At 41.0% G+C, this 288,358-nt stretch overlaps 1 protein-coding gene and 1 non-coding gene across 5 annotated transcripts; both read left to right on the top strand.

The window, feature by feature from the left end:
- Window positions 1-96,749: 96,749 nt before the first annotated feature.
- MRTFB (myocardin related transcription factor B) lies at window positions 96,750-224,459 on the top strand. 4 transcript variants are annotated; one of them, XM_065891913.1, is made up of 15 exons: window positions 96,750-96,960; window positions 173,163-173,228; window positions 175,324-175,379; window positions 176,513-176,588; window positions 180,230-180,391; window positions 181,750-181,928; window positions 198,597-198,731; window positions 201,894-202,144; window positions 206,805-206,937; window positions 207,730-208,569; window positions 210,147-210,284; window positions 212,784-212,942; window positions 213,206-213,343; window positions 219,617-219,677; window positions 221,790-224,459. In XM_065891913.1, the coding sequence occupies exons 1-15, from the start codon at window positions 96,807-96,809 to the stop codon at window positions 222,323-222,325; spliced, it is 3,084 nt and encodes a 1,027-aa protein (XP_065747985.1). In that variant the 5' UTR covers window positions 96,750-96,806; the 3' UTR covers window positions 222,326-224,459. The 4 variants fall into 4 exon arrangements, with proteins under 4 accessions (XP_065747985.1, XP_065747981.1, XP_065747984.1 ...); XM_065891909.1 differs by having other exon boundaries at window positions 96,807-96,960; window positions 207,730-208,716; window positions 221,790-222,325; XM_065891911.1 differs by lacking the exon at window positions 96,750-96,960 and adding an exon at window positions 151,642-151,762 and having other exon boundaries at window positions 207,730-208,716; window positions 221,790-222,325.
- A 34,955-nt stretch (window positions 224,460-259,414) lies between these two features.
- Window positions 259,415-259,486, top strand: TRNAT-CGU (transfer RNA threonine (anticodon CGU)). The gene has a single exon. It is a non-coding gene; the product is annotated as a tRNA-Thr (tRNA).
- The last annotated feature ends 28,872 nt before the right edge of the window (window positions 259,487-288,358 follow it).

The following is a 288,358-nucleotide window of genomic DNA, read 5'->3' as shown; positions in this document are numbered from 1 at the left end:
TTCTGTAGTTACATATTTCAGTATGTACTAGAAAAATGACTAGCATATCAGATCCACGATCAACGAATATGATATTTCAGATGAGTGTAAAGGAAGTATTTAAGATTTTTTTTTGCGGTATGCGGGCTTCTCACTGTTGTGGCCTCTCCTGTTGTGGAGCACAGGCTCCGGACGCGCAGGCTTAGCGGCCATGGCTCATGGGCCCAGCCACTCCGTGGCCATGTGGGATCCTCCTGGACCGGGGCACAAACCCGTGTCCCCTGCATCAGCAGGCGGACTCTCAACCACTGCGCCACCAGGGAAGCCCTAAGATTGTTTTTGAAGCGGATAGAAATGTTCAGTAATAGGACCAGTGGTAAGTGGGTTTGCAGAAATCAGTAAAGTTATTGTTGGGGAATGACTGACAGTTGGGAAGCTCTGGACCCGGGATCCCCCAAGCCCTTGTGTTCTTAAAATAGGCATTAAAAACCACGATGGGGCATGAAGTAGTTTAAAAGGGAAATCCACTGCTACTCAGGGGACAGACAAGAGGATGAAGGGGAAGGTGCCCTGTATTCCTCTTCCCTGTTGTGTGGCTGTGAGCCAAGGTCTGTTTTGGCACTAACAGGTGGTCCTACCCTTCCCCTCTCCTCGCCAGGACCCACCAAGGCAGAGGAGGTCCCAGGCCAGGGCCTTGCCACTGCTCTTTGTCATTCAGGCCTTACATTAGTTGCTGAGGGCTACTGTGGCAAAGTACCACCAGCTGGGTGACTTAAACAACAGAAATTTGTTGTCCAACCATCTGGAGGCTACATGTCCAAGGTCAAGATGTTGGCAGGGTTGGTTTCTTCCAAGGCTGGGAAGGAAATCTGTTCCATGCTTCTCTTCGCTTCTGGTAGCCTCGGGCGTCCCTTGGTTTATAGATGGTGCACTTCCTGTGTCTTCACATGGTCTTCCTTCTGTAAGTTTCTTTCTCTGTGTCCAAATCCCCCCTTTTCACAAGAACACCAGTCTCAGTGGATTAGGGCCCACTGTCATCGAGTACGACCACATCTTACCTTGATGATCTGGAAAGACTATTTCCAAAAATGGTCACGTTTACAGATACCGGGGGGTTAGACCTCAACCTCTTTTGGGGGGACACAATTTCAACTCCTAATCAGCCTGTTTCAGTGAGGGGAAGGGAGGACCCCACACCCACCGGCCTCCCTCTCCTGGCCCCAGTCTCCTCCACACTCTCTGCTGGGTCTACCCTGTCTTGGCTTCCAGGAAGGGTATGTTTCCCTCCACCAGTGGAGACAAAAATATGGTCAGGAGGTAGCTGGGCTTGACCCTTTGGAGATTTCACTTCCGGGGTGGCCATACTCCAGGATGTGATCCCCCAAACCCAAGAGTAGTCAAAGCTGCCAGAGGATATGCTCAGTTACACCCTAAACAACTGTGGCAGTCCCTGCGTTGAACATGACCTGGCAAAGCGTGCGTTCAAGCGTGCTCCTCCCCCGCTGTGTGATCGTCCCCTTCCTAGAAACCAGCAGGTTGAGGAATAGAGGAGTGGTGCGACCGCGGCGGGGCATAGCCGACGGGTGGCGGATCCCCAGGTGTGCATCTTCTGACCCCCAAACCTGCTTTTATTCTAACCGATCTGCTCCACGGCATCCTTCCTGCCTTTCTTTCTTGAAAATTTGGTTAATTGTTGAATAGGCAGTTTAAACAGACTTGGTGCAAAATGCACAGCTGCATCTTGCCTTTTGATGGCTATGGGGCAGTAGTAATACTGTTATAACTTCTATCGCTTCTACTGATATGCTTAGATCATGTTACTAAAATGTGTGCCAGACACTTATCTAAATGTTCATCGTATATTAATGGTCAGTGACTCCATGATGTACGTACTATCATGTCCCCACTTTCCGGATGAGAAAACTGAGGCCCTGTGGTCACCTGCCCGAGGCCCCACAGAGCTAGAATCTGCCCTCATGGTCTGCACTCTACTCACTGTGTCACAGCCTCCCATGTAAGTGTCTGGTTGATAGACGGGCCTGAATGCATTTGATCAGCATCCAATCTTTTGCTACTATTATACTGCTATGAATTTCCTCAGACATGTGTGATTTCTGCATGCAGGTGAATATATCTTTTAGATAAATGCATCAGAGTAGACTTCGTGGATCGAAGGGCCTATGCGTGTATTTTTTTATCTTTACCCTGATTGCTTGCCTCTCCTATTAGTGAACAGAACAGCAGCCAGGCTATAAACTAACTTCGTCTTGGTCACCAATTCTTATTCAATGTGACGTAACAAACATGTATTGGACCGCCCCTGCGGAGGCAGAGAAAGGATGTCTTGAATGCTAGCCTCACAATCTAGCAGGGGACACAGACCAATCTCTGGTCCCTGGATTACCTAAATCTGTTATGGTCTGGGGCTTCACAGGCTTACTGTTTCAGAATCTGGCCTGGGACAGCACTCCAGCTCCACTGTGCGTGCTCCTGGCCCACCATGAGTGTACAGTAAACATTCACCATTACTAGCATCCTGACACTCTGGGCCAGCCCCACCCCACCTCCAAACACTCTCTAGTGTTGAGTAGCAGCTGCCTCCTTTTTACTATCCCTACTGAGTCCAGAGAAGTTAATGATCTTGTCAAGCTCACACTGCCAGATCATCTTTCTCCCCTTCTCTCTCTCTCTCTCTCTTTTTGGAGACTCCAGCAATCTGGCATTTTATGTGAAACGTCCTGACTTTTTTAATGTTAGCAACTAATGAGGATTAAAAATAAAAAAGCAACAAAAACCCACTGTCAAGGCCAGACAAAACCCATCTGCAGAACAGATGTGGCTGGTGGCCCACCAGTTTGCCTAGGAGTCAGGCAGGCATGGCTTTGTGTCCCAGCTCTGCCACCTAGGAGATCTGTGACCACGTCATCGTTAGAAGCCTGGGTGTCCTCATCCGCAGAAGGGCAATGATAATCCCCACTTGGCATGATTGATTGGAGGGATGGATGATTTGTGTAAATTACCTGACATTGCTGGCACTCAGTAGGTGGTAGATCACAGTGATTGTTATGGCAATGACATTAAATGAAGTCAGAGCTGAGGTAGGTGGAGATGTTCCAGCGAAGCTAATTCCATGTTGAGCCTGTCAAGTTTTAGTTGTTGGGGAGACACCCAGATGGAGTTGTCCAGAGGTAATTGGAAATGTGCGTGGGGGGAGGAGATTTTCATATGGGGGAGGGGTGTCTTCTACTGAAGACAGTTTCTCTTTACACAGAGGTAAGACCTTTTTTTACTCTTTATATACTTTTCTGAATTCTGAAAGTTCATGGTCCTCTGGCCACACCTTCATGTTGGATGGTCTGAAAGGCTTTCTGTCATTGCTTCCTGGAAAACAGCACAATTCTCCAATGGCTGATCTTCTGATGGGAGGTGAGCCTGGGGAGAGAGAGTCAAACCGGGGCTGGTTCTCAGAGAGAAGTTGCAGCATGTGAGGCAAAGGTGATGGAGGCTGTCGGCAGAGGTTCTGTCATGTACAGGCGCTCAAATGATGCCAACAAGCATTTTCTGAGCATTCTCACTTTTTGGAAGAACCCCTGGACTCCAGTTAGGGAGATACGGGCTCTCATTGCTGTTCTGCTATGTATTTTCTCTGTCACCTTGGCCAAGTCACTTCCACCCTTTACACCTAGGGTCATTATTTGCAAAGCAAATGTGTTAGACTGTGTTTTAGTTTGCTAGGGCCACCAAAACAAAGTACCATCAATGGATGTCTTAAGCAACAGAAATTTATTTTCTCACCATTCTGAAGGCTGGAAGTCCAAGATCAAGGTGCCAGCATGGTCGGGTTCTGATGAGAGCTCTCTCCTTGGCTTGTAGATGGACATCTTCTCCCTGTGTCTTCTCATGGTTGTCCCTCTGTATGTGACTGTGTCCTAACCTTTTTGTCAGGACACCAGTCATATTGGATTAGGGCCCATCCTAATGACCTCATTTTAACTTAATCACCTCTTTAAAGACCCTATCTCCACATACAGTCATATGCTGAGGTATTGGGGGTTAGGATTTAAACATATGAATTTGGGGAGGGGGCCCAATTCAGCCAATAACAGACCAGATCAGTGTTTCCCAAAGTATGGTCTCCTGCTACCGTTAGAATTGACTTTACATCAAATGCAGAAATAAGCCTTAAAGAACAATCAATTCTTCTGATTACTTGAGGAAGAAAGTATTTGGTTCAGTACTAATGTGCCTTTAATGCCTTTCTGACGCTTGCCAGAGCAAATGGAAAGCAGACCTCAGGCACAGAGCCATAGGCAGGCAACGATATCTGTATTAGTCACCTGTTGCTGTGTAACAAGCTGCCCTCAAACTTAGTGGGTTAAAACAATTCACATTTATGGGTCAGGAATTAAGAAACAACCTAGCTGGGTAGTTCTGGTTCAAGGTTTCTCATGAGGTGTCATCACCTAAAGGCTTGACTGGGACTGGTAGATATACATCTTGAAAGTGAACCAACTTGGTGCTGGTTGTTGGAGGGAGCCCTCAGTTGCTTGTCATGTGGCTGCTTGAGCATCCTCACAACATGGCAGCTGGCTTCCTCCAGAATGAGAAATGGAGAAAACAAGAGAGCAAGGAGAAGCCACAGTGTCTTTGGTGTCCTAGCCTCAGATATCATACACCATCATTTCCACAGCAATCCGATTGGGAGATTGTGAAATGAACAAAGCACAAGCCAGCCCTATTCATTGTGGGAAGGAACCACACGAGGGCATGAATACCAGGAGGCAAGGATCATTGAGGGCTAGCTCAGAGACTGACACAATAGAAATGAATAAGAGTTTTATTTTCTGGTTAACTATCTTTCTGGTTACCTTATCTATATTTGTACACAGAGAAAATATATATTAATATGTTGTGCTCATTTAATTTCCATGAGTGATATGCTATATATAAATATATAATCTGCCTTTTTTTCCACTCAAGAATATGTTTTTGAGATCAGCCTGTGTTGCTCTAAATAGATTTGGTTCATTCCCTTAAATGATCATTTATCCATTCCTCTATTAACGGCCACTTAGATTGTTTCCAATTTTTTGCTTTTATAACAATTATGGCTGAAACATCCTCGTACATGTCCTAGGATAGATAATGAGAAGAGAAATTGCTGAGGTATAGAATATGTGTATTTTATATTTTGCTGAATGGGCCAATTGCCCTTTAAAACAGTTATACTGATTTTACTGATTTACACTCCCCTGAAAAACAGCGTTTCCATTTCTCCACAATATTACTAACTCTTGATGTTGCCAGCCATTTTAGTTTTGGCCAATCTGATGGGTAGAGAAATGGTATCTCAATTTTTTTTTTTTTAATTGTGGTGAGAGACACATAACATAAAATTTACCAATTTATGTGTATAGTTTTGTCATGTTGTCTATTCACATAGCTGTGCAACAGCTGTCTAGAACTTTTTCACCTTGCGAAATTGAAACTCTATACTCCATTGAACAATAACTCCCTTTACTCGCTCCCTCCAGCCCCTGGTAGCCGCCATTCTACTCTGTTTTTCTATGAGTTTGACTACTTTAGATTACTCATTAGGTAGAAACATACGGTATTTATCTTTTTATGACTGGCTTATTTACTTAGCAGAGGTCCTCAAGTTTCATCCCTGTTGTAGCATGTGACAGGTTTTCCTTCTTTTTTGAGGCTGAATAATATTACATTGTATGGATAAACTATATTTTCTTTGTCCATTCATCTGTAGGTGGATATTTTGATTACTTCCACCTCACGGCTATTGTGAATAATGCTGCTATGAACACGGGTGTACACAGCTCTTCTTTTAATTCTGTTGGATATATACCCGTAAGTGGGACTGCTGGATCTCATGATAATTTTATTTTTAATTTTTTGAGGAACCTCCATTCTGTTCTCCGTAGTGGGCTACACTATGTCACATCCGCATCAACAGTGCACAAGGGTTCCAATTTCTCTACGTCTTCACCAGCACATGTTATTTTCTGGTGTTTTTGATAATGACCAGTCAACATCTTCATTTTACACCTTCCTGAGTTGAGAGAGGTTGGATATTTTACATAATCCCACTTGAGCAATGGAGACATTATGTTTCTGGGAGATAAAGTCACTTGCCCTAAAGCACAGAGCTAGTCAGTGGTGAAGCCAAACCAGAACCCAGGGTTATGAGGTCCATACCCCCATGTCCTTTCCAGTACCTGACCCTGCCTTTAAACTTTCAGTGCTTCCTTAAGAAAAGAAAGGAGATGGGGAGAGCAGCTCCTTGTTTCTGAATTCCTGCCTGATATACCTCTGACGAGTGGGGAGTCTACAGAGCAGTATTGTTCTTGGATCCTCAGGCCAAGTGGCGTTACCTCCACCTAGGAGGAAGTGGTGTCTAAGCTAATACCCTGGACGGGAAATGTGTGCCCAGAAGATTAGCTCCATTGTGTGGGGCTGGACGCTTTCCACCAACTTTGTTTATGGGACAGATTGTTTTTGTGAAGTTGTTTGCTCCGGTGAGTCTCCAAGTGCTTGAGGCCTGCTGGCCATGAAGAAGGCCAGATTTACGGGTAGCCCAAAGTGCAGCCAGGAAAGGCCCACAAAGGCACAGATCCCCTGGGGGACTTCTGGAGTCTCTCTGGGGCTCCCTCAAAAAAGCAAAATTGTGGCTCTGTTTTATTTTATTTTATTTTACCTTATTTTATTTTACTTTACTTTTATTTTAATTTCATTTTACTTTAGCTTTATTTTACTTTACCTCACCTTATTTTTATTTTATTTTATTTTACTTACTTTATTTTACTTTACCTTACTTTATTTTTTTTTTACTTTACCTTCATTTTATTTTATTTTACTTTACCTTTATTTTTAATCTTACTTTATTTTATTTTAAAAATTGGCTGTGTAATGTACGCCAATGTTCATTGCAGCACTATTTACAATAGCCAGGGCATGGAAACAACCTAAATGTCCAACGACAGATGAATAGATAGAGAAGATCTTGTACATATATACAATGGAATATTACTCAGCCATAAAAAGGAACGAAATTGGGTCATTTGTAGAGACATGGATGGACCTAGAGTCTGTCATACAGAGTGAAGTAAGCCAGAAAGAGAAAAACAAATATCGTATATTAATGCATATGTGTGGAATCTAGAAAAATGGTACAGATGAACCTATTTCCAGGGCAGGTATAGAGACGCAGATGTAGAGAATGGACATGTGGGCACAGGGGGCGAAGGCGAGGGTGGGACGAATTGGGAGATTAGGTTTGACATAAATACACTACCATGTGTAAAATAGATAGCTGATGGGAACCTGCTGTACAGCACAGGGAGCTCAGCTTGGTGCTCTGTGACGACCTAGATAGGTGGGATGGAGGGGGTGGGAGGGAGGTCCAAGAGGGAGGGGATATATGTATATGTATAGCTGATTCACTTCATTGTACAGCAGAAACTAACACAACATTGTAAAGCAATTATTCTCCAATTAAAAAAACAATTGGCTGTGTAACAGGGTGGTGGACTGTTCTTCCCTCTTGGCTCTTGGTTCTGACATTTTTGTGTCACTGCCTACCTTCCACGTCAGCTCACCTCTGCACACTTCCATATGTGTTGGGATTTTGAGGTTGTTGTTTTTTTCCCTCATTATTTCTGCCAGAAGCATCATGCATCTAATAGCACATGTTCCCTTGCACCCATTTGTTCCAAATCAGTGAGCAGATGGCGCCTGTAGGGCACATGGCTCACACTCGTCGCCGAGGCCACTAGGCAGCTCTCCTCGGATGGTCTGGGAGGATGCCTGGTGTCTGGCAGGTGGTGCAGATGCCAATTGCTAACATGTGTTCCCTCTTCATTGTTCCATCTTCCTACTCACCCAACCAGCCACCCACCCGGACAGACCGCCCCATCACCCTGAGCTTCCATTCTGTTCCCAGACCTCAAGAATCTAGGCCAAGCACTCTGGCAGAGAAGGATGCAGAAATAAAGAAGAGAGAGAAAGCTTCTTAGCTTCTCTGAGCCTCAGCTTTCTTAACCGTACAGTGGCATGATAAGGCCATCCGGGCTCCCGAGGTTATTGAGAGTCAAGGACATTGGCAACTAAAGCACGTAAGTGCTTTGTACTTGGAAAGCACTCAATCAATGGTTCCTGTTATTTCCCCAGTGCTCTCCTTGGGGCCAGTGTCTGTTTTAGGGACACAGGAAGATGAAATGAGCCAGAAACTTGTCTCTAAGAACTCACCTTCAAGTGAGAGAACCACAGTGGACAGACCAGTATATATAGTGCAATGAGAGGCAGGAGCACAGAGGAGGCACCTAAACCAGGGTGGGGGTATCAGGGAAGTCTTCCTGGAGGGGGCAACATCTGAACTGAGACTGAAAAGTGACTCCCTCTGCTATTTAGGTGATCCTGCCAAAAGCATGCCAGAGCCTCATATGACATCAGTGGCAATGTCCAGTGGGAGGCCTTTCCTATCTTCTCCAGCCCTGGCTGACCTCCTTTCTTGAACCCCCTCAGTTCTGTGCTGGAAAAAGAAATTTACACTTAACTATTTCTTCTCTCCTATAATATGTTTTCAATGCATATGAATGTATCTATAGACACCATCTTAAATGTTTCCATGACTCCCATATTCTCCAGCAAAGACCTTAATCGTTCATTCACTCATTCATTCACTCAATCAATCTACTAAGTCTCAATCAACACCGATTGGTGACAAGATGAGGAAATCAGGTCCAGGTTCATTAAAGTGAAGTCTGTCTGAGGAATGTTTAAAGAAGACGTGGTACATATATACAATGGAATATTACTCAACCATAAAAAGGAATGAAATTGGGTCATTTGTAAAGACGTGGATGGACCTGGAGAGTGTCATACAGAGTGAAGTAGGTCAGAAAAAGGAAAGCAAATATAGTATAGCATATACGTGGAATCTAGAAAAATGGTACAGATGAACCAGTTTGCAAGGCAGAAATAGAGACACAGGCGTAGAGAACAAATGTATGGATACCAAGGGGGAAAGGGGTGGGGTGGGAGGAATTGGGAGACTGGGATTGATACATATACATTATTGATGCTATGTATAAAATGGACAACAGACGGGAACATGCTGTATAGCACAGGGAACTCACCTAGTGCACTGTGGTAACCTAAATGGGAGGGAATTCCAAAAGGGAGGGGATACCTGTATGTGTATGGTTGATTCATTTTGTTGTTCAGTGGAGGCTAACACAACATTGTAAAGCAACCATACTCCAATAAAAATTAATTTAAAAAACAAAAGAAAATAAATAAATTAAAATTTGCATATTAAAAAAAAGAAAAAAAAAGTGAAGTGTGTTCCTTTCCTGTCGCTGAGCTGCCATCCGGGTCCCAGTGGCTCCAGGCATCACTAACGGCAGCATCCATGGCAAGATAGCAGGATAGAAGGGCGGCTGAGTCTTGAACTCCCATGTCTAGTGTGTAACGTTTGTCATGCTCCTTCCTGGCTCTGACCCTCATTTTACGCTCATAATCCTGGGAGGTGGCATCTTTTATTCCCATTTTGCTGGTCACTGTCCCAGCAGGTCATGGTTGGGACAATTGGTGGTCAGCTCAGTCCACTCAAGGCTCCCGGCTGGCCCTACCTCAGACCTTTCTGGTGCTGAATTTCCCTCTGGGGTCTGGCTGCCACACCCATTTGCCCCTGGTCATCTCTAGTCACTTTGTAACTCTATATCTGAGAGCCACTTTACCCCTCCCATGGCAACTCCTATTAATCTCACCCACGAGAACTGTCAGCTGTTTTCTGTATCCCTCTACAGGGCACACGGAACCTTCTGGATACAAAATTCAAGCCCTCCCTTTGTCTAACCATAGTGTGTACTGATTTTATTTTGATGTGGTCTCTTCTCAGAGTCCTGTATGGGAAATGATGTAAAATCTTCTCTGCTTTTGGCTTTTCCCACACCCTATGTAACAATCCTCTCCTAGGAGTCCTGCCTAGATGGACATCCCAACACAGCTGACTGCTTGCCGGCCTCTCTCCCCCTTCTACCCTCTCCACTCCACTGGGCTGGAAAGGGGTTACCCTAAGGAGTAGGGAGGAAGGTGGTTCAAGAAAGGAAGCCAGCTGACTGATTAGGAAATGTATGTCAGCAGATACTTGAAAACCTTGCCTGTTACACTACCTGCCAAGGCTCTTGGGAGGGTTAAATGGGAGATGTATATGCATGCTATCTGTACACATGGGAATAGATTTTTTAAAAATACAGAGAGGATAGATTCTAGAATCAAACTTCTTGAGTTGACATTCTACCTCCACCAGCTAGAAGCTGGATAACCTTTGGCAAAACACTTAAGCTCTCTGAACCTCAGTTTGCTCAACTGTAAAACGGGGATATTAACCCCTACCTCACTGACTTATGAGAAGTAAATAAAAGAATGCCCCGTGTTCATTAGGGTGTGTGTTTGGGTGCTAATAGTAAAAATTGAGTGCCAATTTTATTTGAGGATATGTGCTCTTTGGTGTTACCCTGAATAAAAATGAGTTTTTTTGTTCATAGGGAAGAAGAAAGTGGCTGTTGGATAGGTTTCTAGCAAATGATCTTTGCCATGGTTGGTAAGGTCATCTGAGCATAGTGCCTAGTACTGAAAAATGCTAGTTAGTAGCAGTGATATTGGTCATGAACTACATCCATGGGACCTGAAACTTGGACTGGCAACTACATGGTTACAAGGCAATTAAGGGAAGAAAGGCTGTGGGGTCCTCTGGATTCACCCAGTTGTCATCGTTGCAGACAACTTGGTACTCATCATTTCCTTGCCAGGTCCGTCTTTCCAGGGCAGAGACTAGGTGCTTAATAAGTATTTTGTTGAGTGAATGAATGAATGAACCCCTTTGGTTTACCCTTCCCAACGCATGTTGAATCCCTGTCCCCACAATCTCCTACTGACCTCTGAGTGGCTTTGGTTGAGCACCAGGGGCAAAGCCCAGCTCTGTACTTCCCACAGTGCACAACAGCAAAATCTCATATTAGATTTCACTTCCAGCATTTCCTGGCCTGAACTTTGGAATATGACAGGCTTTATGCACCCTACCCTTTTGTGTGCCAGTGTCTGTCTCCCTCGCTACCCCGCTAAAGGTGCTAATCCAGCCACTCACTGTAAATGGTGTGAATTTCTTCCAACTGCCACGGTCATGTTTCTTAATCAATAGCCCGACTTGTCAGCACCAAGTAAACATAGCTTTGATTTGAAGAGGAGGAAGCCAAAGGACACTGCTGCAAAAGCACACAGAGAAGGAACCCTTTCTTCCGTACATTAATTAGTTAAGACAACAAATAATAGCAATCTTTGAGCAACGATTATGTGCCAGGCACTGCTCTGAGCATTATACATGTGCGGACTCAGTTCATCCTTACAGTCTTTCAAGGTATTGTGACTGTCCTATTTTGTGTGTGAGGGAACAGGTAGCTTAATAGTTACTGAAATGTATCATGAGTCAGGCACCGTGCCTAGGAGCCGAAGATGAGGTAGTGAATAGGAACAGACATGAATTTCTGTCTCATGGCGCTTAGACTCTAGGAGAAGGACATGGACAAAAAGAAAAGAGCAAAGTCAACACACTCATTTCAAACACTGTTTCAACTGGGATGCTTTAGGCTGCAATTACCAGATAACCTAATACAGTGGTATAAACCCTAGGGATTTATTTTTCTCCATGGAAAAGATGGTAAAAGGATGCTGGTGCTGGTTCTATGGCTCAAGAATCCAATATTTGCCAGGTCTTTCCCTCATGGTCGTGGCATGGCTGAACAGCTCCAGTCATAGCCCCTGTGATTCAGCAGAAAGGTAGAAGATGGGGGAGGGGCAGTGCCTGCCTCTCTCATTGGCCAGATCTGGGTCAGATGGCCACCTCCACCTGGATGGTCACTAAGGAGAAGGATGCTGACAGTGGAAGTCAGGTCAGCCAACCAACAGTATCTGACACAGAATGTGCTATGGAAGAAACCAAACAGGATCATGGGAGGGAGGGCTCCTGGTTTGGGGAGGGGACATTTGAACAGAAAGCTGATGACTAGGGGCCAGCCCTGCAAAGATCTGGGGACATAGCAAAGCAAAGAACCTTATTCAGAAATGAGCATGGTAAGGTCTTGGGAGAGAGAGAAGTCCAGAGTGGCTGGAGCATGAAAGTCACGGGGAGCAAGACAAATGGAGGGTGTATAGGAAGACAAGAGTTAGATGATGCGGAGTCTCTTAGGTCCTTTAAGGAGCTTGGATCTTTCTCTCTGTGTGATGGGAAGTTACTGGAAGCTTTTAATCGGGGGGGTGGTGGTGGTGGTGGTGGTGAAATGACCTGATTCACATCTTAAAATGAATTATTGGAGCAGAAGAACTGTTTGAGAGTCACGAGGCTTAAGGAGACTTAATTCTAGGGGATGGTATTGTTTTTCCCAGCTCCTTCTTGTCGGGTTTACTTTTTCTGCCTTTTAGATCTCTTCCATCCCCCCTTTTTATTTCACAGCAGCGGCTGGAGAGCTGGACTGTGTCATCTCTGTGCTCCCAGTACCTAGGTCAAGGCCAGGAACGTGGTAGCACTTGGTAAACATCACTTGAGCTGAACAGGATGGAGGCAAGCACTTTACTTCAGGGTTCCCAAACTTCCGCCACTCACACTCCACGTCTGTGGGTTTTGGCTAGATCAGTGGCTCTTAACCAAGGAGTTTGCCTTCCAGGGGGCATTTGGCAATGTCTGGAGATATTTTTGGTTGTCACAACCAGAAGGAGTGCGGGATTTGCTTCTGGCATCTAGTGGGTAGAGACCAGGCATGCCGCTAACCATCCTACACTGCGCGAGTCAGCCCCCGCACTGCAGAATCATCTGGCCCCAAATGCCAACAGTGCTGAGGCTGAGGAAACTTGGACTAGATCTATATACCTATTCTATTATTTCCTTAATCTTTCTCTTTACATTAGTTCACTTTTTAATTTTAAAAAACATTTAGAGAAACCATTTATCATTGCACAAGAAAGAAACCAGTGTCTTTCAAATATTGATTACATCCTAGCTGGACATTGTTACTAGTCAAGGCTCTGAGTTTTCTTTTGTTAGAAAGGGAGTCTGGGGACTTCCCTGGCCAGGGAATTAGATCCTACATGCATGCCGCAGCTAAGAGTTTGCATGCCACAACTAAGAAGCCTGCATGCCACAACTAAGAAGCCTGCATGCCGCAACTAAGACCTGGCACAACCAAATAAATAAATAAATAGAGGGAGTTTGGGGACTTGCTTGGCCGTCCAGTGGTTAGGATTCCGAGCTTCCACTGCAGGGGGCACAGGTTCGATCCCTGGTCAGGGAACTAAGATCGCGCATGTTGAGGCGTGGCCAAAAAAAATGGGGGTGGGGGGAGTTTGGTCAATGTCTTGAAAGACTGAAGAACTGTTTCAGATTAAATGGGAGTTTAGAGAAGTAACAGATAAATGCATATAATTCTGGACTGGATCCCAGATCCGAAAATCGAAAATTACTGAAATGACTTTATTGGGACAATTCACAAACTTTGACTATGGACTACATATGAGATACTGGCATGGTATCAATATTAAATTTCCTGAATTTAGTAGCTCTATGGTGGCTATGCAAGGGAATGTTCTTGTTCTTAGGAGATACATGTAATATTTAGGAATAAAAGATCACAGTATTGGCAACTTATTCTCAAATGCTATTTTTAAAAAGTGTGTATATGTGCATGTTTGTGTATATATATGTATACACATATATATATGTACGTATATATGTGTGTGTCTATTTTGTGTGTATGTACACATACGTATACATAAACACCCGCACAGAGAAAGCAAAAATGCCACAAATGGTGAATCTAGGTGAAAAGTATAAGACAGTCTATTGTACTGTTCTTGCAAATTTTCTGTAGGTTTGGCTTTTTGCAGAATTAAAAATTAAAAGCAAGAAAACAAATGAAACATCTCTCTTGACTGTACCTCTAATATGACAAAGTTCTCGAATTTTTTAAAAGCTCAGGAGGGCTTCAATGTTAGTTTCTAATGAGTTGAACACTTTGTAATTTACTCCTAAAATAGTTAACAAAAATAAAGATGTCTACCAAATGGAAAAATACCATGTTTCCGCCATCATATTTATATTGATAAGATAGGCAAGTTAACTCAAGAATGGTGCTAGAATTGTTTGGCGGGGGCGGGGGTGGGGGGGTGTTTGTTCTAGTGTCATGACATCACTTGTCTGGAGAGGTTAATTACATAGAGCTTTGAGAGTGTGTTCCAGTCAGTGTGCCTGAGGTTGCGATGCTCTTGGTAAAGTGTCGATTGATAAATAGAGGAAAAATTTTTCTTTAAATGAAGAGTAGCAGGCGTCAGCCAGGTGTTAAAGGAGCACCGGCAAGAGACTTCCTCAGCAGAAGGACAGACAGCCAGTTGAAAGAGGGGTGATTTTCTTGCTCTGTGAGTCAGGATCTTCAGCCCAGGGTCAGCCACCCTGAGGCCTCTGGAGGCTCAGCCATTGGTATTTCTCTTCAGTCCCATGAAAGTAGGAACTGTGAGACTCAGTTTTCTCAGCTGCAAAATGGAGATAAGACACCACAAGCCAGGTGCCAATCTGGAGAAGGGTGGTCCTGCGATCTGTGGTCTCTCAGCAGTACTGACTTGACTTGCCACACCCACCCACATTCCAAGTCCCGAGGAAATTCCAGCGTCCTTGCAAAGATGTCATCGGATTCCTGGGGCCTGACACTCTCGCTGTCACTGGGGTTGGCCTCGACTGCCTCCTGTCTCAGCCCACTTTTCGTTCTCCCTCCGGGTCTCATGGCGATCATCTCCATTCTGCAGGCGTTCGGTCCCTTGCTGTGATTTCTGGCATATACACGAAGACAAAGACACACACAAACACACCCAGACACAAACACACACAGACACACAGGGACATACACAAACTCAGAAACAAAGGCACATGAAAACAGACACGCCCAAGCATAGACAGGCACAGCAATACACACGGACTGAGACAAAAGCATTCACAGACACACACACAGACACACACAGATGCACGTCCAGACACACATACAGGTATACACAAAGACGGACACATACAGACACACCAGACCTCAGTGTGTGGTAGACTTTACAAGGGACTGGGGGTCTGGAAGGAGTTTTCAATGCAAACAATTGATAAATGTGTACTTGGTATCTTCCATACAAGTCCCCGGAATATCCTTCTCTTCCTCCCTTCTTTTACCCCCACCCCACCCCCAATATTCTTCTCCACTTTTGTTTTTTAAAGGAACAACTCCTTTCTTCTCAACTTCCTAATTTCAAGCTCTGCTCTGGACATCCCCTCGCATGTCTTTTCTCTCACGAACGTGCTCTGCTAAGGAACAGGCCTTCCGGTCTGGCCTCTTCCACTCATAGCAGGTTTCATGATGGAAAAGAGCAGCAGAAAGATTGATTTCCTCACTGATATGAATTATGCCACACGCCCTCACACAACCTTAAAATACTGGCATGGTGTCTTAGTCTGTTCTGGCTGCTATAACAAAAATGCCATAAACTGGGTAGCTCCAAAACATTTATTGCTCACAGTTCTGGAGGCTGGAAGTCCAAGATCAAGGTGCCGGCAGATTTGGTGTCTGGTGACGGCCCACTTCCAGGTCCACAGACACTGACTTCTCACTGTGTCCTCACATGGTGGAAGGGGTGAGGGAGCACTGCGGGGTCTCTGTTATAAGGACACTAATCCCATCGATGGTGCTCCACCCTCATGACCTAATCACCTCCCAAAGGTCCCACCTCCTAACACCATCCCAGTGAGTGTTAGGTTTCAACATACGAATTTGGGGTGGGGGAGACACAAATATTTAGAGCACAGCACATGATTACGCTGTCTGGTATTACATTTAGGGAGGGTTTGGCCTGGTGGTGGTGGTGATGGTTTCATTCATTGCTGCCCGGTAGGGTTGCTGGGAGGACCACATGAAAGGCAGTGGTAGTTGTGGTGGTGGTGGACACTGTGGGGTTAGGATTCTTTTCTACGTCGACTTATGGCCTAGTGTTCCTGGTGGTCGGTGCCTAATCTTCTCAAACACACCAAGCCCTCTCCTGGCTCAGGGTTTTGTGCATGTTGTCCCCTCTGCTTGGGGTTCTTCTTCTCCATTTTTGACGTGTTTATCTCCTTCTCATTGGTCTCAGCCTTGGTGTCGTCACCTTAGAAATGTTTTCCCAAACCTCTTTGTTGATTTCCTTCATGCTATTTGTCATGCAAATAGCAGTTATTTTCATTTTCTTTTGTACTTTATTTCTGGTCTCATCCCCTAGATGGTAAGCTCTCTGAGGACAGGAACCATGTCTCATGTTCACCATCATATCCCCAGAGCCCAGCACAGGACTTAATATGCATCTAGGGTTGAAAGAAACACCCGCTCAAATCCCTCCTCCAAGAAATGGATAGCTCTTACGGGCCTTACTTTTTTTTTTTTTTTAACATTTTTATTGGAGTATAATTGCTATACAATGGTGTGTTAGTTTCTGCTGTATAACGAAATGAATCAGCTATACATACACATATATCCCCATATCTCCTCCCTCTTGCATCTCCCTCCCACCCTCCCTATCCCACCCTCTAGGTGGTCACAAAGCACCGAGCTGATCTCCCTGTGCTATGCAGCAGCTTCCCACTAGCTATCTATTTCACAAGGGCCTTACTTCTTATACCAGTTTTAGGATGGACTATTTCCAGGTTGCTCCCTATCAGCAGTAACTAGGTAAATTCATCACCTCGTTTTAAAAAACTTTTTCTTTCAGACCTACAGAAAAGTTGCAAAAACAGCCGAGTGTTTGCATATACTTTTCACCCTGCCTCTCCTAATGTTACCATCTTTTACAACTGCAGTACAATTGTTGAAACTAAGAAATAAACATAGGCACGATATTATTAATTAACCTATAGACTTTGTTCAGATTTCACCAGTGTTTCCTTCTGACGTCAGTTTTCTATCCAGGGTCTCACGTTGCATTTAGTCCTTGTGTCTCCTTGGTGACCTCCTATCTGTGACAATTCCTCAGTCTTTCCTAGTCTTGTGTGAATTTGATATTAAAAAAAAAAAATACTGGTCAGGTATTTTGTAGAATACCTCCATTTGCTGTTTTTTTTTTTTTTAATGTTTTCTCCTGATGAGATAGGGGTTTGGGGTTCTGAGGAAGTGTACCACCAAGATGAAGTGCGCTTCTCATCGAATCGTGTCAGGGATAACTAAAAACATGACTTACTACTAGTGATGTTAAACTTAATTGCTTGGTTAATGTGGTGTCTGTTGGGTTTCTTCACTGTAAATGTACTACTTTTTCCCTTTGTAATTAGTAAATATTGGGGGAGAGATACTTTGAGACTACCCTGTTTCTCCTCACAATTTTGACCGCTTAAATTTTAGTATCCATCTGTGGATTTTACCTGAGGCAATTATTACTGTGGTGTTCTGGACATGATTTTTCTACTTCCCTTATTCCTTCTACATTTATTAATTGTAATTCTTCTTTAAGGCAAGACTCACTTCCTTTCTTCTTTCCTTCCTTCCATCAATATGGACTCATGGGTATTTATTTTATTCTATGGCTTATAATCCAATCCTATCAGAATTTTCTTGCTCCAATTGTTCCAGCTTTGACCACTGGGAGCTATTTCAGGCTGGTTCATATACCCTTGCAATAAGCCCCCAACCTTTCTTGAGCAATTCCCTATTTTCTGGTGCTACGTGGTGTTCAAGGCTCATCTTGTATTTTCCTTGCCCCAGCTTTGGAATCAACCACTTCTCCAAGGAGCCCTGGTTCCTTTCATTGAAGAATGGTGTTTAGAAACCAAGATCTTGGTGGCAAGTGTGCTCGTTGCTACTGGGGAATCCTTGCTTCTAGGTCCTCTCAGTGTTCGGAGCTTGGAAATATATTGTGTAAGCTAATCCATGCATACACGCTTCTATATTTATATCTGTATCTATCTATCTATCTATCTATTTTTTTAAACTTTAGTTCATACTGATACTACTGATTTCAGTTCATCACCATAGGGTCATTCATGCCTCCCTCCTTATTTGTAACTTTCCTGATTTGTAACTTCATTTGTTTTTTTAATTGAAGAGCTTGATAAATTGTGAAAAATGTTCCCTTCTCATGCCTACCCTCTTCTTTTCTCCCCTGGAAATGACTAACATGAGAATAGGACGTTGAGTGCTAGAGGTTGCTGTCAGAAGCTAGACAAAAGAGAACCCAGTAGATTTCATGGTCCTTCTTAGTGCAAAAAGCGCTAATTACACACTTTATACTTTATCAGCAGTGGGGTTCAGGAGGGTCAGCTCAGGCTCTGGAATGTGAGCTCATTGTTCCAGCCAAATGAGTCAGATGGGAATGCAAATTTTATTCGAGCAGTTGTGTGTCAACATTGTTATGGAAAAAACAATTTGCCTATTTTTTTTCTCTCTGGAAAAAACTCTCACCCAGTGGTCCTCTTACCCTGACCACTGTCCTTGCTCCTGGAAGCACCTTGCCTCTTACCCCCTCGTTGATTTCTGCCCCTCTGTCCCTCCCAACATGCATGCTGTCCTCTTTCCCTCTGACTTCCCATTTCCATTTTCACAGACTTTGTGAATTTTCACTTAAATGCACATCCCAGCAGAAACCATTCATGGCTGGGTCTTCAGAACCTTCTCAATCAGAAAAGCCAACTTCATATTTTAAAAAATTTTTGTTGTCTGAGGTTTGGTTTTCCTCTTCCATTCCCTTTTCTTGTAATACTTCGGGTGTGGGGGAATGTTCTGTTTTTCCGTCCTTTCATAACAGCTTGGAGCTGTTCAGCACGAAACCTCAAGAAATTCTTTACTGAACACCCATGTTTTGCCCTCCACACTCTGAATATGTGAAAGATAAGCAAGGAGTAGCAAGAGTGGCTCACTCTGATGGCATATGAAGCACTTTTTATTTGAAACTCAAAAGCCTGACTCTTTTAGCTCCCCACGGAAAAAAAAAAAAAAGCCCATTGGAGGTATTATTCCTTTTGGTGTTATCAACAATTCCAGAAGCCCACAGACCTATTTGACTGGTATCCTGTCATTCCCATAGCCAGGGGAGGGGGCACCCTCACAGTGGCCTGGGCTGACCAAAAATGAACCCAGAATGAACCCAGATGGGGATGATGTCAAGTCAGTGAGAGAGAGCGCCTCGGGAGAGCCCATATTTTCTTAGCTGTATCCAGGAAGCCTGGATGGAAAGGTCTTGGCAGCCACAAACTTCCTGAAGGGCCAACTGGGCATCTTTCTAGGGGGTAGCAGAGATGCTAAATCATAGCGGACACTGAACCATCAATGAGACAATGAAGAACGGCTTTCGGGAACCCCAAGAATACTGTCTATTCTTGGAAGGAATGCTTAGCAAAGTCACTTAGGGCTGGCGGGAAGGGAGGAGGATGTGGTGAGTAATAATATTAACAATGATAGCTATGGGGGCATGCTGAGCCATAGTCATAGTAAGAAGAAGAATGAGGTGATAACGACGGTGCTAACAACGATGAAATCGGCTGGAAATTAATTCAGTTCTTCCTTATGAGCTGGGTGACATACATACATTTATTATACACATCATATCTCATTGAATTCTCACAACAACTGTGTGAGGCAGGTATTGTCATTAGCCCCATTTTTCATCTAAGAAACTGAGGCTTGCAAGATACTACGTACGGGGCTTGCAGTCGCCAAGCTACAAAGTGACTGGATTCGAATCCTGAACCTGCTTTCTGAAATACTCTGCTGTGTTGTCTTCTTGGGAGGGTCTGTCCTGTAAGCTGTAGGGCCTTGGTTTTGCTGAGCTAGGTATTCGGGTGGTTGTGGCAGATGCATCAGCAGAAGTGCCCACGATGCTAGTCACACGGCCTAGAGAAAGGAAGCGAGGGGCCCTCCCTCCACAGGCTGCAATCTAATGGAGGAGGCATTTGCAGGGCCACGTGTAAGACCTACTGTGGGGCATGGTCAGCCACGGAGGATGGGTTCATCAAACCACTTATCTAAAGATCTGGCAGCTGTTTGGAGGCAGGGTAGTGGGAAGAGAGGGAAGGCATGCCAGGCAGTGGGGCTAACAGGAGCCAAAGCACAGAGGTGTGAACTGGTAGTGTGGGCGAGAAAGGCGAGCAGTTTGGTGTGGCTAGAAGCTAGGCTAGGTGAAGGGGTAGACAAAAGCTCTGGCTGGAGAGACAAGCAGGGGCCTTGTGTGAACCAGCTACACCCAGTGTTTCAGAAGGTCAGCTCTAGATACAGAAGAACCTGGGTGTGGATTCCAGTTCAGCCTTGTACTAGCTGTGTGACCATGGGTGATGTTTTAGAACTTCTCTGAGTTTCAGTTTTCATCTTTGGAAAACAGAGAGGCAAATAATACTATCTACGTTAGGAGGAGGAAATGGAGAGCCCAGGTACCCAGTCTTGGATCACACCATTGATGAATGGATTTGCCAGGACGCACATCTACTTTCTATTACACATACAACTTTACAGTTCATAAAGCTCCCATATATTCTCACTTAATTTTACAGATTTCAGATCACTAAACTATAGTTGCATTGTAATTTTTCTCTCTGTAATTGTCATGCCTAGTCTACGTGGCGCTCTGGGGTAAGCATCCCGTCCAGCTCTACCATGACATGGTGGGTCAATAGTAATGCAAGGGTCTCAGGTTTGCCAGTGCATCAGAATCACGGGGGAGCCCCAGAAAACTGCAGCGGTCTGGGCCCCATCTCAGCATAACTGCACCAGAACCTTCAGGACTGCTGCTTGAGCTTTCTCTTTTATCCATCTGTGGTTAGAACCATAGCAGAAAAGTGTTTCTCGAGTCAGTGAGTAAATGACCGTACTGTATGTATCGATCAGTATAGGTCAGTAAATGCTATGACAACCAGCAACCCCAAACAATAAAGGTTTGGTTTTTGCTCACATTATATGTCCGTGATGGATTGGCTGGGGGCTCTGCTGCTCGATAGAGCAGCAGCCCGGAAGTGACACGTACTCCCCCCATTCACACACCCTGGCTGGGACTCATCATGGGACCCCACACAGGTGGCCCAGGAAGTGGGTTCCAGCGTGTGCACAGAAGGTGAGGAGCCAGAGGTGGGCCACACAGATGACTGCCAGATTCTATGAAGCTGGCATCATTAACTTCATTTTCATTTCAAAGTGAGACTTAAGAAGCTTGCTCAAGGCCAGATAGCAAATATGGAGCTGGACTTGAGCTCTTTTTCTGTTTTTCTCCTGGCTCAAGGCCATCCTTTTTTTTTTTTTCTTAATGGAATGAGGCTGGAGGGTGCATGGCATTAAACATAGTGGTTAAAAGCCTGGGATCTGGATTGCCTCCAGACCTTCAGCTCTGCCACTTACCAGATGTGTGAGCTGGGCAAGTGACAGAACCACCTTGTGGCCATCAAAGAGACAGCCAAAGGCTGGGAAGGGCAATGGAAGGAGATGTTTTCTGGAATGAAGTGTTTGGGGCCAGGTAGGGCTTACCTGAGTGGGATTGATATTGGGTGAGGATGAAGGAGGTTGGTGTCAAAGGTTCCTAGGATTTGGGGTGGCCCCTGACACACCCAGGAGAGATGAGTGCCTGTTCCCCATAAGTTGCTTCTTTTCTCCTTGCCCCAGTGGGAATGTTTGGGCTGCAAGGAACAGAGAAGCCAACTCAGGTTGATTTAACCACATGCATTAGCTCAGAGAAGGGGATGTCCAGGGCCTTGTAGGTCTGGGATCAGTCCAGCAGCTTGGTAACATAGTTAAGGAACCAGGATCTTTTGGTTCCTCCGCTCTGCCTTGCAGACTTGACCTTATCCAGCAGTTATGGAAGGAGCCACTGATGGCAACGGAGATTACATGCCAGGCAGGGAGAGCAAGCTGGCTTCCTGGGGCTCTCTCTTCCAGTAGAGAAAGTTCCCTTTGCCACTGCCCCAGCAAGTCTCTCTCCAAGTCTCACTGGCTCCAACCAGCTTCAGTCTATGAGAGGTCAGTGTTCTTGGTGGAAACGCTGGCCAATTTAAGCAGAAAGGGGAATGTAATAAAGGATGTTAGGTAACCCACAGAATCATTGGGAGGGCTGGAGGAAAGAAATTGAGGCTAAGCTTCTAGGAAAAATGCCCCAAACCACACTGCAGGCCCGGCCTGATCAGCTAACCATCACCCTGCCTGAGTTTGCCGTCACTACAACCATCACTGCCGTCAGCACCCGTGCGGCTTCTCCACTGGGAGCTTGGCCCTGCAACCGCCATCCCCAAAGCTGGTTGCTTTGGCCACCGGTCACATCAACAGAACCGAGGCTCATGACCAGATTGAGCCTCACGTGGTACATCTGGCTGGCAGAGCTTATGTCATATCCCTTGTCCTAGTTGCAAGGGAGGCAGGAGATGTGCAGCCTGATTTCTGCTCTAGGGTGGTGGGATGTAAAATGTGAGATCTCCTCAAATACAGATCAGCTGGAGATACAACAGCTGTGTCACGACAGCCTGCCCATCCTTGACACAGCACTAGTGGGGCAGAGGCAGTAGGAGTCCATAATGAGCTTGGATTGACCAATGGGGAAGGATGGTATGTGGAGACCAATGGCGTTGCCTGGGACTCTCATCTGTCTCCAGATGGGTTCTCTCCTCTCTACTGTCCCCGTGTGATCAGGGTGTGTACCTGCCTGAGATGCCTCATAAGGCCCCAGTCCACCTGGCTCTCCCAGTTACCTACTCTCACCTATTCTTTACGGACCCATCCTTATCTCCGCAATGCTCTCCCCTCTCCTCCTTGCCTAGTTCACGCTAATGCATCCTCCAGAACTCAAGTTTTGGCAAATTCTTTCCTACCCTTCCATCCAGCCTCTTTTATTTTTCCTGGTCATTTGCTCTTATTTTTCATTCTGTATATCACATGACATTTCAACATCTATTGGTTCCATTATTTAATTAACACCTCTCTTCCCTCTAGGCCATCAATACGATGACAGCATAGACTGTGTCTTGCTCACAGCTACTAACACAGTGATTGGCACTTAAGTGCTTAAGTTTTTATTGAATGAATGAGGGTTAAACAAATCCCATTATGGGCATTTATAAAGTTCCTCTTGGATCAAAGACGTTTTAATAGTGCTTTTTGGAAACCACAGGTTCAACCCTTAGAGGTATACACATTAGAATCACCCTGATTTTTTTTTCTCCATCTATAATGCCCTCCATGGATCTTATTACATCCACCCCTGCCCTGTGAGAATCACTTCCACAGTGAGCCATTGCCATTGATGGGAACATGTGACACGCCTTGTATCAGGGTAGGAACCTAACCTGGGGTACCATGGCCTGAGGGTAGTGGCAGCTTCAGTTTCTATAAAAACTTTCCTCAAGATGTCACAGTGATTATATTAACCCCCAACCTCACGAAAATTCTCTTAACAAGTTTCTTTTTGTTTTTGCCAACAACTTAAAAATATTTGGGTGGCTTTTACTATGTAAGGGGAACCTTTTGTAAAACAGGCTGCCAGTCTCCCAGGAAACTGGGAAGAGAGAGCGCATCAGAGCTTCAGGAGAGCCTGGTTTCTTTCCACCATCAGGAGGAAAGGCGGGGGTAATTTTGTCCACTAAAGAGCAGTGGATTGTTTCCAGTGTGCTAGAAACTAATTTTATTTCCATATCTGAGTATATAAGGTCACACCCTCCAAATTGATTTGGAGTTTATATCGGGAGATGGGGAGAGAATAAAATAACTCAGACATGTAATGATAGCTATAATTTACTGAGTGCTTAATCTGTGCAAGGTACTTTTCTACATGCTTCACATACATTAACTGGGTCCTCTTCCCAGCAACCTATTTATATCTTTATTTTAGATCAGCAGTCCTCAACCTTTTTGGCACCAGAGACCGGTTTCATGGAAGACAATTTTTCCACGGACGGGGTGCAGGGGGAGGGGCGACGGTTCGTTGGTAACGCGAGCGATGGGGAGTGATGGGGAACCGCAGATGAAGCTTCACTTGCTCACCTCCTGCTGTGCGGCCCAGTTCCTAACAGGCCGCGAATGCAGCCTGGGGGTTGGGGACCCCTGTTTTAGATGAGAATATCAAGGCACAGTCCACCCAGATATGTATGGTATGTTAGATTGGAGTCCTGAACTCAGGGGATTTCTAGCTTTACAGCTTTATGAAGGCTTTTGGGGCAGGGAGAAACTTGTTGGTCCCTGAGGCCAAAGTTTGCAGGTCTGGGCACATCCTGACCTGGTGGAACTCCAGCCTTCCCATTTACCACCTGTGTGTATCTTTGGGCCAGGCAACTTCTCTCCCCTCTTAGGCCCTTGGTTTCCTCACCCGCAAAATGGGGACAACGATACCTCCCTCCCGATGGGATTATTGGGAGGACTAAATTAGCTAATGAATGGACAGCACCTGGAGCAGTGCTTGGTATCCTGTAGCTGCCCATCAGATGTGGTTTCCCTTCCTCTCTCAGTTCCTCCATCAGGTGGGTTGGGTGCTGTTCACACCTGGAGGGCACCTATTACCTCTGGCCTGCAGGAAGTGGCATTATTTCTGGAGGGAGTGAGCAGCCTTGCAGGGTGGGCAGGCCAGAGTTTGCTGAGATGGATGTGACTGTCAGGTGGCCTGGGCAAGCCCCTGCAGACCCTGATGCAAGGTTAAGGAATAGCTAGAACCTCCAAGGCTTTTGATTTTACAGCAGCTTGTTGGCCCAGACCTGCTAGCTCATGGGACTTTAGTGCAAGGCAGTACTGGGTTCTGGATTCAGACCCAGGTTCAAACCCTGTCTTACCGTGGAGCCTTAGGCCAATTTCTTCATCTCTCTGAGTCTCCATTTTCCTATGACTTGACTCGGAAGAATATTGGTAGTGACCTTGAAACGCCCTCAATAAATGTTAGCCCCTCTTTTTTAGAAACAATTATATGTATAAGGTTAAGATTTTGCCCCTAGGAAGAAGTCACACCTTTCTCTGCACCCCCTGACATCCATGTACATTCTGGTTCTGGGTCCTGTGTCCCATTCTACTGTGCTCTCTACCATCAAAACGCCACCAGTATAAAGAGGCGACCATCGAATATAAATAGTTTTCAGGGCCCTGTACAGGGTCTGACACAGGGAGGTTTAGGAAGTTCGTGTAATGGGGGAGAAGCATTTTCCTGACAGCAGCTCCATAAAACCAGAGGGACTGTAGCAACTGCCCTCCTAGGTTCACCTTGGTGAACCTTGGGAGGTAAGTAAAGAAGGGCTGAGATTTGGTGCCCTCAGCGGAAGGAACAGGGACAGGGTCTGGGGATTGTCATGGAGGCGGGAAAACTGGGCTTTGGCTTGAGCGTCAGACAACCCCGCATGCCCACTCCTAGCTGTGTGACCTAGAGGTAGCAGTTGTTAACCTGGCCAAGCCTCCATTTTATCCTCTCTGAAACGGATAGGATGGTAATACCCACTTCTTGGGGGCTCTTGTGAGGACCCAGGAGGAGTTGTAAAAGTACTCGGCACCCAGGAAGCATTCCAAGACTGGCTGCTGGGATTATTGTTGTCACAGTGGTCACAGCCTTTGCAAAGGCTCCAAGGTCCGGGGCCCCGGGCGCGCGCATGCGCACGCGCACGCGGTCATCCAGGTGAGAGGGAGGCTGCCGTCCCGCACCTGGCTTTTAACCTTTTACCTTCACGGAGCGGAGGTGGGCGGAATGGATGCAGAGACCGGGACGCTGGGTTGCGAGCCCGGCTAGACCTAACCCCGAGGCGAAGGGGCGGCTCTTCGGGAGCGCGCCTAGCCTGCTACAGGCCGGGGTCCGCGCGCGCCGCGGAGAGGGCGGGGAAGCGCGGAGGGGAGCGAAGTCTCGCGAGATCGTGCGGCGGCTGTAGCGGCAGCGGCGGCGGCGGCGGCGGCCCAAGAGGTGAGCTGCGGTCGGCGGCAGCGGCGGCGTCTGCCGTTGGGGCTGAGGAGCGGGTGAGAGCGGCAGAGACCGAGGGCCGGACAGGGGAGCCAGCCGGGCGGGCGGCCCGTGTCCTGGGCGGCCTCTCCAGTCGGCCCTGCGGCTGCAGCGGAGCCGCCGGGTCCGCGCCGTCCCGGGACCCGCGCGGGCGGGGCGGGGCTGCCGGGCCAGGGCCGCGGGACCGTAGGGCCAGTCTCCTCGCAGCCAGTCCCCGCACGCGGGTGCAACCGCGAGGCGCACCTCAGTTTCCCCCGGCGGCGGGTTGGCGCCGTGGACGCGGCGCTACTGCCCGCGGCAACACCATTTATTGAGCCTTAACCGTCTGCCCGCGCTTACGCGGTTCCACTGCTGGGCTGCACGGAGAGGTGAAGCGCCCTGCCCAGGGTCTCCGTGCTGGGACACGGTAGAGTAGGGGTTTAAGCCCTGGCACAGCGAGTCCAGCGCCCCGCCCCGTACTTGCCTCCCATCCTTCTCCCCACCCCCACTCGCTGGGTTTTAGGGCTCGAGTTCTACTCCTCCGGTCCCGATTGGGCTGCAGAGGGTGTGTCTGGGGACCCCCTCCCCCTGCTTGAATGCAGCATGGCATATGAGTTTATTGGGTGAGAGTCCTTGGCTTTTGTCGATTTCCCAAAAGGGTCCCTGCTCCCGAAATGGTCAATAACTTTTGTTTGGCCCTGTGTGAGGGCAGAAGTGGGCTTAAAAGCAGCGGTGTGTGTCGGGGGTGGGGCGTCAGATCGAATGGAAGTGGAATATTGCAGCCCAGGGCTTGCTTTAAGCAAAGGAAACTTTTCAAGTTTGTTTTTGGTTAAGCACGTGATTCCACTCTTCGGAGCAGTGGTGCTCAACTTTGTCAGACCAAGGCTCCTCCCACTTGCAGCAGAAGTTTGTAAAGCCCCCATTACAGCTCTGAAATGAACTTCATCGGTAATGTAACCTACCTACATACATAATTGAAAATCAGTGTGATGCTCCGATTTAAATGTAAGGGAGAAGTAAAAGGAGAACAATATATGACGTGCATTGCCATATCACATCTAGCACATACTGCTGTGCTGTACCTGCTTCTAGTGAATAAGCTTGGCCTGAAGAGAGGTAAAAATATCAGAAGCTATTTCATACAAGAAAAGGAAAGATCAGAGAGATAGATAGACACAGAGGTAGGGGACGCCTAAGTGTTGGGATAAACTTTTTATGATAATGAAGAGAGAAACAAGTCCGGGTTGAATTAGGAATAACATGCCAAGGTAAAGTACAGACTATCTCAGTCAACATGTAAATAATATTAATATAACCCCTCCGTGAACGCCACGTTTTCAAACGACATTGTAGGGCAGCTTTTGTGCCACAAGCTTGGAGGTACTGGCTGCTTCGAGGCACCATGCTGGATTCCTACCGCTTATCACTGATAATAATGAATAAAATATTAGCTAGATTGAAAGGTTTTGTTTGTTTGTTTGTTTTGCTTTGTGTTTGATTCGGTGCCAGTATGTTACTTAGTATTGTAGGTATGCTCAGTATTGTGATGCAATTATATGTTGAGATAATGCATGGTGTGAGGAAATGGTCGCTAATTTTCAGGCACGAGTTATTATTCAATCTCAACTTCCCTCACGTTAGCTACCTTCCCCTGAATTACTGGGGTTTTTCCATAGTTTCTTGTGAAAACTGTTTAGTATTGTGTTCTAAAGTAACGCCAGTTACCGTGATAAATCTGGCTGGTCATTGAAACGATTCTCAGGACCAGGATAAATGTTCATTTTGTAGCTCTGTCCCATGCATTGTGAGAAGTTCAAGCATCCTGGCTTCCAGACACTAAATGCCAGTGGTGTGCCCTAGTCACTTGATAACTAAACATGTCTCTTAGAGGACCGTACTAGCTCCTTTGAGATCCACTCTAAAAAACAGTCGTCGTTGTCTAGTCAGTTATAACAGGGAGGGGGGCAGAATTTAACTGACAAACAATTTTTATTGGGAACATTTTTTCCCTGTTTTTTCCTTCTACTTAACTAATATCCATGTTAGAGAATTTGGTCAATGCATATTGTACAAGGGTGAAAACTAAAATGACCTACAGTCATATTGTCCTCAGTCCTCTTAATATGATTCATTAGAAATTCTTTTCATTTGAAACTGTTAGTCTTGCTGCTATGGGGAAAATGCAAATTGAGTTGAGAAAGTTCATCTCCGACTATTATATAGCTACAGTGTAACATGATGAATTTCTTCAACTTTTGTTAAATCTACAAAGGAAGTTTATTTTTCCTTTTCCTTGGATAGATAAATTGCTTCTTTGCTATAAGATGTTCGTTTATTGTTCATTGCTTGTTACTTTTGAAAGGTGCTATGGAAACAAGCATGTAAGTAAAGGCTTTTGTCAGAAAAGAAGGATGTATTTTGTACCTGCTTTTTGTATTTGGAGAGAGTGTGACTATTGAACTTGAAACCTTTTATCCGGGCATCTTGGTAGTTTCTGGTGGGATTAATCGGGTGAGAGGGAAGAAGGGAGTTGGGGGGCTCCTTCCTTTCAGAACATGAAGTTTCTCCCACTGCCTCCTCTCCAGTGGTCTCCCAGGTGCCAGACCTAAAGGTTTTTCTTACAGTGATCCTCTGATTATTTTTACTTCCCCTTGACCCATCACAAGTGCGCTCTCACAAACTGCACTTATTAAGAAATGTGTTTGCCCTGTTTTGTTTTGTTTTTGTTTTGTTTCAATAAATGACATGGCACCTCCTAGCAGGAAGGAAGCAGGGTTTCAACCCTGAAGTGTTACTGCAGTTGGCCTTTAATTGGGGTGGGGGTCTTTTCAGGGGGACATTATTTACTCACTCATTAAACACCTATTATGGGGGGAAAATAAATAAATAGCCTAGAGATAGCTACATTGAATACTTTTGGATTGGAAAATTATCCAAATTGAGTGATTAATTTGTATTACTTTGTGCAAGCAGTATCATGTTCCAGGGTAAAAAGAGGTCACTCTTTTTTAATCACTACCTTTTAAAAAAAACTCATATGTACAAAAATGAACCAAATAATATTGCATGGAAGTTGAAACCGTTCCAGTGTTTAGGCGTGGGACAAATTGTTGTATGGACGAAAATCCATGCCTCTGTGGATGAAAATGCATAATTTATTACATGCATATCTCTGAGATTTATAATTAAGCTATTTCCTTGATATATTTTTTAAGATGCATATCTGAGATGGACTATATCTTAAAATTGACAAGTGATGGTTTAATTGGCAACTTTTGTTCTTTCTTAGTGGTACATAAAATGATAGTGTCTGGAAATGATGGCGTCTTATTGATAGATGCCGTAAGATAGGGATATGTAGAAATTTCAGCACATTGATTAATGTTTAACACCAAAAACTTTATACAAAGGATGACTTGCAAAATGAAGATACGTAACAGTTCCAGGTCCTTCCATCTCAACTAGAATTCTTTACTTGGAAGATGCCTTTAAAGATTTTCCCCCCATGTAAAACAAATGGAGAGTCAGTGTTTGTAAATATAAGAACCATTTTCAAAATGTTTAGAAGGAAACAAACTGGTGATTTTTCATGGAGAGCAGATGGTATGGTTAATGTGTTTGAAATAAAGTTAATCAGACAGTATAACCAGGCAGATGTATGAATATGCCTTCTTGGGTTTTTTTTCCCCATTCTGGAAGGTTTGTGGGTCCACTTATAAATGAAAGTCGTCTCAAACGAGACATCCTTAAATTGAATTTCAACAATTCACTGTTATTTTAATAAGACATATGCTTGAAAATGTATTTAGTCCGAGTTAAAGACAGAATTTATATGGGAGGCTACATGATGTCTCCCACCCTGGAAACCTGTGTATGGACTCTGCTACTGAGGGCAAATTTCATAGGAAACTCAGCCACGTGAAGACTACATACCTTCTTCCCCAGGTGGATTTGAGCTTTTCTTCGCAAGTGCACTCCCCAAACCAGCAGCACATCAGCAGCTTCCTGGAGCTGGTTTGAAATGCTGACTCAGGGGCTCACCCCAGACTTACTGAACCAGAATCTGCTTTTTAACAATATCCTCCTCCAAGTGATGCATGAGGATGTGTAAGAAGCATTGGATCAGATCACTGGCTCTCAAACTTGAGTGTGTATTACCAGAATTACTCCCTACCACTCCCAGAGTTTCTGGTTCAGTAGGTCTGGGCTGGGGCTTGAGAATTTGCATTTTTAACAGGTTCTCAGGTAATGCTGATGCTGCTGGTCCAGGGACCATACTTTGAGAAGCATTAGGCTAAAGCATCCTCGTTGCGCTTTCCTATTCTCTCTTCTGATTCCTTGCCCCCAAATAGCGGTTTTATAGATTATTATAATCTTGTGCTTTAGCTTGATTAAAGAAAAAAAATCAGATTGTCTTGTATGATTTTTAGTGATGGCCACACTAATCTTGCTTGTTAATATCTAATTTCAGAGAAAAATTCTTTCATTTTTATTTACTATTACTTTTTAAATTGAAGTATAGTTGATTTACAATGTGTTAGTTTCAGGTGTACAGCAAAGTGATTCAGTTATACATACACACATATATACATATGTACACATATATATATATATATTCTTTTTCGGATTCTTTTCCATTATAGGTTATACAAGGTATTGAATATGGTTCCCTGTGCTATACAGTAGGTCCTTGTTGTTTATCTTTTTTATATATAGTAGTGTGTATCTGTTAATCCCAAACTCCTAATTTAGGAAAAAATTCTATTTTAATGCGTGTTGGATTTTGACTCTAGGTGATAAGTAGTTCTCTTTCTCTTCGTCCTGTGAGTTATACTTTTAACACTTTAAAATTCTTTTTGTATATATAAAATGTTCATGTGGTTCAAAAACTAAAATGGAGTATTCTGAGGAGTCTAATTTCCAACTCTGTCTTGGTCTAATATGCTCCCTTTGGCCACAGATAATTTTTTCTATTTGTTTCCTATAGATGTCTACTGTTTCTTTGTGTAGATACAAGCAGATCCCAGTATACTCTATATATCCCCTCCTTTTTATATAAAATGTAAATTATTCTGACCCTGTTTTTTTTTTCAGTTATTATACCTTTAGTATCTTTCTACATTAGTATATAGAAAACATTTATTTAACAGATGCAGAATATACCATTGTGTGGCCTGTGCCAGAGTTTATTAAGTAGCCCCAATAAATGATGAAGTATCCCAATAAATGATGGATACTTGAGTGTTTTCCAGTCTCTTCCAGTCACAGCCTGTGGTGAATAAACTTGTGTACATATCATTTCGTATATGTGAAGTGTATCTGTGGGATATCTTTCCAGAAGTGGGATTACTGGGTCAGTGAGCAATGCATTTATAATTTTGATAAATGCTGCCCTCTTTCAGGGTTGTACAATTTTGAACTCCTGCAAGTAATGCACTAGAGTACCTGTCTCCATAGCCTCTCCCAGTAGAGTGTTTACCAACCTTTGGATTTGTATCAGTCTGAAAGGTGAAAAGTTACTCGTGGTGTTAATGTGCATTACTTTGATTGTGAGTGAGGCTGAGCATCTTTTCACGTGCTTAAAGGCTGTTTCTGTTTCTTTTTCTATGAACCATCTGTTCATGACCTTTCTGCGTTTTTCTTTTGGATCACATTTTTCTTATCAATTTCTAGGAATTTATAAATTAGAGAGATTAGCCCTTTGTGATGTGAGTTGCAATTTCCTCAAGATTGTCATTTTTAAAAAAATTGCTGTCAAGTATTTTGGTATAGAGAAGGCTTTTAAGTTTTTTCTTTAAATTTTAAGTAGTTAATATTTTATGGTGTCTGGATTTTGAGTCACGGAAAGGCCTCCAAGAATTTGGATTTGGCCCATTTTTTTTCTTTCACTGTTTTTTTCTTTTATGGTTTCATTTTTACACTTAAACCTTTGATCCATTTAAAATTTATTCTGGTGTTCAAGAGTGATATATAGATTCAACTTTTTCCATATGGCTACCAGTTATCTTTACCCATTTGTTTCAGAATACAATACACCTTCATTATATTCTGAATTTTCAGATGTATTGGGGTGCATCTCTGGACTTTCTGTTCTATTCCATTAAGTCTTTGTATTCCTGCACAAGTACACATTATTGGTTTTATAAAATGTCTTAATGCCTTGTAAAACTAGTTTCGCCTGTTGCCCTTCGTTTTCCTGGCAATTCTTGCTTGTTTATTTTTCCATGTGAACTTTAGAATCATTTGTCAGTTCCAGAAGAAAAAGAACTTAGGCAAATTGAGATCGTGTTAAATTTATAAACTAACATAGGGAGAATTGATATCTTTCGGATATTGAATTTTCCTATCCAGGAACATTGTGTATTTTTTCATTTGTTTGGTTTTACTCCCGAATCCTTCTGGAGCATTTTCAAGTTTTTCTCGTATAGGTTTTGCCCATTTCTTATTAAATTTATTGTGTGTGTGTGTGTGTATATATATATATATATATATACACACACACACATATACATGTATGTATATATATATATTTTTGTGAGATCTTCTTTTCCTTTATCTTTTCTAAGTGGTTTTTTTTTTAAGGTTTGTTTTTTAAATTAATTAATTAATTTTTTTTGGAGCTGCATTGGGTCTTCGTTGCTGTGCGCGGGCTTTCTCTAGTTGCATTGAGCGAGAGCTACTCTTTGTTGCAGTGTGCTGGCTTCTCATTGCAGTGGCTTCTCTTATTGTGGAGCACAGGCTCTAGGCATGCGGGCTTCAGTAGTTGTGGCATGTGGGCTCAGTAGTTGTGGCTCGTGGGCTCTAGAGCTCAAGCTCAGTAGTTGTGGCACCCGGGATTAGTTGCTCCGTGGCATGTGGGGTCTTCCCGGACCAGGGCTCGAACCCGTGTCCCCTGCACTGGCAGGCGGATTCTTAACCACTGCGCCACCAGGGAAGTCCCTGTAAGTGGTTTTGATTGTTTGTATGAAGGCTGTTTATTTCTGTGTAAGTACAGAAGTTTATATACCCTGAAGTTCTAAGTAGTTTTTAACAGACGTTAAATTCTGCAGAATCCTTTATACATTTTTGCCTAAAAGAAAAGAAAGCCTTGGGAGTCAGGCTTACAGTTAAATTCTGTGGCTGCATTTATGAGCTCTGTGGACATCTGGGGATCTATTTGACTACTCTGAGTCTCAGTTTTCTAATCAGTAAAAGGAACATTTCTGGCTTGGTAAGAATGTTGGGAGAATTAAAAAGAGCTTGGGACTCATCACTTAGTGCCACTTCCACCACCATCACTGCCAGTGGCAACATAGATTGAGGTTGCTGTGCTGTTTTTCTTCCTCTTTCCCCTCTCACCTTTAAAAGACAAAGAAAAGAAGAAAAATGATAAAATGATGCTAGACTTGAAGTTAAAAGCAAGTTGTGATTCGCTCGGAGCAGGATAATCAATATACTAAGAGAACAAACTCAGCCCTGTATTTGAGGCCCCTCCTGCCTGCCTTTCTAGCCTTGCTGCTGCTTGCCCTCTCCGATGCACCCTGACCAGAGGTTGCTTAGCTTTCCCCAAAGGCCCCGTGTTTCCTATAATGCCATCCCTTCCACCCAGAATGTTCTGCTACCTAATTCTACCAGTTTAGAAATGTGCTGCCCTGCACCCAGTAAAAAACACGATCTGTCTCTATGTGTAGCTTGTCGGTCCTATAGCTTGGCCTTGATGGACTGGAAACTGTGAGGAGACAAACTATGTCCCTCATGTCCACCAAAGAATACAGAATACCTGGCAAAGAACAGACACTCAGATATTTTAAAATAAGTAAATGAATAATTGACTTTGATCTTTCTTTTGCCTTGTATTATGTGTCTGGGTAATTTATCTGTCACCCAGTACATTGTAAACCCCTTGAAGATAAGGCTTATGCCGCTTCTCAATAATAATAGTAACAGTAATAATAATGGTGGTGGTGGAGGTGGTGAGAGGCAAATGGATTTATTTTATATAAGAACATGTAATAATAAAAGCGAAAATTGATGTTCATTGAACATTTATTATGTTACAGGAACTGTTTTGAAGTCCCCAATGTGGATTATCTCACATAACCCTCAGCAGTCCTGTGAGTTGGATCCTGTTATTTTGCACGTGGGGAAACCGAGGCACATGGGTTTATGGACTTGCTCAACATCAGACAAGCTAGGAAGTGGTAGAGCTGAGACTCAGATGCAGGTGTTCTAAGTCTAGCAACCCAGCTTTTCACCTGTTGCAAGGTTGGATACAGTCATGTGTAGGTCCTCCAACCATTTAAGAAAAGTTATTTAATTCCACTTACACCTGCTCATTTTCCTTCCCAGTCATGCCATTTTAGTAACTTGTATTTTATTCTTTCCGATTCCTCTCAGACTTCATGTGCTCCAGGAGGCTTTCTCTGACCACCCTGCCTGGCATGAGTAGATGTTCAATTAAAAGTAATTTTAACTTTTTTCCCCCCTAGGTTCACAGTAAAGGTGCTAAGAAAGAGAATGTAAGACAGGAAAATAATTAAATATTTTTACTGAGGTAAGTTTTTTATGATTTAATTTTTTTAAAGGAAATGTCTCTTATTTTTTTAAAATTCCTCTCCATAGCCTGCTTTCTTAAGATGTAAGAGGGAGATTGTTTTAGGAGTGTTTAAGTTCATAGAACCTGAGGTTCTTAAGGTAGATGCCAGGAATGTGGGCTGTTTGAATAAGGTCATTTGGCTTCCTTACTTCTTTGACATGAATCTTTAAATTTCCATCATCTCATTGTTTTAAAGCATGGTGCTGAGAAGGAGGTCCCACAGGTGGAAATCCATAAGCTGTTTGGTGATTACATATACTTGCAACATTCAGTGAAAACTTTGAGTTTAAAGTAGGGAGTTGAAGGGATTTGAAGCCACTTGGTGAGATTGCAACACTTTATTTTCTTACGTGAAAATGTGTTGTTTATTTTCTTATTATAATAGTAAGAAAAAACCTCCCTCAATGACACCTAATTCCTGCCACCCAGAAATGGCTGCCATTAATATTAATATTTTGGTGAAAATCCTTTTAGAAATTTATCTATGAATATAGAAGTATTTATATACAAATCTTTAAATAAATTGGTGTACACTGTATATGGTGGTCATTTTTAAATGCCACAATATTTTTATATATCTCTACACATGAATTGTTAAGAGACATGCATAATCATATATGATCATTTTACTGACCATGTAATATTCCATTGTTTTAGAGGCACCATACTTTATTGAATCATTCCTTTGATGACCATTTAGACTGTTTCTAGTGGATAATAGTGTGTTGATTAACCCTGTACTTAAATCATTGTATACATGTTCATTTATCTTCTTAGAAGTATAACTACCCACACTGAGTTTTGTTCATCTTTTTAATCCTTGCCAGTCCAATAGGAGAAAAAAATGGTATCTTTTTTTTCTTTTTAATTTTATTCCTTTATTTATTTTTGGCTGCATTGGGTCTTCGTTGCTGCGCACGGGCTTTCTCTAGTTGCGGCGATCAGGGGCTACTCTTTGTTGCGATGCCCGGGCTTCTCATTGTGGTGGCTTTTCTTGTTGCGGAGCATGGGCTCTGTGCGCGCGGGCTTCAGTAGTTGTGGCACGTGGGCTCAGTAGTTGTGGCGCACGGGCTTAGTTGTTCCGCGGCATGGGAGATCTTCCTGGACCAGGGATCGAACCCATGTACCCTGCATTGGCAGGTGGATTCTTAACCACTGCACCACCAGGGAAACCCCAGTATCTTTTTTGAGATAGCAGGGTTTTTGACTGGAGTAAACCTTATATGTTTTAAAGACCTCTTTGATTTGATAGTCTTACATAAAGAATTTCCTCATCGAGCACATACCTGTGATTCTTATGTGTAAGTGAGACACTCTCTTGGACTTTAAATATGATGAAAATGTTAAAATATGTTGAGTTCTTTGTTTCTAGGTCTGTTGCCCTGATTAACTCATTATAAATAATTTGAAATTATTGGCAACTAACTAATTGTCTTGGATACTGAAAGTTTTCCTTTATAGAGAGTAATACCTTTGTTTTTTATTCACTTACAGTGGACCTTAAAGAAGCTTTAAAAACTAACTTCTTAACATCTTTCAAACATGAATACCAATTGTAGAATAGCATACAGAATGTGATTTACAAATTTAGGTGATAACAGAGTATTACTGAGTTATGTGAATATGTATTTACATGTAAACCTATGAATATTGATGTTGAGTCTCATCTGTCCAAAGGATTTTGCCAGTTTCTGATATGAATGTGAGATCTAATTTTATGTTTGTTTTAGATTTTATTTCAATCAAATAAGGGTTACCTAAGGAAGGTCTCACATGGAACAGATACCAACTTTGTTATTGACCTACTGTTCGTTCTTTGACTTAACAAAAAGCCAGTTAAAATTCATCTCTTTTTCCTTGACATAAAATGCATCTTATAGAATGCCTTTCATGTGGGTGCTTTACTTTTCACTCCAAGTTAACATTGTTGAGGCTGGGACCAAGTGTGTTTTATTCACCATCTTACATCCAGCAACTAATGTGATATTTGGCACGTACATGGCAGACACTCAGATCGTTTTTGAAGGAATTAATGATTGGTGAATATCATCATTGTTAAGTTAGAATTAAGATGTAAATGAGAAGTGCCTGAAATTTTAATTAAGAAATTTAATTTCTTGGAGAATAAAACTAGCGTCTGTGATTTTTAAATGCATCTAATTCTAGACATGCATAATTGTAGTGACACTTGCTACCATAACATTTTGTGATGTTTTGTTTGGACTGTTGATTTGGATTCTGTCGGGTTTCTTTGCAGAATCACATATACTGCTGTGTTTTAAATCTGCTTTTTTGTCTGTTTTTTCTTGTTGCTGTTAAGGGCAAAGTAAGTGAAGTAGGTCAGGTACTAGATCTTATTAAAGAACGCTATTTGTGTTTCATATTACAGACATGGGAATATCTTTCAGTTATGTTATTTGAAGACAAGGATGAAGTAAATGTCCCCAAATATATTTTAAATTATAATGGAGAGAAATTGAGTTATATTTTAATTGAGATTCAGCATTTATTAAAAATAAAAGTAGATAGATTGCTAGCCATTAAGAATGTGTAAATCTTTGTTAAGTATCCCGCCTATTAAGCTTTTCTGACGCATAACCAGTTTTTCACAGCCAAAATAAACAGAGAGAATGAAACAATTATCTAATAGATTAAAGCAATGTTGAGGACTCTTGTTTCATACATTTTGTTTCCACTAGAGTATGGGATTCTAAAGAATGCATGTACTAGTTTTAATCAGTATTTTAGCAGCAGTTATTGCATGTAGAAAAATTTAACTTATTAAATAATCCCCTAGCAATTTTTATTTGTACTTTAATTTTCTTAGCAACTCCTTCCTTAATAAATAGTCTAAAGTTAAATCTAGGTAAACTTGAAAGGAAATTATTGAGTCTTCATTAGTAGGGTCTAAATTAATTAGATTTCCTGGACTTTACCCTCAGATATCATATTGTGGCGAACGGTATGATCCTGTGTTCGTTTTCTAAAATACCCAAAGTTCTGGGTTCTTATATCTCTCTTCTGCAGTAGTATAGGGATTTGCTTATATTGTAGCTTTCATTTCACTGATGAGTTAATTTCTTTAATTGCAGGCTTTAAAACCCCAATTCTAAAAATACTCCTGGACAGTGAGGCATTACTAGTAGTAGTAAAACTGGAGTCTTAATTAAACTTAAGACTTTATCATTTACTTCTCCTTTTAGCTGCATTTGTAAACATTTTTATACTGTATTTAAACAGATTTCAAGACATTCTTACGTATTTAATGGGTTGGATTCTGTGCATTTGCAAGTTTCCTCCTATTTTAGGCATAAAGGTTAAAGTTTAGACTGGCAGTGTAAGTGGTTATTTAATTGGAAAGTTAGAAAGAGGAGAAATTCTGTCTTCATATACAGGGTGTGTGGTGGTAGAATATTTAGGTGAAACTGTTTCATTGTCAGGGTGAGAGTACTGAACTGCAGTAGGAGGGCAAAAAACTTGTTAAGTGCTTATATGCGATATAGATAACAGCTCCCTAGCAAAGCCAGCACTCTGGCCTTACTCCTGTAGTATCTGTAATAAGTTGGTCTCTCACAGAGGTTTTTGTTGTTGTTGTTTGTTTTGGTTTTTTTTGTTGTTGTTTGTTTTGTTTTTTTTAGAGGACTGTATTATTTCTCACTTGTGAGATCAATGTTTTATTTTTTATTTATTTTATTTATATTTTATTTTTGGCTGCGTTGGGTCTTCATTGCTGCGCACGGGCTTTCTTTAGTTGCGGCAAGTGGGGGCTGCTCTTCGTGGTGGTGCACGGGCTTCTCATTGAGGTGGCTTCTCTTGTGGAGCACAGGCTCTAGGCGCATGGGCTTCAGTAGTTATGGCACGTGGGCTCAGTAGTTGTGGCGCATGGGCTTAGTTGCTCTGCAGCATGTGGGATCTTCCCGGACCAGGGCTTGAACCCGTGTCCCCTGCATTGGCAGGTGGATTCTTAACCACTGCGCCACCAGGGAAGCCTCCAGAGAGGTTTTATTAAACTCTGAGTCTTAAGGGGAGAGTTTTGGAAAGAGGGGTAGAGAACAATAGCTTTGGGCCACAAGTTCCATAATGAATGTGGTGCTTAGGGAAACTCTCCAGGAATAGCTATCTCCAGCCTCCAAATGTCCCATTGCCCTTGAGACATTTCCCTCCTTGCTAACCCTAGAAACTTTTCCTGGTGTTGTGGTGTGATGGAACATTGTCTGGAGCTGGGCGGAGGGAGTCTGACTGTCTACCGGTGCAGAGTCTAGATGCTCTCTTTAAGTAGACTTCCAGCATGGGAGTATGGCATATTCTAGCACTGGGATGACAAATATGGGAAGTCCATGCAAGCTTTATACCTTCGTTCCAGTTTGTTCAGAGAGGACACCTAGTTCATGGTGAGGGTTATGTTTGTGTCTGCTAAACCCAGTAAGTTTTGTTTTAAGTAGATTTCAGTCTATTCTAATGTAACAAAGTTTTTCAGTCTGAATGTTCTAGCAGCCATCACTCAAACGTTAATTGCTGTCAGTGGGAAGGGATATCCTCCTACATCTTTTCTGGAGCGCTTGAAACCATCCCACTTCCTTTTTCTTTTACCTTAAGAACTGATTACTGACACTTGGGAATTATAATCAGATTGCATCAATCTTTATAGAAAGGTTACCAATTATTGCACTGGAAAATAGGCATTTGTCTCTCATAGTAAGTGTTTCTCTTGGTGTGTCTCTCTCAGTTCATTGCTTTTAAATACCTCTTAGGTGAATGAATGCTTTGTGTCGTGCCCTGATTTAATACATTTAAAACAGACTTTATTGATGGCTTTCTTACTTTCAGTTATATGGGAGGGGGAATAATTTATTCAATATGGAATTTTCATAGGATATTTCGGTTGCTTAGATGTCCTTGGGGTAGAAAAGAAAGGTTGATGTCAATTACTTACACTGTGATATAAGCTCCAGAATCAGTATTTGCATTGAAGAGTTGAGAGCAGTGAGGATATTTATGGTGGGGATGTACATATAGAGCATTGAACTCTACCTCTTGTGTGTATTCTCTCATTTTGTTCTCTAATGACTCTCTGAGGCTAGATACAGTCACTCCAGTTTTAGAGAATAGAAGGCCTTGGTTATGAGATTTGTCCTTCGGCACTCAGCTAGTATGCTTAAAAGAAAAACAAAGCAATGACTTGAATCCAGATCTCTCTGGCTCTTCTTGTGTTCACCAACAGAGAAAAGGGTCTCACAGTTGTTAGAATGTTTCCATTATTGTAGATTAGTGAAATGTTGGGTGGAATGAAGACACAGCTGCTTTATTACCACCATCACCATCGTTCTTACCCTCCTTTTTATTTCTAATGTTCTTCAACATTAACTGGTAAAGTTTAGGAGCCTGCCAGGGTATCTGGCTCATTGTGTTCAATACAACATAGGCTTGTTTAATTTAGCAGTGCTCTGAGATGAAAGGTTCATGACGACCAAGTACAAACAGACCTTCTGTGGGATGTTACTTTTGTTATAGGAGAGAATGCTTGTTTTTCCTTGCTCTGTGCTAATAAAGAAGCTGGCACATTTTCTCATGAGTTAAAAAGGACTTGGACTTGTTTAAATCTGTGTAATCAAAGGGAAGTGAGTGGTTCTGATAAACATTTTTCTTTGTACAGTCTTTGGTTAATTCCATTTCATACCTGCCAGAGAATTGCAGTATGCTCTTTCGTTCTTTCCTCTTTTTACTTTGGATTTGATATTATGGTTGGTCATTGTAGGGATTTGGTGGTAGGAAAATAAATCATTTCCTCGTTTGAACAGATTGTGTGTTTTTTTGTTTTCTTTTATGACAGGTTATCCTGTAGCAGGCAAAGTGATTCAATCAGACCCCTACACAGAGGTGTCACTATATGATCTTGTGCAGTAATTTTTTTTGGTAACGGTTCTATTGAGATGTAATTCACATACAGTAAAGGTCACCCGTTTAAAGCATAGAATTCGGTGGATTTTAGTATATTCACAGAGTTGTGCACGGATCCCCACTGTCTAATTCCAGAACACTTTCATCACCCCAAAAAGAAACCCCAGGCCCAGTAGCAGTCACTTTCCATTCTTCCCTCTCTCGTTAGCCCGTGGCAGCCACCATTCTACTTTCTGTGTCTATGGATTTGCTTATTTAGAGTATGTCATATAAATGGAATCGTAAAATATGTGTGACCTTTTGTGTCTGGCTTCTTTCACTTAGCATGTTTTGGAGGTTCATCTGTGTTGTAGCATGTATCAGAACTCATTCTTTTTTGTTGCGGAATAACTCTGTGGCACGGAGATATACATTTTGTTTATTCATCCCTTGATGGCCACTTAGGTGGTTTCCATGTTTCGGCTATTATGAATAATGCTGCTGTGAACATTCATGCACAGGTTTTTTGGGTGGACATCTGCTGTCGTTTCTCATGGATTTATACCTAGGAGTAGGATTGCTGGGTCTCATGGTAATTCTATATTTAACTTTTTGAGGGACTGCCAAACTGTTTTCCAAAGCGGCTGTACTATTTTACGTTCTGATCAGCAGTGTTAGAGGATTCCAGTTTCTTCACATCCTTGCCAACACTTGTTATTTTTTGTTTTGTTTTGTTTTTCATAGTAGCCATTCCAGTGGGTGTAAAGTGGTATCTCGTAGTTTTGATTTGCATTTCCCTAATGGCTAATGACGTTGAACATCTTTTTATGTGCTTCTTGTCCACTTGTATATCTTTTTTAGAGAAATACCTATTCAAATTCTTTTCCCATTTTTAAAGTTGGGTTGTCTTTTTATTGTTGAGTTATAGGATTTCCTTGTATATTCTAGATGAACCCCCCCCCCGCATATGTCCTTATCAGATATATGAATTGTAAAAATGTCCTCCCATTCTGTGAATTGTCTTTTCACTTTTTTTAAAATGTTCTTTGAAGAAGTTTATAATTTTCATGAAGACCAGCTTATCTATTTCTCTTTGGTTGCTTATGTAGTCTTGTCTCTGTTTGAGATTTTCTGTAAGTTAAAAAAATCACACCTTATTTCTACACATCTCTCATTTTAAAAATTGGTGCAAAATTAAATGGTCAGCTGTTAACTATACCGTGGGTTAGAGGTTTTAAATATCTTTCGTGTTTTTCAAATATTCTCATCTAATTCAAAGTGAGAAGACCAAGTTTCCTAACCTAATACCGAATGTGCTTTTTTCTAAATTAGAAAAATGTCTTTCAGTGTTCTGCCTAGCTCAAAATTCATGCGTCATTCTGTGAACATTTTTAAGTGTTTTGTATGTACTGAGCACTTGATTGGGCTTGGGGATCCAGAGGTGAGTGAGACATGGCCCTATCCTCATGTGAACAAGAGCTCACATGCCAAGCTAGAAGCATCCACAGAGGACAGTGGAGGTCCACAGAAGGCAGGAAGGAGTAGTCTCCTGTATCTGGGTGAGAATGCCTCACTGAAGAGTGGACACTTAAGCAGCTCTATTGAGATATAATTCACATATCATGAAGTTCACCCATTTAAAGTATACCACTCAGTGGATTTTAGTATATTCAAAGTGTTGTGCTCAATTCACAAAGGTGGGTAACAATCAGAACTTTTAGTTAGGGTCATTGATTCTCTCCTTCAGTTTCTTGCTACTGTGTATACAATATATCTGGGACCAGATATCTTATAGTAGCTGTATTTAGCATCCTTAGTGTAATAAAATGTAGGCAAATGTAGGCATAGGTGTGATGACTTTGATGCCTAGAAGTGAGCCTAAAGAAAACCACTTTTCTTTAATTTCTTCAGGTTTTCCACATTTTCAGAAAGGAATATATCCTGCTTACCAATCAGTTCAGCATTGAGGTGTGTGTGTGTGTGTGTGTGTGTGTGTGTGTGTGTTTGTGTGTGTGTGTCTGTCTGTCTGTCTGTCTAAGCCATAGCCCAAGTATTTCCATATAGTCAGAGCATGAAATGTTGCTTGCCTGGAGAGGAAGATTGATTGTAGAGAGCTGAGTGTCCCCTGTTAAGGAAGTTAGATTTTGCCCGTATTGATGCTGGAGCCACTCTCCAGCAGCGGGAGAGTGATGCGGTCCCTCTGGCTACTGTATTATGGATGCTAGATGCAAGGGCAGGACTGGGGACAGGAGACCCATTAGGTTGTTGATCTAGTCCAGTGAGAAGTGATGAGGACCTGAACTAAGGTGTTCGTGGCAGAGTTGGATAAGACACAGGCTGGAAGTGTTTAGGAGCTATTAGTCCAGAATCCTGGTTACAAGTAACAGAAACCCTCCCCAAACTATCTTAAGTTCAAAGAGGGATTAATTGGAAGTTTCCTGGAGAAGGTTGTAAACGGTATGAAATGCTGCAGAAACCAGGAAAAGCCAGAGGCCTTGTGGATTGGAACTGGTCTCATCAACACAGAGATTCTTTCTCCCATCTCTGCTCCCTCGGGCGTCTGCATATGGCAGGGGCCATTGTCACACTCTCCAACCAAGAGGAGGAAAGAGCTTCTCTTTCCCAACTTTAGTTTTTAAAATCCCAGGGGCTCTCTTGGCCTTGGGTTTTGTGCCTTCACCAGGCACTGGGATCTTTGGAAGCTGTCTACCACCATCTCATTGGGAGTTTGCAGAAGAAGTGGAAGAAGGTTGTTCTGGGCAGAGCTAACCATGTACATCTACTCTGGAAATACTGAGATTAAGAAGATCTGAGAAGAAAGGGAGGGCCAGGAATGCCTCCCACATTTGTGACTTTGGTAACCTGTGATGGCACATTTCCATCTGAGAATGGAGCAGGCAGACCGGAATGCAGTGGGTAAACTGAGTTCAGTTTTAGACCAACTTAGACTGGAACATAGAACTAATCACAATTTGTATGTTACATATTTTTATGATTATTAGACTGGTTTGGCTTTCTTCACAGTTAGAAGCCCTTTGAAGACAGGGACTGTCTTGTTTTCTTCGCTCAAATATCTTTGTGAATGAATTCAGGAGAACAGGTTCGACAGGCAGCTGGATGGACAGTCTGGATCTCAGGTGAGGACAGGGAATATGGATTTGGGAGTTATCAGTATAGGGCTACATAGTGGACAAGCTTACCTAGTGGCTAAGGGACTGTTATAAAAGCTCAGATATTGTATAGACCTGTAATTTTCATGTCCAGGTAATGAACTTATGCCTTTTCCTTTTTTTTTCCTTTGTCCTGCCGAGTATTTAATGTCAGTAATTATCTACTGACAGTTCTGCTAATTATTTTTTTAAAATTTTGTGATTAGAATTAGATTTGTGATACATAGGGAAATAAAGGTGATAAAGACAGATTCTATTTCCTTTTAAGAATAACTGACTCATAGGATGAAACCTTGGATATGATTTCAGATCACTCCTGTAAACTCTCACAAGAGATGTTTATAAAACACTTGGAACAATACAGATTGTACTAAGAAAATGTGCTTTGATCAACTCTGGAGATACAAAGCAGGGAACTTAATAAATCAAGTCCTATTTGTGAATGGAAAAGACTGGAAGTTCACCTTAAAAGTAAGAACTCAGTTCACGTCAAGACTTAAATTTTGTATTCTGAATAGCAGATGTTAATTTAGTTTCATCTTTTATATAAAAATAAAATGAATTGCAGATTTCAGATCTTGGCATCTTGAAATCTGACTCCTGATTCCTGTCTCTTAATAGCCATTGGAACACTAGTGTAGAAATGGAATTTGACTTTGGTTTTTTACCCTTTAATTTTGAGGTGAGTGTGCTTCCAGCTTTGTCTTTCCTCTATATTCAAGAAAACCAAATCACTGGTAGCTTGGATATGGCATAATTTTTATTATTTAAATATTAGAAAAATAGGGCCTTGTTTATCTAAAGTAGTAATATTATGTTGACACTTGGGAACGATGGTTTTTTGGTTTTTGTACTTTTTTTTTTTCTTTTTAAGGCATAAGTACAATTGTATTACTTTTGTGGGCTAAACACTCTCGTCCTACTGCCTTGCCATATGACAAGATATTCTAGTAAATTGCATATATTTTAAGTGTCTTTGTTTATTGCCTAGATTCCTTTCTTTCCCCCCTGCAGTAGGGGTGAGCCATATTTATTTATTTATTTATTTAAATTTTCACCGAAGAACTTTCACTAAATTTGCCTGACCCCCCAATGCAGGCAAGTGTCTTTTAGTAAGTTAATCTAAAGGAGCATTTCTAAAAACTCAAATTGAGTAGATTATAGCATCCCAGCTTTTTAAATTACTGTAGGTATATATTTAAAATATAACACAGATAATTTTCTTTTGGTTTATAGATTAATGCTTATTCTTTCAAATGGAGTTTGAACACATATCTAATAGACTAAGACTTTGTGCATTCTGAATTTTACCAAAGCTGCTCAAAGACTGGGAAAGAGAATACATTTCAGATTTTAATGATCAAAATTATGGATTTGACTTCTGCATAAATTTGTGAAATAATATACGGAAAAATCTCTGTGTTGAGACCCCAGACCCCAGCAAACTGTATCCCTGTTGAAATCAGTTACAGAGCTGAAATTAAAGAATGTTGATTTTTGGAGGTACCCCTTATCAGCTCCTGGGAAAAAAATAGTTAATATTGCCTCAGATAGAGTTTAGCTTATTCTGTATTCTGAAATGATTTTTATTAAGAGGTACTTAGCTTCATTGTTTACTAATTAATTCTTCAGAGGTAGCATCATTCAAACTAGAAAAGTTCACAGCCTAGCTGTCAGAGAAGGAGTCAGTAGCCCTTACAGATGTTACTGAACAGCGGCCCTGAAGAAAGAGGCCTGAATCCTTTATGCAGCTGGGCTCGGGGTTTGTAGCTGTCAGAGAAGGAGTCAGTAGCCCTTACAGATGTTGGTGAACAGCGGCCCTGAAGAAAGAGGCCTGAATCCTTTATGCAGCTGGGCTCGGGGTTTGTCAGGGTCACTCTTCTACTGCACCACCTAAAACAAGATCGCTTTCACATATGCACTATTTCCATCCATTAATTTTTGGATTTTTTGATGGCTGATAAATACAGTTCAAAAAGGAGCATTAAATAATGGGGGGGGAATCCAAATATTTTATTGCTACTCAGATTTAGTCTAATTAGGGAAAAATTTGCCTGGGTTATGGAAAGTATGTACAATTGAAATGCACCTCTGATTAAGTGTGTGGAATTTAGGCTAACGTGTTGCCTAGCAGTTGTAAGGAATCTGGTAAGTGACTCTAAGTCATAAATACGTATTCTGTATGTAAACAGACATTTCTAATGTACTTCAGCAGTGATTTCTGTAGTTTAAGTAGTGATAGATCTTGATTATGCTCTCATTGAATAGTCTTTCTTACTAGACAGAGAATGCAGAAGGTCTTCAACCAGTTCTTGCTCCTGTGTTCGTAACGCTTGAATTTAAGTCAGTTTTATTCTTCATCTCAGAGATAGCAAAATAGTGTGCAGAAATGCTATAAGGGTGGAAGCGCGTGGTTTGTAAACTTCTTTTACAAGTGTGTTGTCCATGAAACTCTCGTACATAGAGCAGCTCATCTCCAGAGGGCAGCGGAAGGCTGGACTGGCACCCCAAAGGGGCTCCAGGAGCACCATTTGCAACCGCTGTTCAGGCTGTCGTGAATCAAAGGTCAAGCCTGGGGAGGAATGAAGGATAAAGTACTCATTCGTGTATCCTATTTATAACTTTCTGCTGTATTATTTACTTATATGAAAAACACGGATACGTTTTTAAATCAGAATTGTTTTAAATGTTCAGCACCACTTTACACGTGGTCAGAAGTAGTAATCACACTGCTAGCTACTCTACCCCGTAGCTCTACGGCAGTCTTGTCGTCTTAGAAAAGAGACCTTGCCTGACGACAAGATTATGATAACAAAGCGTGGGAGAGAAATTATCATATACACCTAGTCCTGTCACGACGTTGTTTCTCTTCCGTGTTAAAACTTACAGTCCGATTAAAGTGAATTAGAGAATAGTAACCACACTGAGAAAAAACAAACACAAAGTGCTCACAGTTCCAACAGTCCACATCCTCAGACAGGTGTGCTCCCGCTTGGGGCCTGGCTTGGGAGACTCACTGCTGAGGAGTTTAAGATTTCATCTGTGCTGTTTGTCAAGGGAAATAGCTCTGTGACCTTGGGCAGGTTCTTCAGGTCATTAACACTCTACCAAGCTGTGAAATGCTCCATCACAGAATTGTTGTGTGGGCTCGTGGAAATTCTGCCTCTGAAGGGGCTAGCACAGTGCCTGGCACGTTATAAATTGTTGGTAGATGTTAGGTGACGGAACAATACTTTCCTCCAAAAGGGAATGTAACAGGGCATTAATGGACAATGGAGGTGTTGTGAAGAAACACAGATTTGGTTCTCAGCTTGAGTGGAACTCCAACCGCAACAGGTGTCATTTCACCATTTTAATTAAAGTAAATATTGGAGGAGAGATGGAAAAGTTCCATAATGGGAAGAACAGCTGTTGAATGTCTCTACTTTTTGGACATATTTCCTACCATTTTACCTAAAACAAAATCATTTTCATTTTTACAAATCTGAAAAACAAAAACCAGAAGTTAAAATGACTGAATACTCTGGTTTGTTTTTCGTCTTTTGTTTTAATGGTTATTGCTTCTCTATGGGAATGAGAATATTCACAAGCTATGCTCGCAGAACCTGTGGTCTGGAATGCCGTGGTTACCGAATATTTAGGAGATTAGCAGTGTTTAATGTGGATATGAATTTGGGTATGATGTGTTTAGAACATGTGACAGGGAATCATTGTGTCAGTCAAAATTCACTAAAAGCTTATCGTTTGGTAAAATTGTTCCTTTGAGAACAGAAAACATGATAGTTCAAAGGTAGCCTGAAAGTTTTAGGAAAGGAATAACAATGTCTTAGGGAATCTGAAGCACAATGCATCAACAGTTTTCTCTAACAAGGGATAATTATTGATTTTTTTGTCCATTGCATGAGTTCATTGGATTCTTTTATTAAAAAATCCTAGAAGAGAAGTACTACTGGAGGGGAAAAAAGACGGTATAGGTTTTCAAATGGATACCCTTGATAAACTGTAAAATTTTCCTATATATTAGTGGCAAGAGACGTGGACTTACTGAGTTTTATTTATGATGAATAAATAAGCTTATATCTTCCATCAGACGTAATTACCATCCTTGGTCCAATAGGCATGGAATTCTCTAAACAATAGAGAATGTGCTGTGGCAGAATGTCATCTCTGATACTAATAGGAAATTTACTTAAAGTTGCCTAGTTGTTATATATAGTTAATTAATTAATTACGGGTCTGTCTACCTGTTTTTCACATCTTTTTATACTTCCAAGCTGGCAGGACCTCTTGAAGATGACAAGCTCCACTCTGGCTGTGTATGGAAGTACTTTTTTTTAGTATTTGTCCTGAATTCACTTAGGTTTCAAGATACACCTTTGTTCTGTAATTTTCAGCTGCCAGCGTACAGTTCTTTAATCATCTTATCACTGGCATTTATTATTTTAACTTTGACCATATTAGAAGAATCATCCTATTTCCATTGATATTCTTTAGTTGTATTATTTAAATGCAATGACTAAAACCTTACAGAACATTCCCAGGCTAGATGCAGAATGGCTTTGTAATTTGGTACTGACTGGGCTGCCTGAAATCTACCATGTACAACAATGCCAGACAGAGTACACGTGCAATAAATGTTTATTTGAATTAATGAATTGCTCTAGGGTGGGTTGTGGTTTTAATATTTTCAGAATTAAGTGACCAAGCATTAAGTACTGGTAATTTAGCTAAACATTCGGGCTTTGTTTGAAGCCAGTAAACAGACTGCTGTGTAATCCAGGGAGACCAGTCTGTTCACTTTTCCATCCAATAGTAATTTACTTTTACAGTTGTGTTTATATACAGTAAAGGTCAAAAGAAAAGGTGTTTGAGGCAGTTATCTCAGTTGCTTCGCTACAGTGAAAGATTTTCAGTGTGCTAATATAAAAAAGGACAGTTTAAAATGGATATTGTAAAATATAAGCAGTTACTTTTCCCCCAGCTTTATTGAGGTATAATTGACCTGCAATAAATGGCATGTGTTTAAAGTGTACAATTTAATCTATTCTGACACAAGTATACACCCTTGAAACCATCACCACAGTAAGGGTAATGAAAATACACATCACCTGCAAAAGTTTCTTTGTACCCCTTGGTAATCCTACCCTCACGCCTCTCTGCCCCCACCTCCATGCAGCCACTGATCTACTTTCTGTTGCTTAGATTAGTTTGCCTGTTCTAGGGTTTTATATAAGTGCATTCATGTACTCTGTACTCTTTTTTGCCTGGCTTCTTTCACTCAGCATAACTATTTTGAGATTCATCCATGTTGTTGAGTGTATCACTAGTTTTTCCCTTTTTATTCCTGAGAAATAATGGGTATTTCACAATTTGTGTATGTATCTATTCACTGTTGATGGCCATTTGGGTGTTTCCAGTACTGACTATTTTAAATAAAACTGATCTGAAAGTTTATATACAAGTCTTTGTATGGACATATGCTTTCTTTTCTCTTAGGCAGATACGTAGGAGTGGGATGGCTGGATCATATGGTACGTGTATGTTTAACTTTTTAAAAACTGCCAAATTATTTTTCAAGTTATTGTGTCCTTTTACATTTCTCACCAGCAGTGCATGAGAGTTCCAGTTGCTCCACATTTCTGTCAGCAGTTGGTATGGTCAGTCTTTTTAATTCTGGCCATTCTAATAAGTGTGTCTTGGTATCATCTCATTGTGCTTTTAATTTGCATTTTCCTAATGACTAATGTGTTGAGCATATTTTCATGTGCTTATTTGCCATTTCTCTGTGAAATATCAGATCTGTTATCCATGTATTTATTGTATCTTTTGTTTTCTTATTATTGAGTCTTGAGAGTTCTTTATATATTCTGGATATAGATTTCTTTATCAGATAAATGATCTGCAAATATTTTCTCCCAAACTGGCACTACTTTTTTTTTTTTTTTTTTTTTTTGGCGGTACGCGGGCCTCTCACTGTTGTGGCCTCTCCCGTTGCGGAGCACAGGCTCCGGACGCGTAGGCTCAGCGGCCATGGTTCACGGGCCCAGCCGCTCCGCGGCATGTGGGATCTTCCCGGACCGGGGCACGAACCCGTGTCCCCTGCATCGGCAGGCGGACTCTCAACCACTGCGCCACCAGGGAAGCCCCCAACTTGACTTTTAATTCTCTTAACAGTGTCTTTCAAAGAGCAGAAATTCTTAAGTTTGATGTTCAATTTATCAAATTTTCCTTTTAAGGGTTATGCATCATATTTAAGAAATCTTTACTTAATCCTAGATCATAGAGATTATCTCCTGTTTTCTTGTAGAAGTTTCACAGTTTGAGGCTTTACATATAGGCATATGATCCATTCTGACTTGATTTTTGCACATGATACAAGGTGTGATCAGAGTTCATATTTTTTGCATATGGATATCTAGTTGTTCCAGCACCATTTGTTGAAATGACCATTCTCTCTTCACTGAATTGCCTTTGCACCTAAGTCAAAAATCACTTGTGGGTCTATTTTGGAGTCTGTTTTGTTCCATTCATTGTCTGTCTTTATGCTACTATCACACTGTCCTTTTTCTTTTTTTTGCGGTACACGGGCCTCTCACTGTTGTGGCCTCTCCTGTTGCGGAGCACAGGCTCCGGACGTGCAGGCTCAGCGGCCATGGCTCATGGGCCCAGCCGCTCCGCGGCATGTGGGATCTTCCCGGACCGGGGCATGAACCCGTGTCCCCAGCATCGGCAGGCGGACTCTCAACCACTGCGCCACCAGGGAAGCCCAGTACACTGTCTTAATCACTACTGTATCCTTATATTATACTAAGTCTTAAAATTTGGTAGTGTTAGTCCTCCAACTTTGTTCTTTTTTTTTTTTCAGAGTTGTTTTGGCTATTCGAGGTCCTTCACATATCTATGTGAAGTTTAGAATCAGCTTATCAATTTATACAAAAGAGCCTGCTGAGATTTTGTTTGGGATTATATTGAATCTGTATGTCAATTTGGAGAGAATTGACTTCTTATAACAGTGTTGAGTCTTCCAACCCTTTATTTATGTTTTTAATTTCTCTCAGCAGTGTTTTAAAGTACAGATCCTGCACATTTTTTGCCAGATTTAGCCTGTTTCATATCTTTTGGCCTTATTATCAGTGGTGTTTTAAAAATTTTCAATATAAAATTGTTCATTACAATTCAGAAGTACAATACAATTTATAGAAATACAATTCAGTTTTGTATATAGACCTTATATCCTCCAACTTTGCTAAACTCACTCCAGTAGCTTTTTTGTAGAGTCTGTTGCATTTTCTATGTGAATAATTACGTCATTCCTCATCTTAGAGGGAAATCGTTCAGTCATTCACCATTAAGTGTGATGTTAGCTCTAGATTTTTTTGTGGATTCCCTTTATCAGATTGAGGAAATTCTCCCCTATATTTAGTTTACTAAGAGCTTTTTCAGGAATGGATTTTGCTAGATATGTTTTTGCACTTATTGGGATAATTGTATAGTTTTTGTTTGTTTGTTAATATGGTAAATTACATTGAATATATTTCAAATGGTAAACCAGCCTTGCATTCCTGGGATAAACCCCACTTGGTCATGATATATTATCCTTTTTATATACTGTTGGGTTTGATTTGCTAAAATTTTGTTTGAAATTTTTGCATTGTGTTCATGAGGGACATAATAGCTTCTTGTAATGTCTGCCTAACTTCAGTATCTGGTTAATTCTGGCTTCATAGTATAAATTGGGAATTATTTCTTCCTGTTCAGTTTTCTGAAAGAATTGGTAATATTTTTTTCTTTAAATGTTTTTTAGAATTCACTAATAAGGCCATCTGGTTCCAGAGTTTTCTTTGCGGGAGGATTTTTAAACTAAAAATTCAATTTTTAAAATAGATGTAGGGCAAAAAAAAAAATAGGTGTAGGGCTATTCAGGTTATCTATTTCTTTTTGACTGGGTTTCAGTATTTTTTCTTCTTCTTTTTTTTTAATTAATTTATTTTTGGCTGCATTGGGTCTTCATTGCCGCACATGGGCTTTCTCTATTGTGGCGAGCGGGGACTACTCTTCGTTGCGGTGCGCTGGCTTCTCATTGCGGTGGCTTCTCTTGTTGCAGAGTATGGGCTTTAGGGCGCGTGGGCTTCAGTAGTTGTGGCTCGTGGGCTCAGTAGTTGCGGCGCGCAGGTTCTAGAGCACAGGCTCAGTAGTTACGGTGCACGAGCTTAGTTGCTCCGCAGCATGTGGGATCTTCCCGGACCAGGGCTCGAATCCGTGTACCCTGCATTGGCAGGTGGATTCTTAACCTCTATGCCACCAGGGAAGTCCCAGTATTTTGTATTTTTCAAAGATTTTTGTCTATTTCATCTAAGTTGTTGAATTTATTGCCATAAAGTTTTTCATTACAGTCCCTTATTATCTTTTTCATATCTGTAGGATGTATAGTGATACCACCTCTGTCATTCCTTATATTGGTATATAATTTGTGTCTTTCTTTTTTCCTGATCAGTCCATTTGGAGGTTTATCAAATTTATTTACCTTCTCAAAGAGCCAGCTTGTGTTTCCTTTGTTTATCTTTTTAAAAATTTGGTTTTCTTCTCTGATCCTCATTATTTCCTTTCTTCTCTTTACTCTGGGTGTGTGTGTGTGTAATTTTAATTATTTTTCTTTTTGCTAAAATTTTCTAATTTTATACAGTATGGTTCTTTAAAGATCTTGATTTAAATTGTTTCCTCCTCAAGGTAAATGAGGATATAGAGGCTCAGAGAAGTTGAGACAACAGTTAAAATTCATAGCCTTATATCCATTTTCTTAGTGTCATAAATGCTGTGATAGAGGCAAGTAAAAGTGCAGTGGGACCACATAAGAAGGGGGTGAGACTGTAAAGATTGCATAACAGGATGTCTTTGGAGAATTGGATGTCTAAGGGATCTTATTTTGTTGAGGTCTAGGATAAATCTATGAGACCAAATCCAGAGTATTAGTTTATTTTACATTGGTTGCAGATCTCCCTCTTGGTTGCTGTATTCTGAAAAATGAGTTAGAATATTCCAGGAGTTAACTGCATACACCTAATGTTCCCTTGGGTTTAATTGACAGATCTGCTTTTTATTTCTATTAAGACTGTTTGTGGTGGTCGTGGTAACTCTAGCTGTAACAGTGGTGGCAGGTTTTGCTGACAAGAGTATGTTGAATAGGAGGAAAATCTGGGGGTGGAATGTGGGGGGATTGTTTTAAAGATTTACATCAGTATCTCACTGCAAACTTAGTCTCACTTAGTAATGAATATTTCTCTAACAAACTATTCCTTGTTTAACACATTATAACTTTTTTAAATAGTACTTTTATCGGGCTTCCCTGGTGGTGCAGTGGTTGAGAGTCCGCCTGCCGATGTAGGGGACACGGGTTCGTGCCCCGGTCCGGGAAGGTCCCACATGCCGCGGAGCGGCTGGGCCCGTGAGCCATGGCCGCTAAGCCTGCGCTTCTGGAGCCTGTGCTCCGCAATGGGAGAGGCCACAACAGTAAGAGGCCCACATACCGCAAAAAAAAAAAAAAAAAAAAGTACTTTTATCATTAAAAACCCTTAATTCTATAATTATTTTATAAATGGAGTGAAACCAACATGATGTAGTAACATCTCAGGGTCCATATTACAAGGTTGAGTTCCCCTCCAATCTGAATCAAGGTACTATATTTAGGGATCGTGAAAAATATATAACAGATGTTTGCTGGGAGGCACTAGTAGAGTTGGTGGTCAATTGTAGGGAAGAAACAAAAGGGAAAAAAGTAGAGGAGTTATTTTCAAATGGCCATGAGGGCCAAGAATTACGGGTATTATTTTTTCTTAAAAAAAAAAGCAATGTGAACCTCAGCCTTTAAAAAAATATATGGTTGAGAGAGCAAGCTACTCCTTTAACTGTTTGCTTCTCAAAATTATCAAATTTTCCATCCGTTAAGTCTGTAGAGGAGAAAACAGCGATGGGATTAAGCAGCGAGTTGTGATGGTGTCAAGACCAGAACCCAGACTCCTGGGTCCGAAAACCTGAGTTCTAACGCACCCTCCTTCCTTTGCTCTCTGTGTAACCACGAGTTTAGCTTAATGGTACTTTTCTTCTGGTGTGGTTTAAATGAGAAAATGTGTGCGTTATCACTCAGACATTTAATACTACTTTGGGTAGGGGACCCATTTTCCTCTTCTCAAGGACTAGAGGAAATAATTAAGAGTAATATGAAGATAAGAAGCTACTTAGAGTTGTTGTTTCCTAAAGTGATTCCACCTCATGCACTCTACTTTTATTTATTTTTTATTAATTTTTTTATCGAAGTATAGTTGATTTAAAATATGTTAATTTCTGCTGTACAGCAAAGTGACTCTGTCATACACATAGGTACATTCTTTTTTAATCTTCTTTTCCATCATGGTTTATCCCACGATATTGAGTATAGTTCCCAGTAGGACCTTGTTGTTTATCTATTCTATATGTAATAGTTTGCATCTACTAACCTCAGACTCCCAGTCCTTTCCTCCCCCATCCACCCTCCCCCTTGGCACCTACAAGTCTGTTCTCTGTGTCAGTGAGTCTGTTTCTGTTACGTAGATAGGTTCATTTGGGCCATATTTTATTTTATTTTTTTATAAATTTATTTATTTTTGGCTGAGTTGGGTCTTCGTTGCTGCATGCGGGCTTTCTTTCTCCAGTTGCAGAGAGCGGGGGCTACTCTCTGTTGCGGTGCGCACACTTCTCATTGCGGTGGCTTCTCTTGTTGCGGAGCACGGTCTCTAGGAGCGTGGGCTTCAGTAGTTGTGGCTCGTGGGCTCAGTAGTTGTGGCTCGCAGGCTCTAGAGCGCAGGCTTAGTAATTGTGGCGCACGGGCTTAGTTGTTTCATGGCATGTGGAATCTTCCCGGACCAGGGCTCGAACCCGTGCCCTCTGCATTGGCAGGCGGATTCTTAACCACAGCACCACCAGGGAAGTCCTGGGCCATACTTTAGATTCCACATATAAGTGATGTCATATGGTATTTGTCTTTCTCTTTCTGACTTTCTTCACTTAGTATGATAATTCTAGTTGCATCCGTGTTGCTGCAAATGGCATCATTTCGTTTTTTAAATCTACTTTTAGAATTATAATTTTTTTCGAATTGAACAAACGTAACTGAATGTCCATGCATTGATAATTGCTTTAAAACCATCAAAGATTAGCTCTTAGTTTTGTTTGACCTCAAACTTTGTAACGATGTGACCAGCAAACAGTATGTTCTAAAACAAGTGTTGGCGCAGGCGCGCGCGCGCGCCCTCTCTCTCTCTCTCTCTCTCTCTCTCTCTCTCTCTCTCTCTCTCTCTCTCTCTCTCTCTCTCTCTCTCTCTCTCTCTCTCTCTCTCTCTCTCTCTCTCTCTTTCTCTCATCTCAAGTCTTGAAGTTTATATAACATTGTGGGGGGGGGGCGGGGGGGAGGGTGCTCGCTTTTCTCTCATGATAAGTACTTTGGAATGTGCATTTTCCTCTAATCGAGGACTTCCCATTGAGTGGTAAGAAGTCTTGGTGTAGAGAGATCATTTGCAAATAATCTCCCTTTGCTGGAATGTCCCTCCTTCCTCACCTTGCTGTCCTTCCCCTATCTTACTTTTTAGTATTTAGCGCCATTCCTTTTTCCTCTGGGATCCCTTTGCTGATCCTCTTGCCCAGTTGTGTTAAAACGCCTCCCTCCCATGCTCCCATCACATCTTGTCTCATCTAATGTTCTTTACCACACCATGTTGTGATTGTTCTGTTTTCTTGTCTGTCTTCCTAACAAACTTTAAAGTCAGGGAATTGATCATGTCCATATCCCAGCACCCAGCAAAAAGCCTGATTAAAGGTGCTCACGGAAATTGTGTTTGGAAGGAAGCCTTGAGTTTGGTGCATTACATTCAGAGAACGATAAGAATACACTACTTATCTAACAAAAGTATTTCTTTTTCCATATTCAAGCCTCATCTCATTTTTTTGTTTTTGTTCTTTGTTTTTACTAAGGAAACATTTGAGCTACAAGAATGAGCTCAGTGGTTTTCTTACTGTCATCAACATCCTTAGTATTACTGACACCCTATTGCTCTGTGCTTTTTAGATCCAGGGACTTTAGCGGAACCCTGGGATACATCCATGAATTCCCATTTCCACTGCTTCAGTTAGGAGAACGGAATCTTACAGTAATAGCAAAAAACTATATTTTTGCATTAGGCACATACATAGGCCAGCTGGCTGCAGCTGCAGTCTGTAATACCTTCACAAAGCCAATCCAGCAAAGCTGCAGTGACTTAGGTGCTGAAATTGAAATTGAGATTGAAAGAGTAGCAGTTTTAAAGAGGCACTGGTCCCTGCTCCCCTTTTCCGTACTATGGAATAGTAAAGAGGATTAAAGTACTGCTGCTGTCAATCAGGTGATACTTAACTTCCCTTCAGAACTTCTGTTCTGTCTGGTTTCTGGATGCTGAGGCATAGAAACAATGATTATTATTGGAAGAAAAAACAATGAAATCACATGATGACATGACATATGTATTATTTAATTTATAATCTACCTAGTTAATGGATGACAGTTTCTTTTCAAAGAGTGTTCTCGAACCAGAATGGGGGAGAAAAACAGAACAGATTACAAATGAATTTTGACATGGTATAGAACAGCGAGGTCCTGAACCAAAGTTTAGCCAGAAAGACTAAAGATTGTCTGTTTTTGTTTATTTGGTTGGTTTTTTTAGTCTATTTTTTATTTTATTGAATGAAAGATTCTTTAAATTCTGTAGTGCTTTACAATTTTCAAAAGTTTCACACACATGATTTCATATAATCCCATAATAACCCTTTTTTTAACCCCCTACCACTATGCTGCCCCTCCCCCCTTTCCTCTCCCCACTGGTAGCCACTAGTTTGTTCTCTATATCGGTGAGTCTGCTTCTTTTTTGTTTCATTTACCAGTTTGTTGTATTTTTTAGATTCCACATATAAGTGATATCATATGATACTTGTCTCTCTCTCTGACTTATTTCACTTAGCATAATGCCCTCCAAGTCCATCCATATTGCTGCAAATGGCAAAATTTCATTCTTTTTTATGGCTGAGTAGTAGTCCATTGTGTGTGTGTGTGTGTGTGTGTGTACACCCCCATCTTCTTTATCCATTCATCTGTTGATGGGTACTGAACATTGTCTGTTTATTCAGATCAGGAGGAACCTGTAAAGGCCTAGTTTGTTTGAATTATCTGGGCTGAGCATATTTTCTCATTCTTCCCTTTTCACCATTTCTTAGAGGTTCTGATAGAGACTTCCCAGAGCTACATGACCCAGTCTCCTGACTTATTCCTGAAGTTCATGTTCATCAGCTGCAGCAGCACTGACGAGTGAACGTGATGAATGAAGCTCACGGAGTAGGTGGATGTCTCTGTATCTTTCACTCAGCAGGACAACATAGTGAAGTTCTGCTAGTCTATTCATCCAGCTGAATCTTAGCTCTTCAATACGTCAGTGTTACTTGAAGTCTTCATTAACTCAATTGTTGGTCTTTCACCTTACAAACCAAAGAGCATCCCGTTTGTCAAAAAGAATCAAAACCAAAAAAATGAAAATTGTTTTTGTTAACACACAGTTATTTCCAGTGGTGAAGTTTGAAAAAGACAGGTTTTTAAATGTAAGAGAGACTTAGTAAATTTCAGATGAGAGCTTTTTTTTTAAGATTTAATTAACTCATGGACTTAGGCACCACAGTCCATTTTCCCTGGGTAGCTGTCCCATTCACTGCACAGCTTTCCTAGTTAGGGTAGGTAATCACTATGTTTTATGGCTTCCATGCTGCAGAAATTAGAGCTGAGTATAGTTAGCCCACCTTTGAGCTGAGGTGTATTTACATTTCTACATTGTTATACTTTTTTTTTTTTTTTTTTTTTTTTTTTTTTGCGGTACGCGGGCCTCTCACTGTTGTGGCCTCTCCCGTTTTGGAGCACAGGCTCCGGACGCGCAGGCTCAGCGGCCATGGCTCACGGGCCCAGCCGCTCCGCGGCATGTGGGATCCTCCCGGACCGGGGCACGAACCCGTGCCCCCTGCATCGGCAGGCGGACTCTCAACCACTGCGCCACCAGGGAAGCCCTACATTGTTATACTTTTAACATCTTATCCTTTTAAGGACTTAGGACTGTCAAGGTAGCAGCAGTGCTTTTTGTTGGTCAGATAATTAGGAGTGAAGGTAGTGGCTAGGAGGAAGGAGACCTTGTCTTTTTTTTAAAAAAGAAAAAATAAGATGTGAATGAATGCCCAGACGTTGAAATTTAATATTATGGAAATCAGCAAACTTTCAGAAAGTAAGCAGCCTAATTAAGAATGAAAAATTGCACCCATTTTTCCTTTCCTTTGAGTTAAAATGACTGAGCTGGTAGAGGCCTTCAGAGGATGTCTTATTCCACCGCCACCACACCCCATTGAGGCCATGTTTTTTTGTTTTCTTTTGTTTCTTGTTTGTTTGTTTTGCAGTACTCGGTTTTTGTTTGTTTGTTTTGTAGTACGCGGGCCTCTCACTGTTGTGGCCTCTCCCGTTGCGGAGTACAGGCTCTGGACGCGCAGGCTCAGCGGCCATGGCTCATGGGCCCAGCCGCTCCGCGGCATGTGGGATCTTCCCAGACCAGGGCAGGAACCCATGCCCTCTGCATCGGCAGGCGGACTCTCAACCACTGCGCCACCAGGGAAGCCCCGGCCATGTTTTAAATTAGCCCATAGAGGTCTCTCCATAATCTCTTTCTTATATATAGAATTGTCCATGACATATTTTATAAAAAGTCAGTTGTCAGAAAGGAGTGGCATTTGTTACTTTAAAAATAAAATGTCACAATTTGTATCTTTTGGTCTGTGAGAGCCTGAAATACAGCTATGGCCTGATTAGGTGTACTGTTCTTGAATAGATATTTTAGATTTATGAAGTAATAAGATTCTGTCCCTTTGTTTATGGAAATTATAGTCTAGTTATGTTTGAAAAATTGTTTTGATTTATTGTTAGTGGTAAAGCTAGAGTGTTCTTAAAGAGAGAGGAAGTTACAGAAAGTTAAAAGCTGTCATTCTCTCTCTTCATACTAAGAACAAAAGCAGATGACTGAAGTATTTCAGTGAGTTGAACCTCAAGTTAGAACTTGCCTTTCCCAGTATTGTAAGAAGTACTTTGCCTAGTTGCTATGGAATCACATTTAAATTATTGAGTTGAAATTTATGATGTAGATCTCTATACAGATCTGCTGTGAAAGATAGATGTTGCAAACTAAGAATCTTAACGCTACTCCTACAACTATTTCAAGAACAAATATTGACCACACACTTGCTGTGTGGAAGGTGCTGTGTGGAAGGTACTGTGTGGGAGACCCGGGTACACAGCTGGAAGGACAAGGTTCTCAGCCTTGAGAAGCTCAGATTCTTGTAGGGAAATAGTAAACAGCCACATGGACCAGAGCAGGACCATTGACAGAATGTTGGTGTGTGCAAGATGCAATGGGAGGGTTGCTGAAGGGAGTACCTGAGGTAACTTTAATGATGTGTGGAATTTCCTGGTAGGGAGGTGGGATGAGGATTGTGTTCCCACAAAGGAACTGCCTGGATAGAGGCTAAGAGGTGAAGAGTTGTTTGTTTGTTTTTAATCACTATACATCTTCTTAGCCATACTGTTAGTAAATATTTGGGGAGTCTTAAATTTTTGAATTCATGAGCCAGTTGAATGTAGACTCTGGAGTCAGCCTGCCAGCTGCCCCACTGGACTGTGCAACTCCAAGGTATTTAACCTCTCTAGACCTTGTGAGGATGAAACGAGAGACGATTTGCGAAGGACATAGTTCAGAGTTTGGCGTTTAGTAAGCTCTAGGTAAACGTGAATTGCTGTTTAACAGGGTCAACATTATCAATGTTCATTCTAGCCTTCTGGCAGTTTTGAATGCTTTTTGTTACTGAGGGTTCTGTGTCTATGCTTGCTTGTCCGTAGTGTCCCGTTGAGTAGTGACCGAGTGCTCCGCACTGGGCTGGGACTCCATGTGGGGAAGTGTGCATAGCTCCTATCCTCAGGCAGTGTCCAACTAAGCTGAGAATGAAAATGGGAAGATCTGACAGAAAGCGAGCGCACGCTGAACTGTACTATATGGCTGTCTGTGCACATGTTCAGTATATTAATTAAAGTACAGGCATCTCTTGTTTTACTGCACTTCACTTCATTGCACTTCGCAGATAATGCATTTTTTACAAACCGAAGGTTGGTGGCCACCCTGCATCGAGCAAGTCTATTGGTGCAATTTTTTCAACAGCCTTTGCTTACTTAGTGTCTGTGTCGCATTTTGGTAATTCTCATAATATTTCAGTTTTTCATTATTATTATATTTGTTACGGTGATCTGTGATCAATCATCTTTGATGTTATTATGACTCACTGAAGGCTGAAATGATGGTTAGCATTTTTTAGCAATAAAATATTTTTTTAATTAAGGTATGTACATTTTTTTAGACATAGTGTTAGTATGTACTTAATAGACTATAGTATAAACATAAATTTTGTATATACTGGGGAACCAAAAGATGCGTGAGGCTCGCTTTATGGCAGTATTCGCTTTATCATGGTAGTCTGGAACTGAACCTGCAGTACCTCCAAGGTCTGCTTGTATAGTTGCTTATGTGGCCCACTTACTCTTCAAGGGGTGTAGGCATAGTTACCAGAGAGAGCACAGAGGGTAGAGATAGTAGTTAGGCAGAACCAAAGTTACCGATGACTCAGAAAAAACGGAAAAACTTTTCTGTGTGGTGGACCTGCTGGATGTAAGAGAGAAGCAGTTGCCCCCATGGTGTGATTCCAGAGCTGCCGCCTAGATTCTCTCTCCCATTGACATCTGGGTAATTGCAATTCCATCATTTTGCAGGGCCACTTAAGGGGTCAACCACATATCTGTCATCTTTCTTTTAGAATGAAGGGATTTATTGTATCCTTTGCTGATAGTAGTTTTTGATCAGATATAGGAATGAGTGCTAAGTATAGAATAGGAGGTGGGTGCAGTTGAGGAGGGGGGTGAACATTGCCAGAAGTCAGACTTCATTTTGGTCTCTAACAAACTCCCCGACAAAAAGTTCAAGAGCAAACTGCCTTGCACCATCTGCTCTGCTAGAAACAAGGGATAAACACAGAGATAAAAAGATGAGAGCTCCTCACCTCAGTGACCTTAGAATCTTACGGGCAGGTGAAAAGACAAAGGTAAACAGGTAAGTGTAGTGCACATGGGGTGCAGTTACTGGAGAGGAAGGTGCAGGAAGGTTAGTGGCAAAGTACACCAAGGAGAGGGCATAGCAGGGGACTTCGGGAACTCTACAAGACACACTTTGTTGTCCTCTCCAAGTGTCTGATTCCAGGCAGAGACAGGATGCCCTGAGCTCTCATTCCAGACATCTGCCACCACTGCCTCTCCTCCAGGCACCCCTTTACTTCAGGGGGTCCAGGGCACAGCAGTGAGCTGCAGTGCTTCCCGAGTGGGAGCTTACAGTGAGTCCAGCTGCTGTCCACTGGCTTCAGTCTCCTTGACGAGGGCCATATGCTTCTCTGAGCCCTGGATTTGAAATAGCTGCTGACCCTGATGTTGGGTGTTATGAAGGGGTAGGACTGGGGCAGGTTAAAGGATATCCAGGGAACCATAGTGTCTATAGTGTTGCATGTCTGTGTTGCTCTTTCGTACATAGTCCAAGTGTTTGGAATTCTCTTAACACACTTGAATCTTGAATATTTGAATATGATGAAAGGTTAATATTCAGAAAAGAATACTGTGAGGATGGGAGGTTGAATTTCATTATAGGCTTGAGTTCGTTTAACAGCCCTTGATAAAAATCCCTAAATGCACAGCAGTAACATACTGAATTACGCACAGAGGGAACTTAGAGCTGATGGACTGCATAAACGGCTTTCTGGCGGTATACGTTGACTGTTGAAATCCGTGTGAGAGAGGTGGCCATGGAAGCAAGGCACCGTGGGTGACCTGGCCACTTCATAGAAGTTTGGGAGACAACATTTAAGGCCTGTACCCTGAGGCGGGGGGGTTTCTTCTGTCTCCCCTGAGATTCAAGATTTTGAACGCGTTTATTTTTATTTTTAAAGAGAATACTCAATTATCTCTCCTTCAGTTAGAGTCTGAAAAGCTGTGTTTAATAATAAACTTGGTGTGTGTATGTGTGCTTGTGTATTTCAGTCAAAAGTTTCATAACAACGATAGCAGCAACTACACCAACAAAGCATAGCTTTGTCCCATCATCTCTACCAAGTACTACAGTAGTTTGATATTTGGGACTTTTAAAGCCAAGAGTCTTAATGTCTGTTATTTACTATAAGAAAATGTGAAGTCCTTATAGTAATCTGAAATATGTATAATACATTTTAATGGATTATAGAACTATGTACCACATTTCTATTTTATTAGTTCTGTTCCTGGCTTGATTTAAATATCAAAATTCTTGGAAGAAATTGTTTAAAGGATTTGCAGCTTAACTGTCTAAAGGCTTAAATACAATTTCTTCATTGTTTCTTTGCAATTTCTATAAAAATACAATACTATTTTCATACAGGAAGCTGAAAAAGCAGGCTGTTCTAAAGGAAGCTGTTCTGTAGTTCCTTCCTTTCTAAACTTTAAGCCGAGTGCTTTTCCTCACTCCAAGTTCAAGGGCTTCGTTTACGTGCATGAAAATAAACTGAACAGCACCTGCCACTTAGTCACAAAGGGCATGTCTTGAAGCTGCGAAGCAAACAGATGTACTCAGTTTAAGCTTTTGAGATGCTCAAAGCATGTGGTAAAAAAATAAATTCCAAAACGAAGAGTATGAGGAAATAGTCGGAAGAAAGCATAAACAAACCAAGGGGTCGTGTTTGATACCTGAATTGTGTACATTTTAATCCCAATACTGTCATCACTGCAGGGACTAGTACTTTGAAAATCTGTCCTTGAAAACACAGAATTGTCACTGTTTTCCCAAAGAAGGATTTGGCGTATCGTTTTTAAAATTTCTTTTAAAAAGTTTTTTCGTTGCACTCTGCAATAGCAAGAGGAGAAAAATAAGCAATACTAAATAATTCTGCTGTAAAATTATTCCGCTTTATCTGTTGACTTCAGTTAGTTCAGGCAGTCCACTCTAAATATCTGCTTTAATATGGATAAGTATTTGCTTGCTGAAGTCCGTGGTAGCTTGTTATTCTTCTTGACACTGACAGAAGAAATGAGATAGCTAACTTGTCTATATTTTTTTAGCAGTTGTGCTTGGTTTACATAAAACACTGGAAGCTCTATTCATGTTAACTTCTGTCAAGGCTCAAAGTTCACTAGCAAATTACCAAGAAACTCCAATTTTACTAATTGTCTGGGAAAATATGTAGAAGCCTTGCTAGAAATATTATGGCTACATTTTGTTATCAGCAGAGTTCTATGCACTGACAGTATGAGGAATAACAAACATAAACTCTGGTCTTTGCCAAGGAATCATACAAGATTTCCGTCACAGATGAGGCAAACAGGGTCTGAAATTCTGTTACTGAATCAGAATAGGAGGGGAAGAAGGAAACAATAAGGGTCAGTATGGTTTGCCCTTTACTCTCAAAATCATTTTAGTGACCCTTAGGGTAGGGCTTGTGTCCTAGTTACTCTGTTGCCCTGACACTTGCTAGATAGTTAAAAACAGTGCCTGAGCTAGGCTCCCCACGAAAGGACAAGGCAGGCTTATCTTCAGGAAGGTCCTGGATGGAGTCAGTCCAGCAGCTTTGAAGCTCTGGTTGGATATTTGCAGAGGCCAGAGCCAGGTGGCTAGTTCCATCCATCGTGTAGTGTTTGTCAGTGAAGTGTGGCACCTAGGGTCTCAGTGGGCAAATAGAAAGGGCTGTCATGGAAGGAGCTCTGAAGGCAGACAGGAGACAGGGGTCCAGTCCCAACTCTGTCAGCGACTGACTAGTTTTGTGACTTCAGACAAATCACTTCACTTCCTTGGACCTCTGCTTCCTCATGTGTAAAGTGAGGGAGCTGAATCCCATGATCTCAGAGGTCCTGGCCCCTCCCAGCCTCCAAACCAGCCTCCAAACCAGCCTCCAAATGCTGTCATTCTGAGAACTTCACCAGTGTAGCACCGTGTCTTCCATCTTGTGACAGTTACACAGCCCCTCTCCTGGAATTTGGGTTGAGATTGTTCCACAGTACGCGGTCAGTCACCAGGTTCTGTTCATTTCTCTCTGAGAAATGTCTTTTTTCTTTTCCTTTCATCTTTCTCACTGCCTCCGAATTTGACTAGGCTCTCACCATGCTCGTCAGGATGTTTGCCTCACCCTCTTGCCTTTCACCCTCCTTTCCTCCATCCCCCATCCTATTTCTGGTCCAAGTGTAAATCCCTCCTTTCCCATCCCAAACCATCCCATCCCATGCTGTGGGTCTTATCTCCCTTAAATCCTACTTTCATCATGAGCATTTTCTCGTTTAGAAATCATCAGCCTGACACTCTGTGGTAAGATACTCTGTAATCTTGTCTCACCCTATCCATCTGACTTTGTTTTCTACCACTTTCCAACACACCCCACTATGTAATAAGACTGGTTTTAGCACTGTTTTTGTAAGCATTCCATACTCTCTCCTGCCTGTATAACTTGTTTATTTTGTTTCTTTCATCTGGAATACTTTCTTCTTTTCATAACCTATACATTTAACAAACTCAAGATGCAAGAAAGGTAGGGTAACTGAATAAGGCTCAGTAGCTTGGAGATGGGAGTGGTAGAGAGAGAGGTGGGTTAGCCATAGCACGAAGGAAAGAACATTCAAGAGCCAGGGGGAAGGGCAGGTAGAGGTTAAACACGCACAGATTTTCAGTCGTAGGGAAAGGAAATTTTAAAGAAGCTCACGTCCATCAAGTGGGCTTTGCCTTCAGTAAAATAGAAGCCAAGTTCATCTGCTGAGTGATGGGGGCGGGGGTGGGGGCCGTGAAGCTAGGGACTTGAAGAAAGTAGAAAACCACCACCTGCCTTGGGCTTTGGGATGGGCCTTACCAGAGGTGAATACAGTATTTACTGAAAAACATTATGAATCCAGTTGAAATGAATTATCATGAGTTTGTGATGGACTCATTTCGTTTTCTGAATTTGTTCAGCCGTGCTTGGTTTTAGGGATCTACGTGGGGAAACCCTGACTTGGATATTATAATTGTTGAAGTGGCTCTATCCCTCTGCTGCCCTGCACCCAGATCTAGGCTGGATGCAGAGGCAAGTGGGGGCAGAGGGGCTGGTTAACTTAGCAGAGGGAGGAGCTGCAGCCTCAGGGATGTGCCACATGTGTTCGTTCTCTCACTCTGCTAGTTGCTCCTTTTCTCAATCCTCTAACACCTCTTTCCTTGCCTCACAGTCACTTAATGGCCTCACTCCCATTCACTGAGAAGCAGCCATAAGAGAACATCCTCAACCTTTTCCTGCCGAACCTGCACCCGTCAGATGTGTGCCCCGCACCCAGCCTTCCCCCCCTCACCGTGCGTGCAGTTCTCCACTCACGTCGAAGGCATTCCTTCTGTACAGGATGCCATCCTCTCACCTGCCCAAGGGCACTGCTCCACTGGCTTTCGGCTTCCCTCCCGCCCATCGGTGTTTCCCTGTTCAGGGGCAAGTGTGGAGTGGGTGTGGCATGGGTTTAAGCAGCATTGAGGGTCTGCCGAGCAGGCACAAAGAAGTAGTGGAGCTGAGTGCCCGACCGTGACGTAGAGGAGAGGAGAGACCATCAAGGTATGAGGGACAGTAAAATGGTGGTGGGGTCAGTGGCGTGGAGACCCCAGGAGGTGAATGGATTGTTGGATCCAGAATTTGAAAGAAAGTGAGCTGGGAATCTGAGAGGTGGTAGTCAGAGGGTAGGTGCCAGAAATTGTGATGCCAGAGGCTAAGTCCTGGTTTGGCGAATGATCGTGGGGACAGGTGGCTGAGGAAAGATGAATTGTTTGACAGCAGCCACGGTAGTCGTGACAGAGTCTCATGATATGACATTCAAAGCCGAGAGACTTAGGGAGGAGGGAGAGAATGGTTTGGAAACCACAGTGATGACCAGGGTGATGCCACCTTGCCTCCAGCCCAGTAGCGCCAGGGCTGTGGGAGGGACAACCAGCACCACGTGAAAGAGCTGCAACAAAGCCAGGTGACAGCCAGGTCTCCTGCTTCTCCTCTCACTCCTCCCGGGTCTGCTCTCAGCCCAGCAGCCAGAGCTGTGGTTTTACAGTAGAAGCCAGTGTTCTCATCCCCATCTTACTCAGGGCACGCTTTGTAGCTTGACCCTCACCTCCTTCAGGGCTAGGTCATTCAGCTGTCTCCTTCTTGGGGCATCTCTGACCACGCTGTTTGAAACGGTGTCCTCTTGCCAAGCACTCACACCCCCTCCCCTGCCTTTCTGTTTTACTCTACAGCATTTATCACTACTTGACAGTACATATTTTACTTATTTACTTAGTTGTATATTCCATGATGGCAAAGATTTCTGTATGGGTTATTATATTTTAATTTTTAATACTGCTTTTCCACCTGTACCTAGAACAGAACTTGGCAAAAGGCAGATATTTAGTGAACAGTAGTTGAATGTAGAATGAATGAATGGATGGATGGATGGATGGATGGATGGATGAAAGGAGGGGTGATGGGACAGGTACAGGAGGCACGAGGAAACAGTGTAATCACAGGAGGTTGTTCCAGAATTCAGGTTCTAAGATGGGTCTAGGATGTGATTGTTCTTGTGGGAGGTTGGAGAGAATGGGAAGGTTCCTGTTGTTGAGGAAATTGAATTACTGGGACAGTGGATAATTAGAGGGAATTCCAGATCCTCTAGCATGATGACAGAGATTACATAGAAAGAAAAAATACAAATCAGGCCCAGTCACTAAGGAATTTAGGAGTGCTGGGTGGTCAGTAGATGACCCTAACAAAAATTGGGGAGGAGATGGTTTTAAAAAAAAAAAAGAATACCTACAAAGATACTGAGTAACAGTTGTGAGGTATTATTGCCTCCTCTTACATCAAGCTTGATTTTTTTTCCCCAAATTCTCCCAGGTGTATCTAGTCAAATGTGAGTGCCTTTGGTTTAGTAAATCTCTTGAATTTTTTTTTTAGGATAAAAAGTATTACACACATAGAACGAAAATGTGCTAACACTAGTTTTTAAAACTCTGGTACTCTGGCCTGGAGTAATGAGTCTCTCAATAAAAATAGCTACTATGGATGGCTGGTTCCTTCGGGTCTTTGGGGTAGAATACAAGCAGTTGCTTTTCAAACTGTCATAGGTTCAAAATATAACATGAACTTACACTGATGTATTTGTGGTTGGAACCTTTAATGTTGCCAAAGCCTTCTCAGTTGACATCTGAATATCTCAATTATGTTTCTGGTAAATTTATTATTTTAAAATACCGTGCCAGACCATAGTGCTTTAGAAAGTTGGCAGTGTATTGCTGATGACCTAATTTATTATTCAAACTCACTGTAAGTGTTCTAAATGTTTCAATATACAACTATTCAATTTATCTGTTGGAAGTGCATTTTAGGTGTATTTTATTACATAGAAGGGTGGTTTTCCTTTAGTCTAAATAAGCATAAAATAAATGTTTAAGTATTTTAAACCCCACTTCCCACATTTATTCTATCTTTAAGTGCAAAGTACCTTCCAGAACATCAGAAAATGTAGTCCAATTTCCAGTAGGATTTCTTCAGGGTAATAGCTTCTTTTGAGCCTACACTCGAGGCTGCAGTCTCTGAGTTCAGGCATTATTTTCTTCTATTCTCTGGTTTTCTCCAATTTTCTGGCTTGCTTCAGTTCAGTTTCTTACTCTCTTTAGATCCCTTTAGATACTTTTTAATTATCCTTTAGGTCTTAGCTTCAATATCACTTGCTCAGAGAGGTCTTTCTAGATTCTTTTCTTCCTACTACATTTGGTCCCTCTGCTGTATATTGTCATTATGCTTTCCCGTCATAACTTTTTACACCTGATTGTAATTGTATGCTTCATGTCCGTGTGCCCCTGTAGAATCCATAACCTCTGAGGGGTCTCATGAACGCTGTATCCCCAGCATCTAGAACAAACAGTGCCGGGCACACAGAAACCTCTTCACAGACGTGTGTTGAATGAAGGAATGAATGAACGAGAGTGAGTGCCTCCTTGCCCCTGCAGCCGTGGCCTGTGACCACTTGACACAGCTGTTCGTATTTGCAGTACTCAGCCCAAGTACAAAACAGCCAGGTCTCCTTTATCAAGCAAGCGTCAGGCAAGTTACTGATGTGTTTGTGGCTGTGCTAACAGCGATTAGGAAGGCGACCTCAAGTCTCTTTTAACTTCCAACTGACTTTACTTGGAATTATTCTACTAAAAGGGAGATCTGGTTCTTGCTACTGATTATACCTACTCTTCCTTCTGTGCAGCAATCCCAGGAGGAGGAATTGTGAAGTAAATAAGTTTTTGTGAAATAATTTTTTTAGGTTCTTTCCCCAAATCCCACTACTGTGACTCTGCTAGGATCACATGCCAAATTATGTGTATGTATATATGTGGTATCTGGAAGTTTCATACTGTTTTTAGAAAAATACTTTGAACAAATAATAATTCAGTAACCTACTTTGCCTAATTTCATGTAGTTTGACAAAAGTTTATTCAGCACCTTGTATAGGGGTCCACAATCCCTTATCTTAAACCCTTGGGTCCAGCTGCATTTTGGAATACAGACTTCTTTGAATTTTAGAAAGTGAATATGCTACCCAGTGAGGTCTGGGGCAGCACCCTGCAGGCAGACATTAATCCTCTGCCTTGAAACATTCACATTAAATAGGATAAATGTACTATAAATAGCTTCAAGTCAGTTCAGGTTCTGGTTTTGCTGCCACATAATTCTGGTTAGGTTGGGCCACAGATGAATTGCAGAAAACTTAACTTTGGAATTTGAGGGCTCTGGGATGGCTAGTTCGAGGACTGTGATAGGTACACATCACAGCCTGTGTCTGAGCATCCCTGAGTGCCTCCCTCCGCCCTCAGAACCACCATGCAGTCAAAGCCACGCCTCTGTCACCTGAACCACAGGAGCCCCTCCTACTCAGTTCCCTAGCAGTTCATTCTCTGGGGCGGTTGTCCTAAAACAAGTTTTGTCCATATCCCTTCTCTGTGTAAATCCTTTCGGTGGCTTCCTATTGCCCTAAAGATAACGTCTGCATTCTTAACCCGTCACGCAAGCTCAGTATGATCTGGGCCCGTTTATCTCCTCAGCCCTTCCATAGCCACTCCCCATGTTCCCATCAAACGAACATTTTTCTTCTGTTCCATGGTCCCTTGCCTACTGGCTGTACCTTCTGTCTGGAAGCTGCTTTATCCTGCTTCTGTCCTTTCATCCCATACTTAACTCATCTGTTTTTCAGGTTTTGAATTAGATGGCACTTTCAAGGAAATCTTTCTTACCCCTGGTTCTATACTAGATACCTCCTCACCTTCGTATGGAACACCTTGTACTCCTGTTGCATTGTGATGTAATAATGCTGCTAATTCTCTGGAGCAGGTTTCTCAACCTCAACACTATTGACATTTTGTAAAAATAAACCTGTCTAACCTCGGCACTATTGACTTTTTTTTTTTTTTTTTACACCTGGTGTTTAATATTCTCCTAGGCCTCTGACACTCGACCTGCTTGGCCTCTGGCCATCGTCCTCTGACATTTGCCCTGCTTTAGCAGTCAACTTATAGACGTGGTTCTAAGTAACCTGTACCAGGTCTCTCTACCTGGGCATTACTGACATTTGGGCCAGATAATTCTTTGTTGTGGAGGGGCTGTCCTCGAGCCTCATATAGGCTGTTTAGCAGCATCCCTGGACTCTACCCCCTGGATTCCAGTAGCACCCCCTCCCTTCCGCCCCACGTGACCACCAGAAATGTCTTCAGGCATTGTTAAATGTCCTCCGGGGGACACAGTCACCCCCAGTTGATCCACTGGTCTAGAAGGAAAGCTCTTTGAGGCAGAGGCTATGCTTGTGTGAATCTTCATAAACCTAGCTTGGCACGCGTAGGTCCACTTAAATGTATTGAATTGAGTAACTAGGGGATGAAGGTACTGGGCAAGGAAGGGGATGGGTGGCTGGAAGGTTGAAGAGAAAGGTTAGCTCTTTCAGGACAGGAGGATGAGAGAATATATGGCAAGTGCTTTTTGAGGAACTGAGCTACCACACAGTGGGCTCAGACTCTGTTCTGCCTCTTTGGACGACTACTTCTTTTGCCTTTTGGGCCATCCCCCAAGGACTTCTTTCTTGCGTTAGAGCTATAGGCACAGAATCTCCTGATTGCTCAGAGGCTTCTTAGAACCAACCAAGAAGCATTTGTTAAAGCACCATGAAAGTAGGGGGCACAGCTATGGGTCAGAAGCAACCCCTGCCATCATTGCTTCAGGCTAGTAGGAAAGACACTCGTGGGTCTGGAGGCCCTTCCACCCCTCCCTTCCTGGCATATTGCTATTTCTCCTATCCAATGTAAATTATATTAGGCCTTTCTATTATGTGGTCCCATGGCACCTATTCTTTTCCTTCATAGTATTACTCACAGTTTTTAATTATATATTAATAGTTTTTTTCTATGTTTAATGTTTCTATTCTTTGAGACTATAAACTCTATGGAGGAAGGAACAGCGTAGGTTTTGTTCATTTATCCTTCCGTAGCTCCTGGCATGGTATCTGGTGCATTGTAGGCATTCAGTACATAATTTTTGTAAAAATGAGAATGCATGTGATGGACCCTCCAAGAACCCATATTCCAGTGTAGGAGACAGTGCATACTACAATACCAAGTCTGTACCAAAGGAGCAAGAAAGTACAGTGTTGGTTTGGGGAGTAAGAAGGGAGAGAATAAATTGGACTAGAAGTATCTGGGTTGACTTTATGGGAAGAAAATTAGAAAATATGGAAAACTAAGAAGGAAAGAAGAAAAGTTATCCATAACCAGGGACTCAATATCAGAAGACAACCATTTTGATAAATTTCAGCCTCTGCTTCTTTTTCTCTTTCTTTAAAATACAAGTTACTTCATGCTTTTGAAATATTTCATGAATACAGAACAGTGTAGAGAATAATATAATCTTTAAACAACTTAGTCAAATTTCAACATTTTGCTACCTTTGCTTTACATTAAAAGCTTAAGATTATATAAAATAAAATATTGCACGTGTATCGTATTTGATGCTTCCTGTGTACCCTCCCAGCTGACATTTCCCCATCTTCCTTATGCAGAGAACCATCATCCTGAAATGGGCGTGTGTCATTCCCATGCTTGGCTTTCTACTTAACATTACATGCATATGTGTTAATATACAGTGTATGTAGTTTGTGGATCTTGTGTATATATTTCCGCAACTTGAGTTTTCATTTAACATTATGTATGAGCTATATCTGTGTAGAAGTGTGTAGCAGTAATTCTTCCTTTTTGCTCTGTGGTATCCCAGGATTATACTGTAGTTTATTCCTTCTCTGTCAGTGGAAGTTTTGGTTATTTTCATGCTTTGCTATTAAACAGTGTTACTGTGAACATGTCTTCTTGAACATATTTAAGACCTTCTCTAGGGTTTGTACCTAGAGGTAGCATTGCTGGTGCATAGGGCATATGCATCCTTGACTTCACTAGATGTTGCCAGATAATTCCCCAGTGTAGTTGTACAAATTTCAGCCCCTAACGGCACTGTCTGAGAGTTCCTGTTGCTCTGTATCCTTGCCAAGCCTTGGTATTGCCAGACTTTGACATTTTTGCTAATTTGAAATAATGCATTTCCTTGATTTCTGGTGTGTTTGAGCATCATTTCTTATGTTTATTTGGCTGTTTCAGTTGCCTCTTTTGTGACTTTGTGTGTTTCTCTCTTTTGTGACTTGTGTTTTTTTTATTGGTTTGATTTTTTTCCCCCTTGTATCTTTACAGAGTATCTTTAATACTTTATATATTCTGGCTATTTATCTTAGTTGATATTTTGCGTTTCAAATATGTTCTCCCAGTGGCTTATCTTTCCACTTTCTTTATGGTGTGCTTTGTTGTGTACAAGTTTTACATTTTAATCAGGTCATACTTATTCGTCTGTTCATGTATGGTTGGTACTTTTTATACCATGTTTAATAAATTCCTCTGTACTCTGAGTACTTTGGGGTCATAAAGAGATCCTACCGCATTTTCTTCCAAAAGAAGAGTTCTGCTCTTCAGCATAAGTCTAATCCACATGGAATTTATTTGTGTGTGGGTATGAGATAGGGAACAATTTTCCATGTGAATATAAACTAGTTGCACGGGCCAGCATCTCTGATTGCAGAGTCCGTCTTCTCCCGCACTGGTTTGTTATGCCACTTTGTCTTTTGTATCCAGATTGTTTGTATCCAGATCGCTCACTATGCATGGGCTCTGCTCCACTGGTCCTTAGTATATCCATGTGTCACTTCTACACTGTCTTAATTACTGTGGCTTTATATCTTTATATATTATGCATGACCCTGTGGTAAGAACCTTGAATAGATGGTTATGATTGGAATTGAAGGTCTGGTGATAGGCTAGTGGGTGGTTGCATTAGGAAAGTAGGTGGATGTGATCTGTGGAGGGTTTTGAGGAGAACTTTCAGGGCACAGATTAGATCTGCCGTGGGACCCTGTGGGTTACTGGATACTGACGGGGATCCCAGCAGGGACTGGGACTGTAATCTTCCAGCAGCAGTCAGTGGTTTTTCAGAGGGCACTCAGGGTCTCAAAATGGTATTACCTGTGCATTCCCCACAAACTTGTGTATGTGCCTTATGTTTTTTTCTGGAGACCTTTCTATTAACTTTTCTTTAAAATGTTACCTGCTTAAAACCTCACCAGATGCTTCAAACTTCTATTACATGAGAAAGCCCTGAGGAACTGGTTATTATGAACATTCACCACTTTGATGTCACAGCCTTCAGTTGAAAACTGATTCTTAGCATTGCCATTCTCTTTTTCAGTTAAAGTGGCACTTTTTTTTTTTTAAGCTTCAGGCTGTTTTTTTTTTCTTCTCTACTTTGTACTGAATTGAATCAGAAAAAAAAAGAATACTATTTTTAAGTGCTATTATTCTTTTGAAGAAAACCTTCAATTTAAAATGTTTGTCTAAACTGCAGAGGGTTTTTTGTCAACTGTGCTTGCTTCTACTAAGAATGAGTAACATAACCTTTTTTAGATTTTAGAGAACGAGAGCAATGTCACGATGTTCCAAATATATGTCGTTGTCTTCCTTCTTTTGGTGGCATCTGAACTCTTGTTAAGTAGAACTGAATTAGTAAGAATCAAATAACTTGGAGAAAATTGGCAGAATAAATGTCATTAAGCCCTTATGAAACCTCTGGTGCTTCTGTGGTGTTCGAAAAATAACTATTAAAAGAGGTACAGAATGAGGAAAAAAACCCAAAACCTGTTTTTTTCCCAAAGTGGAAATATCTTTATTTTCTTCGCAGACTAGAAAAGTACAACACACTCACTATTAAAAAATTTACACAATACCAAAGCGTATAGAACAGCACTACCCAGTAGAACTTTGTGCAGTGATGGGGACGCTCTGTCCTGTGCTGCCAGGACAGTAGCCATGAAGCACATGTGGCTGTTGAGCACCTGAAATGTGACTGGTGTGACTGCAGAACTGAATTTTTAGTTTTATTGAATTTTAACGATTTTAAATTTAAATAGACACATGTGGCTAGTGGCCACTGTATGGGACACTCAGAGCAATAGCCATTTAGAGTGTATACTTCCATGTCTGTCCCTGTGCATCACTTTGGTCTCTCTTTGCCTCCTGCCCATTTCTTCTCTTTCTTTGTCTCCTGCCCCATCTCTTCTCCTCTCACCTTCTCTGTTTCTTTGGCATTCAGCCTGCCTTACACACACTCTCCCTGCCTGCCCTTGGCTGCAGCCTACATGCCACTCTCCTTACCTGCCCCATTCTTTCTCTTGACTGCTCTGTGTATGTGTTATCTGCACACATAATCCATTCTGTTCAGTAGCCACGTTTTTCTACTTAATTTTATATATATATATATATATATATATATATATATATATATATAAAATAGACATTTTCCCTTTTCAGTTTGTATAGCTCTATGTGGTTTTTATTTTGTTATAGCATAATTTCAGTGAAATGAATGTACCAATATTTATTTAACCTACTGATGGTCAATAGATTATTTTCAGGTTTTCTCTATAAATATTTTAAAAATAACTACACTTTTCCCTGTTTTTTTTCCCCCCCTGTGTGTTCTTTGAGTACTTTGCTGGTGTGCATGGGCTTGAGTTGTTCAAAACTGAGAAATCTGCCTTTTGTTTTGTATTTTGGTACTTACTGGAATCCCCTTAGCAGTTCAGGTAAAGACCTCTCTAGAATCACTTACCTGCAGCCTCCAGGACCATTTAAGGTTGACAGTCTTTAACCATGCAGTGTGCTAAGGAGAAAGAGACTATATGTCATGCTAACAGGGGTGTCTGCTCACTGCTGTCTACCTCAGATAAGTCGGCGAGGGCAGCTGCCTCTACCTGGGGGCAGGTGTATGTAACAGCTGTACCTGGCACACCCTCTGCCCAGCCCTTCCAGAAAGGCCATCTTTGCTTCATGGTCAGAATTACATTGGAGATAAATACGTGGGGTTCCAGGTCTCTCTTGGATTCGAAAGGAAATCTTAATTCCTACCCAAGGTTTAATGGAAATGCTGGCCTGGCAAAGAAAGAATGGTTATGTCAGCCAACAGGGGCAGCTTGGAGGGGGAACCTCAGAGGAGTTGAGGGCAGCAGTAGGGGTGGGTGAGGGTAAGCAGAATCCCTCTCTGGCTAACACCTCAGTTCTCTCCAGATGGCAGGTTTTTTGTTGTTGTTGTTTTGTTTTTTTACCATATCTCCCACAATTTTCTGAAAATACTCTGTTGCCGCTCATCTGATAAAAACTCTTAAAGTCTTTTTCTTCTTAAAATAATTTGATTAATGAAATTCCGTGTCATAGTTGCTTTTCTTATTTGGCAAATGGGTTTTCATACACTAAATCTGTTTTAGAAGGTTTGTAATATGCTGAGGTCATTTCCAAGTGATGTTCCAAGTGATGATTAAAGATTTTTAATCTTTATCTGAAAAATATTTTTCTTAAGGACAGTGTTTTTTTTTTTTTTTTAAGACAGTGATACATTTATAGGAAATAATTAAAATAATGCTGCTTGGAAAACAAAGGGCTTGCGGAACACAGAAACCCAAGCTCCTTCCCCTGCATTGGTTTAGTCATTTCCAGTACAGAAATTGTAGCCCTAAACAATTACTTTCAAGGACTAAATTCTAAATCCTGAACTTTTCTGGCTACTTTAGGAAACAGCTAAAGAGATAACAGTGTTATAAGGAATAAAAGTACATAGACAGCTTTTATTTTACTGATGGTACTTTAAAAAAAAACGACGACTCTGGGAAATTCTTGTAATCACCAAGATTAGTTTGGGTACCTAGTTCTGTTTTTTCTTTCAGAAAAAAATTGGTGTATATATATATATATAGCCATGTTATACTGCCAAGTATCTAGAAATCCAAAGCCTGGTAAATCTCAAATATTAGAGAAAACAATATAAAATATGAATATTGATTTCAACCTCTGTTACTTTTAGAGCTAGCCTGTATTATGCCTGTGTTAGGGAAATTTAAAAACCCTATTATCATTTATTCATCAGAATGTTTGTGTGTGTATGTGTGTCAGAAGAGTTGGTAGGAATAAACTTTTTTTATTTGGAAGTTTGAAGTATAATTAGAAAGTCAAGAGAAGCTAGAAATGAGATTTAGCATGAAGTTTTTACGAAATTCAGATAATAATTGCAATATTTCTTAACGTTATTTCACATAGTAGGGAACCAGGAATGTGGTAGACAAAATAATAGTACCAATTTCTAATATTTATTGACTACTTACTATGTGCTCAAAGCTCTGCTCTGAACCTCAACTCCATTCAATTCTCCCTTTAATCCTGTGAAATAAGTGCCATTGCCACCCCCATTTTAAACCAAAGATCCTGTGGCTTTGGAAGTTTAAGTGGTTTGCCCACCAGCTAGAAAATTTCAGAGCTGGAATTTGAACCCAGGCAGCCCAGCAAACAGAAGAAAGCTTTCACCACCACAGGTCTTGTGTGACAAGGTCTCTCATGAAATATGAGCTGAATGCTGTGACGGTTAGATGAATGCATCAGCCAGGAAGCAACCATAACTAAAAATGAAGGCAATGAGCAATTATTGAATGCCTGCTCAGTGCCAAGCACGATCCCAAGCACTTGACATATATTGCCTCGTTTAATTTGCACCCCGCAAGGGAGATATCATTTACACCCATTTTACAAAGAAGTTTAGGGAAGTTAAATAACTCGCCCACAGTTAAGCTTCATGCAACTCATGAAGTCGGGATCGTGTGTGGTAATGGATTAACATTAATTTAAGAAAGATTTTTATTAGTTTATTGCAAGGACTTCCCTAGTTCTCTTCAATTCAATATTTTAATCACTGACTAAGAAGAACATACAAAAGGCAAACAAATTTCGGATGACACAGCGATGAGAGTATGTATATATTGGAGGATGGAACAATATTCAAAAAATTCTGTTTTGATTTGTTTCCTTTTTACATTACATGTTCAAAGATAATAATAAAACAATACTAAAAATCACTCTCTGGCAGCAGCCACCGCATTGCACACCCCATTCACACTTACTCACATAGTTGAAAACGGCTCTACTGCTTTCTTGTGTCTTCATTCAGAGTTTCTTTTTAGCAAAAATGAATGTGTTTATATTCTTCTTTTTCTCTTTTTCTAATTCACTGTTTCACTTACCAATAAATCAGATATCTTTCCATATCAGTATTACCCAGAGAGCTCCTCATTCTTTCTTACAACTGTGTCGTATTATATTGTATGGATGTACAGTAATTTACTTAACCCGTTTCCTGTTGATCTTGACTGGAGTTGTTTCTGATTGGTTGCTATTAAAAATCGTGCTGCAATGAATAATCTTATACAGCATCACTAAATTTATTTTTAATATACACATATGTCAATGTTTCTGACATACAGTTCTGATTTGACCCAAATATATAGGGTCGTGTAACCACACCCACAGTCAAGATACAGAACAGTTCCATCCCCCTGAAATTCCCTTGTCTTCCTCTTTGGTATCATCCCCACTCCTGGCAGCCAGGGATCCATTCTCTGTACCAGTAGCTTTGGCTTTCTTGCAGCATCCCTGTACTGAAGCCCTCTGAGGGTGGCTTCTTTGACTTAGCGTAACACATCTGAGATTCTGCCTGAATTGTTGCAGTTGTCAGTGGCTCATCCCTGTTATTGCTCAGTGATGTTCTGTGATACGCATGCACCACAGTGTTTTATTCCATTCAAACTGAAGGATGTTTGGGTTGTTTCCAGTTTTTGGCAGTTATAAATAAAGCTCCTATAAGCATTCACACACAGATTACAATACTTTTTGAAAGCAGCCTTATTGAGGTATTATTTACATACCATAAGATTCACTCGTTTAAAAGTGTAAACTTTAATGGTTTTTGGTAAATTTACAGAGTTGGGCAACCATCACTACAATCTGATTTTACATTTCATCACACCAAAAAGAAATCTTTGACCATTTACAGTTAATCCCTATTCGCATCTCCAACCCTAGAAAACCACTAATCTGTTTTCTGCCTCTACAGATTTGTTTTTTCTGGAAATTTCATATAAATGGAATCATACAACATGTGTTCTTTGACATCTGGCTTCTTCCACTTAGCATAATGTTTTTTGGTTTTGTTTGTGTTATATCAGTATTTCTTTCCTTTGTTTTGGTGGCCGAATAATATTCCATTGGGATATACCACATTTTGTTAATCCATTCACTAATTAATGGACATTTAAGTTGTTTATAGTTTTGAGCTATTATGCATAATGCTGCTATAAACGTTTGTTTACAAATCTTTGTGTGGATTTTATGTTTTCGTTTCTCTTGGTTAGATAATGAGGAGTGGAATTGCTGGATTATGGTAAAATTACCTTTTTTTTTTTTTTTTTTTTTTGCGGTACGCGGGCCTCTCACTGTTGTGGCCTCTCCCGTTGCGGAGCACAGGCTCGGGACGCGCAGGCTCAGCGGCCGTGGCTCACGGGCGCAGCCGCTCCGCGGCATGTGGGATCTTCCCAGACCAGGGCACGAATCTGTGTCCCCTGCATCGTCAGGCGGACTCCCAACCACTGCGCCACCAGGGAAGCCCCCATGGTAAAATTATATTTAACACTTTAAGGAAATACCAAATGAAATGGTTTTCCAAAGTAGCTGTATCATTTTACATTCTCACCAGCACTGTGTGAAGGTTCCTGTTTCTCCATCCACATCCTTGCCAACATTTTTTATTGTCTGTCTTTTACTATAGCCATTCTAGTGTCAAGTGGTATCTCATTGTGGTTTTAATTGCATTTTCCCTAGTGACTGATGATACTGATCATCTTTTAATGTGTTTATCTGGCATTTGTATATCTTTTGTGAAATGCTTATTCAAATATTTTGCCCATTTTTAAATTGGAATTTTTTTGTCTTTTATTTTGAATGTTAAATCCTTTATATTCTGGATGTAGTCAGCTCCTTACCAGATAGATGTGATTTGCAAAATGCCACAGAATATTTTTTTTTAAATGAAGATTCAGTAGTTTTTTTATTGAATAAATGTTTCTCTGTTTGGTATATGCCTTTCATCAATTTCTGGAGTTTTGTAAAGGTTGTTTTTGGCAATTTTGTCTTGTTTTATCATTGCCATTAGAGACAGGATTTGTTGAGCTCTTTTCTCTGCCATTCTAGAAGTCCCACCTACAGTTTCATTTTGAACATGTAAATTCCCAGACGATAAATTGCTAGTTCAAAGAGTTAGTGCATTTGTAATTTTAACAGATGTTGACAAATTTTTATCCGTAAAGGTTGTACCATTTTACAGTCCTCTAATTTATGAGGTAAGGCCCAGTCTTGCCAATCTGTGTTATTAAACTTTCAGAATTTTGCCAATCTAAATAAACTTGGTTTCTCGTGGTAATTTTAACATTTCTTTCTTCGTGAGGAGGGTTGGGCATCTTGTCATATTTTAAAAGAACATTCCTTTTCTCTGAGCTTTATTCATATTCTTTGCTCATTTAAAAATCTCAATTATCGATCTTTTCGTTTTCTGTTTGTAGGAGCTTATTTCTGTGTATTGTAAGTTGCAAATACAGACTTCCTGGTAAGTCACTTTTCATCTTGTTTATGGTTTTCTTGGCATGTAAAGTTTATATGAATATACATATAAATACATATGCATATATAATTTATCCATCTTTTTTTAATGGCTTCAGGAGTTGGAGTGATGGAAAGGTTTTCCCAACTCCAAGGCTGTGGAGGACTTCCCATATTTTCTTCTATAACCTTTTTCGTCTCTTATTTTAACCTTTAAATCTCTGATTCATGAGCCATTTATCCTGCTGAGCTATGTTAGGTTTGGTTCAAACTTTTTTTTCCCCCAAATGGCTACTCAGTTATCCCAGTACCTTTCTTCAAAGAGTCCATGTTTTTAACTCTAATTTGCAATTCCAACTTTATTATATAATAAATTTCTATGTATATATGTATCTAATTTTTAGACATTCTCTTCTGTATCATTTGTCTTCCTGTCTCTCACTTCGTATACTAATATCATACTGTTTTAATCATTGAGGTATTGTAATATATTTTAATATATGCTAGGTCTAGTAGCACTCCTCTTTTTCATTGGTTTTCCAGACAACTTCTGCTTGTTTTGTTTTGTTTTTTTCTTTTCCATAAGGGCTTTAGAATTAACTTGTCTAGGTTCCCCACCCCACTTCCAAAGGAAAAATAATCTTTTTTGTATTTTTATTTCAATCATTTAAATTTTATAAGTTAAATTAGGCAGAACAGACATCTTTATGATGCTGAGTCTTCCTGTCCAATAATATAATACACGCTAGTTCTTCAAGTCTTCTCTGGAGTTCTTCAGTCATGTTTTAACATTTTCCTTATAAAGATTTTATACATTCCCAGTTACATTTATTTCTAGATATTTTATCTTTTTGTTGCTATCATTAATGGGGTTTTTTCTTCCACTACATCTTCTATAAACGGTTATTTGTGTAAAAGATCATAAGTGAGTGAAGCAATGGGCTGTATATAATAAGAGCTACTTTAATAGAGATCACTGTGAGGCCCTGACCTTGGATCAAAACAGACAAAAAATCAGTTCAACAGGAAGAGGATGAGGAGCATTGTGATTGGAGAAAACATTACAACAGTAGCTACTCGTGTGCTTACGTTTAACCTTTGTCATAATCCCATGAGTTGGGTACTATGACCCCAATTTATAAGTGAAGAATTAAGCTTTATTGAGGTTATACACTTTACTGAAGGTCATATAGCTTCTTAGTGATAGTGCTGAATTTTGTCTCCATATTTGTCTAATTCCAAAACCTTAACTCTTAACTGATATCCTGTACTATACCATTTCCTGTGGAAAAGGATTTTATTCAAAGTTTATACATATGAACTCACACCAGATTAATAAAAGCCTCGCTAGTGAGTGACATAGTCTTCCTGCATTTCTCAACAGTTCATGTATACCGTCATTGGAGGACTGGATATAGTTCTGGGTCTCATAATTAAGAAAATGTAGATAAACTGTCTCTTAACTAATCCAGGCTAGTATGACCAGAACTGTGAAAAGTGAAACCATGATTTAAAATAAAATTGTCAAGTGATTTAATAAGCTCACAGAAGACTGAGAATCAACTATGATTTTCTTTAGTATTTCCAGTGTTGAAAAATTAATTGGACTTAGTCTTCATGATCCCAGGTGTAGACTCTGGGATTAAGGAGTACATGTTGCCTAGAGTCAATATTCCAGTTACTATTGTTGTGTAGCACATCACCCCAAAACTTAGTGGCTGAAACCCACAACAATTACTTTTTATCTTCTATGACCTCTGTGGATCAGGGATTTGAGGAGGGTTCAGCTGGGCAGTTCTGGCTTGGTTTCTGTTTTGGTTGCAGTCAGTGGCTGAAACTGCAACAGCAAGGGAAGGTGGCTGAAGTAGCTGGTGATTGGCTGGGCATCTCTGTGTGTCTCTTCACTTCAGCTTAGTCATGGGCTAGTTTTGGTTTTCTCACCGTATAGCAGCCTCAGAGCAGTCAGATGGCTTATGTGGCATCTCAGCAGCTCCAAAGATGAATATTCCAAGGGACCTAGGCAGACCGATTATGACCTAATCTTGTAAGTCATGTAACATCCCTTACCCTGTAGCACAGACTAGCACAAATTCAAGCAGAGGCAGCTTAGTCCCCACCTTTTGATGAGAAGAATGCCGAAGTCACATTGTAAGAAGAATATGTAGGATTGAAGATAGTGTCATGTCTTTTTGAAACTACAACCTACTGCAGTGATGGTTTCGTTTCAGTGTGAGGAAGGGCATTGTGGTAGATTTCTCTGAGATGAAAAGGACTGCCTGTGGAGGATTGAGACATTTTCATCATTGGGTATGTTCAGAAGGCGGCTAGGTGTGCACAGGGTATGGTGGTTCTGATATCTGAAGCGATTTTCGTCCTCTTATACTCTGGTGTTGTAGAAATGCTTCTGGGAACGTTTAAGCTTAACTAGTTTGAACATAATAAGTGCTTTTTGAAATTTATGAATACCACACATTGTAAGGATAATGTGGATACTGTGCATTAAGATGTATATTGTATCACTTTGTGAAAAGTTTGGAAATTTAAGAATATCTTTTCCAAAAAACTGAAATCAATAACCTAACTTGCCACCTTAACAAAACTAGAAGAGAAGAACAAACTAGACCCAAGGCAAGCAGAAGGAAGGAAATAATAAAGATTAGAGCAGAACTAAATAATAAAGAAAACAGAGAAAATCAGTGAAGCCAAAAGTAGGTTTTTGTTTTTGTTTTTGTTTTTTTGCGGTACGCGGGCCTCTCACTGTTGTGGCCTCTCCCGTTGCGGAGCACAGGCTCCGGACACGCAGGCCCAGCGGCCATGGCCCACGGGCCCAGCTGCTCCGCGGCATGTGGGATTCTCCTGGACCGGGGCACAAACCCGTGTCCCCTGCATCGGCAGGCGGACCCCCAACCACTGCGCCATCAGGGAAGCCCCAAAAGTAGGTTTTTTGAATAGATTAAAAAAAGGGGACAAAGCTTTAGTTAGACTAAGAAAAAAAGAGAAAAGATTCAAATTACCAAAAATCAGGAATGAAAGTGGGGACATTACTACTGATGTTATAGAAATAAAAAGAATTATAAGGGGATACTATGAACAGTTGCATGTCAACAAATTAGACAACCCAGATGAAATGGACCAATTTCTAGAAAGATGCAAACTACCAAAACTGACTCAAGAAGAATCAGAAAATCTGAAATAGACCTATAGCAAAGAAATTGAATTAGTAATCATACAACTTCCCAAAAAGAAAAGCCCAGAACCAGATGGCTCCACCAATTTAAAGAAGAATTAACTCCAATTCTTTGTAAACTCCTCCAAAAAATGGAAGACAAGAAAACATTCAACTCATTCTTTGAGGCCAGTATTACGTTGATACCAAAACCAGTTAAAGACAGCACATGAAAAGAAAATTAGACTATATGCCTTCAAAATATAATGTAAAAATCTTCAACAAAACACTAACAACCCAAATCCAGCAGCTTATAAAAAGGATTATATACCATGGCCAAGTGGGATTTATCACAAGAATGTAAAATTGATTTAACATCTAAAAATCGATTAATGTAATACACTATATAGCAGAATAAAGAGGCAGGAAACCCACAATTATCTCAATGAATACAGAAAAAGCATTTGACAAAATCCAACACCCTTTTGTGATAAAAACACCCAAAATATTAGGAATAAAAGAGAACTTTCCCAGCCTGATAAAAGGCATCTGTGAAACACCTACAGCTAGCATCATGCTAATGGTGAAAGACTGAAAGCTTTCCCACTTGGATTAGAAACAAGGAAGGATATCCACTCTTGCCACTTCTATTCAACATTGTACAGAATGTCTAGCCAGGGAAATAATGCAAGAAAAGAAATAAAAGTCATCCAGATTAGAAAGGAAGTAAAACTATTTAAATGAAATGTCTAGAATAGGCAAATACATAGAGACAAGAAAGTAGGTGAGTGGTAGCAAGGGCTGGGGGTGGGTAGTCACTTCCTGGCTGGCAAGTGACTACTAATGGGGGTGGGATTTCTTTTAGATATGATGAAATGTTCTGGAATTAGATAGTGATGGTTGCATACCTTGTGACTGTACTAAAAACCACTGAATTCTACACATTAAAATGGTGAATTTTATGTTATGTGAATTATATCTCAATTAACAACAACAAAAAAACACTTATCCACAACTGTTGTTTCACAGCTGATTGAAATTGCTGTTTTGTGATGTATGCCAAAGTGCATTTAATGGAGAGAAGAATTCACAAGTATTTTGAAAGGACTGTGATACACTGAGAATAGATTATTTCGTATTTAACTAACGGCGTTAGAAACTTATGTATAACTGTACTATCTGCTAGAGTACTGTTATAAAACTCTGAATATTAACATTTATTTGGTATGTACTCTGAACTGTTGTCTCAGAGTACAATATTAACGCATTTTGCATGAAGTTAGACAGTAATAATATCTATGAAGTAATTTGTATTAACAGACTCCAGAAAACTTAAAAAGATCAAGTTTCCAATTTGAAGTGTCCTTGGCATCAACATCAATTTTAAAATATTTTGGGGTGGAACCTGTCTTATCCATCCTAAACTTGGTTGGTTTGAGGGATGACCAGCCCTCTCCAACCCCTTTGTCCCAGGACACACTGAATGGGTGTGATGAGGAGGTGACACTGAAGTGTGGTGATGCATTTCTGCTCTCACTAACTAACCAAAAGTCAGCTGTGTTTATTCCTAATATGTTTATGCCAGTAGTGGTAGTAATCATAATTACGCAGTTTAACTAAATATTATGTATGTAAACTGATGAACTATGAATGCAAAAATGTTAAGTGTCTGGGACCACAAAGCCATGTTACTTAATACTATTGAATTGGGTGTGGGCGAGAAACTAAATAAATTGGCTTCAGAACTGTAAAAATATAGACACACGCTGTGCTCAAAATCCTTTACATTTTTGTTCTACTTTAAAGAAATGGAAACTAGGAGTCATAGATAGTGGTGGTTTGTGCCAGAGAGCTGACATATCTGCAAAGAGATGGCCTTGACCCTGTGTTGGAATACTGGCAAACACATGGACATTTCTGCATTCTAACTTAAAATGTCTTAAGATTTATGTGTATCAGTTGTAATGGCTCCTCTATTAACTGAGTTTTTCAGTTTACCAACTTACTATCTGGCATGGTTGCCTCGGACAAGAGGGTTTCTCTTGGGATTAATTAGGAACCAAAGAACTAGATTATAAGTTAGGGGGACTTGTACAGAGGGGGACTCATAGTCCCAGCTCTGCTACTTAACTAGTCAAGATAGCTTGGACAAGTAAATTAAACTTCATCTTTCTTCATGTATTTTACAATACTTTGTTTAATATCTTTGTTTAAATTTAAATTCATATTTACTGATTTCTAATACCAAGAAGTGTAAAGAGCTAGAAAACAGCAAGAAGAGACTGCCCTTCTTTTAGTGGCCCTTTCTCTTCCCCTTTCTTTCTCTGTTTTTCTCTTTCCTTCTTCCCTTCCTCCTTTTCCCTTCTACCTCCTCTCCCTGCCTTAAAGAACTTAGAAATAGGAATACAGTATATTTTTTAATCTGTTAAGTAAACATTTGTTTAATCTGTTTATAAATATTTACTTCTTAGCATTTAGATCAAAGGCTAATTTATGGTTCAACAAAACTAGTTTGTTTTTAACCCAGTATTTGATAAATATGGAAATCATCTCAGCTTAAAAATCAATCCTCCAATCAGTGCTTATTCTCTGAGAATCACTCATTTTGAATAAACTTGGAAAATGCAGTTGTTCAAGCTAAAAAGACTTGGGTTTTGGGTGTTTTACTTGGGGAACAAATAAAATTTTCTAGTTCTTTGTGTCTTTTTAGATAGTAATTTAAAAGCCACATGTGTTTTAAACTTTTGCTAATTCAAATTTTTATTTATAGATGGATTACAATGAATATTTCAGAAACATTCTTTACGTAAATGTTAGTTACAGTACTTCAGAATGTCTCACTGTGAAGTGTTAGGTATGCGTTTTGCTCCATGTTATGTTTGTTTGAAACATGTCTGCAGTAAGCAAGTTAAAAAAAAATAAATCATCACATTGGCATGTTTAGAGCTATAACAGCCACTTCAAGCACAGAAGAGCAGTTATATAACTTCTTCTGTGTAGTGTATTGTCTGTGTTCTGTATATTTATAGTACATTTCGGCTATGTATTTAATGGCTACACATAAAAATCCAACTGCTACAAATAAAAACGCTGCTTAGAAGTTGTTTATTTGAAAGAATTATAACCTGATGTCAAAAACGTGTCCTGTTTATGTGCAGTACGTTACAATTTTAGATTTCATCTTTTTTCAATCTGGAGTTTAATTCCAGCTACACCTTGAGTGTTTGCTCGAGGAGAGTGTTTTCTTCATCTTACCGTCGTAACTGCCTGATGGACAGGGTCTTTACACGGAGGTGTGACTGAGCTGGCCTTGGGCCCCCAGTGTGTGTGTGAAGAGTCGCGCCCACAGAGCCTTCCACAGCTGCCTCTCCCCTCCGCACCACTTCCTCCTACCCCAGTAACATCTGTCCCTCCCAGTCATTTGCTCCAACTCATTTGAGCTTTGGCACATAAATGTATTATTTTAGAAGGACTACGGGCTCTGAAGTTGGAATCCTGGCTTTTGCACTAATCTCTCACTTTTGTTTAATCTTTCCAAGCCTTGGTTTTCTCACCTGTAAAATGAGAGTAATACCTGCCCACAGGGAGGTCATTAGGGCAAAGGTAAGGAAAGCATAGAGTAAAAAACTTAGTGCCAGACTGAGTACATAGAAATGTAGTAAATATTCTTGCCTTTTCTTCTTTTCATTTGTCATTTCCATTTTTTTGAATTAGGAAACCAGATCCCTGAGAGGTTAAGTGATTTGCTTCAAACCAAATAGCTGTCCCGTCAGCCACAGCCTTTCTCAGAGCTCCCTCTGAAGGGCCTGTAGTCTCTCACAGTGAACACTCATCTTCCCCACTACTCATCCCTGCCTGCCAGCTTTTGCAGCTGCCCAGGTCAGCCACCTTCAATTCTTTATTCTCCTTTACCTTTCAACGGAGCCAGTCATTAAGCCTTGAAATGTTGTCTCTGAATTATTTTTTGCATTTATGCCCCTTTCTGCATTTCCACTATCTTAACTTAGTCTGTCAGCTTTTCAGCATGAGATTTTTTAAAATGTTGGCCAAAAAGTTCGTTCGGTTTCTTTTTCTGTTAAGCTGGCTCTAGTAGCGCTTAGTTGTCTTTAACTTCATTTGAAACAATTTTGTTAGATTGTATGTGACGGCTGTCATTATCAGCGTGCATTTAAAAAAAACTTATCAAAATTGGTTTTTGTGTAGCCATTTTAATATTGAAGATGGAAGAAAAACAACGGTTTCGGCATGTTATGCTTTATTATTTCAGGAAGGGTAAAAACGCAGCTGAAACGCAAAAAAAAGATTTGTGCAGTGTATGGAGAAGGTAACCGTGACTGATCGAACGTGTCAAAAGTGGTTTGCGATGTTTTGTACTGGAGCTTTCTCGAGTAGACCAGTTGAAGTTGATAGTGATCAAATTGAGTCATTGAGAACGATCAATGTTATACCACGTGGGAGATAGCTGACATACTCAAAATACCCAAATCAAGCATTGAAAATCATTTGCACCAGCTTGGTTACGTGAATCGCTTTGATGTTTGGGTTCCACGTAAGTTGAGCAAAAAAAACCTTTACTGTATTTCGGCATGCAATTCTCTGCTGAAACGTAATGAAAACGTTCCATTTTTAAAACAAATTGTGACGGGTGATGAAAAGTGGATACTGTACAATGATTTGGAACGGAAGAGATCGTGGGGCAAGCGAAATGAACCACCACCAACCACACCAAAGGCTGGTCTTCGTCCAAAGAAGGTGATGTAGTGTACAGTGGGGTTGGAAGGGAGCCCTCTATTATGAGCTCCTTCCGGAAAACCAAACGATTAATTCCAACAAGTACTGCTCCCACTTAGGCCAACTGAAAGCAGCACTCGACAAAAAGCGCCTGGAATTAGTCAACAGAAAACGCATAATCTTCCATCAAGATAATGTGAGACCGCATGTTTCTTTGATGACCAGGCAAAAACTGTTTCAGCTAGGCTGGGAAGTTCTGATTCATCCGCCATATTCACCAGACACTGCACCTTCGGACTTCCATTTATTTCGGTCTTTACAAAATTCTCTTAATGGAAAAAAATTGCAATTCCCTGGAAGACTGTAAAAGGCACCTGGAACAGTTCTTTGCTCAAAAAGACAAAAAGTTTTGGGAAGATGGATTTACGAAGTTGCCTGAAAAATGGCCGAAGGTAGTGGAACAAAACAGTGAATACGTTGTTCAATAAAGTTCTTGGTGAAAGTGAAAAATGTGTCTTTTATTTTTACTTAAAAACCAAAGGAACTTTTTAGCCAACCCAATAACAGCTTGGACTAATCAGTAACCATATTTTATTTATTAACTTTTTTATTGAGGTATAGTTGGTTTACAGTATTAGTTTCAGGTGTACAACATAGTGATTCAAAATATTTATAGATTGTACTCCATTTATAGTTATTATAAAATATTGGCTATATTCCCTATGCTGTACAATATATCCTTCTAATTTATTTTATACAGAGTAGTTTGTACCTTTTAATCCCCTACCCCTATCTTGTCCCTCCCCCTCTTCCTTCTCCCCGCTTGTAACCTGTATCTGTGAGTCTATTTCAGTTTTGTTGTATTCACTTGTTTTATTTTTTAGATTCCACATATAAGTGATAACATACAGCATTTGTCTTTCTCTGACTTATTTCACTAAACATAATACCCTCCAGGTCCATCCATGTTATTGGAAATGGCATTATTTCATTCTTTTTTGTGGCTGAGTAGTATTCCATTGTGTATATATACCACATCTTTATCCATTTGTCTGTTGATGGACCCTTAGGTTGCTTCCATACCGTGGCTATTGTAAATAGTGCCGCTATGAACATTGGGGTGCATGTGTCTTTTCAAATAAGTGTTTTTGTTTTCTTCAGATGTATACCCAGGAGTGGGATTGCTGGATCATATGGTAGCTCTGTTTTTAGTTTTTTGAGGAACCTCCATACTGTTTTCCATAGTGGCTGCACCAATTTACACTCTCACCAACAGTGTAGGAGGGTTCCCTTTTCTCCACATCCTTGCCAGCATTGGTTATTCAACATGAGATTTTTATCAGTAACATACCTCTGCCAGAATGATCTTTCTAAAATACAAATCTGATCATATCACTGTTTCTTAACACTTCTTCACAACTGTGCTTTAACTCACTGCACCAGCCTTGTCTTCTGCTTCTCCATGTTATGCTCTTCCTACACTGGCCCCATCAGATGTTTTGCTATTGGATGATAGCTGTTCATGCCACTGTACTTTTACTAATGAGAAAAACTTCTGTGTCTGCAAAGTCCTTTTCATCCTGGGAGACTTTCCTAACTTACCCAAATACAATTAGACATTTAATTCTTTTGGTTTCCACAGCACTTTGTACCTACTTATATTGTGTTGTTTTCACACTTGCTATAATAATTTGGTTCTGACCTCTCTTCTCACTCATTGGGCAAATGATTTGTCCTCTCTATAAAATAAGAGGGTTCCACTAGGTCAATGATTCTCAGCACTGGCTACACATTAGAATCATTCTTTTCAAGTAACTGTATCAAAATCTATGGAGAGACTCTCCTTTACCCCCTACCCATTAGGAATTTTTTTTTTTTAAGTTCTTCAAATGATTATCATATTGTGAGGAGGGTTGAGAAGCACCTACTAGGCATAGATTCTAAGATACCTTTCAGTTAAAATGTTCTGTTATTCTGTGAACTTCCATAGTCTTTGAACATATAAGTGCATTCAAGTAATCAAAACAGGAATTAAATTAGAAAAAAATAGGGGAACAAAAATACTTTTCATAATAATAATAGTTAATGAAAACAGTAGGTAGTAAAATAATATTTGTGTAGAAACGTGCTTTTAGAACTCTGATTTTCTGGTTCCATCCTAATTGTTACGACTGAATATGGGCAAATTGGATGAATTGTTCCTTTTTGTGATTGTTTTTTTTCCCCGTTATAAAACTGGGAGGAGAATGTTACTTATACAAAAATGTAAATAGACTTGATCCTGAATTCTTGATACCATTAAGAAATTTTATTTAGAACACAATACAGAAACAGCTGTATAATATTTAGAAAATACCTTTGCATATACAGTTGACAGGAGTTTTGTTCTTATATTCATAAATAAATTTTGAGCTCTAACATTATATGTTTAACAGATTGCCCCCAGGAGCTTTGAAGGGAGAATTGATAGCATAAAATAATCAATTAAGGTTGATATCACTAATTTACCCAACCCAATGACAAAAAATTCTGTCTCTCAAAAGTGCGTTTGATATAAAATTTTCAATTTGTTTGATCATGGGACTTAATAGTAAATACTCTTCTAATGCAGAAATTACTTTTTGTGTGTGGTCAGCTTTGTCTTTGAAATTCTTGATCCAAGTTTTATCTTGTTTGAATGCAAATAAGTTTTTGTGGGCTGTTAGCCAGGTGTTTCCCTAATATTTGTAATTCAGGGGCGCTTTAAGGGCAGGGACAACAGTTTTGCTGTTGCTAAAACATTTTTTGTTTAGTGTATTTGGATATTCTGCCTGTCTGCATTTGGCTGATTATATATTAAACTTCTTATGTTTGATATTGATATTCTTTGAACTCCTTTATTTTTTAGCATTTCTTTTATATAGCAATGATTATATACTACTTTACTTATTAATGTTTCACACGAATTAGTCATTACGAGCCGTAAGGTACAGTGGAAAGAGATTTGGCTTTGGACTTCACTTGGTTCAAAACAAACATTAGCACTGATTTGGGAACTACCTTAGCCCAGCATCTTTTTAAACATAAGATCAGGGTCTTCCCTGGTGACGCAGTGGTTGAGAGTCCGTCTGCCGATGCAGGGGACACGGGTTCGTGCCCCAGTCCGGGAAGATCCCACATGCTGCGGAGCGGCTGGGCCCGTGAGCCATGGCCGCTGAGCCTGCGCATCCGGAGCCTGTGCTCCGCAACGGGAGAGGCCACAGCAGTGAGAGGCCCGCGTACCACAAAAAAAATATATATATATAAGTCAGTTATCTTGACTCCACTGAGAAAAAGTGATACGAGTGAATCAATAGATGGACAAATGAAAGTGTGATGCCTCTTGTTTTTTCCTGTGTTATTTTCTCTGTCTCTGGTGTAGTATCTGACAATGAAGTGATTTGTTTTTTGAGAGCAGAAGCCATATCCCAGGTTGATCTTATACTAGTGTTGTGCTGTGCTTTGACCTAGCATTGGATAAATGTTGGATTAGTTTCATTTTGGAATGAAGTTATATTATTGGGACGTGTCAGATATTAACTCCATAGTCATTCATTCTGTCAGTTCTAGACAAATTAATATTTTATCACAGTTTATATTATTAAAGCTGAATGATTGCTTTACTTTCATAACTAGATTATGACCCAATGAAAGAATTCATTCTAATGCCATTTCTTTAACATCTCAATTAGAGACTGTTGGACAGAAAGTGTTTCTTTATGTTTGATGTTGAATTGCAATTTCAAAACAAAATTATCAAGCATTTAAGTAGATATTAGATGACAGCTTGCAAATTTGGTAGTAGAATTTCAGAATAGAAAGAGTGTATGTACTCCGTTAAAAATGTTCATGACGGCTTCCCTGGTGGCGCAGTGGTTGAGAGTCCGCCTGCCGATGCAGGGGACACGGGTTCGTGCCCCGGTCCGGGAAGATCCCACATGCCGCGGAGCGGCTGGGCCCATGAGCCATGGCCACTGAGCCTGCGCGTCCGGAGCCTGTGCTCCGCAATGGGAGAGGCCACAACAGTGAGAGGCCTGTGTACTGCAAAAAAAAAAAAAAAAAAAGTTCATGAATATTAAGTTAAAAAATTTGAACACTTTTTCTTTTGCTACATTTTGTAAAGATTTTCTTAGCTTATAATGTTCTTAATTTGGAGGGATGTGTGGGAGTTTGAGGTGAGCATAATGTCAAGGAATAATAGGTTGAAAAAAATTCTTCGATATGAAGTACAGATAATAGTGCATGAAAATATTTTTGAATTGTATGTCTAAAGGATCTTCCAAATCATTAGCACTAATGTTCAGAGTTTGTACATCTTGCCATTAAAATGGCATTATGGTATTGTATCTTAGAATTAATTTGTTATTAACAGATTTTATTTTATATGAATAAATAATTTGAAATGAAAATTCATAATTTTGAAAAAATCTAGGAGTCATATTTTAATTTTTCATAGCAAAATAAGTCATTTTACATGCAAATTCACCTACCTAACACATCCTTTGAGGTCTACTTTGATTGATGTTAATGTAGTCATTCCAGCCTTGCTGGGCATCTTGTTGTGACCTGTCTTTTTCTATCTATTTACGTCTTCATATTTAAAGCATGTCACTTATAGACATACATTTTTAGACTTTGAAAAATCCATTCTGTCAGTCTTTCTTTTAATCATAATGTTTAGTCCATTTACATTTAATATCATTATTGATAAGGTTGGATTTAGGTCTACTATTTTACTATTTGCTTTTGTTTGTCCCATCTCTTTTTTGTTTCTCTGTTCCTTCTTTTTAAGTTGAATGAGTATTTTTAGAATTCCTTTTTAATACCCCTGTTGGCTTTTTAGCTAAAACTATGTCCTTTTTTAAATGGTTGTTCTAGGAATTACAACGTACAACCTAAATTTCTCAGTCTACTTCAAGTTAAAATGGTACAACTTCCTTATAATGTATAGAAGTATTTATAAGAATGTAGTAATATGGTTACCCCTCCCCCATCCTTTATGCTATAACTGTCATATATATTACATCTACATACATTATAAACCCCATAACACGGTGCTGTAATTTTTACTTGGAATGGTAATGTTAAAGAAATCAAGAGGAAGAACTAGTCTTTGGTATTTATCTATATGTTTACCATTTCTGATGCTTTTTATTACTGAGACCCAAGTAATATGTGGCATTACTTTCCTTCAGCCTGAAGAAATTCTTTTAGCATTTCTTCTAGTGTGTGTCTGCTGGTGACAATTTTGCCTTCATTATTAAAGGGTATCTTTGTTGGATATGGAATTCTGGATGGGCAGTTGTGGAGATTCTAGACTCTGTAAGTTTCCCTCTTAGAGTATTATTTTATTTTAGCAGGCAGTTAACTTTGCTGAACTCACCTTTGCAAACTCTGTCTTTCCAATGGTGAGCAGTAGCTGAGATCTTAGTTCTGTTATTTTTGCTTTAGTAAAAGGAGTTGGGAACCTGTCCTGCATGTGCATAGTTTAGGGGTCAGCCAGAGACTTGGGCAGAGTTTATACACAGAATTTAGAGTCTCCTCCTTTGTGGTTCTCTCCTTTCTGGGAACTATATAAAGAGTCAATAAATAGATCCTCATATACATGGTCAGCTGGCTTGCAACAGAGGTGTAAAGACAAATTAGTGGAGAAAAGATAACCTTTTCGACAAATGGTGTTGGAACAATCAGTTTTTTTATGCAAAAATCAGAAAACTTTGATTCGTATCTCGCAGCAGATACAAAAATTAACTCAAAGTGGATCATAGACTTAAATGTAAAATATTAAACTATAAAATATCTAGAAAAAACCCTAGGAGATCATCTCTGTGACCTTGGGTTAATCAAAGATTTCTTAGCTACAACACTAAAAGCATGATCCATAAAAGAAAAAAATTGATAAATTGGACTTCCTCAAATTAAAAACATCTGCTCTTTACAAAACACTATTAAGAGCACAAAAAGGTAAGCCATAGACCGGGCGAAAGTCCAGGCATACCTCAAAGATAATTGCAGGTTTGGTTCCAGACCACTGCAGTAAAGCAAATTTCACAATAAAGTGAGTCACACAAATTTTGGGGTTTCCCAGGGCGTATAAAAGTGATGTTTACACCATACTGTAGTCCATTACGTGTGCAATAGCATTATGCCTAAAAAACAATTTATGTATCTTAATTAAAAATACTGCTAAAAATTGCTAACCATCATCTGAGTCTTCAGTGAGTTGTAATCTTTTTGCTGGTGGAGGGTCTTGCCTCGGTGTTCATGGCTGCTGACTGATCAGGATAGGGGTGGCTGTGGCAATTTCTTAAAATAAGACAACAATGAGGTTTGCTGCATCAAATTACTCTTCCTTTCATGAACAATTTCTCTATAGCACGCATTGCTGTTTGATAACATTTTACGCAGGAAAACTTTCAAAATTGGATTCAGTCCTCTCAAATCCTGCCACTGCTTTACCAATTAAGTTTATGTAAATAAAGTAAATACTTTGTTGTCATTTCAACAATTTTCACAGCATCGTCACCAGGATTAAATTCCATCTCAAGAAACCATTCAAAAGAAGCAACTCCTTTATCATGAGATTGCAGCAATTCAGTCACATCTTCAGGCTCCACTTCCAATTCTAGTTCTCTTGCTCTTTGCACCACATCTGCAGTTACTTCTTCTGCTGAAGTCTTGAACCCCTCAAAGTCATCTAAGAGTGTTGGAATCAGCTTCTTCCACATTCCTCTTAATGTTGATACTTTGACTTCTTCTCATGAATCGCAAATGTTCTTGATGGCATCTAGAATGGTGAATCCTTTCCAGGAGGTTTTCGATTTACTTTTTGTCCAGATCCATTGAAAGAATCACTATGTATGGCAGCTATAGACTTACAACATGTTATTTCTTAAATAGTAAGACTTGAAAGTTGAAATTACTTCTTGATCCATGGGCTGCAGAATGGATGTTGTGTTAGCAGGCATGAAAACAGCATGAATCTTATTGTAAATCTCCATGAGAGCTCTGAGGTGACCCAGGTACCCTGTCAATGAGCAGTAATATTTTGAAAGGAATCTTTTTCTCAGCAGTAGGTCTCAACAGTGGGCTTAAAATATTCAATAAACCGTGTTGTAAATAGATTACTATCATCTAGGCCGTTTTGTTCCATTTATAGGGCACAGGCAGAGTAGATTTAGCATCATTCTTAAGGGCCCTAGGATTTTCAGAGTAGTGAATGAGCACGGGCTTCAACTTAAAGTCACCGGCTGCATTAGTCCCTAACAAGAGAGTCAGCCTGTCCTTTGAAGCTTTGAAGCCAGGAGTTTGACTTATTCTCTCTGGCTATGAAAGTCTCTAGCTATGAAAGTATCCTCCCAATATAAGGCTGTTTTGTCTACACTGAAAATCTGTTATTCGTTGTAGCCACTTTCATTAATTATCTTAGCTAGATCTTCTGGATAACTTGCTACAGCTTCTACATGAGCACTTGCTGCTTCACCTTGCACTTTTATGTTGTGGAGATGGCTTCTTTCCGTAAATCTCATGAACCAGCCTCTGCTAGCATCAAACTTTTCTTCTGCAGCCTCCTTACCTCTCATAGCCTTCATAGAATTGAAGAGAGTTAGGGCCTTGCTCTGGCTTAGTCTCTGGCTTAAAGAAATGTTGTGACTGGTTTGATCTTCTATCCAGACCACTAAAACTTTTTCCATATCAGCAATAAGGCTGTTTTGCTTTCTTATCATTCATGTGCTCACTGGAGTAGCATTTTTAATTTCCTTCAAGAGCTCTTCCTTTGCTTTCTCAACTAAGCTAACTTTGGCTAAGAGGCCTCACTTTCAGCCTGTCTCGCCTTTCGGCCTTCCTCACTAAGCTTGATCGTATCTAGCTTTTGATTTGAAGTGAGAGACATGTGACTCTTCCTTTCACTTGTAGGGTTAGGAGCCATCGTAGGGTTATTAATTCGCCTAATTTCAATATTGTTCTGTCCTAGGGAATAGGGAGGCCCAAGGAGAAGGAGGAGACAGGCAATGGCCAGTTGGTGGAGCAGTCAGAACATGCAACATTTATCAGTGAAGTTGGTTATCTTATATGGGCGTGGTTTATGGCACCCCCAAACAGTTGCAACAGTAACATCAAAGATCACTGATCATAGGTCACCATAACAAATTTAATAATGATGAAAAAGTTTGAAATGTTTCAAGAGTTATGCAGAGCCAAGAAATGAGCATATGCTATTGGAAAAATGGTGCTGATAGCCTTGAACAATGCAGGGTTGCCTCAACCTTCAATTTTTAAAAAATGCAGTATCTGCGAAGTGCAATAAAGTGAAGCACAATAAAACAAGGTATGCCGATGTTTACAAATCACACATCTGGTAAAGAACTTCTGTCCAGAATATGTAAGGAACTCTCGAAACAATAATAAGAAAATAAACCACCTATTTTAAAAAAATCAACAAAATATTTGATCAGATATTAACCGAAGAAGATATACAAATGGCAAATAAGCACATTAAAACATGCTCAACATCGTTAGGGAAATGCAAATTAAAACCACGAGGTATCGGGACTTCCCTGGTGGCGCAGTGGTTAGGAATCCGCCTGCCAATGCAGGGGACACGGGTTCGAGCCCTGGTCCGGGAAGATCCCACATGCTGCAGAGCAGCTAAGCCCGTATGCCACAACTACTGAGCCTGCATGCCATAACTGCTGAAGCCCGTGCGCCTAGACCCCATGCTCTGCAATAAAGAGAAGCCACTGCGATGAGAGGCTGGCGCACCGCAACGAGGAGTAGCCCCCGCTCACCGCAACTAGAGAAAGCCTGTGCGCAGCAACGAGGGCCCAATGCAGCCCAAAATAAATACATACATACATACATACATACATACATACATAAAACCATGAGATATCACTACACACCCATTAAAATAACTAAAATTTTAAAAATTGACCATAATCAAATGTTGGCAAGGATGTAGAACAAGTAGAATTCTCATTCCCTGCTAGTAGGAAAGCACAAGGGCACAGCCATTTTAGAGGATAGTTTGTTAGTTTCTTTAAAATTTATGCATGCAGCTGCCAAACAATCCAACCACTTGCCTCCTAGGTATTTACCCAAGAGAAGTGGAGGCATACATACATATAAATACTCATACAAGAATGTTCATAGCATCTTCATATGTAATAGTCAAAAGCTGAAAACAACTCAAATGTCCATCAATAGGTGAATGGATGAACACACTGTGATGTGGGATGCTGCTAAGCAGGTAGCCTATCAGATGCTTTGCCGTGGCATAATACGGACCACCATCCTTTTAGCTTTCAGCTTTCCATAACAGTTTTCTTATTGCCTACTGCTCATCCCCACATAAGCCAATGTCACATATTTAGGGTTTTTATTGTGTCTTTGGTACTTCTGTTACTAATTTCTGTATCAGTCAGAATGGGCCAGGTTATGCTGTGATAGTAAACAACCCCAAATCTCAGTGGCTTAAAATAAAGTTTTGTCTCTTTGTTGTGAACTGTATGTCCATTGTGGGTTGGCTGAAAGTTTTGTTCTCTGTTCTCACTCTGAGACCGAGGCTGACAGAGGATTCATTATCTGAAACATTGCTGGTTGCTGGGAATGTTGACTTCGTGTAAAGTTGTTTGATTTGTAGGAGTTGAGATAGATTTTTCAAACCAGACTGCTTTTTTATTTTCATCAGCATTAGTTGACTTTTGTCTCATTTTAGGGTGCATTAAAATCTTGAAGTAATGACACCGATAACTATAACTTTCTTTGATCCATAGTATAAAAAGTTATACAAAATACCTTTCAACTTTTATTTATCTAGTAAGCACTTTTTTAGATGGGAGGTATATTCCTGTGTGTTAGACGAGGAACCTGAATGCAGAGAGGGTAAACGAATGGCAGTTGCCACATAGCAGTGAAACTGAACTAGAACCCAGGGTTCCCATTTTAATACTTTCGTGCAGATCAGAGAAAAATAAAAGTACCATCTATTTACACATTCTTTGTTTTGACAGTCTCTTCAACAGGCCACATTTAAGAGGCGTCTCGTACCCTCTGCTGCCGGTGGCTGGGACACGATGGATCACACAGGGGCAGTGGACACCGAGGATGAGTTGGGACCTTTAGCCCATCTTGCTCCAAGTCCTCAAAGTGAAGCCGTTGCCCACGAATTCCAGGAACTCTCCTTGCAGTCCAGTCAGCACCTGCCCCCTCTGAACGAAAGGAAGAATGGTGAGTTCAGCGTGTGTGGTGGGAGCTTACCTCTTTGTGCGCTAAACGTATCCCTTTTGGTAGTAACTTTTTGGTCGGTTCCATTGGGCAGCCTGTCACGAAGGAGAGAACCTCAGGGGGTGCTGGCTGGTTTTGAGGAACAGGCAGAGTTTCACTTTCTATCCAATTCTTTCATTATTTCCCCAATAAGTAGCAAAGTTATCTTTGGAAATAAGCTTTAGGTTCAACCATTTTAGCACAAGCAGAAGATTTCATGCTAGCATGGTACTGGAAAGCAGCTTCCTATGTTGACTCCAGGGAAAATAGATGGTGGATTTGACTAGATTCTCCTGCCATGTTCCCCATCTCCAATGTGTTGCACCTTAATTTCAGAATTGGCAAAATTTGAGCTATCTTAATGATCACTAAGAAAGCAAGAATTTCTTGTTTGAGTATTTTTTGTATTAATGAGTATAGGATATGGCCATATTCTCAGTCTTCGGCTGGCTCATACTTGTATACAAAATGAATATTTTCTGTTCATTTGTTATCTCTTCAGGAAATTCTCCTGATTAATCAGAAGCATCCCAGAGTCTCCAGAAAACAATACTGTCAGTTTTTAACAAAAATGAGTAGAGATAGGCGATACACGTCTATTTTTAATACTTAAAACATAAAAACTAACAAAGTATTAAAATTTACAAACACACCAAGCATACATATTACAGGGAAAGAATTAAGAATTTCAACTGGATTTGCCATGCTTTCCACAGTTCTGATGAGTCTTACAATCCCAAATGTGTTTTTTTAATTTCAGTTTTAAAAGCCAGAAGAAATAGAACTTTCCCTGTAGAGCACTTCCTTACGTATCTTGTTACTTATCTTCTGGGTTCTAAGTGTTTCCTGATCCTTTTCAAATAATGGCCTTATCTTATTCAGGAAAATGGATTGAAGACTTATGCTGCTATTCTCAGTTCTTCAGTGCATGTCTTTGGGGTGTACTTGTTCTCCCTTCCAACAAGATATCTGATACTTGTGTCTGATGCTTGTTGGGCACAACCCTTGTCCAGTGCGATTGGTATAAAGCAACATCTTGCTCGGAGCTGTCAAAGCCTTCAGGAGGCTGTGTTTGGCTGGTGATGGCTTTAGAACCTTCCATCATTTAGGAGCCTAGCTTTGTCTTAGGCAGTGGCTGAGAGAGTATAACCACATTAACTGAAAAATGACTAAATTGGTCAAATTTACACAGTATACTTGGACCAGTATAATATTCAAATTATTTCCCTCAAAAAAAAAAAAAAAAAAGACCAAAATAAGAGTTGAACTGGTATAAAATTGCAGTAATATACAGTTGCTCAAGAAAATGGTCCTACGTAGCAGAGGAGGGACGTGTAAGGGGAAAGTTTATGCTTTGTGGTAGTTTTACTTGATACAGCTTGCCACATTCTCTTGCAAGAACGTTCTTTTGAATATATATGCCTGAACATAAGGTAAGCCCAAATATGAGGTAGTCCTCCCCTTATAAACTTTTAGAGGGAGGTAGATGAATGGTAAAAGTTAGAATTTATTAATTTAGTTACATGTATGTAATTAAAACCACATATTATGAAGCAGTGCAATAAAATAAAAGGATTGCTTTATCCACACTCATATTTCATAAAATTATCTTGCCCAAACTCTGCCTGTGTATCTGTGTGGTGTTTTTATCATCAGTAGAAAACCTCTGCATCATCCAGCTAGCACTAAAATCCAGGGCGTATCTTCATTTCTGTCTCTCTTGTTTAAGTTACAGCAGTTTTTAGATGCATGCACGATCTGACACTGAAGATTTTATGTCTAAACCACAAGTACCATTCACAAAATAGTGGGGCTGTTTTTGGTTTTTTGTGTGTCTTACAGTGTGGTAGTCATCATCACTCATGTTTGATTTGTGATTGGTCGTAACATTTTATGAGGCTATAATTTCTGTTATAGAATTTAATCATTTTTTTTTTTGAATAGGTAATACACTTATCTGGCTTGAAATGTAGGGGGTACAAATGGGTACACAGTGAAAAATAGGTCACCCTCCCAGTCTTGTCCCTCAGCTACCCAGTTACTTCTCCAGAATTAACTACTCTTACTTGTGTCCTTTCTGAGAGAACAGTATTTGACTACTTTTTTAGTTTAATTTTCTTTTTGAATTTTATTTAATTTATTTTTTTATACAGCAGGTTCTTATTAGTTATCTATTTTATACATATTAGTGTATATATGTCAATCCCACTCTCCCAATTCATCCCACCACCACCATCCCCCCTCCACTTCCCCCCTTGGTGTCCATACATTTCTTTTCTACATCTGTGTCTCTATTTCTGACCAGCAAACCGGTTCATCTGTACCATTTTTCTAGGTTCCATATATATGCATTAATACATATTTATTTTTCTCTTTCTGACTTGCTTCACTCTGTATGATGGTCTCTAGATCCTTCCACGTCTCTACAAATGACCCAATTTCGTTCCTTTTAATGGCTGAGTAATAGTCCATTGTATATATGTACCACAACTTCTTTATCCATTTATCTGTTGATGGGCATTTAGGTTGCTTCCATGTCCTGGCTATTGTAAATAGTGCTGCAATGAACATTGGGGTGCACGTGTCTTTTTGAATTATGGTTTTCTCTGGGTATATGCCCAGTAGTGGGATTGCTGGGTCATATGGTGATTCTATTTTTAGTTTTTGGGGTTTTTTGGGGTATTTTTGCAGTACGTGGGCCTCTCACTGTTGTGGCCTCTCCCATTGCAGTGCACAGGCTCTGGACGCGCAGGCTCAGCGGCCATGGTTCACAGGCCTAGCCGCTCCACGGCATGTGGGATCTTCCCAGACCGGGGCATGAACCCGTGTCCCCTGCATCGGCAGGCGGACTCTCAACCACTGCGCCACCAGGGAAGCCCTATTTTTAGTTTTTTAAGGAAATCCTATACTGTTAACCTTATGGGAGTTCCCTTTTATGTTATTTGTCGTTTTTCCCTTGTTGCTTTCAATAATTTTTCTTTGTCTTTAATTTTTGTCAGTTTGATTACTATGTATCTCAGCGTGTTTCTCCTTGGGTTTATCCTGCCTGGGACTCTCTGTGCTTCCTGGACTTGGGTGGCTATTTCCTTTCCCATTTTAGGGAAGTTTTCGACTCTGATCTCTTCAAATATTTTCTTGGGTCCTTTCTCTCTCTCTTCTCCTTCTGGGACCCCTATAATGCAAATGTTGTTGCATTTAATGTTGTCCCAGAGGTCTCTTAGGCTGTCTTCATTTCTTTTCATTCCTTTTTCTTTATTCTGTTCGGCAGCCGTGAATTCCACCATTCTGTCTTCCAGGTCACTTATCCGTTCTTCTGCCTCAGTTATTCTGTTATTGATTCCTTCTAGTGTATTTTTCATTTCACTTATTGTATTGTTCATCTCTGTTTGTTCTTTAATTCTTCTAGGTGTTTGTTCTTTAATTCTTCTAGGTCTTTGTTAAACATTTCTTGCATCTTCTCGATCTTTGCCTCCGTTCTACTTCCGAGGTCCTGGATCATCTTCACTATCATTATTCTGAATTCTTTTTCTGGAAGGTTGCCTATCTCCACTTCATTTAGTTGTTTTTCTGTGGTTTTATCTTGTTCCTTCATCTGGTGCAAAGTCCTCTGCCTTTTTATTTCGTCTTTCTGTGAAGTGGTTTTCCTTCCACAGCCTGCAGAATTGTAGTTCTTCTTGCTTCTGCTATCTGCCCTCTTGAGTACTTTTTTAAAAGCAGTGTTTCAAAATCTTCTTTGTAACAATATCCAACACTTTAAATTTTAAGGTTACTATCTGGGAATAATTAATGTGTTGGTTCTTTTCTTCTTTCTTTTTTCCCCCCTTGTTTCTCTTAAGACGTTTCTATAAGCATCCTAAAACTAGCTTCGAGTGAGGTTGATTTTTAAGCTAATGCGTTTTCCTCAAGTACCTTTTTGTTCAATATTAAGTAAATGAAAGAGAATCTCATGATACGAGATACTGTGTGAGGACTCAAATATGAGACAGTCTCCTCTTTTCTAATTAGTGACTTCAGGAAGTTAAAAGCCTTACCTTATATTCAGGCATATTACACTTTAATTTCAGGCTTATGATATGTTAGCCTAATTTGTGTATACATTCCAAGGAGTAAATGGAATTGTACAGCTATCAGAAATCTAGGTTTTTGATACAGGAATGTGAGCGGAGTAGAAAGAACTACATCAAGCCATCTATAGATGGAAGAACCATAACTTTCTTACCTTAGTGATTTTTTAATGTTTATTCTTCATCTTTTCAGGTCTTCTTAATGCCATGTTTAAATCATATCATGTACAAAAAGTAGATGTTAGCCTCAAAATTAACACAAAGTACTGTTTAGATATTATGAAATAATTGAACATAGATAGTTTCTTGGTGATTGTGTTTTATTGTTGTTGCTAAGCCTTTGAATTTCACTTATCAGAATTACTTTCTTTGGGGAAGGAAATGAAGATATTTCAATTTGGGATTGGTGTATAAAAGGATTATATCACCAAATAGTTTATAATTAAACTTTACAAGGAAAATGAAGTTGATATTTAAGTACAGTAACAATTCTAGGATCTTCCCTTATTTTTGGTTAATACTTCTATGACAGTGGTAGTGGAGTGACAGAATATTCCCACTACTGGAGTAAGTATGAAAGATGTTTAGTAAAGATAAGCTAGGGCTTTCCTTTTACCCCTGAACATGGCCAAAATATTTCTATAGTTAGTGGCACCTCAGTAGTAAGGCAACCATTTAGGCAATGGACTCTTCCCAACAAGATAGTCCTTCATAAAGGAAAGTGGGTGTACTTTTACTAAATAATGTACCTTTACTAAAACAATGCATACACAGGAAAATTGAGCTTTGTTCTGACATTTTATGCACGTAACAGATCCATTTTCATGCTTCAACGTTAACGTTTTCATTATTAACACCGGGAATAAAAGGGAAATCCGTCAAAGGGAGAGTTAGTCCTTTTATTATTTAAAAAGGAAAAGCTCAGGTGCTATAAGGTGAATATAACTTTATAAAAGCAGGCAAAGGCAAAGTAGATGGAAACAACATACCTGAAAGAGCTACAGCTCTTTCTGCCCATACTTAGATGAGACCATGAGGAAGAAACTTTTCATTCATGAGGTCATTTGCAAGACTGATAATTAAGTATGCTGGTTGGCGAACTTAAACTTTTAGGTCATTGCCAGCATTATCACAGAGTAAGCCAATAAGTTGACATAGATTCTCTCTTTATGAAACAGTTCGGTATTTTAATACTTTTTTGCACATCTCTGAAGATGAGGCTCAGTCATGTTAACATGGCCACGGACATACCACAGTCTAGCTGTTAGTAGTATCATGTAGGTGGAAAATGAGTATCTGCCACCTTTCTCTTCCTGTATTAGCAGGCTTTTTGAAGCTATATGTATTGTGAAATAGTCAGTATGTTTTAGGCCTCCATAAAGAGGAGAGACTTGTTATTCATATTTTAAACTTCGATATCATTGGTTACTGCACTTGTTAGGTTTTTGAGCTTATAGTCCCATCTTGAAAACTTTTTTAAAGATTATCCATCTGTTAAATGGGTCACTGAACAGTTTTAGACCTCTCTTGTTCTGTTCCAGGTGACCACTTACTAGAGAGAAAATAATGTATTCCAAAGTTTGTTGCACACAAGGGAATCAAGGTGGCTCTTTGCATTGGATTCAGTACAGGTATTAATATATTGGCAAACAGTCAGATGAACTTTGCCTAGCCATGGAGCCCAGCCAAAGGAAACTGCTCGCCTTGTACCATAGAAAATAAATTGTATGTGTTTGCAGCTGGTCTTTTTTTTGGGTTTTACTTTGAAAACATTTACCCACACCTCATTAACCTGTTAGACTTACTGTCAGTCCAGGTGTTGGGAATGGTACAAAGGTGTTGAGCATTTGTCTTGAGTAAAACCCTGTTCCTTAGAATGTGCACGAGCTAATATGGACTAATAGAGGTTGGTGAGGGAAAGAGAGGATAGTTCTATTTTTCTCTGGAGCAAACAGCCAGACATGAAATTCTCATAGTGTCATAAATGGGAAGGAAATAAATAGATGCTAAATAGCCAAGACGTGGAACTGTGGGATTCTTGCTTTCCCTTTCTGTAACTGAACGTAATAGAAATGAATACTTTTATGTAAAATTGCCTTGTCATTGGCTTTATTATTAATGTATTTAGGTTCTTGAATATTTAAAATAATTCTCAAGGATATTAATAAACACTCTGATACATTTAGACAGTTTCTTTTCCTGCTCTCAGGAGTTACTGAGGAGTGCTTAGACTGAGAAGAGAAACATATACTCCTTGACTAATTTTCCTTAGTTTCTAATACATTTTTTAAATTAGGCTTTAGGACTTATACTAAACACAATTAAAAGTTTAAAGTTAGCTATGAATTTCCCGGCAGCTGCAGATGAATTTCTTGATTAGTTGTGCCAACTCTCATACTTTTTGTTGTGACAGCTTCTTGAACCCTTCAAAATGAAAAGGAAGCCATATAAGTAGCTTAAGGGTGAGATACTCTCTTTCACAGTGGTCTCTATAAAGTCTCCTATTAAATAGCATGTTTTGTTCCACAGTGTAAATAAGCACCTGTAACCCTGTCCACCTTCTTTTTTCTACTATCGGTTTCTTATTTCGATAGTTTTGCTGTTACTGAGAATTTCATTTACTCAGTGCATTGCTGGAGACACCCAGGCAGTGTGTATGTGGACAGAGAGTAGGCGGGGGCTGGACATGAACTCACATCCTCTCGCGTTTGTAGCCGGCAGTGTCAGAACACTAACTTAGGAGTGCTTTAGCTTTTGCTGAGGGGGTGTGTGAAGCTTATAACGGTTTCAGAAGTGCATCAGCAAGACCATAGGCCCCAGTTATAGCACCCTTGAAGCCTCATTTTGAGTTATTCATCCAGTCTTTAAATTGTGTACTCTTGCAAAAATGCCCTTGGAGCGTCAGCAATTAACATTTACTTAAAGTAAGGTTTAGGACATAATAGTAATTAGCAGTTTAATCCAGCATGAGACCTCATCATCTTAAACTTACAAAAATGTTTACCTAAAATTTTTACAAGACTTTTTGAGAGTTACTAGAGTCATAGAAATACTTTTTTTTTTTTTTTTGTATAGATTGATGTGATTTTCATAAAACTAGAGACCACCATGTGATGTATATTTGGCACTGGACCAGTGAATAAACTGAAACTAATTTATTAAGAAACAGTCTTTCCTGTTCCTCAGCAATTTTTAAAATAACATATGTGGTATAAATGCTTAGTTAGTAAATATTACTCAACTATAGCTACTTAGGCCCTTCAAGGCTATTTGGAATTGAATAGTTAGTTTATAATCAGACCTTGTGCTGGTTCGGGAGACTTTGTAAAATTAAGTCAGGGCTCTTCTTACGTCTGCCTCTAACCCAACCACAGTGACCTCTTCTAGCTACAAAGGAAGAGAAAGGGTTGATATGGGACACCTGCTCTCTGCCATAACTCTAAAAAAACCTGATAAATACACAGAGTGTATTGAAAAAAAAGTGACCCATGATTTTTTCTTTGTTATTTTAAGACATCAGTGATAAAGTACTATTGTGACAGAAAGCAGAAGGACAGATATGTTGGAGTTACAAATGAACTGGAATTTTCTCTTTAGTTTATAGTTAATAATTGCCCAAACTAATTAGCAAATATCATACCCAATGTTATTCTAACCCCTTTAAATTAATCCATACTGCTGGCTACCCTCACCTGCTGCCCTCACTATTATTAACAGGAAGTATAGTCTTTTGGGAGTCAGGACTCCAGTCTCCTCTGCTGACTCAGTCTGTGAGCATGGGTAAGTCTCGAGCTCTCTGTGTCACAGTTATGCCCATTGTAATATCCGTATGGTAGCTTTCAGCCCATGTGTCTTTCTCTGGCTGCCCTTTCTCATTACATCATGTGTTCTTATAGCTAGCTCATTATCACTTTTGCCTTGTACTGTTCATTGGGCAGCAGAAACAGAAAGAATGGAAGATAACTTCCATCTCAGTTAACGGATGGAATTTTCCATAGATATGAATTAATGTCGCTGTTTAATACATTCCTCACAGCTGTATTATTAAACATACATGCCAGCTCTCTCAATTAGTCAGACTTCCCCCCCATATTTAAAAGTGAAAAGAAATTGACTCAATTTGTGTTACCCTCAAAAAAATATATCTAACTTAGAATATGCAATATCTTTCTGTTCCTGGTTTTCAAGGGTTGGCAGGTATGTGTTAACATTTTTATAACAGGATCAGACTCAGTAAAAAGACACTATTGTAACTTTTTTTTTTAATCCCAAATTATTTATGTCCTTTTCTGGTTGTTTATGTTGTTTTCATTAAGAAAATGCTAATAGTTGGCTATCTGTTTCACCAACTTAAATTTTTGATGTGTGACCTCTATGTTTAGTAAAGATAGAACAAGAAAAGCAAAAAGTCTGATTCACAACTTGCCTTTGGTTCTTGTAGGTTAAGTTTAAAAACTGACAGATGTTAGAGTTTGTCAGCACTCTCTGCAGATTCCGGATTCATAGCTACAAAATAGGAGATGCTCTTTGACAATTGCTGTTCCCGACATAGAAGTTAAGAAGTGTATCGATTAGAGTTCTTGATCAGACAGCCATCATGTACTATATAAAAGAAAAATTTACCATATCAGAATGCTCAGCTTTCCCAAAGTTTTAAAAGAAATCAGTATTTCAAGAGTGGAAATGGGTTTACTTTTTATTATTAGAAAGCATTTATTGAATGATCATTGTGTCTCTTACCCTAACTAATTCTTAGATCTTATACCTCTAGTACAGTGTTGGCAGTTCAAAATGTAAGATATTCTCATAAAATTGTCGTATGCATAGATCTTTGAAAGTAATTATCTCAAGTAAAGAAAATTAATTTAGAGATGGTTCTCCCAGATAACTGGGAGGAAGAAGAACCTAATTGTAAAGAAAGTGAGTGCAGAGACAAGCCTAGAACCTGCTCCGTGGCACTAGACGTGTGGTGTGAGGCCACACAAGCCTGTGTCTGTCATCTGTAAATACGGGTCATGCTAGATGTACCTCCTAGGTTATTGGGAGGCTTAAGTGAAATTAAGCACTGATGGTAACTACATGTACATGACACAGCGTAAGTACTCAGTACATGCCATAGGCACCCAGCACTGCATGCTTGATGTAAAATACCATGAAATAGGCAGTGGTTAAGTATGCACAGTGGTTAAGGGCACCAACTCTGGAGGCGTCCCATCTGGCTCTACTATTACTAGTTATGTGAACTTAGACAAATTAGTCGTCCTCTCTTTGCCTCAGTTTCCTCCTCTGCAAAATGCGGATCATATAGTACCTGCTTCATGGGGGTTGTTGTGAGGATTAAATGAGTTCATATAAGTATTTAGAACAATGTGGGCATATAATTAGCACTTTATAATTATTTGTTATATATATTTTGAAAATTCAATATTTAAATTAATAGAGAATATAGTTTTTCAGGGTTCCATCGTGGTGTTTTATACCTTAATGTTTCTTTCAATAGTCCCAGTAATTTTTGCCCCCATTTCCACAAGTATTTCTTTTTAAAAACATCAAAATGACATGCAGTTTTTTAATGTCTCGCCATGGACCTACATAACATTTGAAGAGCACTTACCCTATGGGAGCCGAGAGGGCAAATGTAGTAGGCACGGATTTCCCATGAGTTTGTCTCTCTTGTTGGTACTGCCAGTTCCCACAATCCTAGCATTCCCTGGGCATCAGTCAGTGTCTACAAGGAATGATTTTCAAATATTAAAGCATGTGAAAAGACAAACAGGCCAAAACTCAGAGCTCTCTAGGGACTATGACCTCCAAAACAGACTCTGTTCTGACATTTTCACAGGCCGCTTGAAGGAATTCCAGCAGGGTCATTCCATTTGGTAAACCCCTAAACAAACCCTCTGTCATCAAGGACTGATTTATAGATTTTTCTCTTTATATGTACTTGTTCTGAAGAGATTAAGATAGTAGATATGGTTGCTGAGACTCTTCTAAGGCATCTGATGTATATGATAAGTACTATACAGAAGACTTTTGGTATTTTGAAGTAATAAAACTGTTATTTGTTATGTTTAAAGAGACTTCTTGCTCTGAGTCGTCTTTTAGATTTTTTTCTTTTTCATTTTGATTCCAGGAAATCTATGCCCTAATCACATCTCTAAATTAAAATTCTTTCATTTCTGAACCCGATTATTTAACAAATTCATTAAAATCAGAAATGACCTTTTAAAAAACAAATATACATATTAAAATATGTACATGCATATGATGACTTGTTTCACAGTGACCTCTGGAATGTGTGAAAACATCTAGTGTTGTAGAATATTCTGTGATATCTTGCTGTGATGGCAGTTGTTCATACGATGCTTTAAGGTCATGGGGTGGGGGGGCAGATCTATAAATTGATTTTCAATCTGAATTCTCAAAATATTTTGTATATTATTATACATTTCTTTAAAAAAAGAATATAATGTTAAAAATAAATGAGAAGGGCAGAACCCAAGAGATTTGAAGGCTGGACAACTTAAGGAAATGGGTAATTAGGGTTATTTGGTTTATAGTTGGCCTTAAATGCTGTATAGCCTCATGGTTATCCCAGTCTGAAGTCTGAGTGGCATGTATGAAATTCCAGGGATGAGCAGCATTCCACATTTGAAGGATCAGGTTTATTGGGGGATTTTGTATGGTTTGTTTCCTTCTGTGCATGTTTCTTTTCAGTGAGTTAATCCTTTGGATGAATGTACAAAGTTTTAACTATTAAATAAAAGAATTGTACACAGTCAAAAATTTCTTATGATTTTGATATCTGATTCTGTCATAGGATTGTAATATGTTTTGAACAAATTTTAAAATGAAACACAGGAAGTAAATTAGTATATGATCTCAACCAAGCCTCTTAAAATTACTTGTAAAAAGAAAACTTATTTTATCACATTTTAGTAACCTGTCACAAACCCAGGATGTTTAAGAGGTATCCTTAGTGGGAATTCCCTGATGGTCCAGTGGTTAGGAATCTGCGCGTCCACTGCAGGGGGCCCAGGTTCGATCCCTGGTTGGGGAACTAAGATCCCGCAAGCCACGTGGTGTGGCCAAAAAAAAAAAAAAAGAGGTCTTCTTAGTAAAATGGAAATGAAAATGAAATAGAAAGTTGCTTAGTAATTGATCATGAATAGTTATTGAATGTACTAAAGAATTTTGTGGCTCTTGATTGAGGTATAAAATATATACGATGAAAAAGATATATATGGTTATATTATCATTTTTCTCAAGCCACGAATTAAAAAGTGATATTTTAACTAGATATGCTCTTAGGAGAAAGTAGTACTTTTCTAGTACATTTTTCAAACGTAGATTTTTTGATCGCTCACTATTTCTGCGAAATAGTCTCTTTTTCAAAGAAAGGGAATTTGGTTAAATAACTTGCTAATAAAGTAGTGAAATCTCTAGTTGTATAATTGTGTGCTTGTTTTGTTTATTTCTGCATAGAAGTGGAGAAGCTGCTTGCTTTACTGCCTTCTCCACCCTCAACAGAAACAAATGCATACACCTTCAGAAATTTGAAGATTTTATTTGGACACCCAAGTATTTTAATTTGGAGGATTTTCCAAATAAAGGAATTTAAATTTACTCCCATCAGATCAAATTAGGATTGAAAAAATTGAAATTTAAAGAAATCCAAGAACTTAGTCCTAAACTCTGAATTTCAGAGTCCAGGGGCTTTAGACAATACTTTGGTTTTTGTTTTTATCACCTGTTACAGTGAAACTATTTAAAGTATACTCATAAAAGTGTCTTACATTTCTTAAATGACCATGAAATTTTATATACCATTGATAGTGGAATGTTATGTAAATTCAGTTAGGTCCAGTTGGTTTATAAGGTTGTTCAAGTCTTGTATAACCCTTACTGGTTTTTTTTTTTTACTTGTTTTATCAACTACTCAGAGAGATAGCTCCTGTTGTGGATTTGTTTGTTTCTCCTTTCAGTATTGTTTTTGCTTCATGTATTTTGAGCCTCTCTTATGTGTTCTTGATGAATTGATCCCTTTACATTATGAAATGTCCTTCCATTCTTGGTAATGACCCACTCCTAAAGTCTACTGTGTTGATATTAATATAGCCCCTCTAAGTTTCTTCGTTTAGCATTGCATGATATAGTCTTCCCCAGCTTTTACCTTTAACCCATCTGTACCTTTATATTAAAAGTACATTTCTCATGGACAGCATAGAGCTGGATTTTTCTTGTTTTACTCTAGTCTGACAATCTCTGTCTTTCAGTTGTGATGTTTAAATCATTTACATTTAAGGTAATTATTGATATGTCTGGTATATTAGTTACCTACTGCTGTGTAACAAATTACTTCATACCTTAGCAGCTTTAACACAGGATGCATTTATCATCTGACAGTTTCTGTGGATCAGGAATTCAGGAGCAACTTAACTTGGTACTTCTGCCTCACAAGCCTGCAAGGCTCAGGTTTCATTTGAAGGTTCAACTGAGGAATGATCCACTTCTAACCTTAGTTAAATTGTTCTTGGCAAGATTCAGTACTTTGAGGGCTGTTGGACTGAGGGCCTCAGTTACTTGCTGGCTGTTGGCTGGAGGCTGCCCTCAGTTCCTTGCCACGTGGGCCTCTCCAACATGGCAGCTTACTTTATCAAAGGCAGTAAGAGAGAAGAATGCTAGCAAGACAAAATTTTTGCAACATTTCCTTAACGTTGTCCTATTCTATTGATTAGAAGCAAATTACTCAAGGGGAGAGAATTATTCAAGGCCATAAACATCAGAAGGCTGGGATCACTGGGGAATGTCTTAGAGGCCACCTTCCACAATTGAGTTTAAATCTATCATTTTGTTGTATGTCATGTTTGTCCATTTTGTCCTCTGTTCCTTTATTTCTCTCTTCTTGCCTGTTTCGTTTTTTTGTTTTTCTTTTTTTTTAGTATTTCATTATTGTTTTTATATCTCATTAACTATGCTTTTTTTTCTGGTGTTTACTGATCTTTTCTAATGCAAGTGTAATATGCGGCTAATGCTATCCAATAAAATGTTTATCTTAGATATTTTTAGCTCTTTTTGCATTGTCCATTTCTCTTTTCATTATATTTATGTTTTCCTTTAAATACTTGCACATAGTTATAATAGGTGTTAATAGTTCCTTTTTTTCTGTCATTCCTGGGTCTGTTTTTATTGACAAAATGTTTCTACTATTAAAGACATTTTCCTGCCTCCTGGCAAGTAGTCTCCTATTTTTTTGGTTGGAGATAACATTGTGAATGTTACATTGCTGAGTGGCTGGATTTTGTCTTTGTTGTCTTCCTAAGTGTTAGGCTTTGGTTTGGTAAGAGTGCTAGACTTTTGGATCACCCACAAGGCCTTTTTAAAGCTTTGTTAGGAAAAATCTAGGGTAGCATTCATTGCACAGATGGTACCTTAACTACTAGGGCTTTAACCCCTTTGGAATCTTACTGAATGCCCCACTAGCTGCTCAGGGAGGACTTTTCACTATGGCTGATTGGAGCTCAAACATTCCCAAACCTTGTGTGCACTTTGGGAATTGTTCAGTACAGTTTCCTGGTCATTTCTTGCCCAGCCTTATGAAATTTTACCTTGTAGACTTATAGCTTAGCACTCAGCAAAGACTCAGAGGCACCCTTATGCAGACTGCTGGAGCTCCTTTTCTACACTGAAACTTCTAGCTGCCGTAGCCCCCCTAAGCTCTCATCTCTGTCTCCATTCAGCGAGTCTGTTTGAGTTACAGTCTAGAAATTGCCTCCAGACAGAAAGGCAGTTGTAAGGCTCATCTCATTTATTTCCCTACTCTTTTTTTTTTAAACATCTTTATTAGGGTATAACTGCTTTACAATGGTGTGTTAGTTTCTGCTTTATAACAAAGTGAATCAGCTATACATACGCATATATCCCCATATCTCCTCCCTCTTGCGTCTCCCTCCCACCCTCCCTATCCCACCCCTCTAGGTGGTCACAAAGCACGAGCTGATCTCCCTGTGCTATGCGGCTGCTTCCCACTAGCTATCTGTTTTACATTTGGTAGTGTATATATGTCCATGCCACTCTCTCACTTCGTCCCAGCTTACCCTTCCGCCTCCCTGTTTCCCTACTCTTAAGGGTCACAGTCCTGTGTTACCTGCTTCCCAATGTAGGAAAGCAATTGTTTCGTGTATTTTGTCCATTTTTCCAGTTTCTTATAGTGACAGGTTAAGAGCAGTCCTGTTATGCCATAACAGCCGAAAATGGGAGTCGGAGTTGGGATTTTAACACAAGGTCTGTGCCTTCCCCTGAAGCATGTTTCCTCTCTGTATACAGATAACTTAGCTTTCTGACTAGACTACAGCAGCAGTGTCATTTTAACTTTGGGATCCACCTAAATATTCAGACCTTGTTGGGCACCCAGGGTGCTCCTGGCTATTTGATCAGTGAATGAATGAAACCAAATTTTCGGTTGAAGACTAAGGCTGATAATTATGGTTGGTTCTCGTGGCAGGTAGCTTTCCAGCTTCTGCTCTTGGCACAGAATGGTCAGCAAGATTGTCATAAAAGATAACATGTTAGACCTTAGATCACTTGGAGCCAATGACATAGTTATTCATTTGGTTCAAGAACTCATCTTTTTACATGCACCCCAGGGTTCATAGCAGCATTATTTACAATAGCAAACATATGGAAGCAACCTAAGTGTCCATCAATAGATGAATGGGTAAAGAAGATGTACACACACATACACACACACACACACACACACACACACACACAATGAAATACTACTCAGCCACAAAAAAGAATGAAATTTTGCCATTTGTACAAACATGGATGGACCTGGAGGGTATTATGCTGAGTGAGGTAAGTCAGACAGAGAAAGACAAAGACTGTATGTTATCACTTATATGTGGAATCTAAAAGATAAACTAGTGAATATAACAAAAACAGACTCACAGATAGAGAGAACAAACCAGTGGTTATCAGTAGGCAGAAGGAAGTGGGGAGAGGCAAGATAGGGGTAGGAGAGCAAGGTACAGACTACTACATGTAAAATAGATAAATAGATGTACTGGACAGCACAGGGAATATAGCCAATATTTTATGAAAACTATAAATGGAGTATAATCTATAAACATTTTGAATCACTGTGTTATACACCTGAAAACTAATATAATGTTGTAAATCAATTATACCTCAATTTTTTAAAAGTTATTAAAAAAACTTTTGGAGCCTCAAGGAGAGAAGTTTTCATTGGTTGGCAGAATTCATTCTTCATATTATTTTCTCTTTATAATATTGAAATTAAGAAAAATTCTCTTTTCCTCGGTATTTGAATTTTATCCAACTTGGCAAAATGCTATGTAATGGGGAATATCATAGTGATTTGATGGCTCTCAATTATATAGATATTGGAGGGGTTCTACTTAGAGCCAAGCAAATGTCAAGTTGAATCTTCACAACACGTCACAGATCCTCATCCTTTGTTGAGGAACAGAGCTTCAAATGAGACTTTATGTTGATAAAGAGTTTTATCATGGTGGTAAATGGTGTAATAGAAATAAAGTAGACTATCACTGAGGTCATCTGGGAATCATAGAAACACAATTTGATGAAAATCTCTGTAGTCCCGCTTCCCGTAGTCCATACTTCCTACTTTACCCTTGGGCTCAGTGGCTGTAGGCTCCCACCTCGGTTCAACAGGGCCACCCTCGCTGCCTGTCTGTGCCCTTGTGTGGCTGTCTCAGTCACTGGGAAGCCTGAGTGGGTTAGGAGACAGAGAACAGATGGAAGTCGCTGGTAGTGGGTGGAGTGAATGAGGCTGACGTGTCAAAGCTGGCCCCAGAGACCCAGAAGGACAAGGCCTGGAGCAGGTGTGCAGCCCCATTAAAGAGCTGTCAGGGTTGGTTCTCACTCTTATTTGGTCCAGATGACCTGTTGATTATAACAGATAGAAACCAAATAAATAAGATACTACTGAAATACTGAAAAATAAAAAGACATTATTTTTTTGAAAATTAGAATCATCAATATATACTCATATGGTATACTTTAGAATATACTATATTTGGTTTTTTATCAAATGTTTCATATATGCAACTCCATTTTCTTGTCCCAAATGTTTGAAAACATAGTTATTTGAATTAATGTGTTAAGTGGTTTAAATATACTAACATAGAACTTTTTCCAATAGAATTTTTATTTTTAAGCTGTACACTTTATATAAAGTGCTGTTTCCTACCTTTGCTTTTTTAAGAAATATAATCATGTAAATTAAATACCTAACACTTATAATCTGACCTTTTTAGTACCCTGTGTCTTCTCAGGAAAACAAAACACTTTTTTCTCACTCCCTTTTATGATATAACCAATCAGTGCATAGTTTTTTAATCCACCTACACCAAGGGCACTGTGTGTGTTCTTCCATGTGTTTCTGCACATCTCTTCATTCTTCCCCCTTGCTCACACAGTGGGCCTGGAACCCAGATTGGTAAATAGCCAAGTTAAAGTACTAAATTCTGCCAGTGAAGAGAGGTTTTCTTTCCTGAATAGGTAAAGACATTTTACTTTATGAAGTAGGTTTTAATTGTTCCCATCTTATAGAACCGGTAAACTGAGGGTCAGAGGGATTAAATAATGCAAAGATAAGCAGCTGAAAAGAAGTAAAATTGTAAAGATGGAGTTGGCTGTAAGGCCTAGGGTTATAAAGACCACTATTACAATAGGAAAAATAAGTTTTATTTGGAAGAAAGACAGTTAAAAGTATTTTTAAGATAAACTATTGCTTTTAACTTTTATATGAAGAACATAGTTACAAAAGGTATGCATGTAACCACGTATAAAGCTAAAATTTTAAACGTTTAAGATTTTACTTGAACAGAATAGTTTTACCTAAAAAACTTGTTGAAGATTAAGACATTCTGCAGTCACCATCAACCTCATTGAATCTGTCAGGATCACCTCCCATTTCAACTCAACCAGCATGTATAATGGGTGCTGTAGAAAGTTTCTTTACGTGGACGTTCATACAAATAAAGAAAAACTCAGGCATGTTCAGTATTTCCCTCTCACTTCATATTTCACTTTATACTTGTCTCAGACATTGCCACGTGAGGAAGAATTACTTTAGCAACACACACCTTGATAGTTTAGAACAGAGAACTCTAGTCAGTTTTGTGTCTCTCTACATTCTAGCCTAGTACCTTTGAAGGTACTCAGCTAAATGAATAAGGAAAATTTAAAAATTCCTCTAGTGGAAGATATCCACATAGTCATTTTGTCCTTTTTAATCTTTTAAATATATTTTCGGATTTGCTAGAAAAATTGAGAACCTAATAATAGATCATCCTGTTAATGGCAATTTATTTCATATTAAAGTATTTGACATTAAAAGACTAAAAGAAAGATCTACTTGCTATAAATCATTTGTATCTTTTCTATGGAAAAATATAAATGGACATTTTTTTCTCTTCTAGTTTCCTAAATAGGGTAGCAATCTTTTTATGTGTTCTTTTTAACTCCTGAACTTAGAGCAGTTTATTAACTTTTAATTTAAGAACCATTTACTAGTAAGTTGTAGGCGTATCTAAATATGGCAGCATGCATCTTCTAAGAATAAATACATTCTCACTTTGCCAAAATGCATTTATCACCCTCACAAAAATTAACATTGGTACAAAAGTATATTTACTATATAGCCCATGTTCATACTCCCCCACTTTCCCCAATAATGTTCTTCACTGTTTTTTTAAAAAAACAGGATCTAATCAAGTATCATTTATTGCATTTAGTTGTCATCTCCCTTTAATCTCTAATCTAAATAGTTCCCCTACGTTTTTTTAAAAAAGACTTTATTTTTTTCAAAGCAGTTTCACATTTGTAACAGAATTGAGAGGAAGGTGCAGAGATTTCCCATATACCCATAACCCCCCCACATGCATAGCCTCCCCTAAGTGTACCCAGAGTGGTACACTTTTACCAAGGTTTAACGTATGCTGACATCAAAGTCACCCGAAGTCCATAGTTAACCTTGGGGTTCACTGTTGGTGTTGTATATTCTGTATGTTTAGACAAATATATGATGACATGTATCCGTCATTATAAAATCATATAGTTTCACTGCCCTAAAAATCCTCTGTACTCTGCCTGTTCATCTCTTCTTTCTCTGTCCCCCCTCCCCGAACATAGTCTCCATAGTTTTGTCTTTTCCAGAATGCCATGTGATTGGAATCATAAAATATTTCAGTCTGGCTTCTTTCACTTGGTAATACGCATTTAAGTTTTCTCCATGTCTTTTCATGGCTTGATAGCCATTTCTTTTTAGCACTGAATAATAATATTCCATTGTCTGAATGTACCACAGTTTCTTTATCCAGTCACCTAGTGAAGGACATCTTGGTTGCTTCCAAGTTTTGGCAGTTATGGAGAAAGCTGCTATAAACATTTGTGTGTAGGTTTTTGTATAGACATAAGTTTTCAGCTCCTCTGGGTAAATACCAAGGAGCGTGATCACTGGATTGTATGGTAAGAGTATGTTTAGTTTTGTAAGAAACTGTCTTCCAAAGTGGCTGCACCATTTTGTATTCACAACCACTTTCTTTTTTTTTTTCCAAATCTTTCGTTTGACATTTTTGGGGAGTCCAGGTCAGTTATTTTGCAAAATGACCCTCAGTTTGGAAATTTGTCTGTTTGGGTCCTTGTGCTCAGTCCAGGTTAGGCATTTTGGTGGGAATGTTACACAGGTGACATTGTGTACTTGGTGGACCCCATCAAGACATACATGACAGTTTGTTCCATTATTGGTGATACTCAGTTTGATCACTTGGTTAAGGTAGTGTTCCCCCTCAACTCCTATTTCTCCTATGTAAATATACCCCGTCCTCTTTGTAATTAATAATTAATTATAAAGTAATGTGTGAGATAGTATTTTGAGACTATCTGACTATTCTCTTTCCCAGCCATCTTTCATCCATGGTTTTGATGATCATTCTTGCCTAAGTTATTATAAAGATACTTGAAATGGATGTTTCTCTAACATTCCTTCTTTCTATTAGCTGGCATTTTTCTGGAAATAAGAATCTTTTTTAAGGGAAATATCTCTATGGACTTATAGATTGTTTATTTTTTAAAATTGGAAAGGTGCTATCCACTACTATCATGATTTTTGATACACAAATTGCCCAAATTTGTCTAAAAAAGAGTCTGTTAAAGTTGGCTTTTGTATCACTTTGACTTATATCCCCCTTAATTTTTGAGCACTTACCTACCTTCTGGCACAGGATATTTCAGGATCTCCTTACACTTTTCATTGCCTGAAATGAGCCCTTTTTCTAAGATCCCTGGTTCCTTTTAGTGAGGAAATCAAGATCTGAGAGCTAGGCATACTTCTTGTTAACTTGGCTGTCATTGCTTCTAGCCCTTTTCAATAGACAGAGCTAGGAAATTGTTTTTAAATTATGAATACAGCCAGGAATAGCCATATAGTCTTGAAAAAGATGAATAAAACCAGAGGAATGGGCTTCCCTGGTGGCACAGTGGTTAAGAATCTGCCTGCCAATGCAGGGTCCATGGGTTCGAGCCCTGGTCCAGGGAGATCCCACATGCCGCGGAGCAACTAAGCCCGTGCACCACAACTACTGAGCCTGCTCTCTAGAGCCCGTGAGCCACAACTGCTGAAGCCCGTGTGCCACAACTACTGAAGCCCGCGTGCCTAGAGCCTGTGCTCTGCAACAAGAGGAGCCACCACAATGGGAAGCCTGCGCCCCGCAACAAAGAGTAGCCCCCGCTCACTGCAACTAGAGAAAGCCCGCGTGCAGCAGCAAAGACCCAATGCAACCAAAAATTAAATAAATGAATAAATTAAAAAAAAACCCAGAGGATTTATATTACCAAATATCAAGACCTACTATAACACTATAGTATAACAGTTTAGACAGATAAACAGCCTGACCAATAGAACAAAATAGAGAGATCAGACAATATTCTGTCACCTGATTCATTACAAAGGTGACCTGTGCAGGCAGTGAGGAAAAGATGGTCTTTTTAAATAAATGGTTCTGGGTTAGTTAAATATCCAGTGGAAAGAAATTTACCTGCAATTTATACCATAAACAGAAAAAATTCAACTCTGAAAGGTAAAGAAAGCTTTTGGGGGAAAACATCTCCATAACCTTGGGGTGAACAAAAAATTCTTAAATAGAACACAAATAGCACTGTTCATAAAAGAAAAGCATGATAGATTGTGCTATATTTCTTTATTTTAAACTTTTTTTTAAAATTTATTTGTTGGCTGTGTTAGGTCTTCATTACTGTGTGTGGGCTTTCTCTCTAGTTGTGGTGAGCAGGGGCTATTCTTCGTTGCGGTGTGCCGGCTTCTCATTGCAGTGGCTTCGCTTATTGCAGAGCATGGGCTCTAGGCACATGGGCTCAGTAGTTGCGGCAAGCAGGCCCTAGAGCGCCCAGGTTTCAGTAGTTATGGTGCGTGGGCTCAGTAGTTGTGGCGCACAGGCTTAGTTACTCTGCAGCATGTGGGATCTTCCTGGACCACAGATCGGACCCATGTCCCCAGCATTGGCAGGCAGATCCTTAACCACTGCGCCACCAGGGAAGTCCTGATTGTGCTATATTTAAATGAATTACTCTTGGGCACCTAAAGACATCACTGAGAGAGAAAAGGCAACCCACAAAGTGGGAAGAGATAATTCGTAATACATACGTTTAACAAAAGATTCTTGTCCAGAGTATATAAAGGTCTCCTACAAACCAGTATAAATACATGGACAAAAGCCTTGACACAAACTTCACAAAAGAGAAATCCAAATGATGTGCATGGATATGGATATATGTTCATTAGTCATCAGAGCCGTGCAAATGAAAACCACAGTGACATATTATGCATAGCAACTACAATGGCTGCGACAAGAAAGAAAACACCAGTTCATCAAGGATTTAGAGCAATTGGTGGATATGTAAACTGGTATAAAACCATTTTAGAAAACGGTTTTGTGTAATTCTAAATATCATCAATTTCACTTCTAGGTTTTACTCAACAGAAATTTATGCATATGTTCATCAGAAGATGATGTATTAATTTGAGTTATATGAAATGCCATTTTTTGTAGGTGCTATCAATAATTTCACATGGTTGAATCTACTGGAATACTCATAGCAGCACTACTTGTTATAGGGAAAGACTGGAAACTCCCCAAATACCCACGTACAGTAGAATGTTATAATAGTGATATGTCACACAGTGGAACATAGCCACGAGAATGAGCAGACTACAGTTACATGTAAGAACATGCATGAGTCTCACAAAAATAACATTGAGCAAAGGCAGCTAGTCACAAAAGAGGACATGCTATATGATTCCATTATATAAAGTACGAAAACAGGCAAAAGTAGTCTGTGATATTAGAAATCAGAGTAGTAGTTATCCTAATCGCAGGAGAAGAAAATAGAAGGGAAGCAGAAATCAGGAGCTCTTAGGGTACGAGAAATGTTTGGTTTCCTAATGCTGGTTGCATGGGTGTGTTCAGTTTGTAAACACTCAGCAAATTGTACACTTATGAAATGTGCACTTTTTTGTATGGATATTACAGTAAAATTAAAAGTTAAAAAACAAAAATCCTAGGGCTTCCCTGGTGGCACAGTGATTGAGAGTCCACCTGCCGATGCAGGGGACACGGGTTCGTGCCCCGGTCCGGGAAGATCCCACATGCCGCGGAGCAGCTGGGCCCGTGAGCCATGGCCGCTGAGCCTGCGCATCCGGAGCCTGTGCTCCGCAACGGAGAGGCCACAACAGTGAGAGGCCCGCGTACCGTAAAAAAAAAAAAAAAAAAAAATTAAAAATTTAAAAAAATAAAAATCCTAAATCTAATTTCAGTCTAACACCATTGGCTTTTTCCTCTCTTTCCTCCTTATTTGTATATCTTTTCTCCAAAATGAAAATCTTGATTCCCAAAACATCAATCTATTTACTCATTAGCTCAGTCCTACAATATACAAACTGATTTCAGGATTAGACTCCAATACTACTACTGGCAATAAACCCATGAAATTCAAAATTTCTTTGTAGTTTGTTTTTGTCCTTAGACTGTATCCCATTGAGGGTGGACAATCATGACTGTGTTGAAAAGTTTCTTGGATTCTTTTCTTTCTTTTGTGATGTTATCAGTTTGATATATAATTAGGTTCATTTGTTTCTGCTTGTATTCATTTTTAATTTGTTCCCAATCCTTATTGATTTAATTTCATTTTAAAAAATATGTAAGAAATTACCATGATCCAAAGAGTTAAGTAAAAAGTAAAAAGGATACTCAGAACAGACTCATTCCCTTCTGTTCTTCTCCCCCACTCACACTTATCCTTTTGCTTTTTTTTTCATTATTATTCCTTGTATATTGAAATAGGTAATAGATTTCATAGTGTACCATTTTTTATATTTTTATATCATTTGGGTAGATTTTCTTGGGACTCAGTTGGGAGCAAGTCAGGCATGACCATTTTGAAGAGACTTTTTAAAGAGGGGGTTCAACTTCCCAAGGAAGAGAAATATTTTAATTTGCAGGGAAATCAGTAGTCATTACAGCCTTGACTTCTGTTTATACATTTCCCAATATTTAAGCATTATCTATCAATTTATTTGAGATCTAAGCCCAAGGTACATTTTAATTTAATGAGGGTATTGAGAGAGAAAGCCCATGTGAAAACCGTTTTCCAAATAGTTCACACATATTTATGTTGTACTTGAAAAAGCAAACCTTTATTCTCTTTCTCTTAGTTATTTTCACTGGAAACTGTAGGTATGAAGAAGAATGGAACGGGCACCCATGTTTGTTGACAGCTTCTGATAGTGTAGACACTGCTCTGGTGCTTTTACTTGCATTACCTCATTTAATCCTCCCTGCAATTGTGCAAGATAGGTAAGAGTTATCTTTCCTGTTTTACAAATAGGGAACTTACCTTACCATTACCTTATTATTTGGAAACTTACCCAAAGTTACATGGCTGGAAATGGCAGGTTGGGATTTGTCTGAATCCAGATCTTTTTTTTTTTTTTTTTGCGGTATGCGGGCCTCTCACTGTTGTGGCCTCTCCCGTTGCAGAGCACAGGCTCCGGACGCGCAGGCTCAGCGGCCATGGCTCACGGGCCCAGCTACTCCGCGGCATGTGGGATCTTCCCAGACCGGGGCATGAACCCACGTCCCCTGCATCGGCATTCAGACTCCCAACCACTGCACCACCAGGGAAGCCCCTGAATCCAGATCTTTATGACTCCAATGCAGATGCTCAGTTATGAGCATCTTTCGTGTTCTTAGAGTCAAATCATTTTTAAATTGAGATTTAGGATTGGCTCTGTATGAAAAAGAAAAAAACTGAAGACAAAAACAATATTTCGAATTGTGTCTTCCTTTCTTTTCAAATTTCAGGATTGAGATTTTAGCACTTCTTTCCAAGCTAAAAAAGATCAAACTGTTGCTTGCTCTCTTGATTTGAAATATAGTTTTCTTGATAATTACTGATCTTTCTGTCCTAATACTGAGTTTCCTTTAAGATAAGGATGTATATAGTATTAGTAGGTTGAAAGTTTAGATAATTTAATTGCTTAATATATTGCTCTGAAATCTAGTCAGCGCTACCAGCTGAGGATAGATCACATGGTTAATAGAAGGATTATCTGAGAAACCGTAGGAAAGTGACTTCTGTACCTCCTCCTCCATCTTTGCTGCCTTGGAAAATTGCAATAAGCTGCTCTGTTCCTTCTCCCAACCACACTTTCTGCTTCATATATTTAGGTGTGACACCCTTGCCCACTGTGGAGTGACTCCACATTGCCTTTAGGATACAGTCCAGACACCGTATGGACTTTTAAGTCCTTTTATGGCCCAAACCTTGCCTAGCTATCCGATCTTTTCTTGTGCTGTTCTGCACGCTGCATTCCAGCCCTGCTGAACCTCTAGCTCTTTCTCGTGCATTATTCACTCTTGGGACTCTATATTTTTGTACAGGTTGTTCTGTCTGCCTCTTATACATGTTCTGCCCCTCTCACCCGCACCTTATTCGTGTTGCACCATCTTCCAACACTCCTACTTCTTGCCCTGCACCATAGAATGGCTTTCATCCAACTAGATGATTCAGAGTCAACTGCTGTTAGTCATTCTGTGCAGTGAAACGGTCAACAATCTTTGCCTTGAGTGTTAAACCTGAATTTGGGCATCTTCTCAGTTCTGGTGTACTTTACTATATAAGATATTTAGTGTTCCCTGTTTTTTAGGTACTATTTTGTAGTTTAACCTTCTCTGAGTGTTTTACTTTAAATGACAGGAGGCACAGTTTTTCTGCAACTTTGTTTCTATTTCTCCTTCCCCCTTCCTTGAAAGTAAGAAGTAGAGCCTAATAACTTTGAAGGAAGAAATTGTGATATTTGCTTTCTGTGCAAAACAGAGTGGCTCTTTCCAAGTGTGCATGTCAATCTTATCATTTAAAAATTAACAAGAATAGGATGACATATTGTTCTCTGATTACAGAAATTTTTTTAAAATCCTGGGTTTTTAATTTATTTTTCGACCAACATTTTATTTTGAAAAAATTCAACCATACTGAAAAGTTGAAAGAATTATACACAAAATACCCATCTAATAAATACCTAGATTCTGTAATTAACATTTTTTTCTGTACGACCTCTATTCATTTACCAATCCATCAAATTTTTCGTGTACTTCAAAAAAAGTTGTGGTCGTTATTAGTACACTTTAAACACTTCAGAATGAGCATCAAAAGTTCAAAAGTGATTTACATTTTCTAAGGCAAAATACATACCATGTAGGTGTAATGAAATGCACAAATCTAAAGTACACCATTAGATGAGGTTTTGCATATGCATATGTACCCCAAACCCATGTCAGTCAGGATACAGAACATTACCATCACCCCAGAAAGTTTCTTCATGCCCCTTCCCAATCAGTCTTCACCCCAGCCCCTTGGAGACAACCACTGTTCTGGTTTTGTTCACCACAGGTGAGGTTTGTCTTTTGGAGAGCTGTATATAAATAGAATCATACAATATATACTCTTTTGTGTAAGGTTTCTTGCACTTGGGGTTCATGGTATGTATCAATACTTCATTCTTTTTTATTGCTTAGTGATATTCCATTGTGTGCCACAAAATTTGTTTATCCATTTTCCTTTTAAAGGACACCTGAGCTGTTTTCCAGTTTGGGGCTATTATGAATAAAGCTGCTGTGAATATTCTTGTACAGATATTTATTTCTGTAGCTATATATGTGGGAAGAAAATTGCTGGATGTTTGTTTCATTTTCTAAAAAGCTGCAAACCTTTTTCAAAAGTGGCTGTACATTTTGCACCCCCCAAAATGTATGAGAGTTCTGGCTGGGCCACATCCTCACCAACGTTTGGCAAAGTTAGTCTTTTTTATTTTAACCATTCTGGTGAGTATGCAGTGGTGTCTTGTCGTAGTTTTAATTTGCATTTTTATATTATCTAATGATATTGAGCACTTTTTAATGTGCTTATTGGCTGTATGTGTGAAAGATTTTTTCCAAAGCTCTTGTGCCTTTTTCCAAGAATTGTACAGTGAGCACTCAAGTATACACCACTCGGGTTCTACCATTAATAGTTCACCATGCTTGTTTTATCTCGTGTGTACTCGTGTACTCGTGTCTCCCTCCAGCCATCAGTCAGTCTTACCTTTTTTTTTTACATGTTTCAAAATAAACTGCAGGCATCTGTACCTGTCTCCCTAAAGACATCAGCATATATATCATTAATGTAGAGCTCAGTATTTATTTAAAATGCCCTTATTTTGAGAACAAATTATCCATATTTCTCCATCCCATTTTCCTTCACCTCAGTCTGTTGCCTACCCTCCCTGCCCAGATGTGCTATGAGATGATAATCAGTCCACCTCAGGCCCGATTCTGAATATTACTTAAAACACAATAGTAGTGCCTGAAGCACGTCTGTTCATTTTTAAACTGTGTTGTTTGTCTTTTTATTATGAGGTTGTTGGAGTTCTTCATATATGCTTTATACTTGTCAAATATGTTCTCCCAGTCCGTGGCTTACTTTTTCATTTTCTTAAAGTGTGTTTTGATGAGCAAAAGTTTCAATTTTTGAAGAAGTCTAATTTATCCATTTTTTATGATGATTGCTTTCTGCATCCTGAGAAACCTTTGCCTACCCCCAAGCCATGGAAGTATTCTCCTTTATGCTCTTTTAAAGGCTTTATCATTTTTGATTTTACATTTATGTCCGTGATGCACTACAAATTGACTTTTGTGTCTGGTGTGAAGTAGGGGTCAAGGCTCATCTTTTTTCAATGGATTTCTGATTGTTTAAACAACATTTGTTAAGAAGTCTCCCTTTTCCCATTGGGATGCTTTGGCACCTTTGTTTAAAATCCAGTGATCATTTAAGGGTGGATCTGTTTGTGGGCTCTCCATTCTGTGCCATTGATCTGTTTCTTAATCCTTATGCCAGAAACACTGTCCTGATTACTATAGCTTTACAGTCAGTCGTGAAATCGGGTAGGGTAAGTCTTCCAGCTTTGTTCTTCTTTTATAGTATTGCTCTGGATATTCTAGTTCCTTTGCATTTCCATTTCTATTTTAGAATCAGCTTGTTTTAAAAGAAAAAAATACCTAGCAGGAATATGATTGAGATTTGTTGAGCCTATAGATTAATTTGAGGTTAATTCCAGTCCATCAATATGATAGCTCTCCATTTATATAGGCCTTCCTTCCTTTCTCTCAGCAAAGTTTTCTAGTTTTTAGTGTAGAGGTCTTATCCATAAATTTATTTTTAACAATGTTGCCAGTGAAATGGTTTGTCAAATTTCATTTTAGATACTCTGACTTTATGACCTAAACACTGCTTTCTGTTTTGCTTTGCTGATGATTTTGTAGACTTCTAATAACCCTTAACTAATTGTTATTGAGGTGGGAAGTTACATATTAATTTACGTTTCTGTGAAGCATAAGTTGAAAACCCCTTTGAAAGACATTTCATTCTGCATCAGTTCAGATTAGGATTTATTTTGCCGAAACTGCTAGAAACCTCTAAAAAGAGTGAGTTTATTGGTGCCTGTATGTTATGGTCACTTAAGTGTGTATAGATAATGGATATCTAAAAAAAAACAATACTAGATAGCTGTCAGTGGATGCATTTTGACCTCACTGGTTTTATGATTATCATTTATTGCCATAGCAGATACTTATTAAGTGTTGGACTTTGTACTAAATGCCAGGGCTGCAAAGGGGGAAAACTACAGTCTCTCCTCTCAAGAAACAATCCAACAGTTTAGTTCATTCCACAGCCGTTGGTAAGTGTTATTGGGGTTTGTTTGCCATGGAAACAGATCAACCAGATACAAAGAAACCCAAGAAAGTTGGTTTAATTTTCGTCATATATTTTTGAAAATATTCCTTATCTGTTAAAAAGAGGGCTTCTGTGTTATTGCCGAACAGTATACTGTTTGTTTCATTGCTTAAGTATATATATTGCCATTTCCTGTCAGTGAGCTAGCACATGCTTTAGGAAATCTGCTTTTTTTCCCCGTCTGGCTCACAGAACTAGCACCACACTCTGGAAATGAAAAGTCCCTGCTTGGGCCCTAGAATATATTCAGGTTGTGTGATGCTCATGAAGTTATATGGTATTATGAGTGTTCTGAAGTGGTAATGAGCCTCATTTTGAAAAGAATTGTTGATTGCTGGGAACATTAATATCACTCTGAGCTGTATGTATTTAATTATACACAATTTAGTGCTTTACAGCTCTCCATGTTCAAGAATTTGCCCTGTTATTTTAAGATTATTTCTAGAATATTCTGGTTTCCCATTCTTTGTTTTTTTGGTTCATTTGAAAATTGTATGTACTTTAATAAAAACAGTAGAGATGTACTTTGTCATGGTATTTCCCAAGGTTTCTTGTCTTTCCTTATTAAATAAATTTACGTATACGTATATATAAAATGTTCATAATACATCTAGTATCCCACTTCTCATTTTTCTCTTAAATTTTTTAGTTATATTTGTATTCTGTGTATAAATAGTATCTAACACTGTGACCAAGAAAATGATTCTCCTTGACAATGCTTTGCCCTGCTATCTCCTGTTTTCTTTCCTGTTTATCTTTTCCTTGTTAGAAGTTCTTACCCTTCTCTTTGAAACTTCCTAACTCTTCTTAGGTTAGCATGTAAGTAGTGTTCTCTAAGGTTAAAAAAAAAATTCATGTTTCCAAAAATAGTATATAGGGGGAAAATTTAAACCACAACAAACATAATACTGCAAAAGAAACCATTGTGATCATACATAACTAAAAAGCTGATATCAGTTTTTAAGTGTTTTCATTGTCAGTCATTGTTTGCACTTCTCATTCTTGGTTTTGCATTTCTTTGGTTTGCGTGTTTGTGTGTGTGTGTGTGCACGCGCACATGTGCGTGTGCGCTGCTGAGTTACTTAGCTCTTTGAAAATAGTTTGATTATTTGTTCTCAAATTGGCAGTGGTATATACTTATGGTAAATTTGTGAGAAAGAAGAGGAGAAACAAAAAAGTTAATACATATTCCCACGACTCAGATAACACTTAAATTTTTTAGTATCTCCTTAATCTTTACTGTGTAGGCTATTTTGGTTTTAAAATGTCATTTATATAAATTTGTTTCCCGGGTTTGTTCGTTTTTAATTTCACATACTGTTTTTGGTAATTTTTAATATTTTGTTTTATAAGCATCAGTTTAGTCATTTCATATCCACTCAAGTAAGTGCATCAGATAGTAGTTCAGTTAACCAGATCCTCACTCTTGGACACTTAAATTGTTTTTGCTTTTGCTTTTTTTTGCCATAGGTTAAAATCTTTGTATACGATAATACACTACCACTTCTGAAATTGTTAAAATACATTTTAATTCCATTTGTTGAGGTATGCCTTATGAGCTCATGTAAAGTCTTCAGATGTATCCTGGCTAAGACCAGGGAATTTGGGCGCAGACAGTTCTGAGGTTAAGAATCCCAGCCAGTTACCTTACCACTGTTATGGTTTTGTCATCTGTAAATTGGGATGAAAGTAAAATAAACGTCCTTATCTGTTAGGGTTGTTGAGGAAATAAAATGAAATAAAACAAAGTTCTTAGCATAGTCTTTTTTTTTAATTTTTAAAAATTTTTTATTTATTTACTTATTTATTTTTGGCTGCATTGGGTCTTCGTCGCTGCGTGCCCGACTTTCTCTGGTTGCGGTGAGCGGGGGCTACTCTTCGTTGCGGTGCACGGGTTTCTCATTGCGGTGGCTCCTCTTGTTACGGAGCACGGGCTCTAGGCGCGTGGGCTTCAGTAGTTGTGGCTCGCGGGTTCTAGAGTGCAGGCTCAGTAGTTGTGGCACACGGGCTTAGTTGCTCCGTGGCAGGTGGGATCTTCCTGGATCAGGGCTCAAACCTGTGTCCCCTGCATTGGCAGGTGGATTCTTATCCACTGTACCACCAGGGAAGCCCCCTAGCATAGTGTCTAATATACAGTTAGTTCCCAATAAATGTCTCTAATAATTACTATTATTTAATCGTTTCTATTTTATAGGAATAAAGGAGTTACAATGAAATTTAGTCTCATTTATATTATGCCTAGAATGTCATCTGCTCTATTTGAGTGGTTCATCAAAATATGTTTACATGGTAAACGAAATTTCAATTTGTGAGATGGTAAAAGTCCTCTTGTTGTAAATTAATTCTGTAGCTCAAAATTCTGGAGTGCTTGTTGTTTTTATAGACTCTTCATTAAAGTGTTTTTCTCTAGTGAGCATTACTAGACTGCTTTACTGAATTGTGGCTTTGGGACTGGTAGTGTGTCATCTGACTCTCCCTCAGATGCTCAAACTGGGTGCAATCTTTGATAATGTAGAAACTTTTTTAAAATTTAATCTTGTTAATTCTTTTCAAGTGGCCTCATTCTTAATGTTTTAAAAGAAATGTCAGGCATAACTTATTTGCCAAAAATCATAGAGAATGACGATAGTGTGTAATATATGAGTCATTTCCTAGAACAATACCAGAATCATATGAGGTAAGGAAATACCTATTTTGCAAAGAGTCAGAATATAATGATTTGCTGAGAGGTCTGATGAAATAAAATACTCATTTCTTTTCAATTTTAAATCTATAGAAACGCTTTAAAATTGTAATAAGTATTTTCTCAATAGTTGTCTTGCTTCTTTTTATAGAAGTCTGTATTTGCTTATCTAGAATTACAATACCTTAAGATTTGTTGAAGTGAATTACATACAGGCTGCTACCATGAGGAAACAGTTTGGAGTACCAATTCAAGATATTTTAATATAAGAACTATCTTGTTAAGGTTTAGTTTTTTCATCATAAATATAGTGCATAATCATTTTAGACCATTTTTAAAATTTGAAGGATAAAAAGCAGAGCATGTAAGTAAACTGTAAGTCCTACCACTCAGAGTATTTTGTCCTAATCTTTTTTTTCATTCATATAATTTTTAGAATAACAAAATGGGGACCATAATGAGCGTCCATTTTTATGGCCTCCTGTTCTCCCCTCACCCTCATAGTGCACATTTTTCCATGTTGTTGAAATATTCCTCTGAAAATGAAATCATTTTTTACTTCTTCGGCTCACTGTAAACATCCAACAATTATTTTTTATTTTGAAGCCATTATTTCAGTGGCTGTACAATATATCATTATATATTTGCTATAATTTAATCACCCTTTATTTAACATTTAAGATCATGTCCTGGACTTTGCTGCTGTGGTTAATGCTAAGATGAATAGCATTGCACATAAGTCATTTTATTTCTATATATATTCCGGAATATTTTTTTGTAATAAAGTCATAGATATTGAATTACAGGGTCAAAGAGTTTAGACCTCTTTCTGGGTTCTTTAACATATTTCCTGGAGCTTCCTAGAAACATGACGCCAATTTATACTTTTATTGGCAGTGTTTGACAGTATTCACAGCATTCTTATCTATTTGAAAAATGTTTGTCATTAAAATTTTTTAAAGTTGAAGTTATGTTTTGCATACACTGAAATGCACAGCTCTAATATGTACAGTGGGATGAGTTTTTTAAAACTTTATTTTGAAGTAACTTCTGACTTAAGGAAAGTTACAAAAAATAATACAAAGAATTCCTGTATATCCTCCATCCAGATTCCTCACATGTTAATGTCTTAATTAAATTTGCTTCATCATGCTCTTTCCATATCTATACATAATGTTTTTTCCCTGAACATTTGAAAGTAAGTTGCAGACATGTTGCTTTTTTTTTTTTTTTTTTTTTTTATTTGCGGTACACAGGCCTCTCACTGTTGTAGCCTCTCCGGCTGCGGAGCACAGGCTCCGGACGCACAGGCTCAGCGGCCATGGCTCACGGGCCTAGCGACTCCGCAGCATGTGGGATCTTCCCGGACCGGGGCGCGAACCCGTGTCCCTGCATCGGCAGGCGGACTCTCAACCACTGCGCCACCAGGGAAGCCCAGACGTGTTGCTTTTTTACCTGTAAACACTTAAGTGCGTGTTTCCTAAAAATAGAGATGTTCTCTTATTTAACCACAGTACAGTTATTTAAATCAGAAATTAACGTTGATACAGCATTATTAACCAATCCCAGACCCTATTCAAATCATGCCAATAGTATCCTTTGTAGCAAAAGAAATAAAATATGTTTTTCCCATTTCACAATCCAGTCCAGGATCACATGTTGCATTTAATTGATCTCTCAGTCTCCTTTAAAATAGAATCTTTTCTGTAATCTTATACTTTTTTGTTTTTTGTCTTTTATAATGTTTTTGAAGAGTATAGGTCAATTATTATGTGGAATGACATTAAATTTGGGTTCATCTCTTGGCTTCTTGTGACTAGATCAGGTCGTTCCCCTTTGGCAGGAAGACCACAGAAGTGATGCTGTGTCTTCTCAGCTTTCCCTTTGTAATTTTGTAATTAATAAGTATGTTATAAGGAAATATTTTTACATTATGTAAACTCTCACCTCATCCAACTCTCACCTATACTAAATAGTTTTAGTAGCCATTGGTAATTGTTGCCTAAAACAATTATTATGCTGGTAATTGCTAAGTGGTGATTTTCTAATTTCATCATTCCTTACATTTTATTAGACAACGTTCTACTTTAAAGACAAGCTTTCTTTTCTGACACTTTTATCTGTTAATTTATATCATTGTGGAATCATGGAATCTTATTTTATTCTAATTATTAGTAAATAATAGTATGTATTAAGAGCAGTTCTCTTACTATTATTTATTTTATTGCTCAGATTGTCTTAGATTTAGCCAGTGGGAATTCCTTCAAGCTGACTTCTATGTCCTTTTTTTTTTTTTTAACATCTTTATTGGAGTATAATTGCTTTACAGTGGTGTGTTAGTTTCTGCTGTATCTGTGTCCTTTTGACAAGTTCCCTTAATTCTTTGAGAACTTATTTGCTTTCTGGCACATAAAGATGTTCCAGGCTCAGCTTGTACTTTGCCCTAGCCCTGGAATCAGCCCTTTCTCCTGGGAAGTTCAGTTCATTTTAGTGCAGTATTTATAAACCAAGATCTGGGAGTGAGCTGTATTCATTGCTACTGTTTGTTCTGTTTGTTCATTGCTTCTAGATCCTCTCAGTAGGCAGAAATAGGAAATACATGTGTGTATTCACATTTACACACATACATCTATATCTATTCCTGTCTGTCTGTGTTACTGTGTATATTAAAAATTAGGCATCCTTACTGATATCTCCAGTTTCAACCCAGCATCACAGGGTTCATTGTACCCTTCCCCCTTTCCATGTTTTTAATGCTCTTCTCTGACAGTGAAGAACCCCTTGTCCCACCATCCACAATATATTATGTGTTTAATTCTTGAATCCACATAAAGTCGTTTCAGAATTACCCATACCACTGTGAAAATAAATGCACAGTGTTAGTTTAAGGTGTTCAGCATAATGATTTGACTCATATGCATCGTGCAGTGATGACCACAGTAAGTTCAATGAATATCTGTCATCTCATATAGATACAAAATAAAAGAAATAGAAAAAAAATTATTTCCTCTTGATGAGAACTCTTAGGATTTACTCTCAACAACTTTTTTAAAAAATTAATTTATATATCGTTGCTTTGGGTGTTCATTGCTGCGCGTTTGCTGCGCACGGGCTTTCTCTAGTTGTGGCGAGCGGGAGCTACTCTTCGCTGCGGTGCATGGGCTTCTCATTGCGGTGGCTTCTCTTGTTGAAGAGCATGGCCTATAGGCGTGTGGGCTTCAGTAGTTGTGGTGCGCGGGCTCAGTAGTTGTGGCTTGAGGGCTCTACAGTGCAGGCTCAGTAGGTGTGGTGCACAGGCTTAGTTGCTCTGTGGCATGTGGGATCTTCCCGGACCAGGGCACGAAGCCGTGTCCCCTGCATTAGCAGGCGGATTCTTAACCACTGCGCCACCAGGGAAGTCCACAACTGTCCTATATAACATAGAGCAGTGTTAATTATATGGATCATGTTGTGCATTACATCCCTAGTACTTATGTATCTTTTAAGTCGAAGTTTGTACCTTTACACGGCTTTCACCCAATTCACCCTCCCCCCACTCCCACCTCTGGTAACCACAAATCTGATCTCTTTTTCTGTGAGTTTGTTTTCAAAGTACAATTGACCTACAACACTATGTTAGTTCCTGGTGCACAATATAGTGATTCAGTATTTCTATACATTTCAACATGATCACCACAATAAGTCTAACAACCATCTGTCACCATACAAAGATATTACATAATTATTGACTCCATTCCCTACACTCTACATTTCATACCCGTCACTCATTTATTTTGTAATGGGAAGTTTGTACCTCTTAATCTCCCTTACCTATTTCCCTGATCCCCCACTTACGCCTCTGGCAACCACCTGTTTGTTCTCTGTATCTGTGACTGTGTTTCTGTTTTGTTGTGGTTTGTTCATTTGTTTTGATATTTAGATTCCACATATAATGAAATCATATAGTATTTGTCTTTCTCTGACTTATTTCACTTAGCATAATATCCTGTAGGTCTATCAATGTTGTCACAAATGGCAATATTTCATTCTTTCTTACGGCTGAATGATATTCCTGTGTGTGTGTGTGTTGTGTGTGTGTGCCACATCTTGTTTATACAGTCATCTGTTGATGGGCACTTAAGTTGCTTCCATATCTTTGTTATTGTAGATAATGCTGTAATGAACTTAGGGATACATATATCTTTTTGAATTAGTGCTTTCATTTTCTTTGGGTAAATACATAGGAGTGGGATTGCTGGATCATATGGTAGTTCTATTTTTAATTTTTTGAGGAACTGCCATACTGTTTTTCTGCAGTGGTTGCACCAGTTTACATTCCCACCAACAGTGTACAGTACTAGAGTTCCCTTTTCTCCACATCCTAACCAACACTTGTTATTTGTTGTCTTTTTGATAATAGCCATTCTGGACAGATGAGAGGTGATATCTCATTGTGGTTTTAATTTGCATTCCCCTCATGATCAGTCGTGTTGAGTATCTTTCCATGTGTCTATTGGCCACTATATATGTTCTTTGGCAAAATGTCTACTCAGATCCTCTGCTCATGTTTTACTTGGGTTGTTTGTTTTGATGTTGGATTGTATGAATTATTTGTATATTTTGGATATTAACCCCTTATTAGAGATATTATTTGCAAGTATCTTCTCCCATTCCATAGGCAGCCTTTTCATTTTGTTGAAAGTTCCCTTTGTTGTGTAAAAGCTTTTTAGTTTGATGTAATCCTACTTGTTTACTTTTGCTCTTGTTGCCCTTGCCTGAGGAGACATGTCCAAAAATATTGCTAAGACCCATGTCAAAGAGCGGACTGCCTATGTTTTCTTCTAATTTTATGGTTTTGGGTCTTAACATTTAAGTCTTTTGTCCATTTTGAGTTAATTTTTGTATATGGTGTAAGAAAGTGGTCCAGTTTGATTCTTTTGCATGTACCTGTCCAGTTTCCCCATCATTTATTGAAGAGGCTGTCTTTTCCCCACTCTACGTTCTTGCCTCCTTTGTGGTAGCTTAATTGACCATATAAATGTGAGTTCATTTCTGGGCTCTCTATTCTGTTTCGTTGATCTGTGTGTTTGTTTTTGTGCCAGTACCATAATGTTTTGGTGACTGTAGCTTTGTAGTACAGTTTGAAATAGGGAGCGTGATACCTCCAGTTTTGTTCTTTCTTAAGATTGCTTTGGCTATTCAGGGTCTTTTGCGCTTCCATACAAATTTTAGAATTATTTGTCCTAGTTCTGTGAAAAATGCCATTGGTATTTTGATAGGGATTGCATGGAATCTGTAGATTGCCTTGGGTAGTATGGTCATTTTAACTGTATTATTTTTTCTAATTCATGAGCATGGTATATCTTTCCATCCATTTGTGTCATCTTTGATTTCTTTCAATTTCTTTATAATTTTCTGAGTACATATCTTTTACCTCCTTAGTTAGATTTATTCCTAGGTGTTTTATTCTTTTTGATACAATTGTAAATGGGATGGTTTTCTTAATTTCTCTTTCTGATAGCTTGTTGTTAGTATATAGAAACATGGCCAATTTCCTTGTATGAATTTTGTATCCTGCAACTTTATCAAATTCATTGATGAGCCTAGTAGTTTTTTGATGGCATTTCTAGGATTTTCTGTATATAGTATCATGTCATCTGCAAACAGTGATGGTTTTACTTCTTCCTTTCCAATTTGGATTCCTTTTATTTCTTTTTCTTATCTGATTACTGTGGCTAGGACTTTGAATACTGTGTTCCATAAAAGCAGTGAGAGTGGGCATCCTTGTCTGATTCCTGATCTTAGAGGAAATGCTTTCAGCATTTCACCCTTGAATATGAGATTAGCTGTGGGCTTGTCAAATATGGCCTTTATGATGTTGATGTATGTTTCCTCTATACCCCCTTTGTTGAGAGCTTTTATCATGAATGGATGTTGAATTTTGTCAGAAGCTTTTTCTGCATCTGGTGAGATGATCATATGATTTTTATTCTTCAGTTTTTTAATGTGGTGTATCACATTGATTTGTGAACATTGAACTATCCTTGCATCCCTGGAATAAATCCCACTTGATCATGTTGTGTGATCCTTTTAATGTATTGTTAAGTTCAGTTTGCTTATATTTTGTTGAGGATTTTTGCACTTGTGTTCATCAGTGATATTGGCCTGTAATTTTGTGTGTGTGTGTGTGTGTGTGTGCGTGTGTGTTAGCTTCATCTGGTTTTGGTATTGAGGTGATTCTGGCCTGGTATAGAAGCAATCTGGTACAAACTGGTACTGAGTTCAGAAGCAATCCTTCCTCTGCATTTTTTTTGGAATAGTTTGAGGACAGTAGATGTTAACTCTTCTTTAAATGATCGGTGGAATTCACCTGTGAAGCCATCTGTCCTGGACTTCTATTTGTTGGGAGTTTTTATTATTACTGACTTATTTTCATTTCTGGTAGTCGGCCTATTCATATTTTCTTTTTCTTCAGTCTTGGGAGATGGTATATTTCTAGGAATTTGTACATACATTCCTTCTAAGATGTACATTTTATTGGCATGTAATTGCTCACAGTAGTCTCTTATGATCCTTTGTATATCTGTGGTGTTGGTTATAATTTTTCCTTTTTCATTTCTGATTTTATTGATTTGGGCCATCTCTCTTTTTTTCTTTATGAGACTGAATAAAGGTTTATCAATTTTGTTTATCTTTTCAAAGAACCAGCTCTTAGTTTCATTGATTTTTTTCCTTTTTTTTTTTTTGTCTTTTTCATTTATTTCTGCTCTGATCTTTATGATTTCTTTTGTTCTGCTAACTTTGGGTTTTGTTTGTTCTTTTCTAGTTCGTTTAGGTATAAGGTTAGGATGTGTGTTTGAGATGTTTCTTGTTTCCTGAGGTAGGTTTATATTGCTGTAAGCTTCCCTCTTAGAACTGCTTTTGCTCATCCCATAGATTTTGGATTGTTATGTTTTCATTTTCATTTGTCTTCAGCTATTTTAAAATTTCCTCTTTGATTTCTTCAGTGATCCATTGATTGTTTAGTAGCATATTTTTTAGTCTGCATATGTTAGTGGTTTTTTGCAGTTTTTTCTTGTAGTTGATTTCTAGTCTCATGTGTTTGTGGTCAGAAAAGATGCTTAATATGATTTCAGTTTTCTTAAATTTACCAAGGCTTGTTTTGTGGCTTAACATATGAGCTAACCTGGAAAATGTTCCATGTGCACATGAAAAGAATGTGTATTCTGCCACTTTTGGATGGAATGTTCTGTATCTATATCTATTAAGTGTATTTGGTCTAATGTGTTTCTTAGGCTAGTGTTTCCTTATTGATATTCTCTCTTTATGATCTGTTCATTGATGTAAGTGGGATGTTAAAGTCTCCTACTATTAATTGCATTACTGTCACTTTCTCCCTTTATGTCTGTTAATATTTGTCTTATATATTTAGGTGCTCCTATTTTGGGTGCATATATTTTTACAATTGTTATATATTCTTCTTGGATTGATCATTATGTAATGTCCTTTTTTGTCTCCTGTTACAGTCTTTGTTTTAAAGTCTGTTTTTTCTGATATAAGTATTGCTACCCCAACTATCTCTTCATTTTCATTTACATGGAATACCATTTCCCATCCCCTCACTATCAACCTGTGTGTGTCTTTAGATCTGAAGTCTCTTGTAAACAGCACATATATATATATATATATATATATATATATATGCGTCTTGTTTTTGTATCCATTCAGCCCTTCTGTGTCTTTTTTTTTTTTTTTTTTTTTTTTTTATTTTGCGGTACATGAGCCTCTCACTGCTGCGGCCTCTCCCGTTGCGGAGCACAGGCTCCGGACACGCAGGCTCAGTGGCCATGGCTCACGGGCCTTAGCCGCTTCGCGGCATGTGGGATCCTCCCGGACCGGGGCACGAACCCGCGTCCCCTGCATCGGCAGGCAGACTCAACCACTGCGCCACCAGGGAAGCCCCTTCTGTGTCTTTTGATGGGAACATTTAACCCGTTTACATTTAAAGTAATTATTGATGTATGTACTTTTTGCCTTTTTTTTTTTTTTTTTTTGCGGTACGCGGGCCTCTCACTGTTGTGGCCTCTCCCGTTGCGGAGCACAGGCTCCGGACGCGCAGGCTCAGCAGCCGTGGCTCACGGGCCCAGCTGCTCCGCGGCATGTGGGACCAGGGCACGAACCCATGTCCCCTGCATCGGCAGGCGGACTCCCAACCACTGCGCCACCAGGGAAGCCCACCATTTTTGAAAATAGTTTGGGGTTTGTATTCTTTTTTGTAGTTCTTTTGTGTTCCTTTCTTATTTTGTTCTCTTCCCTTGTGATTTGATGACTATTTAGTGTTATGTTCAGATTCTTTTCTCTTTGGTATGTGTACCTATTATAGATTTTTGTTTGTGGTTACTATGAGTTTTATATGTGTGTATATACACACACACACAATTATTTTAAGTTGCTGTTCTTTAAAGTTCAAACTCATTTTAACAACCCTGCATTTTTATTCCCCCCATCACCACCCACATTTAATGTTTTTGACCTCATATTTTACATCTTTTTGTTTTGTATGTCTCTTAACTACTTACTGATGATATAGGTAATTTTACTACTTTTGTCTTTTAACCTTCCAGCTAGCTTTATTAAGTGGCTAATCTTCTACCTTTATATTTGTCTTTACCAATGAGATTTTTCCTTTTGTAGTTTTCATATTTCTAGTTGTGGCCTTTTCTGCTTAGAGAAGTCCCTTTCTTGCAAAGCCAGTTTCATGGCTTTGCTTTGCTTGTCTGTAAAACTCTTGATCTCTCCTTCAAATCTGAATGATAGTCATGCCAGGTGGAGTATTCCTGGTTGTAGGTTTTTCCCTTTCATCAGTTTAAATATATCATGCTGCTCCCTCCTTGCCTATAGAGTTTCTGCTGAGAAGTCAGCTGTTAGCCTTCTGGGAGTTCTCTTGTATGTAACTAGTGGCTTTTCCCTTTCTGCTTTTAATATTCTCTCTTCATATTTAATTTTTGCCATTTTAATTGCAATGTGTCTTTGAATTGACTTCTTTAGGTTGATCTTATTTGGGATTATCTGTGTTTCCTGGACCTGGATGTCTGTTTCTTTTCCCAGGTTAGGGAAGTTTTCAGCTGTTATGTCTTCAAGTACATTCTCTTCCCCTTTCTCCCTATTTTCTCTTTCTGGGACTCCTATAATGTGAATGTTAGTACATTTGCTATGTCCCAGAGTTCTCTTAAACTGTTTTCATTTTTCTTTCCTCTTCTCTGTTCAGTTTGCATGATTTCTACTACTCTGCCTTCTAGCTTGTTGATCTGTTCCTCTGTGTCATCTAATCTGTTGATTCCTTCTAGTGTATTTTTTATTTCAGTTATTGTGTTCTTCAGCTCCGTTTGGTCATATCTTCTAACTCTTTGTTAAACTTCTCATTGTGTTCATCCATTCTTCTCTCGAGTTCTTTGAACATCTTTATGAACGTTACCCTGAACTCTTTATCAGATAGGTTGTTTGTCTCCATCTTGCTTAGTTCTTCTGGAGTTTTGTCTTGTTCCTTCATTTGTAGCACATTCCTCTGTTGCCTCTTTTTGCCTAATTCTGTATTTATTTCTGTGTATTTGGTAGATTGGTTACATTTTCTGATCTTGGAAAAGTGTTCTTATGTAAGAGACGTCCTTTGTGGCTATATGCTTTAGGGATGCCCTCTAAGTGGGCTGCATGGGCCCTTCTGTTGTGCTGGGTCGAACAACTGTGGGCATGATGGTAGGGGTGATTGGCCCCTGACCCAGTTGCTTGCTTGGCCCTGCCTTGTATGGAGGCTGCCAGGCACTGATGAGTGGGGCTGGGTCCTGGCATGGCTGGATGCACAGCCCTAGGAGTTCTGGTGCTGGTAGGCAGGTTTGGGTCACAGGGTGGCTGGCTGCAGGGCCTAGGCATCCTGGAGGTGGTGTCATCTGCTTGTGGGCAGTCCTGGGCCCAGGGCTAGTGCTGGCCCAATTTGGATATTCCTTCATCCTTGTAGATTCATTAATTTATATTTTGAGTGTGTGATATATTCACAAGGTTCTGAAAGTCAAAACTGTACCAAAAATGGAGCTTTCCTGGTGGCGCAGTGGTTGAGAGTCCGCCTGCCGCTGCAGGGGACACGGGTTCATGCCCTGGTCCAGGAAGATCCCACATGCTGCGGAGCGGCTAGGCCCGTGAGCCATGGCCGCTGAGCCTGTGCATCCAGAGCCTGTGCTCCGCAACGAGAGAGGCCACAACTGTGAGAGAGGCCCGCGTACTGCACAAAAAAAAAAAAAAAAAAAAAAAAAACTGTACCAAAAATGATGTTCTCAGAAAAGTGTTGCTGCCTTCATCTCCCTCCCATCCCATTTCCATCCCCTAATTCTTCCTCCCTGTTTCCCCACCCAAGGAAGGGGATTAATCTCATTAGTTTCTAGTTTACCCTTCCTTTCATTTTTTTCCTCCTGAAGCAGCTATAAGTATACATTTTATTGTTCTCCCTTCTCTCTTATGCAAGAAGTAACATTGATACTCTTTTGTAGTTTGTTTTTTTTTTTTTTTCCACTTAACATATTCTGCAGGTCTCCTGGTATCAGTTCATGGAGATCTTCCTTAGTCCTTTTTACAGCTGTGTAGTATTCTGTGGTGTGGATGTACCATAGTTTATTCAACCATTCTCCTGTGTGTGGGCATTTAAGTTGTTTCCAGTATTTTGCAGTAACAAACAAATTGCTATAGTAAATAACTTTTGGCATATACCATTTTATAATGTTGGAGGTGTATCCTTCAGGTAACTTCCTAGATGTGGAATTGCTGAGTCAAAAGGTAAACGCATTTGTAGTTTTGTTAGATATTGCTAAATTCCTCTTTCGAGGGGATGTACCAGTTTGCACCCCAATCAGCAATGTGTGAGAAATAAACATTTCCCCCACAGCCACACCTACAGAATGTGTTGTCATACTTTTTTGCCATCTGATGTTCTGATGTAACTTTAATTGCACTCTCTAATTATGAGTAAGGTCGAACATCTTTTCATATGCGTAAGGGCCATTTCAGAATCTTTTTTCGGAGAAGAGTGTGAATTATCTGTTCATTTCTCTGTCAGGTTTTTAAACTCTTTCATTTTTACAGAGTTATTTTTGTATTAAGGAGACTAGCCCTTCCTCTTCAGTGTTTTTGTTCTGTTTTTAACGTGGCCAGAATTTATCAGTCTTTTCTTTTTATTGCATTTGGATATGGGATCATAGAAAACTTTCCCCTATGTCCAAGGATCCCATCAGTATTTACTTACAGTACTCATGGTTTGATTTTTTTTTATTTTAACATTTTCATCCCTGATCTACTTCAAGTTTATTTTTATCTAATCAGACTCTTTCTTCCTCCCCTATGTGACACTTTTTTTTTTTCTGTGTTTTCCTGGTTTGCCTCGGGTGTTTTTATTTTTTCCATATGAACTTAAGAATCACCTTGTCTAGCTCAATTAAAAAGCCTGTTGCTATTTTTATTGAAATTGCATTAAATGTGTAAATTAACTTAGAGACAACCAACATTTTAATAATGTGGTATTTTATCCTATTCACGAACAAGGATTATCTATGTGTTCAAGCCTACTTTTGTGTTTTTCAGGAGTTTTGTGCATTTCTTGTTAAGTTTACTCCTGAGTTTTTGTTTTTTTGCTGTTATTAATGGAGATTTCTCTACTATTATGCTCTGTAACGGCTTGCTTGTGTATCTGAAGCCTGTTGATTTCTGTATGTGCTTGAATTTATCCTCCTTGAAAGTTTGCCAGGTTTCTTGAATCTGTACTTTATGTATTTCATCAAATTTGGGGAGTTTTCAGGCATTATATTTGCAGTTATGTTTTCTGCCTCATTCTCTCTGCCCTCCTGGAATGCCAGCTGCGCATAACCTTATGATATCCCAAGGGTCTCTAGGACTCTAATCTTTGTTTTTTTAATCTTTTTTCTCTGAGGCACATAGTTTATTTTCATTCTTTCATTTGTACTGATATAATGGTTTATGGATTTGAATTTTTCTCTGCTCACTGCTTTAAATATTTGCCATAGATTCTGATTATACCCCCCAAAACTATCTTTTTAAAAAAAATTCTTTCATTTCTGTTTGTATTTTTTCTCTTTACTGTGAGTTAATAGAAGATGTTATTAATTTCCAGGTAGACAAAACTTTTTCGTTTTTTATTTTATTAATAATTTTTAGCGTTATTACATTGACATCAGAGTGTTGTTTATAATTTTTGTTTTATGGAATTCACTGGAATTTTCTTTGTGACCTAATATATGATTGTTTTTTGAATAGTCCGTGTTTTTTGAGAAGGTGTCTTCTCTGTCATCAGGGTGTGAAGTTCACTATATAGCAATAAGATCTCCTTATTGATTATGCTGTTTTGACCTTGTATATCCTCGCTTATTTTTTGTCTACTTCATCTGTCTTGTACTGAGCTTGGGAGATTAAAGTCTCCTGTTATTTGTGTGTTTTTGTCTATGTCACATTGCGTCTTCTGTCTTTTTTGTTTTATAACAGTAATTATGTTGTTTTGTACATAGTCACAGCTGTTATAGCCTCATTGTTGAATCCGGCTTTTAGCATTAAAAGATGTCCTTTGTCATGTAAAATGTTTTTCACTTGAATTTTATGTTTTCTATGTTCAGAATCACTACCCCTTCACCATCCTCATCTGTAACACACATCAGTCCACCCAAATCATGCAGGCCTGTCAGTCACAACGCTCCAGGTCACACCATTAGCATGCACATGAGAAATAATGCAGTTATTATATATGGGAATTATTTTATTTTACTTATTTTAATAGGTTGTTGTTTTTTTGTTTTTGTCTTAAGATTCTTTAGAGCAATTCTGCTGCTCAGTTGTTTTCAGAGTTCAGACACCCAGGAAAATAATCTTCTACTGCATTAAAGTTTGTAAATAGTAGAGACTGTTTCAAAGTTATCATATCACATCAAGGAATTTGTCTGTTTCCACAAGTGCCATTGTCTTTAAAAAAACAAACGTATTGAAGTATAATTGACGTACAATATATTGCACATATTAAAGGATTCAGCTTGAGGAGTTTTGATATCACGCTAATCAAGAGCATTTTCATCACCCTTAAAAATTTCCTCATGCCCCGTTGTAACCGTTCTTCTTTCCACCACAGTCTCCAAGCAACCACTGATTTGCTTTCTGTCACTATATAGTTTGCATTTTCTAGAATTTTTTATAAAGGGAATCATGTGCTCTTTTTCTTGTCTGGCTTCATTCCTTCAGCCTAATTATTTTGAGATTTATCCATATTTTTGTTTATTATTCTTTTTTGATGATTAGTATTCTATTGTATGGATGCACCAAAATGTATTTATTCATTTACCTATGTATGGATGGTCATTTGCAGTTTCTGGCTATTACAGATAAAGCTGCCAATAAAGTTCTATTGAAGAAGCCATAGTTTCAAAAGCTAAGCATATACCTACTATATGACCAAGTCTTCATTCAAAAGAAAGGAGTATAGTTATATACACAAAGATTTATACAAAAATGTTCATGACAGAATTATTCATAGTAGCTCAGAACTGAAAAGTACCCAAATGTCCATCAACAGGTGAATGGATAATCAAACTATGGTCTCTCCATACAATGAATTATTGTTCAGTAATAGAAAGGAACTAACTAGTGATGTATGCAACAACACGGATGACTCTCAGAATCGTTATGCTTAGTGAAAGAACTCAAACACAAAAGACTACATACTGTATGATTTCATTTACTTGCAATTCTGGAAAAGGCAAACTACTCCATAATGATAGAGAGCAGATCAGTGATTACCTGAGGCTGGGTGTAGCAGAAGTATGTACTGCAAAGGGGCAAGAAGAAACTTTTGGGAATGATGAAAATGTTCTGTACCTCACATGGGACCATGGTTTCACAGGTGTGTACCTCCATCAAAACTCACCAAATTATATACCTTAAATGGGTGTATCTCATTGTCTTTATGCCTCAGTAATCTTGATTTTTAAATGCCTGTCAGATACAACCAAAAAAATATAACAGGTAGCTTTAGTTGTTAGTTTCCTGTAAGGAAGTCCAGTCAACTAGCCTGGACTACTGAATGTAAGAATTTACTTAACTAAAGAGAAACATGACCATGTGAACCTGATTTAAACACTGAGATGGCTCTCATAGGAGACAAAAAGATGAATGAGATGCAGTTGCAGCTTTTGAAGATTGTAAGGTTTACTAAGATGGGGAAGGGGTATCAGGAATATGAAGAGCATCCAGACACATTGAAAGAAAGCATAGTGAAGCAGTGAAAAGCATCCCCTCCCCCAGAGGAGTGCCCTCTGGGCCTTCCAACCAGAACTGTTTACGTGAAGATACTTGCTGTTCATAAATACACTTGATTGTCAAGGATTAAGACCTATGTAATATTTTTTACTTTTCTAATTGAAAAAAAAATTGCTAAAACAACTTCTTTTTCATCCAGGGTTCTGTGAGAAAATTAATCCCTATACATGTGATTAGAGTGACTGTTTTCTTAATTATCCCAAGGATGACATAGCTAGTACCATTCTAGACACATAGGAGAGAAGTTAATTCATTTTATACAGTGGATACCTTTGGATATTAGGGCTTAATTCTCTCACAGAACCCACTGAGAAAAGCTAGTAGTCTGCATCCATACTGCCTAGGTTACAAATCCATCTTCTACTCCTTAAAAGCTGTGTAGCTGGAAAGTTACTTAACCGCTCAGTACCCCAGTATAAAAAGGAGAGAGCAGTAGATAGAGTTATTGAGAATAGTAAACTGAGTGGGTGTATGTGGAGTGCTTAGCATCATGTATAAATAAAGCACTTCAGTACACAGTAAGTGACATATAAACGTTAGTACCAGCGTCGTCATCATCTTCATTATTATTCACAGAAGGCTGAGTCCTCCCATGACAGGCATCATGAGTGTTCAGATCTGACTCTTTGGGGGTGTCGAGAGACATCCTGAAAAGCTTCTGAAAGAGATTGATACTGGAGCTAGTTCTTGCTTGGGTACATACAGTTTCCATGGGCAGAAATAGAGAATGTCAGGCAGAAGAAAAAACTTGAGCAAAGATAAGGAAAACTCAGAGTGTATCAGGAGGTAAAAGAAGCTTGATTTAGCTGAAGCATAGGCAACATGTCGGGGGTTAATAACGCTCCTCAGGAAAGTGGGAGACAAAGCATCAGTGGCTTTGGATGCCAAGATACGAAATGTGGGCGGAATTACACTGGTAGGGAGAGGCCTGTATGAATGTGGGTCGGTTGAGTGACATTCTGTTATTTACCCAGGCACCATTACTTGTGCAGGCGGTGTCCCAGGCACTGAGACTGTGAGGACGAGTGAGACAGCTTTGGTTTTAAGTGCATTGTCTGGAGCTGGACCTACCTGAGGTCTAGGCTAAGCCCATTGCTTCCCTTTAAAACAAGCAAACAAACAAACAAACATCTTTGTTTTTCCAGCAAAGTCTAACTTACAAAACGAGAGACGATTTCGTCCTGAGTAGAGCATATAATCTTAACATCAAGGGTATTTGAACTGCAGAAGGAAAAGTCGTTTAGGAATTGCCGTTTAGAAAGCAAGAAGCTCCTGAATCCAAAGTAGGGCACGTGTGTTTCTGTGTGCAGTGGTGGGTGTTTAGGGTTGACAGTTGATGCCAGCGCAATCTCAGTGGGCACAAAGGATCCTCGCGGAGAAGGTTCATTCATTGATCACAATTTTGTAAGTAGGTGGGAGGGAACTACAGTCCTGTCTGGATTCCCCTCTGCAAGAAAAAAGATTGCTTTTTCCTCAAAGACAGTAGGTGGGGTGGGAGTTGGAAGGTGGAGTGGAGTTTATGTCTGAAGACCTCAGTATTCATAAATCTTAGGATCCCAAGTTACTTGCTGAGAAAGGTAAAAGGGTGGTTATGTAGCGTTGCCTTGAGGAAAATGGAGATGCTTTGGAACAGTGGCTCAGGTAATTCAAAGTAGAGTCAATAAGAGATAAAGGAAACATTCTGGAGCAGGGGTGAGGGCATGACATGATTTTATATTGAAATTGCATAGTCCTCTTGCCTCCTTAATTTCTCAAGCCATGCTTGGCGTTATCTCCACCTTTTGTCATGACTCCCAAGATGGCAAAATAGGATCCCCAGTCGGATTAGATAAACAAAGGCAAATGCTTAATTCTCACCTCAGGAAAATGTTGTGGAAGGTGAGCAGCAGAGTAAATGGGTCCCCTCTCCCCATTTGAGTTATACGGTAAAGCATTGGTTCACAGACTTAAGAAATGTACTGACCCTTTAAGAACAGTTAGGAGATGACTTAACGTTTATTAGTGTAATGTTGCGGAATTAGGCACAACTGTAAAAGGAGTGTAAACTCCTTGTGCTTAGTAGCACTTACACAACTACAAAACAAGAACACTTTTGTATGTTATTTACAGAAATCTACAAAGCTAATGAAATTCAGATCGGTGTTAATTTCCGGTGACACCTGCATTTCTGCATAAATGTGACTGCTGGACACCTGACCGTGGTGCTCACTGCTGTCACCTAGGCTCAAGCCTGTGCTGCCCCCTGCCACGGTGCCTCGCTTCTCCCACCCGCTTCCCTGTTAAGACCGCTGCAGGCTGCTATCACTTTGCCTTCTCTAGGCCTGAATATGTCATCACCACAAGGTCCAGCTCTCTTTACTTTGCATTCTTATATGGCAACACTTGATTCATTTTTCAAGGTTAACAAAATGAAAACACGAAATTTTTAAATTTTCCACAAAGAACTCATCCAAGAAGCCATCCTTGGATTCCTGAAAGTATGTCCTCGGGTTTGTTCTACCCAGTTCTCAGAGCCCATGGCTGACTACTTGGCTGTGATTAGTCACCTGGGGCGGTTTTTCTATTTCATTATTCCAGTTAAGTGAAAAAGTATCAGCAGGGTTCTCTGCGAGTATAAAAATTTCAGATTTAATCTAATACATGAAATCTCAAGTAGTAGAAAGACACCAGAAGGTGTTAAGTGCCAAACCAAAAAATGATGAACTTTATCTGTACCCCGCTGCAGCCTCAGAGGGTGGGGTTGGAAAACAGAATGCGTGTGGTGTGGTGGTTAGTGTGGTGGTCTGCACTTATGTCTGTGTGTATATGTCTTGCCGGAGAAACCGCAAGCCTAGCAGACAAGCAGCCATGGGGGAGACAGACAAAGGAGATCATTCCAGAAATGAGCCCCGACAGACTCCACCGTTTGGGGAGTGCCAGTTGTGCCTGTCCTAGGAATTTTATATGCATTTTTTCCTGATTTTTATAATCACAGAAAACAGCTACTGCTGTTGTTATCATTAATGCACTGCTGTAGATGAGGCAGCCATGACACAAAGATGTTGCCACTTTTCCAAGACCTCATAGCTCTCACAACCGAATTATGTTTAACCCTGAAGTTGTATTCCTTCCACAAAACCATCCTGGCTCTAACCTTCATAAAATCCATCTGTGATCTTACATCCCCCTGAAATTAACTTACCAATTTTTCTTAAATACATGCCTCTGAAAATCACATGTCAATTTAGTAAACAGGAAAAAAAAAAACCCACAGGCTTTTGCTTTTGGTGAAAAGAATGTTGGAGTGAGAAAACCAGGATTAAGGATACGTGTTCACCAGCAGAGCGACTTGAAAACGCATCATTTCGTAGCTGAGTTGCACTTTCTTTTTTAACAAAACAAATATCGATACGTGTTTCCCTCAGAGCTGCTGAGGGTCAGAAAGATCCTCAAGATCCTGCTAAATTTACTTGTGATCTAAAAGCCATTATCACAGATGGTGAACATTTGTTATTTTCTCATTGAGGGTTTCCTACATACAGTTCTTTCTTATTATCTTATTATTTTTTTCCTCAACAAAATAGGAAATACTGGCTTTCCCTCTTGTAAATTAAGCATTCTCAATAGGAATGAAAATTGGCTCTTGGGGTATAGGCAAAGAAATCTTTTTAATGTATAATGTACAGATATACATAGAGTACATAAATACATACAGTAAATCTGTGATACTAAAATTTCATGGAAAGTGATTTAAAAAATTATATTAAAAAGGGTGAGAAACACCATGGTAGTCAGTTTCCTTGTTACAGGCGCTGACCTCAGCATCAGACTGGTCGTAACTGGATGATGTGCCTTCCAGTCTTCGCTAGGACTCCATCCTCTTAACGTGTCACTCCTCCCATCTATGCTAAACCCTCAAAGCTGTAGTCATTTCATTCTCCCTTATAGTCCATAACTCAGAATTCAAGGAAGTCTGCTTTGAAGAAATATAATCTAAGGAAGGCTCTTGGTTGTAAATCTTCCAGCCAGTTGTCTGTGTTTATACATTTATAAGTAACTCTCAGGCTTAGAAGTAGAGAAAGGATTTGGATGACTTTCTCAAAGCTGATAAAGTATATCCTCTCGTCTCTTGATTATCCGTACTAAAGATCTGGGGTTGGGGGGAGAAGACAAAGGACACCAGTAACGGAGATGCCGTCAGAATGCTGCGATTGAGTGGTGCCATTGTCACGTGAGGACCCGCCTGAGGAAGAGCTAGGAAACATGTCCTCTGCCTCACCCACTGGTTGCCCCGCCCCAAAGGAAGTTCTCTCCCCTCAGTGTAAGCAGAGGTTAACCAGCAAAGTGTTAATGGTCCAAATTCAGTCCTGAAAAACCTTGCCAGGGTTGCCGTTCACATCTTCAGAGAGGATAAGGCAAATACAGGAGGGAAGTGCCTCCATGCCGGTCATGGCTGCATTCTAGGATGAAAGATTATGATAAGCACAGATTACAAACGAAACTATCAGGCTGTTTGGCCCTGTTGTAGTGTTCAGTTATGCTATAATACTTAGTTGCTCAAATCATTGATATTCTTTCAAAATCTTACCTTAGAAGTGTTAGAAAAATGTATCCCTCCTCATGAAACAGTCGTTTCCATAGTCTCTTTATATCTGCAGTACTATTCAATATCCATGTATTTAAACAGTGGTAAAAATGAAGGACTTTTAAGATATGCTGTCTGATTTCACAAATAGCACTCTGTACTTGTCCTTGTTTACAAAAAATATTTTAAATTATCAATATTATCAAACTGGGCTTAATAATTATGAAATTATTGGAATTTACCATACCATTTAGTAATTGTCTAAAGATATATTTTATAGTGGCATTTGTAATGTTAAAAAGGAGAAAATTAAGGATCAAATATGTATTTTACTGAAAATATGACACCCTTAGGAAAAAAATTTAGGTGTAACCTGGACTGAAATTTTTCTCCCTAAATCTGACTGACTATGACTCCATAAATGTTGTAATACTGTGCTCAGACTGTGTGAAGGAAGCCCCAGAGTGCCGGCATCTTCTTCAGTGAATGTTCACCTGAGGACCTGTTCCAAAGCACCCAGAGGTGGAAGGCAAAAAGAAAAGGGCATCTTCCTCAATCCCGAGGTCCAGAATGCTGCAGGAGAAGTACAAACAGTACTTGGTATTTAGCAGTCTCTTTGCATTCTGTTACTAATTATTTTATTTATTACTTTTATTCATTATTTTTGAATATTTTTACGTTGGCGGAACATTGCCCAGTTGGTAACATCCTCAGGTTTTTCCTTATTGAAGCATAGCACCATCACAATGATAGTCTTTCTTGCCAGCAGTTTTGTAAACGTATATTGACTCTGCCAGGTTTTTGTGTAGTTCCCTTGAGCCATGTTTGTTTCTGTTCTGATTCCCTGAGGCCTTTCTTGGATTGTTCCTAGTCTCCAAGCCATACAGTTTTTCTCACGCTTATTAAATATCTATGCTTGGGGTAGTGGGAAAATTGACTTGATTTATGGTACTCTTTTTCATACTAAAACAGCTCTTTTGAGTGTAGACACAAACACTGTGGAAGCATATTTATCAGAGCCAAAGTGAATTTAATCACCTATCATTTGACGTTAAACGCCACTCGTGACAATAGAGCCAAGTGCCACTGAAGATGATGTAGCACATAAGGAACAAGGGCAGACCTACCGGAAAGCAGTTCACATGATAACTGTGGGCTTCTCCTACCAGGAGAGAAGGCAGGTCTCCTTCCTCCCTCCAGCCCTAATTCAATCCAAGAGACATTATGTGGGGCTGAGCAAGGCAGCTGCCCCGTGGGAGTGGGGGCAGCAGTCCAGTGCCACGCTTCAGAGCCAGTGGGTGAGCAGATATCTGCCTTGGGTTTGGCCACAGCAGTGACAGTAATGGGGTGGACGGGGTATCCATGAGTAGGGTGGCAGAGACCACGGGACAAGATTCTCACTATAGGAGGAGGAGTTTACAAATATAGAAAAGAAAGAAACTGAGAATGACCCTGTGGGGTTGGACTGGAATTGGAGGCATTGGGGTGAACTCATGGTTTTCAATATACATAAATACAGATGTACATACTTAAATATAGGTCTGTATTTACATCTGTTAATAGTGAGAGACGTAAATATGTTTGTGTTTACACACACAGAGACATAAACTCACACATATTTCCTACCTCTGACTACAGAAGAGGCCTGGGAACAGTGACACCCGAATAGCATTGAGCACACCTAGCTTGGTTTCTCAACAGAGCAGGAAAAGTAAACGGTGAGCCTGGAACATCTTATGCCAAAAAGTAAGAAAGTGCTCAAAGTGCTCAGAACAATAAGACGCTGAAGCCAGCTCAAAGGGATTCCCACTGGCCAAACCTGGAATTATTTGAATTATTTTTGAGCATCAAAATAAATAATGATAGGAACATGTTATAACCCATTGAAAGAAGTAGGAGTCGTGAGTCCATGCTGATATAAATAGATAACATAAACTGAATAAAGAGAACTTTTTCTTACAGTAGGATTGCCACTAATAAATGTAGAAGGAATGATAGAATTTTCAAAATCATCATTTGGAGTCATTCTAGTAATAAATAACTCAGCCCCGTGAAATAATTAATTACAAAGAGAAAAATTAACTTTGCAGTGAAGAAACCTGGCCAATACCATTTTAATAAATTAAAATAAACATCATCAGCTATGAGACAAATTGAATTTGTGCACCACCTGATGGGATGCAAAGAACACACTACATTGCTTCTGTGGTATTCCTGCCAAAAATATTCCTGCCACGACTGGTATGTAATCATGAAGACACATCAAACGAACTCAAACTGAGAGTAATTCTACCGAGTAACCAGCCTGTAATCTTCCAGAGTCAAGGAAAGAAATATCAAGAAAGACTGAGGAACTAACTGTTCAAGATGGAAGAAAACTAAAGAGACTTGAAAACTCGGTGCCATATGTGATTCTGGTTTGGGTCCTTCTGCTATAAAGGATGTTGTCGGGACAACTGGTAGAACTTGAATGGAGTCTGTGGATTAGGTGGCAATGATATATCAGTGTTAGTTTCATGATATTGATGGTCATATTGCGGTTATGTGGGAGAATAGCCTTGTTTGTAGGAATTATAAACCAGAGCACTTAGGGTAAAGAGGTATCGTGTCAGAGCCTTCTCGCAGATGGTTCGGGGGAAAAAGGCTTTTTGAATTTGAAATTATTTCAGAATTTTTTAAATAGCAAAATAAATGTTCTTTTAGGCATATTCACCACTAGAGAAATTATTATTCCCTTTCAAAACTACAAAGGCAAGACTTTTCATATAAATCTACAGCCAGAAAATGTTTCCCTATTGAGATCTTTTATATTTATTAGAAACAAAAATAATAAGACTACAGAGGATCCTTAAAAGAGAATTGTATTACTTTTTAACGTACTAAACACATACACATGGCCAATAAAGAATTTTTAGATGGATGGTGTAGCTCTGTATCTACTTAGGTTTCTAAACTTGTGGCCCAAAAATTGGGTACAGTTTTATAAACAACATCCTGAAAAGGAGAATGTTGGGGTTTATTGTTTTTGTTTTTCTTTTTGCAAAGCAATTAAAAATGTAGGCTCTGGAACCAAGCTGCCTGTTTGGAATCCTGGCCACCACTTATGAGATGTGTGATCTCTGACAAAATATTTGATTTTCCTGTGCCTCAGTTTTCTCATCTGTAAATTAGGATAACAACACTGAACTCACAGGTCTGTCAACAGAATAAATGAGATACCATACCACTTCTTCAAACCATGAAGAGCACTTAGACGGTGTTGTGCACCACAACTTTGTTTAGAGCACTAAACAAAGTTGGCTGCTGTTGTTATTATTTCAGGAAAAGTTAAATTGCTTTCATAAAAGCACTCTAGTATGATTACGTTGCCTTCCTTCTCCCTCACCAGGAGTAGAATTACCTGAAGGCAATGAAAGTAATGGTCTCTGCTCTTAAACCTGTCCCAAGATCAAACTAAAGCGTGGAAATGGAGCATGTTTTAGAAGACAGCAGGCATTGCAACGCCATAGAAAAAAGATGTGGGCTTTGGAGAACTAAGATGTTGGTTGAATTCCAGATCTGCTGCTTACAAGCTCTGTAACTTTGGTCTTGGTCTGTAAAAGGTCTAGAATGTACAAATAATCATAGTGATCACAGAGGGCTATGAGGGGTTAAATGAGATAAACTTGGCAAAACTTTCGGCAGACCGACCCAAAGAATGTCCGCAGAAAATGATGGGGTTTTTTCTTACTCCTTTAAAGGTGTAGGAACAGTTAATTTAGAAGAATGGAGGCCTTAGGATCAGAAATAGTAGCAGAGCATTTGAGGGCATTTTTTGAGAAGTGTGTTAAGGTCGTCGCAGTTTGTTCCTGCAGGGGTTTAGACTACCAACGATGGACTTAAATTTCCTCAGAAGGAATTTCAGTTGACAAGAAGCATGTCATGTGTTGTGTAATCCCATTCTTGAGAGATGCTGGAGAAGGATAGATAACTATCTTTCTAGAACAGCACAGATTTAGTGCACACCAGCCTTGGAACCAGGGACAAAGGAAAGAATCTTCATCCAGTCCCCCATCTCTGTTATATGTTGAAGAGAATATTGATTTTTCTGGCTGTAAAAATGTAAGCCTTTCTCTATCCTACAAAAGGATCATGTCACATGCACATTCAAAGTGTATGTGTGTATTTTCTTTTAAAGAGAAAATGTGCTTCCTTTAAAGAACACATAGCTGTTCATCTAAAAATTAGTGACTCTTGGTCACTGACCTAGGACTTCTTTAGAACTCTGAGTATTATCAAAAGAAGAGCTCTGAGTGTTATCTTCTGCTTTCATTCATTCACTTAGTCATGCAACAAGTATTTGTTGAGAACTCCCTAATATTCCAGGCACTCTGTTAGATGTTGATTATTTAAAAAGTGAACAAAGCAAAAGCAGATCTCTCATGGAGGGAGGATTCAGTCTCCTGCGCTTACAACCTCTAATGGGTTTTATGGGACCTCTTTGCAAAGGAGCATACTTCAAACCATGAAAATCAGATTCTTTTGGCTACAGCTGTAGACAGATAGATGTTTGGTGTGTATGAAAGCAGGCATTTCCACTTTGCCTGGAGTTGCCTTACCTGCACATTTCCTTCGGGCAGCGTCCCTGTGCCTAGTGGGCAGCCAGTGACCTGGGGGAACGGTGCCCGTTGATAGCTCATGTGAAATTAAACTTGGCTGCTTGCTGGTGGAACCTGTTATGAACTAGAAGCTCTCAGTGTCTGCCTTTAATACAGGGGAGGAGATTTTCTTCCTTAGCACAATCATGGCGATGTTAACTCTCTCGGCCGACTAGTGGCACAAAGGAAAACTGCCGCCCGGGTCTGCATTGGCGAAGGCAGAAAGCTGCAGTTACGGTCATTCCCTGTGACCGAGAGAAACCGGCTGTGGCTGGGAGAGCCGGCAACGGCGAAAAGCACACCACGAAAGCAGTGTGGTGGTGACATGCTTCTGTTTTTATCCAGATATGCTAGTAACATGTTTATTCAGTGTGGTGCCTCTGCTGAGATAAGACCCTCTTCCTTTGGGTGCTTTAGACCGCCGTTTGTTTAGCTGGAGAACTTAATGAGTAATGGATGTGCTTGGCTGGCTGATAGAAAGTATTTCCACAGCCTGTGGCTGTGTTTGTAGAGAGCCGGAGAGAGACCACAGGCAGCAATTTGTCTTCTTAGGTATCAGCAAAGTCTTGTCTTTTAACAACTAGAGGATTTATTTTTAACTGCTTGAGTCAGTGTTTGTCAGATGACGCGGACCATCAAACTGCAGATTGAAGTCCCCAGTGCGGGGGAAGCTGGGCTGGCTGGGAAAAGGGGTGGGATTTCAGCACCATCGTGCTTCCGTGCCTCTGCCTCCCAACGTGGGAGAGAGTTTCGGGCTTCCAGCAGCAGGAGTCAGTTCGCAGGTCCAGCTGGCAACTAAAGGGTAACGGCTCCTTCAGCTGCTTGAAGACAGACTTGCCCAGTGATCGGGGTGTTGTGAGGAGCCACCCAGGACCCCGGGACCAGAGGATTCCGAGCGCTGGCCTCTGCTGTTTGGCAGACTGAGTTTTTCCCTTGCTTGATGCTGCCTGTCTCCAGAAGCCTCTCACCATGATCGATAGCTCCAAGAAGCAGCAACAGGGCTTCCCGGAGATTTTAGCTGCTGGCGATTTCGAGCCACTAAAAGAAAAGGAATGCCTTGAAGGGAGCAACCAGAAAAGTCTCAAGGAAGGTCAGTCTGTCTGTGGACAGGGGCAGAACTGCCAAATTCATACTCTCATCAACCAGGCTGAGCGTGTGTGTCTGCTTCCCATGCCGTGTGTCTGCTCTCTCTGCACTCACGTACCTTACACGCTCTAAGTTCTTTGAAATGAAAGCTTAATGCTGTTCTTGGTAGCCCTTTCTGAAGATTCATTCACTGATAGGACTCCAGGGAGGTGGCAGTAACTGATAGAGTAAGGGGACTTAACGAAGCCAGTCCTCATTTCGGTGAAATCCTGCCAGGTTCGTTTTGTCGATTTTCTCATGTCCTCTAATTTTTTTGCTTCCCCCCACCTCACTTTAGGAGAGGCCATTTCCTTTTCAGTGTTATGCAGAACCCTGCTTCTTCTACATTGACGAACACGTAGTTCCAGGGAAATGATTTCTTTTTCCAGTTAACATGTTTATGGTTTTTATTGTTTAAAACAGGAAGGTAGCTAGCTCTTTCTTAATTGTATCTTTAAATGATTGGTTTAATTGGTTATAATGCACATTGCACCATCATTTTGTTTTGTTTTTTAGGCACATTGCGTAGTTTTGTGGTTTTTTAACAAAGCAAAGAGTAAGCTTAAGAATGCTGTCAGTGATTGTTAGTGGCCACCACGCAGGTACCTCCCTGACTGATTTAAGAAAATGTCCAAAGTTCTGGGCACTGCTGTCCTGTGTCCTGGTACACTGAAGTGAGGCAAGACCAGTGCCCAGTGTGCTTTACTACATACAGCAGCTGGAGACCAGGGGCCATGGAGTAAGAAATTCAGAATCTTCAGAGAATAAGTTTTTTCTGAATTTGAGATATGAAAGTCACCCCTCTCGATGCTTGTTTAATTTGAAATTTGATTTTCTAGTGTTCTTTGGGAGGAAAACTCCCCACAATAACCATCAGCTGCCCCCTCACCTCTCCACTGGCTCTTCCTCGTCTTCTGCAGACCCAGACAGTAAATATAGTCATCTGCCCAAGCAGCAGTCTGAGCTTCTTCCAAAATGATATTCCTTCTTTTCTTTTTCATACATTTAGAAAAGGAGAATGTGGTGACGGATTGTTGCATATTTAAACAATAAGAAGAAGGAACGATAGTTGTTTTCTTATTGGAGTTGAACTTCTTTTGGGTACTGGTTGAAAAAAACATGTAGATGGAAACAAAGGACACACAATGAAGTATCAATAGGTGCTGCCAGGAACCAGACAGCGGGGCTGCCCCCGCTTGTGCGCTGCAGATCTTCTTGTAGACTGTCGTAAAATCAACACCAGTAGAGCTTCTAGGGCACGTTCTAGAGACTCACTGAGGAGAACTTAATTTTTTTAAATCAGTAACTTAAAAAGGGGATTATCTATGTATCATTTAAGTCAAGTTCTAGTGTTAAGCTCCTATTAACATCACAAATTTTTAACAATTTTTATGCTACTTGAAAAACCGGGAAAAGTGGAGGAAAATGCAATTGGAGAAATAAAAAGATGTTACAACAACAGTATGATAAGGAGTGTAGAGAGCAAGAATTAAAAATATAAAAACAGGGTAGGAGAATTATCAACAGGAACAGCAAAACTGCCTTGAGATGATTACATAATGTATCGATTCTTTCCCTAACAGTTGTGACCATGCTTTGAATTTATACATGTGCTGTAGTATAATGTCACAAAGCAAGAGCATGGACTCTGAAGTGAGATATACTTAGGATCAAATCCCATTTTCTAGCTCTGTGACCCTAGACAAGTTCACTGCTCTGAGCCTTAATTTCCTCCTTTGTACAATGAAGATAAACAATACCTACTTCATAGTGTCTTTATGAGATACCCAGTTTCATGCCAGTTTGCCACCCCTCTTCTAATTTTTTTAACCCTTTGTTACTTTTCCTTTTTATTTAAAATTTAATTTTTAAAATCTTTTGTATATTGGCAAAGTAGAGAAGTACTTACATATCTTACTGTCATGTAAATTCATCAGTATAAAGAGGTGTACAGGGAGAGAACTTTCATATTTTTAAACACTCCACGGAAATGACTGGATGATAAAATTCATCTACCTCACCACAGTTGCACTGAACTAGGCTTCGCTTTCTGTCTCAACAGACTGTATTTCTACTTATTTTTTGCTAGCGATAGGGCTGAGGGGGAAAAAAAAAAGAGAGATATCAAAGGTGATCTGTACCTCAAAGGTAGTGACACCGAAAGAGGATTAGACCTGAGTTTAATTAGAACAGAAAAAAATAGGAGAAATTTTACAGAAAGCTACTTTTTTTCCTTGGTGTCCTCTGAAAATGACTACGTTCCTTTGCAGGGTTGAACTCCTGGAATTCAGTGTGTCACAGTCACTGCCTGCAGATGAGCACCAGCGGTGACTTTATCAGACTCTTGGGACAGGCCACTGCTGAGCTTCTTCTGCTGCTAGGTCCTGGGTCATATGTCAGTTTTATTAATCTGTGAAAGCTTATTGATACGGCAGCAATGTTCAAACACTAAAATGCCCCAGAGTCTAATTAGATCCTATGCTATCTTGTCAAAAGACAAATTTCTGACTATTTAGTCATGTCTGTGGTTTATGCCTCGTGTTAAGAGATACTAATTTAAAATACTACCTTTCACATAAATAATATTTGATGTTCCACTCATTTGTGGCAGTGTCTGAATCAAAAGTTTTCAGGTAATGAAGGAGGAATAGATTTGGGTCCATTCCATTCTAATCGTAGTGACACAGCCAGGTCTCTGGCGTTTGTGATGGTGTCTGCTGCGAGGGGTGGGAGGTCGACCTCTGCTTCTCAAGTAGTTGCTCTCGTTCTTGCTTATTTGGGGACATTTTAGAATTCCTGTCATTGTTGACAGTGCTAATTAGCTGAAATTATTATTAGGGGGAAAAACAGATTTTGTAAGCAGATAATCATAGGTTTCAAAGTTTATGTGACACCTTAGCAAGAAAATTTAGTAATACCTGTTGAAAGTTTAAGGGAAAAATGTTCCAAGTGTCAACCGCCTGTGAAAAGTTGTCACCACATACCAGAGAATTCTTTGGATAATAAAGCATATCTCCTCACAGTTTTGTTAATGCTTATATAAACTTTTTGATAAATACCAACCCACATATATAGTTGGAGAATTTAATTATTTTCTGCTTCAGGTGAGAAATGGCAACAAATGTCATGAATTCTGATCAACTTCAAAATAGAACATTTTCCTTAGACTGGTTTCTTTTGTCAAAGCAGCAGTAGGGAATCTCACCTTTTGACTTATCCACAAAAGGTTTAGAACATTTTTTAATAGGGCTCATCACAGATGAGATTTAAATTTAATTTCTGGTTCTAACAACTAAAGGATATTACACATCACTGACTTGACAACTTACAAATTAATAATCATGAAACTTGAGGGGAAAAATCAAATAAATTGAGATGTTTAATTCAGATAAGTGGTTTAATATGAAGCGTTACTTGAGATAATGAATCATAATGCCAGTGCTACCAGCTAGTTGTATCCCATATTTATCCAAGACAAAATGGTAGCAAATCAATTTAAAGAGGAAAAATTGATGTTCGATATACAGAGCTCTCTAATGGTGAAAATGAAACACCAAAGAAAGAAAACTGGCTTGTGTATTAATTACTTTGACTAAACTACCTGCTCTAACAAACAACCCCCAAACTCAGTGTTTTAACCAATCAAAGCGCATTTCTTGCTCAAAACATAGTCCCAGGTGGATTGGGCAGCTATCCTAGTCAGCCGTCCTCTAAGAAATGACTCGGGGATCTGGGCTCTTTTTATTGTGTGGCTCAGCTGTGGCTGGTGGGGAGAAGAGCTACTGTTTTGGGGAACCACATTTCCAATTCTGTCGTAGACTGGCTAGTAACAGTTGTGATAAAGCATGTGAAAGTTTGTGGCAGACTGCATCATAGACAGCGGAGTGGGTTAATGGGGTGCGCTGGGACATGGCTATAGGAGATCTGTGTATGGAAAAAATGCACATTTGTCTGAGATATTCTGAGCAGTTCAACCTAGGGAAAATAGACTAAATAAATACCTTTATTAAAGCACCAAAACTTTTCTAAGTGACCAATTATCTCATACATACTCTACCTGCACTGTCCATGAGCCTCGTATGGCTGTTCAGATTTACGTTTAAAATCATTAAAAATGAAGTAAAAGTTTTTAAAATTTACCTCCTCAGCCACATTCTCCACATTTCAGTTACTCAGACGCCACACCTGGTTAGTGGCTTCTGTATAGAACCATGCAGATTATAAACCATTTCCATCGCTGCTGGACGTTCTCTTGGAAAGCTGCTCACCCCAGCTTTGCAGGTCCAGAGTCTCTTAAAACCCAGTCCCTGTGCCACTTCCTAAAGAAAGTCACCTGATCCTATCAACTAAAAATAATTTCTTCTCTATCATATACTCCCAGTAACTGGCTCTGCATCTTTTTATGGCATGTCACCTTTTGCTACTGTGGTATGTGTCTGTACTATGTGTCTGTACTATCTTCACTATTAGACCATAATATTTCTTGGAGATACTGTCATTGTTTGGATGATTTTTATACCTCACTCCCAGTGCCCTGCATCTCAAAGATACATTACTATTATGCAATAAGTTTTTGAAGAATATTATACCCCTCTCTGCCTTCTTAAACAATATAGTTTGAACTATTACCTTCAGATATAATTTAAAATTCAATTATAAATTAATGGCTAACCCAAAATGTAATGCATTGGTGCCTTAAGTCATTGTTGAGGTGTATAAAACCGTTTGCCCATGCACAGAATGATCCCTAGATCATTACTAGATTACTAGAATCATTGTTTATTATTTGATTTTTGTCATCTGCCACGTTCGGCTGCTCTTCGCTTTTCTGACCTGCTGCTTCTAATCTTCCAACTAAGCAACAAATAAACAAAATGTAATAGTGGAATCCTGATTGTGTTGTTAATTCAATTAAAATTTATTGAGTCATACTGGGAGAAGCAGACAAATAAGCAGTTAAAATAGAGAATGCTACCGAGCCTTCTTCTGTAAGTAAAGCACGTGAACTTTGCAGCATCTATTTTTATTTCTTTGGGAATTTCTTCTTTCTTTGTTTTCTGCCAGTGTTCTACATAACTGAAAGTGTTGTACAAGTGAGGTATTGCTAAATTAATGGGTTTTTAAAAAATAAATTTGAAGTGTACGATACGGTCCTTAAAATAAATTCAAATAACATACAGGTATGAAGGAAAAAGTAGAAGATTCTTTTTCCCAGATGTAATTCAGCGTCTTTTAAAAATGGGTATATGCTGCCTTTGAGATGAAATTATGTAATTTAACTTTTTATTGGAAATCATTTTATTTGGCAGAAATTTGAGTGCTTCTCCACAGCATCATTCTAGAGGTTGTAAACCTCTATAAGCAGTGGCATTCAGGGAGCTCACAGCCTGCAGAGTGGGAAACTGAATGATAATTTAGAAGTTAAAATACATACACACATAAAAGACATAGCAGAAGAAACCTCTATCTGCTTTAGTCCAAATGAGTGAGGATCACAGACTGAGCGCCAGGCGTCTCTCTTGTGCTTCAGACCTGCACGGTCATCTACATCCCTGACGGCTCCAGTAGGCCCCTTACTTCTTCCCATGAAACACATTCCTCCGGGGCTTCCTGTCTCTCCGTCAGTGGCACCTCCGTCCCCCCATCAGCTCACGGCAGGAACCCAAAATGGGAGTGATCCCTGATACCTTCCTTGACCTTCTCATAGCCTGTCACCAAATGTGGTTATCGAATCTGTCAATCCTACCTCAAAAATATTTCATTTCTCAACAGCACTGTTTCACCACAGCCCCACCCTTATCCAGGTCCCCTTCCTCAAATAGAATCTCAACAGGAATCTTTACTCAAGTAGAGATAGAGCTGCCCAGCTGATCTCCGCCTACACTCTGGCCGCCTTCAGCAAGTGAGGCCCTGCCTCTGTGCTACTTCTCTCTCTCCGCAGCTGTTCTCTCCCAGAACGCCTCTCCCTGCCCACCCATCCCCACCCGATTGGCCTGAACAACTGCAGCTCATCCTTTGATCTGCATCATCACGCACAGTTGCTCTGACATTAGGATTGCACACAAGTTGTGTCACAAGTTCTCTGTTCTCCTTATGTTTTTGTGGGCAAATTGGCACATGTGTTTGTAGGTATACATATATAACGTTGAACAACGTGGGAGTTAAGGGCGCCAGCCTCCCACCCCCCTGCCGTGCGCAGTCAGAAATCTGAGTACTGTTCTCTCTGCCTCAGAAACAAAGGAATTGACAGATGACTCAACCAAGGGCAGGAAACCAAAATGGTCTGGGTAGAATCAGGACTCAGACCCTAATTCTTTTGATTCCACATATCGTGATCTCTAATCAAACACAAACTTTCCCCCCACTTAGTTAAAGATGTGTAAAATGAAAATACAGATACTGTATTTATTGAAAAAAAAGTCCACGTGTAAGTGGACCTGTGCAGTTCAAAGCCATGTTGTTCAAGAGTCAACTCTGTGTGTGTGTGTGTGTGTGTGTCCCATTCCTGAATCCACAAAATGGGAAGAAAAACCAGGATACTGAGCCAGGATCAAATGACCTCAAGAGAGTAGCATGTCCTTACTATTCTGGGAAAAACTGGAGGTAAATAATATTCCACTATTTTCCTGTTTCATTGTTAATTGTCTTTTTATCCAGAGAAGCTGCCTTAGGAATTTACCCTAAGGCATTTCAGAATCTTTTATGCAGCGTACATTTTCCCAATTTAGAGGGATTAGGAAAGAGCTTTAAGCTGTCAGCACAACACACATATATGGGATCTAAAAAAAACGGTACTGATAAACCTAGTGGCAGGGCAGGAATAAAGACACAGATGTAGAGAAGAGACTTGAGGACACAGTGGGGAAGGGGAAGCTGGGATGAAGTCAGAGAGTGGCATGGACATATATACATTACCAAATGTAAAACTGATAGCTAGTGGGAAGCAGCTGCATAGCACAGGGAGATCAGCTCGGTGCTTTGTGACCACCTAGAGGGATGGGATAGGGAGGGTGGGAGGGAGACACAAGAGGGAGGGGATATGGGGATATATGTATACGTATAGCTGATTCACTTTGTTATACAGCAGAAACTAACACAACACTGTAAAGCAATTATACTCCAATAAAGATTAAAAAAAAAAAGTGTCAGCACCTCTGCCTATGGCTGCACACTGAAATTCTAATGCAGCAGTGAAACATAGACTTTTTGATTACCCCCCAAATAAGAAAAATAAACATTATCTTCTTTTGGAAACATGGAGGGTTAAGAAATCTAGACATTCAGGTATAGAAACAGCATGGTCCTACAGATTAAAAATTAATTGTCTGAAAAAACAAATCAAGTTTTTTTTAAACCTCTTTACATTGCTGGTGATCAGGCACTTAAGCGGATGATTTTACTTTTGCAGTGCCTATTATTTGTGTTATACTTCAATTTATTCCACTGTGTAATTTATTTCCACTGCGTTTTAACCAAGTGAGATTTTTTTAGATGCACATAGGTATGTATAATATCTTTCTGTATGTCTGCCACAGGCTAACGTTGTCCCTGCCATTCTGTACCAGGTCCCCTGGCTTGACATCACATTGTCATACCATGAGAGGCATACTTAATTCATTCCAACTTTTGACAAAAAGGAGAGGGGAATTTGTGTGAAGGTATGATCAGTTTAAAGAAACATGGCCCATTTTTAGCAGCCTGTTTCCATGGAAACAGAAGCAGCAGCCAACCAGAGAGTTATCAAAGTACCTGTAAATTTCCAAGGGCTGAACGTTGAAAACATTGTCTTCCTGACCTCATGGTGCAGATTAATGCAGGAAACCTACAGTGCATTAGCCTGGACTGCTAGCATTTTTAGTTTTTACTTCATTTTTGCTCTTTAATTCCTGATACAGGGTAAATGCTGCATTCTTGACTGTGACCTCCCTACCAGCAAGGGAGAGTGGTTTAGAATTCCACAGTTTGTATCACCTGCCTCTTCCCCCACACCCCTCACCCCAGTGGACATCAAAGGATGCAGTAGACTTTCTGATATTGGATGAAAGGCAGTATTTCCTAGGTAGTCTAAGACCTAACTTTCAAACACTGATTTGCACAGTTTTTTTTAAATTAACTTAATGTTGTCTCTCCTTTTCCTAAATGGAAAATAATCATAATATAAAAATTCCTGATCAGAATGCCCTTTGCGCTTGGTAGTATCAGAGGTTTAGATTTATGTGCATACTGTGTTAACTCTGCTTTTGCTTCAGACAGGAGTGTTGACGGGAGTTTGCTTAATGAGCGCAGATAGCATGGCTCTTATAGGACAAACCACCATTTTATTTTTGGCCTCTTTGCATTTCATTATTTTAAATTACTTGAAGAAGAACCTTATTTTATAATTGGCAAATCAGACCCCTGAAAATACAACCAAAAGTCTGTCATCTTCGGTTGCTACTTTTTATCATCTATGAGAGTGCTTAAGTGTTTGTACGCTTCTCTAATGCAGCCTAAATTTCACATTAACTGTAAATGGAGATGAAAATAAATTACTGTCTACCAGTTTTTCATGCTCTTCTTTACTCCTTTGCCCTTAGTGTTCCCTTTTTCAGTCTTCTTTTAGATTTTGTCTTCTGTTCTACCACCAACATCAATTCAGAAATATCTGAAGCCTCAAATTCATACAACTAAGCAAGACAAGTGTTGGTTCTGTCCCATGATAATCACTTGCCCATACAAAATCTTCTTGGTGGTTTATTCTTAAACTTGGCTAGAATTCTTTTTCCTTAGAAAATAGTAACTCAGTTATATACTTGTAAGTATACCATACAAAATTAAGTAAAACACGTTTATTAAAACTTCTATATGGTGAGCATTGTAGAAGGTGCTAGAATATAAGGATGAGATTTAGAAGGGGAATTAGAGGCCCCCCCAAAACCAACAAAACCTAGAATTTGGTGTGACAGGAAATATAATATATAGCTGTTATTGTAGTTATCAAATCCTTAAAAGATGAAGTAACCATTGGTGGTTAACGGAATTATGATGGTGAGGGGGGCTAGCTAGCGATGGGTGGGAAATAAGAAATTTGATTATTGAGTAATTAGTGTCTTAAAGTCAGTTGCTCTGCCAACTGTTCCATTTTTTCTATTGAGGTAAAATGCACACAACATAAAATTAACCATTTTAAGTGAACGATTCAGGGGCATTTAATGTATTCACGGTGTTGTGCAAGTACACCTCTGTCTAGTTCCAAGACATTTTCATCAGCCCAAGAAAAAACCCTGTAGCCATTAAGCAGTGGCTTCCCCCCAGTTCCAGGTAGCCACCAATCTGAGCTCTGTCTCTGTGTATTTACCAATTCTGGATATTTCACATCTATGGAATCATATCATATATATGATGTTTTGCCATCTGGCGTCTTTCACTTAGCGTAATGTTTTTCAAGTTCATCCATGTTGTGGCTTATATAGTACTTGATTTCTTTTTATGGCTGAATAATAAATATTCCACTGTATGGATGGATCAGGATTTGTTTATTCATCTGTTGATGACATTTGGACTGTTCCCACCTTTTGGCTGTTGTGAATAGTGCTGCTGTGAACATGGGTGTACATGTGTGTGTTTGAGTACCTGTTTTAACTTCTTTTCAGTTCACCTAGAAGTGGAATTGCTGGGCTGCAACTGTTCTTAACTAAAATTTTATATAATGAGCTTAAGAAAGAACTGCCAAATGTTCTAATTTTGTATCTTGTGGTCTTTTTCTCTGATGAAATGATATCGTTCACAGCCAGTGAGTGACTCGCCATTTCCTAACTGACTTCTCTCCCCCAAGCTGTTGCCATTATTAGTTGGAGCATGTCAAGACAAAATAACCATGTTTCTCTTTTCAACTTGTTCTTCGCAGTCTGCAATGATTATTTCAAACCTCCTTCACTAGCCTCAAAACTGACGTTTCCTTCATTCATCTCACTTTGAACAGATAACCTTTCTTCCTCCTTCTCTGAGAAAATAAAAGCCATCATCTGGGAACTCTCTGGACGTCCCAGACCACATCTATAAACCTATCTGCAGCTGTATCCAATCCTCATTGCCTTCCTGTCATGATAGAGGAAGTGTCTCTTAACAAGGTTGTTCTTGTTTGCTCTGAATCCCCTCGCCTTCAAGGGATCTGCTACCTCTTATTCTCTCCTTTATTCTCATTCATATTCATTCATTCCCATTCTCTCCCTCCTCTCCCCTCCCCTTTTCTCTCTCGCTCTTCATCACTTGTAAACCTGTTCAAGTATGTTCCAACCTGAAGTTCCACACCCCTCAAGCTTTCGCCTCTCTCCTACCTTCCTGGGCAACATCTTTTTTTTTTTTTTTTTTTGCGCTACACGAGCCTCTCACTGTTGTGGCCTCTCCCGTTGCGGAGCACAGGCTCCGGATGCGCAGGCTCAGCAGCCATGGCTCACGGGCCCAGCCGCTCCACGGCATGTGGGATCTTCCCGGACCGGGGCACGAACCCGTGTCCCCTGCATCGGCAGGCGGACTCTCAACCACTGCGCCACCAGGGAAGCCCCCTGGGCAACATCTTGAAAGCATTGTTTCCATTACTATCATTCTTACTCTTACCCCTCCCTAACCTCTTCCAGCCTGATTTCCATCCATCACTCCAAAAAGCAGCTCCTTCATGTATTACAACAGCAGCATCGGACCCAGTTGGTCGTGACCCCTTTCTAGAAACACTTTTATACACACTCTCCAGGCTCCTCCTGCTCCTTAGGCAGCTTCCTCTCACTTCCTTTTTTGGACCTTCATTCCCTATCTGACCTATAAAAATGGGCTTTTAATTGTTGGATTTCCTAGGAACTTGGTCCTGTGCTTCTTGTTGTTGCCTCCTCTTTCTATAGTCTCTACCTTGGCAAACTCCCATAGCTTCAAGTACTACATAAGTGACAACTTCCAAATTTTAGCCTCCTGCCAAAAGCTACCTTCTGAAATCTGGACCCATAGAGCCAGTTGTCGCTTTGACATCTCAGCTTCTAATTCAGACATGTCCAAGACTGAACTCCCTAAATGGCCATGATGTATTCTTTATTCAGTCAGTGGTCCACCCACGTGCTTAAGCCAGAAACCCAGGCATCATCTTTATCTTCTTTCCTTCAAACACAACATCAGTCCCTCAGCACATAGTGTTGATTTTGTTCTAAGTATTTCTCAAATCTGTCTGTTACATCTCTCAGCTGTGTTGGAATTGAAGAGAAAAGAATGAGAAGTCTTAAGTTTATTAGGTTTCTGTCCTGGAACATGAGAAGAATTCTACCAAATTTATAAATAAATATGTGGTTTACAAGAGAAAGCTTAACCTGAGCTTATGACAACCACTGTAAATATCTCTGCATTCAGTCAAAAACCCAGCCCCATCACTCTCACTAATTCTTTTGATATCTATTGGTCCCTTACTGCTTAATAGTTATTTCAAATTTTACTATTACTTTGGCATAATATTGCTGATAGCCTTAGGTAAGAGTAAGTGCTCTTTGTTTCTGAATTTAAAATTACCTTAAAGCATGATGATGTATATTATGGGGAAGGGATGAGCAAAAAGGTCCTCTCTCTTGCCTTGTAAGTGGGGATATAGATTGGTACAACCATTTGGATTGCAAAGTGTCCCTATCAAAATTTTCAGTGTGTGTGTGTGTGTGTGTGTGTGTATTTTAAGTGTGTGTGTATATATATATATCTTTAAGTGTTTATACATACACACACACATACACACACACGATGACACAAAATGAAGATAATCACTGCAGCATTGTTAATAATAACAATAATAGCAGGAAATCTAGAAACTTAAATGTATATGATTGACACATCCATATGTTAGATGCAGCCACTAAGATAACCAGAAAGAAGAATGAGGTGGATTTCATGGGTGGTTTTTTTTTTTTTAAGCAAATTATCGAACTGTGTGAATGGTATGATGCCTCCGCATGTATTTCCTTTGCATATTTTATACTTAACATTGCCAGACTATTCACGAAACATTCTCTAGAGCCATAGAAACTTAATAGTGGTTACCTTTATGGAGGAGGACTGGAGGTCTCTGGTGGGATGGACTGACTTTCACTTTTTTTTAAATTGAAGTATAGTTGATTTGCAATGTTGTGTTAGTTTCAGATGTATAGCAAAGTGATTCAGTCATATATTTTTTCAGATTATTTTCCATTATGGGTTATTATAAGCTACTGAATAGAGTTCCCTGTGCTATACAGTAAATCCTGTTGCTTATCTATTTTTTATAGTAGTTTGTATCTGTTAATCCTGTATATACCACATCTTCTTAAATCAGTCGTCTTGATTGTCACTTGGGTTGTTTCCGTATCTTGGCTTTGGGGTGCGTGTATCTTTTTGGAATAGTGTTTTCATTTTTTCCAGATACATATGCAGGAGTGGAATTGCTGAATCACATGGTTACTCTGTTTTTAGTTTTTTAAGGAACCTCCATAATGTTTTCCATAGCAACTGTACCAGTTTACATTCCTACCAACATTGTACAAGGGTTCTCTTCTCTCCATACCCTCTCCAACATTTATTATTTGTAGACTTGTTGTTGTTGTTATTGGCCACGATGTGCAGGTTGTGGAATCTTAGTTCCCTAAGATTGAACCCTCGGCAGTGAAAGCACAGAGTCCTAACTACTGGACCACCAGGGAATTCCCTGTAGACTTTTTGATGATAGCCATTCTGACCAGTGTGAGGTTATTGTGGTTTTAATTTGCATTTCTCTAATAATTAGCAATGTTGAACATCTTTTCATGTGCCTGTTGTCTATCTGTATGTCTTCTTTGGAGAAATGTCTATTTAGGTCTTCTGCCCATTTTCTGATTGGGTTGTTTGATTTTTTTTGATACTGAGTTTTATGAGCTGTTTATATATTATGGATATAGTTGGTCGCATCATTTGCAAATATTTTCTCCCAGTCCGTAGGTTGTGTTTTCATTGTGTTGATCGTTCCTTTGCTGTGCACAAGCTTTTAAGTTTGATTAGGTCCCATATGTTTATTTTTGCTTTTGTTTCTTTTGCCTAGGGAGACTGATCTAAGAAAATATCTTTCACCTTTTTTTTTGTTGTTGTTGTTGTTGTTTTTGGCATTGCGCGGGCCCCTCACTGCTGTGGTCCCTCCCGTTGCGGAGCGCAGGCTCAGCGGCCATGGCTCACGGGCCCAGCCGCTCCACGGCATGTGGGATCTTCCCGGACCAGGGCACGAACCCGTGTCCCCTGCATCGGCAGGCGGACTCTCAACCACTGTGCCACCAGGGAAGCCCTCACCTTTTTTTTAATGTCCTTTTTTATGTGCATGTGTCACTTTTATTTTAAAAAATAAATAGAAAAAATTTTATAAAATACGGATTTTTTTTAAAATAACTTTTTTGTTTTTTTTTGTCTGTGTTGGGTCTTTGTTGCTGCAAGCAGGCTTTCTTTAGTTGCACCAAGCCAGGACTACTCTTCGTTGCGGTGCACGGGCTTCTCACTGTGGTGGCTTCTCTTGTTACGGAGCACGGGCTCTAGACGTGCGGGCTTCAGTAGTTGTGGCACGTGGGCTCAGTAGTTGTGGTACACGGGCTTAGTTGCTCCATGGCATGTGGGATCTTCCCACACCAGGGCTCGAACCCATATCCCCTGCCTTGGCAGGCGGATTCTTAACTGCTATGCCACCAAGGAAGCCCAAAACATGGATTTTTAAATATAGGTGTTAGTGGTACATACACTGTGTATTTCTGAATCCCAGGCTTAGAAGGAAAGCCTTCAGGATGTGACTGCTTACCCTGTGACTACAAAATACCCATTCACAGCAAAGAACTAAAAATATGGGAATCGTTTTTTTTGTTTGTTTGGTTTGGTTTTTTTTTTTTGCGGTACGCGGGCCTCTCACTGTTGCGGCCTCTCCCGTTGCGGAGCACAGGCTCTGGACACACAGGCTCAGTGGCCATGGCTCACGGGCCCAGCCGCTCCGCGGCATGTGGGATCCTCCCGGACCGGGGCACGAACCCGCGTCCCCTGCATCGGCAGGCGGACTCTCAACCACTGCGCCACCAGGGAAGCCCCGGGAAACTTTATGGAGTTAAATTTTTTTAATCCTGTTGATGATGGGGAGGCTCAGTATGTTTGATGGTAGGGGGTGTATGGGAAATCTCTGTACCTCCCGCTTGATTTGGTTGTAAACCTAAAACTGCTCTAAAAAAGTTTTACTTTTAATCCTTATGGTATTATGTTTGGAAAAAAAAGTGGTTATCTTCACCGATTATCTAAAGTAGTAGTAGTAACAATAATAATAACCACCACCAGCTTTTTTTTTTTCCCGTTGCGCGGGCCTCTCACTGTTGTGGCCTCTCCCGTTGTGGAGCACAGGCTCCGGACTCGCAGGCTCAGCGGCCATGGCTCACGGGCCCAGCTGCTCCGCGGCTTGTGGGATCTTCCCAGACCGGGGCACGAACCCGTGTCCCCTGCATCGGCAGGCGGACTCTCAACCACTGTGCCACCAGGGAAGCCCAGCTTTTTAAACATTTACTTCTGAGGAACAGGAAAAGCAGTCCATCAGTCTTTTGCTCTTTTGATACAGATTTTTTCAAGATGTCATTTGCCCCTAGCTGATTGAACAAATGTAGTTGTAAACTTTACTGCTGAACCAGCTGCTTGATAGAACACTGAAATCAGGGTTGAATGGGCCCCCCAAATGTAACTGTTCTAAGGTATTACTTAGGGGCCAGTTAATCCCTCCTGTATCTAAGTTCAAAAGATAATATGAAGATGTTGGCTTTTCTAAATTGTCTTGTTTTTATAGGACCAGGCCCTTAAATTAGCACTCTTTAAACAATGCATAATAAATTTTTGCCAAAGTACAACTACTTCATTCTCTTAACTACTCAAACATCTTTAAACAAATTTTTAAAAACTGAAACCAGGGTCTGTTTTTTGCCTAATATTATCTTCAGAGTCAATACATAGTCAATTCTAGAGTATTTTTCAGTTTCCCATCTTTGCTTTTGCCACTGGTTTACCCAGCCTTTACTTGACTGGCTTAGGGTTTTGGGGTGTTTTTTCCTCCCCTCATGATTCTGCAGTTTATTCTGTCCAGTGTCCTGTAATTAAATAATATACATGGGATCTTCTCTTTGACTTGCAGGCAGCTGCTAATCCCCACCCCCATGCCCCGTCCCCACTCATCCCACCCTCCTTCATACCCCATAACTGAAACTAGCTATTTATAAAGAATTTCTTAAGACCATGGCTGCCTGCCATACTGCTTCCCAGAAAGTGTCATTTCTGCCTTGTTTTTGTTATATACGTTCCTCAGATGTCCCCTTGCAAATCCCCTGGCCCAAAACTGTGCTTTGTTTTGGCTTGTTCAACTCATGCCAAATTGCTATATGTTATTAAAATGCTGCATAATGTGGGTTTTTTCCTTTAGAGTGAAAAGGCACTTTATGTCATATTATGGAAACATTTCAAACATTTCTACTTATAGAAACAAAAGAGAAAAGACATATCTTGGTTCAAAAAGCAGCTAAAAATTTTGAAGGGGTGTAAATATTATGTGAAAGACATTATTCTATTTTGAGGTTGTTTTTTTTTTAATATTGGAAACTAATCCTAAAATTTTGCTCTAAAAGCACTTTAATCCACTTAAGAATCAGGGGAAAGGAACTAAGAGATGATACTTTTTGCGTGTGTGTTTGTGGTGTGTGTGGTACGCGGGCCTCTCTCACTGTTGTGGCCTCTCCCATTGTGGAGCACAGGCTCCGGACGCGCAGGCCCAGCGGCCATGGCTCACGGGCCCAGCCGCTCCATAGCATGCGGGATCTTCCCAGACTGAGGCACGAATCTGTGTCCCCTGCATCGGCAGGCAGACTCTCAACCACTGCACCACCAGGGAAGCCCAGAGATGATACTTTTTAATTCTAAACTATTTCTGATGATGAATAAGAATGACATTTCCTCTTTGCCATTAGATGAGCTACCTTTCATTTTTCAGAATGGTGGTTAAAATTATGTTTTTACTTTTCTTGTATTAAAAAAAGAGCAAGTTGAAAACATTTATGTTGACAGAATATTGTTTTTGTCTTTTGTAACAAGACATAACACTTAAGTAGAATTTTCCAAATTATATGCATTTTTCTTTTTGTTGAAATGTAATCAGAAATCATGAATATTAGCCCTAAGAAATAATAACACACATCATCTTGGAAAAATTCAAAAATTAATTAAAATTTTTTCTCTAAATGCAACAGATGCAAAGTAGTCTGTATCCATGTTTTCACACGTCTACTGTAATTTCAAAGATGATGGTTTGCATACAAATTTGTCTCCTTACTTTATGGCCATGCCTTATATGGACCACATAGGGAATCCTCCTTTTAGGAATTAAAGAAATAACTAAAAATAAGGAATAAACTTTATACACAAAAAACCCACCGTAGCATTAGTTATAGTAGTTGTAAAAATTGGAAACAACCTAAGTGATAAATAATAGGGGTATATTTAGTAAACTATGCATGTCCACCCAACAGAGTATTTTATGTAGCCATTGAAATAACAAGAACATTTATCATTGTACAGTGTGATCATAGTATGTAGAAGCAGAGAATCAAAAATTATGCTTAGCTGGGCTTCCCTGGTGGTACAGTTGTTGAGAATCTGCCTGCTAATGCAGGGGACACGGGTTCGAGCCCTGGTCTGGGAGGATCCCACATGCCGCGGAGCAACTAGGCCTGTGAGCCACAACTACTGAGCCTACGCGTCTGGAGCCTGTGCTCCACAACAAGAGAGGCCATGATAGTGAGAGGCCCGCGCACCGCGATGAACAAAGACCCAACACAGCAAAAATAAATAAATTAATTAATAAACTCCTACCCCCAACATCTTCTTTAAAAAAAAAAAAAAAATTATGCTTAGCTAAGAGACAGAGGAATACACCAGTATGGTAACAGTAGTTGTGTATCTCTCTGGTTGATGATATTATTGGTGATTTTCTTTTTTGGTTTCTTCCTCCTCCTTTTTAAAATTTCCTTATTTTCTGTAATGAACATATATCACTGTTTTAATAGGTAAAGAGATTTATTTTCTTTTTAATAAAAAATAAAAACCTTGGACTCAGGCTAGTTAAGAAAGATGTGACACAAAGGGTAAGCAAATGGCTGTGTAACCTCATCTCCTTCTGTTAATGGAGGTCCTTTGTGTACCTCTTGTGAGTCTGTCATCGGGAAACACAGAGCTGTTACAGACTTCTCAGCCTGTGGTGACGGTTTTTGCACAGAGAATACAGTGCTAGCTGTATAATGAGATACGCTGTTAACACCTGTGTGCCACCACCCCCCCACACACACCTTTTTGAGAAAATGAAACAGGTTTAACCCCACCCATTTTAAACGTAAGAACTTCTTAGGTCCATGTATCAGATTATTTTCATTTCTACATGTTTCAAAGATAAAGACATTCTTTGAAAATGTTCAAATGTGAGCAGTCGTAACATGAATTCTATTTCAGCGCCATTATTACTGTGTCCTTTGTTTTCTGAAAGGATGTAGCTGCTCACTCACTGAGTGTTTTGAACTCTTTTTTTTTTTTCCTTCCAAAATTCTGTAGATTTACATATTTTCTTTTCTGGCATGTAATTATTTGTAAGATGGCCATGGAGTTGCTGAATTTTAGTCAGTTTCCTAATGTGTTGGAAGCTATGATGTCAGCCCAGTAGCACAATTTATCAATTCAGCAAGGCACCGGGGGCGAATGCTCTCAGGTCTGTTTTCAGACACAAGGCCATTGCCCCGAGGTTGGCTTCTTAGGCAGCCATACACCACCACCACCCGCTGATGCCACAGGAAAGCAGTGCTGGACCAGCATCTGGTCTTCTGTTTGTGGCTACAGGAGTGCAGTCTCGTGAACGTGTGCAGAGTATGTCAGGTTTCCAGGGATCAGCCAGCCTACCGGGTTATCCATCGGTCTTAAGAACTGCAACTGTGCAACAGGCCCAGTAGCATTCAGTGATCTGGGCCGTCCTGCCCTCCACACAGACGTGAGTTTGGAGGCTGCAAAGGGAGGAAGATGGTCTCCAAGGTTAACCTGATAAAGCATCTTTAGATGCTCACTTGCCCGCAATGGTGAACGCCTCTATGATCGTTAAGAGTCAGGCCCTCTCTATTCAGGGTCTCTTCCCCCTTCACGGTCTGGATAAGCTCTGCCCACCTCTGGGCGGCTCTAGCTTTCTAGTGTTGCAGGACAGTTCAGCTGTCTACATCATTCAAGCCTTGTTCTTCCTGGCCTGGGTGGTCTGCCTTTAAGGGACAGGTATTGCTTGTCATTTATTGTGTTAACTTTCTTTTTTTCCACTCATTTGATGAGTGGAAAAGAGTAAAAGGAAGTTTGCTATTGTCCAAAATTATGAGCCTGTACCTATCTGATAGGTACTTTTTATAATCATTAGTACTCAGAAGAGCCTCCATCAGGTTGCGAGTGATTGGTTGTATTTGATATGAACGAATACTATAATTGTGTTTTAACATTGACCAAAAGTGGCAATGTACCCAAGTCTCTCGATAGGGCGTAGTGCCTTATATTCAACATAATGTGTCCCGTGCTGCCCACCTTTTGGTATAGATGAAAACTAAATCAAGCTGGGTAATCTGCAGTCTTAACAACATGGCTGGTTATTTGCCTCCTCTTCCATTCATGTCCTTCCTAATGTCTTTGCCTAAAAACAGACCTTCTATTCACAGCTGCTGCTGTTCTTTCCCGTGCATGCACCCTGCAGTCACTAACAGACACCTAATAACTAGGCTCTTAATGAATGAACATGCCTGGGGAAGGCTGCCTGCCACACCTGCTTTGAGTAATATTTGTAGTGTGAGGATACTGCTACTTGGGAAAATTAACAGGTAATGAGAGCATTGATTGGGAAGATTATTCTCCTCCCTTCGAGCAGTATGAAATAAATAGGATTGATTGTTTTGTCGTGAAGAAAAATGGATGGAAAACACAATGGTTTTGTTTTATTTTAACAATTGGTGGTTGGTGACATGCATTCATTTGGCGTATTACCCTCATGGCAACAGATACCTTCGCACAACAGCATGAAAATGCAATTTCTGGTGAAAGATAATACAGCTGACAGGACTGCTGTGAAGGCGCATGAGGGCAGCTGACCAGCATACAGTCAGGAGATGCTTCAAGACTAACAAGCTGTTGTCACCATGTTGTTGCGAATGTATCTCTCCTTCCAAGATGCCATTCGCCTAGAAATATGTATTGTGTTTGACACATTTGTCTCACTAGTATGGTGCTTTGTTTGTCTTAAACCAAAAAAGAGGCTGATGATATTTTCATTACCCTTTCTATTTTACTCCTTTCTTTGAAGACTCCTGTGGGAGAAAGGAAAAATACTACTGCTAGAGATTCTGCAACAGACGTGGACCACCGCGTTCCAGAAGTGTCAGCCTTTGAACTAGAGATTGTTCTGACCCTTTTCTCCTCTCAGTATTCCTTTTCTTGGTATTCTGCCTCTCGAATATGACCACCTTGATTTCAGACAAGAATTAACTTCGGCATTCATAGAAGAATGTCGGAGTATGCAGGCATTTGGGTGCTATCAGATCCACAGGTCATCTCCTTGGTTATTTTTGTTCCTAGTAAAGTACAGTGGGAACATACTATTCTCAATAAACTATAAGTTATCAGGGAAAAGATCTTTGTGTTAGAGCATAATTGATTCAGAGAACCGCAAAACATTTTAATGTGAGAAACGTGCATATATTTTATTGACTCTAAGTTTTTCTTTTGCTGTGTGTAATAGAATCTTATGTCAATTGCTTCAGTTCTAAATGGGATGTCAGTGAAGCTTTGTGGCCCCCAAAAGAAGCATATAAAAATTTTTTTTCAGTATTAAGTAAAGGATAACATTCATATCTAGCAATGAATATGAAAATATAAAATATATCTAAGATTGGGCTCTGCTCTGCAGTCAGCACAAGGGCAAGCAAAAAGCAAAGGATATGCGGGCCACAGGCCCTGCATCTTCAGGTCTTGGGGTTAATTGCAAGTAGGAGCCGTTACGTGCCTTGCATCTGAGCCTGGTCCAAGCCAGCCTCATCACGCCCTTGCTAAAAAATTGTCTTCCTTCCCTACCATTTAAGAAATACACATAGCTAATTTATTTTTTCATATTGACAACTCTTAGGCGGACCCTTAATAATCCTAACCTTGGTTTTCATCCATAGTTTGAAAGAAAAATTAAAAATGGAAACTTAAAATTGAACGTAAGGCAAACCAAGGAAAATATTTTTCAAAGTTACTTCATATATTACTCTTTTTTGAAATCAGCTCACTTTCCAGATAAAAACATAGAGATGCTATGAAAGGAATCTGCTTGAGAAATCTAGGGGAAAAAATATATTTTATTAAATTTGGTAAGCGGGATTTCCACATTTTGTGATGTATACCTTGTTTTCTACAAGTTTTATGATTTATTTACTCTTTTAATTAAAATAATTAGGTACCAATTGATTTGTGGCTTTCTTAGAACTTCTGGAGTGAGATGCAGTGTTATGTTTTGCAAAGATTATTAAACTTCAAAGTCTTAATTCAGAAATTTTCCTTTGCGTAATTAGAAATATCTCATAGGTCTAATTTTTATTGTGAAGTTGGCCTTCATTAAAGCTATTTAAAATTTGTTCCAGGGGCTTCCCTGGTGGCGCAGTAGTTGAGAGTCTGCCTGCCGATGCAGGGGACGCGGGTTCGTGCCCCGGTCCGGGAAGATCCCACATGCCGCGGAGCGGCTGGTCCCGTGAGCCATGGCCGCTGAGCCTGCGCGTCCGGAGCCTGTGCTCCACAACGCGAGAGGCCACAGCAGTGGGAGGCCCGCGTGCCGCAAAAAACAAACAAACAAAAATTTTCCATATGGAGTTCCTCCAAATACATTAATCTTTCCTTAAAATACATTTTTGCTATTAACTTGTTTTTTTAAAAAAACTAAGGAATGTCAAGGTATCTCACATTTCTATTTTTTATTAATAAGAATATATAAGCCAACTATTTTTGTTTATTTGCTGAGTACGATGTGATTGTATTTAAACAACAAAGACTTAGCTTTAATCATCAACTTAAGATTATTAACTGACTAAACAAAAGATAAGCTGAGAGAACTTCAGAGTTCACCCAAAAGGCAGAAATCACAAACTGATATTTTTTTTTTTTTTGGACAGGTTGAATGGTACCAGGTAGTATCCTTATTCAATTATGAAATATAAGCTTTTTAAGTAAGCTTAATTGTATCTCCTCTGGAACTTTGTAAGTTGGACCCTACAGTTTGCCCGTTAACTCCAATGGTGATTATTTCCTTTTCACAGTGCTCCAGCTGAGGCTGCAACAAAGGAGGACAAGAGAACAACTAGTGGACCAGGGCATCATGCCACGTAAGACTGAAGTGTCACTGTCATTTCTAATGTGATGTAACAAAATGGGCATGTCTAAGAAGAAGCTGTTCCACACTCTACTTTCAGTGGTATCCATTTAATCCATATACAATTTATAAGGAAAAACCAGGCATCAGCATTGCTAACCTAACAGAATCATTTAAAATACATTTTGGAAACCAGATGCAACTTAAAAGATAGACACAAATTTTATATTATCAACGCATACCTTTAAAGCTCTGTAATTAGGCTAACATCAGTTCTTACTTCAAACTTCAGCATTACTTTTAGCTTTAAAATAACTGAAATAATCACTCTAGATAATGAATCCAATGATACTGGCAAAAGTAACATGATAAGTTAATTCAAAACCTGGTTCTACTTTAATTCAAATTAATTATCTTTGATGCTATAGTATAGTCTGTATAATTATGTATCTCAATTACAGGACTAATAAGCATTCTATTTATAATTAATAAAATCTTTCTTGCCCAAGTACAGATATTTTCCCAAGTAGCTCTAGGTTTCATTCCTTCATTTTTGAGAGTCTATTAATTTTAGAATATTTGTCCAAGTTGTCTTCTTTACCTTTAATCACCAAATTTGGAGGTGATTTTATATTTTAGAGGAGAAGAGTGGTGGTTTTATATAGGCTGTTAGCATTATTTGGGGATTTTTGTCTAAAAATTGATTTCTCTAAGAAGTAACTTATTTGGCTTAAAAAACTAGAAAGAAATTACAAAATGTACTTATGCTTCCCAGTCTTCACAGTCACTGCTATTGCCTTTTTTTGGTTTGTGATAAGGAACGATTTTTCTCTGTGATAAGGAGATGTTTTTCCCTGTGAACACTTTTTTTTCTGAACTACTATTAATTGAGTATCTACATATTTTAAATCTAGCATTGTGATAAAACCAGTTATCAGAAGCTGGTTTGATAATCTGCCAGATTTCTCCACCACTGCATTCCTGATATGAATCAATCAAACAGGATCAAAGTGTGGTGCTTTAAATACCACTGTGAAGCCAGCTGTAGTCTGCTTTTAGGAGCTGGTCCCTGGCCAGACCTGTTTGGCTGGGCTTCTGTGAGTCTTTGCAATGCTTTAAGTACCAGAATTGAAAAGAATGTTACCAAGAGCTGATTGGCCAATATTGGGAGGTGATAGCCCAGGTGAAGCCTAGTCCTGCATTCCATCCACATTCTCTGACTGCCCATAGTGATAAGTGCAGGGTGTAATCAGACAGCAGTGGACATACACACAGAAGATTTTGCAAAGATAATTGATAGAAATTCTGTAGTATGTGATGTTTTAATAAACACTGCCTCTCTCTCTCTCTGGGACTTTGGAATAATGTACTAGAAGTTAACATATTAAGGAATCACTGTGTCTTTAGAGTGAGTTGCATTGTGGTATGGTAGAAAGAGCATGAACCTGCCAGATTCAGAATTCTAGGTGTAAATCCCGCTTTGACCACCATCTAGCTGTATAACTTCAAGAATTCGTTTAACCTCTTTGAGCCTTTCATCTGTGCTGGGGCTAATACCTATGTCACAAGGCTGTTGTGATGATGAGCGGCAATATAATTGTGATGGGCCACAGAGCACGGGGCTAAGTGTGTTGTGGGTTCTCAGTAGGTGGTAACTCTGATCTCTTAGACATGAACTGCAGAGTGTCCTCAAGTTCAAGGCTAGATCACTCCAACGTTAAATGCCCTGAGGACATGTGGGCTTTTCCCAGTAACTTATAGGGCCATAAGAGCAAAGACCTGTTAAGGAACCATCACACAGTTCCCTTGGTATTGGTAATTTGCCCCAACTATGGGCTGGAACTAGTCTGACCTGATATATGCATTGCCATTATGTATACAACTCTGTTGTGAATGTTAACTTGTTTTATTTGTAAAACACGTAATTTTAATTCTGAAACATTTAAGGTTTCAGTTTTGCAGATCTCCTAAAGGAACTAGGAAATAAATGGAACTGTAGAGGCACACTAATCAGATTAAGAGAAAACATCACCATGATACGCTGTAACATTTGACTGAAGTATTAACTCCTCTATTTATACCATGGAAATGATTTCTTTTTCTCACAGCCCTGAAGAGCCCAGCGGCATTCCACGAGCAGATAAAAAGCTTGGAACGAGCCAGAGTAAGGAATTTCAGTTTAAAATATTCTGCTTCTCTCTTTTGTATTAAAGTACCTGTGGACAAGTAACAGTCTTACTCCTACGTATATCAATAGAGAAAATATAGTGTATTTTCAGGATAACATGGCATGTAGAGTAATATATCCTGGGGTAGTTTTATCTTGGAGGTTTATAGAAAACAAAGGACATTCAAATTTTGTTCTTTTAAAACTAGTAAACTAGTGTTGTACATAAAGGACAAATCACTTTTTTACTTTTGGAGCATAACAACAGTTTTTAGAATAATGATGGAGTAATTCTGCCATTTGTTACCTCTGCGGACAGATAGCCCAAGTGATGTACTGACACCGCATCCTTCCTTCGTTTCCCTCCTGGGTCTGTGTTAGCAGTACATTTGACCAAGGGTGGGAGAATTTGGCTGAATGAGGAATATTGCCATATTCAGCTCTGTTTTATTCTTTGAAATGACTCCATCATAGTTGCACACTAAATTGGTGTTTATTATTTTTCTTTAAAAGTGCCATTATTCTTTTTGTTTTAGAGGAAACTTCTATCATGCAATACGAAAATAAGCATGTTCCAAAAATTCCTTAAGAATTTTCCCAGGATGCAGTAATGATCTCTTAGAGTCTTATAAAATACAAAACCCATTTTAAAGCCTTATTGTTTAGAATTGAGTACAGTTCTGAATAAGAAAGTATGATTAAAGATAGGAATTCATCACAGAAAATACATTAGGATTTTTAGGAAATGTGTTATCTTAGATGGATTTTTACTTGACCTGAAGTGTAGATTTTATTGATTTTAGATATTTAAATGTTCAAATCCTCTGTTCAAAAGTCATCTTCAAAATTATGAGCCTTTGCCTTTTCCAAGTTTTAAAATAAAAGTTTATAAAGTGCTTACTTTATACCAGCATACACTTCAAATCCCTGTACAACTTGGAAGGCTGCAATTTAAATCATGTATTGGATAATAGTTTTTCAAAGTACTAATTTCTACTCTTCCTCTCAAAATCATGATCAAAAGAGTATACAATTTATTTAAATAGAGTACCTTGAGAAAAAAATGTAAAACTACAATAAATCGTAAACAATTTATGGTAAGAATTTTTCTCTCTCTCTCTTTTTTAAAGACCGAAAACTTTTTGAAGCACAAGATTCGGAGCCGACCAGATCGTTCTGAACTTGTCAGGATGCACATTTTAGAAGGTAAAAATTCTGTTTCTGCTGCTTTTGCTACATTTTCTCAAGAAAAGAAGTGAGAATTCCACCATTTCTGTTTATTCCCATTTTAATAACGTTTTACCCCACAGGCTGACATCCTCCAAACTGGATAGCAACATGAAGACCCAAAGCTAAAAATGTTATGTTAGATACATGGGGAAGGTTTGACTCTCCAAATAGCCAATTGATGGACTGACTCTTGCCCACCAGCTGAGGGTGCTATAGGTATCTCTACCATACTGTTCTGGAAAAACATTTTCAGTCCAGAGGATTTCTTCATCAGTGAGGGATGTGCGCCTGCTCATTAAGCCATAAGGGGTATGACAGCCACAAGTCTAACCCTAGATTTTCAACGACGTGGACCCTGTTAGGTCTACCTGGGGCAAGGCCCATACCTGACATTTTCTCTTTGTTGCTACTTAACCCACAACAGTCCAGCTCGATCTGACCGTTATCACAAACTAGCTCCACCTGACCCACCAGATTTTCTCGATGACTGAGCCTCATCTCTTAGGAAGCTAGTAAGGACAGTTCCACTCCATCTTTGGTGAGACATGTGGCTCAGGCCATGATGTTTTTCTCTCTAAAATCAGAGCATTCTCGAAATCTGGTATCTCCACCATTAAATTCCTGAGTTACATTTTCTTTCATTGTTTTGCTTTACTGACTAATTTGTGGACTAAGGAGCTTTGACCCTGTGATAGTCTTGAGAGTGTTAAACCCTGAGCAGAAACAGAAACTTCTCAAACATTTAGAGACAGTTATTAGGTAGGAGGAAGATTAGATTTGTGTTCTCTGGCCTAATGATAGAGTTAGTATTAGAATTAGGTTGATATGACAGAGTATTAGATTATAGCTCAGCATAAAGGTCAGTCAGATATGTCCAAAATAAAATCTTCAAGAAGTGATACGGTTGCCATTATTAGAGCTGTTAGTACACTGGCCTGCAAGCTAGACACCAGAGACCCAAGTGAGCCAGATGGATGCCCACCTTCATGGAGCTTACATTCTAGTGGCACAGACAGATAATACATAGGCAAAACAAATAAATTACAGATTGTGAAAAGTGCTCTATAGGGAATAAACAGGCTGCTGTGAGAGGGAATAAACACAGGCTGAAACCACATTAAGGATGTTGTAAAGAAGTTCCAACTATCAAGTTGGCCTCTATAACCCCAAGTAGTGTCTCTTCTAATCCAAATAATCTATGATTATGTAACCATCTTCATGTCTGGGATGGGAGGTGAGAGGTCTGTTCCTGTCTCTACTTTGGGTTGTGAACGTCTCAGAAGTCTCCTGGACTAAAAAAGCTTTTCCAGAACTCCAGTGGTAGGGTAGGAGCAGCTACCAGCTGTCAGGGATAAGTGAATCTTCAGAGAAGCAAATTTGCTGGTAAGTAACTTGGTAAATGGCTCCGTCTGTGCCTCAAAATATCTTGACCTATAAGGAACATTTTTGTAGGAATGATGCTGTCTGTTTCAACTTGCCTTCTCACTGTAACAGGCTTTATTAATATAATTAAAACTAAGGCAAATACATTTAACTATCAAAAGGAATCATATCTGCTTCTTCCAAAAAGAGACTACTCAGCATTTAAAAACCTAACTATGTATATGAATGAACCATAAGTGATGTTTTTAGGACATCTCTTCTAAAGTAGAGACTTTTGAAGTAAGAAAGAATGTCTCATCTATAATTTCAAAAATACCTTAAAACCACCCCCAACTTATTATAACATTATCCCAATTTTGATTGAATTGGATGTTTGGCAGGCAAAAGTCTAAATTACCTCCTGAAGTTCAGCAGCTGAAACCCAGCCTCGGCCTCAAGGAGATGATGAAGCAACCAGACCAGGAACAGAAGCATACCAAAATGCCAGCCTCTGATTATTTACTTTTGGAATATTTTCTTCCCAAACATTCCTGATATCACTTGGATAATGTCAGTGGAAGAGAGGAAAAGGCAGAAGACTCTCCTGCCTAGTATCACTTGGATAATGTCAGTGGAAGAGAGGAAAAGGCAGAAGACTCTCCTGCCTAGATCTTAACAAAAGCTTTTAAACATCAACCTAAAAGTGGTTTGCACGGTCTACTTCCCCCCATCTATCATCTTCCTGTGTGGCTAGAAGGGTTCTGTCTAATAAGATCGGGGCCAGAGTTGTTTATACAGGAAAATTATAAAAATGAGATGGGCATACGTGTTATTTTAACTTATAGAAACATGAATTTATTTGCCAGTATTCCAACTTAGGGGTAGGACCTTCACGTGCGGGGAAGGCTTTCACAAATGGAGCTCACATCTTTCTTGTATAAAGCATAGCCATTGTACATCATCTACAATTTCCATTCATGGTGGGACAAAACTCAGAAGACACTTGAAAAGCAATCTGAGTTTAAAAATCCTAGATTTTATCATTTTTCCCCAAATCTTTTACCGTTGTTAGTTGCCCTAAGTAATGTGACAGTGATTTTTTTTTTAATGGCTTACCTTTATCAAGTCATTCCAAAGCATTTAACTCAGGTTTCCAAGAAATAATCATTTTATTTTTGAAGTTTATGATTTCCCTATAACATCTGGTTAAATTATGTATTGACAATAGCAGTCACAATAGTGATGAGCTATTTTGTAGACAATCAAGATTGATACTTGGTAAGCACACAACTTAACCAGTAGAAAGACAAGTGATCAGCTGTGCTGGAGGGTAGTTTATTGGCCCTTGGGGTCTCAGTGCTCTTTGGGCCTCAGCCAGGCCATCTAACCTACAGAATGAAGAACATCAGATAATCCTGACGTCACTTACAGGGAATTTCATTAAAAGACCTTATAGTGAATAATTTAAGGGGCAAGCGACTTTCAACTCAGTATTGGGCTAACCCCTCATCATTATCTTTAATCAATCATAAGCATTATTTAGAACAATGTAATAAAATAATGAGTTACCAGAAACACAAGTAATTGACAGAATTATGCAAATGAATGAGTTACGATATAGTATCACACCTGTTATACAACTTTATGCGTATGTGGGTAGATGAGTTGATGCTTCTATATGACTATTAATTACTATGTAATTGAATGTCCCAAGGTTATGTATTCAGAATAAACCCAAATTCTTAATTACGATGAAGGACTCTGAGATGCACATGGATTGACCAAAGGATGTGATTTGTAGCTCTTCCCACTGACTTCTGCAGAGAAGCTTATATCCTGAGATAACAGTTTCTCCCCTTCTACGAATTGACTTTCCAATGAAGCCAAATCTAAAACTGCGAACTTCTTGAGCCATGAACCACATCTCTCTTGTTCATCCTCTGTATCCCCAATGCCTAATAAATATGAATTTGACTCTCCTACCATAAATGAGCAATAGCAGGACCCCATTTTTGGCTTGAGTTCATATTAATTTGAGTCTGAGGACATCCATACTGTATAGACGGTATAAAGCTATCTAGGACTAAAAATGTAAATTGTATACAGGAGCATTCTTAAACAGTCATTGTCTCTCCATAAATATGTTAGGAACACGTAAGTCTGTTTATACCGGTTTAAATTAGTTGGCCTGAAATAACATTATGGAATAGAAATAGTAATTCAAGTAATGGTTGAAACTGTGTTTCCTGTTTTAGAAACATTTGCAGAGCCATCCCTGCAGGCTACTCAGATGAAGTTGAAAAGAGCTCGACTAGCTGATGATCTGAATGAAAAGATTGCTCAAAGACCTGGTCCTATGGAGCTGGTAGAGAAAAACATCCTTCCTGTAGACTCCAGTGTTAAGGAAGCAATTATAGGCAAGACTCTAAAATTTTACTGTTTTCTGGGAGAAAAAGAAACTTGGAAGTTTTAAATAAGAAAAATCAGTTTTAAATAAGAAAAATTTAATTTAAAAAGCCAGCACTAATCATGACTATTGTTTTCTGGGTAAATTAGAAATTGATTAACATTTGCACGGATTCCCATTATTACTGTTAGTGTTATTATATTATGTATTACAAGACAAGCATCTCTTACCACAGAGATTCCTCTTGTTACATCTGAGGTTTAAGTCTGTCTTTTTTTTTTTTTAATTAGGGTATAGTTGCTTTACAATGTTTAAGTCTTTAAGTTCTGATTTTGTTACCATGTTTTCTAAGTTAAACTTATTGTATTATGTTCAGTTTCTGTTGTTTTAAGATTTTTACAGATTTTTCATTATTTTAGTTCAGTTTACTTCTAGGAAAGGTAAAAATAGTTTGTTCAGTCTTAGTTCAGCAAGGTGAATAGCAGATGCGTATAGATGTATTCATTAAGAATGGTAGAATCTGCCCATTTTATCCCAGTCTTACCATACTTAGTTACTAATGTTTACCATGTTTTTCTGGCATAAACTTCAGCAGAAAAAAATTGTTTTCCAGAATAATGCCACTTTTTCAGCAAGCAATTTTGAAAAGTTAATATTCCTACTTAAAAAACTATTATAGTTTCCATTAATCATGGGGACTTCATATTTTGCATTAGTATGAATTTAAATCTTAGGTAGTCTGTAGTCAGTAATTCTAAGTAGTACAATTCACTATGATTCCATTCAATTCCGAAGAAATGGGCCCCAAAAGGTAAGATGTCAGTACAGCAGGGCTGCTCTGTGAAGTGGGACTTATCAACAGATACCCAGTCAGAGCCCCATTTTGCCTTATAATGTTTTTTAACAGTTGGATTCCAAATGTTGGATCCAAGTTGGATCCAAACAAGGTCCACACATTGCCTCTTTAGCTGATGTATCTCTTAAGTCAATCTCCTGGGTGGGTCTTCCTCCTCCTTTCTTTCCTTACTTTTTATTTGTTGATGAACAGGCTTTTATCCTCTAGCATTTCCACATTACTAGATTTTTCTGAATGCATTTGCATCCCTAGGTGTCATTAGAAACTTTCTTGTCTCCTGTACTTCCTATAACTAGTATTTGGATCCAAAGACTTGATCTGATTCAGGTTGGGTTTTTTTCCCCAAGTATTCATCTTAGATAGTGGTGTCTTCTCCCATGGGGAAGTACATTATGTTCAATTTTGTTTTTAACCAGCTTCTTAAGTCCTTATAATGAATAATATTTCTCCTTTTTCATTTTAACCTTGGTATTCCAAGGCCAAGATAAATTAAAAATCATTTCTTTCTTTAGGTGTTGGGAAGGAGGACTATCCCCAAACTCAGGGCGATTTCTCATTTGACGAAGACAGCAGTGATGCTTTGTCTCCAGACCAGCCAGCCAGCCAGGAGTCGCAGGGGTCAGCCGCGTCCCCAAGTGAGCCAAAAGTTAGTGAATCGCCATCTCCTGTGACTACAAACACTCCAGCCCAGGTATCACCTTTCTTGTTTTTACCCCTCAACAGAGAAAGTGGCTTGTTTTTTACATATCAACGTAATATGTTTTCACCAGAGGAGAAGTCTGAAAGTGAAGAAGAATATAGGTTTGTCATGTGTAATCCAACTACTAACATTTTCAGTAGATTCTTACATTATTTCTGTTCTATATACATATTTTTATTTTACTGTTTTATAACTCACTTTAAAAGTTTTTCATATAACTTTTTTTTGAGATGTAACTCACATATCATAAAATCCATCCTTTTTCTAACCTCTTTAAGTGTACAGTTCTGTAGTGGTACACGTATTCACATTGCTGTGCAACAGATCTCCAGAACTTTTTTGTCTTACAAAACTGAAACTTAAACCCGTTAAACAACAACTCCCCATTCCCCCAGGCCTGCTAACCACCATTCTATTTCTGTCTCGATGAATTTGACTACTTTGAATATCTCGTATAAATGGAATCATACAGTATTTGTCTTTGTGACTGGCTTATATCATTTAACAATGTCCTCAAGGTTCATTCATGTTGTAGCATGTGACGGGGTTTCTTTCAGTTTTAAGACTGAATAATATTCCATTTTATAGATATTCCACATTTTATTTATCCATTCATCAGTGGACATTGGGTTGCTTCCATCTCTTGGCTATTGTGAATAATGATGAGTATGTGAATGTGGAAATATCTCTTCAAGACCCTGCTTTTAGTGCTTTTGGGCATATATCCAGAAATAGGATTGTTGGATCATATGGTAGTTCTATTTTTAATTTTTAAGGAACCTCCATACTGACTGCAACATTTCACATTCCCACCAACAGCGCACAAGTGTTCCTATTTCTCCACATCTTCACCAACACTTGTTAATTTCTGTTCTTTTGATAGTAGCTATTCTAGTGGTGCAAAGTGATCTCACTGTGTTTTTTTTTTTAATTGAAGTATAGTTAATTTACAATGTTATGTTAGTTTCAAGTGCACAGCAAAATGATTCAGTTATACATATAAATATATATGTGTGTATATATACTTAAATATTTTTTTTCAGATTCTTTTCCATTGTAGTATTACAAGACATTGAGTATGTTCACCTGTGGTTGTGATTTGCATTTCTGTAATCATTAGTGATGTTGAGCATCTTTTCATGTGCTTGTTGGCCATTTGTATATCATCTTTGGAGAAATGTCTATTCAGATCTTTTGCCCTCTTTAAAATCAGGTCATTTGTTTTTCTGTTGAGTTGTAGGAGTTCTTTATATGTTCTAGATATTAACTAACCCCTTATCAGATATATAATTTTCAAATACTTTCTCCCATTCCATGTGTCACCTTTTCACTCTGTTGATAGTAACCTTTAATGGACAGAAGTTTTTAAGTTTGATCTACTCCCACTTGTGTATTTTTGGTTTTGTTGCCTGTGCTTTTGGTGTCACACTAAGAAATCATTGCCAAATCTAATGTCATGAATTGGATTGTTTTGGATTGATTGGATCCTGTTTTCTTCTAGGATTTTCATGGATTGGGGTTTTATATTTAGGTCTTTAATTGGTTTTAATTTTTGTAATATGGTATAAGCTAAAGATCCAACTTCATTCTTTTGCATGTGTATATCCAGTTTTCCCAACACCATTTGTTGAAAAGACTGTCCTTTCCCCCACTGAATGGTCTTGGCACTCTTGTCAAAGATCATCTGATCATGTACAAAGGAATTTATTTATGGGCTTTCTATTCTATTGCATTGGCCTATATCTCTGTCTTTATGTCAGTACCACACTCTTTTGATTACTATAGCTTCATAGTAAATTTTGAAATCAGGAAGTGTGAGATCTCCAACTTTTGTTCTTCTTTTTCAAGACTGTTTTGGCTACTTGGGGTCCCTTGAGATTCCATATTAATGTTAAGATGGATTTTTCTATTTCTGTAAAAAAAAAAAAATGGCACTGGGAAAATTCACCCTTTTAAAGTGTATAATTCATTGCTTACTAGTATATTCACAGACTTGTGCAACTCTCACCATTATCTGATTCCAGAACACTTTCATCTTCCCCAAAAGAAGCCCATACCCCTCAGCAGTCACTCCCTGTTAGCTCCTCCACGCAGCCCTAAGCAACCAGGAGTCCACTTTCTGTCTCTGGATTTACCTATTCTGGATATTTTATATAAATGGAATCATACAATATCTGGCCTTTTGTGACTGGCTTCTTTCACTTAGTGTAATGCTTTTAAGGTTCATCCATGTTGTAGCATGTATCAGTATCATCCCTTGTTATGGCTGAGTAATATTCCATTGTGTTGATATACCACATTTTGTTTATTCATCAGCTAGTGAACATTTGCTGTTATGAATAATGGTGCTATAAACATTTGTGTACACGTTTTTATGTGGACATATGTTTTCACTTCTCTTGGGTATATACCTTGGAGTGGAATTGCTGTGTCATATGGTAACTGTATGTGTTCCTTGCTTTTATACCTCAGTATTTAATTGAACCGATACACTGTATCTCTTTTAACCAATTACCTGTTATTGGTTACCTAGAGTTGTTTCCTGTTTTTCATTCTTAAACACACAAGTGCCCCTGTTGTATTCTCACATTCTTGCTACATGCTGGTTTTTTAATACATACATTGTTGGGCATTTGTCTAATATTTCTTTGAATAATTACTAGATAATGAAATGGATTTCAATCTTTTGTTAAGGCACTCACCTGCCTTCCAGGAAAGTAATACAGTCTTTATTTCACTATCACTATGTCTTTATCACAAGTAGGTAATATCATTACTTTAAACCTTGCACACTGGAGATTTGAATGTTTTAATTGGCCCCTTGATTTTGGTTAGATTGAATTCATTTGTTCAACAAATATTTATCAAGCACCTATTATGTGTCAGAAACTTAGAATCTAGTGCATGCAAAAGATCTACTATTTTTTGATAATTGCATTGGAAATTTACATTTCTTATTTTTCAGTGAGTGTTAGTGTTTCTTTTGGTTTTATAAGAACTCTGTGCTGTACATAATCTGTTGTTTTTTCTCGCTCTTTATGGTGTTTCTACCTTACTGAAATTTTAATAGTATTTAGTTATATTAAAGCCCAAACTATTGAACTACTTAACGGGATTGGTCAAGTTCAGTAGAAAATGTTCTTGTTAAAGCCCAGCATCATAGAATTTTTGAACTGGAAAGGAATTTAGCAATTATCTGCCTTATTAACCCTTTCACGGGGGAAGGCCTGGGTTCAGAGAAATATGGAAGTTTGGGGATTAAAAATGTTTGCACATTTTCTTATGGCATTTCTTCTCATTCATGAATATCTATTTGTTGGGGACTGTGTCTTTCAGCATTATCTTCTTCATTGCACTTATCACCATGATCTGAAATAGGGGGGCGGGGGAGGGGGTGTTATCTTTAACCTAGCACAGGGCCTGGTACAGAAAGAGTGCTCAATAAATGTTGAATTGCATTTAGCACCATGAGTGCTGACGCCAGTTTGTAGAAGCAGTGTTTGTGTTCTCTCATTTGCGAGTAGAGCCTCTCCCTCTTGGAGTCACAAGAGGTAGTGTGGGTAGCTACACTTCATATTCTGCTGTCAGAGTTTACAGGGCAAGTGTGACTGGCCCCTCAGCTTCGCTGGAACCTGGCCTGGAGGAAGGATGAGGGTCAGCGACCAGCCCATGGTCTGAGGTCTAAGCAGGCAGGAACGGAGAGAAGGGAGACCAGCCGCTACTGTTCTCACCATATTTGCTGCACCCTGGTTTTGAGCTTTAAAAATAGGGCTAGGGCTTCCCTGGTGGCGCAGTGGTTGAGAGTCCGCCTGCCGATGCAGGGGACACGGGTTTGTGCCCTGGTCTGGGGAGATCCCACATGCCGCGGAGCGGCTAGGCCCGTGAGCCATGGCCGCTGAGCCTGCGCGTCCAGAGCCTGTGCTCCACAACGGGAGAGGCCACAGCAGTGAGAGGCCCGCATACCGCAAAAAAAAAAAGGCTAAAAAGAATGTCAAATATGTAAGTACATACCATTAGAAAACAGTTCTACTTATCCAATTGGGTTGTTTGTTCTGTTTCTGTCTGAGTAGGTCAGGACATCCTAGCATGGCCTTAGCTTTTTAGTAATAGAGAATTTTTGTCACCTCAGCCATCTACCTGGTGATGGCTTCATGACAGTTCCACCTGTGTAAGTAAGAGACTATCATTCTCCTTTTCCCTGCATTGCTTGTACTATTACGTTCTTAGCTTTGGTCTTGAAACTTGGTCTCCAGCTAAGTTTATAAGTGAGAAACTTTAACCGGAGGCTGTCCCACCCAGTGGGCTGACATTCCAGAATTCCTTGAAGGAAAAGAGGAATAGCAGTGTTTCCTGAAGAATAAATACAGCCTATTTATTGCCAGTGCAGCACACACTAAGCCTCAGGTCATTCATGAACTTAAACATTAGTTTTTATAACACTCTTTAGTGTTGCTGCAATGCCAGTTCTGCCACTTACACACAGACCATTAATAGTCTGCTTTTCATCTGTCAATAGTGCCTTTGGGAAAAGACCCACTTTAGAGAATGGTGCACTCCCTACTTACACGTTCAAGTAAAAGAACCTAGAATCAGGGCTGGCTTACTGCACCTTTACCCATTACACATTTCCTGCACCGTATATCTTGAAACCTTCTTAAATTGTGTCCTTTATAAAATTCCTTTTGATTGTGTTTTAGTATTTATAAGTAAGGACTCTGACAAAGATTCTTAATATTATACTTTTATTTGTGCAATTAAAAAAGCATCTCCATGTTAAGTGTGCTGTATTGATGTCAGATCGCAAGTATGTTGTAGGTTATTTGTTTTGTTTCTGTTTTCTTTTCTTTTCTTTTTTTTTTTTTTTTTTTTTTTTTTTTTTTGCTGTATGCGGGCCTCTCACTGTTGTGGCCTACTCCGTTGTGGAGCACAGGCTCCGGATGAGCAGGCTCAGTGGTCATGGCTCACAGGCCTAGCCGCTCCACGGCATGTGGGATCTTCCCAGACTGGGGCACGAACCTGTGTCCTCTGCATCGGCAGGCGGACTCTCAACCACTGCGCCACCAGAGAAGCCTTGTTTCTGTTTTCTTAATCAACTGCAGAGGCCAACTTTATGATGCCTATAAAGTCTTTGGGATTTTTGTGTCTAGAAGTGATAATTAGGTTTTGTTTTGGCAAATTTTGTGTGTGTGTGGTATGCGGGCCTCTCACTGCTGTGGCCTCTCCTGTTGTGGAGCACAGGCTCCGGACACGTAGGCTCAGCGGCCATGGCTCACGGGCCCAGCCTCTCTGTGGCATGTGGGATCTTCCTGGACCGGGGCACGAACCTGTGTCCCCTGCATCGGCAGGCGGACTCTCAACCACTGCGCCACCAGGGAAGCCCTGTTTTGGCAAATTTTATACTTTAATTATATTCACTGTTATCTAGTGTTTGTCCAGGCACCTCATTTGATATATATGTAAAATATATTTATCTCCCTAAATATAATTACTTTCACATTTTCTAGTTTAAGGGAAAGTACCTGAAAAGATTCCTTCTCATTGGACATCAAGTTTACAGAGGGAAGGGACAGCCCCTCATTTTAAAAGAGCAACATAAACATCTTGTGTTTTGGGTGTTCTTTGATATTCTTAGTTTTTAATCTTTAAAATGGAAACTCAGTATACGAGTTTGATGGTGAATTTAGTTACTGTAGACCAGTGTTCTTCAAACTGCCTGTAGTGAAGGAATAATATGTTTGTTTTGTTTTGTTTTGTTTAAATCACCCGTAACTCCTCTTACAAACTTTCCTAAGTATATGTATATTCCTTTTATTTTTTATTTTTACAATTTGAAATTCTGCTGTAAACACTACTAAGCTGTATTCTCAACATATCGTGAACTTGGCTGTATGTTAAGCATATTCTTAAATCTTTTTATTTTTAATTTATTTTATTTATATTTGGCTGTGTTGGGTCTTTGTTGCTGCATGCAGGCTTTCTCTAGTTGCGGTGGGCGGAGTCTACTCTTCATTGCGGTGCGCGGGCTTCTCATTGCGGTGGCTTCTCGTTGCGGAGCGTGGGCTCTAGGCGCAAGGGCTTTAGTAGTTGTGGGGCACGGGCTCAGTAGTTGGTGGCTCGCGGGCTGTAGAGCACAGGCTCAGTAGTCGTGGCGCACAGGCTGAGTTGCTCTGCGGCCTGTGGGATCTTCCCGGACCGGGGATCGAACTCATGTCCCCTGCACTGGCAGGCAGATTCATAACCACTGTGCTACCAGGGAAGTCCCAATATGTTTGTTTTTTTATATAGTTTAATTTCCAATGCATTGTGGACTAATCCTCTTTAAAATAAAATAAAAGTAATGGGATGACATCAAATTTCCTAAGACTTCCTGTCCTTGTCACTGGCAGGTAACAAAGGTCCACAGACCACACTTTTGAGTGGCTCTGACATAAATTTCACTTTGCTTCTTGTTTACCTGAAGTTTTTTCATATGGTTATTCATCATCATTTTATGCTGTGCATTTAATCCTATGGCTTAAACACATTTTTCTAATTTTCCTGTTCAATTATTTTCCTACTTGGCTTACTGTAATGTTCAAGACCAATTCAGGGAATTTCTTCTAGGTTCTTTAAAAGTTATACTTAAAGATAATTAGTTGGGAGAAAATTAGGCTCAAGATTTCCATATGCCTTGCTGTATTCCAAAATGTCTTATGACATATAATCTCCTTAATTCTTTTTCAAAACACATGGATAGATACCAGAAGTTTAAGTCCTACAGGAAAGTGTTCAAATAAAAGAAACATTCCCTACCAAAAAAAAAATTTTAACACATAATATCTAGGCAAGAAACAGATTTTTCAGGCACTTGTTTTACAATCCCAGTGCTAAAAAGCTAATGACCTCACAATGTGAACAGTGTAAACACGACCACGACCTTCCTTCAAAATGTAAATTCTTTGAACTATCTATTATTCCTTTGTGGTCTGTAAGAGACTAAAACTGCTTTTCCTTGGACTTTCCTCTTGTCTTTTCAATTCTGATCAAAGTACAGCTGGAAAGGAATTTGCCAAAATATTAATGAAACACACATCACATATTGGAGCTCAATTTATTTTTATGCTGAAGCAACTCTTGAACAATGGAAAGCTGTAGAAAATTAAGACCAGCAAGCCACACATGGGTACCACAAGCTGTGACACTGGTCCTTTTAATCTGAGGACTTTTCTCTCAGTGATTTCTTAAGTCATTTAATTAATCATTTATTATAAACACCCAAATGTTTAACTGTAAGTATGATCTGACAGGATCTGTGTTCAAATTCAAAGTAGTACTGAAAGCAACTTCTTGGACACTTACTCTGTATTTTCAGGAAGACAAGCTTAGGAGAATTTGGCAAACTATTTTTTACCATTGTTTCAAGTAACTTTCAGGTAGATGACCTTTTGCCAAATAATAGAGAAATTTTAGGTTTAAGCTAACAAAGAGAATAAGCAAGGTCTAATATGTAAGCCGTGTACATATATACTAAATAATCAAAATTAGACTTTTATTACAAACACTTATCAGTAAAGGCCTGAATAGGACATCAAAGATATTGACTGTAATTCCTATGATTACCCCTTCAGTTATGCTTTTTATAACGTATATATCAAGAGGAGCTTTTTATAACGTATATATCAAGAGGAGTCTGCCACTATTAATAGATTTTTGAGCTGGTTTTCAACATAACTGTGAAGTTGTGTTCCATCCCAATTCTTAACTCAGTTCTCCTGTGACCAACAGAAAAGTGCCTAAAATGGTGCATTATGCAGAATAGGCCTTTCCTATTTATTTATTAATTAATAAATCTTTATTGAATATAACTGAGATGATGATAAATAATGGCCAACATCTGCTGGCCATTACACTTACTTCAGTGTTGTTCAGGCACTGAACAACCTACTTTATATATATTATCTGGGGGCAGATATCATGAAAAAGCATCTGTCTGGCCTGCAGGGGATTTGAACTAATGACTTTGTTCTTATTAGGCCAACAGTGTGAGATTCTTCTTAAGACTATTTTCCAGAACATCATCCTGTTTCATCCTGTTATGACTCATAGTGACAACTGGTATTTGTATTACCCAAGAAATAACATACATAACATTTTTTTCTCTGCTATATAGTCTACTCAAGTAACATCATTCACTTACCAAAAATGAATAACAGTAATTTTAATATTTATTATGCTTCCACATTCTGGCCCCTAATGGTCACTTTAACTCACTGTGAATCACCAGCATGGTCACACAAAGGTTGTAATAGACATTCTACATGATTCTGGAGAATATAATAAATAATATGTGACAACTTTATAAAGAGGACTGTATTTAATTAAATAAGGTGGACTTTGGCTCTAGGTTTTCCAAAGTTGATCCTAAAGTATTAATGAAATTTTTATGTTATGAAGTTACCACCAAAAGTAACAAATTCATTAATGATTAGAGTAGTTGGTGATACTCTGACTAATCGCCCTTCTGCTGTGTGGAATTATTTTAATAGTTGCAGTATTGGTTATAATTGAACTATTAAAAATTAGAAGTACTAAATAAATAGGCTCACATTGAGATTTTTGTGCATGTATTTGCATATTTAACAGTGTCTCACTATATAAGATACTGCACATCAACAATACAGCAGAATAGGAAGGTCCAGGCCCTCATTCTCTCACAGAAGCATTAAATAAACTACAGACTGACTAAAATAAATTTATAAGAGCTCTGAAAACCAGTCAGATATCTACACCAACCAAACACCCAATCAAGAAAAAGCCACATTCAAAAATGTAGAAAATGTCATGGTGTTTTCACTCAACCTTGCCCACACCCTTCCCAGCATGGCATAGTCAGAGGAAGTGGCCCAATACCCAGTTCCCTCCCTCAGGATGGAAGGAGTAGAGCAGAATTTGTTTGCAATATTCTGGCCTGTTGTGGGCTGGCCAAGGGACTAGTGTCTGACTTGTTTGACTCAGAACTCAGACGGGGGAAATTGCATAGTTTGGATCTCAGGCTAGCAGAAGCTGTAGAAGGTAGTGGCAGGAGCCACATCATGTGAAAATTGTAGAGGAACTGCAGGCCCAGACACCTGAGGGCAGTAGATTGCAGGCCAAAGAATGCAGCAGAACTCTTTAAGGCCCTGAGAAGAAGCTAGGGGGAGACTCTGGGAAATTAAGACATTTAAAAGCAGGCATGCATGAAGGGAAATTTTTAAATTTAATAAACAGAACCAAGCAAAAAAACCATGCACTTAGGCCCAGACAGGACACATGCTCAGAAAAGACTTGACAAAACCTTAAGCCTCAACCCAGAGTTAATCCCAAGGCCCAGAGGCCCATAAAATTAGTGAAGGTCTTCAACAACAGTCTGCAAAGATTGTGAGAGGTGGATGTTTCTTCACATGCCCAATTTTAAACCAAAGATACAACACCCCACCACCACCAAAAAACAAAAAGGCATACAAAAAACAGGAAAATACGGCCCATTCGAAGCAACAAAATAATCTCCAGAAACTATCCCTGAAGAAACACACACATCAGACTTCCTAAACAAAGACTTTAACTGTCTTAAATATGCTCAAAAAGCTAAAGGAAAACACAAGCAATGAACTAAAGGAAATCAGGGAAACAATATATGAACAAAACGAGAATATCAACAGAAATTATTGTTTTTCTTTATTATGGAGCTGAAAAATACACTAACTGAATTGAAAAATCCATTAGAGGGTTTCAACAGCAGACTCAGACAGCAAAAAATATCAGCAAACTTGAAGACAGGTCATTTGAAATTATTGAGTCTGAGGACAAAAAGAATGAAGAAAAGTGAACAGAGCCTAAGAGACTTATGGGATGCCATCAAGCAGATCAATATGGGCGTTATGGGAGTCCGAGAGGAGAAGAGAGAGAAAGGGGCAGAGAAATGAATTGAAGAAACAATGACCCAAAGTTTTGCAAATTTGGGGCAAGACATGGATACACAAATCCAAGAAGCTCAATGAATGCCAAAGAGAATAAACTCAAAGAGATCCACACTGAGACACATAAAAATCAAATTGTCAAAAGTCAAAGACAGAGACAATCTTGAAAGCAGCAAGGAAAGTCACTTATCGCATATAAGAGGAAATCTCCCAGTAAGAATATCAGTGGATTTCTCAGCAGAAACACTGCAGGCCAGAAGACATATTGTGATGATATATCTAAGTGCTGAAAGAAAAAACTGTCAACCAAGAATTCTATATCCAGCAGAACTGTCCTTCAAAAATGAGGGAGAAATTAAAACAACAAAGCCAAACAAAAAATCAAAGGAGTTCATTATCATTAGACCTGCCCTGTAAGAAATGCTAGAGAGCCCTTAAGTCGAAATGAAAGGATGCTAGACAATAACTCAAAGCCATTCAGAAATACAAAGTCCTCTGGTAAAGGTAAGTACATCGACAAATATAAGGAATGGTATTATTGTAATTTTGGTGTATAACTCCACTTTTTATTTTCTACAGGATTTAAGTAACAAATGCACAAAAATTATAAATCTATGTTAATGGCTACATGATATATAATGATGTAATTAGTGACATAATATAAAGTGGGGAGACATAACTGTAAAGTAGTTCTTGTAAATAACTGAAGCTGGTGTCAATATAAGTTAGATGTCATAGCTTTAGGATGTTATGTGTAATCCCCATGGTAACAACAAAGAAAATATCTATAGAATGTACACAAAGGAAATGAGATAGGAATCACTACAAAAAATCAACCAAACACATAAATGGAAAGACATCTCACACTCACGGATTAGAAGACTTAATATTGTGGTGATGTCAGTACTACCCAAAAGCAATATACAGATTCGGTACAAATTCCTATCAAAATCCCAAGGACAATTTTTTGCAGAAGTGGAAAAATTTATTCTAAAATTCATATGGAATCTCAAGAGACCCCAAATAAGTCAAAAGAGTCTTGAAAAAGAATAAAGTTGGAGGTTTCATACTTCCTGATTTCAGACTTACTACAAAGCTACAGCAAACAGTGTGGTTCTGGCATGAAGACAGACATATAGACCAATGGAATAGAATAAAGAACCCAGAAATAAATCTTCACATATATGGTCAAGTGATTTTAGACACAGTGTCAAGGTTACTCAATAGAAACAGGACAGTCTTTTCAACAAATGGTGTTAAGAAAATTGGATGTCCACAGGCAAAAGAATGAAGTTGGATCCTTACCTAACACCATATATGAAGATTAACTCAAAATGGACAAAGACCTAAACATAAGAGTTAGAATTATAAAACTCTTAGGGAAAAAACATAGGGGAAATCCTCATGACATTGGATTTGGCAATGCTCTCTTAGATATGACACCAGGAAACAAAAGAAAAATAGATAATTAGGCTTCATCAAAATCAAAAACTGTGCAGGACTTCCCTGGTGGCACAGTGGTTAAGAATCCATCTGCCAACGCAGGGGACACGGGTTCGAGCCCTGGTCCGGGAAGATCCCACGTGCTGCGGAGCATCTAAGCCCATGTGCCACAACTATTGACCCTGTGCTCTAGAGCCCGTGAGCCACAACAACTGAGCCCGTGTGCTGCAACTACTGAAGCCCACGTGCCTAGAGCCCGTGCTCCGCAACAAGAGAAGCCACCGCAATAAGAAGCCTGTGCACCACAACAAAGAGCAGCCCCCACTTGTCGCAGCTAGAGAAAGCCTGCGCCCAGCAACGAAGACCCAATGCAGCCAAAAATAATTAATTAATTAATTAAAAACTGCATCAAAGCACACTATCAACTGAGTGAAAAGCAACCCACAGAATGGGAGAAAATATTGGCAAATCGTGTATCTGATAAGGGGCTAATATCCAGAGTATATAAAGAACTCCCACAAATCAACAACAAAAACTATAAATAACCTGATTTTAAAATGGGCTAAGGACTTTAACAGACATTTCTTCAAAGAGGATATATAAAGACCAACAAGCATATGAAATGATGCTCAACATCACGAATCACTAGAGAAATGCAAATCAAAACCACAATGAGATATCGCCTCATACTGTTAGAATATCAAAAAGAACAGAAATTAAGTTCTCAGAAAGGATCTGGAAAAATTGGAACCCCTGTGCACTGTTGGTGGAATTGTGAAATAAGTGGTGCAAACGGCTATGGAAAATGGTATGGTAGTTCCTCAAAAAGTTAAAAATAGAATTACCATAAGATCCAACAATTCCACTTCTGGGTTTATGGCCAGAAGAACTGAAAGCAGGAACTTGAACAGCAATTTGTACACCCATGCTCATAGCAGCATTATTTACTATTTGGCTGTTATTTAATAGCTAAAAGGTAGTAGTAACCCATGTGTCCATTGACAAATGAATGGATAAACAAAATGTGGTTCCCATGCAGCAGAGTATTATTCAGCCTTAAAAAGAAGGGAATTCTCACACAAGCTACAACGTGGATGATCCTTGAGGACATTATGCTAAGTGAAATAAGCCAGTCACAGAAAGACAAATGTATGATTCCACTTATATTAGATACCGAGAGTAGTTAAATTAATAGATACGGGGAGTAGATGGTGGTTGTCAGGGGCTGCGGGGAGGGGAGAATGGCATATTGTTGTTTAGTGAGCACAGAGTTTCAGTTTGGGGTGATGAAGAAGTTCTGGAAACGGAGAGTGGTAACGGTTGCAGAACAACGTGGATGTACGTAATGACATACAGTTATACACTTTAAAATGGTTTGGTAAATTTTATGTTATGTACATTTTACCACAATTTTTAAAAATAATCGATTTTTTAAAATGAGGGATACATGAAGGCTCAGTACTAATCAGGTATTCAAGTACCAACTAAAAGTCCACTAGCTATTGTGCCAGTGGTGCTACGCGGCATGTGGAACTTCCCCGACCAGGGATCAAACCTGTACCCCCTGCATTGGAAGCACAGTCTTTTTTTTTTTTTTTTAACTTTTAAATTTATATTGGAGTATAGCCAATAAACAATGTTGTGATAGTTTCAGGTGCATAGCAAAGCGACTCAGCCATACGTATACATGTATACATTCTCCCCCAGACTCCCTTCCTATCCAGGCTGCCACGTAACATTGAGCACAGTTCCAACTGTGCTATACAGTAGGTCCTTGTTGGTTATCCTTTTTAAATATAGCAGTGTGTACATGTCAATCCCAAACTCCCTAACTATCCCTTCCCTTCACCCTTCCTCCCCAGTAACCTTAAGTTCATTCTCTAAGTTTGTGAGTCCATTTCTCTTTTGTAAATACGTTCATTTGTATCATTTCTTTTTAGATTCCCCATTTAAGTGATATCATATGGTATTTGTCTTTCTCTGTCTGACTTACTTCACCCAGTATGACAATCTCTAGGTCCATCCATGTTGCTGCAAATGGCATTATTTCATTCCTTTCTTATGACTGAGTAATATTGCATTGTATATGTATACTACATCTTTTTTATCCATTCCTCTGTTGATGGGAAGTGCAGAGTCTTAACCACTGAACCACAGGGAAGTCCGTGCCAGTAGATTTTAATGTTCAGCTACTTGTTCTATAAATGAAACACTTAAACTTATAACTATATATTACAGAAACAAGGGGTAATGCTAGGTGATATGTTTTAACAGAGCTAGAATTTTACGTAAAATATCCATCCACTAAATATACAAAGCATATGTTTTTGATTTGTATTCAACTCATTCATTTTATTTGAGGATTGGAATATGGAAATATTTAAAGAATAACTGCATCTTGAATTTCTAATTTGCATTCTGCCATCTTAATTAAGATCTCTGCTACATCCTAAATTAAAAACACATTTATTGTAGATTTGAAACCTATAGTACAAAAAAGTTTTGTTTTTAAATAGCTAGTTTCTATCCCTCTAGACTGCATAAAGGAATTCTAATAAAAACGGAACTTACCAGATAAGAATGATTGGTCTTTGGCAAATGTGTCATCTTTTCAGAAGGAGCCAGTGCAGATACCTGAAATATTATAAAACTCTAATCAGCTTAAACACTTGCTCTTTTTTCTTTTGTAGTAGAACTTTTCCATAGTAATTTCTAATAAGAGAAGGATCAGTCTTTAAAATTTGAAGTGCTTTATTTTGAGTTTTATTTAAAGCATAAATACCCACTGGTAAACGACAATGTTTTCCTGACATTTCCTTTCATGGTGTTATGATGACAAAGAACCGTGTTGTCATGAGACGAAGTTATGGTGAGAACAGTGTATCAGATCCAGTAAAACAAAGCACAGTTTTAAGCTTTTTTGTTTCTTTGGAGAAAAGATCATTCTGAGATTAAATTTTGATAGTCCATAAGGTGAATTTAGATCTTGGTGTCAATTTAAACATATTTAAAGGACTCTTTTAAGATTTTAACATATTGCTCAACTTACTGTGGAACAAAATAAGCGTAGTATCCTCTATGCCTTGGATATTCTTGTGGTCCTTTTTGGAATACTATCATTTCAACAACATTAATATTTAGACTTTGGGGGTAATTCTAGCCACTAGAATTCTAACATTTAGATATGGTCTAAGATTGGGGCGGGGGCAGGGGGCGGTCCTTTCTAAGGCACATAAAAAAGACCAGCAAAATGTAAAGAAGCGTTTAGATATTTCTCCCTTTTTAACCAGAATTTATCTTCAGATTAGGTAAAGTTAACAATCAGTGTATCTCAGTTGAGCTATTCTTGTATTATGCTGAAGTCTGTGGTTTTCTGGGTAGCAGAGTCACACTAAAATACCAAAGAAGCTAATAAGATGGGAGTATTAGTAATCAAGATTGAAGTCAGTTAGGCAAAGTCTAGAAATACAGGCCAAACGTTTTCATAGATATTACAACTGATACCACATTCATGTACCTGGGTTATTTTTCAGATTATTAAGACTGCTCTCCAATAAATCATTACTATCATTATCAGTCAGCAGGGGCTGGGCTGGTAAAAAATAGCTTGCCAGGTTAGTAGAATTTATTTGCAAGGAAATATATACATACCTATATTTCAGAATTCAAATATCTGGTTCTACTTCACATGCCAACTATATAATAGCCAAAGAATGTTCTTCCCCTGCGTGAAAACTGACCCAGAGATAAGCATCCTCGTTTCCAAAAAAAGTACAAAGTGAAAGGAAAACAACATAAAACCATATCCCTTAAAGCAGGGGTCAGCTGGCCGTCATCGTTCACTGCACATCTCGGAGGTTCACTGAGGAGCTGGCTGTCTCGGGGCTGTTTGGGGACAGAAGTCACCCTGGAACATAGGTGTCAAGACTCATGGAGGAGTTCCTTCATTTCTGTTTGAAAATGAAATTGCCATCTTTAAAAAGTCAAGTCTTTTATACCATCAACACTTACTAACAGTTACTTAAAATTGAAATCAGTGGCAAAATGAAAACAAAGCTCAGGGAGAGAGGCGACATGGGCATGGACAGTCAACTGCACCCACACCCATCTCCCAGGCTCAGCGGGGCCGGAGGGCGTGACCCAGCGTGAGTAACGCCACCAGGAATTTCCATTCACCCATTAAACAAATATTTATTGAGTAACTAGTACGTGCCAAGCATCATATTTCTTGCTGCTAATAGCCCTCTGAGTTTTCAGGTCATTTATTTTAAGGAGGGAAAATACAGTTTGCTATTTTTTAAACCCAAATGCTTCGACAAGAGAACCGATTTTGATTATTATAATGAATTGGACAGTTGTTCGGGGAAGTGGAAATGATGAAGCCATTTTCCTTTAAGATAAGGCTGTTGGGTCCAAGTAGCAATCAGTGCAACGTTTAACTGATTTATTACAATAGTACTGTCTCTTTCCAGTAAGTGAATACTTAAAATCTACTTAAAGAAGATTGCTAGTGGGAATAGTCTGTTGGGTTGTGATGCTTCCTTTATTAATATATGACCCCACATTGAGATTCAGTCATTGCTTATTTTGGCCTAGGCAATGAATTCACTTCTTGCTTTAAGTGTGAGGGGACTGTCAATGCATAGGTCAATCCTATCAATATATTCTTCAGGTTTTCTCCTGCTGCAAGAAATGGGAGGGGCGGAGGGCGATGGGATGGTTGACAAGAGTGCTGGTCAGGTTTGGAGATGGGAGCAGAAGCTGTAAAGCACGTTGAAGGACACATGCGTGGAGTGGGCCTCCAGGAAGTGGAAGCTTTCTTACCAGAGGCTTCCTGACGGTGGATCTGGGGTGTGGTCGAAGGGATTCATAGACTAAATATCGTATCTGAATTAGCCCAGATTAGTGTGACCTATAGGGCAAGAAAACCTTCCAAGCACCATGTACTGTTTTGATCATTTTTACAGGAGTCTTGGACTTTTTTTCTGCCAAAAAAGGACAGTTCTGGCCATATTTCTGAGAAAACACTAGAGTTTTGTCAGTCTAGCCTTATTTAGCTTTAGCTTTTCATTGCTATCGGGGCAAAGACTAAATCATTGGCTCGGCGGACGTAAAGCATGTTATTCCACCATCTGGGTCTCAGACATGACACTATATTTTTCTTTTGTTTCTTTTCTAGTGGACTTTTTAAAAAATGAGGTCATCCCCTTATAATTTTGGTTTTTCTCTTTTCACTGTCATTGATTTCACAGACTTGTCCCCTTTCTGCCTTTTCCACCAGTTTACTTCAGTGTCCCCAGCAGTTCCTGAATTCTTGAAAACGCCTACTGCAGACCAGCCCCCCACACGGTCCACAGCGCCTGTCCTCCCCACCAACACCGTGTCCTCAGCAAAGCCTGGGCCAGCACTGGTGAAGGTGGGTACCCTGCATGCACGCCGCTTTGAGCGTCTTTACCTTCAACTCTGGTGTGTAGCCCTGAGCACAGAGGACAAAGGCTGTGTCCACGTTGCCCGGCCTGCCTTTTAGCCTGAAGCCTTGAAAACAAAACCACAGGAGGACTTGCTCACCCAGGCCTTCATAACTGAAACCACCACCACCGTCAACAAATGACCTCTCATTCGATGGTCACAGAAGAACAGCACAAAATGCAGTCTGTATAAAATGACTGCAGCAGTGCAGAAAGACTTTGGGAATCATTTTATCAGCAGTTCCCAATTCTGCTTCCACCCAGGCCACTAAGATGAAACAAACAAGGGAGAGAGAGACAGTCTATAGTACTTGGGATTCATGAATCTCACAAGCAGATGCCTGTAATGGTAACGTGATTTGGGGCTTTATACACAAGGTCAAACTCAGTGGTACTGCAGATATGTGACAGGTTAAAGGTTTTTGAGAAGCAAATACATTTTTTTGATTTAGCAGATTTGGCCTGATACAGCTTGATTAGTTCTTCAGACAAGCTGCAGATTTGTGGCACTGTTCCATGCATTTCACTTGGTCAAAATAATTCAGTTAGAAGTTCCGAGGAAGATTCAAATTTTCAATATATAATACATTTTTTAAGTTTTTTAACGTGTGTTTAGAACCGGTAAATAAAGGGGGGGCATGTTATAAACTGAGGAATAGTTTAATCATTTCAGATGTGACTTTTGCCAAAACTAGCAGAACACAGATCTCAAACTTTTAGAACTGCAAAAGGACCTCAGAGAGCTAGCTAAGCCTCTCAGCACCTTTCAGATGAGGAGACTGAGGCCCAGAGAAGTGAGGAAGTGACAAGGCCAGAAGGACCCCGTCTCCGAATCCCAGTCTGGCCTTCATCCTTCCTCCCCAGTTAGCCATTGCAGCACTCCTAGAAGGCAGCTAGCCTGGGGCGTGTTCCTCACTCCCCTCGTCCCCAGGACCTGTGCTTGTCCTGACCTCCCTGGAGAGAAGGCACTTTTGTTCATCCGTGTGCCCAGGTGTCCATGCCTTCAGGGCACGTACCAGTGTATTTCACCGTCTTCACCAGAAATCCCAGAGGGTGGCAAGTGTAACTGTGCCAGTAAAATCAGCTCTTACCTCCTCTTCCCACAACCCCCAGCATGTCCCACCAATAGCACAAAGGGGGTTCGAATGCCAACCCGTCTTTCCCTGCAGATACTGAGAATTTGTTCGCTGCCTCTCCTGCTCTCTGAATTTCTGCTCCTCACTAGTGTCTGTCTTTAAGGAGGGCTTTAGTTCTAGAGCAAAAGGCATTGTTTAAGAATGTGAGACCGAGGGGTTGAGTAGACTATCCTGGGAACTCTGCCAGTAGAGGAAAGGATAGGTACACATTAGGAAACAGACCACAATTCTTTGGGGTTTTTCTATGAGGAAAGCTATTTCCCATCCTCAGTCCTAAGAGAATAGACATGTGCAGGCTAACAGGTAACAGCCAATTTAGTCTGAGGAATGCTGGTTATTATATTTCTGTCCCCTTCTTGACTGTGTCTGGGTCTTGTTTTACTACATAACAATTATAGTCAACCCTTCTTAAACCAGACCCCATTCATTTTATGATCAGTCTGAAAAGATTAGAAATAAAATTTATTATTGATAAAATAAGCAGATGACAGTGAATTGATTCATATTGTGAGATTGCAGGAGGAGGCTGTTTTAGCGACAAGAATATTTTCTAACATTGTGATGTATTTTAAGTGCCTGATAATTCAAGTGATTTCTAATTAGCATACACATTTATCATTCATTAATTCAGCAGATATTTATAGAGCACCTTCTGTGTGCACCAGAAGGTGCCAGCCAGGTGCTGTTCTGGGTACGAGGAGTAGATAAAGCAGTGAAGAAAACATCACAGTACCTCCGCCTTGGACAGGAGCTGGAGGTGAACGGACATAAAACACAGAGTGTGCCAGTTGGTGAAGATCGGGGATGGAGGCAAGGGGAGACGTTTCTGTTTTAAGTAGAGTGCTCTGGTCAAATAAGCAGATGACATTTGGGCAGAGATCTAAAGGGGGTGAGGGAGTAGCTGTGAGGACATCTGTGGGCAGAAAATTGAACGTCACTGAACAAGGAACCTGGTTCAACTGAAGAGAGATGGCCAAGCAGTAAAAAGTAAAGATTAATAGTGACGATTTCTGATATACAGAATATGGTGATTTTTCTTTTCTTCTTTATTTCTATTTTCTGGGTTTTTTTTGCAATGTCCTAATTCTTTGAATGTGAACTTACATAACATGATCACACTGATAGCTATATTTAATTTAGTACTTCTCAGAGTTTTCTCACTAAGTTGGGTATTTTACCTAAAGCATCTTAGAAATAATCTTCTACCTTGTTGTTTTGTGCTGCTTTGTTTTGTTGGTGGACTTATTTTTTCAGATGAAGTTATCTTACAATTTGAATACTAAAAAGTAGAAAGTGATCTGATAACTTAGAAATGGAGGAGGTGAAAAGAACTCAGAAAAGTCATCTGATTCTTAATCATAAGACAGGGTCTCACACCCCATTTTCAAAATAAAAATGTAATATTTTTGAAAATTTTTTTAAAATTCATATTCACATTACTCAGTATTCTTTTTTCTGCATATTTGCCATAGAAATTCATGGCTTTATATTCTGCTTTATTCCCATTAGAAGCATTTTTCTGCTTTTACATATTCACCATAGATTTTTTTTTTAATGACCATAAAATATGACATAGTTATGGTGAAGTATACTTAATCGTTTCCCTATTGTATATTTAGTGTGAGACCTGTTTTTCACTAGGAGATAGTATATGTAAGTACTAGGCAATATCTACACAGGAGACCCAAAGTAAATGTTTGTTGAACTTGCATAGATAATGCTGAGCTGAGCATCTTGTCCTTAGTCTAAGGGACCAATGCATCAGGAGAAGTAAGTCCTTAGGAGCAAGATTTTTGGTCACAGGGAGTACTCGGATGTTCTCACAGCTCTTGAAATGTATTTAGTGTATTGCTCTCCAGAGCAGTGACACCGATTTCCAAGGTGCATTGCGTTTTCTTTTCAAATCAGTTAGGCACACAGTACAATGGATTGCATTCTCTTAGAATTTTCTTACTGTCTTTTTCTCGAAAATAGCAAAGCCATCCCAAGAATCCAAATGACAAGCACCGTAGCAAAAAGTGCAAGGACCCGAAGCCCCGGGTGAAGAAGCTGAAGTACCACCAGTACATCCCGCCAGATCAGAAGGGGGAGAAGAGCGAGCCGCCCATGGACTCCAACTACGCCCGGCTGCTCCAGCAGCAGCAGCTCTTCCTGCAGCTGCAGATCCTCAGCCAGCAGCAGCAGCAGCACTACAACTACCAGACCATCCTGCCTGCGCCCCTCAAGTACGGGCTGGGGTCGAGGCCGGCTCCTTAAAGCGGGGTGGACTGTGGTTGTTGATGAGGGACCATTAGTTGCTAAAGGTTGGATGTTGTGATTTACTTGTGCTCAGTGATTCTTTTCATTTTATTACCGTCAAAGCTCACACAGTGTCTGAAGCCAGCACAGTGAGAATAGCCTCCCTTCCAGTCCATTTTTTGTCCTCCAGAACAGGTTCTGAACCTTTCGAGTTAGAAATGACTTTTCACAATTATTCATCCAGGAAAGATCTGCCTGTTCTTTACCTGAATAGTATTAGACGTTATGAGAAAAGCATAAAAAGTGTAAACCTGGTGGGCTTCCCTGGTGGCACAGTGGTTGAGAGTCCGCCTGCCGATGCAGTGGACACGGGTTCGTGTCCCGGTCCAGGAGGATCCCACATGCCGCGGAGTGGCCGGGCCCGTGAGCCATGGCCGCTGAGCCTGCGCGTCCGGAGCCTGTGCTCCGCAACGGGAGAGGCCGCAACGGTGAGAGGCCCGCGTACCGCAAAAAAAAAAAAAAAAAAAAAAAAAAAAGTGTAAACCTGGTATAAACAGTTTAAAAAAAAAAAAAGACGGAGGAGCATAAAAGCTGGAGGCTGCAGTGGTCAGGGAAAGCTTTATGAAAAAGGCGGGATATTTACATGGTAAAGGGCCTGAACCTTGGGAAGGAGCCTTCCAAGCAAAGAGGAATGATCTGAGTGCAAGTATAGAGCCAACAATGCCTATTTGTTACATGGTGAGGAAAAAAGGCCCGAATAAAGAATGTGGTCAGTTTTTAAGAAAAGTGGAAGACAGATTTGAGTAGAGCCAATGTCTAGAGGAACATGAAGTTGGGACGACTTTAATCTTGATGCAGTGGATGTTTCAGAGGGCCACAGTGACATGGTAAAATCAAAATGCATGAAAGAACAGTTTGACACCAGTATTGGAGGGGAGTCTGGACATAGGAAAACCAGTTAGAAACTCTGCGATAAAGTAGATGCAAGAAGTTGAAAGGGCACTGATAATGGGAAGGCAGGAACAGGTGACAGATGTTTCAAAAGACTGTAAAAGGTCTTGGTGAGCGATAACTGTGAAGAAGGAACAGGTTTCCAAAGTTTGAGCCCAATCAGGAGGGACAGAAGGGATTAAGTTCTGACGATTTCTGAGACTGAATTCATAGCAGGACATGCACAGCTAATTTTAATTATGTACTAGAGGAAATCTCTAGATAACAAATCCTCAGTACCCTTTTCTGGGAAACAGATAAAAATGCAAGGACTCTGTCCTTCATTTCGTTCACTTTTCAGGAAAAAGGAATATTTACAGTCAACTCGAGAAAAGGAACTTTAGAAAAAGATCCAAAATCTCATGACAGGGAAAAATGATACTCTGTGATCCATGCACTCAGTTTATGATTACATGATCTATAGAAGCTTTACTTCTGTTTTCCACACGTAGGCTGAGCACTCCTCCATGGAGAGCCCCTATTTTCTAGGAGTAGAAAAGGATTAAGACTTACTAAAAAGCTTCTCCTTAAGAAATATCTCCTCCTACGCTAATAATTATCAATTCACTTTTTCCTTGTAAGATACAAATATCTTGAGGAAGATTAGACCTATTAGTCATTCAGGCCTTCCTGTGAAGTACTTAAATCGAAAACACCAGGGCACAGAGATGAAGGAAGAAAGAATTTTTGTAGCATGTTATTATTTTAAGAGCAAGCAGGCCTGAGAGAGCTGTTGACATTGGAAGGGACCCAGGGAAGGCCAGAGAACTGGACGAGTATCAAAGACAAACCACCGCTGCTCTACAGCTTCATCCAGGACCCGGGGAGGCGGCCCCCACCGTCACCACCACTGGGCACCAGTGAGGATAACGGCAACGATGGCTCCCGTGTAGGTGCCACTCTGGGTGCCTGAGCGTGTGCTCAGCGTCCTCCTCACAGTGACCCTCAGAGTTGTTGATGTTATCCCTGACCCCGTTCCCAGATGAGGAAACTTAACTGCAAATCCCATAAAAGGTGGTGTCTGTCCATGAAATAGTCTTTTCTGTAATGCAAGAAATTGTCTGTATGGGGCCAACTTTGTAGATGGGAAGAAAACATCTGAGGTGTGAGGTACCTGAACTCTGAAGTTCTTTGTGTTTCCATGAAGGCTTCAGTCCCCCTCTCCTCCTCAGACATTCCTGCCACTGAAGTAACCAAGCCTCCTGCCCCAGGAAGGCATCATCCCAAAAGATCCAAGAACTAGGAGGAAGAAGGAGCCCTCATTTTTGTGTCTTATTGCACCAGCCAAAGAGGGAATGCCAGTTTTGTTTAATTTCCAGGTCCTAAAAATGGAGATGTTATTTTCTAACACGTTGTTTCTTTTTACCGAAATTCCATACAAGAAACTGAATGTGGCAGTTCTCTAGTGCCCGCAGCGGTGGAATTTTACTGATAACACAGCCCTTTGGTATCTTGGAAGAAGCAAGAGCCTGAAGACATGGGGCCTTAGTCCCAGAGTGGCCACACGCTGACGGAAAGGAAGGGTCCTGGAGGGTCTCTGGACCTCAGGATCCTCAGCTACACAGTGATCACATTCATCAGGCATCCATCCCCCTTTTTTCCCTCTGGTTGATTTGGGGAAAAAAATAGACCAACTTACTTCAGTTATTTTAAAAGTTGAATTCAACACTGTACTGTCAATCGTAGTAACAAGTAGAGTATTGTAGAATCTCAGCCAAAAAGACAACATGAATAGAATAATTAATTAAAATCACGCATTCTCAAGGAGAGCCTATCATTCGCAAAGGAGCAAAAGTTCCTTGGAGGGAATTTTACACTTTTTATTTAATAAAGAATAGACCTACATACATAGTATGTGGACAAAAGTGCAGTACATCTACGGTATTAAAATTTCATAGGGAGAGTGATTAGGGAAAACATGTCTAAAAAGGCTTCTCGGGGGGACAATAATGAATGTAAGGCTGAGAAACAATGATTAAAATGTTTTCGTAATTCTAAAATAAGATTTAAAAGTTGAATTTTTAGAAAGAATAGTGATACATTTGCAAATATTTGTCATTTCCTCCGAACTTCAAGAAACTTCATTTCGAATACTTCAAGTATTTAATTTCAGCAAAATGCAGTCAGGTTTAAAAAGACTCAAATGTATGTCAAGAATTAGCTGTTGACAAGGCCAGGACTGGCTTCAAACACAGGCTTCCTAAAACCCATTTGAGAAAGCTCATCCAGCCATGGACCTCGCCCCACAGGCACCATGACCTAGATCCCTATTTCAAAACATGGAATTCAGGGTCTCTTTGGCTTCAGTACCAAAGCTCACACTGACAGTAAAGCCCGAGGCTGCACTGGAATTGGCTGTACAGTATCAACCACCATGTGCACCTTTCTTTAATGAATATCAACCAGCCAGAAAAGGAAATGCCATTGTCGCCAGGAGTATTACAGTCGGAAGGGGTCGGGAGGACCTGGCTTTGACGTGGAAAGGAGTTTCGGGAAATTAGTGCAACAGATTCACCAATATTTCTTAAATAAGCTTTTAAAAATGTAGTGTATGGTAGAGAAGTCCATAAATCATAAGTGAAAATGGATGCCAGAGCAAGCACACTCCTGTAACCACCTAAATCAAGAAACGGAGCACTGTCCGTTCCATTACCACCACCTTGCATCCCCCGCAGTGACTGTCCTGACTCCTATCCCATAGGTCAGTTCCACTCAACATTATGTTTGTGAGATGCATCTTTCCTGATGCAGACAGCAGCAGTTAATTTTTATTGTTGTCTATTCTGTAATTCATACCTAATGAGGTTAAGCACTTGTTCACATATTTATCGACCATTTGGATATACTTTCTTGTGATATGCTTGTTCACGATTTTCCCAATTTCCCATTGGGCTTTTCTTTTTCTTACTAATTTGCAAGACTTCTGTGTGTATTCTAGATGAGGCTTTTGTCAGAAGTACGTATTACAAAATCTTCTCCTGGGGCTTGACTTTTCACCCTCTGAAAGATATCCTAAATTTAGTGAGTACTTTTTGTGTCCTATCTAAGAAATCTTTGCTTATCAAAGGCTATGAAGATATTATCCTAAGTTTTCTTCCCAAAGTTTGTTTTCCAATTCACATTTAGGTTTTGGGATGGTGTGAGGGTAGGGGTTGATCAGAAGCCCTGTTCTGCTCTGTGTGAATATCCCATTTAGCCTAATTAGCATTTATGAGAAGAACCACCACACTGCAGTGTCGCCTTTGTGATGACTGGAGGGTCCTTGTACTTGGGGGTCTGTTTCTGGATTCTCTAATCTCTCCCATTTGTCTGTTGTTCTGTCCTTGCATCAGCATCACCATAAATTTTGATATCTGGTGGTATGATGCTTCCAGCTTTGCTTTTTTACTTCAAAGTTGTCATGGCCGTTCTTGGTCCTTTGCATTTCCATATAAAGCTTTGAATCACCTTCTAAATTTCTACCAAGCAAGCAAACAACACACACAACCTGCAGGGATTTTGACTGGGGTCTAATTTGACCGACGTCTCTACCATACTGAGTCTGCCAATCCACGACCAGGTATTTTTCTCTTCGTAAGTTAACAGATTGTTGGCAGGAGCTATGTCAATCCCAGAAATTATGTTATTAGAAACTCTAACTTTCTTTTTCCTTTGAAGGCCACTCAATGACAAGAATAACAACAGTGGGAATCCAGCTTTGAACAACACCACATCTAACGCACCAAGACAGAATACATCTGCTCCTATGAGAAAGCCAGGGCCTCTGCCTTCTAGCTTGGATGACTTAAAGGTGATCATTGCAAGTGGGGTTTCTTCACCCATAAGTACCACAAAAATGGAAATGATTTGCCAGATTTGCCTAGCAGGTGTAGGTAGTTCCTAATAGATATTCACCTTTACCACCAATAGGATAACCTTTATTAGAGGTCCTTTCTTTCTGCGTCCATTAAGTTTCCTTTAAAATGACCAGGAATAAATCTCCACTTATTGAGCAAATGCCATGTGCAAGCACCACACCACTCCTAACTCCAGAAGCAGATTTTTTTCTTCCCTATTCGTTGCCAAGTTTGGGAGAAGCAGGAAAATGTAACAGTTAAGAACACGATCTCCAGGGCCATCCTTCCTGGGCTCTACCCCCGCTCAGCCTTCTGTTATCTGCAGTAGCTTGCACTAGCGATGCACCCTCTCCCCATCTGTAAAACGGGAATCATAATACCTGGACCTCATGTGAAGAGTAACTGAAAGAGTAAAGCACTTCTGGCAGTGTCTGGCACATGGTAATTGCTCAATAAATGTAACTGTTAGCATCATCGTTTCTGGTAATAAATCTTTTGATATAGTAAAGGAATTACCCTCTAATAACCCTTGCTTTATCAAGGGCCTTTTGAGTCCTTTAGGTCTACAGCTCTGTGTGTTTTTGTGTGTTAAAAAAAAAAAGAAAAAGGAACTGTCCCACTTTCATATATGTAGTAATACGGAGATGTCTGACAGATGTAGGCACCTTTTCCATCTCAAAAGTGCACTGAAGTTTTGTGAGAAGGTCATAATACGAAAAAAGAGATCTTATTTGTTTGTACTTCAGGTGTCGGAGCTGAAGACAGAACTGAAGTTAAGGGGTCTTCCGGTGTCAGGCACCAAACTGGACCTCATTGAACGCCTGAAACCCTACCAGGAAATGAACAGCGGTGGTGCTGCTACCGGTGGCATCGTGGCCCTGTCCACGTCTGCCATCGTCCCCAGTAACCCAGAAGTTACCATGGCCCTGCCAGTGACAACACTGCAGAACTCTGTGACCAGCTCAGGCTCCACTTTCAAGGGAGAGCTGCCATCCGCTGGATCCAGCAGCACAGCCCACGTGGACAGTGTTAGCTCCCCGCTGCCCATCTCACCCGCACCCTCTGAACAGTCCAGTCTCAGCGCCGAGGACGCGAGCGTGGCGGACACGTTCACCGAGATCATGACCATGATGTCCCCGTCGCAGTTCCTGTGCTCGTCGCCTCTGCGAGCCACGAGTACGGAGGACAGCCTCAGCCCCACCAGCAGCACGCTGTCCACCCTGGAGCTCGACGCGGCCGAGAAGGACCGCAAGCTCCAGGAGAAAGAGAAGCAGATCGAAGAGCTGAAGCGGAAACTGGAACAAGAGCAGAAGCTCGTGGAAGTTCTGAAGATGCAGCTGGAGGTGGAGAAACGAGGGCAGCAGCAGCGGCCACTGGAGCCCCCGCCCAGCACCCCGGCCCCTCCAGTCCCCAAGTCAGACCAGGCTCGGGGCGGCACCGCTCCCGCCGCCAAGGACGAGGCCCTGGTCCCCGACGGCCCCAGCCTAGTGGCCGGCCAGACCCTCGTTGCCAAAAAGGCCATAGTGATCAAGCAAGAGGTCCCCGTGGCCCCGGCCGAGCCACCAAGCCTCGTCCCGCAGTTTTACGTGAGTTCCCAGGGCCAGCCACCTGCCGGGGTGGCTCAGCCACAGGCTTTACTGACCACGCACACCACGCAGCTGCTGCTCCCCGTGTCCATCCAGGGCTCCGGTGTCACCTCAGTGCAGCTCCCAGTAGGCAGCCTCAAACTCCAGGTGTGAAGTGTGTCTTCTAACTCCTTTGCCTTACCGTTTGCATGGACCAGGAATTGCTTATGGAGATTTCAGAGCTGAGCTGCTTCATAAGTGCAGCCAAGTCAGGCTTCACGGTTGCAGGAAACGTGTGCACGTGTTGGGGGGTTATTCACAAACGCGAACAGCTAAGCACTGTTTTTATATAGTAAAAACAAACAAGGGGTGCTTTTGCCTTTCTGCTGCCTTTCACCCCTAGCACAGTATTATTATGTGTAGGCATTTTAAAATACCAGTGGCATTCTCATAATGATGACAGCTACTGTCCTGAGTGCTTTTTGTGTTCTAGGCACAGCATCAGATACTTTAGATGGCATGCTTCATTTAATCCTCCCTTCTCCCAGAAGACCCAAGTGAGAAAGCCCCCTTCTAGAAAGGAACCCGGGGGCTTCAGAGGTTTAATAAGTTGTCCAAGGTCAGAGCTGGCACTCGAGCCGAGGCCTCGGACTGCAGAGCTCTTGCTCTCACGCCCACTCCTGTGCTCTGCCTCCTAAATGTAGTTCTTAAAAGCCACCGCTGAGGTGAAGATGCCTCAACTAGGGAGAATGCGACCACAGATTCAGGAGTGAGGCTGGTGTTGAGAAACGATGAAACACTGGTGAGCATGAAGTTTACTTTTATGCCAGCATTGCCTGCGGCCGTTTCTGTGCAACTCGATTATGGAAGGTTTTTTTTAAACAAAATGTGGGCCACGGTACACAGAAACCATTTGGAGTCCTGCTTCTCTACCCTGACCACCCAGAGAGGAGCAGTCTTGTACCCCCGGGCTTAGGAGGCCTGACCCAAGGGCCCTCGGCATGTTCTGAAGTCCTAACTCCCCTGTTTCATCTTTAGAGTGTCTGAAACTGAAAGTCTGCTCTGTGATACAGCTTTCCTAAACATTTGTTTTCCTGTCCAGCTCTTCCATTAGAGTTGATGTTCGAGGAACAGGAATTACGTTTTATTCTGGGCCTGTGAGCGCCCAGCCCGTGGCTGGCTCTCCCATAGGGAGCACATATTGCAGCTTAAAAGCAGGAATTTGCACAGTCAGGCCTCACAAATTTCCTTGCTGCTATTAAAATTATTATTATAACACCTGACCTACTTATTATGTGTAGAGCTGCTGTAGGTTCTTTTGACTTCAGTCATCTATTTTCCCCAAATTTTCAAATGAAAATCTTAGCCACTTACGAAACAGTAAGAGCATGGAAATAACTGGTCTGGTGTTTCACTCTCTGGTTTCAAACGAAGGTTCAAATTTATGTGCCAGTGAATTGGAGTGTGTATCTATAAACATTTCATCTTACTTTTTTTTTAGATGTGATCCCCAAGTGACCAGTTATTCCACATCTAAACTCTTCATTCTAACCTCGATTTTGACAATTCATTTGATTTTTTTTTTTTTTCCCTCCTAGACTCCACCACAAACAGGCATCCAGGCTCAGCCTCAGATAGCAACTGCCACCTTGTCCTCAGGCCTGGCCCAGGCTGCACCTCAGAAACAAGACACTTTCACGCCACATGTGCTCAGTCAACCTCAGCAAGTCAGAAAGGTTGGTGGATGCTAATAAGTGACAGACTGTTGCTGATTTTTGTACTATCATCCGCTGAACGTTCAACAAGCATCTTTATAGGAGCCTCCTCCGTGGGAAGCTCCTGTTTGTTCTTTTCTGTGATCCGTCTCCCACCGGGTTAGCTTTGGGTCAGATGCCATTTGGCTGCAGAAAGAGTTCTTTATTACTAAAAGATAGCTCATCTTAACAGTTAAGCCCCTTTTCCAAGAAAAGTTTCAAAACTATTTTTTCAATCCTCATATATAGAATTTTCTAGGTTTTAAATTTTCTTTTCAAAGTAATCATTTTGTGGGGGGAAGAAAAGTGCCCTGGGAAAAGGTATTTGAAGGTGAAAAAGACACTTGTTGAATTGTTTATCTTGAGTGAGATCTTTACATATTTTTAAGAGTTTGCCTTCTCAGGGATTAAGAGCCAGGCGGCCTAGGTCTGGCTGGCATTCTGGCTCACCACTTCCTCTGTGTTGTGCCTTATGCAGGATTCATGTACCGTCTGAGTGTCATTTTCCCCATCTTTAAAATGATGGTGCTGATCTAGGGCTCAGTGTCCTCTACAGGACTTCTACTAAGAGTTCTGCTGAAGAGCCCCAAAAGTCACCCAGACTCCCTCTTATCCAGTAGGTGGAGCTATGTGCCCATCTCCTCGCCAGAAAAATCTTAAGGCCTCAAAAGTAGATCTTACTGTTTTAATCCTTGAGCATGATTAATCCCAGAATTTTAATCTTCAGTGTAAAAGAACCTCGATAATTAGGTATACCTGTAGATATGCCCCAGGCTGGCGTGAACTCTCTGGGCTAAGACAAAAACAACTTGAGGAACAGACAGAAATGACCTCTTGGGACAGCGACAGTCATGTTAACACACATGCTCTCTTGGAATCTCCTCTGAGGAATGCAGTGAGCAAGGAGTTAGAGGTGGGCCCAAAAATAACAGTTTAGTAAGAAACTTAGTGAATATTCAAATGGTAAGACAGTTTTCTTTGAGGGAGGAGAGAGAAAAACAACATATAGATGGATAAATAAGAAGAATATAGTTATAGAACTTATCACCCAGAGAAGTTGTACTGTTTGGAGGGATACACACACACACACACACACACACACACACACACTTTCATGCTTAAGGAATACTTATACACATTTACAGTAAAAATATATAGGTTAAGTTTTTCTCTTTCAGAATACTAGTAGTATAAAGTATATTAAAATTTTTATGAGCAAACCAGTTCTGTGAAATACAGTTACAAAATCAACGTTATGGCCATACATTTGCAACAGGCCCTAAAACCGTTGGCTCTTGATGGGAGCTAAACAACACACTTTGTAATTCCACAGGAAGAAGTTCTCACCTCTGCCTGACAAAGCAGAAAACAGCTTCTCAGAAGGGGGCAGATTTTAAATGAGGCCTTGCAAGGATTTGGAGAAATTTTCAGAAAAGTGGAAAATTGAGTGTGGCCACAGCACGTGTGGCCTTTCAGTTAGGATGGAAAAGGGGCCAGGTAGTGAGAAGGTTGACATGCCAGCCAAAGATGAGGATTTTACCCCAAAAAAGAAGAGCCAGTGAGTGTAGGAGGGACTCGATTGCAGCTCTGTGTGTGTGTGTGTGTGTGTGTGTGTGTGTGTGTGTGTGTGTGTGTGTGTGTTGAGACTGTCATCATGGCAGAGGGCTGACAGGCAGGTAGGCACAGGTAGACAGCAGTGGCAGTTTTCCAGTGATGGATAGTGAGGACCCGGATCAGGACAGCAGACCACAGGTCCCGACCCAGGAGGTGTGTCTGAGACGTGTGAGCGCTGAGGGCTCCCTTTACCTAAGTTTCAAAAATAAATAAAGGCAAAACCAAGAATTATTTTTGCGCAGAGGCTGGGGACAGTGGGAAGAAAGGGGAAAGTTTAATTTGGAACATATTAACTTTGAGACGTCCCAAATGCGTGTTTGTAAATGTTACAAGTGTGGCTTTGGCACCTGGGAGCAAGGCTGGAAGAGAGAGGTGGGCTTGGCAGCTATGAGCGAAAGAGCCCTGAGAGCCAATGAGGAGAATCGTACTGAGCTTGCCCACAGCGCACTGTCCCCGCTGCTGTCCATGACAGAGACCACTGACGCTAGGGAGTCGCGGCCTGTGGGGGGGCTGCAGGGCAGGGCCAGCAGTTACAGCAGCTGCTGCACAGCGCCCGGCCCTAAACTATATGCTCCGTGGCTTTCACAGAAAACATTTGCCAACCCCTGTTCTATTTTTTCTTTTTGTTGGCTGCACTTGGGCTCTAGAGCGCAGGCTTCAGTAGTTGTGGCGCACGGGCTTAGTGGCTCCGTGGCATGTGGGATCTCCCCAGACCAGGGCTTGAACCCATGTCCCCTGTATTGGCAGGCAGATTCTTAACCACTGCACCACCAGGGAAGTCCCGAACCCCTGTTCTAAAATGTGGTTTTCTTTATTAGGAAGAGCAGAAGAACAAATCGATGATGGGCAAATATTTATTCATTACAGGTTTTCACAAACTCAGCATCCAATACGGTTCTTCCGTATCAGAGACCACCCGCTCCAGCGGTGCAGCAGCCCTTTATCAACAAGACAAACAGCAGCATCCTTCAACCCAGAAGCACGCCACTTCCGTCCCTGCAGAACGGCCCCAACCCTCCCAACAAGGTAACCCAGCCCACGGGGCAGCGGTACCAGCACATACAGGGTGCAGGTTCATCCCAGAGTCCCGGGCTTCAGGCCTGGACGGCCGAGTGTCGGCATTAACAGGGGGAAACAGCCGAAAGTCCCGGGATAGTACTTGTTCCGGGGCAGCTTAGCCGTCAGCACAGTGGGGGTGGCCCGGCCCCCCGGCGCCTCAGCCTCACCCCCCAGGATCCCCGGGAGGCCAGCCTGCCGCCGGGCTGACTCTCCTCCTTTGTCTGCCACAGCCCGGCTCGCCCCCTCCGCCCCAGCAGTTTGCGGTCCAGCACTCTCTGTTTGGGAGCCCGGTCCCCAAGACGAAAGACCCTCCCCGCTACGAGGAAGCCATCAAGCAGACGCGCAGTGCCCAGTCTTCCCTTCCAGAGGTAAGGAGGCCGCAGCTCTGATGTGGTGGGTCCTCTTCAGCTTGAAGCCCCGGTCTAAGATGGACTTGCCTCAAGAGAGACAAGTTTCATGACTAGTAAGCCTTGCTTGCCTTTTAAATGATATTTAAAATCAAAATACCATTCACTTTGGAGACTCCCAGCGGTTTTCAGCAGCCATATAACCTGCGGTTCCTATTTACTCAGAATTTCAGTGTTTGTCTGTCTTTAACTTCTCCTGGGGGCCAGAGGCGGGTTGTGTTAGGGATAGATGTGTGTATGTGTGACCAGGGCACGTATTTTACACAGGACCCTTTTCTAAAGCCACCATTTGTCAGGCCCGCATCAAACTGACCCTCTCCTGCCCAGATGGCCTTCCAGACTGCCCATCACCCTCTGCTCCAGGCAGGCTCACACTGCTCGTATTTTGAGCAGATGCACTTCGGAAGGGACAGACTGAGGCCCTCCCGGCCCCACCACGTACCGATTCCCGCCTCGTAACCGTGCGTCCCTCTCCTCTGAGCCTGCCTTGTTGCTTTGATAAAATAGGACGAGCCGCACCTATTCCAGAGATGGAAGAAGAGAGATAGAGCTCCTGCTTGTAAGAGCACCTGGCCTCCGGTGGGCACCGAGAACGACAGTCTCATCAGACCTTGCCCTGAACGCTCCTCCTGGGCTCGCTGCCTATTTAAAGCTTAAAACTCAGCTCACTTTCAAGAAAGAACCCCGGCCTCACAAGAGGATGCGGGGAGTGAACCTGATGCCACCGCACGGGTGCTGACAGTGGAGGGAGAGGTGTGCTGATCAGAGGTAGACCTTCTGCTCTCACAGCCACAGCAGTTGCACCGGTAGAGTTGTGCTGCTTGCCTTGCTCCCACAGTCCCCATGCAACTCCCTGGGGCCTCCTCGTGCAGGGGGGTGTGCGGGGCCAAGGACTCAGCACTTCCTGCGCAAGCGGCAGCCGTGGCCACCTTGACCTATGTGGTCGCCCCAGCGAGCAGCTGCAGACACTGCTCCATGGCAGCCAGAGTGCCTGGTGTGGCACACTCACACAGGGCATGCAGGGTGCCCGGGCAGGCTGCCTCCTCGAGGAAGCAGACAGTTTCCACGTGCTTCCTCGCATCCACTTACTGCCGAAGGAAGGTGACTAACTGTAAGACGTTCCTTTAGTTCCAGACTCAGCCAGGGCCCCTGTGTGTGAGGAAGGCCACTTTCAGAAGCCAGGTTTAGAGACTGCAAGAAGAGGTGAAACAAACGGTGCTGGCCCAGGCTCTGCTCCCCTTGCTCCACCCAGAAGGAACATATCTTCAAGAAAATCCTTCCAAATCTGGCTCTCACGTATGGGTTACTTTGTACCGTTTCCTTCACCAGTGTGACGACAACAGAGAATCATCTTCTCCCCTTAACCTAAGAGAGCTGATTGGAATCCCTGCCCTTTGTCCGTCTCTGGTTCATGCATCAAGTTCTGTTCGGATGGGGAGCTAGCTGTGGTTCCTCTTTATATACCACTGAGCATCAAAGTCCAGGGATGCTGAGGTTTTTAAAATACATTTACTTGGACTTCCAGTTCCACTACTGGCTAATAAGTAAGGCCCTACCAGTTCAGTCTTCCCACAGATAACAGCTCTAAAGCCTGGTCATAACACAAAAAGCAGTTCCGTGAAGCCACTGAAGAGTGACTAGAAAGAGTCATATTCTGATGAGGAGTCTGCACTGAGGGGAGGGAGTTAGATGGCATGAGCTCCCTTTTTCTGCTGCTTTTACTCTGGGGTCAAGCTAAGCGGTGAGGTTACTGGTAGAAAAACCACAGCCTTTATGCCTTGGGAAACCAGAGGACTGGTTCCTTGCCTTCTGGGTTGCTCTCAACTGAGAGAGGAGATGCCCAGATTCTGTCTGCCCACATCTCTGGGCTGACCCCTAAGCCACATAGGTAGGGAGTAGAGTCGTAGCAGATCAGCTAAAGACAAAAGATCTGACCTGAGATTGGAACTTCTGCCCAAGAAACATTTTGAGGTTCAAGTCCAACCCAAGTTAACCGCCTACTAAAACAAAAGAAACCATTCATCTGAGAAAAATGACAGAATACAGTCTCCACGATTTGATATCCACGACAGCCGTTCATAAGTCGGCAATGTACAAAGAATCAGGAAAGTGTGACCCTTTCTCAAGGGAAAAAGGCAATCAGCTAAGACCAACCCCCAGCTGATTTGAATGTTAGAATTTGCACACAAAATTTTAAAACAACTATTATAACTATCAATAATGTAAAAGAAAATATACCTGTAATGAAGGAAAAGATAAAGAATGTAAGCAGATATAGAGATGCTTTTTTTTAATGAATGGAAATTCTAAAACTGAAAATTACAGTGTCTGAAATGAAAAAAATTATAGATCTTAGCAGAATGGAGATGGCAGAGGTAAGAAAGTGAACTTGAAGAAAGATCAATAGAATTTATCCAATCTGAATAACAGAGGAAAAAAAAAGATTTTAGCTCATTATTGACCGTGGGATTTTTGCAGAAATTAATGCCCGTGGCTGTCAATTTTTATTTTGGCCGGCCAAAAATTAATTCTGTTATTTCACTACCACTTCGTGGGTTATTACATTCAGTATTTACACCTGACACACCTGTAAAGTCTTCTAATTTTCATGAAATGTTGTCTTCAATCCACTCTTCTGTAGAAGCAAAGGAGCATTCTCCAGCACCGTGAGTTTCATTTTCACTTTCCATATCAGTATCAATCACTAAGGTTTTCTGTCTTTTTGTTGGTCTAGTAGTCACATCATCTGAATCAGAACTATATTCTGAAGTACTATGAGAACTTCCGAGACACTAGCATATATGTCGCTCAGACAATCAGAAAGTATATGCATAAACATTCACTGAAAAACTCTTCACTCAAAATTTCGCGCTGCGTCACTTTTGAAAAATTTACATATATAATAGACAGAAGGTTGGAACAAAAACCTAACAGAGGAAGAAATGTGAATGATGAGGACAATCATAAGTTGTATAATGAACCCTTGATCAATTTTACGCTCTAACAACTTCGCACAGTGATATTAATTGTATCACTCTCTAAAAATGTATTAATACGTCTCCAGTCAATAATGTTCGGGTAACAAAAGACGTATTAATACATCTCCGGTCAATAATGTGTTTAAAAAAAGGTGAACACAGCCTCAGAGACCTGTTATTTAACATCAAACAGTCTAACATGGGTATGATAGGAGTCCCAGGAGACGAGAGAAAGGAATGAGGCAGGTAAAATATTTTAAGAAATACTGGTCACATCTTTTACAAATATGATGAAAGCCAAGTTTACAGCTTTGAGATGCTCAATGAACACCAAATGGGATAAAGCAGAAGGCCTCATCATATCCCAGTCAAATTGCTGGAAGCCAAATTTAAAGACCAAATCTTGAAAGCATCAAGAGCAAAGCAGTACAATACACACAGGGTAACAACTAGCGTTGACCCTTGAACCACCACCTTTGACCCTTGAACCACACGGTTTAAACTGCACAGGTCCATTATACACAGATTTCTTTCAATAAATACATAGTACAGTACTATACAATCTGTGGTTGGCTGGAACCATGGATATGGAGGGCCAACTATGAAGTTACACATGGGGCCTCCCTGGTGGCACAGTGGTTAAGAATCCTCCTGCCAATGCAGGGGACACAGGTTCGAGCCCTGGTCCAGGAAGATCCCATATGCCACGAAGCAACTAAGCCTGTGCGCCACAACTACTGAGCCTGCGCTCTAGAGCCCACGTGCTGCAACTACTGAAGCCCGCACACTTAGAACCCGTGCTCAGCAACAAGAGAAGCCACCGCAGTGAGAAGCCCGCGCACCACAACGAAGAGTAGCCCCCACTTGCTGCAACTAGAGAAAGCCCACGTGCAGCAACAAAGACCCAACACAGCCAAAAATAAATTTAAAAAAATTAAGTCATACATAGATTTTCAACTGCTTGAGGGTGGTGGGCAGTGCCCCTAACCCTCATGTTGTTCAAGGGTCAACTGTATTTGATTTATGGCTGACTTTCCATCAGAAACTATGGAAGCATGAAAAGAATGGAACAACATCTTTAAAGTTCTTGTGGGGGGCTGGGGTGGGATCACTGTCAACCTACAATTCTATATCAAGTAAGAATATCCTTAAAGAATGAAAGTGAACTAGAGAGAATTTCAGGTAAGGAGAAATTAAGAATTCATTACTAGAAAACCTGTATTATAAGAAATGACACTGTCTTGAGGGACTTATAAAATATATAGCTATAATACTTAAAATAACTAATAAAGGGGCTTCCCTGGTGGCGCAGTGGTTGAGAGTCCGCCTGCCGATGCAGGGGGCACGGGTTCATGCCCCGGTCTGGGAAGATCCCACATGCCGCGGAGCGGCTGGGCCCATGAGCCATGGCCGCTGAGCCTGCGCATCCAGAGCCTGTGCTCCACAACAGGAGAGGCCCGCGTACCGCAAAAAAAAAAAAAAGATACATCTGCAAATACTTTTACATCCCTCCCTGGGCTGAACTTAGTGACTTGCTTCTAACATATACAATTGGCAGAAGAGATGGTGTGTGGCTTCTGAAACTAGGTCATAAAAGCCACCCTGCTTGCGCTCTCTTGGACTACTGGCTGTGGGGAGCATGCCGTGTGGACCGTCCAGCAGCGCTCTGCAGAGGCCCATGTGAAGAGGAACTGAGGCCTCCCATCAACCACCACCACCTTGTCAGTCATGAAGTGAGTCACCTTTACAAGGACATTCTCCAGCCTTGAGATGGCTGTAACCCAGCCAGCATCTTGACTACCACATCCTATAAGACGCCACGCCAGAACTATCCATCTAAACCATTCCTAAATTCCTGACCCTCAGAAACTGTGAGAGAACATCACTGTTTAGTGTTTTAAGCCACTAAGTTTTTTTGGACTAATTTGTAATACAGCAATAGATAACTAATATATGCATCTACAAGAGGCATACTTTAAATACAAAGACACGGGTTGAAAGTAAGTGATTGGAAAAAGATATACCATGCAAATAATATGCATGAGAATTTCTGGAGTAAGCAGAGATTGGAACAGACATTTCATCAAAGAAGATACACAGATGACAAGTGAGCACATGAAAAGATGCTCAACATCATTACTCATTAGGGAAATGCATATTAAAACCACAATGCAATACCACTACTCGCCTGTTAGATGTCTAAAATTAAAATGACTGACCATACCAAGTGTTGACGAGAATGGAGAACAACTGGAAATATCCATTGCTGTGGAAATATAAAACAATATGATCACTTTGGAAAACAGCCATCTCTTAAGAAAGTTGAACATACACCTGCTCTATGATTCTGGCATCCCATTCCTGAATATTTACCCAAGAGAAGAGAAAGCGTTGTGTCTATACAAAGACTTGTACACAAATGTTCACAGCACCTTTGTTTGTAATAGCCAAAAAATACCAACAATCCAAACAAACTGATATTTCCATACAGTGGAATACTTCTCAGCAAGAAAAAGGAGTGAGCTGTTCCTCAGCTGTACTCTACAGCATGGTTAAATCTCAAATTTATTATGTTGAATGCAAGAAGCCTCCTCTACCCTCCCCCTGCTAAAGAAAGTACATACTGTATGACTCCATTTATATAAAACTCTAGAAAACGTAAATTCATCTGTAATCAAGGAAAGCAGATCACTGGGTTTGCCTGGGGATGAAAGGAGCATTGCAAAAGAGCATGAGGAAACTTTAGGGGAAATGGATGTGTTCATTATCTTGACTGTGTTGATAGTTTTGTCGATGTATACATATGTCAAAACTTATCAAATTGTATACTTTATGTAAGTGTAGTTTTTTGTATGTCAGGTAACTCTCAATAAAGCTGAAAAAATATAGTATGAGCACCTTTATACATATCTTATATTTTTACATAAATGCAAATGAATAAAGACATTTTTAAAAGAAAGCGTCAGAGGCCTCTCAAAATGCAACCAGTGATAGAAAATAAGTGTATAAGTCGGCTGAGCTGGGTAAAAAAAAATCTTAGATTTTTTACAATTTTTTCACCCCATTCTCACTCTGTCAACTTACCAGCTGTGACACATTGGGAAAATGGTGTAATGTCTCAGGTGACCTCAGCGTTTTCAAAATTATCAAATGATAGATAGGCTAGATGTTCTGTAAGGTCCGTAAGTGCTCCCAGTTGTCTAATGCTTCCAGGTTTGTACGAAAGAAAGCTAACGTATATTCTCCTTTGTTGTAGATTTCCAATGCACACAGTCAGCAGATGGACGACCTCTTTGACATCCTTATTAAAAGCGGAGGTGGGTCAAAGTCACATCAGACCCCACAGGGGTCTTATCACAGGTTTATGCAAGTTTTCCTCTAGAGCTCACAGCGTATCTGAGTAGTGAGAAACATATTCTTCTAATTCTACCTCAGTTTACTCTTTTAAAGCTGTTAAATTTAGGTGATTAAAATGAAGGAAAAGCCATTGTTTCACCATAACACAATAATTTAATAGATTTAGCAATAGATGTATGCCTGTTGATAGACTACCTCAAAATAGCTCAGGAGAACCAGATTTAAAGACCACATTGAAAAACTTCAGAATTACTCCACGTAAATGTTGTTGTGATGGGATGAAAATTCATTGTGCATGTTTCATAAAACCTAGCTACCTAGCTTGGGCTCTAGTAACTTCCTTAAAATTCAAAGGCAAGCACTTTCTACATATGATTGAAAACCTTAGATTTTTACAATTTGTCATCTTAAAAAGGGATAAGGGACGTTAACCACAAAAAAAAAAAAAAATCAAGGATCTCTCTGCCTCAGCTTACATATCTTTAAAAATAAGTATGAAATCAGTATTTCAAAACTTCAAATGCTGTTTTGGAATATTTTTAAAGTATTATCAAATTACCTTGGTGAAAGAGTTTTATTCAGGTTTTTAAAGTGATCAAAATTTCTCCATTCATAGCAGGTTCTATTTGATTTTGAGGTTAATGATTTTGTCGTAATGTTTGACAAACACAGAAAATTCTTCATATTTGACTATAGATCTACATGTGCTGATGTATATCTAAACTATGGAAGTTAAAGAAATAGATATACCATGGCCTGAATTTAAGGTTAAAAAAAAATAATAAAATGCTTTTTGCCAAATCTGGTGAAAATACTTTTGGAAATGATTAAAAAGAATAATGTTTACAGCCTAAACTTGGAAATTAAAATATGACAAAGTCACAGTAACAAAATAACAATTGAGTTATTTTCTAAAAGGGATGATTTTTTATGGCAAAGTATCCAATGAGTATGTTATTTTATCTTATTGTATACTAATACCAGTAATAATGAGAACAGAAATTTAAATAGTTGATTGTAAAACTAATTATTTAGATTGCACTTTCAGCTTTCAAAACAATTCTAGAGATGACAACAGGTAATGAAGAGCAGCATAACTGTCCTAAAACACAGGCAGTGCCCACAGTGTACAGTTCACATATAGCAATCAGGTTGTAAGTTCTTTCTCTCACTTATTTATGCATCCCAGTCACTGAATTGTAAGAGCGATTATTAAATACGTTTCCTGGTGTATCTACATATAAATGAAACCAGTCAAATACTCATAAGAAAGTGAAAAGGATATTTTATTCAAATATATGTGGCTAAGTGAACACTGGTATCTATAGCAGATGGTCCGTTAATTTGCTACTTGATCTGGCAAGGAATAACACGTAATTAATGCTTATTAAGACATTTACCAAATCCTCAAGATTTTATGTGAGCTCAGAAAATGAGACAAAGAAAAGAAAAATAAGGTAATCCACCTCATCTTGGAAAAGATGTGTTAGCTTTAACTCAGAGATGACATGAGAACATTGTATCTTTTAAGGACTTTATATAGAATGTAAATGGCTAAATTCAGCACACAGTTCAACTATAATGACAAAAAAAAGAATATAAGTAGAGCTTTCAAAATATTAAGGATGTACTTCGTGCCTGTACAAACTCAGGGTATCCACTTTGACATTCACTGTAAGGGTGGTGTGCCGCTGTAATAGCAGATTCAAGGTAGAGGGTAAGACAGGAGCCTGTCTTCAGCCTGGAATGACTGAGAATAAGAAAAGGATCAAATAATCTAAAACCATCGGTTCCCACCTGGTGGTAGAGACTGCTTTTAACGCTTACTCTTAGTAAAAAGAATGGAAAGCATATCAGAATGTTATCAGCTTAAATGTTTTATCTATTTAACTAAAATATCCATCATCCTAAAGGTTATCCAGGACTGTCCCTGACCAACAGCATCCTCTTCCTAACTCTGAGATGGACCTTGTATAAGTCATCACAAAAATACAAAATAATTGCCCTGGTAGTTAATAAAAAAACGTTTAAATGGTACTAAATCATTATTAATTATTTCAATTATTTTGCAGAGATTTCCCTCCCTATAAAAGAAGAACCTTCTCCTATTTCCAAAATGAGACCAGTGACAGCCAGCATCACCACAATGCCAGTCAGCACAGTGGTGTCCCGGCCACCACCCCAAGTCCAAATGGCACCACCCATATCCTTAGAACCTATGAGCAGTTTATCTGCCAGCTTAGAGAACCAACTAGAAGCTTTCTTGGATGGCACTTTGCCTTCAGCCAGTGAAATTGCTCCACTGCAAAGCAGCAGCGAGGACAGGGAACCCTTCTCCCTGATAGAGGATCTCCAGAACGACCTGCTGAGTCACTCCGGCGTGCTGGACCACTCACACTCACCCATGGAAACTTCCGAGGCCCAGTTTGCTGCGAGTACTCCCTGCCTGTCCCTTGACCTTTCTGACTCGAACCTGGACAACATGGAGTGGTTAGACATTACCATGCCCGGCACATCATCGGGACTCACTCCTCTCAGCGCCACTGCTCCGAGCATGTTCTCTGCCGACTTCCTAGACCCACAGGACCTACCACTGCCATGGGACTAACAGCACAGATTTCTCATCCCAGAGTCCACGAGAGTCAAGAAGATGAAGATGATTGGAGAAGGTCAGTTTTTGGAGACAGATCCATAGTTGCATCATTGCAATTATAATATGTTGTCACAGAAAGAACGGAGGGATGGTCAGAGGCTGGAAACCAAGTTTGAAAACATTTCATTGCATCCAGCAGTGAATGCCTACGATTTAATATAGCACAGAGCCTTCTGAAAAAACACTACTCCAAGAAGACTTATCTGTTTCTCCAGACTTCAGTAAAGAATAAAAGGTACCTTTAGATAAAAACATGAAGCAGAGTAATGTGTGCAGGGCGGTGATACCAGGGCCTCTGGTCATCAGCTACATTTAAACCTCTGTGGTCACTTTGAGACCCTAAATAAAAGGCAGACGGCTCCACTCAAAAAGAAGGGAGGTGAGAGACCACTGCACAGGGTATTTCCTAGAAATGGCCTGAGCCCAGCCCAAGATGCAGCAGGGGTCAAGGGCAGTGGTCAGCACCAGCCAGTTCAGTGACGGCTTCCCACTGAAGACTTTTTGGTTCCATTCAGAAACCAATGTAATTTTTTTGTGTGTTATAGTTTATTTTGTGATTTTTGGGAATCTTACTTTAGATCTCCAAATTTAAATTGAAATGGAAGATCTTCCACCATAACCAGACAGTATCTACAAAAGACTGTCATAAACAATCCACTGTAAGAAGTCAGGTGTACTGATAACACTGAAAATTCTATTTGCAGCCCTCTGGGTTGATTAGGTTGATTTTAATGTGTATCTTAGACATCTGTACGTGTGCTCTGACATTGTGATGTGTACAGCCTACACTGGAGTAAGGCATTAGGTACCCAGTGGTCCTACTTCTTGTAATAACTCAAATATTTCTGGAGTACTTGAGCCACATGTATTTCCGTATTTAAAGAATTGCTGACTAACTTTCAGGTAACCAGACCCATCTCAAAGAACCAAGAAAAGGCTTTAGCATAAAATATATTTCTGAGCTGGTGAGTTGCAAAGAAGGCAAGGGAGAAGTCTATCATCAACCTAGGACATTCCTACAACGGTTACAGGTGAGACAGTGTCGCCAGGTTGGCCAGTGGACCCAGCCCTGGCCGTCCTCTTCTCTGTCGCTTATCCCTGGTTACTGTTTTACAGGCTTGTAACTGGATGTCATACCTGAGCTCTCACTATATCATCAAGCTGAAGATTGAAAAACTGGAGGTTTTATTAGTTTTTTATATAGAAAAAAGATTTGTTGAGTAGTTTCATAATTTTCTAATATGCCAACTATCACAGGATTTCCAAGATTATTTCAATCAAGCTAGTCATTTAAGTAAGTATATGATAAAATATAAATAACTGAAAAAAACCCCCACCTGAAATCTACCCCAAAGTGTGGAGGTTTTTATTACATAACATCATTGTGCTCTCCACCTCACCTTGTATAAACCCTACGTACGGTCAGGTTTTTTCCCTGGGCTGTTAAATGGTGAAAGTTGCCTCTTGCAAGTCACTGTGGGAACCTGACCCACTACTTGGAAACAGTCTGTGAATCATTTCTGGGTTTGTGTTCTGCCTAAGGACTGATCTTACTGTATATTTTTATTTCAGTTTGTAAATTTTACTACATGTAAGAAAAGTCCATTTTCCCAGTATTCAGTTGCCCACAGCCCTCGAGCCCTCAGTTGAAAGCCCTCCCAACTGGAAAGTGCTTCTGGATGATTCAAGCAGAGGCAGTCATGCACAGTGTGGTCTGCAGTAGGTACTTCGAGTGTTTAGCAATTGGTAATCCAACGTGTGGGAGCCAGTAACCGTTAACCACAGCGCCGCCATCTGACCAAGCCCAATGGGACAGTTAACGTCCTGGGCATGGCGTGCATCTTGAGTCAGTTCCTTTCAGAGGCCCTGTGGCCAGGGGCAGGGCTGTTGACCCGGGAAGGTACTTTTCTTAGGGGAAGTCTGGGCCCTGGGTTTTTGTCTGGGGCTTATGTGGTCCACACTTAGACTCTAAGCATCATCTTCATTCAGATTTAAATGGCTTATTAAATTAGCACCAAATATCAGTGAGTCAGCAGGAGGCAACTGAACAGCTAGTGGTGCTGGCTCTTGTTGAGTAACTTTCTGTTTCCATCATCCCGAATTGTGTACATAGATTGTTCTCTAGCCCTCAGCTCCCCTTACTGCTTTTTTAATATAGATTTGAAACATGCCACAGGAAGGTTGCTCTCCAAAAATACACACTGCATTGCAAAGAATGCCATCTTATGAGCCTGGTCTCTCGACTACAAATTGCTGAAGTGCCCACTTCACGTGTCTGTTCAGACCTTCACGTACCAGCATTTCCTTTAAAGGCAGGCAAGGGGCCTCTAGTACTGACTCTACCAGCCACCTACTCGCGGCATTCCACCCGGCCCTCCGTCCTGGTTTGAGCAGCCAGCTGGGCCTCTGTGACACCAGTGCTGCTCACCAGGGTCTCAGCTAATGTTCCAGGCTAGAGCAAGGACACAGACTGTGTGCAGCGTGTGACGTGACCAAAGGTGACATTCTGTGATCACAGCCCCTCTGCCCTAACTCAGTGAACGTGATGGTAAGCGCAATGGGAAAGGCGTGTGTTTACCGAAGAAGACGGTCTTGGGTGTGAGGTGAGCTTCACAGCCCTTTAAACAGAGGGCAGAAGCACTGGTTGGATGTTCAGGTGTGTGGTTTAGAAGTGGTGCTGTTGTGTACCATCCTGCAGAGCAGCATACCAACTCCTAGAAACATGATCTCATAGCCAGTCGTATTTCCTAAATATTCCTGAAACACAGTAGTATCAAGCTTACCCTGCTAGTGTATATAGGTGTCAGGTCTTGTCATTAAGGACGGGAGGAATAGAAAGTTACACCGAAGCTTCAGGCATATGTGGTCATCTTGTACGTTTCAGCAAAGCATGTACTAGGAAACCTCTTAGGACAGTGTGAGTGGTTCACGTTCTGGTGTTTTTCCTGAAATGTGCAACCTACTGTATAGTATCTGCCACATATTTGTACATAGATGTAGTCTGAATTCATGGAACTTCTTGCTCAGATACTATTTGTGTTTGTTTTATATGAATATTTTTATGGCACAAAAAAAGACCTTACTTAAAATTTCCTTTTTACAAACTGCACGGTTGTGTGAGCCATGGAAGTGCCATTTCAGAATCGTGGCAAAGGCAGTGTGGTGTGCGCCCCAAGCTGCCACCTGTAGAGGGCACCGTCACAAGCTGTGCAGCCGGTGGACCCCGAGTGATGATGGATCAGGAGTGTTACCCATTTTGTCACCAAAGCTGACTCAGGCTTCCTCTACCCCAGATCAACCCCAGATCATTCCAGGCCACACAGCTTTCTCCAGAGTCCTTTCACAATTCCCAAGCTGAAACCAGCCACATCAGTGCCGGGACCGTCCCTTTACTGTCCACAAACAGCCTTTGGCCGGGTTTGCACCACACCCTCATGCTGTTTCTGGGGCCCATCTGGTGGCTCCTGCCATGAGCCAGGTGGAGGGTGGCAGCCAGGGGCTGTTTCAAGAACTTCCAAGAGACTAGCTGTCAGTGTCCACCAGCAGAGCCACCCGGGGCTCCACAGCAGGTTCGCAAATAGCCCTCTGCGTGTCGCCATCCGTCACCACCACATCAGTCCCGACCACTGGCACCAGAGCAGGACACCAGGCAAAGTGTCCCCTGCCTGGAGGCCACAAAATTAGCCCACACTCTCAAAGAACACTAACTGGAAGGTCAGGGTTATCAAAGGAACACAGCTCACAAGTGCAGAAATGTGTATTTGGAGAGCATCCTAACTGCATTTCAGCGCATCTTTTAAGTGGTTTCAGTCAAAACTGGAAAATAACAATTAATGTGTAGTCATTCTTCTTCCTGGTTCAAACCTTTGATAACTTGCTCATTCAGCGATGTTTCTGAGCTACGTTTTTACTTGTGAAGTGACTGCATGGCAATAAGCAGGTCTGTGTTTGTCCCCATTCACCCTTTCTTGCAGTATTTGAGGAAATGCATCATTGCAAAGGGTTTCTGCCTGAAATCTCTGATTTGAGGCCTGTAATTCAAAAAGCTGCACATGTTTACAAAAGAGCTCTTCCCCTCCATGCAAACACGTTGCTCTGTGAATCATTGGAAAATGTCACGATTCTGTGACAAGAGGATGGCAATCTCGGATCTGCAAGGTGCTGTCTGGAATCAAATAAAACAAGTCATTGGCGATCTCAACATAGCTGTCGTGTTCAACAGAGCTTTGTGCCAACTACTAAGACAAAGCTTTAACCAAGTTCATAGAATCACCGAGACTCATAACGATTACCTCTCCACATTATGCTGTAAGGAAACTTGCTGATTTAGGAGGAGGAGGAAGCATTTAGGAAAGGGTTTAGTTGCTACCAAAAGCACTTAACCTCGAAAAACTAATAGTAATGCAAACTTGCTTCAATGGAACCAAAGGCATTGCCAAGTATTTGCCAAAAGGAGGCACTTTTTATTTAAAATTTGAGACTAATAAGATCTCAAAAATCAGTCCCAAAAAGGTATTATCCGTGTAAGGTTATAATTTTCACAAAGATGTAGATATTTCTCTATTGTTTTCATGTAAAATAGTATAGATTTGTTTTGTTGGGTTAAGAATAATACGTATTTAGCAGTAATACAGAGTTTTTTCCTTTCTACGTACAAATTAGTTTTCTTCTCTTGCTTGCAATAGAAATACGATGTGATAGGTGTTTCTCTTCTTATTTTCATTGTCACATTATGTCTTAGCATCTCACTCTATGAAAAAAAGGAGAAAGATACCAATATGCAGAGCCCTGCTTATCAAAGCACTAGTTTAATAAAAAACTATGGCAATCGGGGGTCCATTCATGTATTGCCTTTATGTTGTTTTTTAAAAGAAAAACCATGATGCCTTTGTATTTGCTGTTTGCACCCCTGAAATCAATTCCATATCATGTTTGAATGCCATACATTTTGCACATGTACTGTACATAGGTAACGCATACTGTATTTTTATATGTGTGCACATTTATCATCAGATCTTTTGTACATAGTGGCCGTATTGTAGCTGATCGGGAAATGTTTGATATCTCAGCAATTTTGCATTTTTGTGTCTCAAATAAAAACATTTTGATGTACTATGATTCTTACTATGCAGAGGAAAGACCACATGCTATGGGGTCAGGAGAGCTGAGGGGGGCAGGTGGGGAGGAGACACTGCCTTCAGAGCAAGCCTTACAGCAGTCACCAGACACAACAAGCGGGCGTGCTGAGGCAGGTTTTGTGAATCACACATCCAGTGCACACATCCCCTCGCCCAGGTCCAGGATCGTGGGATACAAAATAGAAACAGGTTACCTAGCTGAACTTGACCATGACAAGATTTGACACCAAAACCGTGTGCATTCTCCCACAATCATAAGGAAACCCCGAATGAGAGACGTGGCGAAGGCTGTGGTCCCCCGGGGGTGGGTGTGTACACACATGCCTGGGGAAAACTGGCTCTCGCTTTGACAGTAATAAATGAGCCACCAACACGATTCCCAAAAGACCCGGGTAATCATTCAGTTCAGCCACATTTCAGAAGCAACTATTTCTATGAGGTGCTTTTATAGACCTAAAGAAATGGTCTTTAGAATTCAGTTTATTTTAGTAAGATGGCATTTGATTTTCAACCCAGAAGCCCATGGTTAAAATAGAGTTTTGATGACATAAAACAGTAATGGGTAAACCTAACAGCCCAAACTTTCATATCAATATCTGACTATGAAAGTGGGTGTCATATCACCCTCAGAGAGGGAGAAAAGAAAGATCACTGGTTGCCTAAATAGAACAAAATGTTCATTATCCGCTACCTTTAGGGACCAAGGGAGCAGCCTCAACAGACCAGTAAGTAGATGATGCTTCCAACGGACTAAGACATTTGTAACATCACATGTTACCAGCCAAGATCCTCCCCTCGGGGAGAGAAAATCATGTCCGAGGGAACAGAGACAGTGCCCCAGGCAGTCCCAGGAATGAGCAAGGGACAGAGCTGGGAGCTTTAGGGAAGGTGCCGGAAGAGATGTGTTAGGACGTGTAAAGGACATTCCAAACAGAGAAAAACCACTTGGGTGAGGTCAGAGTAAAGAAAGAGATTTTGGCTGAGGCCCTGCTCTGTGCCAGGCTGAGGGCTAGATGCCGGAGTTGGGCTGAAGGACAGAATCTGGCCAAGAAGTGCTGGGAAACAAAGTCTGGAAGGGTCGACAGCAGAGCATTTAAGAAACCCAGACCTCAAGGGGCTTAAGACTCTTCTGGAGATAGTTCTGTTTTCTTTGGGTAATACAGGCCTTCGAAAGCCTTCTAGATAGTGGACACAGTCATCATTTAGCACCTTTGTGACCCTCTGCAGCACACCTGCTCTAGAGTCGACAGGACTACGAAAGCGCTTGTCAACACAGACACACCCACACACTTCGTGATGGCTGGAAAGGAATGACACCTAGGAAAGACCCGCTTCAGGACAGATGTAAACTACATGTCACCAACAATTTTATGTGCCACATAATCCTCTTGAAGATTTCCCAAGTCACCTAACGACCATTCCTTTGCCCCTCCTTCCACAAATAGCTTAGCTTCCCTTTCTGATGGATATTAACTTTCAGAAAGAAACCCCATTTGGACATCCTGGCTATCTCTTCTGCTAACTTTTATGACAAGTTATTAAAACTAAACCCACAATGTATACTTAGACAAAAAACGAGGCCACTAGTCAACTGACTGCCCCTGGTGGATATGACCGTGTGACAGATCATTCCAGGAGGAAGCTGCTGACATGGCCCTATGGGCGGTAACCGCAGTGTGTACTCACCCTTCTCCCCACGTCCCTGGTACACAGCGCCAAGGCACAGGAATGCAAGTGGAGACAGGTTAATAGAAACAGCAGCAAATGTAGTAGATGCTGCTAAATGCCAGGCCCTGTGCCAAACACTTTATGTATAAAACCCTCGTTTAGTAAGTCTACGAGCAAGGAACTCTTCCCATCCCCATTTAATAGATGCGGCAACTAAGGACAGAGAAGGAAAATGTCTTGCCCGAAATTACAAAGAAAGCAGAGTGTGGATTTGAGACCAAGCTTCTGACATCCCAGAGCCCAGATCATTTCTGTAGACTCGGTACATTCACTCCAACGTCTTTGTTCAGATACATGACAAAACCAATTGATTATAGCAGACTTAGTTCATGTCAATCGTGAGGTTCACCCCAACTGGGCATCTCTCAAGTCTCCTCAATCTCACACATTTTACAAAGTAGCTACTCACATGGATGGTTAACAGCATCCAAAGTACAGCTTGTACTAGGTTAACTCCAACCAGAACCTGGGTTACAAGACTGGGGCATCTTAAGTGAAGCCCACAGGTGGGGCCACACACAATGACTCACAAAACTGCCTGCTTGGGCTGGGTACCTGGAGCCACTTGAGCACACCTCAAAACCCAGCATTCATAGAGCAATTTTACAATATCTAGTAAAGTTGAAGATACAAACTCTGCAACTCAACTTTTTTGATATTCATCCTTGAGAAACATATGCCCACAGGCAATCACGTGCAAGAATTAACACGAAAGCATAGTTTACAAAGCAAACACTGAAAACGACCCGTATGCCTTTCATTTTGCGAACATTTAAACATAGCAATTTACACAAATGAACTAAATCTAATGTGCCAATGTAAATCAATCTCAAAATCAATCTCAAAATAAAATAATATTTTCTATATAATAACTTGTCATCTGCAAATAGTGACAGTTGTACTTCTTCCTTTCCAATTTAGATGACTTTTTTTTTTTTTTTTTTTTTTTTTTTGCGCAGTATGCAGGCCTCTCACTGTTGTGGCCTCTCCCGTTGCAGAGCACAGGCTCCGGACGCGCAGGCTCAGCGGCCATGGCGCACGGGCCCAGCTGCTCTGCGGCATGTGGGATCTTCCCAGACCAGGGCACGAACCCGTGTCCCCTGCATCGGCAGGCGGACTCTCAACCACTGCGCCACCAGGGAAGCCCTCTCCCTATTCTTTTCTGTGAGTTGGAAATAGTTCCTATTTAAAAAAAAAAAAAAAAGGACTTCCCTGGCAGTCCAGTGGTTAAGACTGCACTTCCACTCTACGGGGTGCAGGTTCAAACCCTGGTCAGGGAACAAGGATCCTGCATGCCATATGGCACAGCCAAAAAAAAAAAAAAAAACCTTAAAAAGAAAAAGAATTACATAGGAATACATTGAACAACTGCATGCCAACAAATTAGTTAACTTAGATAAAATACACAAATTCCTACACAGACACAAACTACCAAAAGTTAACTCAAGAAGAAAGAAAAGCTGAAAGCTTTTCCTTTAAGATGAGGAACAAGACAAGGATGCCCACTCTTACCACTTATTCAACATAGCACTGGAAGTCCTAGCCAGAGAAATTAGGCAAGAAAAAGAAATAAAAGTCATCTAGGAGCTTCCCTGGTGGCGCAGTGGTTGAGAGTCCACCTGCCGGTGTAGGGGACACGGGTTCATGCCCCTGTCCAGGAGGATCCCATGTGCCACAGAGTGGCTGGGCCCGTGAGCCATGGCCACTGAGCCTGCGCGTCCGGAGGCTGTGCTCTGCAACAGGAGAGGCCACAACGGTGAGAGGCCTGCATACTGCGCAAAAAAAAAAAAAAAAGTCATCTAAATTGGAAAGGAAGAAGTACAACTGTCACTATTTGCAGATGACATGTTATTATATAGAGAATACCCTAAAGAGTCCACCAAAAAGTGTTAGAACTAATAAATTCAGTAAAGTTGCAGGATATAAAATTAATATACAAAAATATGTTGCAGTTCTCTACACCAATAATGAACTATGAGAAAGAGAATTAAGAAAATAATCCTGTTTAGAATTTCATGAAAAAGAATAAAATAATGGGTTGGCCAAAAAGTTCGTTCTGTAAGGTGTTACGGAAAAACCCGAACGAACTTTTTGGCCAGCCTAATACTTCGGAATAAATTTAATAAATTTAACTAAGCCCGTGCACCACAACTACTGAGCCTGCGTGCTGCAACTACTGAAGCCCGTGTGCCTAAAGCCCGTGCTCCGCAACAAGAGAAGCCACCACAATGAAAAGCCCGCACACAGCAACAAAAAGTAGCCCCCACTCGCCACAATTAGAGAAAGCCCATGAGCAGCAACAGACCCAACGCAGCCAAAAATAAATAAAATTTTAAAAATAAACAAATTTAACCAAGGAGGTGAGAGACCTGTATACTGAAAACTATAAGACACTGATGAAAGAAACTGAAGACACAAATAAATGGAAAGATATTCCATGCTCATGGACTTGAAGAATTAATATTGTTAAAATGTCCATACTACCCAAAGCAATCTACAGGTACAATTCCGATCAAAATTCCAATAGCATTTTTCATGGAAATAGGACAAACAATCCTCAAATTTATATGGAACCACAAAAGATCTCCAAATAGCCAAAGCAATTTTGAGAGAGAACAACAAATCTGGAAGCACATCACATTTCCTGTTTTCAAGCTATACTCCAAAGCTATAGTAATCCAAACAGTATGGTATTGGCATAGAAACAGATACATAGGGGAGTTTCTGGTGGCCTAGTGGTTAGAATTATGGGCTTTCACTGCCACAGCCCTAGTTCAATCCCTGGTCAGGGAACTGAGATCCCACAAGCTGTGCAACATAGCCAAACAACAACAACAACAACAAAACACAGACACAGATCAATGGAACAGAATAGAAAGCCCAGAAATAAACCCACACATATATGGTCAACTAATCTATGACAAAAGAGCCAAGAATATACAGTGGGGGGAAAGACAGTGTCTTCAATAAATGTTACAGGAAAAACTCAATATCCACATGCACAAGAATGAAATTGGACCCTCACCTCATCTGGCACCACACACAAAAATTAACTCAAAATGGATTAAAGCCTTAAATGTAAGTCCTGAAACCATAAAACTCCAAGAAGAAAACAGAGGAAAAGCTCCTTGACATGGGCCTTGGCAATGACTTTTTAGATATACCAAAAGCACAGGAAACAAAAGCAAAAATAAACAAGTGGAACTCCATCAAACTAAAAACCTTCTGCACAGCAAAGGAAACAATCAAAAAAAATGAAAAGGCAACCTACAGAATAGAAAATATTTACAAACCATGTATCTGATAAGGAGAAAAGGGAACCACTGTGTACTGTTGGTGGAAATGTAAATTAGTACAGCCTTTATGGAAAATAGTATGGAGGTTCCTCAAAAAATTAAAAATAGAACTACCATATGGTCTGGCCATCCCACTTCTGGGTATATATCCAGAGGAAATGAAATCAGTATCTCAAAGAGATATCTTCACTTCCATGTTCATTGCAGCATTATTTGCAATAGCCAAGATACAGAAACAACCTAAGTGTCCATCAACAGATGAATGGATAAAGAAAATGTGATACACACACATGCAAGAATATTATTCACTCTTATAAAGGAAGGAAATCCTGCCATCTGTGACAACATGGATAAAACCCAAGAGCATTATACTAAGTGAAATAAGTCAAACAGAAAAAGACATATACCGTACACGATCTCACTTATATGTGGACTCTAAAAAGGCCAAACTCGCAGAAACAGAGTAGAGTGGTGACTATCAGGGGCAGGGGCAGGGGAAGGAATGGCACGCTATTGGTCAAAGGGAACAAACTTCCACTTATAACATGAATAACCTCTGGGGACCTAACATACAGTATGGTGAAAACAGCTAATAATACTGTATTGTATTGTACTGAAATTTGCTAAGAGAGTAGATCTTAAGTATTTTCATCACACACCAAAAAAAAATTGGTAACTATGTGGGTAATAGATGTGATAATTAGCTTGTCTATGGTTATCCTTTCACAGTGTGTAGGTATATCAAAATATACCTTACATATATACAGTTGATTATACCTCAATAAAACTGGGGGGGGGGAAATGAAAAAGTGCTGAACGAAGAAAACTGTCAACCAAAAATTCTATATACAACAAAGTGTCCTTCAAAAGTGAGGAAGAAATTAATACATTCCCAGATAAAAGCTAAAGGAGTTATCACCACTAGACTTGCCCTGCAAGAAATGCTAAAGGGACTCCTTCAAGTTGAAATGAAAGAATGCTAGACAGTAACTCAAAGTCCTATGAAAAATAAGGTTCTCTGGTAAAGGTAAATATATGGTCAAGTAAAAACCTCTATTATTGTCACTTTGGATCTTAACTCCACTTTTTATTCTTTCATAGGATTTAAAAAAGAAAAGCATAAAAATAATTCTAAATCTATATTAGTGGGTACATAACATGTAATGATGTAATTTGTGACATCAATAACAAAGGTGGGTGTAGAGGAGCTGTAAAGAAGTAGAATTTTTGTATGTGAGCAAAGTTAAATGGTTATCAGTTTAAATAGATTGTTATAAGTTTAGGATGTTAAATGTAACCACTACAAACAAAATACATGGAGAATATACACAAAAGAAAATGAGAAGGGAGGAGATAGGTTCAAGATGGAGGAGTAGAGGGACGTGCTCTCACTCCCTCTTGCGAGAGCACCAGAATCACAACTAACTGCTGAACAATCATCGATAGGAAGACACTGGAACTCACCAAAAAAGATACCCCACATCCAAAGACAAAGAAGAAGCCACAATGAGATGGTAGGAGGGGCGCAATCACAAGAAAATCAAATCCCATAACTGCTGGGTGGATGACTCACAAACTGGAGAACACTTATACCTTGGAAGTCCACCCACTGGAGTGAAGGTTCTGAGCCCCACGTCAGGCGTCCCAACCTAGGGGTCCGGCAACAGAAGGAGGAACTCCTAGACAATCAGACTTTGAAGGCTAGCGGGATTTGATTACAGGACTTTGACAGGACTGGGGGAAACAGAGACTCCACTCTTGGAGGGCACACACAAAGTAGTGTGCACACTGGGACCCAGGGGAAGGAGCAGTGACCCCACAGGAGACTGAATCAGACCTATCTGCTAGTGTTGGAGGGTCTCTTAAAGAGGCGGGGGGTGGCTGTGTCTCACTGTGAGGACAAGGACACTGGCAGCAGAAGTTCTGGGAAGTACTCCTTGGCGTCAGACCTCCCAGAGTCCGCCATTAGCCACACCAAAGAGCCCGGGTAGGCTCCAGTGTTGGGTTGCCTCAGGCCAAACAACCAACAGGGAGGGAACCCGGCCCCACCCATCAGCAGACAAGCGGATTAAAGTTCTACTGAGCTCTGCCCACCAGAGCAACACCCAGCTCTACCCACCACCGGCCCCTCCCATCAGGAAACTTGTACAAACCTCTTAGATAGCCTAATCCACCAAAGGGCAGACAGCAGAAGCAAGAAGAACTACAATCCTGCAGCCTGTGGAACAAAAACTACGTTCACAGAAAGATAGACAAGATGAAAAGGCAGAGTGCTATGTACCAGATGAAGGAACAAGATATAACCCCAGAAAAACAACTAAATGAAGTGGAGATAGGCAACCTTCCAGAAAAAGAATTCAGAATAATGATAGTGAAGATGATCCAGGACCTCGGAAAAAGAATGGAGGCAAAGATTGAGAAGACACAAGAAATGTTTAACAAAGACCTAGAAGAATTAAAAAACAAACAAACAGAGATGAACAATACTATAAATGAAATGAAAAATACACTAGAAGGAATCAATAGCAGAATAACTGAGGCAGAAGAACGGATAAGTGACCTGGAAGACAGAATGGTAGAATTTACTGCCATGGAACAGAATAAAGAAAAAAGAATGAAAAGAAATGAAGACAGCCTAAGAGACCTGTGGGACAACATTAAACACAACAACATTCGCATTATAGGGGTCCCAGAAGGAGAAGAGAGAGAGAAAGGACCTGAGAAAATATATGAAGAGATTAGACTAAAAAACTTCCCTAACATGGGAAAGAAAATAGCCGCCCAACTCCAGGAAGCACAGCGAGTCCCATACAGGATAAACCCAAGCAGAAACACACCAAGACACACAGCAATCAAATTGGCAAAAAATAAAGACAGAAAAATTATTGAAAGCAGCAAGGGAAAAACGACAAATAACATACAAGGGAACTCCCATAAGGTTAACAGCTGATTTCTCAGCAGAAACTCTACAAGCCAGAAGGGAGTGGCATGACATTTTAAAGTGATGAAAGGGAAGAACCTACAACCAAGATTACTCTACCTGGCAAGGATCTCATTCACATTCAATGGAGAAATCAAAAGCTTTACAGACAAGCAAAAGCTAAGAGAATTCAGCACCACCAAACCAGCTCCGCAATAAATGCTAAAGGAACTTCTCTAAGTGAGAAACACAAGAGAAGAAAAGTACCTACAAAAACAAACCCAAAACACTTAACAAACTGGAAATAGGAACATACATATTGATAATTACCTTAAACGTGAATGGATTAAATGCTCCAACCAAAAGACACAGGCTCGCTGAATGGAAACAAGAACAAAATCCATATATATGCTGCCTACAAGAGACTCACTTCAGACCTAGGGACACATACAGACTGAAAGTGAGGGGATGGAAAAAGAATTCCATGCAAATGGAAATCAAAAGAAAGCTGGAGTAGCAATACTCATATCAGATAAAATAGACTTTTAAAAAAAGAATGTTACAAGAGACAAGGACACTACATAATGATCAAGCGATCAATCCAAGAAGAAGATATAGCAATTATAAATATATATGCACCCAACATAGGAGCACCTCAATACGTAAGGCAACTGCTAACAGCTATAAAAGAGGAAACTGACAGTAACACAATAATAGTGGGGGACTTTAACACCTCACTTACACCAATGGACAGATCATCCAAACAGAAAGTTAATAAGGAAACACACAAGCTTTAAATGACACAATAAACCAGATAGATTTAATCGATATTTATAGGACATTCCATCCAAAAACAGCAGATTACACTTTCTTCTCAAGTGTGCACAAAACATTCTCCAGGAGAGATCACAGCTTGGGTCACAAATCAAACCTCAGTAAATTTAAGAAAATTGAAATCATATCAAGCATCTTTTCTGACCACAACACTATGAGATTAGAAATAAGTTACATGGAAAAAAATGTAAAAAACACAAACACGTGGAGGCTAAAGAATACGTGACTAAATAACTAAGAGATCACTGAAGAAATCAAAGAGGAAATCAAAAAATACCTAGAAACAAATGACGATCCAAAACCTATGGGATACAGCAAAAGCAGTTCTAAGAGGGAAATTTATAGCAATACAATCCTACCTCAAGAAACAACAAACACCTCAAATAAACAATCTAACCTTACACCTAAAAGAGCTAGAGAAAGAAGAACAAAACCCAAAGTTAGTAGAAGGAAAGAAATCATAAAGATCAGAGCAGAAATAAATGAAATAGAAACAAAGAAAACAATAGCAAAGATCAATAAAACTAAAAGCTGATTCTTTGAGAAGATAAACAAAATTGATAAACCATTAGCCAGACTCATCAAGAAAAAGAGGGAGAGGATTCAAATCATTAAAATTAGAAATGAAAAAGGAGAAGTTAAAACAGACACCACAGAAATACAAAGCATCCTAAGAGACTACTAGAAGCAACTCTATGGCAATAAAATGGACAACCTGGAAGAAATGGACAAAATCTTAGAAAGGTGTAACCTTCCAAGACTGAACCAGGAAGAAATAGAAAATATGAACAGACCAATCACAAGTAATGAAATTGAAACTGTGATTTTAAATATTCCAACAAACAAAAGTCCAGGACCAGATGGCTCCACAGGTGAATTCTATCAAACACTTAGAGGAGAGCTAACACCCATCTTTCTCAAACTCTTCCAAAAAATTTCAGAGGAAGAACACTCCCAAACTCATTCTATGAGGCCACCATCACCCTGATAGCAAAACCAGACAAAGATACTACAAATAAAGAAAATTACAGACCAATATCACTGATGAATATAGACGCAAAACCCTCAACAAAATACTAGCGGGGCTTCCCTCGTGGCGCAGTGGTTGAAAGTCCACCTGCCGATGCAAGAGACACGGGTTCATGCCCCAGTCCAGGAAGATCCCACATGCCGCGGAACGGCTGGGCCCGTGAGCCATGGCCACTGAGCCTGCACGTCCAGAGCCTGTGCTCCACAACAGGAGAGGCCACAACAGTGAGAGGCCCACGTACTGCAAAAAAAAAAAAAATACTAGCAAACAGAATCCAACAGCACATTAAAAGGATCACACACCATGATCAAGTGGGATTTATCCCAGGGATGCAAGGATTCTTCAATATACGCAAATCAATCTATGTGATACACCATATTAACAAACTGAAGAATAAAAACCATATGATTATCTCAATAGAGGCAGAAAAAGCTTCTGACAAAATTCAACACCCATTTATGATAAAAAAAAAACTCTCCAGAAAGTGGGCACAGAGGGAACCTATCTCAACATAATAGAGACCATATACGACAAACCCACAGCAAACAACATTCTCAATGGTGAAAAATTTAAAGTATTTCCTCTAAGATCAGGAACAAGACAAGGATGTCCACTCTCAACACTATTATTCAACATAGTTTTGGAAGTCCTAGCCACGGCAATCAGAGAAGAAACAGAAATAAAAGGAATACAAATCGGAAAAGAAAAAGTAAAGCTGACACTGTTTGCAGATGACATGATACTATACATAGAGAATCCTAAAGATGCCACCAGAAAACTACTAGAACTAATCAATGAATTTGGTAAAGCTGCAGGATACAAAATTAATGCACAGAAATCTCTTGCATTCCTATACACTAATGATGAAAAATCTGGAAGAGAAATTAAGGAAACACTCCCATTTACCATTGCAACAAAAAGAATAAAATACCTAGGAATAAACCTATCTGGAGAGAAAAAAGAATTGTATGCAGAAAACTATAAGACACTGATGAAAGAAATTAAAGATGATACAAGGGGCTTCCCTGATAGCACAGTGGTTAAGAATCCGCCTGGCAGTGCAGGGGACATGGATTCAAGCCCTGGTCCAGGAAGATCCCACATGCCACGGAGCAACTAAGCCTGTGTGCCACAACTACTGAGCCTGCGCTCTAAAGCCTGCGAGCCACAACTACTGAGCCCATGTGCCACAACTACTGAAGCCCGCATGCCTAGAACCCATGCTCTGCAGCAAGAAGCCACCGCAATGAGAAGCCCGTACACCGCAACGAAGAGTAGCCCCCACTCGCCACACCTAGAGAAAGCCTGCGCGCAGCAACAAAGACCCAATGCAGCCAAAAATAAATAAATAAATTAAAAAAATTTTTTTAAATGATACAAACAGATGGAGAGATATACCATGTTCTTGAATTGGAAGAATCAATACTGTGAAAATAAATATACTACCCAAAGCAATCTACAGATTCAGTGCAATCCCTATCAAATTACCAATGGCATTTTTTACAGAACTAGAACCAAAAAATATTAAAATTTGTATGGAGACACAAAAGACCACGAATAGCCAAAGCAATCTTAAGGGGAAAAAACGGAGCTCAAGGAATCAGGCTCCTGGACTTCAGACAATCCTACAAAGCTACAGTAATCAAGACAATATGGTACTGGCACAAAAACAGAAATATAGATCAATGGAACAGGATAGAAAGCCCAGATATAAACCCACGCACCTATGGTCAACTAATCTATGACAAAGGAGGCAAGGGTATACAATGGAGAAAATACAGTCTCTTCAATAAGTGGTGCTGGGAAAACTGGACAGCTACATGTAAAAGAATGAAATTAGAACACTCCTTGACACCATATACAAAAATAAACTCAAAATGGATTAGAAACCTAAATGTAAGACCTGACACTATAAATCTCTTAGAGGAAAACATAAGGAGAACACTCTTTGACATAAATCACAGCAAGACCTTTTTTAATCCACCTCCTAGAGTAATGGAAATAAAAACAAAATTAAACAAATAGGACCTAATGAAACTTTTTGTACAGAAAAGGAAACTACAAACAAAATGAAAAGACAGCCTTCAGAATGGGAGAAAATATTTGCAAACGAATCAACAAAGGATTACTGTCCAAAATATATAAACAGCTCATGCAGCTCAATATTAAAAAACAAACAACCCAATCCAAAAATGGGCAGAAGACCTAAGTGGGCATTTCTCCAAAGAAGACATACAGATGGCCAAGAAGCACATGAAAAGCTGCTCAACATCACTAATTATTAGAGAAATGCAAATCAAAACTACAATGAGGTATCACCTCACCATATTAACAAATTGAAAAATAAAAACCATATGATTATCTCAATAGAGGCAGAAAAAGCTTTTGACAAAATTCAACATCCATTTATGATCAAAAACTCTCCAGAAAGTGGGCATAGAGGGAACCTACCTCAACATAATAGAGACCATATATGACAAACCCACAGCAAACATCATTCTCAATGGTGAAAAATTAAAAGCATTTCCTCTAAGATCAGGAACAAGACAAGGATGTCCACTCTCAACACTATTATTCAACATAATAAACTATCATTCAACAAATGCTGGAGAGGGTGTGGAGAAAAGGGAACCCTCTTGCACTGTTGATGGGAATGTAAATTGATAGAGCCACTATGGAGAACAGTATGGAGGTTCCTTAAAAAACTAAAAATAGAATTACCATATGACCCAGCAATCCCACTACTGGGCATATACCCAGAGAAAACCATAATTCAAAAAGACACATGCACCCCAGTGTTCATGCAGCACTATTTACAATAGCCAGGACATGGAAGCAACCTAAATGCCCATCGACAGATAAATGGATGAAGAAGATGTGGTACATATATACAATGGAGTATTACTCAGCCATTAAAAGGAACGAAATTGGGTCATTTGTAGAGACGTGGAAGGATCTAGAGACCATCATACAGAGTGAAGTAAGTCAGAAAGAGAAAAACAAATATCATATATTAACGCATATATGTGGAACCTAGAAAAATGGTAAAGATGAACCTGTTTGCAGGGCAGAAATTGAGACACAGATGCAGAGAACAAACGTATGGACACCAAGGGGGGAAGTGGCATGGGTGGTGGTGGTGGTGTGATGAATTGGGAGATTGGGATTGACATATATACACTAATATGTATAAAATAAATAACTAATAAGAACCTGCTGTATAAAAAAATAAATTCAAAAAAGAAATAAACGCAATCTGAAAGATTAGATTAAGTTGGTAATCTACTTTCCTTCTTGTCTCAAATTTCTTTTTTTATATAAATTTATTTATTTAAAAAAAAGAAAAAGGAAATGAGAAGGGAATCGAAACATGTCACTAGTAAAAAAATTCATCTAAACACAAAGGAAAGCAGTATGGAAGGAAGGGACAAAAAAGGTATAAGACATATAGAAAGCAGATAAAATGGCAATTCCCTATCAGTAACTAAATGTAAAAGGATTAAATTCCCCCAATTAAAAGACACAGATTGGCAGAACAAATGAAAAAAGAGAATCCAACTAGATGCTGTCTATGAGAGACTCACTTTAGAGCTAAGAACCTGCATAGATTTAAACCAAAAGGATGGAGAAAGTTATTCTGTGGAAATAGTAATCACAGGAGAACAGGAATAGCTATGCTAATATCAGACAAAATGGACTTTAAATTTAAAAAACTATTACAAGAGATAAAGGACATTATATAATGATGAAAGGGTCAATTCACCAAGAATATAATTACAAACATATGCAAACATCAGACCCTAAATATATAAAGCAAACATTGACAGCATATGTCAAGAATTCCTGCAACTCAACAACAACAAAAGACAAAAACAACCCAATTTAAAGATGGACAAACAACTTAAACAGACATTTCTCCAAAGAAGGTATACTAATGGTCAATAAGCACATGAAAAAGATGCTCAACATCATTAATCATTAGGGAAATGCAAATCAAAATCAAATGTGATATCATCTTACACCCATTAGGATGGATACTCTTTCAAAAAAACAAAATAACAGGTATTGGTGAAGATTTGGAGAAACTGGGATCCTTGTGCAATCATTGGTGGGAGTATAAAATGGTGCAGCTGCTATGGAAAACAATACGGCAGTTCCTCAAAAAAAATTAAACATAGAATTACCATGTGATCCATCAATTCCACTCTAGGTATATACCCAAAAGGATTGAAAGCAGTGTCTTGAAGAGATATTTATATACTCCTGTGCATAGCAGAATTATTCACAATAGCCAAAAGGTGTCAGCAACCCAAATGTCCACTGATGAATGGATAAACAAAATGTGGTATATACATACAATCGAATATTATTGGCCCCTACTAAAAAGGAAATTCCAGCACATTGTACATGGATGAACATTGAGGACCTTATGCTAAGTGAAATTAGTCAGTCACAAAAATATACATACTGTATAATTCCAACACATTCTTTTCAAGTGCACTTGAAACATTCTCCAGGATAGATCACATGCTAGGACACAAAACAAGTCTTGGTAAATTTAAGAAAATTTAAATCATATTAAGCATCTTTTCCGACCACAACGCTATGAGACTAGAAATCAACTACGAGAAAAAACTGCAAAGAATCCTAACACGTGGAGGCTAAACAATATGCTACTAAACAACCAATGGATCACTGAAGAAATCAAAGAGGAAATTAAAAAATACCTGGAGACAAATGAAAATGAAAACATAACAATCCAAAATCTATGGTATGCAGCAAAAGCAGTTCTAAGAGGGAAGTTCGAAGGGATACACGCTTACCTCAGGAAACAAGAAAAACATCAAATACACATCCTAACTTTACACCTAAAGGAACTAGAAAAAGAAGAACAAAACCCAAAGTTAGTGGAAGGAAAGAAATCATAAAGATCAGAGCAGAAATACATAGAGACTAAAGAAACAATAGAAAAGATCAATGAAACTAAGAATTGATTCTTTGAAAAGATAAACAAAATTGATAAACCTTTAGCCAGACTCATCAAGAAAAAGAGAGGGCCCAAATCAATAAAATCAGAAATGAAAAACGAGAAGTTACAACCAACATCACAGAAATACAAAAGATTATAAGAGACTACTATGAACAACTATATGCCAATAAAATGGACAGCCTAGAAGAAATGGACAAACACCTGGAAATGTACAATCTCTCAACACCGAACAAGGAAGAAATAGAAAATATGAACAAACCAATTACCAGTAATGAAATTGAATCAGTAATTTTAAGACTCCCAACAAATAAAACTCCAAGACCAGATGGCTTCACAGGTGAATGCTACCAAACATTTAAAGGAGTTAACACCTATCCTTCTCAAACTACTCCAAATACTGCAGAGGAAGGAACACTTCCAAAATCATTCTATGAGGCCAGCATCAACCTGACACCCAAACCAGACAAAGATATAAAAAAAAGAAAGAAAGAAAATTAGAGGCCAGTATCACCGATGAACATACATGCAAAAATCCTCAACAAAATTTTAGCAAACCAAATCCAGCAATACGTTAAAAGGATCAAATACTACAATCAAGTGGGATTTACCCCTGGGATGCAAGGATTTTTCAATATCCACAAATCAATCAATATGATACACCACAATAACAAATTGAAGAATAAAAATCATATGATCATCTCAATAGATGCAGAAAAAGCTTCTGAAAAAATTCAATGTCCATTTATGATAAAATCTCTCCAGAAAGTGGGCACAGAGAAAGCATACCTCAACATAATAGAGGTGATATATGACAAGCCCACAGCTAACATCATGCTCAGTGATGAAAAGGTGAAAGCATTTCCTCTAAGATCAGGAACAAGGCAAGGATGCCCACTCTCACTACTTTTATTCAACATAGTATTGGAAGTCCTAGCCACAGCAATCACAGATGAAAAAGAAATAAAATGAATCCAAATTGGAAAGAAGTAAAACTATCAAAGTTTGTAGAAGATATGATACTATACATAGAAAATCCTAAAGACACCACCAGAAAACTACTAGAACTCATCAATGAATTTGATGAAGTCACAGAATACAAAATTAATATACAGAAATCTGTTGCATTTCTATACACTAATGATGAGCTATCAGAAAGAGAAAGTAAGAAAAACAATCCCACTTACCATTGCATCAAAAAGAATAAAATACCTAGGAATAAACCTACCTAAGGAGGTAAAAGACCTGAACTCAGAGAATTATAAGACACTGATGAAAGAAACTGAAGATGACAAACAGACCAAAAGATATGTCATGGGGACTTCCATGGTGGTGCAGTGGTTAAGACTCTGTGCTCCCAATGCAGGGGGCCCGAGTTTAATCCCTGCTCCAGGAACTAGATCCCACATGCATGCCACAACTAAGAGTTCCCATGCCACAACTAAGGAGCCCACGAGCCACAACTAAGGAACCCACGAGCCACAACTAAGGAGCCCGTGAGCTGCAACTAAGACCCAACACAACCAAATAAATAAGTAAAATAAAATAAAAGTAATTTCTTAAAAAAGACATACTATGTTCATGGATTGGAAGAATCAGGATTGTTAAAATGACCATACTACCCAAGGCAATTGACACATTCCCTATCAAAATACGAAGGGCATTTTTATGGAAACAGAAGTCCCCAAATAGCCAAAACAATCTTGAGAAAGAAGAACAGAGCTGGAGGAATCATGCTCCCTGACTTCAGTCTATACTACAAAACTACAATAATCAAAACAGTATGGTACAATAATCAAAACAGTATGGTACTGGCACATAGATCAATGGAATAGAATAGAGAGCCCAGAAATAAACCCACACACTTATGGTCAGTTAATCTATGACAAGGGAGACAAGAATATACAATGGAGAAAAGACATTCCCTTCAATAAGTGGTGCTGGGAAAACTGGACAGCTACACATAAAAGAATGAAATTAGAACATTTCCTCATACCATATAAATTTGAAATGTATTAAAGACGTAAATGTAAGATCAGAAACCATAAAAATCCTAGAAGAAAACATAGGCAGAAAACTCGTCAACATAAATCAAACCAGCATTTTTTTGGATCTGTCTCCTAAAGCAAAGGAAATAAAAATAAACAAATGGGACCTAAGGAGACTTAAAAGCTTTTTCACAGCAAAGGAAATCATTGACAGAATAAAAAGACAACCTTTTGAAAAGGAGAAAATATTTGCTAATGTTATGACCAATAACATTATATTATTGGGGTTAATATCTGTAGTATATAAACAACTCATACAACTCAATATCAAAAGAACAAACAACCCAATTAAAAAATGGGCAGAAGACCTGAATAGACATTTTTCCAAGGAAAATATACAGATGGCCCAGGCATAGGAAAAGATGCTCAACATCGTTAATCATCAGAGAAATGCAAATTAAAACCACAGTGAGATATCACCTCACACCTGTCAGAAAGGCTATCATTAAAAAGCCCACAAATAATAAATGTTGGCGAGGACGTGGAGAAAAGGGAACCCTTGTGTACTGTTGGTGGGAATGTAAATTGGTGCAGCCGCTGTGTATAACAGTATAGCAGTTTCTCAAAAAACTAAAAACAGAACTACCATATGATCCAGCAATTCCACTACTGCGTATATATCCAAAAACATGCCGCAGAGCAACTAAGCCCATGCGCCACAAATACTGAGCCTACGCTCTAGAGCCTGTGAACCACAGCTACTGAGCCCGAGTGCCACAACTACTGGAGCCCACACTCCTAGAGCCCATGCTCTGCAATGAGAAGCTACCACAATGAGAAGCCCACACACTCCAACAAAGATAGCCCCCACTCGCCACAACTAGAGAAAGCCCACACACAGCAACGAAAACCCAACGCAGCCATAAATTAATTAATTAATTAATCTTAAAACAGATGTGGTGTATGTATACAATGGAATACTACTCAGCCATAAAAAAGAATGCTATTTTGCCATTTGCAACAACATGGATGGACTTGGAGGGACTAAGTGAAATAAGTCAGACAAAGACAAATACTGTATGATATCACTTACGTATGGAATATGAAAAATAAAACAAACTAGTAAATATAACGAAAAGGAAACAGACTCACAGATATAGAGAACAAACTAGTGGTTACCAGTGGGGAGAGTGAAAAGGGAAGGGGCAAGACATGGGTAGGAGAACAAGTGGTACAAATTATTATGCATAAAATAAACTATAAGGATATATTATGCGACACAGGGAATATATCTTATAATAACTATAAATGGAGTATAACCTTTAAAAATTGTGAATCACTGTTGTACATTTGAAACTTGTATAATGTTGTACATCAACTATACCTCAATTTTAAAAAGTATTTTTAAAATATTGTATGCTTCCACTCATATGAGATACCTAGAGTAATCAAATTCACACACAGACAGTAGAATGGTCGTTACCAGGGATTGCTGTAGGGGAAAATATAGAGTTATTGTTTTAGTGAGTACAGAGTTGCTGTTTTGCAAGATGCAAATAATTCTGGAGATGAATAATGATGATGGTTACACAACGTGAATTTCTTAATGCCACTGAATTGTACACTTAAAAATGGTTACAATGGTAACATTTACATTATGTGTATTTTATCACCATTAAATATGTTTTTTAAAAAACAGATGGGGAAAAGACATTATGAATAATGGAGCAAAGATAAGGATGATGGCAGATTTGTTGGAAATGATACAGGGTAGTGGAGTACCATCTTTAAAATTCTGAAAGAAATGTGTCAACCTAGAGTTCTATAACATGCAAAAGTATCTTTCAAAAATGAAGGCAGGGGCTTTCCTAGTGGCACAGGAGTTAAGAATCTGCCTGCCAATATGGGGGACACGGGTTTGAGCCCTGGTCCGGGAAGATCCCACATGCCATGGAACAACTAAGCCTGTGTGCCACAACTACTGAGCCTGCGCTCTAGAGCCACGTGCCACAACTACTGAGCCCGCATGCCTAGAGCCTGTGCTCCACAACAAAGAGAAGCCACCACAATGAGAAGCCCGTGCACCACAACGAAGACTAGCCCCCACTCACCACAACTAGAGAAAGCCCACACACAGCAACAAGGATCCAACGCAGCCAAAAATAAATAAATAAAAAATAAATTTATATTAAAAAAAAATGAAGGCAAGATGTTCTCAGACATACAAAAGCTGCAACAATTCACTGTCTTCAGATTCCTTTTTTTTTTTTTTTTTTTTTTGTCTTCAGATTCTTATAAGAAAAAATGTTAAAGGAAGACTTCAGGCAGAAGGAAAATAGTGCCAGATGGAAGTCTGGATATACACAAAGAAATGAAGAACACCAGAAATGGTAACTATGTAAATAAGTATATGACAGTTTTTCTTAGTATTTAAATCTCCTAAAGGTTAACTATTTAAACAAAATTAACAACAAATGTTGTATGGGCTTTATAACATATGTAAAAGTAAAATATATGAAAACAAAAACATAAAGGTCAGGTAGAGAGAATGGGAGCATATTATTGTAAAATGTTTATGTTACATGTTAAGTGGTATAATATCACTTAATGGTAGACAGTGATAAGTTAAAGATATATATTATGAATCCTACAGCAAACCCTAAATTAGAAACAAAAACCAAAAAACAGAGTGATAGCTAATAAGTCAAACAAGGTGATAAATGGAACTATAAAAACTAACAAAATCAAAGCTGTATAAAAAGAGAGAAAGGGGAAGGAAAAACAGATGGGACAAATAGAAAACAAGTAGCAAGATGATAAATTTAAACTTATATCAATTGTCTCATTAAATGTAAATGGTCTAAATAATTCAATTAAAAGGCAGAGATTTTCAGAACGGCTAAAAAAACAAAACTCAACTCTATACTGCCTATGAGAAACACACCTTAAATATAAAAACACAGATATAAGTTAAAAGGAAGCATACAGAAAAAGGTATACCATGCTAATACTAATCAATTATTGGAATGGCTATATTTATATAAGACAAAATTTCAGAGATTGCAGGACAAAGAATATTACTAGAGATAACGAAGGTCATTTGATAATGATAAATTCATGAAGAAGTCAAAAGAATGCTAAATGTTTACGCACCTAACAACAAATTCAAACTACATGAAACAAAAAAATTACAGGAATTCAGGGAGGGATAGAAAAATCCACAATTATAGCCAAAGATGTCAATACCCTCTCTCAGTAATTGATTGAACAAGTCAACAGAAAATCAGTAAGGATTTAAGAAAAAAACAAAAAAACAAAAACGATACTAGCAGCCAACTTGACCGTATTGACATTTACACAACACTTCACCCAACAACAGAATACACATTCTTTTCAACAGCACATGTTCCCCAACCACAGTGAAGTTAAAGTAGGAATTAATAAAAGGAAGATCCTTTTGAAAATCCCCAAATATTTAGAAACTAACACACTTTTGTGTAACCTGTGGGACAAAAAATAAAAATAAGCCAAAGGAGAAAATAAGTATTTTGAACTGAATGAAAATAAAAACACAATATATCAAGTTGTGTGATAACCTGCTGAAGTGGTATCTGAAGAGAACTTTTATAGCACTAAATGCCTTTATTAGAAAAAAAAAAGTTCTCAAATCAATGGCCTCAGTGTCCAGCCTAAAAAAAATAAAAACTAGAAAAAGAAAAGCAAATTAAACCTAAAATAGAAGAAAGTAAATAATAAAGGCCAGAGCAGAAATCAATGAAATAAACAGAAAAGCAATACAGAAAAATCAATGGAACTAGAAACTGGTCCCTGGAGATCAGTAAAAGTGATAAACCTCCAACAGACAAATCAGGAAAACAAAGAAAGAGGACACAAATTACCAATATCAGGAATGAGAGAGGTGACATCACTACAGATTCTACAAATATGAAATGGATAATAAGGCAATATTATGAAAAACTTTATGTCAATAAATTCAATGACTTAGACGAAACAATTCCTTGAAAGTCAAACCATGAAGTTCACTTAAAAAGAAATAAATAACCTGATTAACCCTATATCTATTTTTAAAAAGTTGAATTAATAGTGAAAAACCTTTTCATAAGGGAAACCGCAGGCCCAGATGGCTTTTCTGGTGAATTCTACCAATCATTTAAGGAATAAACAATACCAGTTATATGCAAACTCTTCTAGAAAACTGAAAAGGAGGCAATACCTCCCAACTTATTCTATGATGCCAGTATTACCCTGACACCAAAGCCAGACAAAGACATTACTAGAAAAGTAAATTACTGACCAATATCCTTCAGGAACATAGAACATTTCTAAACAAATTTTAGAAAATTGAATCCAACAATATATAAAAAGGATAATATATCCTAACCAAGTGGAGTTTTGCCCAAGGAATGTAAGGATGGTTTAATGTTTGAATAATCAATCAGTGTAATTTACCATATTAACAAACTAAAAAAATTTAAAACCATGATCATCTTAATAGACACAGAAGAAGCATTTGGAAAAAGCTGACATTAATTCCTGATTTTTTTAAAAATTCCTCACCAATTAGGAATAAAAGGGAACTTCCTAACCTGATAAAGGCCATCTATGACAAACCCACAGGGAACACCATGCCTAATATCGAAAGACTGAATGCTTTCTCCTTAAGATCAGAAATAAACTAAGAATGTCCTCTCTCACCACTTCTACTCAACATTATACTGGAAGTTCTAGACAACAAGGCAAGAAAAATAAATAGAAAGCATTCAGATTGGAAAGGAAGAAGTAAAACTGTCACTATTCACAGATTACATGATTGCCCATGTAGAAATCTGAAGGAATCTACCAAAAGACTACTAATAAGTGAGTTTAACAAGGTGGCAGAATAGCAGGCCAATATAAAAAATTCAAGTGCATTTCCATCTACCAGTAATGAACAATCAGGACTTGAAATTTTAAAATAATATCACCTATAATATACTCCAAAATATGAAAAATAAATCTGACAAAATATGTGAAAGGTGTGTACACTGGGAATGACAAAAACACTGCTGAGAGAAATTTAAAAAGACCTAAATAAATCAAGAGATATATCATGTCCAGGGACTGGAGGACTCAATAGTGTCAATATGCCAGTTCTCTCCAAATTGACCTAAAGATTTAATGCAATCCCAATAGGCTTCTTGTATAAATTGTTACCAGATTCTAAAATTCACATGGAAATATAAAGGAACTAGAATAGTCAAGAGGAAGGACAAAGTTGGAATACTAACACTACCTGATTTCAAGACTTATTATAAACCTGCATTAGTTAAGATAGTGTGGAACTGGTGTAAAAATAGACAAATAGATCAACGGAACAAAACAGAGCCCAGAAATAGACCCACACACATGTGGACAACTTATTTTCAACAAAGGTGCAAAGGCAATTCAATGGAGAAAGGATGGTCTTTTCAACAAAAGACAATGGAACAATTTGATACCTACATACAAAGAAGTGAACTTCTATTCATAACCCATAATATATACAAATTTAACTATAAATGGGTCATCGACCTAAATGTAAAAACTCAAATTATAAAACTTTTAGAGGAAAACATAGGAAAAAAACATTGTTACTTTGAGTTAAGCAAAATTTCTTAGATATAACAAGAAAAGAATGATGCAAAGGAGAACAAATAGATAAATCGGATTTTATCAAAATTTAAAACTTCTGCTCTTAAAAGAACACTGTCAAGAGAAGGAAAAGAGCCACACAGGGGAGAAAATATTTGGAAATCATATATCTGATAAAGGATTTGTATCCAGAATATATCAAGAACTTTCAAAATTCAATAATGAGGGAGCTTCCCTGGCAGTCCAGTGGTTAAGACTCTGCACTTCCTTGGGACTTCCCTGGTGGCGCAGTAGTTATGAATCCGCCTACCAATGCAGGGGACACGGGTTGGAGCCCTGGTCCAGGAAGATCCCACATGCTGCAGAGCAACTAAGCCTGTGCGCCACAACTACTGAGCCGGCGTGCCACAACTACTGAGCCCGCGCACCTAGAGCCCGTGCTCCACAACAAGAGAAGCCACCACAATGAGAAGCCCACACACCACAATGAAGAGTAGCCCCCACTTGCCACAACTAGAGAAAGCCCATGCTCAGCAACGAAGACCAACGCAGCCAAAAATAAATAAATAAACTTATTAAAAAAAAAAAAAAAAGACTCCGCACTTCTACTGCAGGGGGCATGGGTTCGATCCCTGGTCGGGGAACTAAGAGCCCACAATCTGCATGTCACGGCCAATAAAAACAGAAAAACAACCCAATAAAAAATGCATAAGGCGTATGAATACTTCTCCAAAGAAGACAGATGAATAGTAGATAAACACATGAAAAAAATGCTCAACTTCATTAGTCATTAGAGAAATGCAAACTAAAACGAGATAGCACTGCCCAACTGTTAGAATGGCTAAATTAAATTAAAAAGACTAACCATACCACGTGTTGATGAGGATGTGGAGGAACTGGAACTCTCCTACACTGCCAGTGGGGATGCAAAATGGCACAACCACTCTGGAAAACAGTCAGTTTCCTAAAAATATAAACATCTGATCCAGGCATTCCACTCCTATGTATTCACCCAAAAGGAAGGAAAGCTTTTTAATGTCCTTTCAAAGGCTGGTACACAAATGTTCATAGTAGCTTTATTTGTAATAGCCCCAAACTGCAAACAACTCAAATGTCCATACCACTCATAAGTAACAAGGAACGAACTCTTGGTTCACAATAACGTACAGCATGGATGGGTCTTGAAATAATTACACTGAATGAAAGAAGCCAGGAAAAGAATACATAAAACAACAAGGTCCTACTATATAGCACAGAGAACTATATTCAATATCCTATGATAAACCACAATGGAAAAGAATATTTTTTTAAAAAGAATGTATGTGTATATATACATATATATAAAATGAATCACTTTGCTTGCTGTACAGCAGTAATTAACACAACACTGTAAATTAACTATACTTCAATTTTACATATATATTTTTTTGGCTGCACCACGTGGCACATGGGATCTTAGTTCTCCGACTAGGTATCCAAACTGTGCCCCCCTGCATTGGAAGCATGGTGTGTTAACCACTGCACTGCCAGGGAAGTCCCCAATTTTTTAAAAAAAGAAAAAGAATACACACTGTTTCGAGTCCATTTATATAAAATTCTAGGATATACAAACTAACAGATAGTGACAGAAAGCAGAATGGCTGTTGGAGGGTGGGGGAGATGGATTACAAAAGGACAGGAAGAAACAACCAAAAACCGAAAACCAAAACCCCAATTCAAAAGAAAAAAGCCACCCTGGATTTCTACAAGTGTTTTCACCTGAATGGAACTAGTGGCTTTTATTTGAGATAAGCTGAGATCTGGACATAGTGTTTAAACTTTCTCTAAATATTTCCCATCGTGTTATTTTTAGAGCTAGCATGGGATTAAATAGCACTCACTACCGTGACAACTGGCAAACACACAGAGGTAAACGCCAGAGAAACCGTTCACACTTCCAAGGCCTCTAGTTGGTCCAACGAGCAGTTACAGAGACAGAAAGCATCACAAGAAAACAGTGACAGCTTTTTAAGAACCATGAAAGGAGAGAGAAGAACAGCAAAATGTTTCCAATAAAATCTTACTCATGTTTCCAAAAAAGCAATTCTAACTTGTCCATAATGGAACAAGGAACAAGGGAAAAGGTCATCTTTCATGTTCAACATTTTTCTACCTAAGTTTTACATGTATATGTACAGTTTTACAGCACTAAAGCAGAACCACGAGGGGAAAATGCAAAAAGTAGGTTCTGCTCTGTAAGTAAATTTATCATCACATTTTCTCTCGTTTCCTTCCACCCATTTATCTTTTCAAGTTGCCAAGAACATCCCTGGGAATAATCACCTCCTACGTCAAAAGCTGGGGATAGGATAATTGGCATCTGATGATGGGAGATGACATCTTTAAATAGTCACTTTTAACTTCATAACATATATTTCATCTTTAACCATGTATATACTGCTTCAACTCCTAGCTTTAAAATGCAGGGGAGCGTATATTGGAAGATGCCCCAATAACAAGGATAAATTCTCCAAAAGTTTGCAATAGCTAAAAAAAATTTTTGAAACCCATTAGATCAAGTGTCACTTATGTAACAAGGATCTTAAAATACAAGGCCTAGGAAAAGGTCAACATCCATCCTATCTATCTATCTATCTGTCTGTCTGTCTGTCTATCTATCAAAATGACTTCCTGGTTAATGATTAAAGGTTTGAGTTTTTGAAATATCATATACTATGAATAAACCTAAAGGAAAATAAATGATTCTTTGCGGTACTAATAAACACACACCATGTATCATTCATGTGAGATGCTGGTACTACTTTATACAAAGTGGCAACATATGTGAAGGAACCCATTTGGGACATTCAAATAATGTTTCTTACAAGCTCATAATACTGGAAACCAAAGGAATTTGTTCGGTTTGATACCAACACACTCACACCCATAACATGTCTCCACCACATTGGGTGGACCTCGGCCAAGACATCACACAAAGTGCGTGGCTGATTGTTTCTGCCTCGTCCAAACCAACTCCGCACAAAGTTGAAAATGAGAGCCTCAAGCAAGAGCAAATACAACTCCCGTAGCCCAGTAGCACTGATGGCCGGCTCACTCACCGGCAAGCAGATGCTTGCAGCACTATTTGCTTAAGGCTGCTACCCTATGGCAGAAAGTTATCTTAGGAAAGCAATGACCCTGACATCTATGCTAAAGAACCTTCCACATGTGTGCACGGGGAGCCACGTGCAAAGATGCAAGAGCACCTCTGCTTGTAATGAAGAAAACTTGGAAACGACCCAGGTGGGCAGCAACAGGGGATTTATTAAAACTGTGCTACAGTCCCCCGAGCAGACTAGAACACAGCGGTTACAAGGAATGAGCTAGAGCCATAGGGAGTGACACGGTTAGACCTCTGATGCTTTGTAGAGTTAACATCAAAAAGAAGACATGTTTACAAAATATGCACAATATGTACCATTTGTTGGGGAGAACATCCCCCCCAAAACACTACGTTTCCTATGTATAAATACATATCAACAGAAAAAGATGTGGGAAAATCCAAAAAAACTCCTAAGACTGGTCACCTCGAAAAGGAAGAGGAGAGAGAGGAAGGAATTGAGAGCTGAGAGGGTGGGAGTCCTCCACTTAATGCAGGACAAGTAATAAGAGAAATAGCGATTTATCCTGTTACTGTCGACTGCTTTTTATATCCATAATACCGTCACCAACTCTGCACACTAATGTTTGTGTCTCAGATAATCTGGTTGACCTTTTCAGAGCGTATCTGGAAAAAAAAGGGAAAAGAGAAAGAGAAACAAAACTTTTTACTGTTCATAGCTGCCAGCTTGATCTTATTCTGGTTCTGGAATGAACCAATTTAAACTTATTTTTCCAGGGTTAGAGGTTCTAAGATTGACTTGATGAGGTGATATCAGGGCATTCTATACAGCTGTAATTTTTCTGCAGAATTCCTCTTTGTACCATTTTCTGTATGGTTGGCACTATTTGTGAAAGGGAGTTGAAAAAACTACTGCCTCTCTCTCCAAGCTGGGAGACCTTCAGTTTTTCAGAGGTTACACAGGCAACACATCCTGCTTCAGTCCTCACCCTGCTATGTTCTGCAGGGGCCCGCACACTGCCTCTATGTGGCAGGGATTCCTGCTTGGATGGAGTGCCAAAAGAAGGTAAACAGAGGTACCACGAACTTTCTAGCTGCTCTTCCACTGAAAATCACAGAAATCTCACATGATGAAATGCCAACGAAATGAATTTAGAATCCAAGAGTCATAGGCACCAGCAACAAACAACTGAAATATTCATAGATGGGGGGACTCAATAGTGTTAAGACATTAATTTCCCCCAAATTCAATTATAGCTTTACTACAATCCCAATCAAAATCCGAGCAGGCATTTTGTAGAAACTGATGAGCTGATTCTAAAAAGTATACAGAAAATCATATGGAAACAAAGGACTAGAATAGGCAAAACAGTTTTGTAAAAGAAGAACAAATTTGGAGGATTTACAATACGTGGCTTCAGTACTCTCCATAAAATACAATCAAAGACTGTGTCGTAATTGGCATACAGATAGATATACAGATCAATGGAACACAAACCACAGCAACCGACCACACGTACACGGTCAAGTGAATTTTAACAAAGGCACCACGGCAGTTGCATGGAGAGAGGATCATCGTTTCAACAAATGGTGCTGGATATGGGAAAAAATGGACATCAAGCCCAACCTCACACCATACACAAAAATTAACTCAAAATGGATCCTAGACCTAAATGTAAAAGCGAAAATGATAAAAATTCTTGGAGAAAACCTTTGTGACCCAGGTAGACAAAGCTTTCTTAGGAAACAAAAAAGCATAAAAGAAAAACATTGATAAATTGGACTTCATCAAAATTAAAAACTTCTGCACTTGGAGAGACCCCACTGAGAAGATGCAAAGGCAATCCACCAAGTAGGAGAAAATACTAACAATACATATATCTGAAAAAAGACTTCTGTCCAGAACATACAATGAACTCTGATGATTCAAAAACAGGAAGGTGGGCTTCCCTGGTGGTGCAGTGGTTAATAATCCGCCTGCCAATGCAGAGGACACGGGTTCGAGCCCTAGTCCAGGAAGATGCCACATGCCGTGGAGCAACTAAGCCTGTGTGCCACAACTACTGAGCTTGCACTCTAGAGCTCGTGAGCCACAACTACTGAGCCCGCGTGCCATAACTGCTGAAGCCCGCGCGCCTAGAGCCTGTGCTCCACTACAAGAGAAGCCACTGCAATGAGAAGCCCATGCACGGCAATGAAGAGTAGCCCCCACTCGCCACAACTAGAGAAAGCCTACGCGCAGCAACAAAGACCCAACACAGCCAAAAATAAATAAATTTATTTTTTTAAAAAAAAGAACTGGGTTTAAAAGAAAATAGGAAGGCAAACAAGCTATAAAAATGGGCAAAAGGTTTGAGCAGACACTTCACAAAAGATGTAACAGGGACTTCCCTGGTGGTCCAGTGGTTAAGAATCTGCCTTTCAATGCAGGGGACGCAGGTTTGATCCCTGGTCAGGGAACTAAGATTCTCACATGCCGCAGGACAACTAAGCCCATGCACTGCAACTACTGCCCCGTGCACATCAACTAGAGAGCCCACATCCCACAATGAAAGATCTTGTGTGCCGCAACGAAGACCCGATGCAGCCAAAAATAAATAGATAAATAAAAACGACGACGTAACGAATGACCAATGAGCGCATGAAAAAGTGCTTAACATCACTAGTCATCAGGGAAATGCAAATTAAAATGAGGTTCCACCACATACCCACTAGAGTAGCCAAAATAAAAAAGACAAATGGACCCAGAGATTATCATACTAAGTAAGACAAAGACAAATATTATATATCATTTATATATGGCATCTAAAACAAATGACACAAATGAACTTATTTATAAAACAGAAATAGACGCACAAACATAGAAAACAAACTTATGGTTACCAAAGGGGAAAGGGGTGGGAAGGGATAAACTAGGATTTGGGGATTAACAGATACACACTACTATATATAAAACAGATAACCAACAAGGACCTATTGTATAGCACAGGGAACTATATTCAGTATCTTGTAATAACCTATAATGGAAGAGAATCTGAAAAAGATATATATAAAATTAATCACTTTGCTATATACCTGAAACTAACATAACATTGTAAACCAAATATACTTCAATAAAAATAAGAAGAAGAAAATAAAAGACAGAAATTGAAAGATGTGACCCAACTGGAACGCATGTATTTCTGGCGGGAATGTACAATGGCACCACATCACCTGGTCCTCGGCCCCTATCCCGTGTGTCCTCCATGCATTCAATTCACAGGTTCATATAACCTGCTTGGCCTCATCAAGCCTGCTCTAAAACCCTGAATTTATGAGATAAAGCAATGATAGGGGGCTGTGGCCGCTGGCTCTGGCCCTGGGTTCTAAACTGTCCGTCACCGACAATGCAGTCGCAGGGATAGCTAAGTGAGCTATTTGAGTAGCTAAGTGAGCCTTCTTCAGGCAAAGTCTTGATTTAGGTTATCAGAGAAAAGCCTGCTGTCAGCACCTCAGGCAACCTAAATATCCAAGCCTGAGGGGGCTTTTTTCCCTCCTCTGCAAGAAAATTAATTTCTCCAAGTACTCTTTAAAGCAGTTCTCAAAGTGAGGGCCCAGACCAGCAGCACCAGCACAGCCTGGGAGGTTGTAAGAAAGGCAGAACCTCAGCCCCGCCGCAGGGTCCACCTGCATCTTCCCAAGATGTTCAGGTTCAAGTGCCGAGCGTGCTAGGCCACAACCAAGACTCCATGGAGCTAACGCAGGTGAAAGCCCTTCACACACTGTGAAGTGCTGTTAAAATGGATGCAGCCCTTGCTGCGGAGGGGCGGAGGGGCGGAGGGGCGGAGGGGCGGAGGGGCGGAGGGGCGGAGGGGCGGAGGGGCGGAGGGGCGGAGGGGCGGGGAGGCGGGGAGGCAGGGAGGCGGGCAGCAAGCAGGGGTGAAGGTGTTGAGGGCGGCCCCAACAGAGGAGTCGGTGGCCGCAGAAGTCCTGCCTGGAAGGAGACAGTGTCTCCAAGACACCTTCATTTTCTCAAGCAACCTCAACTGTGGTTAATCACTTTTAGACCCACTGCATTTCAGTGGGGTTCGGGTGAATCATTTCAGACGAGTGAGGGAGTAAAAAGGCTTGAAGGTTTCTAGGACCCTCAGCAAGCCTTTCTGAAAACCTGATAAAAACTGTGGCATCCCTTTCCCAGAAACACACACATTTTACATACACTTTTGGTGAATTCACAGATTTCTTAGTCTTGAGTGCAGTGGGCACCAGATTAAAAATCTCGGGGAAGGGCTTATCTAGGAAGTTCAGCACCAGGACTCTGCTGGCACCATAGCTGGAAGGCACTGGCCAAGGAGGTTCTCCAGAACCACATGGAGGACCACACTGAAAGGAATCGCATGTTAATTTCCTCTACAATACTTTTTGAAGACCTACCTGTGCAGGTACCTCTCTAAGACGCTGGGGCCAGGACAGACAGATCCTCCAGCCAGGTGTCCAAGATTTGTGGCTTCTCAGGGCTCCTTACACCTGTGAGAGAAGTAGGATCAGACCTGTGTTCTCTACTTTAGGGCTCACAGAAGGTCACAGGGCCAGCCTCCCTCAGGACACCCCAGACCCTGCATACCTCAGGCATCCCACCTGCCCATCAAGATACAGATGCACCTCTATCATTTAATCCCCTCCCTCCCCTCAGAAGACAAAGCTGAAAAAAGCACCTGTTAGAATCTCATTTCCATTCCACCTGCCAGTTAGTTCTGGGCTCAGCTCACATGTGATGTTCTCTCATTTTCTAATTTCTTTTCACTTTTTATAAACCCTATCACTTCTGCACAATAATTCCAACAACTCAGTGAACACCGAAAAATGGAGGGGGACAATGGAATCAATTTTATCATCAACCATTCAAAGGCAATGCTCAGTAATACATTTTAATTCTGAAAATGTTCAATTTTTTTTTTTTTTAAATTAAAGAGCTGCAGTGAGATTTGCACATAGATCTCAAGCACTCCGGGAGCAGTATCTCAGAGTTCCTGTCTGAGGGTAAATGCCAGGGCCTTTTCCAGTCACCTGCCCAAACCGTGACATTTAAAGCAACTTGGTGAACACAACTTCCTGGCATGTATAGGTTTCCCATTTGCCTATACACCTGCACAGTGGGCTGTGGACATTCTTAATTTATGTCTCCTTATACCCTGCGAGCATCACTGGTACCAGGCGGCAAAGGTGCATGTAGCAGAATGTTCTGTGCAGCTAAAAAGCTGCAGACAACCCAAGGCCTTACTCCCAGAAATTGATTAAATCAACTGTGATAGATAGAGCCATTGGATGGGAAACCGTGCAGCTATTAAAGAGAATAAGGTATCCCATCCATGCATTATATTATAGCATATAATGCAGTATATATAATTTACGATGCAATATTGTAATAGTACACATCACATTAATGTATAAGAGAAAGTGTTAATTTTAAAAATAATATATGCTATCACTTATCGTGATTATAAAATGTACTACAAGCCACTGTATTAGTTAACACATCCATACATTAATTAATGGAGAATCAAAGTGCACTTTAAAGTCAGTCCATTTGAATAAAAATAAAAGGGCACGTTTGAATACATAAATGTGAATATGCGTATCAATTGTCCAGAGCATTGGGACTCAGCCTTTCCCGCGCAGCGGCATCACCTAGAGGAGAGCCTGTTAAAGCCCAGATTGCCCGGCTCCCCCAGCAGGTCTAATTGGGCAGGTCTGGGGTGAGCTAGAGAAGTTGCATTTCTAACCAGCTCCCAAGTGATGCTGCTGGCCCCGGGGCCAGGCACACACCCAGGGCTCAACCGCGGCAATCTGGGGTAAGAGGAGCTTTGGGGCTTTTTATTTCAGAAAACTTACACATTCATTCAACAACCCTCGTTGAGCGTCAGCTCCATGCAGGGCAGCCGTGGACCGCCCGAGGGGTCGGGCTAGTAAAGGAACCACAGCCTTTTCCTCCGCCTCCTGGGTGCCTCACCCTAGAGGGGAAACTGAGGCCCCGAGACCGGTTGTCCAAAGTCGCGGAGTCTCTCTGGTGGAGCTGGGATTCGAACCTCAGGCTCTGAAATGCCTGCGAGCGTCCTGAGCGCTCCCGAGCTCCAAACGAGTTCCTCCCGCCGAGCCTGTGGGGACTCTGGGGGCTCCGGAGACGAAGTCCCCGGCCCCACTCGGACACGAAGGGGCGGACAGACTTCCTTGCCCGCTCTGCTGCCGTGAGTGTGCTGCGAGCGGCCGGCGCGCGCACGCTTGAGCCCCGCCCCGCCGGCCGCTGCGAAAGGGCGGGGCCGGGCGGGTACGCTGGGGCCCGCGCTCGTGCCCGTGGGGCGAGCGCACGGGAGTGGCGCCAGGATAGAGGCTCGCCGAGCCGCCATTCTAACGCAGGCGCGGTGGCCAAGTGGTAAGGCGTCGGTCTCGTAAACCGAAGATCACGGGTTCGAACCCCGTCCGTGCCTAGCATTCTCACTTCCCTAGACGGGGCCACTTTTTAGGGGTGTGACCACTTTTCGAGAGTAATCATCGACGTTCTACCCTTTCCGCATCCCGTATTAACCAATAGATCTTCGCCTCTGGGTGCCGACGGAGCCAACTGTTTTCACTCAGTTTAGATTCAGGCTTTCTCCGGCCCGCGCAGGTCAAAGTCCGGGTGGTCCGGCCTCATGCACTGCTGTGCCGCCAACCTGCCCCGCGGGGCGTTTGGCTCCCTGCAGACAGCGCCCCCTGCATTCCCCGGACGCCTCGTCCTGTGCGGGATGGAGGAGGGCTCCGGGTGGGCAGGGGTCTTAAACTCCGAGGCCCCGGAGGTCACGTGAAAACCGTGGCCCGAGCAATGATTTTAGCGCAGAAAAACCTACGGCGGATGGCTCTTGGTTCAAGAGCCACTAAGCATTTTTCTGAACATTTAAGTCCAATTGTTTCCACACTAATGAGAGAACCGCCGTTGCCTGACACTGAGCCCACACCCAGAGTCAGCTGGTGTCTGGCTTGCTATTTTTAAAAGGAAATCCATTGTAGGCACTGCGTTAGAGAGGAAATCCTGCCCAGACTTGGAGCTGGTCCGACATGAAAATCTAAAGCTCTCTCCTCTCTCTCTCGGAGCCTCCGTTTGCCCCCCAGTAAAATGGATCTCTGGTCAGCGCTGGCGTTTGTAAAGCAGCTGCCGAGAGACTGGCTGTAGAGGCGGCTTCAGTAAACGGAGCTACCGCCGTATGGCACCCGTTTTCTTTGCATCACCACGGGGCTGCTCGAATGCATTTAAAGATGTTATGCAATTACCTCAACCTCCAAGAGCTGGCATATTGTATGATCTGGAAACCAGCTTGACCTAAATTGGGGAAACCTGTATCAGCGCGAGATTCCTACTGGAAGAAAGCATTAATGGAACTCTCGGTGTGTGCCTAGTGGAGCTGGAGTCTGGGGCAACCTCGGTGAACAAGGGCGGGTTCACTCAGAGAGAGGGGGAGATGGATGCGAAGGGGATCGGAGAGCCTGGCAGGAGCGGCGGGGGGTAAGAGTCCTCCTCTGCAGCAGAGCGCTCACACTTGTGAGCAGTTCATCAGCATCCCCTCGAGGCGTAGTTAAAATGCCGAGCGCCGGGCCCCACCCCCCAGAGCGTCTGCGTTCTGTTACTTTGCGGTGGGGCTTGGCAGTTGCATTTCTAACAAGCTCCCAGGTGATGCTGACGGTGTTAGTTCCGGGACCACCCATTGCGAACCATTCCGCTAAAGAGAGCTGTATTCTAAAGCCACATTCTAAACCCAGGAGCACGTGTGTATGCGTGTACACAAACATGTGAGTTAATGCCTATAAAAACAGTGAACACCAGTTCTTCTCACACTTCAGCCTGAGGATCAGGTTAAAATTTAGGTCTGACTGTGTGTCTGAGGCGGAGCCGAAAAATCTGCATTTCTCATTGGTGTTTTAGTGATGCTGATGTCGCTGGTCCTACACCTCACTGAGTATGGGGGGAAGGGGGGAAGAAGGATGCACACAAAAATAATGTAACGGAGCAGGACCCTATGGGGCCCTCCCGGGGTAGCCTTCTCCCACATCCTCTGCTTTAGCTCCTCTCTGAAGTACCTAGATAAGTGTTTGATGTGAAAGTGTTTCACAGATGTGAAAAACCCCACCAAATGGAAGTTATTAACTACTTGATGACCGTGAGCATGTAGCCCCGAGGCCTCCTGGAGCCTAAGGACTAGTAAAGTTAACTCCTGTGCCACTGCCCTGTCACCTCACCATCAACCAATCAGAGACCCGTACAGGAGCTGGTCCCGTACCCTGCGGCCCCCTTCCCTCACTTGGCCTTTAAAAATGCTTTGCTGAAACCCTTCAGGGAGTTTGGGGGTTTGGGGGACACGAGCCACCTGTGTCCTTGCATGGCCCTGCGATAAACCTTTCTCTGCTCTAAACTCGGATGTTTCTGTTTGTTTGGCCTCATTGTACATCTGGCTCATGAACTTGGGGTTGCTAACAATAACACTTGTTGCCTCTCTGGAGGGAAGTAGGATGGGGTAGCTGTTGAAAGGATTCCTTCACTTCTTACCCTGTGAACTTTCACATTGTTTGGATTTTCTACCAGATGATTGTATTACGTGTGTAATTTTTTTCCCCCAGAATCACCTCCAAAACCCACGAAGGCAAAAAGAACCTATTAGAACACAGGCAAATTATAACGATCCAGAATTAAGTCATAAAAATGCTTGAGTGTCCTCTGCTCTCCATTGGAGTGTTTCGTCGTTTCTTTTTAAGTGACACAGAAGTACACTTACGTTCCTCCCTATTAAAAATATCCCCAAATAGTCCTCCCCATTAAAAATAAAAAGACCACACTGCCCCCGACAGGCGGGCCAGTATCTGTGGAGCTGGTTAGTTGTCCACACAGATTTTCCTGTCCTTCCCTCCAGAAAATGAAGCAACACTCCTCTGGGACACCATCCCAAGAAAGAGCCCATTCTCATCCACCCCCACCGCTGCCCACACCCCACCCCACCCTACACAGGGTGCTCCTCTCTCTGCCCCAGGTGAAGAATGGACTTCAGAAATTTTATATAAGGTACTGTAGGTTTCCATTTACACACACAACAAAAAATTGCATAAAATATCTAAGGGTATATATTCATGTATGGAGAAGTGCTTGCTGTTTTATTTGTTTTTTTGTTTTTAAGCCTGGAAGATTACACTTGAATCTCAAAACCATCACTGCTGGTTGAAATCTGGGGATGCCACGGAGCTGTAGGACCAATGTGGCACAGGCTGCAGGATCAGAAACTAGTGAGCAAAATTCTGAATTCAGGTCCTGTTTACACTTAGATGGGTAAAGCTGATTGTGTGTCTGAATAAGACGTTTTGTGTTGATTTAAACTGCTTGTGTTCATGAATATATAAAGCCGTGTTTGGATCTCTGTAACTTCTGTATGAATTTCGTGTCTGAAAGTCACCTTGAAATCAGAGGTCTTTGTTCTATAATCACACTCTAGTCTCCCTTAGAAACAGAAAGAGAAGAGAAGGCCCCTGATGCTGGGGTTAGGAGGAAAGACAGACTGAGCCTAGAGGGACCCTCTGAGACCTCACTGTGCAAAGTTGACCACTGGGGAGAAGGTGGATTTGCAGAAGGAGACCAGGGCTTTCTGGGAAAGAAGAAATTAAACTCTTCCAACCCACCTTCCTGTTATCCAAAGTTAGAGAGAACTGTAGGACAGGTCCTGACGGTCAGTGGCAGAAAAAGGTTTTATAGGACCTTTTTTTTTTTGGCTGCGTTGGGTCTTCATTGCTGCACTCAGGCTTTCTCTAGTTGTGGTGCGGGGGGCAGGGGGGCTACTCTTCGTTGTGGTGCATGGGCTTCTTATTGCTGTGGCTTCATCTTGTTGTGGAGCACAGGCTCTAGGCGCACGGGTTTCAGTAGTTGTGCCGTACGGGCTTAGTTGCTCCGCGGCATGTGGGAATCTTCCCAGACCAGGGCTCGAACCTGTGTCCCCTGCATTGGCAGGCAGATTCTTAACCACTGTGCCCGTAATAGGACTTTTGAAGTCAAAGAGGGAGCTAAAATCCTAGTGTTAGCAAAGAAGGGCTGTTTGTCAACAGAGGCTGCGCAGGAGAAAACTTCAACTGTGACACCATGTGGCAGCGTGAAGCAAGGGCAGCAGTAGAATTATTTTTCTGCCCCACATCTACAAGAACCAGTGGGAGACATGGACTAGCCACATAACCTCTCTGTGCCTTGGTTTCTCCATAAAATTGAAGTGACACACATTCACTGGCTTCCACTCTCATGGAGTTCATCTGACGACAATATTGTAAACATCCACCAGCCAGGATGGTCCGGTAAATGGAGAGCCATCCCTCATGCCATCATGGGCAGCCATTGAAAGGAATGATCGGGACTTCCCTGGTGGTGCAGTGGTTAAGAATCCGCTTGCCAATGCAGGGGACACGGGTTCGATCCCTGGTCCGGGAAGATCCCACGTGCCGCGGAGCAACTAAGCCCGTACGCCACAACTGAGCCTGTGCTCTAGAGCCAGTGAGCCACAACTACTGAGCCCACGTGTCACAACTACTGAAGCCCAAGCACCTAGAGCCCGTGCTCTGCAACAAGAAGCCAGCGCACCGCAATGAGTAGCCCCCACCCACCGCAACTAGAGAAAGCCCACGCGCAGCAACGAAGACCCAACGCAGCCAAATAAATTAATTAAATTATCAAAAAAAGAAAGGAATGATTGATTTATTGACCTGAAGGGGTGATAGTGAGATACAGCTAATTGAGAAAAGCTGACATCCTGTTTTTTGGGGTTTGTCTCACAGCTTTACTGAGGTATAACTGATTAACAAAAAATGGCACATATATATATCCAACGTGATGAATTTGGACATATGCATACACCTGGGCTACATCCCCACATTCAAGGTAACAGATATATCCATCACCTTCAAGTTTCCTGCATCCCTTTACTTTTTTGTGTATGTGATAAGAGCATTTAACATGAGATCTACCCTCTTAACAAATTTGTAAATATACCATACAGTACCATTACCTATAGGCACTATGTTGTACAAAACATCTCTAGAACTTATTAATCTTTTTATCTTTTAATTTTTTTAATTTATTTTTTATTGAAGTATAATTGATTTACTATGTTGTGCTCATTCATCTTGTATAACTAATTCTAACTGATGTCCTGTTTCTGTAAAAATAAATAAGCATAACTACTGTATATAAAATAGGTAAACAGCAAGGACCTACAGTATAGCACAGGGAACTATACTCAACATCTTGTAATAAACCATAATGGAAAAGAATCTGAAAAAGAATATATATATGTGTATGAATCTATACACATATATATATATCTGAATCACTTTGCTGTACACTTGTAGTTAACACAACATTGTAAATTAACTATACGTCAATAAAAATTTTTTAAACGTATATAAGATGCAATAAATAAATAAGAATATTTATCAATACACGTAGTGGTGTGTGTATTGTTTTTCAGAATGTGAAGGATGCCTATACCCCAGGCAGAAGGCTCCACGTCATGCTACTGACAGTGAATACCTCCAGGTGGGGCAAGAGGTGGAGAGGAATTGCAGGAAAAGTTACTAATTGTTTTTCCTAATATTGTGGCATTGGAAAGAAAAACTGTGTTACTTTGGATTCACTATTAACAACAGAAAAAAGAGAAAATGTAAAGAGGAAAGAGATGGCAGACTCTGGACAGCACAGGTGTTAACACAGAGCTGGCACCGCATCCATGAGATGCCGAGCGTCCAGTGGAAAGGCTCACTCTTGTCCTCCACTCTGACCCTTTCCAAGGGGAGCCTCCCCTCCACTGACCTGGCACGTCTCCCATCTGGGCTGACATCATGTGCTTAGTAAACCTACATTAAAGAATAAAAAATGGGATGCTTCATAAAGGAGAGAGTGGTTTGTAGCCGAGCATAAGCAGAGAACCACATTTCAAAACCAGAAGCGTGTTTCAGGCGTGAGTACCACTTAAAAGAAAATACTGTGGCAGGCCCCTGGAAGCAACAGACGTTGTTTATGTCACATCGACTTGAGTTTTGCTTAGCAAATCACCAGGCTGGCGCGTGACGCACGTTTCCTGAGACTGTGTTCCCTTCTGCCCCCGCCCTGCCCTTCTAACTCAGGTGAGCTGAGCTGATTTTTACTTACTGAGGGGTCAAAGAGAACCCCTGAACCTGAGGCCCCGCTGGATGAAAAAATCTGTAATAATTCTTGAAACAGGCCCCATAAGAAAGCCCAAATGTCCCTTTGAGGAGTGTTGGTGAATGGACTCTAAGGAACTCATTACCCTTGCCCTCTAAGATTCATGCCCTTGTATAATCCCTTCCTCTTAAGTGTGGGTGGGGCTGTGACCTGTTTCCAACCAACAGAATTCAGTAGAGGTGGCATGACGTCACATCTCTGATGGTCACATAAGATGGCAATACCCATCTTGCTAGCAGACTCTCTCCTCTTGCTGATGTGATAAAACAAGTGGCGGTGTTAGGGAGGTCCATGTGACAAGGAACAGAGGGCATCATCTAGCGAAAACCGGGAAAAAACTAAGGCCCTCAGTCCAACAGGCTGCAAGGAACTAAAGTTAGGCAACAGCCACACGAATGTGAAAGCCAAGTCCGTCCCTGGGTGCTGTGGACTGAATGTTTGCATCCCCCCCACCCCCACCCCAAATTCATGTATTGAAGCCCTAATCCCCAATGTGATGGAATTTGGAGGTGAGGCCTTTGGGAGGTGATATGGGGTAGATTAGGTCATGAGGGTGGGACCCTTATGGCAGAATTAACCCTTTATCAGAAGCTCTCTCTGGGCTGTGTGAAGACTCAGCGAGAAGGCAGCTGTCTGTAAGCTGCGACGAGAGCCCTCACTAGACACCAAATCTGCCGACACCTTGAGCCTGGAGTCCCCAGACTCCATAATTTTGAGAAATAAATCTTTGTTGTTTCACCCAGTTTGTAGTATTTTGTAATATTGAACTGACGAGGACACTGGCTGGGCGTTGAGAACTCAGCCCCGGCCAACACTTTAATTGCAGCCTTGCAGAGGACCCAGCTAAGCCATGCCTGGACTCTGACCCAAAAAACTGGGAGATTATGCACGTGTGTTGTCGTAAGCTGCTAAGTTTGTGGTAATACTATTATGCAGGAAGAGTCCGATAGGGAACACCAAAATCTGATCGTCCGAGTCCCCACGCGGTTCATGGTGACATCTACACAGTAGCCCCGCAAAAAAACCTGGGAGTCATCCTTGTGTTCATTTTCTCCTCCTGCTGTACCAAGTTCCCTCAGCCTTAACGGCTTAAAAGAGCACAGTTTCTGTACATCAGAGCTCACGTTAGCTTGGCTGGTTACTCTGCTTGGGGGTTTCACAAAATCCAGGTGTTGACCGGATGGGCTACTATCAGGAGGTTTATCCAGGTTGTTGGCCAAATTCACTTTTCTTGCACTTGTAGAACGGAGTCCTCTGTTTCCTTGGCTCTACAGGCCTCTCTGCAGTCAATGCACATAGGGTCCCTACATCTGGGCCAAATCCTTCTCATATTTCAAATCTCTCTGACTTCCCTTTCTGCATCGTTCTCATGTGAGCCAAAGAAAGTTCTCTCCCTTTAGAGCTCGTGGATTTAGATTGGGCCCACCTGGATAATACAGACTCATCACTCTATTTAAACCTTAATTACATCTGCAAAATCCCTTTTGCCATGAAACAACATATAGGTTCCAGGGATTAGGGTGTGGACAATATCTGGAAGACCATTATTCTGCCTACCCCAACACATGACTCACGTCTCCTCCTCATCTGCTCATCTCATTGGTCACTGCCCAAACCTCTCTCCAAACAGTCACCTCCTCTGTGTTGCCTCCCTGTCCCATTTCTCCTTTGATGTCTGGGGTCTGGACTATTGCAGTAGACTCCTAATTGGTCCCCCTTGCTTTCAGCCTCGTTCCTCTTCCAACTCCTCCCACTGTCACCTGACCTCTGTCAAACACAGCAGTGAACATGTCACTTGCATCCTTTGGTCCTTCATGAGAGGCCCACCACCGCCACCAGGATAGATCCCAACTCCTTAGCCTGGCATTCGAGGCCCCGAGCGTCCCTCCTACCATTCTCTCCCTTGCTTTTGCCACACCAGCCTTTGTTATTCCTTCAATTCAGCTTGATTTGTGCCTGTGCATATGCTGTTCCCTCGGCCTACAATGCCCTTCCTCCACCCCATCTTGGAAAACTCCTACTCATGCCTCAAAACCTTGCCTAACTGTTACTAACTATGATTTTGAATCATTCCTCAACCTCTTAGTTGCAGTTAGTTGCTATTTCCTCTGTGCACCACCAGCACCTTGGGTGTATCATTTTGATAGCACCTATCACAAGATGTTACAGTTACTTGCTCACATGCCCATGTATCTCCCAAGAGCCCAGAAGCTGAAAGCCCAAATGCTCACAGGAGCCAGAAAGATCATGTGAACATTGAAGCTGCTTGGGTACAAGACAACAGGGACTAGTGGGGACAGAGGAAAACTTGAGAGGACATGCCAGGTGAAAGGCCACCACAGAAGACCCCATGTAGGGGCTTCCCTGGTGGCACAGTGGTTGGGAGTCCGCCTGCCAATGCAGGGGACACGGGTTCGAGCCCTGGTCTGGGAGGATCCCACATGCCGTGGGGCAGCTGGGCCCGTGCGCCACAACTACTGAGCCTGCATTCTGGAGCCCACGAGCCACAACTACTGAAGCCCGCGTGCCACAACTACTGAAGCCTGCGCGTCTAGAGCCTGTGCTCCACAATGGGAGAGGCCACTGCAATGAGAAGCCCTCGCACCGCAACGAAGAGCGGCCCCCGCTCGCTGCAGCTAGAGAAAGCCCGCGCACAGCAACAAAGACCCAACGCAGACAATAAATAAATAAAAGTCCCATGTAGATGAGACCCAGGAATCCTACTCTGAGATGTAAACCGTGGGGAAATTCTCATTGTATCCACCAGGCTGCTCAGAGCAACATTGCTGGGAAGAGCTAAGTGTCCATCAAGGGGAGTGGAAGAATAAACCATGGTGGGTCCACAGGGTGGAATCAAGTTCAACAGTTCAAATGCATAAACTGTAATTCCATTGCACGAGGCAGATAAAACTCACAAAAAGAGGAGCAAAAAAAGGCAGGCATAGAAAGATGATACACCATGATACCATTTATACAGAATTAACATTATGCAAACAATACCCTGTTTGTTGTTTCTGGCTACTTAGGTAGTAAAAGCATAGAAACATGCCCGAGAGTGATGAAGCCTAGACTCAGGACAGTGTCATCCGCGGGGATGTCAGAAGATGGGCTGAGACAGAGAAAGGGTACACGAGGGTCTTAGTTGAATCTGGATGTGACTTATGTATTAATTCAGCTGGGTGGTAGGCACGCAGGTGTTTGTTAACTTATTTCCCATCCTTTCCAGTTGGCCTGAAATAGCTCATAATTAAAAACAAAAACAAACCAAAAAACAAAGTGGGTCAAGTGTGGTCTAATCCACATCTTACCACTTAGCTCAGAGCCTGGCACAGAGATGAGGGAAATACTGCTTCCACTTTACAGATGGGGTAATTGAGAGAAAGAGAGAGGAGGTACTCACCCTGGGCCCTGGAGGAATTATTGGTGTTGGGTACCGGGCTGGAGAAGCGTGGGCAGACGCAGGAGTGGTTCATCCCTAGGCAGCTTCCGAGAACTCCCCTGGAACCAGCCCTCCCTAGGTCAGATTTACTCTGATTTTTGCAGAACGTGACATTTCGAGGCAATACCCGTCCAATATTGGAAAGGAACTGACCAGCTTTTTTGGCCTCACTAGGCAGCGTGCAGCATCTTAGTTCCCCGACAAGGAATGGAAGCCGCGCCCCCAGAAGTGGAAGCGCAGAGTCCTAACCACTGGACCACCAGGGAAGTCCGTGACCAGACATTTCAACCTTCACTGTGGGCTGCCAGAAGGTATCAGAAGGGATGTGGGGTGGGGAGCACTCCACTAATAACACAGCTCGATGGCTTTGAAAAGACCCCCCCGCCTTTCTCCACAGCCCGCCCATCCCAGTAGGAAGCTGCCTCTGGCCTCTCCCCAGACTCTACATCAACCCAGCCGGGCTGACTCCCGTCTGACCAGCTCCACACTTGTCACACACACCATCTATTCTCTTCCTCAGACTCTGTCTCTTCCCAGTGTGTCTCCAACCTGTCTATGTCCCTTTTGACCCGTCCCCTCACCTATTATCCTGACGGACATACCAGGAAACCTTGCTCCCAAGGCTAAGATAGAATTCTTCTGAGTCTTTGGGGAGAGGCTATGGGTATTGAAAAAATACTACTTTCTTTCTTTTCACAAGGATGACCACTCTCATTGACCTGAACCAGCAACTCTCTGCTCTTCCCAAATCCCCAGTCCAGGACAGCCAGGGTGACCCACCATCCCCATTCGCCTGGGACTGTTACAGTTTTATCACTGAAAGTCCAGTGACCTGGGAAACCCCCCAGTCCTGGGCAAACCAGGATGCTGGGTCTCCCTACTTTCCTTCCTTCCTTCCTTCCAATGGAATTCAGTTTGAATGTCATCTCAGGGACTCTCTTAAGAGGCCTGGGGACAGGCTGCCACAGCTCTCATCACTCCTGTTAGGAATGACCGCCAGCCTCTGACCACCCGGAGAGGCCCTTCTCCTGCTGGACCCCCCAGGCCCCATGGTTTTCCCTGATAAGGTCCCAAGCTCGAGTCTTTCACAGCCCACCTTCTTGATTTCAGCCATACCTTGTACTTCCTGCATTGTATTCCACTAATATTTTTATTTAACTTAACTCACCTGGATAACCTGGACAATTTTATCTCAAAAGGAAAATGTTATCTCACTTCCTCAGATGGAAAAAGAGCACCATCTGCCATAAATGGATGATAATTACTTTAAAATGTGACGAAAACAAAATGATCTTCGTACATTGCATAGCGATACTGCTACAATGAAACGTTCTAAGCCAGAAGCCTGGGCCCCCTTCCAGGGGGCGTAGTAAGTGTTAGGAAGGTGTTAAACACGGAGCAGCAACCAAATGAGATTTTCTCCTTCACAAGCTCAGAAAGCGTATAAGAAAAGTGAAAAGGGAACACATTTCTACTAGGTTATTCAGAGCTATCCAATGCCTCCTCCGTGGATGATCTAAAATCAACCTTGCTCTACAATATGGGCCTTGTACTTTAGGGCTACGTCTCCCCAGTGAGCCAATAGTTGGAGCAAACCATCTGATCATTCAGTGGATCTCAGCCGCTGGGCAGTGACCATGCCACCAGCCAACATCTACTGTGAACCCTCTGGGTGCTGAGCCTGGGAGAAGAGCCTTTACATGTCAAGTCATCGAATCGTCCAGCAATGCTCACAGCAGTCAGAAACCAAAGTTCAGAGAGGTTCACTGGCTTGTCTAAGTTCACCCAGCTAAGAAGTGGTGGAGCCCAGGCTCAAATCCATATCTGCTCAATCTTGTGGTCGGTGTCACGCATGGATTGCTGCATCCCCGAGATGCAGGTGGAGACAAAGACCCTGGATGGGCCCATGTTGTCCCAGGAAGCACTGATAATTGCACGTTGCATCCTTAAGTGGTAGACACTTAAGGCCATGAAGGTCAGCTGGCTGATTGACCTCAGCTCTGATTGGAAAAAGAAAGCATTTTAGGTCGAGAGGCAAAAACTCAAATACATACATGGCCAGGCAGGTGACCTAAGTGAATCTAGCCAGGCAGCGATCTCAGTTTGGATACTTTATTCTACAAGGAACAGGAATTCCCTGGCTCAAACTGGCTTAAACAATAAGATAATTTATTATGCATTCCTCAGGAAGTCTAGAAGTAGGGTAGGTTTCTGGATTAGTTGTTTGAGCAGCTCCATCAGGCCACCAGAGACACATGTTCCTTCCATCTCTCTTTTCTGCCATCACTGTGTTGGTTTCACCACAAGACTGGTCCCCAAATGGCTGCTGCTGTTCTAGGCATCATATCCAAATCCATCTTGTCTCATTGGTTGGGATTGTATCACATGACCATTCTCCAACCAATGACAGAAAGTTTCCCCTGAGCCAAATGGCTGAGCTGGGGAGAGGTGAGGAAGAACAATGGGAAGAACAGAACTTCCATGACCAAGTGGAGAAAGCATGTAGGGCAGCCACTTGAAACAGAGATGCTACTGCTTATAAGCTTCTGTGTTCTCCTCTTCCTCCTGGGCCCTGAGCTAGGCACCACATTTCACAGCCCCCTTGGGTCCCTGTTGAGCCTCATGACTGGTTCTCACCAATGTGGGCCACTTCCCAGCTGATACAGTTAAAAGCTGGTCAGCTTTCCCACCACCTCCTTCACCATCCTCCAGCTCAATGTAGAAAGAATGAATCCCTCGAAGATGTCAGAGCCATGAAGTGGAAGACATCTGTTTCCCTAAATAATGTGTGGACACCCCCACCCCCCACTTCTTGGACTATGATATTGTAATAAGGAAGAAACTGTATTCTATTACAAGTTAATCACTAAAGGGATGTTGTCTACAAGCTTAAATTATACATAATGGCCCATCTCTGGGAACTCTGCATCTCAGGTAACAAGCATTAAGCTAAAATACCTTTGTTTAGCTCACATGAAACATCCTGACCAGACCCAACTGTGAATGACTGCGGGAAGGAAGAAATTATCATATCCCCTCCAGAGGCTGACTGGAACCAGGAAATGTTTGACTTTACTCCCTCCCCTTTTACTATAAAAGAAGCCTGAACCCTAACTCAGGCAAGATGGTTCTTTGGGACATAAGTCCGCCACCTTCTTGCACTGCTGGCTTTCCAAATGAAGTCGCTATTTCTTGCCCCGACGATTCGTCTTTCGATTTACTGGCCTGTCAGTGAGCAGTATGAGCTTAGACTTGGTAACAATATGAGCAAGAAATGAACTTGTATTGTGGTAAGCCACTGAAACCTTGGGGATGTTTGTTATAGCAGCTAGCCTTCACTGACTAATATATCCTGTTATCCACTGCTCTGCTCCAACCAACTGTTGTTCTGCAGGAAGACAGGCCCACGGCTGCCAAATCTTTTTTTTTTTTTTTGATGGGTGGGATTGTGTTTCTGTCTTACTGGCTGTTTAGCCTGAGGCTTCCAACACTGGAGTTTGTAGGCTGTTGGGTAGAGCTGGGTCTTGGTGCTGAAATGAGGACCTCTGGGAGACCTCACTCTGATGAATATTCCTTGGGGTCTGAGGTTCTCTGTTAGTCCAGTGGTTTGGACTCAGAGCCCCCACCACAGGAGCTTTGGCCTGAGCCCCGGCGGCTCGCTTGGGGGTTCCTCCCATCTCCTTGGGCGTCGAGGTCCCCCACCAGTATCCGGCAGGCACCCTAGTTGTGGGGAGACGTGAACTCCGCATCTTCCCGTGCCACCATCTTGACTCCACCACCTGCCAAATCTTTTGATCACCTGATTTTCTTAAAAGACACCAGAAATCTGGATTATTTAAATATGAAATTTCCTGATTTAAAAATGTTGGCCACCAAGTCAAATTTATTTTTATTATTTTAAAGCCTCTGTAGGCCAAATGAAACACATCTGTGGGCCCTGCTCAGCCTGTGGATTGCCAGTTGCAACCTCTCATAAAAAAAAAAACTCCAAGTCCAACAGCATTTATTTTAAAGTTGGTATTGGTCTGAGAGGTGGTGATGGGTCCACAGTCATGTGGGTTCCAGAGAAGAATTCTATGCTGATGGAGATGTTGATCAACTCTTTCATTTCCACCTGGGCTGGATGTGGAGCATTCTACTAGTTTCGTGACACAATTTGGCCACCCTGTTGAAATTCCAAGAAGCCAACTCTCAGCTGAGTTGGCCCACCCATCCAGACCCTGGTGCTTCTTCCACTTTGGTTTCCCTGGGCTGAGGGGTGAGGATGAAACTGATGCTAGGGACACCAACCACATCTTAAAGGAGAAGCCCTTGCACTTGTAAATCTATTCCTACATCCCAGGCATGGCCGGTTCAAGACCCCCATTGAACAGCTAATGATAATCCCTACAATTTATTGAGCACTTGCTATGTGCCAGACCCAGACAAGCACTTCATGCAAATCATGAAATTTAATGCTTTTAACATCCCCATTATTGTCAATGAGGAAACAAATTCAGGACTGAGGATTCCAGGGTCATGACCCCCTTAGCAGGTGAGGACCTTGTTCCCAGCCCACCAGGAACCACAGACCCCTTGGTCTCAACAATGGCAGTTTGTCTTTCTGTCTACTCAGGGCCTGGAGTTCTTCGCCTCCTGGCCTCCCGGGAAATTACATCCCAGGCTCACGACCTCTCTTCTAGTACTTTTCCTTCCTTCTTATTCATTTTCTAAAAAATCTTTAATTTGCCCGACCATGTGCCAGACAAGGCAGGTAGCAAGGCTACAGGTCCTGAGCGAGTAGCTTGCCCCCGTGTTTTTCCGTTTCGTAAAGAAACACAAGGCTCCAGGCTCACAGGGACTTGTGGCTCTGGGTGGCCTTAAGAAAACCCAGGCAGGCCAGGGGCTGTCTCCACCTGACATCACAGAGCCCGAGGGGCAGGGCCATGGAAACTGCTTTCCCTTTCATCCTCTTTGCTCCCAGTTCCTGTTGTTCCCTATGGGGCACAGGTACCACTGTGGCAGGTGGGCAGGGCCAGATGAAAGGCCCTGGAGTTGCTCCTGCCACTCAGCATGCTGCCGAGGGTCCGAGGCCAGGGTAGGATGAGGGTGGGGCAACCTCTGGCTTTCAGGGAGCTTTGGACCTAACTTGTAAGGACCACTGGGCCTAAGTCCTTGTGTTCAGGAAGATTTTTTAGGCTAGATTCTTAACATTATCTCTACAAGATATCACAAGGGTGGTCACAGCCACCTCCTGATGGGGTTGAGGGAGGAACACGACCATCACGTCACTTCAGACTCATGTCCCATGAACCTCGGTGGATGCACATAAGAGATTATTTTCCATAAATCCTGATTCTGTCCCATATCTAGCATAACTACATTGCTATGATTGCATTCCTGTTTGTGTGTACCTGTTTTTTAAGTCCACATCTGTTTGATGCAAATGTTTAAAACCTATTGTACAATAATTTTTATATGCTTGCTTTGGAAGTTTTTCATTTTTGATATTCTAGGAGTCTTGGGAGATGGCAGTGACTGGGCATTTCTCCCTCCTGTACAACCTGAGGAAAACCTACAGAGAGGCAGGGTGAAGCCTTCTCTCTCTCTCTCTCTCTCTCTCTCTCTCTCTCTCTCGGCCTGGGAGCCAGGAGTCCAGGCCTTTCTGGAAGGCTCCCTCTTCCTGGTGTGGCCTCCCTGCACTTCTGGCCTAGGCCTTGGCATCCTCCCTGGGCCAGAAACCTGGGTGCGGGTGGGGCTCCTTCCTGGGAGAAGGCCAGAGTGGGCCTCTGTGGCTTCCGGCCGAGGAGCGGATTGTTTTCCGGAGTCTGGCAGCACTTCCGGTACTTAACTGGATTTCAGGCCCGCCACTAGCTTGAGTCATGGGAAGCTGAGCCAGAATGGGCAAGGGCAGGCCTCAAAGGGATCGGGGCATCTTTTAAAGTGCAAGGTAAAGGCAGGGGCCTCGCTGCCTTTGGTGGGACCTTGCCCATGGGCCCGCCTTCTGCATCCAGCTCTTAGGGTCTGAACTGGGGGTGATAAGGTGAGCTTCCAGAATCCTGGGGCTCAGCACACAGATGTGGGCGGGGGCGTCCTACAGGAACTTGAACCAGGCTACTGTGGCTCCAGGGAGCTACTTCAGCTCCCCAGAAGGGCCGGCTTTGCACGTGCTACACCTGAGGCCTGGACTCCACCCCTCTCGCTGGCCCAGTTTTTTTCCTCTTTCCAGTCTCAGCGCAGACATCCCCTCCTCCAGGTAGTAACACAGAGCACAACCAACCATCTGGTGAATGTACTCAGAGGCCCTTCTCGATCAAATGTTAAGATTCTAAGAGAAATCCAGTTCTCAATTTTGAACTACATATGAATTTGGCAAACTGGTTTCCTCCCGCAAAAATGAGAGCAAAAAGAGAAGAAATCTGAAATATAACTCTGAAGCTGCAGGAAGATCAGAGCAAAGAGAAAAAGAAGCATAGGGACACTTACTCAACAGAAACATCTTTAGACGAAGGTATAGAACAATATGTCAGCAGGATCTCAGAGTGACCATTTCTGATGTCTGTCAGGATTGCATTCAGAAACTGAGGGATTTTCTACTTTGGGTATAGATGGTAAAGAACTGAAACGCCCCCCTAGTTAGACTGATTTGGAAATGTTAGTGTTTGTATAAAAGTCATATCAATTGGGCTTCCCTGGTGGTGCAGTGATTGAGAGTCCGCCTGCCGATGCAGGGAACACGGGTTCGTGCCCCGGTCCGGGAAGATCCCACATGCTATGGAGCGGCTGGGCCCCTGAGCCATGGCCCCTGAGCCATGGCCGCTGAGTCTGCGTGTCCGGAGCCTATGCTCCGCAACGGGAGGGGCCACAACAGTGAGAGACCCCATACAGCAAAAAAAAAAAAAAAAAAAAAAAAGTCATATCAATTAAAGCAACCGTACTCCAATAAAAATTTTAAAAATAAGTCATATCATTAATTTCCAATGGAGTATGTATTAAGTAAATGTCTAAATATGTTAATGAGGCCAATTTTCCCAGCAATATTTTTTTCCACTTCTTAGGAAGCTTTTGTTATGCATGTTCTGTCAATATACTTAAAACTGCAGTTTCTAAACATAAAATAAAAATATTTACAAGACAAACAAATTTTTTGATTGCCAAATTCTCCTACATGGACTTTGTCTCATTTAATCCCCCTACAAGTCCTATAAGGCGGGTATTATAACTCCTGTTTTACAGATGAGGAAACTGAGGCCCAGGGACTTGCAGCCAGTCCTGGCAGGGGGCAAGAAGTGGGAGGGGACGCAAAGCCTCTCTCTGGCTCTACCCCACAAGAGGGGACTGACCCAGAGGACAATGCAGACTTGACGGAGGCAGCCCTGAGTGGGACAGTAGGGAGGGCCAGGAGGGACGTCCCGGCCCAGCCTCAGTCTCTCATGGTGCCCTGACCCCAGGCAGCTGGGCTCCAGCACTCATGCCCTGGACCATGAGGGCAGCATGGTAATCCCCTGCTGACGTGGGTCTCTCCCTGAGATGATGAGTTCCAGAGGGCAGCGCCTGTCCTCTGTAGCCCCAGCATCAGCAGAGGGCCAGCAAGCATTGGTTCAATGAACAACCGACCTCTAAGCCTCAGTCTTCCTGTCTGGCTGCCGTAAGGTAATGCGGTGAGTTCGGTAAGACAGTATATTCCATGTGCCTGGCACATAGTAGGTCCTCAGGAGGAAGTGGGGATTGATGATTATCAGTGATCAGTCCTCTGCCTTAAGAGGGGTCTGACCTAGCCCCCCTTTTTCTCACTGCCCCTCCAAGCTGCTATTGGAGAAACCATCCTCTGGGGGTCCCCCAGCCCAGAGTGAGCCCAGAGGGCCCCACCGCAGACTTCCTTGCCTCCCCGTGAGCACAGCCCTCCAGACTTCTGAAATTGGGATCCAACGAGAGAGAAGGGACATGAGCCACAAGGCCAGTGGGTCAAAGTCCAGGGCAGTGGCTGCAAGCCAGGAACACCCCCCACCCCGCGCGCCCCCGAGGGAGGTGGGGGCAGGGTAGGACTGCAGCTGAGGCAGGAGGAGAGGAGGGGGCTGTGTGGCTCACTTCCTCTGACTGGGGCCCCCGGGACCCCCCCTGATGGCATGAGGAGCGCCCACTGGGTTGGGTGATGTGTTTTCTGAGTGTGACACCCGTCGGCCAACAGAGGACAGCAAATACATTTTTTATGATCCTGGGAGGCTCATTCCCGTCACGTTTACTTGAAAAGAGGCTGGGCAGTAGAAGGGGACAAGTCATGTCTCAGTTATGTGGATCCTCTTTGGGCAAGAGGGGACCCTTGTGGGATGATGTGGGGTTCTGGGAAAGGGATGCGGGGTGGGGGGGCAGATTTCAGGAAGGGGGCGGGCTGTAGGGGGTTCTCCCTTACTGTTGGAACCTCATGTACTTTATGGAGGGGGAGGAGCTTATGGGAGGAACGGGTGTCAGCACAAGAGGCCAGATCTTTGCCAGGTGGAGAGGGTACCCTCATGCCCCAGCCCCCAATTTCCAGCCTATCTCCCAGAGCCTGGGACCATGAAAGCAGCAACAGAGGGACTTTGGAATGGGGAAGGGGAAGCACAACTTTATGTTTTGGCCTTAAGGTGGGTTGGTATTTTGGGGAGTTCTTGGGAACAGAGCTTGTCCATCCAATTTCAGACCCGGGGCTTCTGAGGGACTCCAGTCATCCCAGAGGAGGTTAGGGGCCGCCAAGGGGTGAGCGGCCAGGTGTGGAAGCCAGACTTGGTGCAGCTCCAACTTCTACTGTTTGTTCACAGCGGGTAGGGAGGAGTGAGAAAAATCGGAGGAAGGGCTAAAAGCGCCGGCTGGCACTGTCACTGAGTGTTCCGAAAGTGGGGGGGGCGGATCTGGGGGCGAGTCGGAATCTTAAGTAGATGCGTCCCCATTCAGACACCCCCAGCTGAGGGATCCCTGGAGCGCATGTGGAGGAATCCTGTCCGCCCCCCAGGAGGGAGGCCCAGCCTAGGCTCCCTCATCCGGGCCACCGGGGTATTGGAAGTGGGGAATCTCCCCTCTTCCCCGTCCCCGCCCCCCCCCCCCGAGTTTGGAGAACCCCAGGCTCTGCCCCCATAGGTCGAGGCTGACGTCGCCGCCGCATTTCTAGGAATGCCCCTATCCGCTGACTATATTTGGCGAGGGTTTCTAGGAAGCCCCCCCCCACCCCCGCCCGGCCCCGCCGCAGCCCCCGCCCCGGGCAGGCGGTCGCGCTTGTCTTCCAGGCTCTCACCCTGTCTCCCCGGCCGGGGAGGAGCCGCCCCGCCGCTTGGGCCGCCGCTGCCGCCTCCCCAGCGCGGCCAACCCCGGGCCGGCCCAGCCCCCGCCCCGGGCCGGCCATAGGGCGTGGGGGGGTGGGGAGCGGGGGAGGGTGGGGGCCGGGCCGGTGGGGGGGCGGGGGCGCGGCTTTGTGGCGGCGGCGGACCTTGGAGGCCGGGTGCAGCCCCGTCGGCTCCGCGCTCTCGGCAGAAAAGGCTTTTATACGCCCCCTGCCCATCACTTGGCTCTGATCTGAGTAAGGGGGGGATTTTTTTCTGGAAGTACCCCCCCACCCACGGTGAAGGATTTGAGGCTGGGCTCCAATCGAGGAGGAGGCTGGGCGCCCCACACCCCGCGCACGCCTCCCGGGAGCCCTGGAAGGCGCAGCCCCGGGGGGCCCCCTGTACCCCCAGAGGAGACAGCGGCGGTGAGTCTCCCCCTTTTTCCTGCAAGGCACCCCTCCCCCGGGCCAGGGGGCCGTGGCAGGTGGGTGCCCAGGCCCCCGGGACAGAAGGGGGTGCGAGGTGGCTGCCTGGGGGGTGGGTGGCGACACGAGCCGGGAGGGAGGTGGCGGTGGGGGGGGGGGGGAACGCGCGGCTCTCCCGGGACCCGGCGCTAGACGCTTGCCTGGGAGGGAAGCCACCGCCGCTGCCGACCCCGAGGCAGCGGGATTGGGCTCCCTCCCCCCCTCACCCCTCCCTGGCTCCCGAGAGGGGCGTGTTAGGCGTGGAGGTGGGATGGGGGCGAGGCAGCCCCCCACCTCCCTAATGCCGGGGCTTGGAAATTAACGAGGCGGGTTGAAAGCCTACCACCCCGCCCCCACCCCGGAAAGCCGGTTCGGGAAACTGACTCGCTGCGTGACCCCGATATCAGTGCCGCGCGGAGAGCAGGCCGCCCTGCTCGCGCGTCCGCGCCCGCCGCATCTCGTCGTCACTCCACGTGCGCCTGGGCCGCGCTGGCACGGGCAGGGGGGCCAGCGCCAGCCTCCGGGGGCTGGGCCCTGGGGACGTCCGGAAAAGTCGGGAGCACAGTCCCCAGAGAGTTACCACCTCCCCGAAGTAAAGTTGGCTGCCCCCTCCCCCCGAGGAGTAGGCGGCCATAGCACGTTGGCTGTAGCTTTCGCTGGACAGGAGTTAATAAAAATTTTTTAAAAATCTAGGTTCCGAGGTGCGGATCGGGGTGTCAGGGCCCGAGACCACACCAAGTTGCTCTGGCAAAAGTTAGGAGAAAAAAAGGAAAGGCATTTTTGATTTGGGGCTGGGGGGGAGTGGCGTTTCTGGTTTCTCCTGCTTCCAAACCCCACCGTGGGGAGCGTTGGAATGTGCCGTTCAGATCCTCTGAGGACACATCCATATTTATAATTTATTTTTAGGAGAAGTTGTGAAAAAGGGAGGGGGTTTAAAATGGGGAGAAAAGGTGTGTGTATCGGAGTGGCCTTTCCAGAACCCAGAGGCTAATTGAGCTATTAAGATGGAAATCACTTCCTCCAGTCTGGGCAAGCTGCAAATTTGACTTTAATAAGACAATTAAGGGCACAAATAACTAAACTTTATCTGGATTTGGGAAGGGGTGGGGGTGGGGCACTGCAGGAGGCCCCTCAGGCACTCCTTTTGCGCTCCCCTAAGGGCCATTTTGGACGCTCAGCGTCTTCCCTGGGAAGGTGTCAGGCCCAGCTATGGGTCTGGGGGCAAGGGAGGGAAAAGATACCCCCATGGGGCAGGCAAATACGCCCTCCGTCCCCACCATGCAACCCTGGCTTTTGGATGAGATGAACTGTCATCCCCATCGTTCCTGCAGGAAAACCCAATAATGATTCCTTTAATTATCCAGGATTCTCCAAAATCCTGCCTCAAAGGCAGCCTGCCCCAGTGCTGTGAGCTGAGAAGGGGGACACCCTTCTGGAGAAAGGAGGTTTTGGAGGCTGTGGTCCCAGAATCGGGGTTTTGAGGGCGAGATGAGTTTATGTTTTATCCAACTGGCCCACAAAGTCCCGCTTTTGGGGTCATTATAAACGGCGAGGGATTCAGGCCCCAGCAGTACCTGGAGGAAGGGGGCAGAGAGCTAGCTGCACTCCGAAGGTCGGTCAGAGGAAAGCGGGGAGGTTTGCTTCTTTTGGTAAAACTGAAAAGCCGTCTGGGGGATATTCTTATATATGTGTGTGTATGTGTTCTCAGTCTGTTGAACCTACTGTTTTCAAGGGCCTTTCTTTGGGAGGCCAAGAAGGTATGAGAAGGCAAAAGTACTTCCCCCCCCCCGCCCTGCCCCCCAGTGGTTTAATGAGATGTTTTAAACAGGATTTTAAGGGAATGAGTGACACATGGGTTGTGTCAAACCATTTGACACCCTCAAAAATCAAACATCACTGACATCGTGAATTGCAGTTACATTAGATTTGCATGCTTGCTCCCACGTGGAATCGCAGTATTTCTCTGCAATTCTTTGCTACACTGATCTTAGTCATTTTATAAGAAACGCTGGATAATCTGTTGTCAGGGAATACTCTAAGGCAAAGGTGGTGGAGGTACAAATGCCCCTCCCATTAACCTTATTAAGTTCTGTTAATTTACACACACACACACACACACACACACACACACACACACACACACACCCCTACCCTCCAGTTGTAACCTATATAGACATCCACATACCTTAAGTTTATTTATTTGCAAACCTGGATTTCAATCAAGTGTTCACAGCAGGGCATAGAGAAAAGTGAGCTGTACCTGAAAAACTCTGGAACACCAAGTCCCTGACAGAAGATTCGTGTTGAAAAGACATGGCACATAGACACACTGGTGACATTCGTGTTCCCGGGGCCTTGGCAAAAAACAGTTCTTTACTTTTCAGAGTTCTTTCCCTTTGTTATGGGATACGATGAAACAGCACAATTTTCAGGAGTCCACAGTCCCAGCGTGGCTGGGCGATGGGAAATTGTCACGTTGTGAATTCCTGAATCGCCACCCCCATCGTAGCGCCAGAGAGCTGACTGTCAGGTCATATTTGCTTTGCTAAATAAGGACATCTCACCAAATTAGCCTCTAATGATACTTCTACAAATAGGGTGTCTTACGTGAATTAACGAGACCGGAACACCAAATGTCGCACCAAGATACTGAGCTATAATCGTGGCGATGAAGCAGCATGTTAAAATTGCTGAATGGTCAAGTGTGGAAAATCAGAATTTAGTGCTGAATGTGAACCGGGGGCTGCTTTAATTCGAGCATTCGAAAGAGCACAGCCCCTGCTTACACACGGCCCTCTGCAAGGGTGTGTGTAATTATGAATACATTTAGCAAACTCCCCCTGCCTCTGAGCCTGGAAACAGGCAGAGTAGCATGGTGAAGAGACTGTAAGTCACTCCTTTGCAGTGAGAAGTGGTCGCTAATTCAGCAAAGAATAACAGCTTCTTTTCATATTCCGACCACTGCTCCCCCCTGCCCCGCCCCGACCCTAACCAATAAGAAAAAATAAAAGCTCAGCAGTGGAACTGCTGAATACATTTTGGCTTTTCTCCTTTTGCCCCTCTGTGTGAAATTTCACGAAGCAGTTGCTACTTTTCCCTCCAAGGAAGTGTGGATGGATTTCAAAAGAAAAAAAAAAAAGCAAATTTGAATGTAAGTCTTAGCCATACACAATCCATAGCCGACCCTCACAGGGAAAAAAAATGTTTCAACAGAAAGAATATGGAATAGCTGGGGGGGGGTAAAATATTTAGGAGAGGGGCTGCAATGAAACTCCTACTTCCTTGAAAATAAAACATGCGTTTCTGACCCAAACCAATGAAAATTGGAAAAGTCCCTAAGGGAGCACTCCCTCTATTTCTTGCTTCCCAGCCTCCCACCCACTTATATTAAGAGCAGAAAGAAGATTCTTGCCAGATAAACGTACAACTACCTTATAGAAGAGAAGCTCAGCCTCTTGTAATTGTGATATTGTAAATACAGCTATTTTAGGCATGAGGATAGAAATGGGTCTGATGAAAGTGAAGGCAAACTTGGTCCTTAGAACCGCTTGCCAGAAAGGGCATACCCAAACAAAATAATCCACTTTCTTTCTTGCCCAGCATCCCAAACTTGGGAAAATGTATCCCAAACTTGGGAAAATATAAAGTCCTTTTTGCTTCTTATATTTGGAACAAGGTGAAAGTAAACGCTGAAGAAAAACACCTATGCGAACGTGTTATAAAACGATCACAGACTCGAGGCCTAGAAGCCATGCAGGCTTTTCAGGCAAAAGGGTACATGTTGAAGAGAGTTTGGAAGGGGGGGACTTCGGGGTCCCTGTCACCCCAAGCCCCCCACACCTCCTCGGGGTCTCTTTCCAAAGCACCCAGTCCTCAGAGGCTGCTTTCCCAGCGTCCTCCATTGTAGGGGGGCGTGTGCAGATATTTACAAAGCTTTCAAGTTTCTGATTTTACATCATCTTCCTTATATAAAACATTCAAGTTGAAGGAACCACAAAGCAAACTCCTTTCTCAGTGTCTCCGGAAAGGCTGCACCACTAGCATGAAAGGGAAGCACACCTAGAAAATGAAAACTGATGTTGGTGTCCCAAGAAAGCCATTGTCAAAAGGGACTGAGAAGAGGGAGGCAAATTTAGCCTTTGCTGGAGGATTTGGCCCAGGCGGGGAAAGGAGCCTTAAGGTAGCTGTGCAGTGTGGTGTGAAAGTTTTCTGAGAGACGTGCAGAAAACCAGCCTCTCTTGTTGGAATCATGCGTGAGATCAGTGCCCGGGTCTCTTGGCATCTTTGCCCAAAACAGCCTGGACCGCTGCCAGCCCAGGCCTGAACGTGGCCTTGCAGCCACCACCAGAGCCCAAACAAGCCCCAGACAGGTGCTGGGGGAGGGGGGGTCTCTCCTCCTGGGGCCCTCAGGGCCCACAGCATTTCTTGGCTAAAAGCAGGGAGTGGGGTGTGGGGGGGGTGTTAGGCTCCCGAGAGCAGCCTCCCCAGAGACTCTTGACTGTCCCGGTTACCACGTGGCCTCCGGTGAGGGCAGAACCCAACTTTGCTAAGACCAGGCTAGCAGGTTCCAGAGCAGAGCTGTGCTTTTGCAGCCCGGGCTGAAGCTCTCTCTGCCCTCCAGCAACAGGGCTGCGATCCTGCCGTTTGGGGTAGGCCGAGGGGATGTGGCAGGGGGCCAGCCACAGAGCAGGGGCGGACACATCTAAGTTACCGTGCAGTCTACCCCCTGCAGGGGTGTGTGTGTGTGTGTGTGTGTGTTCGCCTGCCTTCTCCAGCCAGCGGCCTCCTGTCCACCTGGGGAGCTGAGCCCTCTTCTTTCAATCGGGGTGCAAGGAAAACCCGGGCCAGGGGGGTCAGGGCTGCAGCCTGGAAGTGGGGGAGAAGGCTTTGGCAGGCCATCAGAGGGCCTGGAGGGAAGGCCAGGGAGGTGGATGAGGGGACCTACATCTAAGCCACCCTGAGGGCCGGCAGAGAGAGAACTGTGTGGGCATTCGGGAATAAGACATGCAGGAGACAAGCCTGCTCAGCCTTGGCACTGGGACTCATCCTCTGGGGGAAGTTGCACCCAGCCTGGAGTCAGCCAAGCCCACGGGCCTCCCGTTTGGCCTCAGTAACTGGACTCTAGGCCACCAAAAGGCCCCATGGGTTCCTGATTGTATCTTCGAATGGCATTAAAAGGTCCAGACCAGGCACTCGTAGGCCAGGCCATATTTAGCCTCAGGTTCACCCAGAGAATATTTTAGGTGCTGCTTGAAAGGCGAGATCTAGGCCTGGTTGCCGGCTGTCACATGGCAAGTGTAGAATCGCCCCCTCGCAGGTCTGGCCGAGGTGGCCGGGTGCTCACCACCACAGATGCCCGGAGTCCCTGCCAGAGCTCCGGGGCCACGCGACAGGTGCCGAGGAGCCAGCGAGCGCCCAGGTCGCGGGTTCTGTGTTGGGAAGGCTTTTTGCCCCGTTTTTCACTCTGATGGCGATAAGGCCGCTTCCATTCACAGAACTCACAGAGGCTGTTTTCAGCCCCTCTCTTCCGCGATGGCCCAGTGTGATATGCCAGCTTGCTGAGTGAGCAGCTCCCTCCTCGGGTGTCAGCAGCAGTAGAGGTGTTAACCCTTTCAAGGCGGGCGGGGGGGGGGGGCGTTGCTGGCTGGCTTGAGGGAGGGCCTTGTCTGCAGAGACCTTGAAGGCCACAAACCCTGGGGAGCCCCTGCCCTTGACTCCTTAATCAGTCGTTAGCGGCTGGACCTGAGAGTCGGCACCCTGGACCTTAGCTGTGATTTTCCCCCTTTGGCTCCATCAGTGATAACCACCAGGCTCCCCGACCCAAGCTCTCGCCCTTCACTTGTTCATACAGCCCTGGAAACAGCTGCTTGCTTTACAGATATTTTCATCCGGGTTTCCAAGTTGATAACTTTCCCACATTCCAGAGGAAGGAGGGATTGAAGGATCTGTGATTCACTTGGGTTATTAACGAGGGTTTGGAATAATCATTCGGGGTCTTGGGGAGATGGCACTGGCTCTTGAGAGTCACCTGGCCTTAGGGACTAATCCTCACCACCTGCTCTGGGTTCCAGATCCTGGTTTTCTGGGCACAGAGGAGGCGCCTCTATATTGAAGCCACTGTGTGGAGACACATTTAGCCAATTATCAGCCTTTCAGGAGCCTGGGTGGAGCCACCGCCTGTGCACCAGGAAAGCGTCGGCTTGTTTAAAGTTTGCTCTAACTTTGTACATTTTTTCCTTTTTAGTTTTGGCTCTTGGAGTTCCGAGAGCCACCACTTCCTGCCCAGCTGGTTCATTACCGCAGGGAAAATGAGGGACTTTTGGGGGCAGATGTGTTTCCATTCCGCTATCATAATGCCCCTAAAAATCCTTATTGCTCTTGCAGTATTCCTCGGGGGTCCCTGGGCCAGCTGTGGCAGCTGAGTTTCTCCAGCAACTAAAAGAAGAGACAAAGATGTTCCCCCAAACCTTCCCTTCTGGTCCCTGGTAGAGCTCCCCTCAACAGTGCTCAGAACTGGTGCACCATGAAAAATGAAAAGATGCCATCCGCAGACACCAGTTCCTAAACGTGCTCTTTGCCCTCCAGGGGCCAAATGTTGGAGATCAGGCTTGGGAAACAGGGCAGCTGAGGCTGCTGTCAGCGTTTGCTCTGGGGGTTCATGGTGGGGGAGGTGGGGAAAGTGGGGAAGAAACAAGTGTTACCTGTTTGACAAGGCGATTCACATTCAGCCTGGGCCTTCCAGCAGGGCCTCTGGGATCCTCACCTTGGCAGGGGCTCTGGACAGTCCTGATTGGCTCACCAGCTCCCCGAGTCAGACCCCTTCCCCACCCTCTGCCTCGGTTTCCTTCTTTGGCAACACCCCATGTTCTGTTCTGAAAGGGTTCTCACCTGTACCTAGAGCGTTATCATGAGTTCAAGTGATAGACAAGCTCAGAAAGTGCTTTGAAAGTGGTGATGCCAAAGCATGAAACATGGAAGCTGTCAGTGCTGATACTTACTAATACACGCTTCATATGCTAAGACAGCTCGGACAGGAGCAGAGACTACAGCCCAGCAGTAAGCACAGATTTCTAGAATCATGGAATCGGGCAGCCCCAGCCCTGCGACTCTTTCGCAGTGTCACCCCCAGGCACCCCAACCTCTCTGGGCCTCCATTTCCTCACGTAGGAAACCTATGTTTTGGAATAGAAGTTTCCCAAGTCTGATATGCACATGATTTTACGTGGTACCTGGCTAGAGACGTAAATTATTCTAACAGGTATTTCTTTGTACAGCAGATTTCTACTTATGGCAAGCAGTTGGCTTTCAGTTTAGGGTAGGGGTAGAAGGTCTCTTTTTTACATCAATTTTTGCAAGATAAAGAGGGTGAGTTGCTTGAAAGAAAAATATTAAGCAAAGGAGAGTACGGGTGGCCTGAGGATGGGGCAGAACTCAAGATGATACTTTCTAAAGTTTCAAAGTCTACCTCTTTTTTTTTTTTCTTTTTGGCCGCATGGCATGGCTTTTGGGATCTTAGTTCCCTGACCAGGGATTGAACCCAGCCCTCGGCAGTGAGACGTGGAGTCCTAACCACTGGATAGCCAGGGAATTCCCCATAGTCCACCTCTTAAGAAATCTTGTTTGTCTTAGGGATTTTCTGCACCCATGGAGTTGGTGTGGGGAGGGGTAGGTTGCCAATTCCAATCTGCAGGGGGCTCGACCTGTGACAACCTGGGGGTCACGTGTCTTCCCCCACAAACTCCTGCCCTGCTCGCCAACACCAGTGAGACCCCTTGGATCTCCGCCCCTATGCCCACCCATAGCTCTGATTTGTCTTTTATTTTAAGATCCTGCTGCCCCAGCACCCTCCTTCCTGGCCGAGGCACCTCTTTAAGCCTCAGTTTTCTCAGCGAAATGGGGAGAATAATTAACCCCCTGTCTCAGAGCAGTGTGACGATCAGGGGTTAATGGGACTCAGTTGAGCAGCTATGATGGTTCACACACAGGGCACGGCTCAGGAGGCAGTGGGCACCGGAGGCCCTGGGATGGGCAGGGGGCACAGCAGCACCCTTGGCCTGGAGGGGTATTCCTTGGACAGGCCACCCGGTGCCAGGCCTGGGCATCAGCTCCCCACCCACCCCCTGGGATGGGGAAACAGCAAGCACTGGGTCCCAGCCAGCAGGGGCGGGCTCTGGTTTCACTTTCTGCTGTGTCATGGGGTGGGGGGTGGCATCAGGGCCCAGCTGGCCAGCTGGGGCAGGCACCGAGAAGCTGGCAGACAGCTGTGGCCCAGCTGCCAGAGCACAACCCGTGCCCTCACCCTGCAGCCTGCCAGGATGGGGGTTGGGCCCTAGGGCACCCCTTAAATGCCTCTCACCCCCCTTGCCTTGCACAGTGAGAGGACCCCAAGTGAGAAAAGCCAGGAGGGGATGAAATGGTTCCTCTAGGCACGAGATCGCCCCCAAACAAGTTCTTACGGCCGCAGTCTTGAGGTTCTGGGAACTGCGGCTGTTGATTCTGGATCAGAGCGCTCTGGCAGGATGCCTGCTTCCCACCTGCCTTCACTGGTGCATGTCTATTGAGGGCCTACTGTGTGCTCAGCACAGCGCCAGGTGCCAGAGGTACAGCAGGAAGCAAGACAGTGCCTGCCCTCATGGGGCTCCAAGTTGAGTCGCGGGGCACAGACAAAAGAGCAAGTAAACAGAGAAAAAGGGACTTCCCTGGTGGCGCAGTGGTAAGAATCCACCTGTCGACGCAGGGGACAGGGGTTCAATCCCTGGTCTGGGAAGATCCTACATGCCGCGGAGCAACTGAGCCTGTGCGCCACAACTACTGAGCCCACGTGCCAGAACTACTGAGCCTGCGCACCTAGAGCCTGTGCACCGCAACGAGAGAAGCCACCGCAATGAGAAGCCCATGCACCGCAACGAAGAGTAGCCCCCGCTCACCGCAACTAGAGAAAGCCCACTTGCAGCAACAAAGACCCAACGCAGCCAAAAAATAAATTAATTAATTTTTTAAAAAAGAGAGAGAAAGAATCCCATCTTATGGGGACAGTTACACACTGTACGCCTTGTGGTAGCATCTCAGAGAAGGTACATGCATACGTGCGTGTGTATGCAAGTGTGCCTGTCAGGGATGTGTCGACTCCTGGGACACGTAGTCGGTTGAGAACACAGACCCAGGGACCACATGTCCCATGTTTGAATCTGGATTTTTCCACTGACTGGTGTGAGATCACAGGCAAGTTCCCTCTTCTTTTTGGGCCTCAATTTCTCCATCTCTACATGATAGGGTTGTAATGAGGAAGAAATGAACATCCATAAAGAACTTAAGACAGTGTCTGGCATCAACCATCTGCTGTCTAAGTCTTAGCTATTATCTAAGAATCATAAATGTGCGCTCTTCTCCTAGGATGAAATGCAGCCGTCACTGCAGGCTGAGAACAGCAGTGATATTGCGGAGCCTGCCCTCCCTGCTCAGCGCTGTACCGGCCTCATCTCACTTACTAGCCACAACCAGACCTCACATTGGCCTTAGCATCTCTGTTCACATGAGGAAATGGAGGCTCAGACAGGTGAAGAGTTGTGTCCGATGGTTCCCAGCTGGAAAGCAGTTTGACCCCAGGCACAGGGCCAGCTTCACAGCGTGGGCCCTGCATAGTTCAGTGCTCTGCTGTTGTCATCCTGAAATTTTGAATAATTTTCGAACAAGGTGCCCACGTTTTCATTTAGCAAATTACAGAGCCAGTCCTGCCCAGATCTGACCTACTCCAAAGCTGGCACTCTTAACTCCTACCATCCATCTATCATACAGCTGGCCCAGAGTGGTTTTCCAATTCATTGGTACAGTATTTAGTGTGGGACTGAAATCCTGGGGAGAATACAGGACTTATTATGGGGCCAAATTGCCCAGATGCCTCTTTGATTGTCGCCCCCATCAGA

The sequence above is a fragment of the Phocoena phocoena genome, chromosome 15, assembly GCF_963924675.1.
Source record: "Phocoena phocoena chromosome 15, mPhoPho1.1, whole genome shotgun sequence".
NCBI lineage: Eukaryota > Metazoa > Chordata > Mammalia > Artiodactyla > Phocoenidae > Phocoena > Phocoena phocoena.
Note: the sequence above shows the minus strand (reverse complement) of the source record. Positions and strands in the feature narration are given on the sequence as shown.

What these genes read in the sequence shown, in the direction of transcription:
- MRTFB (XM_065891909.1), top strand. Translation starts at nt 96,807, where the DNA reads ATGGATCACACAGGGGCAGTGGACACCGAGGATGAGTTGGGACCTTTA. An exon ending in TCTGAACGAAAGGAAGAATG is followed by an intron (nt 96,961 to 173,162) that starts GTGAGTTCAGCG and finishes TCCTTTTCACAG; the next exon opens with TGCTCCAGCTGAGGCTGCAA. An exon ending in GCCCCAACCCTCCCAACAAG is followed by an intron (nt 212,943 to 213,205) that starts GTAACCCAGCCC and finishes TGTCTGCCACAG; the next exon opens with CCCGGCTCGCCCCCTCCGCC.